Below are 288,358 nucleotides of genomic sequence, written 5' to 3'. Positions count from 1 at the left end.
TCGATTATTTTGAAAAAGGAATCTGGTAAAACGATCGTAAGCATAGAGAGGATAAAGAATAATAAGCGCAAGCATCATTTTAATAGTTTAGGTGACCCAGCAGAAAAAGAATTAAGGACACCATTTGTTAACTAATTCATCAATTTCGACCAGGAGCTTCTTGACGTTAAGATTACTAGTGTGGTTTGATTGTCTTTAGAAACCAGAACCCCTACATTTTCAATACGTTTATTATTTCAAGTCTTGCCAAAATGATCAACAACCAATTGAGAGCAATCATTGGGAATGGGCCTGAATTTCACTTTCAGAGATATTAAGCTTGCAGCCAGAAACCAAAGAGTAATCCTTTTTGGTGCTTAGCAATCCATCAGATTTCGGGTTTGATAAATATAAAAAAAATCATCTGCATTTGCAGAAACCTTATAACACCTATAAACACCATTTCATTCTGGGAATGAACTGTAAAGGCTGCAATAAAGGTTCCAAATCTCGGATAAAGAGAAAAGGAGGCAAGGGGCAACCTTGCCAGGTATGCCCTGCTGAGACATATGGGTTGGGATAAGGTTTTCTTTATAGACATTTCAAATTTAGGTAATTCTAAGACAGTATTCATTTAGGTCTGAATCCATGCAATTTGACAGATTCAAACATACTATTGGCATGTAAATGGTGTCGAGTTTATTTCTGAATCAGATGTAGATACATATGCCTAAAATCACACAGGTTTAGACAAAAGAATGTACAATGGATAAGAAACCAGATTTGACAGGAAGCGGTGAGATTCTTACAATGGGGTGAGTTTGAGTAATGTACTGGCCAGGTTGTCAAGGTGAGTAATGGAACAGTCACCAGGTATACTACATGGGTGGATTTACGTAGATTAAGGACAATCAACATTAGATATTTTTAAGTGCAGGTAGGCAGTAGGAAAAGCTGTGTTGGGGATGTTACTGTGTTGGATGAAGAGCTAAAGTGGAGGCAGAGAAAGTGAGGGACAGAGGCAAGTTTTCCCATTTGGAATCCAGGAGTGTGATGTCATTTTGAGTGAGTGCGCAAGTTGTTTTCAGTGGTCAAGCCCCCTCATCCCAAATAGGATTTAAATGTCATTTTACAGCCTTGTGCACAAACTCTTCAAAGACTGCATTCATGGTCACCATAATATCATCCAGAAAAATAAGTTAAATAATGTATTAATGTCTATGTATTGTTTTTTAAAAGCTTTTAAATAAACCAACTATAAATAAAGAAAATGCAAAAAAATAAGTGAAATATAGGCACCAGTGGTGGATGAGCTATTTACGACCTTTCATTGAGAAAAGGTGGTTTTACGCACACACCCGTCGTTCCTTCACAAAATAGTTTCTGAATTTCATATTGCCTCCCAGTATTTTTTCCAAATCCAACTTCGAAATCAGAGTGAGTTCTTCATTCCTTACATTTTAGGAGAACCGTTTAAGTTCTACCTTGACAGGTATAAGGAATTTGTGAAATCTCCTCAACTCTTTGTTGCATTTGGAAGGACAAGCAAGTGCACAACAGCTTCAAAAGCCACCATTGCGAGGTGGATTGTGTCAGCCATTCTGGTAAGCTATTCGATACAGAAACTGCTGCCACCAAAAAGTCTTCATGCCCACCTGGTCAGTGCTAAAGCGGCCTTGTGGCATTTCAAAAACACATTCCGTGGGACACTATTGCAAAGGCACCAACCTGGGCTTCCCATTTAGCTTCTGTAAGCACTATTGCCTGGGTATGAGCTTTAGAGCCGATGCTCAGTTGGTTGGGTGGTATTGAAAAATCTCTTGGGCTAAATTAGCAAGAGGGACCTTCCACCCATGGGAGATATGTGCTTATTAATCTCCCACAAGTATGGAGGAAAGGGGACGGGACGTATGAGTTAGGGAATGTTACTCACCATAGTGACTACTGTACTCCTAGTCCATAGTCCCCTTTCCTCCATATGCCTTCACTCGATCCCCCTAAAATGTCCTCAGTTAGATACATCATACCAACCTATGCTGGGCAAAAAGGACTGAGGTGCGAGGCCCAGAGGCAGGGATTGAGGGGGCAGAGCCTGTGGCCAAGCATGTGCTTGGGCCTGCGACATTAAAATGGACAGAAATGTTTTGTATTGTACTGCAAAAAGCTCTGGTCCCATCCCGAAGGACCAAATACCCACGAGTATGGAGGAAAAGTGACTATGGACTACGAGTACAGTAGACGCTACGGTGAGTAACTTTCCCCCTGGGCGCTACTGCTGGTGGCTGAGCATGGTTTTCTTCCACCTTTGCAACCCTGGCCTCTGATAGGGTTTCCCCAGCATTTAAGTACACTTGCGTTCCTTCCTAGATGCTACCCTGTGGTTTTCCTACTCTTATATCCATCAGGCTATAGCATCATTTCTTTCAGATCCTTATTGTGCTAGGCTGTTTTTTTTCCCCTACTGCTGTGTTTTTTTATAGTCTTGCACTTAGAAATCTGACTGCCATCTGGGAACCCATAGGACCCACAGGAGTGACGCTGTCCCTCGTTTCACAACGTCTAAGGAACTTGTGTTTGGGTTACCTCACAGCTTAAAGTTACTAAAGAACAGCAGGAAGGCTGATAAACTGGCTCTTGTTTCAGGTGTCTTGCAAGTAACGGCGACCTGGCTCTTCAGTGGACATGGTCCCATCTTCCTGGATGGTTGATGCTAACACTAGTAATGACAGTCAGGCATGCTTGGATACCCGACAGAAGGCTTTGGGTGGAGTAGTGTCTGACAACTCATTCTTCAGTTGACCACATCATACCTGACACATCCTTATTCAATGCAAACAAGTCAAGTCAGGCATTGCAAACCTGAAGGAAACCTGGAAAAACAACTTCCATACTGAGGGAAAAGAAATTAAATGTGGTGAAAACATGCCTCGAAATATACATGTTCTACCCCTGAAATGTAAGAAGCTGTCAAAGACATGAAGTGAGATTCTGCCCAAAGACAAACTCTGAAGCCAACTCTGCCTAACATCTACAGCAACTGCCCCTCTGAAGGTTGACTTGAAAACTGCTCTCACCTTTCAGAGCAGGAATGAACATTGCAACACTTAGAAAGTTATCTGACCGTTCCTGCCAATTGTCCCTCTATTAACCTTTCACCAAATCCGTGAGATGAGTCTGGGCCAAGTTTATCACCGCCCACTCCTGCTTTTGTCTGTGGTGGCCCGAGGATAAAGGGGGTCCACATCAAGCCCCTTGAATAGGGTACACTGCATGTCTACCACCGCAGACAGGTGCAGGGCATCTGGATATGACCTTTGCAGTTGTAAAAAATCAGAGACCAAAATTGAAGAAAGGGCCTGTACGCAGGCTTGACATGACATCTCTTACCCAGGGAACTCTGAAAATGCAGCAATGCATCTCCCCTATACCTAAAGAGACAGATCCACGGGGCATCCTCAGTTGACAGCAGAATCCTCAAGTAATCCTCAAGCTTGAGAGCCCCATGTTGAGGAAGGGACACTTCCCCTGGGCGGTGTTTTAGGACTTGACAGTGGTTCAGATTATATATATGAAGGTTAAGAATGCAAAAATGGGAGAAGATCAACATCCAGACCTTTAGAGGTGCCTCTACAACCTTGTGATAAGATGGAGCATGGATCAATTATTCATCCAAGGACATCTGGGCGTCGATTCTTCCTGCGTGTATTCGTCATTATAGGAGGGCCAGTAGACTGCTGAAAACCCCCGTCACTGACTTAAAACCAAACGAGAAAAAAAGACGGAAGCTAAAATTAAGGGCCTGACGGTAATTCTTGGTTGTTTTGTCTGATGGGGCCAAGGATATTGGGGGCCTACATCAAGCCCCTTCTACAGGGTTACACTGCACACCCACCACTGAAGACAGTTGGCAGTGCATCAGGGTATGAAATTTGGAGTTGTAATACCCAGGGACTAAAACTGGAGAAAGTGCCTTGCCATGGGCTTCATATGGTGTTCTTGCTAAGTGGTTCTGAAAATGCAGGAATACATCTCTCAGTGTACCTGAAGGCACAGCTATACTGGCAGATTCTAAATTAAGGAAGTAAGAGTTCTCATTGATGGTAATCAATACATTACTGATTAATTATAGGGCTTGAAAGAGGACCATATTGGATTTTTAACAGATCAGAATGTAAGACTCTTTGTTTTATTTCTACAGCGTGGTCATACGATGCAGAATGGATCAATCATTTGTCCATGTTCAGGTGGGCGTTGATTCTACTTTCATGTGGAAGTCCTACTTTGAGTGCCAGTACATTAGTGAAAACTCCAGGCACTCATTTAAGATCAAAAGAAGCTTGGAATTTTGTGCCTGACACCACTACTCTCAAACTTGTAAATGTACTTTTGTGATTGGAATGTGGAAATAAGCATCCATAAAGTCCCTTAAAGACATGAAGTTGCCATTCGACAGTATGATTAAGATGGACATCACAGAAACTATTTTCAAGGATATGTTCTTCACATATTAGTAAATCTGTTTGACGTCAAGAAAAGGACACCAATATTTTTTTTATCCTATTACCAAAAATAACCTTAAATAGAAACCTTGTCAATGCCAAACCTCTCTTTGACCTCCTTGGCTCCCTTGGCTTATCTTACACAAACTATGCTGATGACACCCAAATCCTCCTTACCCTCTCTGGAGACCATGCTCTTGATACCACCATGATCAACAAAATGTATGACACCATCCAAACCTGGATATCCTCCCACCAACTCTGCCTCAACAATGATAAGACCGAGATCCTCATTGTGGGCTCCCCATCACGTCCAAACTAGACCCTGCATTCTGCGCCTTTACAATCGGCACCTTCACTATACCAGTCGCCACCTCCGTCAAAACACTGGGTGTCTACCTTGTGATATTTATTTAGTTTGGATTTGTAGAGCGCACTGCAGCTCACGGGCATTGAGGTGCCATAAGGATATTTAAGATTGCTTGCTTGAGGGTTACAGGAAGCAGTAGATACTTGATACAAATTGCTTGGTTACAGTCGGTTTGGTTATATGCTAGAGGTTACAGTGCAATGTTCAGTGGAATAGGCAGAAATAATGGTAACATATATATTGCATAGCCTATAGGACAGGCCATTCAGAATACCGTAGTTAGGCTAAAGAATGGTTACATGCATGGAACATAGCGCAATGGGAGAGGCACTTTCAGACAAACAGCCTAGATTTTTTGGCCTTGCGGAAGGCTGCATGAGAGTCAATGGTCCTGATTTGGGCTGGGAGGGTGTTCCAGAAGGTTGCGGCCATGGTTGGGAAACTCGACCCTCCTGCACGCACTCTGCGTGTGTGAGGAACAGTAATCCGATTCGCATAAGCAGTCCTCGACGATCTGGATGCAGTCTGTTTGGTGATCGTTTGTGCAAGGTACAAGGGTGCCAGGCCGTGAAGGCATTTGTGTGGGAGAGCAAGTGTTTTGAAGACAATCCTTTCCTTGATGGGTAGCCAGTTTACCTGTCTTCTGATTGCAGAAATGTGATGCCTTCGAGGGATGTCTGTTGCGGCCCTCAAGGCCTTGTTCTGAGCAATCTGGAGTTTAGCCAGATTCTTTTGTGAGGTCCTAACAAAGAGGGCAATGCAATAGTCCAGCCTAGAGCCAATGATGGCTCTAGCGATGGTGATGCAGTTCTGTTGGGAGAGAAATGGCCTAACTGCATTGATCAGTTTAGAATGGTATGCTGCCGAGGAAGCGACGGCATTGACCTGCCTATCCATGGTAAGGCTAGGTTTGAGATAAACACCCAGTGTCTTGATTACTTGTGACAGTGTGGTGGGAATGTTGTCAATGTTGAATGAACAGTACTCCTTTTCCAGTTTACCCAATGTGGAAGGGGATCCAACCAACAGAAGTTCAGTTTTTTTGCTGTTGAAGCATAACCAGTTTTCAGCCATCCAGGCTTGAATTGTGGAGTAGATGAAATTGAGGGTGTTCAAATCAGTTGAATAGTCACCCGTGAGTGGGATAAGCACCTCTGTGTCATCTGCATAATTGGTATATGAGATGCCCAGGACGTCAAGGATGCTGAAGAAGGATCTAGTGAATAGGTTATAGAGGGTAGGGGCTATGCAAGATCCCTATTGGACCCCACATTTGATTGGACTGGGGATGGCACTCGAGGAGTCAGAGAAAACCTTCATCACTCTCTCCTGGAGGAAGAAGGTTATCCATTCACATGCCTTCGGGGAGAAGATGGCCGCGCAGGAGAGATGGTGACAAAGGGTTTTATGATCGACCAGATCAAAGGCCGCAGAAAGGTCTAGGAGCAGGAGGAGTGCAGGTTTGCCTGCGTCTCTAAGGTCATCAATTTGATTTTTTAGGTCAAGTAGTGCTGTTTCAGTACCATGTCGTGGCCGGAAACCAGACTGGCGTAGTCCAAGGAGGGGGTGTCCTGAAGGAATTTTTTAACTTGCAGGTAGGCTGGTTTGTCCAAAATCTTTAGCAAAAAGGGGACAGTGATGATGGGTCTGTAGTTCCCAGGGACCGATGGGTCCAGGGAAGATTTTTTCAGGAGCAGTCAAACCCATGCTTCCTTGAGGGCAGTTGGTGCGTGGGACGACTGGAAGGATGAGTTGATGAAGGTAGTGAGGAATGGGGTGATGGCCGGGGCAAAGTCCTTGATGATGTGTGCCGGGCATGTGTCACCTTTACAGTTGGACGGCTTGATAGATTTGATGAGGGCAATAAGTTCAGATTTGCTCATGTCTGAAAATTCAAACGTTGGTACCTGACTGGGGGTGGTAACAACTGGGGGTGCCATTGGACAGGAGGCTAGTAGAGAGGATCAAGCTTTTTGGTGAGCTAAGATTTTGGTGTGCAAGGTGTCCAATTTGTCAAGCATGGCAGCTTGAATTTGGTTGCACCATGCTTCGATATGATAGGCCATTTATAACGTGCATGTACACAATTGTTTCTTGATGCCACCCTCAACATGCGTGACAAGTCAATGCAATTGCCTCATCACCAGCCCATACCACAAAATGTATATACACCAACAAATCATTCCTGTCCACACAAAACCCCCTCACCATTGCCAGAGCAATCATCTGCTTCCTGCTGAATTATTGTAACTCTCTATTTGCCGGCACTTCTGAAACTTCAGAAAAATACAAACTATCCATGTTTCGCGCTCTGAAACACTTGTGCATGGGTTCTGCTTTGTAATGTCCCCATACATAATGTCGCCGGGAAAATGCCATTTTCAACATTATATATGGTGACATTATGTACGGGGACAGGTTGCGGGGATGTCCCCTGCTCCCATTGTTTAAAAAAAAAAGAAATCAGGGGTTGCGTGGGTGACCCCTGAATGTTCAATGTAATAATGTCTGCGCAAAAAACAGTGACTTTTATTTGTCAAGTGACATTTTTCGGGGGACATTATTACATGGAACCGGAGGGGTATCTTGGACGCCTTTCACTTTTTCTCATTGGGGCTGGACACTGCCATTCCATACAAAGAAGCCAAGGTATTTCACGGCTGATTGGACCAGCTTAAATTTGGATGGATTGGCAAATAAGCCGGCTTCTCCTAGGGTTCTCATGATGGTATAAAGATGGAAAAGATGGTCTTTCCAAGTCTTACTGTAAATGACTATGTCGTCAATATATGCCCTACAGAAATCGGAGTAGGGCTGTAATATCCTGTCCATAAGCCGTTGGAAAGTGGCTGGGCCCCATGCAGGCCAAAAGGGAGGACTTTAAACTGGAATAGTCCCAGGGGCGTTGAGAAAGCTGCCTTTTCTTTATCAGGTACATGTACCGGAACCTGCCAATATCCCTTGGTCAAGAGTAGGCTTGATAGAAAGACAGCACTTCCGAGTTTATCTATTAACTAATAGATGCAGGCATGGAATAGGCATTGAAAGCTGAGATGGCGTTAACCTGCCTGAAGTCTATGCAGAACCGCCAGGAATTATCCGGTTTTGTTACCAATACAATAGGGGAGGACCATGAGCTGGAAGATGGCTCGATAATGTTTGCCTTCAGCATTTTATTAGCTTCCTCTACCACTATTTGTTTTCGGTCTTCTGGGAGTCTGTAAGGTTTTAAATAGACCACTTTTCCCTTTGGAGTTCTGATATAATGATAGGTACCAGGTACCCTCCCTGGTTTTTCACAGAATACATCGGGTAATGGCATGACCAGGCCGTTTAAGTCTTCTTGCTTCTGTCTAGATAGGTCTTGTGGTATAAGCTTTGAGTTGTCTATCGCCTCCGGTATTAAATAAGACAATATCGAGGTGGAGGCAGCGGAAGGATTTTCTTCCCACTCCTTTAAGAGATTTACATAGTAAAGGTGGGTCTTTTGCTTCTTATCAGGTTGGGCTATTTTATAGGTACAGCTCCCTGTTTGCTGTAGTACCTTATATGGCCCAAGGGTCATATGTGGACTTCTGTTGGGCTTGAGCTTTTTCCATGTGAGTGTGGACTAGATTTCGAACAAGGTTCATATGCTCTCGTAATTGGGTAGCTGTTTGTGAAAGGGAAATAGGTGCCACTTCTATTTCGTGTCCTTCTCCCTCAGGAATCACCTGTATGAAAGCCTCTGTGAGTGCTGGATCATTTTAGCTGGGCGAAGGCTAAATTGGGAACGATAGTAGGTTCTTCTTCCCACTTTGCTTCAATGGTGGGTGCTACATCAGACTCTCCAAAGCCTAAACAACCGCTCTATTTTCTCTGGTTCACTTTCTCACTTAAAACGGGGAAATAGAGCCTTCTCAAGAATTCCTTGTGCAATTTGGTCCCCATGACGTATTTCAAATGGAGTTTCGGCAGGATTCTGTAGGAGAACCTTTACATCTCCCTGGAAGTCGGGATCTATGATATGATATGATAGTTTATTTATATAGCGCCTATACAGAATGTGTTTCAAAGTGCTTCAAGGCAAGGGAGGGAACGAGGGAAAATACAATGACATTCTTACAGACCATGAACAGTAAGTATGTGAAATTAACTATCGTACTTGGCCTGACGACATTTCAGATAGTGAAAGAACTAAGACATAGATAAGGAAGGGAGGGGGAGAGTGGGAAGGAAATGGAAACAGACAGGCGACTACCGTACTAGGCCTGACAACATTTCTGGTAGAGCCGGAGAGAAACAAAAGGTGAGGGAGAGGGGTGCAGAAAGGGAGGGGAGGAACAAAACAAGAAACTATCGTACTAGGCCTGATGACATTTCAGATAGTGCTGGATGGGGTGGGGGAAAAAGTAAGGGGACAGGGAGGAGACAGACGAGGTTGTTATTGTGCGAGGTCCAGGGACAATTCTGATAGACTAAGTGCATAGAAGAAAGTAAGGGGAGGAGATAGGAAAAGGGAGAAAGGGAGACGAGGAGAATAAGCAGTCAAAAAGAGTGGAGAAGCAAGAGGGGAGAGCGAATACAATTGCAGAAGTCAGTAGTAACACAATGTTGCAAGCCAGGATACAAAATGAAGATGGGAACAGCATGATTCAGGGCCATCATGAATGATTGCAGGATGCAAAGGAAGTCCAGCATGAAAGTTGAGAAATGGTGATGCACCGTGAATCACCGAAGTCCATAAAAGTCAAATCCAGCATTGGCCACAAGACGGTGATGGTGAAACCAGAATGTATCTGGACAGAATCCTGCAGAAGTAGGCGGGAGGGAGGTTAGGGGGAGCAAGGTAGTTGTGTGCGAGAAGGGAGGGGGGCACAAGGGAAAATCACAGGGGGACCAGAGGGGATGGGGATGGTCTGTGGGGATAGTGGGAGTAAACACATGTTGGTGCATGCTTACCTGCTGTCTGAGCATGGGGTCGGGGCCTGGGTCCTCCTGGCTTGAACAGGTCCAAACAGGAATTGCCCTTTTCTTTGTCAGCCCTGACTTCGAATGCCCGGGCGAGTGACGCCCTTGATCTAAGAGTTAAGAGCAGGACGGAAGAGGCAGGGCTAAGAAGGTGGGTAGTGCTTAGGTCAGGTGACCTAGATCCACTTGCACCTGCTCCCCATCTGCAAAGGAAAAGAGGCTGGAGGGCTCCTTAAGTAGGGAAAAAGAGCAGCAACCAGGCAGGCATCAGGTGGGCAGGGTTTGTTAAGTGGGGAAAAAGAGTGGCAACCTCGAAGGCACCAGGTGGGTGGGGCTTAGGCCAGGTGACTTTGATCCACTTGCACCTGCTCTCCATCTGCAAAGGAAAAGAGGCTGGAGGGCTCCTGAAATAGGGAAAAAGAGCGGCAACCAGGAAGGCACCAGGTGGGCGGGGCTTGCTAAGTGGAGAAAAAGAGCGGCAACCTGGAAGACACCAGGTTGGCAGGGCTTAGGCCAGGTGACCTAGATCGACTTACACCTGCTCCCCATTTGCAAAGGAAAAGTGTCTGGAGGGCTCCTTAAGTAGGGAAAAAGAGTGGCAATCCGGAATGCACCAGGTGGGCGGGGCTTGCTTAGTGGGGGAAAAAGAGCGGCAACCTGGAAGGCACCAGGTGGGTGGGGTTTAGGCCAGGTGACCTAGATCCACTTGCACCTGCTTCCCATTTGCCAATGCCAATGACGCCTGCTAGGACATCCAGACCAAACTTCCAAGCTAGGCCAGATTTTGGGGCCAGTCTTATATAACAACCCTTACGGGTATTAGGACTAAGTCTGTGGGAACCATCTCTCTTTTCCTTGGAGGGATACTAGTGTCTCTGCTACTACAAATGTCAAAGCCTATGGATTCTTTCGTAGTGGTGGAGGGATCTGAGGCTCTGTGACTACGTTCCTGGAATTTTAGAGTCCCCCAATGTGTCTCAATTGAGTCACATCCCACTCCTGACACCACATATAAGGAAGGTATGGCATCAAACAGTGAAGACAGACACAAGTGATCATAGTTCAAGGGTGTTTATTGAACTTCAAATGGGTTGGTTGAACACCTATCTAAGCCTAAATCTAAGGATGGGAGCAAGCTACGACCATCAAATAATAATAACGCAGTCCTAGTCAAGTCTCTGTCAAAATAAAAGGGCCTATACTAATAAACCTATTGCCAATCCTTACTTCTAAATACCAAAGGGTGGGACAATGATGTATGCAAAAGAAAAGTGTTAAAGAAATGATAAGTCAGGATGGTTGAGCAGTTGGCTTCCCTTCCCCATGTTCTCAGCATGGGGCAAGGCGGCACCTGCGAGCTTCGCACACATTTGGCTTCTTGGCCATGAGGTAACAGTTCCAAGCATAGGCATCAGGGCCTTCGGCCAAAGTCTCTTTCCCAATGACAGTCTTTTAATAAGGATGGCCTGATGTAGCAATAAAAAACACAAAAGTTCCTTTCCTTTGTCAGGGTTTTCACATTCACAAGTTCACAACTGGTCTCCATCATTCGAGCTCGGACCATGGATCCCCCCGTTTGGGCTCAGATCCTCTTGATATCAGAATCAAAGACTTTCAAATGTGCGATGGGTTTTGCTTAAACCGTCGCAGGACCGCTTCGATTCACTTCACACAATTGTTCTCATCAATCTTCTACTTTCGTTTTTCTTGGCCGGATACCTTACAGAGACCTTTGATTGAGCACATACACGGCGCCGGACCACTCTGTCAATGGTATTGTATCTTTCTTTCTCAAGTTCAAACATTTATCAGCAATCAGCAGTTTAGCTTTACTCATGTCTTTCATCACACACCTTAATGTTCATTCCAGCACTCATTTTACAATGTTGGCGCTTGCAACCTTTACTTCAACACAAACTGGTCTTGCATCAGTCTCCCCAACTCACTAGCTGTGTGGATCTCTCTATCGCTTCTTTGTTCTTGGATCCAAGGACGATACCATGGAAGCTGCTGCTTCTCCCCGCCTTGGCCCGTTATACGGGAGGACCCTCGGTATCTTCGACACACCATGCAGGATTCTCCAGTCTGGTTTCCTGGCCTTACACTTTCTGCCTTGAAGGTTTCTTGAAAGTAACAGCGTCTTGCCGAAAAGGTCAAGGGTAATTCCTTTCTTACAAATCCTTTGTGGTTTGCCGTCTTTCTCCCCTCATTCAGCTGCTGACTAGAAACTGCCGTACCTTTGTGTGCTTTGCCTCGCTCAGAGTGTGTTTTCGTGCTCTGCCTTTTATCTATGTGGGGATGTTTAATGGAAGTCAGGTGTGAGTAATCGCCAGTAGTTACCTCACCTCGCCTGACCATTGTAGTGGGACATGTTGGTGTGAAGGTGTTCGTGTAGAGAAAAGAGGGGGCGGGGGAGGGAAGAGTTCCCATGTATCCTACCTGGTTTGATGGGAAAAAGGTGTTACATGGGGAGGGATACTGCGTCTCGCCATCTAGTGTCCCACTCCCACTCCGTGAAGACCTCTCACCCAGGTGATCCTCCCACACTGGTCCACCCGCAGGGTCTGGATCCAAAGGCGATGGCTGTTCCCTGGCCACCTGAGAGAGAGATCCGTGGGGACTAGCGGGTGAGACAACTTCTGGTGTCTCACAGCGCCCTCCTACCTATCACAAAGACTTAGTAACTCTGCCTCCAGCAGACGTGTACGCTCCATCTACAGCCATCGCCTGGACATACCGATCTTCAAGCGCACAGGAGCAGGTGGCCCCAGCTTCCCTGTTACCACCACCCGTCTCTAGAACTCCCTGCCACTTCACCTGCGTGCCGAACCTTCATACTTGCCATTCTGGAAACACCTAAAACATGGCTTTTCAATTGACTTGACTTGCTCCTATGTGCCCCATGTGCCATGACTCTCCCCTCCCCTCTTTTCCCCTCTACGCAACACTGTTCTGTAACCTGCGCCTTGATGCCCAAGGGTTTAGTACGCTTATACAAATGCATAAATAAATAAATAAATAATCTTCTTGAAGCCTTAAAGTTCAGGTTAGCATTCTGCAAGTTCAGATAAAAAATAAAATTACTTTAATTTCTTTTTTTAATTTCGCGTTCAGCCTTTTACAAATTGAAGTGAAAATATTGCTGTTTCTTTTTTATTTCTGACATGAATCTTTTAATTATTTTACTGCTGGGTCTTCTTTCCTGTGGAAATCAGCACATAAGGGCAGTCAAATTGCTAATTGGTCAACGAGTGGTGATTAAAATAAGAGGAGTAAAACAAACATGGTAACAAAACGGTGTGCTTTTATTTTCGCAATATATTCACCTATCAGGATTGGAACTTTCCTGATGAAAGCAAACGACCGCAACCAGGCTGGCTATCTAGCTTTTACCCTAATACTTCACTAAGTAGTCAGCCGAAAACTAAAATGTGCAATTCAGTACACTCCAAATGAACACATCCCTTGGATTTGATTTTTGTTTAGCTGTCCACAACGCTGAGTGAGAAAAAATTGAGAGTCGCCAAGCAACCATGAACCTGACGTCCTCTGACAGAAGAAACGTAATTTTAAATTTGAACAAAGTATGATCCGCTAATTTCCTTGGCTAGGATGCAAAATGATCGTAGTAAAATCTATTCAATATTGACGCATCCGGAGCTCTTACCTTTTGCATCAAAAGGAAGAGATGCGGGCAGGGTTTGGCAGAGGTGATATTTATCTTCAGCAACACCCCAGCAAACATGTTGGCTGGTGAGACAGCCAAATGATCGGCAAACGCTGGCGCATCACTATCTGTTCATCCCTTATAGGTGAGAACAATCCTAGCTCACAAAAATAGCTGCATGTAAAATAGTACCTACAAAATAATTCCACTTCAAAATCGCTCATTTAGAAATAGTGCAGAGCGACATTTATGTGTCCCACAAACATCCTTGGGCTGGAATTACCAGTGTATGTTATTTTTTCAAATCTTTATGAAACCTAACAAGCAAATGTATTGCAAGCCTTTGCAGAGCCAATCATTTCGGTTCTGGTGTAGGCATAGGAAAGTGGCTCTGCGAGTGGAACAGGAAAGAGGGGCAATGAGGAGTGAGGGTAGCAGGAGGCAATGAGCGTGGGAATGTGGGGTGGCGAGGGAAAGAGGGGCAGCGAGTAGCAAGTAGCTCGAGGTGTGATGATTGCGGGAGACAATGAAGATCACAGTGAGTGCTCCACAGATGTACGGACAGGTAAGGGAGGGTGGTTCAGTTCACTGGCAGGGACTTAGTGCGGGCACCCCACACTTGATACCCCCCAAACCTCTCCCTTTCAGATCCCCCCTACCCATCACCTCCGGTTCTCTCTCCCAATAATTCACAACCACACCATTTTTGTGGATGATGAACATGCAGCAGCTGCTTTATTTTGCGAGAGTTAGCTTACAGGTGATCGGTGTTGACAATCCCAGCTGCAGGAACTACACTCCGCTGCAATCTATTGGTGCAATGTGTCTTCCAGGCAGCACTTGCCTCCGTAAATGTCCCTGTTTCTCTTTTGCTGGCGACAGACAGTTATTTCGTCCCGATTCCCTGAGTCCGAACTGGCTTTTCCCAACCCTCCCCCTTAAATCTTTGACCTTTGCCCCTTGGCATCAGCCACTCCCCCTTTGGTGGGTGCTGCCCCCACCCCTCCTTTCCCCCAGGTCCTGCCTCCCCCGAATTGCTTTTACTATAGCCAGCCTTCCCTTACCTCGCTTGCAACAGCAAGATTTCCCCTTTTCTCTGCCCCCATTGGTCTATTACGCGGCAGGCCTCACAAAGTCCTTACGCGGGGGGGGCGTACTGCCTATTCTACTCCTCCTCCCCTACGACTGCTGAGTGCTGAGCCCTTTTTTGCCGTTTTAGCAGTTATCCTCTTTGGATAGACCAGGTAACCCCACTGCTGCCCCTTCCTGTACCCCAGGTTCCACCTCCCCCAAGTTTCCTTTTCTCTAGCCCGCCTTCCCTTACATCGGTTGCAACGGCAAGATTCCCTTTTTTATTTTTTATTGCCATTATTGCCCGCTTACGCCCCATGCCTCCCCGAGACCTTGTCCCCCTGGGGGCGTACTGCCTATCCCACCTCACACTTCCCTATGACTGCTTGACCCTTTTTGGCCATTATAGCACTTTTCCTCTTTGAATACACCAGGCAACCCTGCCTCCGCCCCTCCCGTTCCCCCAGGTTCCACCTCCCCCAAGTTTCCTTTTCTCTAGACTGCCTTCCCTTACCCCACTCGCAATGGCAAAAATCCTTTTTTTTTAATTGGCCCCTCTTTGCCCGCTTATGCCCCATGACTCCCAGAGACCTTGTGCCCTGGGGGGGCATACTGCCTATCCCTCCTCCCCTCCGATTGCTCTACCCTTTTGGCCGTGATAGCACTTTTCCTCCCAAAATACACCGGGTAACTCCGCTGCAGCTTCTGCAAGACAGTATGAAAACAATGTGTCAGACATTACATGTGATTTTGTATCATCACCTCCACCCTATCCTTAGCCTAAAATGAGGGTGGGTGGGATTGACCTCTTGCCTCTGCAACTGGAAACAGAGGGCTACTCCCCTTACTCCCTCTTTTTTATTTTTGGCCCTTGTCCACACCCCAGCACCATCACCCAGGACAGCCCCTTCCACCTGGCTGTTCCCATGCGCCACCCTCTTCTCTCGCTTCCCTCTCCTTGCATGTCCTATGCTGTCCTTCCTCCTTTTGTGAGTCAGGGGTCTCCCGTCCGGTGGGTGTCCCCCACTCGGTGGGGGTCCTCCAAGGCCTTCCTGTGGGGGTGCGGCCCCCCGGTTTTATGGTGGTTCAGGAGATGCACAAAACCCATTTGGCAGAAACCGGACCCAGCAGAAATTGTCAAGCAGAATTTCTTCCATGGCACCCTGCCTTAACATATGAGACCTGAGACAGCAGAGGCTGGTTACTACTGTGTAGGATTTGTCAAATGGTTCCATGTAAGCTGTGAGTAGTTAATACTAGTGGAGCTTCCAGTTTACAACAAAGACTTGATGTGTACTGGATCCATATACCCCATACTCAATTTTTTCCATTTCAAAGCACTGGATACTCTGGGACTCCAGGGACTGGCTCTAGGGGTGGGATCCTGGCAGGCAAGTGAAAGCTTGTAAAAAGTGTAAAAAAACAAACACTAGATTAAAATAACATTACGTTTTAGACTCACGATTGGAAACGTGCACCAATATCATAAAAAAGGACAATACATTTAAGCAAAAAGAGTATGAGTCTATCTTTATTTCCCCTATCTGTGTGGCAACCTACAATTATCAGAATCAGATTAATGGAAGGATAAACAAAAAACATCGCCTCTGGAACTATAAAGAAACACAGTGAAAGAAAATGCAACCCATAGTCATTGTGGTCACACAGCATGCATCCCTCCCATTTATAATCATCTACCGTTCACAGTCCTTGATTGACAATGGGCCTGATTTACAAAGCTTTTTTCAATGGGATTGCGCCATTATAAAACACTGTTGTAAATCAGCCCCATGGCTGATCTTAGTCATTCTCTGGCTGCACTGTCTGCAGCCATCTAACTTGGAACTATTCTTTAATTAGCTTAACTTCAAAACAGAACAGAAACAAGCATTGACAATGCCAACAGTTTGGGTTTTCCCTAGGCATTGTAAAGGTAATTGCCAGGCACTGCCATAGTGGTATTAACTGCCCATTGATGGTATCAGGTGCAAAATGGTGTGAATACTTTGGCATCTAATAGTATTGCCTGAAAATGCTTGATACTTGTACGCAAGCCAAAACTGTTGGCTTAGCCAATGCTTGTTTTTAACAGGACTTCAGTGAAGGAAACGCGGAGTGCATACAAATCGAGTGGCTGAAGGCAGACCTGGTTAAGACAACTTTATTGCACCAGTAGCAGGTTTACAACTGTAATAAGGTCATTTATTCTCAGAAGACTGCTTTGAAAAAACACTGTCAGGCACTTGAGTGCACAATTTGATGGTAAGGATTTTGTAATTGGTTATAACCAAGGATTGATAAAAGCGAGTTCAAAGAGATCCCAGGAGGATGTGTTTTGGGTGGGTGGGGGGGGGTCTGGGTGGTCAGTCAATGGGTGGGCAAATAAATAAACAACACCTACAAGCTGTGTGTCCCTTATATGTTGTTTCTCCCCATCTGTACTCTAATGCAATAGTGTTGGCTCAAAGGTGTCGGTCGCATGCAACACCTAGAAGTTCAAACTAAAAAAGAGAAGCTTGAGCAGAACTCTTCTGGGCTAGGGGTGCCTGCGTAGGAACAGCTGACCACTGTGGGTGCAGTGTATTGTGGCGTCTAGGCATGCGCATTTCGTTTCCCTGGATTCAGAATCTGTGGAGGAAATGTTTGCTGCTCTGTGGATTCGGGCAAATTCTGCCCTGCTCCAGCTCTGACTATATCTAGCGATTAGACATTGGCGTTCTTATCACCTCAATGGTGAGGTAACCCTTTCACTGCTCTTTGTGGCAATGGGGTATTTGGCATGGTCCTGTCATGCAGCCATATTTAAAGTCGGTACCACCCAACGCCATCTATAGAGAATATATGACCATTTTTTGTCAAATACTATATTATCTAGATAACAGCACAGACATCTAAGTAACTGCTACTTATGAAGAATAGAATTGAAACCGTAACTCATGTCCTGTTGGTATTTGGGAAGATGAAGGAATCCAAGAGAAGTTTAATTTGCAAACTATTTTTGGCTGCATATATTGGGTTTGCCAAAAAGGCCGACTCCAACAGAATTTGCTATTACATCACAAATGTTTCAAATAATGCTTTGAGTCATTGTTAAAAATTGAACAACTGGACTCAAGATGGATTTAGGTTTGGGTATCAGTGCCCTCTATATGGTTTATAAAACAGGACAAATGAAATGCATTGTAGCAAGGTGTATTTTATATCTAATTGAAATGTGCAGTATGTAGGCTGCATCGCTTTTTAAAATTAATTTTAACTGCAACATTTACAGGATAATTCATGGAATTAATGTGTGCTGAAAACGGGAGCGCAGGCGTGAAAATCACAGGGCACGCGTGCGAAAGCCGCAGAAGCGCCCGTTTGTCGATTCATGGAAGGTGCTGCACCTGGCTTACCTGTGCTCTGCGCTGAATCCGCGTGTGGCGCACATGTCATCGCGACAACCCGAAGGCTGTGCGCGAGACGGCCAGTGAAGGCGCACACAGGCCAGCGCACACACCTAAAAAGGGGGCAGAACATGCAGAATGGGGAACAACACGTGAAAATGTGGGCATTACGGGGGAAGTACCGCTGCCAAATCCTTGCAATGCCCACACGCGCGCTAACAACACGTATTCATGGAATCTAACAGGGGAAACCCGCGCGCCAAAAAGACGCGCTAATCCAGAAACATGTACGCCAGGCGGGAGCTGCCATAAGTGCCCCCACACAGCATAAAAGTGCGCGCAAACAACAAACAAGCTCATATGGCTACAATGAATATACCATTCCTCGCAGCAGTGGTCGTGGGACAGCCTCTTTTACCCAGAACCAGCCTTTTTGGGATGCCTGATGACCAGGTCTATGGCAGGTACAGGTTTCCACCCCATATCATCCTAGACCTGGTCGCTGAGCGGGAGGATGACCTCACATCACCCACCCTGTGCTCCCAAGCACTGAGCCCCTTGGAAAAGGTGCTCAATGTACTGCATTTCTTGGCCACTGGGTCATTTCAGCGGACAAGTGTTATAGTTGGGGGGAGTCTCACAGCCCACGCAGTCACGCCGCCTACACCAGGTGTTGGTAATCATGACTGCACGGCCCTCATTCCGCAGGCACATATACATGCCCAGAACACCCGCAGAAAGGCAGGCCATGGTCCAGGACTTTTATGGGGCGGCACACTTCCCCAAAGTGTTTGGTGCCAGTGATTGCACCCATGTGGCTCTACGTCCTTCTAGGGCCACTGAGCACATCAATCGCAACCGCAAGCACTGGCATTCCATCAACGTGCAGGTTGTATGTGATGCCAAGGGAATCATCACCTCTGTATATGCCAACTATCTGTGGTCCACCCATGATAGATTCATATTCAGAATGTCACCCCTAAACTGGGACCTGGAAGCTGGGAGGCATGGCGACACGTGGCTCATTGGTGAGTACAAAAGCCTGTGCACATGCACGCATGTCACACACAGAGAAATGGCAAAACCCAACTAATCACAACCATTATCCCTTCCCCAGGGGACAGTGCCTACCCTCTGAGCACCTACATGATGACGCCAATACAGAACCCCACCACACCACCCGAGGTAAGAAACAACGCAGCCCATATTGCTACCCGGGGCATAGTGGAGCGCACATTCGGAGTGCTGAAGTCACGTTTTCCGCTCTCTTCACCACTCTGGCGGCCAGCTGCTACATGCGCCCCAAGTAGTGTGCAGGATCATTGTGGCAGCATGTGTCCTGCACAATGTTGCAGCCCAGCGGGGCGGGCCGGTGGACATGGTGGTGCTCCCACATCCCCAACCACATGCACGGCCGCTGTGCATGGGAGGGGAAAGGGCACGTGGCGAGGCAGCCAGTACCCAGCTTGTGGCAACATTTTTCACCTAAAATCCCACCCCTGTGGAGTGCACACAGGCCTGGCACGTACCAGGTGACAATCGATGATGACAAAGGGACAGTCAACTGTCACAACCATACCACCCTGAGATTGTTTCCCTGGAAGTGCTACATTGTGTGCATCCCTAGCTACTTAAACAGAGCCAATGCTGTGTCAGTAAAAGGCACACAATCATACTGCATAAAGAACTAGCCCCTTGCAAAACAGCCCACCCAAATACTGGTATGTCACCCAACCCCTCCCAAACCCCATGTTACCCGCCCGAGACACCATGGCATGGCATGCAATGTGAAAGCAACCAAATGAATGCACAACACATGACACAACTGTCACAAAGTGCATTGTCACAAATGGAAACAGGCCACAGACAATTCCCTCTCACATATGAAAAACAAACTGCACACATGAACATATACTTACCAGCATGACAAAACGTGAATACCAAACCCAACAGTGGCAACGTCTGACAGTGACCAATCACAATAGTTCAAGTGTGACAACCTGACAAAGCCAGCACATCGAGCCCTCCCATCTTCAGTGTGTTGCTGGTGGGTAAATGTGGCAGGGTACTGCATACAACATGAACTGCATCTGCAATGGAGACGGGCAAGATAAGACATGAAGAAGCTACATGTAAATATGCATAATGAGCAATGTTGAATACAATATACTAATCAACCATGCAGTGGAGAAATCATCACTAATCCCCACTAGGGGTGTATACACAGTTTGGACTACAGACTGGCCACACAACTGATGGAAGCCAATGCCTCTGTGTAAGTTACTGTCACACAATGCCACCCCTGCGAGCCCATGGAAAGGGGAAACGAGTGGCATATGTGTCTGGACCCCAAGCCTCAAACACAAACACAAGACAAGCCTGTATGGGCCCAGCTGGAACGCACAGTGGATGCCTAGAGGGGCCACACAAAGCAACACACTGTAACATGAATGCACAATAGACAAAAAAAGAGGAAAAAAATAAAAATAAATAAAAAATCAAAAATGCCCATGGGTCAACTGGGGGAGGGCACCCAGGAGGGAGGAGGTACATGGTGTACCCCAACACCCACATGCGTGGATGTTGAGAAAAAAAATCCCTTCATAGGCTCATGGCCTGCATGGCTACCCGATAGTGGGAGAACTGCCGTCGCTGTTGTCACCCTCTGGTGCTACATGAGAAGGTGTGCATGGTATGGGAGGCAGACCACGCAAAGCCCTGGCATGCTCCTCCATTGCAGCAAGCATGCTGGTTTGAAAGGTTTGCTTCTGCAGGATGATGGTCCGGAGGTCCCCATGCAGCACGTCACGGGTAGCACGGAGTTCTGCCTGCAAGGCCTCACGTGATGCACGGATCTCCTCACGGGTTGCCTGGAGCTCAGCTGAGATTGTGCGTGTTAGCTGCTCCAGCTGCTGTTCTGACCGTCTACTCCGGGACATCACAAGTGCACCCAGAGTAGTTCTGACAGAGGTGTTATCTTCCCCCAGGGCATCCCTGTGAGCCTGTGCCTCTGCAGATATGGCTGTGCACTGATCCCCCAGTTCAGCCCATCGGTCCCTGTTGGCGGCCAACATGTTCTGCCTGTGTGAGCGGCTCGTGGACTGCGTTTCCTGCTGCTGGAGCGCCACCTGCCTTTCGGGGGGGAGAATGGAAGTGGCCACCCTATCCACGGCCTGAGCCATCATCTCACATGATGCCCCCTGTTGTTGTGCAATTGCATACATGGAGTTCTCCCACACAGTATTGCCTGGTGGTGCATGGCCACTGCGTTGCCGGACACAACACCTATCGGCCCCAAGGTGATGTGCACCTTGCCGTGCTGGCACTGCCTGACGCTGCAGGACTGCATTTCTCTTTTGATCTGCTGCCCCAGGAACAGGAGCAAATATTGCAGAGTGTGACCCTGCATCCGTAACCGCCACAGGCGGACATTGCAACACTGAATGGGCCATTGAGGGGTCTACCCCCAGTGTAGGTGCATTGGACAGAACAGCATCCCTGCCAGAAAAACTCACCTGTGATGGGACATTTGTGTCAATGTCTGATTCAGCACCTGAGCCATAGAGATCCTCGGAGGTGTACCCAGAGACACCCGTGGACAGCATGATCTGTAGGAACAATGGATTTTCCTGCTGCACCACCCCATGTCCTCCAGTGGTGCTTGGTTGGGGCTCTGAGTACTCCTGCCCCTGCACCATCTCTTCCTCCTCCACAGCATCTATTGCCTCATCAACTGCACAAAATGAAAAGAGAAGTCATGAAGACACGCATGAACAGCATAGCTGACACACATAGGCATCACAATGTACACATCCAATATATTAATCAGACATGTCACCCATGACACAAACTCAGCCATGCATGCAGTGGCAATGAAGTGGAAGGGGACCCTGAAAGCAGACACTGATGACTCCAAAATGGAAAAACAACACATGTGCTGCATGGTGCATAGCACCTGCATCACACATAAGCCTGTGAGTGTCCTGGACCATCCACAAACATGACACATGCCAGCACACAGATGGCACATAGCATAGCCATGGCAGAACTGACAAGGACACCCGGATGGGAGTTAATCAATACTGTCCCCCATACATGTAAAACGCATATCATCAAACAGAACATGCAAAAGAGTGGGACAAAACACACATGTATCACACGCTGCAACAACACCAGTGTGTTCAAATACAGTGATGGGAGGCACATGGATACATCAATGGTAGGTCACTTGGACATGACACGAGTCAATTGTCATGCTGAAGGTTCAAACAGTGCTCAGAAGTGAGCGGGCGCAGTACATTTGTAGGTGCTCTTTAGTGAATCTGCCTGACTGATGGAATAATTTGTGTGAAAAGCGCAAATTTGTGCGCCTTTCTGGGTGAAAATCCCTGTCTGAAGTATGGTGATTGTCGGACACAAAGGCACACAAATCTGCATTTTTCATGCAAATGATTCCATCAATCAGGCAGAATAAAGAGAAAAAACTGTAATAACAATGTCATGGCATGATGGCAGTTTAAGGGCAAGTGCAGTCATCATGTGCAACATGTTTGCAGTGGTCAGTAGGGATACAGTGAACCCCTAACCCAAGGGCGGGGGATGGCTTGGAGGCACTACATGGGTCACATATGGCAGTTATGAGTACACAGCATGACCAGGCACTCATTCACAACACATCACCCAAGCAACATACACATGGTCTGGACAAACACGCATGGGCACTCACCAGACATTATTTCAAGATCTGGTAGGTCCCCCACGCCTTGGATCTGATCCTCTGCGATGAACCCACCAGCGATTGCCTCATGTTCTGTGAGTTCATCCTCCTCTGGTAGTGACCCACTGCCAGTCACAAGAGTAGAGGCGTAATTAGAAGCCAGCATGTTTTTTGCTCGGCGTTTGAGGTCATTCCATCACTTTGAGCAATCATCAGCTGTGTGCTTCACAAATCCCAAGGAACTAATGTGGTCCACTATGCATTGCCAGTGGGCCCTACTCTGAGCAGCCGTAGTCTTGCACCCTGCCGTCAACAGCATGTTGCGGCCATGTTCCGACACGTAGCCCACAAGTGCGTCTAGTTCCACATTATTGATACTCTGCTTCCTTGAGTAGGGGCGAGCCGTGTCTGGGGTCCCAGCCTGTTCCACAAGAGCACGTTTCTTCCTCTTGAGAGGTGGTGCAGACCCTGAGTGGCTTACGCCGCTCCAGTCCATAGGGGCTGAAGCTCAGGAAGACTGGCCACTGGAAGCAGGCAATGGCACGATGACCAAAGGTCTCACTGCAGGCATTGGCTTCTGGGTGCTATTGCCAGGACCAAGCAGCACAACAGCCTTGGTGTGAGGGGCCGGGACCAACACTGTCCCGGCTGGGTAACTTAGAGCCGGCGTGGAGTGAGCTGCAGCTGCCCCTGCAGCCTCCACACCCTGGATACTCAGGGCAGCAGATGACATTGCTGCCTCAGATCCACATGGCCTGGTGACAGCAACTTTCACCGCCACACATGGCTTGGACTTCGTGGCACAGAAGTCGGCCTGTGAGTCAACCCGTGCCTGTTTGCTGACCAGTCTGGGCCGGGCTAGCAGGGCTTGAGCTGGGATGGTGTCAGCTGCATCTCCCTGACCCACTGGGGGGGCCTAGGTGTCCCTGAATGGTCCTGAACACACTGCCCTCTTGGGCCACCCTGCCCACGTTGCCCACCACTGTCACCTTGGCCACCCTGGCCACCACTGTCACTTTGGCCACGTCCCCTACCGCGGACACCTCTTGGAGGTCGGCCCCCTTTGCCTCCCTTACCACTTGGTCGCCTCCCAACCATGGCACTGATGTACTTGTGTGAATGGGAGGTGCAGAAAACAGTTGTCCTGGGCAATTGGGGTGAAGGGGCAGGGTACTGGATGGAATCGGTACCCCTGTGCTCTTGCAAGGCTGTCTGCAACCCCTGGGGAAAAATGACGGGTCATGCAACGCTCATGCACCCCATAAACAAATGTGCACGCGACACCTCGGTAGCCCACGTACGTGGAATGAAGGACCCACAGTACGCTGTGGCACCCACAAATACAAAAAATGCATACGCGTGGTACACGCAGCCTACAATGACCTCTGAATGGGTACGCGACACACGGGGGCAACCACAGTGGAAAAATACGTGCGCGACTCACCGTCTGCCTGGAAAATGAACTGAAAAAACATGCACGTTTGTGCGTTGGCAACACCCCCGCCAAAAGGAGAATTGAGCTCTGCCGCAGTAAACAAGGAGTATGCACTGCAACCGTTGTGAAGTAATCACGTGTCAACCCACAAGAAGTACAAGAATCACACGCTCGCTCTCCCCAAAAAGCACGTACAAGAAAATGGCGTCCTACGTGGACCTTTAACCCCTGCGCATAGCAACGCCTACGCGTGCCTCGTCACTTACGCGCTTACGTGATAAGGGCCTTCCCTCGATTTTCACGCAAACGCTTTCACTCTGCATCAAGCTGGCCACGCGACAACACACGGAAGACCACGCTCTTGCCCAGAACGCCATTCTCCTGCCCCCCAGAACCCTGAGCAGCCTACAAATGAGCCATCTGATGCGGCCTGCCTGCCTACTGCCTACGTACCCTGCTATTTTGTGCCTGCACATCACCCATCGGCAGGGGTCCAGTTGCTGTGACCACCCCTGCTGAAACAGAAGACTCCCGACTGCTGTTGCATCGCTCCACAGCCCAGCCCCAGGACCCAGTTGCCCACCCACACCTGCCTCGGGGGTTGCCATGTCAGGGCAAACACCATCTGAGACCACTGACAACCCCCAGCCAGAGAGGCAGAGGGCTGTCAGCCTCTCAGCCACAGAAGTTGCCATCCTGGTGGAGCAAGTCCTGGGGCATTATGATGCACTCTTCCAACGACCGTGCGCTGACAAGGATAGATGGAAGCGGACCTGGTCGGACATCGTGGTTGCCATCAATGTGGAGGGGGTGGCAACCCGTGACTTGAAACACATCCAGAAGCGCTGGGAGGACTTCAGGTCCAGGACCCTCTTGAAGGCCCGGCACCTCTTGCGTGCAGTGGATGCAGGGGGGCACCAGGTCCAACTTACCATCGACCAGATGAGGGTCCTGGAATGCATCAACCCAGTGCTTCACCACCAGGTCCTAGAGAGGCAGATCCATCTGGAGTCGAGCAGTGAGTGTCTCGGCTGTCCCATTCCACACAGTGCATGTTGAGGTGTGGCAGGAGTGTGCAGCTTGGACATATGTCTGACATGGCCCATGTATGGATGTGTGTGTGCAGGGACATGGCCGTGCTGCATGTGAGTCCAGTCATGTGTGATGTACATCAATGGTATATGTGTTCCAATGCATGATGCCCAACTGCATGTGGAGATGCACACATGTTTGCATTTCTGTGTATGTACTATGCCATGGTTGGGGTGTGACACATGGATGCTGGTCCCACCTTCATGTACGTGTACAGTGTACATGTGCGTGTGTCTGTTTGGCATCTGTGTGACTGTGAGACCCCATGGATGCATGTGTCATCTGGGTACCTGATTGGCAGATGTGACGTAGTTGCCGATGATTGCACTGTGACAAGTGGTGGAGATGTACAGATGCATGTCTGTCTGGTGGCGTGTGTGCATGTGATTGCCACTCCCCATGTTGCTTGTGATGTCATGCCAACCTTTGGATGTTCATGCAGTTACGTTTGTATGGATGCCGATGCCTGTTGCACGATACCAGTTTATTTGTGCGTGTGTGTGGATTCAAATGATATGAGTGTTGGGGAGTGTGATGCCATCTGTGATGTCTGACACTGCCACCCATGTGCAACTGTCATGTGTGTATCAGACCATTGTACAGTGCCCTGATGCCTGTGTTCTATCTCTCCCTGTATGCAGCGTCGACTGATGAAGAGGGCGGAGATGGTGCTGTGGAGCATAGCAGCAGGGATGCCACCGCCATCCGGAGATGCAAGGCCCAGCTCCCCTCCCAGGTAATCATATCTTCTGGGAGTGAGGAGTCTGGTGCTGCGTCCATGGCCACAGCTGCCGAGGGAAGGTCCAAGAGGCGGAGGTTGGAGGTGGACTCCTCCGCAGCAGAAGGGACAGCTGGGCCCCCACAGGAGCCTATGGAGGAGGACGGCACAGAGTCATCCAGGTTGGTGGGGGGTTTGGTTGAGGAGGAGGCCGTAAAGGCCCCATGCACGGGGCCTGGAAGGGGGGATTCCACTGGTGCTAGTGGTGCAGTCCAGGGGCAGGGACAGGAGGCAGCACAGGCTGCCGCAGAGGTGCCTGTGTGTAATCCTGTGTGTCTGAATCATCCGGCACCAGCAGGGATGCCTTTGTCCAGACCCGTTTTCAGGGAGGGGATGCGCGAACAACAACTGCCCTTCCTCTCCCTGCGGACATGGCAATCCGTGACCGGGTTGAGCCTGTCCTAGCTGGGTTTGCATTGCGCGCACGTGGTATTTGGGATGACATGCAGGGTTCTCATCAGGACAATGCATGTAATTTTGAATACCTGTTTGGGCGCGTCGACCTACTAGGACAGGTCGTCGGCACTGGGTTCCTCTGTGTGCTGGAGGGTCTTGCAACCCTCTCCTCAACTGAACCCCCTATGCGCCAGTCATCTTCTGTGCCGTCTTCCCGCCCAAATATCACCTGGGCCTCCTGTGGAGCGGCTCCTGAGCCAGCGGCCAGGCTGGTAGAGAACACATCCCTGCCACAGTCCAGTCGGGAGTTGGAGGTCCAGCAGGGGTGGCCACCCCACCAACTGGACCCCAGAAAATGGAGGGCATGCAGGCATCAACAAGCATGGTACGTGCACGACGGCGCCAGGGGATTCCATCAGCCCGGAGGCCGTTGTGGTGGCAGAGGCAGTTGCATTGGAGGCAGCAGCAGGCTCAGCGTGGGAGGTATCATGGCTTGAGGCCATCAACATCCCGGGGGCAGGCATCGGCCGAGGGGCAGTAGGACCCAGGACGGGGGGTGTCTTCTGTGTGGCAGCGGTTGGGCCAGCAGATAGATGCAGAGCGGCGGCAGGCGGAGGGAGCACGGCTCAGGATGGCCATGGCGGAGAACTCCATGAACCGGGCATTGAGGCAGGCTGAGTGCCTCGAGGAAACTCGCTGGGAGTTTGTGGATACCATCGCTGCATCCGTGTGAGACCTCGGGGCCAGGCAACAGGCCTGCCTCCGGATGATCGACATGGAGTTCGATGATGCCCTGGCCCGGAACATCACCAAGTGAGCCATGGGACTGGGCCACCGCCTTTGTACATAGTTCTTTAGACATAGGTTTCCTTTTATTTTTTTATTATTTGCAGTGCCTGGACTTTGCTCCACCTTTTTGTACATAGTTATATTTTGTATTAGTTTTTGTATAGGTTTTCTTTCTTCTGGGGATCATGGACCCATGTGACTTTCTTTGTCAATAGTTGCAGATATGTACATACTTTCTTTTTTTGGACCCATGGAGTAATGTTTTTTTTTATTTTGACCTTTGGATTTCGTTTCTTGGACATTGGCGATGGACCACTTTTCATTTGGATTTTCATGGATCTCACTTTTTTCTTGGATTTGATTTTTTTTGTCATACTGACTGAATAATTTTAATTTTCATGTGTGCTTTGATTTTGAGTTTACATGTTACATTTAATACATTTATTGGGTATATAGTATTTGTGTGGTCTTCTCTCATTGGTTTCGTGCATGTCTCAATGAGCATTGGCTCAGTCATGTGTTGCCACTGTGTGGCTTTGTAGGACATTTATTCTTGGGCATGCTGTTTCTTTTCAGACTCTCATGGCATGGGTAATTTACTAGGGAGTGGGTGCAGTGGATGGTTGTGTGTTTGTACTGGGGTGTCGGGGTGGGATTTGGGTTGGCATTAGGGCCATGGGTCTGTATTGTTATGACGTGGTGTTTGGGGTGACATGAGTCGGGGCCTGATGGCAGGTTGTCATCAATGGGGGTGGGGGGACATGTGTCGGGGCCTGCCGGCAGGTTGCCGTCAATGGGGGTGCAGGGACATACCGGGGCCTGCTGGCAGGTTGCCATCAATGGGGCTGGTGTGGGGGGGACATGAGTCGGGGCCCGCTGGCAGGTTGCCGCCAATTGGAGTGGGGGGGACATGAGTCGGGGCCTGCTGGCAGTTTGCCACAATGGGGGTGGAGGGGACAAGAGCCGGGGCCTGCTGGCAGGTGCCCGTCACTGGTGGGGGGGACATGTGTTGGGACTTACACGTGCATGGTGCCATGTGGGCTGCCTGCAGGGCATGGTCAGGGGTCGCAGGGGTCCCCCCTGTGGTGTGGGCTGCCTGCGGGGCATGGTCAGGGTGGATGGGCTGCCAGTGGGGCATGACCAGGGGTGATGGGCTGGCTGAGTGGCATGCCCAGGGGTGTAGGGTGGTCCCCTGTGGTGTCGGCTGCCTGTGGGGCATGGGGAGGGAGGAGGGCACACCCAGGAGGGGCCGCACTGCCAATTTGCATGTAAAGCACACTTGCGTACCCCAGAATACACGTACCCCACTCGCGCCAGCGAAATCGCGTGTAAAGCTCACTTGCGTACCCTGGAATCCACGTACCCCACTCGCGCCAGCGAAATCGCGTGTAAAGCTCACTCGCGTACCCCGGAATCCACGTATCCCGTTCGCGCCAGAGAAATCACATGTAAAGCACACATGCGTACCCCGGAATATACGTACCCCACTCGCGCCAGCAAAATCGCGTGTAAAGCTCACTCGCGTACCCCGGAATACACGTACCCCACTCGCGCCAGCGAAATTGCGCTTAAAGCTCACTCGCGTACCCCGGAATACACGCACCCCGCTCGCACCAGTGAAATCGTGTGTAAAGCTCACTCGTGTGCCCCCAGATTCGTGCACCAGTGTGGTGAGGAGCCACATGCACCCACTGCAAGCAGCCCGCACCACAGGGGTCCACCCTACACCCCTGACCATGGCCCGCAGGCAGCCCATCACCCCTGGACATGCCCCACAGGCAGCCCATCCACCCTGACCATGCCCCGCAGGCAGCCCACACCACAGGGGGGACCCCTGCTACCCCTGACCATGCCACGCAGGCAGCCCATCACCCCTGGGCATGCCCCACAGGCAGCCCATCCACCCTGACTATGCCCCACAGGCAGCCCACACCACAGGGGGGACCCCTGTGACCCCTGACCATGCCCCGCAGGCAGCAGGAAAGAACAGCTCAGTGGAACTTCCACTGAGCTTCGGAGATGCCTGTTGGTGTAGTAAATACTACTTCAATTGTATTGCAGTTAAGCTTTCAAACTTTGTTTAGTGGCACTTTGTTAGTGGTCAATCTACCATAGATCGACGCGTGTTGTTTGGTTATATTTCAATCATTTATCCATCGTTATTTTCAAATTTCTCTTTATTGTCATCATAATGGCAGAAGCACTTGCCGATGCATTTCGGACTGTGTCCTTCGTCAGGGCGAGTTTCTAAAAAACATTAACAACTTGGGGTTAAGTACACCCCAGATACAATCAACTTAAACCAAACAAAGCAATTCGTATTTTATCCACATCCATTTGTATACTTTTGCAATTATACATGTCACTGAAATAACATATACCTGCCAATTTAATGTGTGCTTTTCTCTTTAGTTCAATATCTTCAACTCACAATCTGTGATGTCTACGGGCGATTCTTGTTTCGAACTACATGGTATTGGTACATTCCCAGAAAGTCTGCAAAAAATCAACAGTGCTACGTTTTATATGAACTTGAATTATGTTCCCTAATCCCAAAAAGATTGCTTGCGTGTTATTTAACAGTATATTGTGGGAGACCACAAGCATCAATAAATGTACTTTCTTAACTCATCCGGCTGCCAGTGAGGAATGCTCTGTGTCTAATCCTATAAAGACATCACGAGGCGGTATGTTTCATGTGGCTGGTCCCCTCTGAACGAAGGACACGTGTATAAAATAGTAGGCTAACGGGTATTTCTAAAAATACATATCCTCATGCAAGCATTATGTGCGCGCTTACCTGTTCTCACCAGCTAACGTGGTCGTCTCGAGGGTCCGTAACGTTGTGGTGTTTCCCCTGGCAACAGAACGCTGCACACCGCGAGTTGGAGTTAAAAATACTACGTCATCACGTCGGAACACGTGATGACGCGAAATTGTAGTCAACGGGTGCTTGGGAAATGTAGTATATTGAAGCTGGTAACAGTGTATAAGTCATTCCGAATTCTACCAAAGAGTCGAGTAGACTGACGTGCCGAACTTTTTTTAATTGTCGCTCCTTAACTATTGTGGGGCATAATAACTTGTTGATGATGTACAATGCTATAGTCAAACAAGCTGATGTACTGTTCCAAGTACGGAACAATGCGATCTATACGTGTGATACAAGAAAATGTGTAGGTTGCTGATTAACGTGTGATGAAGCTCCATAATGTGTGCTTGACCTGCTGATGAGGTAGTGACATAAGTGACATAATGATGTAAAACGTAGCTGTTGCTGGGAAGCAGCTGAAAAAACGTCCCCATACATATATGTGAATTGCTGTGTACATATAGTGCATACTATTGTTGTAGCATAGCATGATTGCTTATTATCACATATGTTTTCTTACCTTGCATGTGAAATACTTTATACAGGCAGCCCATCACCCCTGGGCATGACCCGCAGGCAGCCCATCCACCCGGACAATGCCCCGCAGGCAGCCCACACCACAGGGGAGACCCCTGCAACCTCTGACCATGCCCTGCAGGCAGCCCATCACCCCTGGGCATGCCCCGCAGGCAGCCCATCCTCCCTGACCATGCCCCGCAGGCAGCCCACACCACAGGGGGGACTATTTCCACGCTACTTGCCTGGCGCAGGCGGGTACATGTATTGCAGGGGGTGCGCAAGGAGATTTTCACGCGATTGGGCTGGCGCGAGCGTGGTACGCATATTCTGAGGGGTGCACAAGGAGTTTTACACGCGATTGGGCTAGTGCAAGCAGTTTTCGCTTATTCCGAGAGGTGCACAAGGAGTTTTATACACAATTGGGCTGCCGCGAGCGGGGTGATTGGCCTTTTTAGCGTGTTTTCATTGTTGGGGGGATGTCTGTTGGTCCACTGGTCTTTGCGCCATGTAGGGGATTTGTGCAGCTGTTTTTGGCGCGAGGGGCAGGGTTGGGGACATAACTGGCGCTGCTGCAGGGTCACTGCGCCACACTGCACCACAGCTGGATATGGATGGGGAAATCCATGAAATCACGGTGCGTGAAAATGGGTTTTGGCGCACGCGGCTGCCGCAAGCTGGCCACTTCTGCGATTGATTCCATTCATTACCCCCTTAGTATGGATTGTTTGGGTATTATGATGTATTTATATTGATTAATGTGGTTGGTTGTGTGATGTAGCCTTTGTGAGGAGTCAGAAATGAAACTTGGACCCAGGTGATTCATGGTTTTGCCATAGAAATTTATTAAACAGAAATGGGTTTGGAAAATGCCTCTCTGCTCCTGTTCAAAGAGGAATTTTGCCTACCTAAAACAAAACAAATGGGTCGGTCCTTTGTCAAGATGTCCAAAGCAAATTGTCCTGTGTCGAAAATACTATTCTGACCCTCACATACTAAAAATCAACTATAAGGTGAAAAGGGAAATGTCTTTGGCCTTGAAAGTGTATAAATGTTCCAAAAGAAGAATGCTTAACTCCAACACAAAAGCTCCAATCAAATAAAGTTCACAAATCCAGAGGGTAGTTCCCTTCCCCTGGTTTTTACTTCACTCAGCGTTATACTGGTTCCTTAACTTCCATTAGATCAAAATAAATGTATATACAAAGTAGCTTGGCTGACAGTCTGGGTCCTGATAGATTCCCTGGTGTACTCTTCTGCCAGGTTTCTTCTTACTCCTTAATATCTCAATGACTTTTTTTGACTAGTTTTCCAAGGTATCCTTATCAGAATTTTCTCATGCAGCATTTTCTATAGATTGTTCAATCTGTTACTGGGTGTACTCTCCTGCCGGGATTATCTCATATGTAAATACTTGCTTTCCTCTTACAGAAACTCTTATGACTTGCAATACCTGGTATACTCTCCTGCCGGGCTTTCTTATATGCGTCTCGCGCACACTCACAGATTTGACAATCTCTTATGTCCGTTCTGGTCTGTATCTTTAAGAACTTTCCTTCTGTCTCATTTGCTTCATTTAGGTTATATTGCCAAAATTACCAAATCTTCCTTCTGCCTCATGTGGACTCACTGGTCTGTTGTAGCGGGTACTGGTTTCCTTGCAGTGAACCTGCAGCGGTTCAATGGTGACCCGCTTTCCTCCTTTGGATTCGCCAACTCTGCCTTGTGGTTCTCGTCTCTCTCGCGGCTCTTGCTTTCCTTTTCCATGCTCCCCTGGGCTGCGGTGGTGTGGAGGTGACATTTCAGTACTGCTGTGCATCAGGAGGTCGTCCTTCCTCCTCTGCCGATCTTGCGGTACACTGACCTCCACCATCTGCCTCTTCGGTTTCTGCAGTGAGCCATTTGGCTCCATAGACCTTGTACATCGCCCAGCAGTCCCTCGGTCAGTAGAGAGGACTCAAACTATCCAGACAGTTCTTTTGTTTACGCTGGTTTCCCAGTTTGAATGTTTTGCCAGTTGGCATTCGCTTGTAACAACTAGAGCGCTGCTTGAGTTCACAGTCACTACTGATTTTCTGTACTCGGCTCAGCTTACTCGTGGCAGTATTTCTTTCTTTGGAAAAATGGAAGTCAGTTTGAAACAACTTGTAGGCAGAGTCTAAAGAAGTATTGTCCATAGTTTTGCATGATGAACTTGATGAGTTGTATGGTGAATTTGAAGAAAGATCTTCAGCAGTTTTAAAGAACAATTTTGATGATTTGTATGTAGAATTTGAAGAATTTTGGAGGGCTATTGTCTATACACATAGCTACGACTGATCTAGTGGAGGGCTATTGTCTATACACATAGCTACGACTGATACAGCCCATGCTATTAAACAATTTGTTCCATTGGCGCTGAGTCCTGGAGTCCTTTGTGGTTTTTCTAGAATTTGAAGAAGTATTCTCAAGAGTTTTAAAAACCAAATTAGGTTTCATATCACTCAGAAGGACTGGATACTGAGCACTTGAGGAGTGACCTTCACTACTCCCCGTCTCCTCCTCTTCTCAGTGGTCTGCATATCCTCTCTTGTGGGAATTTAGAGATTAAATACACCAACTCTACACAGAGGGCAGGAGTGAGCGGAGAAGCATGCATTCATAGCCTGGTGGCGGTGGAAGTATCCTTTAAGGAAAAAGGAGGGTATGATGTCATCGATCTCTCTAAAAGGCACCTCCCCATGTGGTCCTCACTCATATAGCTGCCCCCAGGGTCAAGATCGGGTAGTGGCTGCCGTGCCCTGGCCAGGGGAGTATACAGCATTGCAAAAGTGCAGGGGGGGCCACAAAAAATATTTCTTCTACTTCCCCCCCAAATGCAGTGTGTGCAATTCCATATGGTCTCATTCGAACCAGCAAATCACCCACCCCTGCCCCAGTCAATGTTTTTGGTAACATTAGTGGTAGATGGCATTTTAAAACATAACAAACAAAAAAAAATCTGAATCATTACAGATGTAGGAAACTCATCTACTAGATCTCTGTCCAGGTGCTCTGGGGAAAATACATACTCACCTCCAAATTTGCATATGGATTGCACCAACAGAAATTACTTAATCGAAAAGGACATCGTAAGGAGCATCATCAGTCTTTGATACTTGGAGGCACCATGGAAGTGACTTTAGAATAAGTTGCCATAAGTAAGCCAAGTGGCAAACAAGTTGTTGCACTTTTGTTATATATGGAGCAAGTCTATAGCCAGGCTTTTTTAAAAATAACAGCATGATATATTAACATAAACTCTGAAATGAATCACAGAGCTGCAGATAAGACACACTGTGATTAAATGATCTACCCAGGATCACACACTTTGGTTAAAGGGTGCACATCTTCACAGGTTTAGTTGATATACATGTTTATTAAGGTTTCCCTTTGCATTTCATGTGCTTAAATAATACTTTATTCATAGCAATGCCTTGGAAGCAAAGCACATTACATAAGATACGACCCTTTCATAATTAACTTTACAATATATACATCATCATAGAAATATATTGAGCAATAAGAGGATGGCTTTGGTTTATATTCTCCCCATCCTGCATGCAAAGTCACAATAGCATCATACAGATTAATGTTAGCCCAACAAATCCCCCTTGAGTAAAGCCAGTCACTTTTTCATAAAGCCTGCAGCATTATGCACTCTTCTCACTGCTGATCACTCCCTCCCATGCATATTTCTAAAGGGACAAAAGTCCCTGCTAATAGCGCCCCTCCCTCCCATCAGTGCCTGGCAGCGGGACACCTCTCCCGTTCGGAAAGTGTAAGGTGTCCAGGAATTGCTCAGCACACATTGTCCTCCCAGCGGGACACCTTTCCGTTGGGCACCCCCATTGAGGTGCCGAACGGGATGGGTGTCCCACTAACAAAAGTCCTGGTCAGGCTGTCAAAAGTGCCTGTATGGGACAGCTTGCCCCACCTTCCCCCCGCTCAGTACGCCACTTTCCCTGGCCACATGGATTTCATCCACAAACACATCTTGGGGTCCACTTTTTCAGCGTGGAGACTGATTGTTGCTCAGGTACCATTTAATGGGTGACCTCAATGAACAGTTTTCACAAAAGACCCCTCATAGTATATGTGGGCTTCTGTCCTTAGGAGTGGGGTGTGCGGATCTGCTGCCCATTAAGGGGTGGGGTTGTAGGTTTAGTGTTTCAGAGGAGCTTGGGGCCACATTTCAGAGAGGAACTGTTTGCATGGGTCGTTGGACCTTTTTTCTTTTATTGACCTTCGTGAGAAGTGTGTGGTCCCCAAGTCATAAATCACTTGGTGATTGTTAAAAAGAAAGAATTTAAGACAAGGAACTTCTTCCACAGCAGAATGTTGTATAATCTAGTTCGCGGGGTATCCCAGGTAGATTTCTTGGGATATCCTTTGTTAAAAGATGGTCGACCGGTTTCGATGATTGTGAATGATCATCTTCTTCAGGACCGTGATTTTTGTGCTTGTCTCGATGAGATCAAGGGTTGAGGGTGTTCGGGGAGGCCGTCATCCCATCTACCTAAGAGAAAGCAAACCATAATAGGTTTTAATTCTTGAGGTCACTGTTAGTCATTTAATCTATCTTATTAATGAGTGGTTTCTGGTAATTTACAGAACGAATTAGGTTAATGAACATTAAGAATAGTATCCAAACAGTCTATTTGGCAATTAGAAACTTTTATGGCACTCAGTGCTGGTTATTACCTTGTTACAGCTCTGTCGTTCAGATGCTGTCAGCCAGGTTTGTGTTATATGCGGCTGAGGTAGTGCGTCTATGAGATCCTGTAAGACACCAAGGGAAGTTGTGTCAGGACATGCCCATACTGGCTACTGAGAACTCATAGCTATGTTATATTGCATTCAAGTGCAGCTAAGAATTTCGGCTGTATGTCGCGTGTGCGCCGGGGAGTCTATATTTGGCACCACGCTCGGTTGTGCGCACACTGCTGTGTTAATAATAACAGCCGTTCAATGGGTCGCCGACGGTCGGAGCACTGGGGTACTCCTACGTCCCGTCCCCTTTCCTCCATACTTATGGGACATCTCTCTGTCCTGTGGGACGGGACCGGAGCATTTTGTAAAAAAGCATCCAATCCAAAACATTTTTTTTTTCAAAAATGTGTTCTTCCTCTCTTTCTTGCGCAGGGCCCGGCACACGGCCGTAACCCCGTCCACCTTGGCTCCGCCCGCGCATCGCCCATCAGTCCTTTTCACTCTCGCTAGCGATCGTGTACTAGTCTGTATATGCTGTTCAAACTAGACTTTCCAGATTGTTCATCGTGTCACCGTCGCTTCGCGAGGGCGGATCCCCAGCCTCTTTGTTTAGAGTGTTTGGGTCCGGATCACCATTGGGACTCCTATTTTTACTGCGACTCCCTTTCGGTCCGGGCACTTCAACGTCAGTTGGATCGGTGGGAGGAGGTGTAACGACAAACTCCTCCTTCACATTTTCAGGCGTTCATCGACGAGAAGAAAAACGCCTGGTAAATTCTTTACTTTTCAGAGCACCCCGGCCGGGGGATACCTTTCCAGGTTCCTCGGGCCGGGAGGAGCGTTGATCGCTCTGTCACCGGGGTTCGCCCTGAGGAGCCCGTTGGGCCTAATAATTGTACCAGAGTTTTCTCCGAGGGCCTCCGTAAAGGGCCTGTGGATACCGGAGCACGCTCCGAGGCCCCTCCTGTGGGGGCTGTTTGTAGACCCAGTTCTACTGAATAGTGGGATACCGGAGCCTGCTCTGAGGCCTCTCTGTCGGCTTCCCTCAAAAATAAAACCGAGGTGCGCCCCGAGGCCTTGGTGGGGCTTGCTGTCACCGAACGGATGTTTGAGGCCCGCACGGATAAGGCTGTCACCGGACGTGGGTCCAAGGTCCCTCTTTCAGAGGCTACAGCTACCAACATTTCTGAGAGGCCTGACAAGGCCTTACCGGTGAAGGCTGTTTCTCATCGTTCCCGATCTTGCGGCGACACCAGATCTGTTGAGGGGGCTAAGAAGGAAAGTTCTTCTTTTACCGGCAGTGCCGAGGTCCTTCCTGGGAAGGCTAGATTGGCGGTTGTTATGTTGCAGAAACATTCCAGGCCTCATAGTACCGGCTCTGCCGAGGTTCCTTATGTTAAGGCTAAAGTTAAGACCCCTGATCCATCGACGGGGACCCCTGCCTCACTTCCTCACGTGCCGCAGTTCCCCTCAGGCGATGACAAAATGGCACCATTCCTGCCACGACCGTGGTGGCCATTTTGGGTGCTACCCCTACAACTACGCCATCGGCCTCAGGTGTAGGGCTTGGTTCCTTGGGTGAACATAGAGTCCCTTGTGCGCATCCTTATCGGCCAGTTTACGATTGGAACACCCGGATGCCTCTTCCACACAATGTTTCGTTGCCTGCGGGGTCGTCACCTTTGATTTATGTGGATAAGTCGTTGGAGGGGCCAGTGTGGCACCCTTCCCCGTTACGTCCCTGGATTTGTCCACCTCATGAGAGGACTCCTCAGGTTCCAAAACAGTCCCCGGAGGACGCCTTTTTCTGTAAATTTCAAACGCTTATGCGTACCGACCCCATGAGGGAGTATTTCAAAGGCTTTTTTAGGAAGATATGTCCGCACGCGCCTCCGGCTCCACCAGTTCCTCCGGTGGTTCCGCCGGTGCCTCCCTTGCCTACAGTGCCTTCCCCGACTCTTCCGTCTTTGCTCGCATTGTCCCCTGTGGTCAAGGCAGCGCCCGACACGGCTCAGCAGGATCCTGACCTGTCGGATGACGCGCAAGGTGATCAGGACAACGAGGACCTGCCCCGCTTTATTAGAGCTTTTCATGAACGGGTACTGGACATGATGTGCTTCTTAGATGTTCCTGTGCTCGAGGCACCCGCTCCGCAGGAGGGCGTGCTTTCTGGGGCGTTCACCCTGTCTCCTTTGGAGCGTACCAGCCTGTTCTTGCAGATGGACGTTCTAGCCAAGGTCCGCAGGGTCTGGGAAAAGCCACACTCTGGACTTTTCGTCAGTAAGAAAATTGACGCGAGATACAGGCTACATTCTTCGGAAGAGGTGGCCCTGTCATCTTGTCTGCCCGCATCCTCCACAGTGGTGGCTGCGGCCACTTTGCAGTCCAGGCCTGCAGCATCCTCTTTCACAACGGCTACTCAGTTTCTGGGAAAGGAGGACAAGCTCCTCGACTCCCTCGGGAGGAAAATCTTCGCCAACTCGGTCTTGCAGCTCACGCAGGCCAATGCTGAACTGGTGTTAGCGGGGGCTAATATGCGAAGGTGTGGAAAGGTCTGTCGGAGTTTGAGGAGTTCATACCGGTCGAGAAGTTGGAAGACTTTAAGGGGGGTTTATCTGACGCCAGGGTCCTGGCCCAGGATCTCCTGGAGGCTGCGGCTCATCACGTAGACACCTCGGCTCGGGCCTTATGCTGGGGTTTGATACCTCACGGCAGGCGTGGCTGCATGCCACTAAATTCTCAAAAGAAGTGCAGGACAAGGTGTTGGACCTTCCGTTCGATGGTAAGGAGCTCTTCCATTCTACAAAAGATGTAGAGCTCACCAAGACGAAGGATAGCACTCACACAGCTAAATCCTTGTCGGTCCTTGTTAAGACCCCTTTCAAAACACAGAGACCGTTGTCCCAAAGCCGACCCTCCTCTGGCTTTAGGGGCTTCCTCGACCGGAAGTCTCGCAGAGTGGATACTCCTTCGGGGAATAACCGCCGTAGGCAACAACGGACTCGGTTTTTCTCCTGCTTCTCAGCCTCCTCCTCGGGTTCAGGTGGCAACACCACCGAAAAACCTGCTAAATGAGGGTTCTCTGCGCTCGCATGAGACCCTGGTGGGAGGGCGCATTGAATCTCATTGGGAGGAGTGGCAGACCATCACCGAAGGCAGATGGGTCTTGTCAGTCGCTCGGGCGGGCTTCCACTTACCTCTGCCCCACCCTTCAACCCTCCTTTTCAGCTGCCGGGCTCACCCTCCCTCAAAGCCGAGGTTCAGAAGCTTCTGGACCTCCAGACATGTGGAACCATTCCCCTCGGGGAACTAGGGGAGGGCTTCTACCCCCGGCTGTTTACAGTGCCCAAACCCAACCAGGCTGGCATGCGCACCATCCTAGAACTTTCCCAGTTCAATCTTTTTCTACCCCAAGAGAAATTCAAGATGATCACGCCCAGCCAGATATGGTCCTCCTTGCAGATGGCCAATTGGCTCAGCGTGTTGGATCTTCAGGATGCGTACATGCATATTCTGATTTGGAATCCACACAGGAGATATCTCTGTTTCTCTTTGGGAGAGGAGCACTTCCAGTTTCAAGTGCTTCCTTTTGGCCTCAGCTCAGCGCCGCGTGTCTTCACGAAGATGATGTCTGTGATTGTGGCCTATCTTCGTCTGCAGGGTATCGATGTGTATCCTTATTTGGATGACTGGCTCTTACGCAGCCCTGGTCCATTGGAAGCAGCGGGCAATCTTCAGTCTCTCCTTCAGCTCCTGTTCCATCTTGGACTGTCAGTGAACTGGTGGAAATCTTCCATGACGGTCTCGCAGGACTTGATTTTCCTGGGTTTTCGCTGGAACACGATCGACTGCAGAGTGTACCTGACTGGGGACAGGATGGCGGATCTGTTAGCCACGTGTCAGATGTTTGCGCAGTCGGAAAGAATGTCGGCCTGGTGGTTCCAGAGGCTTCTGGGCCTCATGGCATTGTGCGTGTTGGCTCTTCCTCTTGCTCGTCTCAAGATGAGACGGACCCAGATGGCTCTTCGGAGTTCTTGGCGTCAGGCTGTGGATCCGGATTCCAAGCTGATAATGATTCTGGCTTCTCTCTGTGTAATCCAGTGGTTAAGAGGCATTTTGCAGGCTTGACACGCCTCTACCCTCCAATTCGTAGTCCGCACCCGCCGTAGGATCTAAATGTAGTCCTGACGGCAGTGTGCCATAAGCCTTTTGAACCAATGGCTACGGTGGACCTTAAGTACCTATCCTGGAAAGTGTCCATTTTGGTCGCCGTTACGTCAGCGAGGCGGTGAGTGAGCTTCAGGCCTTGTCGGTGGAGCATCCCTTTTTGGTCTTTCACAAGGATAAGATAGTCCTACAGACGAATCCTGCTTTCCTGCCGTAGGTGGTAACTGAATTCCATCTGAATCAGTCGATCTCCCTGCCGGTCTTTTTTCCGAACCCTAACTCAGAGGCAGAAAGGGTTCTGCATTGTCTCGATGTCAGAAGGGCTCTTAAGTTCTATCTGGACAGAACGTCCGAGTTTAGGAGTTCTTCTCAACTATTTGTGACTTTTGGTAACCCTCAGGGTAAGCAGGCGTCTAAGGCGACTATTTCTCGGTGGATCGCTGCCTGCATTACGGAGTCTTTCACCGTCCAAGGGCTGAAACCCCCTAAGGGTATTCATGCACACCTGGTGCGGGGCAAGGCAGCCGCGGTTGCTTTTCAGAAATATGTCCCCTGGGAGTCCATCGCCAGGGCAGCTACTTGGGCCTCCCCATCTGCATTTTGTAAGCATTATTGTCTTGACATGAGCTCAAGAGCTGATGCTCAGTTTGGTTGGGCTGTGCTGAAGAACCTTTTTCAGTAAGGGGTATTTCCATCCACCCATGGTTCCTGTTAGGAGTGCTTGGGAATATCCCATAAGTATGGAGGAAATGGGACGGGACGTAGGAGTATAACCAGGTTACTCACCGTAGTGACCACCTTACTCCTAGTCCATAGTCCCCTTTCCTCCATACGCCCGCCCGCTGTCCGCTCTAATAAGGTTCCTCTGTTATTGCTAATAGGTCTCTGACCTGGCGATAGAAAAGGACTGATAGGCGATGCGTGGGGCGGAGCCAAGGTGGGCAGGGTTACGGCCGCGTGCCGGGCCCCGCGCTAGAAAGAGAGGAAGACACATTTTCGATGCTTTTTACAAAGTGCTCCGGTCCCGTCCCACAGGACGGAGAGATGTCCCATAAGTATGGAGGAAAGGGGAATATGGACTAGGAGTAAGGTGGTCACTAGGGTGAGTAACTTGGTTAATAACCAGCACTGAGTGTCATAAAAGTCTCTAATTGCCAAATAGACTGTTTGGATACTATTCTTAATGTTGATTAACCTAAATCGTTCTGTAAATAACCAGAAACCACTCATTAATAAGATAGATTAAATGACTAACAGTGACCTCAAGAATTAAAAACCTATTATGGTTCGCTTTCTCTTAGGTAGATGGGATGACGGCCTCCCCGAACACCCTCAACCCTTGATCTCATTGAGACAAGCACAAAAATCACGGTCCTGAAGAAGATGATAACTCACAATCATCGAAACCGGTTGACCATCTTTTAACCAAGGATATCCCAAGAAATTAACCAGGGATACCCCACGAACTAGATTATACAACATTCTGTTGTGGAAGAAGTTCCTTGTCTTAAATTCTTTCTTTTTAACAATCACCAAGTGATTTATGACTTGGGGACCACACACTTCTCATGAAGGTCAATAAAAGAAAAAAGGTCCAACGACCCATGCAAACAGTTCCTCTCTGAAATGTGCCCCAAGCTCCTCTGAAACACTAAACCTACAACCCCACCCCTTAATGGGCAGTAGATCCGCACCCCTCACTCCTAAGGACAGAAGCCCACATATAGCATGAGGGGTCTTTTGTGAAAACTGTTCATTGAGGTCACCCATTAAATGGTACCTGAACCACAATCAGTCTCCACGCTGAAAAAGTGGACTCCAAGAAGTGTTCATGTGTGTTAAAAACATTCCCTAAATAACACTTTGGGTCAAACTATGAAGTAAAATTCATCGTCTCCCTGAATGTGATCCAGCACATGGATATCATCACACCTGTTTTAACAAATAATAAAGCCAACTGAAAAGTGAGCTCATTTCCATAGCAGTGAGCATTTGGATTTGCCCCAAACACGGATCAGTCAGCAGATGAAGGACTTCATAGAAATGAATGAACCATGCCGGGCTGATTGAAGAGATGTGTTTAAGTGAACCAAAAGCTCAGAAACCAACACCACAAAATCATGCAGGTTTTTGCAATTTATGTAGTTCCCATGAAAGGTTCGAGGAAGTCTACAAATCTAAGAAGATTAACGAAAGTTTCTGTTGCATTTAAAGAAAATGAGGACATGGCCTCTGTTCCTGTGATCCAGAGCTTAATGTTATATCGTGCCTTAGTGTGTTTGCAATTGAGTCTGCCTAGTCTGGTCATGTGCTCAATGATGTCATGCAAGCATCAATTGGAATGTTGGTGTATGAGTGTGAGAATGATGTGGTGAGTGTTCTGTAACTGGTCAGTTGGTCCCTCCCTCCCTGGGTGATGGGTGTTGGTGATCTATTGTCTTATACTTGATGTCTTGTCCTGAAATATGTTACTTAAGAACTGGAAGTAAACTTACTTATAAGCAACTTAAAGCAGTCTGGAGTGTGCTTTTATACTACACTTAAGATCCTCTAAGTAGGATTGTTTGTTATTCTTGACTCATTGATTTTGTGCATTAGAATCATTCTGGCGGCTGAACTCCATAAATGGGTATTTGGATGTTTGACTGTGCTCGATTTAATGCATGAGTGAGTGCACATTAAATTGTATCCTAAACCTGGCATACACCTCTGGTCTGTGCGGTTTCTGAAAATTAAGTAGAGAAGTGTAAGATCAGTTCTTGGTTTTGACCTTGAGCTCTGTGTGAATTTTCTGCATTTCCATAGTGAGATTTTTGGGAGTGCCAATTACATTTGCTTTTCTAAATTGTATTGTTTTAGAACTGTTTTAAGGGCTCAGACAGCTGTAATAGATGTTTTCCTTTAGGAAATTGGGGATTTTTCTGAAACTCTTATGCGTGGCATTTATTTATCTGACTTAAGTAACAGTTGAATGAACCGCCATCATCTATGGATGTTTGGGATTTATATAGCTCCAACCTAGGTAGCAAGCAACGGATTGCCGTACCACAAAGGAGAATATAGAGAGAAGGGCTGGAATGAGGGAGGGGGAAGAGGTGATATCAGGGGATAGAGCAGGGTCTTAATTTCCTTTTGGAAGTGAATGACCCCCATCATCAACAATGATACTATAAGCAAAGGAAATATAAGGATTTAGCTTTCTCTTTTTTTAAACTTTGATTTTTAACAGCATTTAAGCAGACAATGGTCCTCATTACGAGTCCGTTGGTCCGAATATAACGGTGCCGGTAAAACCGCACTGGCACTGTTTTCCAGACTGGCCAATTCAGACCTGCGAACCCGGAAACATCATCACCTCGGAGCCACTCCCGCAGTGACAACGCACCCTTAATCAGCATTGGCGGAAACATCGTGACGACACACTGACGCACCCCCACTTACCGGCAATGCGTAACACTGTGCACATTATGAGTAGCATGGACACAGAAACACCGCCAAACAAATGGAGGAAACACTGTGAACATCATGGTGGTATCGCCGGCACCACGGAGCTGCCGGTAAACAGTGCCAGGTGAGCTGAATCAGGCCACAGTTGCACAAAATGAGCCAAGCTGCACACTGCAGGCAACTGGGAGCCTACAAAAGGGCCACAACCACACCCAGGCCACCTCCAAACACAACCATGCAGTCAGCCGATGTAGCAGCATTTGGGCAACTGAATCTACAGGCAGCAGTGCACATTGTGGCAGCAGTGGGGCAGAGGAGGAGGAGGAAGCGCAGGCGGCAAATTGCGAACCCCATACACATAGCAAACATAAATGTGCAGCCGGCACGACCCCGCAGGCAGTCTGCAATACCAGCATCAGGGCCTCACCCTGGAATCTGACCCCAGGGCAATACAAACATTATACCGGCTTGACCGTCCATCAATCATGTCCATCGTCCCCCTGATCGAGGAGGACATCAGCAGCCGCATCGGCATCTGGACTGTAATCCCCCCCCCGCTGAAGGTAGTTTCGGTACAGCATTTCCTTGGAACCGGAACATATCAGCACACTGTTGGTGAGCTGCATGGGCTGTCACAACCCTGTTTTTCAAGAATACTTAACCAGGTACTGGATGCGCTGTTGACCCATGCATCAGAGTACATTTCCCTCCCCCGTACCCTTGCCCAGGTCATTGGCACCAATTTGGCCTTCCATTCCGTCGCCGGCATGCCAAATTGCATAAGTGCATTAGACTGCACCCGCATAGAGCTGACAGTTCCACATGCAATGGAGGCGGTGTAACGCAATAGGAAACAATACCACTCACTGTATGTCCAGATGGTATGTGACGCTGGACAAGTGATTACCCATTGCTGTGCACGTTTCCCGGGGTCAACACATGACTCGATGGTCCTGCGGAATTCCACATTACCACACTACATGTAACGTTATGCAGGACAAAGGACATGGCTATTGAGTAAGTACAACTGCCAATGCATGACCCCTGGGCAATGCCATGGACAGTCACCACACCCCACACAGTGCATCGCTTCACATTACAAAATGCCACAGCGTGCAAGTACCTCCCCCGCCAACAGCCATGCACACCCTAGACATGTTGTTGCACCACAAGCAAGTCCGACATGAGGATGTGGGTCCCTTGCCTGCCCAATTCTCCTGTGCACCCACAATGCACACGATGTACGCTTACCCGGCAGTGTGCATTGACCACTAATTCACAGTGACCATTGTCTGACTGGTGCATGTGTGGCTATCACAGCACAATGCCACTGTCACCAACCACACATGAACTCACTGGCATCGACTTGCGCACAACAAGCCGTTGACCAATACAAATGCACCAATGTGACCATCGACGGCCCCGGAATGGTATTGTGCTCCATTTCTGATCACAAGATGCCCCATATGACAGATCCACAAACGGTACATGATTGTACTGCATCTGAATCTGACTACGAAACCACAAACACTGACATGTGCCCTTGCTTTCACTCCCATCTAGGTGACGCAGGATATGCACTCACACCATGGTTGATGACGCCCATACGAAGGACAAGGAACAGGCACAAGGAGGCCTACAACAGGGCACACATACGCAGACGTGGCATGATAGAGCGTACCTTTGGATTAATCAAAGCCAGGTTCGATGCTTGAGCCAATCTGGTGGATCATTGCTGTACAGCCCAGTCAAGACGGGGAGAATAGTGCTTGCATGTGCCATGTTGTACAATCTGTGCATTCGCAGGTATGTCCCACTGCCCCAGGACACAGAGGATGATGATGATGTTGGTGATGGCGATGACGATGGTGATGGGATGGGTGCACTCCCTGGCAAGGGGTGCCCAGGATGGGCAAGAAGCACAGGCAGCACTCATTCACAATTTATTTTGCGACTGTACATGCACATCATGTAAAACATTTATTTTGCACGACATTAAATGGATTGAATGCGCATGAAATCATGGATGTCCACTCGTCACTTGATTTTGCACAACCTTTTATTCCAAACAATAAAGGAGTAAGGGGAATTGGATGGAAAAGTAGAACACCCGTGCCCTCCCACCTCCCCAACGTACCCACCCCCCAACCAGGCCCCAACCAACTAACCCCACTAAGGACCTCCCCCACGTTCCCAACGTACCCAACTCCCCAACCAGGCCCCAACCAACTAACCCCACTAAGGACCTCCCCAACGTACCCACCCCCATACAGTGACCCCATCCCAACTGTGTGGACGACAGTCCAATGTCTATCGCACTATTTCCGACCACGCTTGTGGGTGTATGTGTCCTTCCTGGAAGTTCCGGCCAGCCGGCTTGAGCGCCTCTGCGGGCTACTTGCCACAGAACTCGAGGGGGTGCTGCTTGTGTAAGCCACTGGTGGTGTTACAGCTGGCACATTGCCCAAAAAGGCCTGTTGGGCCACTGACATTGACTCCGAAATGGAGGACCTAACATTGTTCCCCTCCCTCACATGCCATGACAGGGTCACGTTAGTTGTTGCAAAACAGCCTATTGCCCTTGACAAGCCTTCGCTCAGAGGTGGCAGTGCTCTCCCTCTGCATCCTAGCCACCTCACGCTGCAAACTTGCCTCCTCACGCTGCAGCTTAGACTCCTGCAGTTGTTGCTCAACCAGCTGTGTGAGGCTGGACTGGTGTTGCTCTATGCGCTGGAGGCGGGCGCTGAGTTCGGCGATCGAGGTTGTGGGTGAACGCATCGGGCTTTGGAGTCCTGAGGGGATGAATTAAAGGTCAGGTAGGGCAGTGATGTTGCCCCCGTCATACTGGTCCTTTGGTGCATCATAGGATTGTTCGACCGGTGCACTTTTGCCGCTAGGTGAATCCTCCTCCACAGTGGCAACAGGACAGGCACTGATGTGTGTGGCCGACGTGGAAGCAGGTGTTGCATCTGTGGCAACAGGCAGCCGCAGGGTTTCAGCAGGGATGGGGTGTCCGTGGACAATGTCGGTGTTGCAGATGACTGTGTTGCTGAGGTGCTGGCAGTGGCATCCTGTAATGAATGGGCACGTCGGCCATGTGCAGGAGGACGTGGTGTGGCCTGTTACACAGTGTCACTGTCGATTGATGTGCCTGTGGGGGAATACAGGGCATGCTGTTACTTGCACTCCACAATCTCTGTCCACTTGCGTGTGCACACATTTGACGGGTGATGCACTCAGGTGTGTGTGTCTCAGCTTGTACTCAGTCACACGCTGTCTGCATGTCCTGGGGGCATGTCTCATGTGCATGTTGAGTATGGTCTGTGTCATTGGTGGATGTGCTGGTTCACTTGGGGCCTGGCTGGGGGTTTGTGGCTCATTGGTGGATGTGTTGGGTCACTTGGGGCCTGGCTCGGGGGGTGGGTGGGTTCATTGGTGGATGTGTTGGGTCACTTGGGGCCTGGCTGGGGGGGTGTGTATCATTGGTTGATGTGTTGGGTCACTTGGGGCCTGGCTGGGGATGGTGGGGCTGGTCATTGGTGGATATGTTGGGTCACTTAGGGCCTGGCTGGGGGGTCATTGGTGGATGTGCTGGGTTACTTGGGGCCTGGCTGGGGGGGTGTCATTAGTGGATGTGTTGGATCACTTGGGGCCTAACTGGGAGGGGTCATAGGTGGATGTGTTGGGTCACTTGGGGCCTGGCTCGGGGGGGGGTTCATTGGTGGATGTGTTGGGACACTTGGGGCCTGGCTGGGGGTGTGTGTATCATTGGTTAATGTGTTGGGTCACTTGGGGCCTGGCTGGGGGTGGTGGGGCTGGTCGTTGGTGGATATGTTGGGTCACTTAGGGCCTGGCTGGGGGGTCATTGGTGGATGTGCTGGGTCACTTGGGGCCTGGCTCGGGGTGTGTGTCATTGGTGGATGTGTTGGATCACTTGGGGCTTCGCTGGGTGGGGGGGTGGATCATAGGTGGATGTGCTGGGTCACTTGGGGCCTGGCTGGGTGGGGGGGGGGCATTCACACTCATGGCTTTTAACTCTGTGTACTTACCAGCATCGCCAGTTGGGCTGACTCCAGCCTCTACATCTCCTACGCCCTGGTTTCCTTCGAGGTGCAGGACACTGCTACACCTATCCTCCCAGGACTGGAACTTCAGGGATGATGCAGGCCCTCCACCTGTGCCAGTGCTGTGCTGGCGGTGTGCTGCAATTAGGTTGCGCACTCGCAGCCGGAGATCATCCCACCGCTTGTGGCAATCCTTGACCGTGTGCACAGTCACTCCAACAGCGGTGCACTTTCGTGCAGCTTCCGCCCAGATCTCCTTGCGGCGCTGCTGGGTGCTGCACCTTTGGTCAGCGCTGAAGAGCATAGGGCCATGTTCCACAATGTGCTCCACTAGCACAGTCAACTTCTGCTGTCAGGTGGCTGGGATGCGCGATGCCATCGTACTGATAGATTGTAGCAGTTCCCCGAGGTAGTAGGCCCTGTGGTCTTGGAGGATGGCAGTGTATTGTGGTTTAAGTAATGGTTGCCGCTCTCCTTCCGGTTTTCATGATCATGATGTTTCCGGAACCGGTATTTCCGTATCCGTGGTGGCGGATACGGATATACCACTGATGTGGTTCACGGTGAATCCATGTCCGTGTGTGTTTCCGTGCCGGTGGTGACACCGTTTCCGCAATGGACAGGTGCGTGCGACCGACAAATCTTAATCAGGCGTTCATTCCACATGCTTGCGGTCGCAGAAATGGTGTCACTGCTGTCACGGAAACAACGGATTCCGGACCGGTGGACTCGTAATGAGGCCCAATGTCAACCATAAAGACTTTTAAACACCTTGTAGCTTAACAATCCCCTTTCCTCACTGCACCCCACTCCCCACAATCCCCTTATCATTGTATTCAGACAAGGTTAAATAGTGATAAACCACACAGTCTCAGAGGTGGTGAAACATGAGTCAATAATAGACAACAATGTTCGTCTGACTTCGCATAGCGTTACATTTCGATTGGCTCCCTTGTCCTGGCAGGGAGTGCCGATGGACCTTGGCCATTTCCCACTCCACTGGCTAGGTTCGCACCCCCTCCATCCTAGCTGTCAGGGGGATCCATTCCTCCAAGTTGTACCCCAGGTAATCGTTAACAATGGCAATTAACTTCTCCATCACAATGATATTACACAGCTTCTTTTCCCACTCCCTCCTCGTGGGGACCTCCCATGCCTTCCACTTTTGTGTTTTAGCCTGTCTCCCCGCCCGCAATATGGCCTCAACTAGGCAACCTATATTCACCTCGATCTTTAGCTGGGATTCCCAGCAACATCTGGAGCGGGTCCATGCTCAGCTGCACCTCCGAGTATTCCTTAATCCAGCTAAGGAGTTCCTGACAAAAAATGTGTATCTTTGGATAATACCACCACATGTGGGAGAGGGAACCCACCCAGCCACAGCCCCTGGGACATATGGGAGAGGCCCCCGGAAACATTTGTGAGATCTTCAATGGGTCCCTGTGCCACCCTAGTAGTATTTTGTAATTGTGTTTCATGGTGGGGGTAAAGAGACTGCCGTGGAATGTAATCTGGAACCTTTTAGCCCAGACCTCCTCTGTGATCTCCTCCTCTGCAAGTTCCACCCAATACCTTTTGAAAGTGTATCTTCGAACTTCTGGGGTAGAGACCAGAAACTTCTATATGCTCGAGAGGGACCCTTTGTGCTTGGACGCACTATCCAACCATCTCTCAAATCAGGTGAGATCCTGGGACACATGGGCGAGCCACTTTGGATCTGTGAAAATCACTTTTAACTGCAAATACTCAACAAGCGTGATCCTGTCCTGTCCTAGGCCTTCCTGCACCTCTGCGAAGCTTCTAAAGCGGCCTCCCGCAAATAATTGGCCCACTCTCTCAAGACCCCCGTCTGACCATTGTTGCGCACACTTCATCCCTTGCCTTGTCAGATCAAATGGGGGACCCCAAATTGATGCTATAGGCAAGGGCCAGGAAGAGAAGGCTCTGTTAGCTACGCTTTCCCTCCAAAGGCTCCACATGCCCAAAATGGGGTGTTCCCTTGCTGTGCCCAGAATTCTCCCAAAGGGGGCACACAGGTAGCCCCTCGCCTTCAGTGGGTGCACCACTAGGTCTTCCAGGTAGGTCCTGTATGTTCTCAGGTCTTCCCTTGAGTGTTCCAACAACACCCTTAACTGGGCGGCTTTATAATTTAAGTAGGGTTATGGGAAGCCAAAGCCTCCCTGGTAACGCAGCTTGAGGGTGGCCCATTTCACTCTATGCCTCTTGTTCTGCCATACAAATTTTGAGAGCATTCCCGTCAAATCACTGAAGAAGGATGCCTGGAGCTTTGTTGTGAGGGTGGAAAATAGATAAAGCAGGCGGGGGAGGATGTTAATTTTTACCGATGTCATCTGTCTGTACTTGGACAGGGTGAGGGGCTGTCACCTCCTAAGGTACTCTTTGCCAAAATTGGGTCGAAGGTGGCCTTGCCTAACTCTGTGAGGTTTGTCTGCAAGATCACCCTTAAATGCTTTGCCTCTGCCTCTTCGATGTTCAACCTTAGGCATCGGGCATGGGCGGTCACGGCGTAGCGGCTTGGACTCATGGTCATAATGCTGGATTTGTCTACATTTATTTTCAGGCCCGAAAGGCATCCGTAGCTCTCTATTTGTTCCAGGAGTTTGGGGAGAGAGGAGCCCACCTCTGTCAGATATCCCAGGATGTCATTCACAAAGAGGATCACTCCACCTCACCACTCCAGATGCCCTTGATCTCCTGGTTTGCCCTAATTGCGATATCAAGCGGCTACATTGTGAGGGCGTACAATAGTGGTGACAGTGGGCACCCTTGTCTTGAGCCACACGTCAGATGGAAGGGGTCCGAGAGGACATTATTGACCTGTATTTATGTTGTAGGCAGCGTATACAGGGCGTCTACCCCCCTCAAAAAATCCTGACTTAAGCCCATCTTCCCCAGCACCATCATCATAAAATGCCACTGCACCTTGTCGAAAGCCTTCTCCGACTCGACGGAGATCAAGTAGGCATTGGTCGCCGGGGTGTGCACCTGGTGCATCAGATCAATGGTCTTTTGAATATTGTCAGAGCCCTATCTCCCTCGAATGAAGCCGACCTGATCCCTGTGTACCAGGGAAGGGAGCAGACCTTCCGATTGGGAGCCCACGATTTTGGCCAGGATTTTTAACGCTGTTGTTTAGCAACGAGATCCGGCATTAGGAGGCATATCTCATCAAGTCCCTGTCCTCTTTGTGTTTTGCCACAATCGTGCCATCCAACATCGTACCTGGCAGGGTGCCCTCTGCCAACACCTTGTTGAACACTCTGGCCAGATACAGGGCCAGAGTGGACCTGGACCTTTTCGTAAAATAGGAGAACCCATTGCTCCCAGGCGCGGTCCGTGTCTTTATCTCCTTGATTGTCCGTATGATCTCCTCTTCCCAGATGGGCGCTCCCAGCCGTTCAGACTCCACCCGCGGAATGCCCGTAGGATCAGGTGGTCCAGGAAAGCAGCCATCTGGCCAACATCGCCCGTGAATTCAGACGTATAGAGATTTTCGTAGAACCTGGCAAATTCCTTCCCTATTCCCACTGGATCATGCCCCACCCTGTCCCCCTGTCCTCTAATGACCCCTATTGCCTTTTTATTCCTTTCCTCCCATAGCTCCCAAGCCAGGATCTTTTCTGCCTTTTCCCCTTGCTCGTGGTATTTCTGTTTTAGGAATAGTAACTGTTTCTCTGTGTCCTGAACTAGGATGGCCTTAAGCTTTGCCTTTATAAAGCTGCAGTTTGGCAGCCATAAATGGTGTAAGGTAGGTGCCCACCGGACTTCCCAGCTGTAGATCCTCCTCTTCTTGTGCCCTGCATTCTTTCTTTTTCTGGGATACTATCCTAATGAGCTCCCCCTGCAGTGTGGCACACCCTGCAGTGTGGCCTTCAAGCCTTTCCAGCGAGTCTGCACCCCCACCTCCCCATTGTCACTGAAGGCAAATTAGTCTGTAATCTCTATCAATACCGGGTGGGAGAGCTCCCTATCTCTCAAAAGAAAATCATTGCAGTGCCACCCTCCCAACGGCCTCTGACTTAAGTCATTCCCCACCACTACTTTGACCATATCGTTGTCCGACCAAGGGACCGGTATGATGCAAGAGGCCCTGACCTGGGCCTTCACCTCGGTATCCACCAGCACCAAATCGATCCTAGAGAAGGAGTTGTGGACCGACGATAAGAAGATAAAGGGTCTGTCCTCCCCCCATCCCTCCATTAGGGCGTCTGTGAGGCCCATTTGCTGGTTAATTTCCCTAAACCTTCTAGAGGTTGCTTTGCCCGGGTTGCCGCCCCTCCCCAAACCCATCCTCTGGCGGTGTCTAACCGGGACAAGGACCATGTTGAATTCCCCCCACACCACTAGATGGCCCTCCACAAAGAGTTTAAGTTCATTCTTAACTCCCTATCAAAAATCCACTTGTCCCACATTGGGAGCATAGAGCGATCACACTGTGATCCTTTCACCATGCAAGGATCCCTTAATGAACAGGAACCGACCACCCGGGTCCCTCTGTGTCCCATCCTCCACCTGGCCCAACCAGGCCGCGAGAACAATTGCCACTCTTCCCTTTTTCTCTTCGGCCGAGGCCACAAACACCTCTCCTCCCCATCCCAGTCCTAGGTGCGGTTCCCTGCCCCTCTGCCAGTGTGTCTCTTGTGCCATCAGGAGATTTAGCTTGGCCCTGCGGAATTCCCGCATTGTCATTGATCTCTTGGCAGGAGAATTCAACCCCCCTCACATTAAGGGAGCCAATCACTAAGTCACCCCTTGAGGTCATGACACCATTCCTGTTCCTCTCCTGGACACCATCCCTCACTGAGACAGAACCATACCGCTGAACACGTTGAGCCCAATTAAGGGCTATTCCCCATACCCCTAAACAAGGAAAAACTACAACTGCCCTCCCCCTCTGGGGTGGCCTGTGCCATGCTGCCCCCCTTCCATACCCCTCTTCCGCCAGCACCCGATCCCGGCACCATCCCCACCTCCGTCCAGCATAGGATCACCAAGCGGGTTCCAAGTCAACAGGACTCACTTCAAACAACACTCCTCACTTTTCTTGAACCCCCCTTGCAAAACACCCCAAAACCACCTCTTCTTCAACCCTGCTCTCCGCAGGTCAGGGGCTAAAGGGGCCTCTTGGTGGGGTATTAAACTTTTTGTATTTGCGGGCCCCTGTCATCTTCAGTCTATTTCTGGTGCCTGCGGGCTGAGCCCCTGATCCTGCAGTCTCTCCCAGGGCTGATGCCCGGAGCTGTGAGTCACCCATGAGTACATCCGACACTCTGCTTATGTTGCCTTCCATCGCTAGCCGGTAGTCTTGGCCGGCATATTCAAAGTTTACAGAGAAAGTGAATCCCCAGCGGTATTGCACTCCTTTGTCCGTCAGCAACTTGGTGAGTGGGCCGCACATTCTTCTCCTTGTGAGGGTGAGCGCCGAGAGATCCTGGAAGATGGTGACCTGGGCTTCACCGTAGTTGATTGGGCCCGCCTTCCTAGCCCGCTCAAGGATCCTTGTCCTTTGTTCATAATAATGGAAGAGCGCTAGCACCGAGCGCGGCCCCCTTTAGCCTCCTCCTACTCTATGGGCCCAGTCAATAGTTGGTTCATCCATGGTATTGCCTCTGAAGAGCGTGCATAGCACCTCCCTGATGGCTCTTCTGAGGTCACCCTTCGTCTCCCCCTCCTTTTCTAGGAAGCCAAAGGAGCACAGATTGTTACAGCGTTCCCTGTTCTCTATTTTGTCCAGCTTGAGCATGGGCTCTGCCTCCATCCTCTAGAGATCCACCAGCCTCACACCCGCCTGGAGCTCCAAGGTGTCAGCTGAGGTTTGATTGGCTTCCAGCCCTTGGATCTTATCTTCCACTGAGAGGAGTCTCTGGTCCATTTTATCTAACCTTTGGTCAAGAGCTGATCTGATGCCCCTGATCTCCTCCATTAGGGCTGCAACATCAGACTTCGTGGCTGCCGGGTCTCCTTCTGTGGTTTCCCCAGGGGGGCAGAGCCTTCTCCTGCCCGCGCCCCTCCTGCAAATTGAAACCTCTGTAGGGAGACTATACAACACATGGGCTGGGGGGGGGACTTGGAGGACAAGGTTTCGTGTGACCACACTTGCCTCCCTCTAGATTGCTACCCGTAAGCCTTCGGCCTGGTCTCCCCCTATCCCCTGGAGACTGTGGAATCAACCTCTCTCTCCTACTGTCGTGGGGGCAGGGGCTTCCAACCCTGGCTCGGGCTGACCTCCTCTGGCTCTCACCAGGCTCCTTACGTGGGCATACTCCTCAGGTGCTCTTGGGGGGAATCCCCTGCCTCTTCTTCCTCTGTGGCTTGGTTTTTCAAATTTGACAGTGGCGGTCACTCCTTCTTATGTGTAGTGGGGCCCTGTATACTCTTGTGGCCAACACTCCAGATGCTGGCCAGGGGAGAGGGCAAGTACACAAGTCCACCCTGGGCCTCTGCTGCAGACCAGAGGTGCCCCTCTCTCCTCCTCTGAGGTGCCCCTCTGGTGGGGATGTGGTCACCCTACCCCCGGGGTTAACTGCCTTTACCGTGTAGTGGGCTCTCACCTCATGGCCTCCCTTCAGATTTCTAGTGGCGGGTCTCCATCTGCCAACCTCCTCCAGGGTCTGCTTTTGAGGGTCCAGTATGAGGTGGGGCCCCTGGAAACACTCACCACCGGACAGGGGTGCCTCCTTACCCAGCAAGACCCCTCTGCCGTGTGCTGTCCGGTTTCTGCACCAGGGATGTCCAGGCCTGCGACTCTCCTCGTTATTCTGGCTTTAATCCGGGGGCTAAGATATGACTGGCCCTCCTGAGCCCAGAACATAGCGAGGCTGGTTGTCTCACTTTGCCTCCCTGTTCACCACCTACTGTGGCCTGTCTGGTGCCGGTGCCGCTGTGTCACAGAGGGGGCGGACAGCTCAGCTGCTAAGGTTCTCTGTGGGACTCCGGCCTCCTGCACGCGAGGTCCATGCAAGACCGGGCCTCACGTATCTTTATTGTAATCACTGCCGTGGGCCGGGGTTCTGTCTCGCTCTCCCGCCTCCTCTTTCCGCACAACTAACTCCGCCGCCTGTGGACGGACCAGCCCCAAACTTGGAGCAGGTGCTCCCGAGACACTGCACTCGCGGTGGCATTCGCTCTTTCAGCATTCTCGGAGGGTAAAGGAGGGTAGAAGTAGCGAGCAGATTAGTATAGCAGTCATTCCTGCACCAATGGCAGGTGGTTGGATTTAATAATTGTGACAAAGTCCCCTGTCTGGCTCTGCTGACTGCAGGGAGGTTGACTACGTAGGCTGGGTGCTACTCCGAACCAGTGGATGTTGGGCTTGGGAGTGAAATTGCGTGAATTGCTACCTCTCCTGTCCCCTTCCAGGCCCTCTGCACGGCCCTGGCTTCTCATTGCCTCTCTAAAACTCAGGATATCCTGCTCTCTCTTCCTCTCCCCCAGCCCCATGTCCTCCCCGCTCTTTCTCTGGCCCTTCTTCAGCCACTTCTCCTCCCTCCTTCTCTGCCTTTCCACTGTTCTCCACAGACGAGGTTTCTAAACAAGTGCGATCTATGACAGTCTCGTCAAAACAGGGTCACGCCTGTTCCTCTAAAACCATCAAGGACCACATTGACACCTTGGCCCCTGCTCTGGCTGACTTCTGCAACCACTCCTTCTCCACTGGAGTCTCCCCCCCGCCTGAAGCACTCCCTTGTTCACCCTCTTCTTAAGAAACCCTCTGCCAACCAGCCCTGCCTCACCCAATTTCCATCAGTCCTTCCCTGGGCAAACTCCTGGAAAATCTGCTTAATCTTCACACTGAATCTATTGGTTGTCTCCATGACCATCAGTCTGGCTTCAGAGCTGCAAGAAGCATGGAAACTGCTTTCCTGAACATCCGTGAAGATCTGCTCTCCAACCTCGATTCCAACACCCCCTGTGTCCTCATCTTACTTGATCTCTCTTCTGCCTTTGACACAGTCAACCATGCCTTCCTGCTCAACCGTCTCCGTGGTAACCTGGGTATCACCGATCATGCCCTGGCTTGGCTGACCTCTTTCCTCTCCGATCGACACTCCCAGGTCTAACTTGGATCCTTCCTCTCCTCTATCTCTATCTCTACCTGTGGTGTTCCCCAGGGGTCTAACCTCTCTCCCTGGCTGTTCAACCAATACCTGTCACTTCTTGCCCACCGCATTGCCGCTCTCTGCCCCAACTTTCAGTGCTATGCGGATGACAATTAATTTTCATGCTCCCTTCTGCCACTTCTTCTCCTTCTCTCATCTCTGTCTGTCTGCCATCTAGGAGTGGTGTGCCGCCAATGATCTCTGCCTTAATGCCAGTAAGACCGTGATTCTCCTTATCAGCACACCTGCTCCCTCCTTTCCTGTCACTCTCTGGCCAGCTACTCTTGGCCCTCTTCTTGCTCCCACCTGTGAGGCTAAACATCTCAGGGTCATCTTCGACTCCACACTCTCCTTCTCTCCTCACATTTCTGTTGTCTCTAAGAAGTCACACTACCAGCTGCACCTCTTCAGAGGTATTCTTCCTTTACTCTGCTTCCCCCAGAAGCTCACTGTCTCCAGAGCTCTGGTTCTCTCTAGGCTGGACTACTGCAACAGCCTCTTTCTAAATCTGCCTGCTTCTACTCTCCGCCCTCTGCAACTCATTCAGAACAGGACTGCAAGACTTGTTCTTGGCCTCAAGCCCAGGGATCGTATCTCTTCAGGACTGAAATTTCTGCACTGACTCCCAGAGGCTGAAAGGATTAAGTTCAAAACCCTCTGCATTGTCCACAATTCTGGGGCCTCAATACCTTCAACTCTCTCTTCCAAATATCTTCCTTCTCAAGCTCTTTGCTCATCCGCTTCCAACTCCCTCAGGGTCAGTCGCTTCTCCAAGCAACGTGTTGGTGGTAGATCTCTTTCTTCGGCAGGGGCCTCCCTCTGGAACAGCCTTCCTGCCTCCCTGAAACTTGAGGAGAACCATCTGCGGTTCCTGAAGCACCTCAGAACCTTCCTCTTTGCTTCTGATTTCTCTCCTCCTCTGCCCTGCTTAACTCCTGACTGAAACTGAAACTAAACTGGTCACCTGGCTACCCTCTGATCTCGGGCCCAGGTCCCCTCCCCCCCTAGTTGTACACCTGCACTACCTCTCTGGCAATCCCTGTACTTGGGGACTGCTTTCTGTATCCCTATAGTCCACTGCCAGCACTTGACACCTGATGTCTGCACTTACCCTTGCACTTTCCATCAGCGGGCTGCACGTTTTACTTATTGCTTTTATTTATTCTATTTATTTTTACTGTCGATCCTCTGATGTACTGCACTGCCCCCTCCACCCTCCGCCCCCCACACTTTTCTCCTTCCCTCTTCCCCTGCACTTTCATGATCTCAATGTCACCTGGCCTAGTAAGATCGTTGTCTCTGTCTTCCCTCTGTTCCCCCTCCCTTCCCTCGTCGCGCCTTGAAACACTTGTGTATAGGCGCGTTTATAAATATATAATATCATTTATCATATCAATCCCTGGAACACTCTCCAGCTTGTCCTGGTTGCTTGGGAGGGGCCAGTCACTGTAGCCTTAGACAAACGCCTCCCTGCCCCCTTATGAAGTCAGGGACCATAGAACACCTACACCATCTTTGAGCGACACCCTGGGAAGGTTTGACAGGACCTTTGTGAATTTAGAAGACCCTAAACCCATTTTTGCAGGTCTCACATGATCTAAAAGGTTCCAAAAAGCACACCCAACATGAAAATAAGATAAAAAATATTTCTGGACCCCTTTACTACACTTACCAATACAGAAACAGCATGCCTGCCCAATACAAACACGGGCAACTCTCCCTGATACTCCGTACACAAGCAAAGAATCTAAGATGGCCACCAGAGTTAATATAGAGTTAAACCAGCTCCCCTAGGCACATGGTACAACCACAGGCCAGTCCACTGATCGACCCCAGCCACATTCTATGTGTCTTCAGCAGCCACAGACACCCTCTCGTGCCGTGACATAGTGGAAGAACTTGTCCCATTCACCCTCAAATGTATTAAAGGAACACTGAGACACTCCTGCTGGTTAACAAGGATCTGTTCAAAGGTATTAGGTGAATCCAAGACTAGGAGGTCAGGCACAATACCGACCACACGATCCAACCCATGTGCCTCAAACAATGAAGGATACCATTTCACCTAAGAAACTGAAGCCAGAACTCCAGAAATGTGAGGAAGTGGATATCACAAAGAGGGTGGTCGGCTCCACACTGAGGATAGCCCCAATAGTGTTGGCACACAAACCTAAATAACCAGAGGAGGCGGCCCGGACTTGGAAAGATAGGAGGCTTCTAACCTGAGCAATATAGCGCAAGAGGAATCACGCACCAATGCTCAATGATATAATCACTGACCTGCAGGGCTCCACCATCTTTTGGACCATTGATCTGAAGGTTGGCTACCAGAAAATGCCCCTTCATGTGGAGTTTTCACCAATCACGTCTCTCTCTTTACACATCGGCCTCTTCAGGTACAAGAGACTGAGCTTCTGGGCCCCATGAGCTCCCAAAGTTTTCAAACATATGAACATGGGGGTGCTAGATGGGCTCTCCAGAGTGCTCAGTGTCAGTGGTGACATGCTCATCTACTCCTCTGAAAAAGAACACCTGAGAAGACTAGCTGTAGTGTTACAGCAGCTACAGCAACCCTTACTTATTTTCAAATGAAACAAGTGCAGGTTTGTACAACCCAAGGTCGAGTTCTTGGGGTTTATATTCCCGGCAAACTGGGAAGAGTCAAGTCCCTGAATTGCAGACTGGTCTCAAATCCTGGCTTCCCCCTTAACCAAATGATGTGCTCCCAGGCAAATCCTTCATCTCACCTGCCAAAATTAGAAGGCTCTACACGGTATTTAGCTCACATTGTGTGCTACTTTAAAAACATCCTCACTCCGGATATTGCCACACAGGTCAATATTAACACTGAACATTCTTATAGTACACGCCACCGTTTGTCTCTCGCCTTCCTCGTGGCAATGTGGTTTTAATTTAACTTCCAAGGATACCTTTGTGTATTAAAGACTCATTCTGATATCATTTTCTTTAATATCACTGATGTCACTTTTTGTGCAAATAAGGGGAGCCCACACATCTTTTGCCGACCAGGGCCCGGCAAATCCTAGGCCCGGCCCCGTACCAAGTCGGGGTGGTAATTTGAATACTGAGGCGTTTAGACATGAGATGGACTATGGCCAGCGGGCAAACCTCTGCGCCTCTGGCACTGACTCCAATGTTTAATCTGCTCAGACACTGCATACACCCAGCAGCCTTCGCGTGTGTCATGAGTGGGGTGTGGCTCGAACCACGCATGCCACCCACGAGTATTAGTCAAGCTTTGCACTGTAAGCATCTTCTCAGGCAAGGGAAGGATGGAGGGACACAGAGCCATTTGCACTATCCTGTGTGCAGGTACGTTGGGCGAGGGAAGCGATCTGTAACGCCCAGTGCAGAGGTATGTGTGCAAACTGCAAACCAGTTTCCAGTCGCGGATCTATTAAGATAGCTCAATGGGTTGGTATAGTTGCTGCAAAAGTCTCCCTGCAAACTGAAGATCACAGGTATGAGCCGCAGTAGGACAGATAGCTCGAGGGGGTAATGCGCGTGCTTCAGAGATATGGGTGCACTGTGCAGGTCACAGGTGTCAATTGCGGCGACAGAGCCTAGTGGGTTAATGCTTCTACAAATCACAGGTTCCGTTCTAGCGAGATGGCTTAGTGGGTGCATGTGCCTGCTGCAAAGATCTGTGTGTAACCTAAAGGTTCTAGATTAAAGCACTCATAGGGCAATGGCTTTACTGCAAAGATGTGTGCGCCACTTACCCTTCACACTTTGTGGGGGGAGGAGGTCATCCTTTCATCGATCTATGTCAGTAAAAGGAGTACTATTTGGTTGGATTACAGTATGTCATGTTTATTAAAACAAATTCTCAACATGACACAGAAGGGGCATTACTCGTTTTACAGAATGCATACAGGGCAGATCCCTTTTACCCTTGATGTTTCTTCTGGGTATTGGATGGAAACCTGTGCCGTGCAGAAGCCTCAAATTAATGTTTGCTCTTTGGATCTTGTGATAAATGGGAGGATGCTTTTGCATGTTCGGCCGAGGTGCAACTAGACTAAGATTTCAGGAGAGGCGCTCATTTCAGAGACTGTGTGGGAGAGGGGCAAACGTACTTGTCTGGGGGCATTTAACTTCTTTACACATTCTAATGAACCTATTCTGGTGCAGCTTCATTGTTACAAGCCGTTAACTCTCCCCTTTCACGTCTGAAACCACGCACTTAAGGACTGCTGTGAGAATGGGATGTCTTCTAGCCCCCTCCCCACTACCTTTCAATGTTTTGTTCTGAATTTGTTTGGTACTCTATAATGTTTTTTCCTCATTAGTTTCACATAGACCCATGTGTAACCTGCCTCATTGCAAGCAGCCCCCTTTGCGTTAAGTAAGGGAGTTTCTAGAAATGACGGTCTCGCCAGATTCGAGTATAACATTCATACTACATGACACAGAACATATGAACTGGATGGCAAATTTAATAACTCGTCCTCTTCTCGGGATTTCATATTTTTTTATGGGATGTGTATAAATGCTGGCAGCAGTGTAGTCCCTTTACCATGTTCATGATGAGGGCAGATTTAGTTGGTTGTTCCGCCCATCCCGGGTCACTTGAACCATTACTCTTGGACATACGTGGAGGAGTGATGTGTGTACATCAGGCCCGGCTCCAGGAATGTTCATCTGGGTGGGCCAGGTTTTTGATCAGGGGGGCCCAATTTCTATTCTGTGTGGGCGTTTGAGTACTCTAAAAAAGGGCTGGTATTAATCCAGATTTCCCAGATCCTTGATCCAGAAGAAAATGTCTTCCCAGATCCGGACAAAAATAAATGTGCACCACTCTATAAAAACAGCACAGAGCAAAAGAGAAACTAGGAAAATAGTGTTGCAACATCAATCTACCTATCTTCACTTGTCATCTGCTCCTCCCGTTTCTATTATATCCACTTCTCCTTCACCTTGCACACCCAATCACCTTCCATCAGGTCAGGTCCCCCTGACCACCATTCCCATTTACCTCCAATCCCACCTACCCCAAAAACCCACACCATGGTCATCATTACAAGTTTGCCGGTCTGGAAATAATGGTGCTGGTAAGCTTACCAGCACTGCTGTTTCCGGACTGGCAAACTACGAGTCTGCCTGCCAGAGCCGCTGTGTCTGACAGGGCAGACCCTACCAGACACATCGGCCACGGTAGGCAGACCGTCACGGAAGGACCAGCACTGTTAACAACGGTGCCGGTGCTTCCCTGGTCCCCATTCCCATGGAGTCTTACAGGACTCCATGGGAATGGGGACTTACAATTTACCGGCGCCTGACTTTCCGGAACGCCCGGGTTGTAATACCCCAGTCTTTCCGGCAAGTCTGGCGCTGGTAAATCATTAAGGGTCTGACGGCAACCTGCCGGTAGTACCAGCACGGTTATCGTCAGACTCTTAATGAGCCCCCCATGTCTTTCTTGGCCTGGCTGCGAAGAATCTAGGGTGATGCTGCCTCTTCCTCTGCAAGAACTGGGCAGCGAGGCCCCCAGTCTTTGTTCCATTTCAGTTGGTGCGTGCCCAACAATGCGATCCTAAACACTGTGGCTACTCCCAGCAGGCCCAGAAGGAGGTGCTTTTTGTCCCGCCATCTAGTTGTAAAAGACAGTCCCCCCTCTCCAGAATACTGAAGCAAGGAATAGGACATCTTGTTTCTTACAAAATGACATTTCGAAGAAAAACATTTTATTTTTATGTTACATTTTTGACGAGCACTTTAATTGAGTTGAGTGCACGAGGGAGTGGTAGCATGTAGGAGAGAGTGTTTAGGGTTGGGGGCAGTGGGATCAATAGGCAGACAGTGCAGGTTAAGGGGTTCCCAGCTGCCTGGTATCGCTCCCGGTTGGGCTTGGCAGGGAGGAGAGGTGCTTCCTCCCTGCCATCCCCCTGTACATCAATGTCTAGTACATACTGTTTACATGCTGATTAGAAAATATGCAATTGTCCATGATGGCGTTTTGTTTGATGTGTTTACTTTGATTTGCTATTCAATTTCACAATTTTGTTCAATATATGTGGCCTGATATTTTCAAAGAATGGTGCGTGTGTGTTCTTGGCAGGTCCTCACACATGCGCTGCTCATCTATTAAACTGCGAGTGAGGCTTTTTTGAAATAGCTTATACTGTGAACTGAATGATTACATTATTGCCCAGGATCACACACTTTGGTTAAGCGGGAAAGTCAGAATTTGAAACTTGATTGAAATTTAGATAGTTGACTATGCATCCTCCAAGCTCAAGTTGGTACAAATACGTTTTGAAATTTGGTTTTGAATATCTAAAATAATACTCAATTTTATACAATTGCTTTAAAAAGTCACATGATAAACCAACCTGACAAGGCTATCATTGTAGAAACGTGTTGATGAAAAATAAGTAATTTTGTTTGCAATCTTAAATTGCACCACTCCTGTTTTCAGTTTTTGGCAAAAGTACACCTCCATGCAATTGTAATTGTTTCCACCAAGTACTGGTAAAGTAAAGCATAAAACACTGGTAAATATCGCCTTTGATCTTCCCTTTTCCTCTATGTGTCTGGAAAAGTGTAAATACCTCCCACAATTCTTAATTGTGGGAGCCATCCACAATGTTTTCTTTTGGAATCTGCCTGCTTTTACCAATGTAAAAAAGTCAGGCGGATTCCATAGGAATCCATTGGTTTTGCAGCAACATATAAATACATTCTAGTGGAAAACCAATCGGATTCGGCAAAGGGACTTTTAAGAGCAGGCAAACTTGTTAAATTCGATCTGCTCTCCAACTTCACCTACCACACCATCCAAATTCCTGCAGTGAACAAAAAGTTGTGATAAATGCTTTTAGCGCAACTTTTTCCACTTCGCTTGACTTGGACAATGATCCACAATGATTGTAGCTTTATTTTCCCCATCCTGAATGATAGCCTACAAACTCCAGCATAAAAGTTAATGAGAATTTAAAAGAAATCTGATAAGAGTACCAACATCAACCCCAGACAAGTGTTTCGGTCTGGTTGGACCTCATCAGTATGGTGGAGCTGTGCATCTCTAAGAATAGTGAGAAAAGGGTCCACGCCTGGGGCTGCTGCTGGTACTCTTGTTCAGAGGAGAATTGCTTAGCATTACGGTGCTTGATTGCCCTAGGGCAGGACAAAGACTGATATGTTTTAGATATTTCTCCTTTGTGAAAGATAGTGAGCTAAAGACTCTGGGTAAGTCTATCATAACCGGGACTAATGTCCGGCAGAGGTACTCCCAGGTCCCCCCTTGTTTTTTGCATATTAAATAACTTTGGGTCTCACCCTAAGTTACTAGGGGAATCCAGACGTGACGGGGAATCCTTGCTCACTATTCTTAGAGAGACACAGCTCCACCCTACTGATGAGGTCCAACTAGATCAAAACACATGTGTCTGGGATTGCTGTTGGTACTCTTGTTCAGAGGAGAATTGCTTAGTATTTCAGTGCTGGACTGCCCCAGGGCAGGACAAAGACTGATATGTTTTAGATATTTCTCATCTGTGAAAGATAGTGAGCTAAAGACTCCGGGTAAGTCTCTCGTAACTGGGACTAATGTCCGACAGAGGGACTCCCAGGGCCCCCATTGTTTTTTTCACTTTTTGATTTTACTCCTCTCCGCTCCAGTATTACATTTTTGTTACTACCAACCTTATTTTTTCACTTATACTTAAGTTGTTATTGCAGCAGAATATATATTTTCAATGTAATTTGTAAAGGACACCAGTTGATTGATGCACGTTCTGTAGACATCTGTGTGAAAGCAACATCATGGGGGTCATTACGAGATAGGCGGTAGCCTATTAGCACCATGGCTGCCTCCCATACCATGACCAAGTCCGGTCTTGTCCAAGTCCATTGTCCAGTCCATTCCGCCCCAGAGGGACCGGTAAATCCCCATTTAACAAACCATTCCCCATTCCCATTTGAGCCCCCATAGGGCTCAATAGGAATGGTGAGGGTGCTAATAATGGGCTCGCGACTAGCAAGCCTGTTATTAGCGCCCTGGTCCCTTAGCGGGACCCGTAAAGGACGTGTGGTCCGACCACACTTCCCTTACAGTTCCCGCTAAGGGAACTCGGAATTGGGTGGTAGGGGATTACCGGCACCGGTCTCCTTACCGGTGCCGGTAATCCCTTACCGCCCAACTCATAATGACCCCCCATGTGTCATTTATTGTTTGATATAGTTAAACATTTAATAAAGCATGATGTGAAAAAATGCTATATTCCCACAACAAAATAGACATGCTTTAAATGACAGAAACCAACTTTGTGATTTTAGGTTTGAGAAAATAGTTGTAGGCCTGCTTAAGTAAGTGTGATTGGTATGCTTGAGTAAGTGTGCTTCTTCAGTGGTGTTTAATGGCCCTTCATCTCCCTGGTTGTTTGTGCTTTCATGTCTGTGAGGCATAGATCATTGTCCAGGGCAAGCAAACAAATCCTGGCTGGGCCTTTCAGAATGATAATCTCTTAGAGGTTCCTGCTGCACATTTAGGGCCTGATTCACAGAACGCTTTCCTATGGGATTGCGCCATTTTAAAACACTTCTGTGAATCAGGCCCTTTGAGTTAAATGCCCAGTGCTGGCGATTGAGCTGGCTCTCGCCAGAACCGAGATCCGGCACCAGATGTGTAGCTGGATCTCGGGATCCGGCCAGAGCCAGCGCTGGGGGAAAAAAAAAAGGAAGCGCCCGTGAGCAAACTATGACTTCCTCTGGTGACCCTGTGCAAGGGGTCACAAGAGGGAGTTACAGTCCTCAGCCACAACCCGGTTCATTTATTTATTTATGCAATGTTTGTCGGATACATGGACCCAGATCATTTATTTATTTCTGTAATGTTTGTAAAATACCTGTATCCGACAAACGTTGCATAAATAAATAAATATGCAGGTATCTGACAAACATTGCATGAATAAATAAATACCCCTATTAACATTGAAACTATCACACATGATGCAGCCACCCAACTGCTTTCAGAGGGGAGCTGCAGGAGCTGTGCCGGGTGTGGTTCAAGTAAAAGAAAACCTTGCTTATAGCAACAGAAATCACCCTGTTTGAATAGTACCGAAGGGGAAGTTTTAAAAAAAATGGGGTGCAAACTGTGCATTTTAAAGAATATTTACTCAGCAACACTGGTCAAAACTATTTTTCCGCATAGTGAAGTAACTCATCACCAGTGCCATGGAAGTGGTTTAAAGTGGAATTGATATATAGTTTAGAAAAGAAGCAGCATGAAAGTAATAGCGCTGTTTAAAACTATTATTTTTGACATTTCCTTTGATCAGAGGTCAACTGCTAACTACGCTCCCCTACACCCTGTCTCCTCGGGCACCGTCCCCCCAAACCACTGCCCCCACCCGGCCCTTGTGGGATCCCCCACCAATTTCTTTCCATTTCCACCACTCTAAATGCCCCCCACACCCCAAATTCCACACTCCCTTGGGTCCCACATTGAAGGCCTCCTTTCTAGGGGGGGCCAGGGAGTGGCTTTGGGGGGGGCTGGCCCCCCAGGCCCCCCTGCTAGAACCGGGCCTGGTGTACATGTCTCTTGGAAGAATTGAAAAGAAAGATTTTAGGTAAGGTTGCTGTGAGTTTAGATAATACGACACATGAGTAAAATTAGGTTTAAATATGTGACATCAAATGTTTTTTTTTTTTACAAGTTGTTTGGTTAGTTTTGTTTAGACCACCTGAGGAAGAGTCCTCTAGCTCGATACGTTGTGGCATGTCTCCACTTTTTGCTATGGATTGGCTTGTTCCTTTTTGTACCATATAACCTTTGTCTTTTGTAATGTTTTGGACTACGACTCACATGGTCTCTCACACTTGACTACACTGGCTAGGACCTATGGGAGTTGTAGTCCAACACATCTGATTAGCCAAAGGTTCCAGATCCCAGCTGATAAAATATGAAAGTATGATATGAAATTTGTAACGCGCCTGTACACAAGTGTTTCAAGGCGCGATGAGGCAAGGAAAGGGGAACAGAGGGAGGACAGAGACATCGATCTTACTAGGCCAAGTGACATTGAGATCGCCAAGTACAGGGGAGGAGGTAGGGGAAAAGTGCGAGGGGAAAGGGGAGGTGACAGCGCTGTACATGGGATCAAAACAATAACAAGAAGTGTGGCCAGAAGGTGGCAGGTGCAAGTGTAAGTGCAGACAGCAGGTGTCCAAAAGTGCAGGTAGGGGGGACTGTAGGGTTACAGATACAAACCCAAGTGCAAGGGTTGCTGGGAGGCAGTGTGGGTGGGCAGGGTCCTGGGGCCGAAACCAGAGGGTAGGCAGGTGACCAGTGCAGTATCAGACAGGAAATCAGCAGGGGAGAGGAGGAGAGAAGGCAGAAGCAAAGAGGAAGGTCTTGAGGTGCTTCCGGAACCAGAGATGGTTCTCCTCAAGTTTCAGAGAGGCAGGTATCTGTTAAGACATGATCAAAAGATAGAAAAAAGCTTTCAAGCTTACCTACTAAACGTAAAGAAAATTCGAATGTAAGGTAGGTGTTAGTCTTCTGAGTGCCGATATTGGGGAAGTACAGACTTTTTCTTTGATGCTATTCTTCATGTTCCTTTGTTTCCAGTTTTTCTCCAGGTGGTTCATGGTGAACGCTCCTTCAAGCGGGTCACCACCAAGCTGAGCTGGTCAGAGGCCCGCGACTTCTGCAGGACCAACTACGCAGACCTGGCTGACGTGGAGGACTTGGTGGAGATGTCAAGTCTTGTGGCAACGGTACCCTTTGGTGGGGCTTCTTGGATTGGCCTGTATTACGACTCTGCCACCAGCAGCCGCCGCTGGTCCACAGGGGCCACATTTGATTGGATGCCGAGCATAAGCTCCTTCATGGCAGGGAAATGTGCCATGCTATCTTTCTTAACACCCTTGCCACTTGCCGACACGTGCACCTCTACAAAATCATTCATCTGTCTCTACTGTAAGTTTGTTTCTCTTCACCCTATTCTCAGTGAACATCTGAGAAGCCACAATTGATACGTGTCCCTGTGACTACTTCATGTTGTGTAGTGAAAGTGTCACTACAGTTTTCTCAACATAGTGCACATTTGCCAAAGCTGACTACGGGCGGCCATATTGTCGAGTTTATAATGATTTGATTTGTTAATCTGTCGTATAGTCAATGTTCCTACATTTTAAGAACATGTGTCACAGTCATAGCATAGGTGTTCATGTTTCAACAGTGGGACTTGTTAATCTTTTGCCACAGTATATTTCCCTCAGGTAAGCTCCATTTCATTTCAATGCGTTGATGGGTTTGGCCGCTTACATTCTAAACAGCTTGCTTTGCCACTTCTGTTCCTGTGATTATCCAGAATCTTCTGGTGGCTCCTGGATTTTAGTAGCATCGCTCGTGCTCTCACGCTGGGGTGTGTTTTATCTTGAGTCTGCCCTGGGCAGGACACGCCAGAACTGGCTCTGTTTCATTGTGATGTAGACTTTTGGTTTGTTCTTTCTGACTCTGAATTCAATTTCGCACCTTATGTACCCATTTAGGGTGATAGAGAAACCCTGGTCCATTTTCTGTTGGTTTAATCCAGCAGGGTTGTCTAATTCCAGGCCTCGAGGGCCTGATCCATGACGTATTTTCATGATACCCATCATTAATATTCATGAGGTAAGTTTGCATAAAATGATTCTAAATGTATGTTAAGTTTTCCTCATGAATATTAATGAGGGATATCATGAAACCCCATCAGTTGTCTTGCCCTCGAGGCCTGGAGTTGGACAACTCTGGTTTAATGTGTTCTGGTCTGTTCCCCGCAGTTCCTTGTAGGTTTCTTGGCAGATTATTGTCAGATAGGCCCCTGAACCGGCCAACATGCAGAGCCTCTGCCCTAGAATGATAACCACACCATTCCCCTGCTGGGTGCTTCTGTAGATCCAGAGCTGTCTTTGCTTCCCTCTCTGTGCATCACTTGCCTGACGTGTCTGCTCCTGCACACTTTGGCAAAGTGACACAACCAGTATACGTTTATTTACTGTGCATTTGTAAGGCGCTTGTATATCAAGTAAATTGTCTTTCAAAGCGCCCACAGGGCAACAGGGAGGGGACATGGGAATGAAAGGCAAATATAACAATGAAAGAGAAGGGCGGTCCTACTAGGCCTTGTCAGCATTCAGAGCAACACAGAAAAGTTCCTCAGCATAACTAGTATGTAATAACTCAAAGGGATCACACAAACTAGAATGTTAGGAGGAAGTAGCAATATTTTCGGATTTTGTGTATATGTATTTGTATGTTAAAAGAGATCAAGTGCACGCTTCTTTACATGCATGCAATGTACAAACTCCTAAAAGCAGCCGGATACTTTTCTGTCTTGTAATATTGACACTGCACTTAATATAACTTCACTAAAACAACACATGCCAACTCATTTGGATACAAAACACCACAAAATAAAAAGTAATAGTAGCCAATACGGACATTAACACATCAGTCCACATAGATTACAAGGTTCTTCATGTGTTTTGTTCATGAATAGAATAACTAGATATGGTCAACAATAGTTTCGGCAAGACAGGGTTCTTTGCTCCACTAACCACTACCTTCTTCAGGTCAGTATTCCTAAATACTAATTCTTATTAAATAACAGGGGATTGCTAGTGTAATTCATATTCATGTTCATATTTACTGATCTCGCTTCCAGGAAGTCCAAATTATATTAGGAAAAAATAAAGCTAAGTACACCGCTCGCAAGGGGAAGAGTAAGCATATAATGCTGGTGGGTGCCTCTTAAGTCCCTGTTAAACAAGTAATGTGCAAGACTTTGAGCAATAGGGCAAAGATTCATCAGCACAAAGGTAACGGGTACTTCCAACCTGCACTCATCAACACCACAAAATGTCTCTGCATCTGCCTATCCCACTTACTCCCCAGCCCACCCAAGAACACCAGGCAGAAATGCCAACATTATTGGCAGAAGGGTGCTAACATAAGACCACTTTACATTACATGATCCATCATAGAAAATATGCTGTTCAACCTCTGGGTTGCATAGCATTATACAATAAAAGGTTTGTCACACAGGAGATGGTGTTTCCCATACTTGAAGGTGTATACGATCCTGGCACAATGTTACCGAATATCTGTAGCTCAGGGAGGGTAAGAGACCACGGCATGAGATGGTGGCTGTGGCAGAAAAGGATTATTAAAGTGATGTGAGTGGAATGAAAAGGAGCTCAACAGCTGTACTAGCCAAGAGTGAAGAACAATGGCCATAACCCTTCTTGTGTAGTTCAGTGATGGCCCACATTTGAAACATAGGGCCTCATTACCCGGTAGGCGGTGAGCCATGGCGCTATTAGCGCCATGGCTCATGCTGGTAAAATACTGGCACCGCCTTGGCGGAAAGGGGATTTACCGCCCCATTCCAAGGTTGGAGGGGCGGTAAATCCCCTTTCCGCCATTGCCCTTCCCCATTCCCATTTCTGCTCCATAGGGGTCTATGGGAATGGGGAAGGCGCTAATTACGGCACCGCAATTTTGCGGTGCCGTAATTAGCTCTGAGGTCCCTTAGCGGGTTGGATTTTAACGCCTGCTAAAAGCAGGCGTTAAATCCCCCAACCCGCAAAGGGACCTCGTAGTAAGGCGGTAGGGATTTACCGGTACCGGTATTTTACCGGTACCGGTAAATCCCTACCGCCATCCGTGTAATGAGGCCCATAGTTTTAGCTGTTACATTACGCCCTAGCCGTCATGCTGTTATCAAGGAATGAACAGTTCACACTCCCTGAGAACAAGAAACATGTCCAGAAATTCAATTACAGTGAACTATGGGCTGTAATGCATGTCAAAAGTTAATCAATAAGGAAGGACATGCGACTCGCCTAGATGGCAGGGAAGAAAATTGTCGGTGCAGTCATTCAAGAGTGGGTAACGGAAAGGGGGAGCCCTGAACTAAAAAAGAGAGCTTTCACAATAACAGTCCATGATGAGGGGAGAGATTGGAGGTCTGCTGGTTACTCCCAAGATAAAGGTTGGGATGGATACTACACACAGGAGGCACAAACGGCCTGGCCTAGGGATGGGAGGCAGCAGCAGGGAGGCAGGATGGCAGCAGCCTCCTTGCTGTGAGATCTGTGTAAGAGCATAGGGACAAGCAGAAAGAGCCAAGCAGTACAGCAGGAGACCCGGGGCGCCGCAGAAGGGACACAGGGACAAGCAACATAAGGGGCACAGGAATGACACACACTTGACTACCTATGTTTTGTCATAAGTGGTCATGCCTCAGGGATCTTCACAATACCATGGAGACAGAGCAGCAGGAATGGCCCAGCAAAGTGCCACTGTTCACTTTGCACAATTCATAGGCATTCTGTATCTTCTCAGATTTCCAAATTGCTCAGTGATTGGATGCCTACTCCCAGCCCTAGAGATAAAGGGGGGGTATTGGCCACGTTTACACCCTAGAAATAGGCAAATACTCCCCAAAAATACAAATAGGGAGTAAAAATACTGCCAACAAAAAATAGGAAACAGACATGTAGAGCCTTTTGGGTCTGCTTTCACTCACACAGCTATATGGATATGTTTGGACCAGTAGTGCATCTAGAACCACCGGAAGAAACTACTGTTGTTACTGTCTGATATTGATGTGAATGAATAACTTGATGCAAAGAAATAATTATTACAAAAACATTTGCCTTCCTGCTTGCCGCTCTTTTCCCTACTTAAGGAGCACTCCAGCCTCTTTTCCTTTGCAGCTGGGGAACAGGTGTAAGTGGATCTAGGTCACCTGGCCTAAGCCCCGCCCACCTGGTGCCTTCCTGGTTGCTGCTCCTTTTCACCACTTAGCAAGCCCCACCCACCTGGTGCCTTCCTGGTTGCCGCTCCTTTTCACCACTTAGCAAGTCCCGTCCACCTGGTGCCTTCCTGCTTGCCGCTCCTTTTCACCACTTACTAAGCCCCACCCATCTGGTGCCTTCCTGTTTGCCGCTCCTTTTCACCACTTAGCAAGCCCCACCCACCTGGTGCCTTCCTGCTTGCCGCTCTTTTGCCTACTTAAGGAGCCCTCCAGCCTCTTTTCCTTTGCAGCTGAGGAGCAGGTGTATGTGGATCTAGGTCACCTGGCCTAAGCCCCGCCCACCTTCTTAGCCCTGCCTCTTCCTTCCTGCTCTTAACTCTTAGATGAATGGCGTCTCTCGCCCGGGCATCCAAAGTGAAGGGCAGTCAAAGAAAAGGGCTATTGCTGTTTGGACCTGTTCGGACCAGGAGGATCCAGGGTCCGACCCCCTGCTAAGACAGCAGGTAAGCATGCACCAACATGTGTTTACACCCTCTGTCCCAACAGGCCACCCCCACCATCTCTGGTCCCCCCGTGTTGTTACCTTGTGCACCCCCCCTTCCTGCACACAGGAGTCTGTCCTGATACATTCTGGTTTCACCATCACCGTCTTGTGGCCAATGCTGGATTTTACTTTTATGGACTTCATTGATTCACGGTGCGTCCCCCTTTCTCAACTCTCATGCTGGACTTCCTTTGCATCTTGTACTCATGGTGGCCCTGAATCATGCTGTTCCATCTTCATCTTGTATCCTGGCTTGCAACATTATGTGTTACTATTGACTTCTGCAATTGTATTCGCTCTCCTCTCTTGCTTCTCCACTCTTTTTGACTGCTTACTCTCTGTTCTCTCCTCTCCTCCCCTCTCCCTTTTCCTATCTCCTCCCCTTACTTTCTTCTATGCACTTACTCTATCAGAATTGTCCCTGGACCTACTAGATAGCAACCCCGTCTGTCGCTCCACTATCCCCTTACTGTTGCCCCCCCCTTCCTGCAGCACTATCTGAAACGTTGTCAGGCCTAGTACGATAGTCACTTGTTTTGTTCCTCCCCTCCCTTTCTGCACCCCTCTCCCTCACCTTTTGTTTTCTTCCAGCTCTACCAGAAATGTCGTCATGCCTAGTATGGTAGTCGCCTGTTTCCATTTCCTTCCCACTCTCCCCCTCCCTTCCTTATCTATGTTTTAGCTCTTGCACTATCTGAAATGTCGTCAGGCCAGTACGATTTCACATCCTTACTGTTCATGGCCTGTAAGAATGTCGTTGTATTTTCCCTTCTTCCCTTCCTTGCCTTGAAGCGCTTTGAAACACATTGTGTATAAGCGCTATATAAATAAACTATCATATCATATCATTTCCACTTTCCAGTTAAAACATATTTTAGTTGCTTATAAAATACTCCCATCTGGGATTGGACTTACATTTTTGCTCCCATAAAACATCTTTGTACTCCCAACTTTGACCAGTGCTTCTCCTGCAGTTTGGACATTGGTCTGTTTTCAACGAGCAGAGAATAGCTGAATGCAGGTGTGAAATAGCCAATCAGCACATCCGTGACGCATAATGAGTTGCTGCCTCTCCTCCACAGAGCTGCTTCTGAATTTGGCCCAGGTTGCTCGGCAAAGAAGAAGAAAGGGGAAAAAAAGGAGCATCAGTACTTTTTGTTGGAGAATAAAAACGCTTTTGCTTCAAGAAATGAGCTAATGCAACAGTCCAACGTCCTGCAGGAACATGCTCACCAAGATGAGCCTAATTAATACTTTAAAAAAAATAAAAGTAAACTTTATTTAGGTAATAAGCGGTCAGGTTACATCGACGTTCGTTTTATAATTATACAGTTATTGGTTATCTTGCATGTGGACCACACATTAGTAATTACTTTAATTTCATCACATTTGATTATCTTTTACAGTTGGGTTTCTCTCAAGTATTCCCGGAATGGTCCCCAGATGTCTTTGGGTCTATTCATTGCCATCATTATCCCGACATATCCCTCCTCTCTTTCCTGCACATAGGCCAGCTCTCTGAGCCATTCACAAATTGCTGGGGCTGATTTAGATTTCCATTGCAATAATATACACTTCTTTGCTATAATACATCCCATGTTAAACAGTCTGCAAGTTTTAAGATCGACCTTTCCAATATCTCCAGCAGGTATTTAAGGAGAAGTAGGGTCGGGGGGATTTCTGTGATTGTGTCGAGTGCCTCGGCCACTTCTCCCTCGAATAGTGCCACTTTGGGGCAATTCCAAAACATATGGATCATGTCTGCTCCCTCTGTCCCACATTTCATGAATTTGTCTTGCGTATCGCGGGAAAATCGTGCCACCTTTGCTGGAGTGTAGTGGAGCCTGTTCAGTACTTTGAATTGTATGAGTCGCAGGCGGGAATTGAGTGAGACGTCTTTGGCTAGGTAGCAGAATCTCTGCCACTTAGTGTCGTCTATGCTTGTTGTTATGTCCCTCTCCCATTTTCCCTTCACAGTGTTGCGTTGTGTGATGTTGTCCTTTATCAGCCTGTATGCCCCCGAGATTAGCCCCTTCCGTCCTTCCCCTAGCACTATGGCTTCTATGCAGTTAGAGGGCTCTGGCCCCTTGAGGAACGATAGCCACCTCTTCCTCACTGCTGCCCGCATTCTGAACTATTGCAGCATTTTGACTGGATTATCTCCCAGTTTTGCCTTGAATTCTTCCTTCATTACGAATTTGCCCTCTGGGTATAAATCGCCCAGCTTCCATTCCTTCCCTGGGTCCCATGAGATTTGGACATATATATCAGATGTTGGTGGGAGGCCCGGGCAGCTCTACAAGGGAATTTTGGCATTGTATGGGGGAGTGTATCCAGGTGCTTAAATATACGCTGCCATGCGTTTACTGTTGTGCGTACTGGGTCAAATGTGTCTATGTAACGCTTGTCTAAAATGGCTGATTTAAGATCTGTCGGGGCTGCTCCATAATATTCTAGGGCTCAGTGTTGTGGAATGGGGTACGGCTGAAACGAGTACCCTGCGTAGTGAGCCTGTACCACCAGGTATTAGAATTGGGGTGGCCAGTCCCCCTCGTTCGTATGGTTCAGCTAATTTTTCCCAGCACATTCAGAACATCCCTCCCTCCCAAACGAATTGCGTTGCAATTGAACTAAGTTTCATAAAGAATTTACACCCCAGCCATACCGGGATGGTATTGAAATAGTAAAGTAGCTTGGGCACCACTACCATCTTGATCAGTGAGACCTTGCCATATAGGGACATTGGGAATTTAGACCATATGTCTAGTTTCACGGCAAGTGTTTTGAGGTACGCTTCATGATATTTTTCATGTAATAGTTTCTGTGTTCATGCTATTGCTACCCCTAAATATTTTAGGCTAATTTGAACCTGCATATGTCTACCGGCTCCTTAGTGCGTTCTGTTAATGGGAATAATTCTGGCTTAGTAGTGATTTTGTATCCTGAGTGATGTGTGAATTTGGCTACCTCGTCCATGACTGGTTTAATGTTCGACCCCAGGTTACATATGTATAATAAGGTGTCATCGGCATATAGGGACATCATTTGTGGGGGCATGTTATATGTATCCCTCTATGTGCATGCCTGTCCCTCACCCGCTGAGCGAGGGGTTCAATTGTTAATGCAAACAGAGGAGGTGAGAAGGGGCAGTCCTGTCGGGTTCCCCTGGTCAGCAGGATTGGTCCTGATATGAGCCCATTGGTACGGACTTTCGCTGTGGGGTTCGTATAAAGCAGCCTTACATAGCCTCTAAAAGGACTTCCCAGTCCAAACGGCTATAATAAGTAGTACCAGGGCACAGAGTCTAAAGATTTTTCAGAATCCACTGAGGCTGCCACCTCGGATGCATGGGGATCAATCTGTGAGATGATCCCGAACAGTCATCGTAAATTGAAGGCAGTGGACCTGCAGGGGATGAAGCCAGATTGATCGGGGAGTACAAGGAGGGGCATGTATGGGAGGAGCCTGTTTGCTAGAATTTTGGCTGGTATTTTCGCAACTGAATTAATCAGTGACAATGGGCGATATGAGGCTACTTCACTTGCTAGTTTGCCCGGCTTCAGGAACACTGTTATGATTGCTTCGGTCATTGTTGGTGGGATGTTGCTATTTATGTCACATTCCTCCCATACCTTAAGTAGACATGGGGCTAGGATATCTTTATGTCTAGTATAATTGCATTGTCAGCCCATCGGGACCCAGTGTTTTGCCCGAGGCCAATGAGGAGATGGCTTCTTTTATTTCTTCAAGTGTCACTGGCTTGTCTAGTGCCTTGTGGGCTTCTTCGCCTATGTTAGTGAGTGTTATCTCCTCTAGGTACTGGTCAACACTCTCCTTGGTACAGATATCTGTTTTGACATATAGTTTCTTGTAGTACTTCTCAAATACATCGTTTATGTCTCCCATCTTTGTTAATAACTGTCCCTCCTCCTGCTCTGTGCCTGTGATGGTCTGCAAGCCACGCTCGCCACGGACCACCCCGGCCACATAGCGACCAGGCCGATCTTCCTCCCTGTATTTACGAGTTTGGACCGGTGCCATCGTAAGGTGCACCTCTTGAACTGCCTGTTCACAGAACTTCAGTACATTCCCCTTAATAATTCCTAGAAGGGACCTGTCTCCTGTATTATCATATTCATTTTAGAGCCTAGGCAGCCTCTGCTCTAAGTCCCTCAACTCCATCCTGGTATACTTTAGGATCCCCGATGTGACCGAAATCACTGTGCCCCATAACCATACTTTAAATGTTTCCCATATTTTTGTATATTGTGCGACCGTGCCCTCGTTGGTTTTAAAGAATATCTCAATTTCTTCATACAAGGGTGATACCATAGTGGCATCTGATAGGGCCGCTTGAGACATCCTCCACAGTGGTCGAGGCATTAGCGCCATGCTCAATGTAATGTGCATTATGATTGGGGAATGGTCTGATATGGTATGCAGTAAGATCTTGCTGCCGCGCAGCCTGTGCAACCATGTCGCTGACATCTCCGGGACATTGCGTCATGAACAGATGAATAATATGTATATTTGTTTACTGCTGGGTGTTCCTCTCTCCAAGCGTTTACTAGTTTATACAAGGATCCAAGGTCCAAGGTCTGTGCTCTTTAAATATTTAAAGTAAAGTAAGGTAATTATTTGTGTAAGCGTTTGGGCAGTTGCTGTGAGTCCTTATTGTCTGATGCTGGATCTATTTCTAGAAACATTAAGAATTGGTTTAAAATCCCCCCAACCCCATATTATAGGAACATCTGATGTTTTTCCTAATATTCTCGAAATCTGAGTATGAAAGGTGGAGTTGTCGATGTATGGACCATGGCAGCCATTTTATTTGTTTACAATTTTCCCTATTTTTTGAATTGCCGTCAAGGAAAGAGAGAAGGGACCCCATGGTGGGCATTTTCTTTGTTACCTTTTTACATTCCTTTTCAATGGGCCCTGGGGCATTACCTGAAGTGGTAAAGCCCCCCTGCCTGGGGCCTATTGCTTAAGTAGCAAATTCTAATTACTATTTGCATGCAATCTAATGCTGTTTTATTTTTCATGTTTGCACAGACTACAGTCTTCCGAAGGGCCTTCATCCCCCACAGTGCCTCAAAGCCATAACAATGGCAGTAGGCACTATACAAATATCAAATAACATAACATAACTTGATAAACGTGTCATATGCCAGGATGGAGGATTGTGAGCAAATGCCACAAGTTCCTGGAACGTAAATGGGAGACTTGGTATCACTTGCTCCCAATATTCACTTTAGAATTTTGCAGAGAGCACATCTTCACCTGCGGCTTTTCTGCAGATGGTAAGTATGGACATAAAGTTTAAAATGTTATCTAACATCAACTGTTTAGGTCATGTGATTATTCATTAGACAGGATCAGCCTTCAGAGTGACACAAAATTATATATTTGTGTTTTTGTAAAATGATCTGATGAGAACGGAATAAAATGCCTTGAAAGTCCCCGTTTCTCTTGCTCAAATACTTCTTTCCCAGTTTCATAATTAAAGTTATGGAATTGTTTACTTACTTTTACAAAAAGGCAACTAACCAAATTGGATGGAAGAAGGTGGAGGCTTAAGATGCTCCCATCGAGCAGCTTTAAGAAACCTTGTGTGAGCTACTTCAAATAAACACTGAGCCAAAGAACTTTCAAGCACCTTTGGCTCACCTGTGGGTAGTGAGGCCAAAACACAAGTCTTAATTTTTCTGCATTATTGAGGGGTGCTGCAACTACAAACTAAAATGCGATATCAAGAGAGTGATGTCTAAGCCAAGCTTATTCATCGTAGTAAACAAGTAATTTACTTCTAAAGCACAGAAACACAACATAGTAAAATATTACACAACATATTGGACAATTCACAACAGTAGTCCAATAGCATGTGAGATTCTTATATCAGCATTAGGCAACCTCAAATGTTTACAATAACAACACAAGAAAAATGTGAGGTATTTTGTGCCTGGCACCAGGACCAAATTTGACTGGCAAGCAGTTTTAGGTAAGAAAGCCTGATGACGATTTTGACCTTTGCTATCAAGATGGACGAAGAATCAGTCAAGCAGAAGCACCGTTTGTCTAAAGTTTCATCGGGTTCCAGAGCCAGTTCGGTTTAGCAGTAGCTTGTGGTGAAGGTTAATTTTTGTAATGAATTACTTCATACATTATTTAGCTAGTGAATCCTTGTTATATAGCTTTAAATACAAACATATATTGTGAAATAAGTAATATCCTTGAATCCAACTTAATAAAAACTGCCCTTGCAGACAGACATTCGAGAACTCGTTGCCACCCTTGATGAGCACCCACCCGCGGCTCCGGTACTCGTGCACCTAGCAACCTCATACTATTAATTACAGGCTCCTCACCAAAAGAGTCCGAAATTGGGCAGGGGTAACAGGCATGTGCAAGACTGATTTAGTCCTTTCTCGACAATCAAAGACAGCAGGTTTATATGGGCTCAACTGGATCACAATCACACTTCGGAGTACATCAGCATGGGCGTAATTTTAGGTGGGGCAATGGTGTTTGTTCACCCCTCCCACCTCAGCTTTTGTGGCACATCATTTTGTCCCACTCATTTGGCAGGGGCCCCTTTCATTTAGCTGTCATATCCCCCCCCCCAACATTTTCAGCAAAGTTACTCCACTGTGCATCAGGGGGTCGTCGTTCTCCCCTCGCCTGTCCAATATGTGCATGCGCCAGCTGGCACAGGTCCTAAAACAGTGCCAGATGCGCTTGCAAATGTATGCAGATGGCATGCCAATTCTCTTCTGACTAATGCCCAGAAGAGGCGTATCCAGGATTGTCTAACAATTGGGGCCTCCATCTAAGCTAGTTGGGCCCACCGTAGTGGCACTAAAAGCTGTAAATTCCCACACAGTGCTGCTGAATGGGCATTTATAGATTGTGGGTGGAGTTGCCCGCTCAGGCCCTATCCTGTCCACGCCTCTGATAAGAGCTGCTTGGCCTGCTGCCTAGACCACATTTGCCATTGGATACAAGCGAGTTTCCTTTGTTTAAATGCAAACAACATTGAGCGCCTCCTTCTTGGAGAGACTTTTTCAGAATCATCACTGCGCGAATGACCTATAAACCCGAGGTCGCCGACTGACACCGTGCCGCAAGTGCAGAACTCGGGGGTCATTTTCAATGTAAATGTTAGGTTTGCACCTTAGATCAATGCTGTGGTTTTGATTATGAATGCTCAGGTGTGCGTTCTTCGTAGCATTCTCCAACTCCTTTGAACTGAAGGGAATTTACCAGAAACCTGGTGATTGACTACCTCATCTAGAGCGACAGAATCTACACATCCTTTATCAAAAACTCTTTGACAGATTGTAAACAATCCCGAACCAGGACCTTGCCAGTGGAAGCCGGACCACATCAAACTGTCCTTGAAAAAACTCTGCTTATGGAACAGAGAACTATTGATTCACAAACCGTACTGGTGCCACGGATCAAGCTGCCTCCACAAAATAATTCTATCACATTTAAACTACGTTGTTTCGTGCAACATGCAACTCCAACAGAGGTCCTAAGAACGCCTCAAACAAGGAGGCTGATCGCTGGAAGTACTGCACTGTAGACAGTGGAGGGCGCTCAAGCCTAACATAAAATCACAGCCTACTCATGTGTGGATTCAAAAAACGTCTGAAGACACATTTTTTCAAATATTTCTTTGACCGGCCTTTAGATATAGGGAGCCTAATCAGTGGTCAAAGTGTGCCAAAAGAAGTAGTGGAACTGGCCTGCACCCACTCCCCACAAACCCCATCGCCGCGCCCCCTCCCACGCACAATACAAACCCCCAGACACATGCCCCTGCTGTTTAAGGGAATGTTCAGTGCAATGCACTGCAGTGCAAGTTTCAACTTTTCCCTGCACTTTTATTTTACAACGAAACCATTCCGGAATGTTTTCTTTTTAAAATGAAAGTATAGGAACAGTAAAACTTAATTAAAAAAAGAGGAGGAGTCCACTCTGACCACTGAACCTAATGAAGAATGCCTGGTGGGGGAGCTCACATCTCGCCCCTCTGCGACACATCAGGCCGGATTCTAGGGTTCCTCGTAGTGTTTGCGACTCAGTCTTCCTTTCCTCCCCTCCTTTTTTTCTGGTGCTCTGAATTAGCAGAATGTCATGTGATGTGTATCATGATACACAATTCTGTATATAATAAATACATTGAAAATAAATAAAATGGACATTGCAATAGTAAGCATGCTTGTGTACGTCACACACATCGTTTTAGACATTACAGTCTACAAATGCCCATGCTGCCTTTGTAAATTGCTTTCTAGGACAGGAAGAGGCTCTCAAAACCCGTGTGTTACCCATATGGACAGTGCTAATAAAGCACCGTCAGGTCCTATTAAAACGAGCATCAACCAATCAGGATCTTTTAATTGGGAGTTTTTTAATCAAGCAACCATGATCTTGTGGAGGCGAAAGCACTTTATAGTCAACCATCTGAACTGTGAAGATGGTAAATATACTCAGCTTCCAGGTCGACTCATGTAGTCGGAAGCATGGCTGTATGACCTGCCCTGCTACTGTACCACACACACTCAGTGACGGTGCGAACTGGGACAACAGCCCTGTCAAATTCCACACTCGTGATCTGTAGGTTACACAGCAGTCTGGCCAGTAAGTGCAATGATCCATTGAGCCAGTTTGCCTGCTATAATTGCGGGTCATTACGAGTCGAGCGGTAGGGGATACCGGGCCGGTGCCGGTAATCCCCTACCACCCGATTCCGAGGTCCCCTAACGGGAACCGCAAGGGACGTGTGGTCGGACCACACGTCCCTTACGGATCCCGTTAGGGGACCAGGCCGCTAATTAAAGGCCTGCTATTAGCAGGCCCGTAAATAGCGCCTTCCCCATTCCCCATTCCCATTGAGCCCTTTAGGGGCTCAATGGGAATGGGGAATGGTTGGTGCAATGGGGACTCTCCGGTCCTGCCAGGGTAGGACTAGACCGGTAAGTCCGCATTGCACCACACCGGACTCGTTCCCGTTATTGGAGGCAGTCATGGCGCAAATAGCACCATGACTACCTCCAATCTCGTAATGACCCCCATTGTGTTGCCTGTAATGCTATTATGCCCACCATATCACTTCACAGAGCTCTGAAACAATACGTTATCAAACAAGTACTCAGAGACAATAAGAGTATAGGTGCAATTCAATATATTTTGTTAGTTGTGCTGAAAATCGCACTACATGCAGGGTGCTCCCTTACTAGCCATCATGCAAGGGCTGCCCGTCGAAGAATGCTGAGGCACCATTTTCAACCAAGAGACAAAAAAAAGAGTGTTTTGCAATCAAAGCTGCCCATTTTCCTGCCTGCTCCTAGCACACACCCTATGTGGGGCCTCATTACAATTACAGTAATGTGGAAAAAACGGTGGTGATTTAATTATTTTGTCATTTGTATGGCGCACCTAACCCGTGGGCATCTGGGCGCTTTTCTTACATGTTAGGAGATACAATTGTCTTCTTGGTTACGAATGTACAAATTCAGGACACTTATTAATACATTTGTTTACATGGTAATACAGTACTTTACAGGGTTACAAAGGACGTCCCGTATGGACTTATGGCGATACAGCTATTTACATAATCATGGTATGGTAGATTGTTTCATGACGCTAATGAACACAGTTGTTTACATGGTAATACAGTACTTTACAAGTTACATAGGAACTTCCCATATGGGCTTGTAACTGTGCAGTTATTTGCATAATCATAGGTTGATAAATTAGTTACCCCGGCCTTGTGTAAAGAGATGTGTTTTCCATTGTTTACGGAAGATCCAAAAGGATTCTTCGGCCCTTAGTGTGGCTGGCAGAGTGTTCCACTGTTTGCTGGCTATTGTAGGGAAACTGCTGCCTCCTGCTTTCTGGAGTTTGAATCTCGGTGTGGGGAGTGGGTGCATGTAGGCTGCTCTAGTAGGCCTGTTGGTAATGCATAGGTAATTCCGTTACTGCCGTTTTACCAAACTGCCATACTATAGGTTTGGTGGTAAGATGGAGGATAAACCTCCAGCAAAATGCTGGAGGTAAATCTTCCACCTTACTTCCAAACAAATCAGCAAAATCGATAGATTTACCTACCACTTGTGGATTTACTCAGAAATTCTTGGCTGCATCCTATGGACTCCAAAAAATGGGGACTTACACTGCCTAACCAGGGACGTCATTTGGGGGTCGCCAGAGGTCGCAACTGCGATCTCTGAGGTCTCCCTTGCGACCTCTGTGGTCTCCCTTGCGACCTCTGTTAAAAAAAAAAGAAATAAAAAAAAAACATTTCGTTTTTTTTTTTTTTTTTTTCGTTTTTTGTAATGCATGGTCCTGGAGTGGCTGTCATGTTCAGGCCCTTTAAAAAAAAATAATAAGACAAATAAGAACAGGAGTGCCACAAGTCTAACACTTTCAGCACTGACCCTAAATAAGAAAGAATAGGAAACCAAATAATGTGTCTTTCTGGAATTCTGTACAATAATTGCTAAACTCATTAAAGGTTTATTTCAGGCACACTTCAGGGGGTGAGTCACTGATTTAGTCTGTTCTTAAACGCCTCAACTCAGCCTTTAATCCTTCTGAGGTCGATAAATGAGTACCAAGACAGGTTGGGTGATATTGGGTGTATATTTTTTCTATATAAAGCGCTTAAGTGTAAGTGCTATATAGTAACACATCTTTTGGTCATGGACGTCTGCTTGCATTCACAGTAATTTGGTAATATGGGCCTATACACACTGACCTTAACGCTACATATGGCAATCCATTCTTGCATGAAATGTACATCACATTATAGTGATATCGTAACCATATTTTTCGTACTGTACAATGCTGTGATGCCACTTCCTGTTTTGGCAACGGGTGAAAGGTTCGTGTTCCATCGCTTCCCGCGATATCACTTCGGGGTGGGGTCAAATGATATCAGTTCCTGTGATGTCATCAGGGGTCAAGGGTCGTGTGATGTCACTTCCGCTACCCCTGGCATTTTGGTGAAATGACGTCCCTGTGCCTAACGCCACTTGTAATCCCGCAGTAAATCTGCAGGACCAAGTGGCAGTAATGGTAATTTACTACTGAAATACAGCCAAACTTGTAAGGAGGCACTATCAAGAGTCAACAGGAGAATTCCCCGGTGGGCTATACCCGTGCCCCCAAACACCAGTCAGAGAGAAAATACAAGATTTCCTAACCAGTCATTGAGGCCACAGGTGAGGACTGGAACTGCAGCAGCGGATCCCAGCAGCTAAAGAAGAACAAAAGGGAAAAGGTTAACTTCACTTTTAGCACAGAGTATTAAGTGCCTGTGAGTGAGGAGCACCAGCTGTAGATAAAGAGGCGAGCAGCCCCCCCCTACGGAAGGAGGCGAGCATTGAGGCCCACTTTTACTGGGTGAACTCAATTCTAGTGGTCAGTCGTAATAGGTAAATGTTCGGAGTCAATGTTCCCATTGCAGAACAGTTCTCGGGGCAATATCCAGGGAAAATCCCCCAAAACACAAAAAAAGTTCAAAGTGTACAAAAGGTCCATGAGAGAGTACCGATATGCCAAAACAGAAGGGTAATCCAAGCCAAAATCCAGGAAAGAAGAAGCAAAGGTCAAATGCCAAAAATCGTTAAGTCAAAGTACCAAGTCTTCTAAAGCCAAGAGTAATCCAGGAGGCAGCCCAGTAGAACACGGGCAGGAGTAAAAAAAACACAGGAGGCAGAGAAACAAGATGAAACGAGCCACACACCACTCACCGGAACGTTGAGAAGCACCATTATGCAATTTGCCAATGCTTTTGTAGTGCGTCCTGGTTGGGGTCATGTGAGGGAGTAGCGCAACGTCCTTGCGCTGTGGTGTCAAGGAGGCGCCATGGCAATCTCCAAGCATGGAGGAAACACAGTACAGGGAGGTGGAGGGAAAGCCCATCGTCGCGGGCAGGCAGAGCGGGAGCCCTGCGGCAACCCTGCAGAGACAATGGGCACTGCAAGGAAGAGGCTGAGGAACCCACTAGCCAGAATGAGCGCATGGGAAGAGCACAACCCTGGGAGCCGGTGAGGCCATGACAGTTTCCCCCCCTAATGACCCACAACCTCGTGGGCTCAGAGGATGGTCTTGATGAAAACTGGAAACGAGATCATTGGTGTGCACGTTCTCAGTGGGTTCCCAGGTTCACTCCTCCAGACCATATCCCTTCCAATCAATGAGGTATTGTAGATGACCCCTACAGTAAGGGGAATCAAGGATGGCATGTACTTCATATTCGTTAGTAGACCCTTGAGCTAGAGGAATGTGTGGCACAATAATGCGAGTAGAGGGTGGGCATGGTTTTAAGAGGGACGTGTGGAACACAGAATGTATGTGCCAGGCAGATGGCACTGCCAGATGGAAACAGAAAGGGTTGATGACTTTGGTTACTCTATAAGGGCCTTAAAAGTGAGGAAGCAGTTTACGGCAACCCGGAATATGACGATACTGGGCCTTATTACGAGTCCGGCGGTAACCGAGGCGGTAAAACCGCTGGTTACCGCCGGACTCGTATTACCATTCCGCCTCCGTGATTCCCGGAATTACCGGGGCATTACAACCCCGGTTTTCCGGGAATCACGGAGGCGGAATGGTGTTAATCCCCATTCCCATTGAGTCCTATAGGACTCAATGGGAATGGGGATCATGGAAACACCGGCGTAATGCTGCCGGTGTTTCCTCGTCCGCCTGCAGGCGGGCAGTGTTAAACCCGCCAGGTCAGACCTGGCGGGAACATCACCTCCCACCTGCAGGAGTTGTGATCGCCCGGAATGGAAACAACGGTGGCGGCGGGTTTACGGTGGCGGCGGGCGATTTGTAATGAGGCCCACTGTGTTGATAGCCAAACTCTTTCACCCGTCTCATAACGGGGGGATGGGCGGCAATGATTGTCCGCAGAGCGACACATGGCAGCTTGGGCTTCCTGAAGATGACTAAGGGTTTGTTTGTGGATCACGCTAATGTCCTTAATGCAGGCGTCTGCAGCAGGACTAGAAGTAGATGGTACATCCTGTATTGGTAGAGTACAGGGGTGTTGGCCGTACAATGAATAGAACGGAGAGAAACCTGTGGATGAAAGGGGTGCATTGTTGTAAGCAAATTCTGCATTGCAAAGTACACAAAACCAGGTTTCCTGATGTTGTAGACAAAGACAGCGTAGATATTGCTCTAATGTCTGGTTTACCCGTTCCATCTGCCCATCAGTTTTAGGGTGATAGGATGAGGAAAAACGTGCATCGATGCCTAGCAGTGAGGTCAGTGCTCTCCAAAAATGTGAGGTAAACTGAGAACACTGATCTGAGATGAGAACAGAAGGGAGGCCAAACAGGCAAAATACATGACAAAATAATAGATAGGCCAGTACAGGAGCACAAGGGATACCAGTGCAAGAAATAAAGCGGGCCATTTTAGTAAAGCTATCTATCAGAACACATATTGTATCATATTTCTGGATCTTGGGGAGACCCGTTATGAAGTCCATCGAGACCATGTACCAGGGTTGATAGGGTACCAGCATGTGTTGCAAAAGACCTGGTGGTTTGCCTCTGCGATGTTTACTCTGGGCACAGATAGAACAATTGGCGACATAGTCAATAGTGTACCGGCACATGGAGGGCCACCAACATCAGCGCTGAAGGAGAGCCAAAGACCTTTTTTGTCTGGGATGCCCATTGATAGACGCATCATGGGACCATTCCAGGGCCTGCTGTCTGTTATGGTGATCGGTAGAAACAATTGATTCTGGCCAAAAGGTACACCTTCATGTAGTGTTGCATTCCCATTCTTGCTGTGTTTCCGGATGTTGGGAGACCCAGTCGTGGATCTCAGAACCCAAACTAGGCGGTGGTGTACATAAACAAACAAGATGCACCTTCCCTAGGATGATGACAGGCAACACAGGAAGGGCACTGCCCCCAGGAAGAGGAGATAACATATCCGCCTTGTCATGGGCTGACCCCGGATGGTGTTTGATACAGAGGTCGATAGCGGCAAAGAATAGATGCCAGTGGACTTGCCGACTGTTGTTACACTTCAAGGAGGCCAGATCTTGGATATTACGATGATCTGAATACACAGTCATCGGTCATTTGGCACCAAGCAAATTATATCTCCAGACACGGAAGGCGTCTTTAGTCGCCAACAACTCCTTCTCCATGAATGTGTAGTGTAATTCGGATGAGGAGAACTTGCGTGAATGATAGGCCACCGGATGTAAAAGACCGGAGTTCAGACATGTTTGCGATAAAACAGTGCCTAAGGCAAATGAGGAGGCGCCTGCCTCTACCACAAAAGGTAGATCTGCATTGGGATGTTGTTACACTGGAGCGGTAGTGAAGGCTGTTTTTAAGGTATCGAAAGCTTCTTGTTGAGGCGTTGACCAAACATAAGGCACTTAGTCAGATGAGAGCTCTGGCGTTGAGGAGGCACCATGGCAACCTCCAAGCGTGTAGGAAACACAGTGCAGGGAGGCAGAGGGAAGCCAATCGCCTTGGGCAGGCAGAGCGGGAGCCTCGTGGCAACCCTGCAGAGACCGTGGGCGCTGAAAGGAAGAGGGAGAGGAACCCCTGGCCCTGAGCGAGCACAAGGGAGGAGCGCGAACCCTGCGCCCGGGAGCCGGCGAGGACACGACAGGCATATACTCACTATACTCATACTTTGTCAGATCAATGGCTGTTTTGTGCTTGTACCCATTTTCATTCATTCATTTCGTCCGTCCTTGAGTTGGTTCATTTGGCCAGGCCAGTTAGCTAGAGGTTACTCCAGAAAACGTTATTTATTAAGATGGTGCCAATTTAGTGAGAGGTTGACAGTTTTATTTCGAGTAATGTCATTGTTGGCACCCAACAGGTCATTCCATGGAGTGGTCTTGACACCACAGGGGAGGACGTCGTTAGAGCTTTCTGTAAAGGAAGAGCTACCAGAGTAAAATGGTGAATTGTGTTTTTTGCATTTACGATAGCTCTGTGAGTTGAGCTCCTGCTGTGGACATGTGTGTGTATTTTGCACAGCATATGTATGAATTGTTGTGATGACTCAGACCTTCACTCTTCTGAGGTTTACCCACTGAGTACCATCATGTGTGCTAATGGTAACACCTATTATTAGACCCCTTAGAAATAGGGACATGATCCCAACACACATGATGGGGAAAATACACATGCTACTACTAATTACAGTCAATAACTAACAGAACCTTTCCTTATACTGTGAGGAACCTGGTATTATGTTTTACTGCCTCTACACAACTAGAATACCTCAAAATCAATACAAACCCTTTATAATGGTACTTATTATATGTACCATAGTTTAACTCTGGTACACACACACCTTTAGCCACGTATTGACTGAAAGAATAAAACTTTCTGAAAATTCATCATCACCTTTTATACACAAAATCACAGTCACGGAAACGTAATTTCACACCTTCACACAACCTAATCTAAAGTCCAAACTGTTGGCTTTCCAGAGACCCATTCCACTGTACCAGGCAATTTCTCCTGTTTTTACTTTTGGCTATTTTGGGGTGCTCTAACGCCACCTATGAGGCAAAAGTATTGGCGTAGCATAGGAACAGAAGATATGGGGGAGATGGGATACATAGCCTATAGGTGTTCTTTGGTTACGTGCCTGCTGCTTCCACACCCATGGCATGCTTTTGATACTGAAATGGAAGATCTTTTCATCTTTTTTTGTCTTCTCAATCGTGGTAATGTAGTATCCAATACTACATTAGATTAAAAGACCAGAAAAACAAGTATTTCATTAGTATTCTGTTAGTAATCGACTAGAATTCAGCTCGCTGAATAGTCTCCATATAGTAGTCTGTTTAAAAAGGATGCTATTAAATACTGACAAAGACTAACTATAATCTACCAATTCTATAACAGTTAAGTACTACATGTAGTATTCAACTTTGGTAAGTGATTAAGGCCTATGGGCATTCCATCTGCCCAAAACACTCCCCCATCGACCTATTTGAGCTGGCACTATTGCAGTAACATCATCCGAATAACTTAAATATGCCCTACATACCTATTCATTACTTGAAACATATCTTTTTTTAATATATACCCTAGTAAGTAATTATGGCGACTTTACAGTGTGTTTTGAGATGGTCATGTGATAATCTGAAAAGTACAGTAACATCAACATAATTGCTTACATAAACCCTATATATCCAGTTACTACTTCAAAACTAACCACAATTTCTGCAGGTTAGTGATTACTGGTCCTTCAGCCAGATGTATGTGAGTTGGCCTATGCAGCACTAAAGGGGATGGCTACACAAAAAACAACATTATTGGCTTTGGCAATGCTTGCCTTCTTTGAGACAGGATCATTTCAGCAGGTACAACATAGAACAGAATATTTGCACAAAATTAAGCAGCCAGTCTCGATAGCCTACTGCGAAACCCTATTCGGCAGCAGAACGCATTCATTTTGAAATACAATTGCGCTCTAAAGACGTGACATGCCCAGTGATTTTCACGATCCATTGAGAAATCTAACAATCACAACAGAGCCCTAGAAGTAAACACTATCGGCACTTCAACTCCTTTCCTGATCTGGCTCAAAACAGCCCCCAACCCTCATGTACAAGCATCTACAGTAACATTTGTTTTGGCATCTGGATCAAATCTATACAGCATACCTCCTACTTCATGGGTCTAAATGCTGTCTCCTCCTCGCACCACAAAAACTCCTTCCTTGCCATGAGGGGATCTTCAAGAACCGCACTCTTGGCTACAAAATTCCTAACACATTTTGCATAATCTTCACTCATTCCCAAGAATGATCTCACATCATCCTTGTTCTCTGTAGATTTCACCTTGAGAATAGCATCCACCATTTCAGGCTCGTTCTCCAATACCTCCTTTGTCAGCACATGTCTCAAGTAAGATACCCGATGTACCTTAAATTGGCATTTCTCACTTTTCACCAAACCTGCTCCCTCCAGTCTCCTCAAGACCGTGTGCACCCTCACATCATTCTTGTCCTCACTGTTCGCCCCCATGAAAATGATATCCTGAAAACATTTGACACAAGGAACATCCCCCAGCAAGTCCTCCATCAGTCTATGAAACACTGTAGATGCTGATGCTAAACCAAACGGCATACATCTGTACAGATATGCTCCCTGTAACGCTCACCTGGTATCCACGGGGACGTCATTCAGCCTGTTCTGACCTCTTACAACTTAGAACCCTTCCCTGGAGTCTACTCGACTGGAGACTGGGCCTGAAACACAGGATTGGTAGAGTTTAACTCCCTATTGTCTCTGTGTGCTTGAACCCCTTCTTCCCCGGGGTCCAACCCTTCCCTTTGATCCACAGCTCACCTTGCTTTCTTGGAAAGTGTGCTCTCCGTCCTGCTTTCAGCGCAGGGGTGCGTTGATTGATGCGTGCTCGCTGCTGCCTAGTTACTTCACTGGCAAGAGTCCGACAGGTAAGTATAATGAGTCTTTTGAACAGTTCTCTAACTTCGTTCCTTTCCTTCCTTAAATGATGGCCGGCGTCCGGGGATGGCGACGTGCTGCTGAGATGAGTAGCGCTGAAGGTGAGTGAGAGCTCGATGCGAGATGAGACCCTTTCGTATTTGTATTGAACTGAGTTCTTTTTCTGTGTCTTTTAGGTGCCGTAATGTTTTCAGCGTGGATGCCGGTTATGAAGAAGAAATGCGGTGAGGAAGCGCGGTATGCGGCACCGCTAGATGTTTCCACGCTAACATGGAGTGTCTTTTCCCTTTTGCAGATGGATGAGAAGTTCCGGAGACAGAGTTCCCTCAGAGCGGCTGGGATTCAGGTAAGCATTTGAAGCTCGTACAGTCTTTAAAAATAAGCAAAGATTTGCTGAATGCTTACTAATGCCTTTTTTCTGTTCTTTTCCCTTTTCCTTAGGAAGCGGTGTGCCGGGATGGGAATGACACCGCCGAAGATGCCCGCAGAACAGAAGAAGCGATGAATGATGGGCAGAAGCGCCACAAGGTAAGGCTGTTCCTAACGGTGTTTTTATTCTTGCAGGAGCTGAGCGCAGAAGAAAGATGCAGGCCTACTGGAGACCGATCTGAACACGGTGAGTGTCACGCTGCAGGTGCAGAAAACACAAAGCATGTTTCTCAGCCTGGGCTTGGCTTAAATAGTCTCTGGGTACCCCAGGTGTCTCTGGGCTGAACCACACCCAAAAGACTAGACTGCACATGCAGTTCTGGGAACCGAAATATGTGGGGGCATCCATCTTGTCCCCATCAATGCACTACAAGTCCAATCCTCAATGTTATCCTATGGGAGTGAGTGAGTCTGGTGCCACAAGCGCCAAGTCTGACTCCAAGTGGGTCTTTAGAGGGATGGAGAGACCCTTGAGGGCCATGTAGGTGAACGTGGCCTGGCTCCAGCCTGACATCTTGGAGGGCTGGGGACATGAGGGGCAGGAATCATGACAGCACTCCCCCCAAGGCCCCTCTCAAGGTGGCTCTTCTGTCTGGTCCTGGTTTGTTTGGATGGTTTTGATGAAATCGTCTAAGCAAGCGAGGTGCATGGATGTACTACAAGGCTCCCATGTCCTGTCTTGTGGACCATACCCCTTCCAGTCTACTAAGTAATATAATTTGGATCTGACGTACTTTGAATCCAGGATGTCCTTGACTTCGAATTCTGGCTCCCCAGCGACTACTACTGGCTGCGGTGGCGTTGCTACCCGGGTCTCAGGTTGAACAGGTTTAAGGAGAGACACATGGAACACAGGGTGAATCTGCATGTTTGACGGCAAAGCTAGTCTGACCGCCACAGGATTTATCACGGAGGTGACGGTGAATGGACCCAGGTATCTTGGACGGAAAGTTTGGGTTCCTTTAATGGACACGTGTTTAGACGCCAGCCAGACTTTGTCTACCACTTGGTGGTTGGGGGCCTTTGCTCGGTGTTGATCAGCAAACTTCTTTTGACGATTCTTAGCTTGAAGTAAGTGTTCAGCTGCCCTTTTAAAGGTTTGAGAAATGGTTGTGTGCAAGGTTTTGACTGCTGGCATTTCCAGGGTTGTAGGAACGTCCAACTCAGAAGTACGTGGGTGCCTGCCATACATGGTATAAAAGGGTGTCTACCCAGTGCTGGTGTGTAGGGAATTATTATAAGCTTATTCAGCTATCCATAATAGGTCGAAACAGCTTCCTTCAGCTTGGTGTAACATGCAACACAGATACTGCTCGAGCGTCTGATTTGTCCTCTCAGTTTGACCATCGGTTGAAGGGATGGTGACTGGTGGATAGCCGGATGTCGATCTGGGCCATAGAGCAGCATTTTCTCCAGAAGTTAGATACGATTGAGTACCTCGGTTTGAGACTAAAACTGAAGGAAACTCATGGAGCCGTACGATGCCTTCAAGAAATACCTTTGCCAGAGTGGAAGCATTTGGGAGCCCCTTAAGAGGAATGAAATGTGCCATTTTTGGAAATAGGTCCACGACCACAAGAATAGTGTTAAACCCTTGACTGGGTGGTAAGTCAGTAATAAAATTGAGGGACAACGTGTGCCAGGGTGCTGGTGGGATTTCCAATGGTTGTAATAGCCCAGCCGGTTTCTGCTTGGATGACTTGTTTTGAGTACACACTCCACAAGATAGGATGAATTGGATAATGTCTTTACGTGGGCCACGTGGGCCACCAATAATTTTGTTTTACCTTGGCTATGATTTTAGCGATTCCGGGGTGGCCCTCGATCAAGGAATCATGATAACCGGACATGACTTGTTCTCGTAGTTCTTGGTTTGGTAAGAATAAACGATTCCTGAAGTAGGGCAACTGATCTTTTATCATGTAATATTCTCCTTGTGCACTCCACGCTTGTAATTGCTCCAGACTCATCAGGTTTTGGATTTCTTCATGTAATTCTTTCTGAGTTATGGTTGCTGTTATTCCTAGGAGCTTGTCACTCGGGATGATTGCTATTGGGCCAGGGGTCTGATACCTTTGCTCTTCCACCCCCATACGGGAAAGGGCATCAACCTTCCCGTTTTTCACCCCTGGTCGAAATGTAATCATGCAGTCATATTCAGCAAAAAAAAGAGCTCAACGTAGTTGTCGTGAGGATTGGGCCTTTGCCGTTTTTAGGTACTGGAGGTTCCGGTGGTCAGTTATTATGGTGGTTGTGTGTCTGGCGCCCAAGAGGTAATGCCGCCATGCCTTAAAGGCTGACTTAATGGCCAGGAGTTCTTTGTCTGTGATAGCGTAATTGAGTTCAGGGGGTGTGAATTTACGCAACCAGAAGGCAACAGGGCGTAACTGGCCCGTTTTGGGGTCCTTTTGTGAGAGGACAGCTCCCATAGCCATGCTTGAGGTGTCAGTTTCCACCAGCTATGGGAGATCAGGGCGAGGGTGGCGTAAGATTGGGGCAGATGTGAATCTTGCTTTGAGTTCCTGGAAAGCTTCCTCGGCTTCTGTTGTCCACTGGAACTTTCTGTTGCTTTTCGTTAGCAATGATGTGATGGGATGCACGAGTTGCGAAAATCTTGGGATGAACCGGCGGTAGAAGTTTGCAAAACCCAGCATACTTTGAACCCCCTTGAATGAATTTGGGGATGGCCAGTTCACGATAGCATCTACCTTGTGTACATCCATTCGGATTCCATTCGGGCTGAGAATAAAGCCCAGGAATTCCACCTCGGAGACGTGGAATGAGCACTTTTCGAGCTTGGCGTAGAGCTGGTGTTGACGGAGTTTCTCCAATACGAATCGGACGTGTTTAACGTGGTCCTGCTTTGATGCGAAATATACTAAAATATCATCGATGTACACTAGAGCACAGACATCAATCAATTCCTGTAGGACATCGTTCATGAAGTATTGAAATGCTGCAGGCGCGTTGCAAAGGCCAAAGGGCATTACTTGATATTCGTACAAGCCGTATTTGGTGCGAAAAGCGGTTTTCCATTCGTCCCACTGTTTTACACGAACAAGGTGATATGCCCTCCTCAGGTATAGTTTTGTGTAGATTTGGGCATCTTTGACTTGATCAAGCAATTCAGGGATCAGTGGCAGGGGGTAGCGGTTTTTACGGTAATCTGGTTCAGTGCGCGATAGTCGAAGCACGTTCTCAAGTCCCCCTCCTTTTTTGGTACGAAGAATAGAGGACTGGCTGCTGGAGACTTCAAGGGACGGATGAACCCGTTGGCCAGGTATTGGTCAAGATAGGCCTTCAGGTGCTGGTTTTCTGGTTCCGTGAGTGCGTAAATTCACCCACAAGGGATTTGTGCACCGGGTATCAGGTCGATTTGGCAATCTGATGGTCTATGCGGTGGCAGGGTATTAGCCTGTTCTTTCTGAAAGACATCTTGAAAGTCCTGGTATTCACTTGGTAGGGTGCCGATTGCTACAGTCGCAAGGGTGGAGGTTCTGGTGTCTATTGGTTGTTTCTCTTGGCGATTACATGTGTGGACACAAGTCTCGGGAAAGGCCAATTCTTTTGCTCGGCAATCGATTTGAGGATTGTGAGCTACCAACCATGGCATTCCCAAAATCAACCGGAACTGTGGTGCCTTAATGAGGTCGAAAACGATAGATTCTTGATGTCCATCCTGGCACAGAAGGGTTAAAGCTGCAGTGCATTGGGATACTGGAGCAGAAGCTATTTCTGTGCCGTCGACAGTGGTAACAGTGTCGGTGGTTGATTTACGGCATAACAGAAGCCCCATCTTTGCCGCAATATCCTGGTCGATGTAATTCACAACGGCTCCACTGTCAATGTACGCTCTTACTTCGTGCATCCGAGATGGTTGTTGGTGATTGATCAAGACCACAGATAGTGCAAAATGAGAGGTCTGTAGTTCACTTTCTTCGCTCAACAAGTGGACCCCTACACCTGTCGGGCTGGGGAGTTTTCCGATTCCTTGATGGTCTCTTCCTTGTCCATGGCCCCTACCGTCCTCCTCGGTGGCTTCACAGGGCCCTCTTTAAGGAAATGACCTGACCTTCCACAGTACAGACATAACTGCTGCTGTCTCCTTTTATCCCTTTCCGCTTTAGTCAAGGGGGATCTGACCCCCCTGATTTGCATTGGTTCTCCTGAACCTTCCGTTGTGCGGGCAATATTGTTCTTTGAACGCACATACATAGGGCGAGGGTCCGGTCTGGTTCGATCTGCTCTTCAGTCCTGCAACCTATGATCCAGTTGAACAACAAGGTCAATGAATTCTGAGCAGTCTTTCGGGGGGTTCACTACTTGTGCGAGAACATCCTTGAGCTCCCCCCGCAACCACTGATGAAATAACGTGGTTCTCTTCTCCACTGGCCATTCTGCTTCAACTACGAGTCTATTGAACATGGCTATGTATGTTAATAGATCTTGATTCCCTTGGCGTAGGGACAGAAGTTTGTTGTCTAATGCCTGCCCATGAGTACGACGGGCGAAACAGCTTTTCCATCTCCTGCTGAAAGCCCCTGAAGTCATGTAGCAAAGGATCGTCTTGTCGGGTCACAAAGGGTACAGACCAGTCCGCAGCGCTACCACTCAGGTAGGATAGCACAAAAGCGACCTGTGATTTGTTATTCAGAAAGGCCCCTGGTCTACAAAGGAAGTGCAGGCGGCACTGGTTCATGAACGTTGCAAACCTCTTGGGATCCCCCGTAAATCGTTCGGGTGGGGCCAAGGGAACTGCCCCAGGAAGGGTTATCTAAACGGGGTTGGCTGATGGTGCTGGCATTGAGGGCACACTTCCCGGCAATGGTGCATGCCCTGCTTGTGACTGGAGAAGTTGCCGGCTTAAATCATCAGTGCATTCTTTGGCTACTATCAGCTTTCTCCTCAGGGTGTTGGTCTCCTGCCTGGCTGCATGTACTTCGGAAAGTAGCTGCCCCAAAATGTGGGCTAACTGGTCAGTTTCTGACGTTTCCATGACGCCCAAGTGGATTTTGATGTGAGGCTTTGTGTTCTGTAACTCTCACCTGGTATCCACGGGGACGTCATTCAGCCTGTTCTGACCTCTTACGACCTAGAACCCTTCCCTGGAGTCTACTCGCAGCCGGTCAAGTGGCACAGCGAGTAGAGCGCTCACTTTGACATCCGTGCAGATCCTGTTAACGCAGGTTTGAATCCCGGCAGTGCCAAACTCAGCCTTTCATCCTTCCGAGGTCGATAAATGAGCACCACACACCGTGGAATAATAAGCAGCGCTCAGATACCTGAGGGTTCGTAGCGCTATATAAATGCCTAATTATTATTATTATTATTACTAGACTGGAGACTGGGCCTGAAACACAGGATTGGTAGAGTTTAACTCCCTATTGTCTCTGTGTGCTTGAACGCCTTCTTCCCCGGGGTCCAACCCTTCCCTTTGATCCACAGCTCACCTTGTTTTCTTGGAAAGTGAGCTCTCCGTCCTGCTTTCAGCGCAGGGGCGCGTTGATTGATGCAGGCTCGTTGCTGCCTAGTTACTTCACTGGCAAGAGTCCGACAGGTAAGCATAATGAGTCTTTTGAACAGTTCTCTAACTTCGTTCCTTTCCTTCCTTAGATGATGGGCGGCGTCCGGGGATGACGACCTGCTGCTGAGATGAGTAGCGCTGAAGGTGAGTGAGAGCGCGATGCGCGATGCGACCCTTTCGTATTTGTATTGAACTGAGTTCTTTTTCTGTGTCTTCTAGGTGCCGCAACGTTTTCAGCGTGGATGCCGGTTATGAAGAAGAAATGCGGTGAGTAAGCGTGGTATGTGGCACCTCTAGATGTTTTCACGCTAACCTGGAGTGTCTTTTCCCTCTTGCAGATGGATGAGAAGTTCCAGAGACAGAGTTCCCTCAGAGCGACTGGGATTCAGGTAAGCGTTTGGAGCTCGTACAGTCTTTAAAAATAAGCAAAGATTTGCTGAATGCTTACTAATGCCTTTTTTCTGTTCTTTTCCCTTTTCCTTAGGAAGCGGCGTGCCGAGATGGGAATGACACCGCCGAAGATGCCCGCAGAACAGAAGAAGCAATGAATGATGGGCAGAAGCGCTGCAAGGTAAGGCTGTTCCTAACAGTGTTCTTGTTCTTGCAGGAGCTGAGCGGAGAAGAAAGGTGCTGGCCTACTGGAGACCGATCCGAACACGGTGAATGTCACGCTGCAGGTGCAGAAAACACAAAGCATGTTTCTCAGCCTGGGCGTGGCTTAAATAGTCTCTGGCTATCCCAGGTCTCTCTGGGCTGAACCACACCCAAAAGACTAGACTGCACATGCATTTCTGGGAACCAAAATATGTGGGGGCATCCATCTTGTCCCCATCAATGCACTACAAGTCCAATCCCCAATGTTATCCTATGGGAGTGAGTGAGTCTGGTGCCACAAGCGCCAAGTCTGACTCCAAGTGGGTCTTTGGAGGGATGGAGAGGCCCTTGAGGGCCATGTAGGTGTTCGTGGCCTGGCTCCAGCCTGACATCTTGGAGGGCTGGGGACATGAGGGGCAGGAATCATGACACTCCCATTGGAGTAATAAAATCTATCTATGCCCAAGACAATGGGTGCAAATCTGTTATATCACCCCACCTCAGCCATGGTTATTAACATTTTGTTTACCTTAAGCAACAGGTATCTCTCCACTCATATGCTCTGGTTTAAATCCCTAAGATCTACACACAACCTTATACGACCATCTGGCTGTTGCGTAACAACTATTGGAGAAAGCCATTCACTGCACTCAATTGGCTCGATGATCCCCTCCTGACACTGACCTTGTAATTCCAGCCCCACCATCTCTCATTACACCAGTAAGGAAGGCATGGTATCAAACAGTGAAGACAGGCGCACGTGATCACAGTTCAAGGGGGTTTATTAAACATCAATTGGGTGGTAAAACCCCTATCTAACCCTAAATCTAATGATGGGAGCAAGCTGTGACCATCAAATAATAATAACGCAGTCCTAGTGGAGTCTTTGTCAAAATAAAAGGGCCTATACTAATAAACCTATTGCCAATCCTTACTTCTAAATACACAAGAGTGTGGGACAATTGTGTATTCAAAACGGAAAGTGTTCAAGAAATAATATGTCAGGATAGTTGAGCAGTTGGCTTTCCTTCCCCATGTTTTCAGCATGGGACAAGGCGGCATGTTGAGCTTCACACACTATGGCTTGTAGCCCACGAGGAAACAGTTCAAAACATATGTGTCAGGGCCTTCTGCCAAAACGTCTTTTCCATTAACAGTCTCTTACTGCAGAGTGCCTGTCGTAGCAAACAAATATCAAAGTTCCACTCTTCTCAGGATTTTCACATGCACAAGTTCTCGCTTTCAATGTTCATCATTGGTCTCCCTCCTTTAGGCTTGGATCCCTTTTTACCATAATGTTTACTCTTGGTCCCCCTCAGTCAGGCTCGGACCATGGATCTCCCTCGTTCGAACTTGGATCATGGATCTCCCTCATTCGGGCTTGGATCATAGATCTCCCTCGTTTTGCTCAGCTTTTTCAGAAACGGGTCTGTTAAAGGTACTTTTGAATTTCCAATTGTATTGTCACTTTTAGACTAATTGCTCACATTGCACCAACCATAGCACTGTGTTGTGACTGCCACCATGGTTTCCCATTTACTCTGATTCTTCTGAGTTTCATGCTGCTGTGTCTGTAACAAGTCATTGCTTACACTCAGGGCTTGCATGAGGTATGGCCACCCTGTATGGACTTGCGATCAAGTTGGCATCACAGCCATCAATTGCTGTCAGAGCCATTAGGAGAAGAACGCTGCCCACATCATATCAGTGATACACATCAGTTTCCCTCAGAATAGGTCTGGATCATTAGAAGGGTCTTGGTCTGGGTTGACTCCTCACATTGTTTGGGAATGTTTGGTGATACAAACTATGATGGGTGCATTTGCATCTGAAAGTCCCCACACATCGCCAATTAGCTACCCAATTCTGATCTTTTTTCCAGGATTTCTGGTAGACACTGAAAAGTGATTAATGGAAAGCTATGGAGTTATTACAACCACTGGCATTGATCTGTGCAGCTTCTATTTTTTTCAAAATTTTTGTTTTTTATTATTTCGTTTAGTTTATAACAACCATTTTAAAAGAGAGGGCGCTAAATCAGCTGTTTGGGCTGCTACAATCACTTCTTGGTTATCACATTTACTCTATCCAAGTTCATCTTTAGTTTGAGTAATTGCAGTCCATTTAATTTTGTGTTCCTTAATCATACTTCAGGCAATTGTCGATCTCACTCTCATATGAATCCATAAGCATCAAATTCATTTTGCACAAGAAGTTCGCCAACGCATATGCTACTTTATAGTTTGCATTGGCGAGCATAGTCCACATGTCTTCTCCGCTGAGTGTTGAATTTTGCGTTACCACATGGCCTAGATGCATTGATCTTATCGATCTCAGGGCAGGACAGAACAAGGTTAAGTGCTTCAGTGTCTCTAGATGTTTTCCACAATATCGACATGTCAAGTTTGCGCCACTTTTTCTAAATCTAAGATTTAGGCCCTCATTACAACTCAGGCGTTAAGGGTTAACGCCACCGTTAACCCTTAACGCCTGATTCCCACCTTAACGCCTGCTTTTTGCAGGCGTTAAGTTCCATGGTGCTAAGGCACCTTGGTGCTAATTACGGCACCGTAATTTACGGTGCCGTAATTAGCGCCTTCCCCACTCCCATTATGCCCTATGGGGCAAAAATGGGAATGGGGAAGGGAAAATGGGAAATGGGGATTTACCGCCCCACTCACCTTGTAATGGGGCGGTAAATCCGCCATCCACCATGGTGTAAACGTAGTTTACACCATGGTGGTAAAGTTGGTGCACTTAGCACCTCAGTTGTAATGAGGGCCTTAGACTTACTTTTGTGTCAAATAAATTAAGACGGAACTTCAGCATGAATCTGTGATGCTTAATGTTTGGGGCTTTCACCATATATTGAGGTCGTTTTTTCCGGTTTTTCCCTTCTTTTGCTGCGTCTTCCATCAATTTATAGTGATTTCTGTCGGCTATTGTTGTACACCAGTCCAGCTGCCATAGTTTTTTTTTCACCTGGTTTGGATTTGTTTTAAAGTTTTGCAGTCTGTTTGTTGCTCTTTTAGATGGTTTACGCAAGCCACAGCCCACTTTGCTGGAACTGAGTCGGAGCGCCCATTCACTAAAGTCAGCTAGAATGTCAAACTGTGGTGTACGATTGTCGATGATGGTCTTTCTATATATGGAGAGCATATTCCAAAGGACTCTCGCGTTTATCGACACCAGACTTAATTCATATCACAAGCATGCAGCTGGCAAGCCTTTCCGTAGATTTAATATGTGTCTCCAGTATAGGTTTTCTAATAGAGGCCATAGCGCAGAGGGAGCTCCTAGCACACATTCTGCTCCATAAATTAGAGTTGGTACTGTTTTCTGATTGTAATGAGCGATCACAGGCTGTAAGGAAAATTTGCCATATTTCCTGTTTATTATGGCACCTTGACATGCCAGTTGTTTGCATTTTTGCTTTATGTTTTCCACCCAAGGATCGTCGTTCAGGTTGGTGTTTATCCACATGCCAAGGTACTTAACCTTTTTTACACATTTCAGTGGTTCATTATTCAGCCACAATGTTGGTTCATTGATTTTATGGCATCTTTTTGCTCTTGTGAGGTCTTGCAAGACCAAGATTTCAGATTTTGCTGGATTGATTCTTAAGTGGTTTTCAGTCACGTAGCTTTCTAAGGCTGCTAGTTTCCGTATGAGACCAATGGGCGTCAGGTCCAACAGGACAATGTTATTTGCATAGAGTAGCCAATCTAGTGTATTGCTGTTAATTTTTGGAGGAAATGAGCTAAAGGCACTAAGTGTTTTTCCGATGTCAAGTAAAAATAGGCAAAATAGGGTGGCCGCTAACGGGCATCCCTGCTTTACACCATGATTGGTCACTTGGCGTACTCAAAGTTCCGGCATTGTCCAGTCTGATTTTGATTTCCATCTCTGTATGAAGCTCTTTAATGGGACCTAGTAGCTTTTCAGGACAGCTCCATTTCGTTAGCTTGGCCCATAATAGTTTGCGGTTGACAGTGTCAAACGCGTTTGACAGGTCGACGAAAGCTATATAGATTTTCTTTTTTTGTCGTATTGCTTCCATCTTCAAAAAATGTATGATGATTAAGTTTAAACTACAGCCCACTCCTTTTACGGAACCTGACTGCCGTGGGTCAAATCTGCTGGCTTCTTGAATCCACTTTAGAAGCTGTCTCTGTAGTTGTGTTGCAAATATTTTGCCCAGCACGTCGAGGAGCGCGATCGGTCAGTAGTTCTTTGGGTCCGACCGTATACCTTTCTTAAAAATAGGCACAACAATAGCGCTCTTCCACAATGTCGGGATCTTTCTGTGCCGTGAAATTGATTCAAACAGGACATAGCAGAATTCTGTCCAGAAATCTGGATGTTGGTTCAGAAGGTGGTTTGTAAGCCCGTCAGGTCCAGGCGCTCTGGAGGTGCTGAGTCTCATGATGTTACTTGAGATGTCGTCTTTGTCGATCTTAATTGCTCACTTGCACTCAGACAATGGTTGGCTGATGTCATTTGATCCTAGGGTTGTAAATGGTTTGGTGTAATACTCAACCCATGTTTTTTCAGACACCGTATTAATTATTAGCACTCCTTGTGGTGCCGTCATGTCATTCAGAAGCCAAAAGGCGCTTGTATTTCTTTTGGCGAGTGTTTCCATCATGAGCTCCGCATCACATTGCAGCATAATCGATCTGTGGCTAATTAACCAATCTTTATATCGTTGTTTTTCTTGTTTGGTCACTCTTTTGCATTGTTCCAGCGGGAGATTTTTGCATTTTATGACTGCTTTATTTAGTTCTTTTTTCTTTCTAGCTACTTCAGAGTCCCATACGTGTATTTTTTTAAAATCTGGTTTTCCTCTCTTTACATCTGTTTCTCGGTATGTTTCCAATAAAGCAGTGTATTCTATCCGATCTTCCTCTTGTTTTTTTTCTAAGGATTTTAGCTGGGAAAGCCTCATTAGATCTCCTAACCTTAGGCAATTACGTCCTGATTCCACTGACAGGTGCTCTGTCTTAGCACTTTCTCCAATTTTATGCTGATGTCTTTCGATGTCGATTTTGAGCATGTGATGGTCACTTTGCAGCATCTTTATTACTTGGATCCTGTCAACCTGAAGTGTAACTTTTTCGGATGCAAACATGTAGTCAATCGTTGACATTTGATGTTTTCTCTGCCACGTGGATTGCGATGGAATATCACCTAAGATGTTCCCATTTAGCATCTTTAGGTTCCAGACTTTCATTTCACAAAGCCATGCATCCACAGCTCGATAGCTGTTTCTTGATTTAAATTCTTGTTTGGCGGTCTTGTTTTTATGTTGGCAATCTATGTTAAGATCCCCACAGATTAATATATTCACATCTTCGTTTTTCTCGTAGATGGCTGTTATCACCCTTGAAACATGATTAATAAAGTGTTCCCATTTCATTGCATCATGTTGCCAATATATATTCATCACCACAAGAATTTTGCCTATATTTCTCAATTGAACTGGTAATAGTATAGTGACAACTTGCAAATAAGGGGATATATTTTCATTATGTAGAATTCGTGCACCGCTCTCTGTTTTTACCAGGGTAAGAAGGCCTGCCATTGGCCGACCTTTCAGCCTCGCAGAGGCTGGATTAAATGCAATCTCGTATCCGTCCGCAATCGGTGTTTTCAAAAGCCAAGTTTGCTGTAGGCATAGTATATCTATGCCTCGTAGTGTCACTGGTTCGGCATTAAATAGATGCACATGTCCTCTTGTATTCCACAATCCATTTAATTATTCTTGATGCCCTCTGTGTCATTAAGGGGAACAGCCATTAAGCAAATCACCCTTAGTCCTGACACTAATGGGAACAGTCACGCCCCCTCTACACAGGAGTACACAGGAATACAAGGAACCCCAGACCGGATTATGCCGTGTTGGGAATAATCAGTGAGGAAGAGCTAGCAGTAGGTAAAACAAAACAAATAAAATAAAGTTCCAACAAGTGATGAATGAACGGACTATTTGGAACACACATAAACGTTTTGTTGAGTGGAACTTCATATTTTCTTGACATCTTGCAGGACAATTCTAACTATAAACAGCTAACATTTGGAAGTTAGTTGCACTCACTAAAATAATGCCATTCTGAAACTAAGTATTTTACAATGGCTGCAGGGGAATTTGTGTAAAACAGTCTGAAAGTGTTACAAAAATGATACAAACATATTCATTACACATTGTATTACCTTGCGCTTGAATACAATTAAGGATCAGACACATTTGCAATTAAGACCATATTTAGCTTCTAGTTACAAGGTATCTAAAACTGTTCAAATTATAAAATGGAACTAAATGATCATTTGACCCTTTCCAAGGATAATAGTACTTTCAATGGTTACACTGCTAATAAAACAAAGTACTGCATCATCAAACTAATGAACCAAAAACCTTAGTCAATCTAGCTTTATTCAAACAAACTACCAAGCCACCAATTAGCTATCTGAAATGAATATGCCAAAACGTGTTTCAAACAGTGGTGTCAATAAATATCAACAACTGCAGATATGAGCTTCTTCAGGGCATAACAGTTACATTCATGCAAACAGAGGAATTATATAATTTTTTATCAATTACTGCGAAAGCTCAATGTAAATATTCTTGTTTCGAAAAAGGCAGTTCCGTTCCAAATAAATTGATCTAGGTTTGATGTTGTGTCTTTTTGGTTGAATCAAATCCACTATTCACTATCCACTTGATATCTTGATCATTTTCAAAATTGACTAGTTCTTAACACTACCATATGTTGTTTGGCTGATATTATGGCTGATAATGTTATCCTGAATTTAGTAAAATTAGGTTTCCACCAAATTGAATGTAGTCCCTACAAATTGAATGTAGTACTCTGCTTGTATATGGAGATACTAACATGGTGCAGCTTGATGAGTGCTCCCTCATGCCTTTGGCCTCGCATGATTACGCGTTGCATGCCTATGCCATACACTGACTGCAAAGCCAGCGCTTGCGGCACTATGCAATTGCACAGGTCACCCATGCCTTGCAGCAGCACTGCTTAGCCTATAACAGATGAATGCCTTACAGTGCGTCAGATTAAATACTTCAGGAACCCGACTATCATCCATGGCAGGCGGCCTCTTGATCTGACTGCACTCAGTTAAGACAACTGAAGGACACACACATTTATTCAGGCAAGAACGCAACATCAACTATCCCCTGCAAATTGCAAGCGAGTCTGTTGGCAGCCCTGTAACCCGTTCACGCTCTACCGTAAGCTCATAAGATTGCCAAAGGGGGTTATTTATTTATTTATTCTTTGGCATTGTAATGCGCCCATGCGCATTACAATGCCAAAGAATTGTACCGTAAGCTCATAAGATTGCCAAAGGGGGTTATTTATTTATTTATTTATTCTTTGGCATTGTAATGCGCCCATGCAAGTAAGTCATCTCAGAGCACTTGGAGGCAAGAGGACAGTCGAGAGAAGCACTTAATGAATCCAAGGAATGAATGATTCTCATGCAGAGATATTTGTATATATTCCATTTCAGAGGTGGGCTTCACTCCATTTAGTCTTGAAAATACAACCGACTTTCTGTTGATTTAATCAGTGTTTTATATAAATAATAAATAGTTATGGAAAATGAGTTGAATATTATCCAGCTCAAACTCTCATAACCAATGTGTAATGATTTAACACAATCTGCTAGATTCAGGGCATGTAACCTTTCACTTCCGACTGTTCCCCTCCGGGAATGTCTCGTTCAAATCCAAATGCTGTGATATTTTCCTTTAATATTTCTAAAGTGTAATAAATCAACAGTTCACAGTGTCTTCAAGATCGCCATAATCGACGGTTATGTGACATAATAGAAAATAGCCTATACGTGTTGCTGTTCTTTAATCACATCGAATATGCATCCTCAGTTTACAAAGAGTGCATTTTTGTGCAAGCCAAGAATTTGTATGTTAAAATATGAACCTGTAATACATTTGCTGGGCATGAGACAAGATATAATAAAGCTTTATAGATCTCGCCCGAGGGCCGTACTCAGAGTTATGCTCCGGCCTTGAACAATGTATGAAAGCCCATAACGAGAGTACTCCCAGAGGGCGAGGTCCATAAAGCTATTAGAACCCATAGCCAAACACAAAACAAGTTTATGTAAAAATATATCTTTTTTGGGGTGGAACATAAATATTCCATGAGGAATATGTAAGTTTACAAAAAAACATGAAAAATACCATGATACTAATATGTCATGCTTATTACATGGAAATTAAGCTGGTTTTTAGCACTTTATGCTGAATTGTAAATAGGTAAAATGCATGAAATACGATGCCTATTTTGAAAAAATCATACAGCTGGTATTATATGAGGCCAGTTTTTAAATATTGTATTTTGAAATGAACCTATTTTTTCATAGGAACTTGGTTGCGACTGTAGAATTTTATACAGGAGGTCTGTCGAACATACTAAGTCTCGATCATTTCTTTGTATAGCTATATGATAAGCCTGGGAGATCGAGACTATACCAAGTGCCCTTTATTTTTCTCTGATACTTATTCATAGTACATCATTCATTTAAACTAACGAACGAACATGTAATTTCTCAAAATATCATTTTAAGGAAGGCCATTAGAGGGGATGAAGCACTGTTAGTGCTCGACCGTTTGCCAAATTTGCAGGCTATACGAAAACTCCCGCTCTAAGAAAACGTCGCAGATTGACCAATGGGAAGGATTATCCAGCTGCCCAGGGTTCTAATGAAGGTTACATTACAACACATGTATGATGTGGGAGCTCAGGTGCCAACAACCGTTTCATTGTAAAAAATCAAATTCTACAAGAGGGTGAGGTTATCAAATTTGCACACGTGCACCAAAATCCACGAGTGAGGCTGATCTCCGAAACGAGCAGACCCTTAGCTTTGCATTTTTGTTAAACTTATTTAAGGCATTTCTGATGAGAAACACCTACATAGTTTCAAATTGCCATTTGGCATTAATGTAAACTGGTGACTTACAATAAGATGTGCGATGGACAATGATCAAGGCTATTATAGGAGTGATCAAAGATGTCGGAATTGGATATTGGAGGGGATTGGGATCTTATCCCCCTCTACCTCCTGCTACTTACCTTCCCCAAGTTCCTGAAGGAATTGAAGAGGAATTATCCTCCCAACACACCGTGGACTTTCCAGTGTGATTCGAGGATGTAAGTCAGAGGAGCACAATGGGTCTTCTTTTCTGAATAGCTGTCCCACGGGATGCATGTTTTGAAAGAGAGGTAGTGGTGAGTCAGAGAGGGAGTGGTGGGCCATTGTTCAGAGAGTGAGCAGTGGGTCATTGACGGAGTGGTGGACCAGAAAGAGAGCATAGTGGTAAAGGTCCGTTAGGGAGCGCTGGGCCAGAGGCCAATGAAAGAGCGGTAAGCCAGTGAGGGAATGGTGGGCCAGAGAGGGAACTGTGGGTCAGAGAGGAAGTGGTGTGCAAGAGGCCAGAGTGTGAGTGATGGACCAGAGAGGGTGACTTGGGGAACAGGGGGCGAGCAGCAGATTAGGAGAGAGGATTGGGGAAGAGCGCAATAGACTGAGAGAAAGGACGTGAGATTCAGCAGGACAGAGCTGTAGTGGGAACAAAGGGGAGACTGGGACAAAGAGATGCTAGGGAAGAATGAAGAACTAGAGCGTGCAAGAGGAACTGGAGAGCATAAAATGGGCCCAGTTGAGAGAGCGTTAGGGCCTGGGAAGTGCACGTTGTTACTTGCCAATTTGACAGTGCTAGTGAACATACAAACCTTTTTATTGAAAAAATAGACAAAAGCCAACAAATCATCGAATGAACCTCCCACAATATTAGCCCCCCTGCACGCTACAATGCACATCGCCCCTATGGACTGAATTCCTTTCTCTCTCTCTCCATCAGACCTCCTAAAAACAATTGCTTCTCTGAAACCTACTTCCTACTCTGACGACATAATCACAGCCGCCATCATTGAACAACTGATGGGCCCGGTACTCAAAGCACTTCTCAGCATCATGAATGCCTCGCTCACAGAAGGGTCATTCCTGTACACCATCAAGACTCATCTCATATGACTTATTTTGAAATAAATGACCCTAGACTCAGAAGACCTGGCCAACTACTGCCCCATTATATACCTTCTGTTTATTGGCAAAATCTTTGAAAAAGCTATTTGCTACACAACTACTCACCAGAATCAAAGTAGTACTAGTTGCAGAGAAAGACTTGGAAATGAACAGGACGTCAAGAGAGTTGCCCACAGAGTGAGGGTAGGTTATGAAGAGAGTGGATAGCATGTTCATTGAGAAAAGATTGAAGGTCAGTTTTTTGCAGAGTGTTAGGAGAAGGAAGGTTAAAGTCACCTGAGAGGAGGAAGTAATGTGACGGCGAGAGAGAATCGAGGAGCTGTAAGGAAGAGCAACAGTTGAGAGTGTATTGAAAGGCGATAGGAGGGGATGTGGCATTGGGGTCAGCTGGGACGTTAAGGCAGGTAGAAAATAGGTGCCCGACACCACCCCCTTTGTTCATGCAGCAAAGGTTGTTCCAGGTCAGGTTTGATGTACCCCTGGTGTTTTCCTTCTGATCTAGGACTTGTAATTTCAACTTCCCCTTTAAAATGTAATTGCGGAAGTATGCAAATGCAAAGAAAGAAAACAGCACTGGGTGACCTTCTCACACATGACATGTGACAGCTTGACAATTCTGAGCTAGAATTTTTAACACCTACTGGTCTGGGAATGAGGCAGGAATATTGAACACCTTCTCATATCTATAAAACCCAGATGGAGCTCAATTGCAAGGTCCTCTGTCCTCAAATTGTTAATTTTCTGTCCTGTATTATGGATCTGCGCAACAAGAAAACTTTCTCGCATTTATATACATTGTTCTTACCATTCTCATTTCTACTCCTTATTACCTCGAATTCTGCTTTTCCACAGATCCTGGGGGGACAGAGACCAGCAGAGTGCCTCCAGCCAAAACAGAATTTCCAGCCACCGGTGTCCAGATAGCAGAATCCACGCCTAGGATTTTTAATTTTGTATCAGGTATTGTCATGAGCCTGTAATTGCAGAATGTTTGTCCCCTCAATTTCCCCACAAAATAATTAGCCCATAGCGAAGGGCTGATATGTAGTTACAAAACATTCCTACATATGTGTTGTTGGTAAGATAGAGCAGTGAGTAAAGCACATGCTTCAGTGATCTGTGTTCACCTGGCAGGTCACAAGGACACATTCCAGCAGGAGTGGCTTGGCTCTCCACCCGTCTGATGTTGATACATTGAATAACATTAGGTTAATCAATCCGCCATTAGGTAGCAAAAATGTCTATGATTATAGCACTCAGAAGTATGAGGAACCAGTATAAGGTGCTTCATAAAAATGATGATGAATCTCGCTTTCTCTCTGGCTATGTGCATTGCTGACTGAAAATTCAGACAATCTGCAAAACATGGTGAGATTTGCCTGAGATAGTTTTTGCATAGTTGCTAGTCAAAACGTGATATATAACATTTTATTGGAAACAACATTTCTGGGCTCTATGTCCATACCTTTGTCACACTCTAACACCACACTTTCACCCCTTTAGAAGATTGTTTCTCCCGTAAGTGTGCTATCAAAGTTATGGCTGCACACAATTGTGTATGCCCGAACGTTGGGTAGAATTGGTTAACGGTGACCAAAGCTAAGAGTTGCTGAAAATGGTCAGGCAATAGAACATTTTATGTAACCTTAGCCAAGGTATAGTACCTGGCAAATTATGAAGGGTAATGCCCCATTCACATCCACAATCAATATTCTGCTGTCAAAAAAAGTATGACCTGTGAAACACAGAGAGAGGCAAATTCCGCCCAGGAATCAAGCACATTGAAGCTGGTGGCTCTACTATCACTCCTGGCGGAAGCCTTCTTGTTCTTTGTGTCTACTAAATGAAAGTGCTTCCTCTAAGGTACTGGGGCGCGGATCCCATTTACTGAATCCAGAAAAAAAGGCAAGGATCACTTAATTTACTCTCATAAGGACTTGCATTGCACAGGCCAATGCACAAAACCATCAAGAACTTTGATAACAATTAGCATCTGGTTTCTGAGCAGTTACTCCATATGGTTCTCAGAACGTGTGCTGTTTTACCACACTACGCCTCTGCCTCTGCACAGTCCCAATCTACTCCACAGCATACCACAGACATTTTTAGTCTGGCAAATTCAGCTCTTGAATTCAGAACATGACCTTTCCACTCCCATTCCGGAGTCTGTGGAAGCCCATGGTGTGTTTGAGGTGTTTGTATTTATTAGAATAGGGAGCAAACCTTCAACAAGAAACTGTACACAATGTCATATGGCTGACTGGGTAATCCCAAGATTAGGTGATTTACTATGCTGTACTAAAATAATGCAAGGACAGATGAAATAGCCCGATATCTTGGGCAGGCATTGGAAATTAAAGAGGGGATGGTACTGACACTGTTTACAGATAAGCGTATTCCAAATAGACATTTGGAGTATTTGCATATGCTAAAAGATTATACATTTGCAGCCCTCGCATCTTCTCACAGTGTGTGCTACGAGTGAAATAAATGATTTCACACCAGGGAATCTTTGAGTATATGATTTATTTCACTCCAATGCCAATGTTTTTTTCTTTAAAAAAGAAAATCTCCAAAATAGGATGTTTCATGTCAGGCAAAGTCGACCGCTCTGCCAACCCCATGTAATCACCCACACAGCTTCCCACTCATACCAGCGAGGTAAGGAGAAGCGGATACTGGAAGAGGGTTGACATACACGTCTTTATTTCATGTCCCTCATTTCCATAACCGGCTCCTCCCTATCTGTTTCCTCCTGCCTGTGCCCCATCTCCCTTCCCACGTGACTTGTGGGCAAGCTTCATTGCGACATCACCCCCGACCCCTGTTATTTAACAAAATGTTCTATCTCACTTAATTTCTTCTATAAGTCTCTGGGGCCTGATTCTGGCCCCTCTGTGGTCTCTTCACTTGACTTGTCACCCTTGAGCTGCTCCTTTCTCTCCATGGTGACTTGGGCTGCTCCTCGCTGGAGTCCTCTTCATCTCCTTAATAAGGGGTGTCCCACACCTGTGGATCTCACTCTTCATGGAGATTTCTCGTCATGATGATCCCAGGCATTACTTGAAAGTGTGAAGAGTTACTGATCACTTCTCTTCTGTCTCCTTCTGCCGTGATGTGAGAACCCTTGACCGTCGTGACAGTCAGGGGTTCTTTGTTGAAAGCAGCATCCCCTACCTCCAGATCATTTCCCCAAGTTTTCCTGCTTGCATCCAGTCGCTCTTTCATTCAGTCTTCGGCCTTCTTGTCTTGTTCCCGCATCTCGGGATCTCCCACGTAGCTCTCTCCGGGAGTCATGACATGGGGGAGCCTTGCACGTATGTTGTGTCCAAATATCACCTCTGATGGTGACTTACCCGTTGTGCTGTGGGGTGTGTTGCAATAGTCACGCAGAAATTGATATAGTATCTTCTCAACCGGCCCTCCTGTCAGTCGTGCAATTTCAACATTTCTCATGATGTTACTCATGAAACGTTACACTGTTCTGTTGGCATGTGGCCATAATGATGTAACGCATCTGTGAGTAAAGCCCATGTATTCTGCAAACGTTCTAAAATCCTGCCCTGCGAAAGGGGGTCCATTGTCGGATTTCACTATTCTCTGAAACCCTTATGCAGCAAACATTCTGTCCAGTGACGGTATGGTGTGGCAGGCAGCAGTTGAGGGCACTAGTTGTATGTCTGGGAAACGAGAGTATTCGGCTATCACCATAAAGATGTATTCCCCATGTTCCAGGGGGCCAAAGAAATTGACTGCTATTTCGTCCCATGCTTTTTCAGGCAGGTCGGTCATGCACAGTGGTTCGGCCCGGGGGTGAGGACTGATTACTGCACATGTAGGGCACTGTCGAAGCAGTGTTTACACCTGCGCATCTAATTGGGGAAACCAGACTTTCTGCCGTAGCAGCTGCTTGGTGGATGCAATCCCTCTGTGTCCCTCATGTGCTACTTCTAAGATTTTGTTTTGTAGTGTCTGGGGAATGACTAGTTGAGTTTCTTTGAGAAGTGGTCCTTCCTCTGACTTGGCGAGTTTTTCCTTCACCGCCACCAGACTGTTGAGGTCTTGTTGAGCTTCGGGGCTGGCACATGCTCCTGCCTGTTTGGCCTGCTTCCACCTCCCAAACTTGATGCATCTGAAGATGATCTGTATGGCCTGGTTGTTTTCTGTTTCCTGCGCTATGCGTGCGGGATCTAGGCCTTTTGGGGTGGCCGCGGACACTATGTAATGAATATACTGATCCGCAACAGACGGTGTAGGTGTGGGGCTCTTCCAAGGATGCTTGGATAGAAAATCAGCAGGATTGTCTTCCTTCCCTGGATGATGAATGATGCAGAAACTGTAAGCCTGCAGTCTTGGGGCCTATCGTGCAATTTGCGGAGGCATTTTAGCTTGTGGGTTCCAATATATGAACAGCAGTGCTTGATGATCAGTGACCACTGTAAAATGTTTTCCATAAAGGAACAAGTGAAAAGTTTCACAGGCCCACACTACAGCTAGCCCTTCTTTTTCGGTCTGTGAGTATGCCTGTTCAGTCTTCGACAGACTTCTATTTGCCTAGGAGACGATGTGTCATGTCCCTCCTACTCTAGGATCCACCTGTGTCAGTATGGGACCTAGCCCTACTGGGCTGGCATCCACTACCAACTCTGTCTCTCTTTCTGTGGTGAAATACGCCATGTTCTTGGCATCTGCAATGCGTTGTCTGATCACCTCGAATGCCTGCTGACATGCGCCAGTCCATGTAAACGTTACTTGCTGTTTCGTCAGAGCTCTCAAAGGCTTGCTTACTGATGCAAAATCCTGGATGTACTTGGTGCAGTACCTGGCAAGTCCCAGGAACGATTTCAAGTCGGATATGTTTGTTGGTGGGCCCAGCTCCGTCAGAGCCGTCACCTTCTCTGGATCAGGGGTCATGCATTGTGCTGAGAATATATGTCCAAAGAAGTGAACAGTGTGCTTTCTGAATTCACACTTTTCTTTGTTTAGTGTGAGGTGTGCCTCCTCTAGTGCCATGCACACTTTTGTCAGTGTGTTATCATGCTGTTCTTGATCTTGCCCAAACACTAGGATGTTGTCTCTATAATTCAGGCAGTTGGATGTATTTGCACCTGGAAAATGTTTGCAGCCGACGAAACCCAGAAACTAAGGCGTTTGTACCTGTAAAGGCCTAGATGAGTGATGAAAATGGTTATGTATCTGGACTCTTGGCTTAGTTCCAGTTGATGATCTCCTTTGTTAAGGTCCATCTTTGAAAATACAGTGGCGCCATTTAGCGAGTGGACCATGTCATTAATTTGCAGGGCTTGGTGTCGTTCTCTTCATTTGGCTGTCGCATGTCTACACAGATTCTAATGTCTTGCAACTCCTTTTTGGACACCTAAACTATCGGTGATACCCACGCAGTGGGTCCCACTGCCGGTTCTATGATGTTGACTTCCAATAGTTTGTGTAGTTCTTCCTCGACCTGATATTGGATATTCACTGGAATTCCACAATAGTGCTGGGCCACCAGAGATATCTGTGGGTCTAGGTGAAGATTGATTTGGCAATTCTTTAATTTTCCTAGTCCTTTAAATAATGCAGGCAATAGCTGTTCTATCTTGATAGATGGTTCTAAATATTTGCAGGCAATCAGTCTGTACAGCACATATATGAGGTCCATGTCTATGGAGACTTTGAAACTTAGTATGCACCCACTGTCCGTGGCGGCTTCCAGCACATACATGGGTATCCTTTTTGTCTGTGATTTGTATGTGCACTGTGCCATGAAGTATCATTTGCAGGGTAGTGGTGTCTTTGATCCATATGGATAGATATTTACTTCTGCTGTTCGTAGTTGGGAGCATTCGGGAGTGTCTGTTAGGCAGAATCCAGTGTAGTTCCCTTAGGGAGCACTACACCAGATTAGGACTACAGGTGAGAGCAATAAATCCCCTTTGGTATCAGTCCGTACCACAAAGATTTAGTTGGTAGCTGTGGCTGAGCAGTCAGACATATCTCTAGAGGGAGATGAGCTGTATTCAGGGTTTACACAATAGGTATCACAGTACTATGGAACAAGGAAACACAAACCAAAGGTTTGTATCAAAAAGAGAATATATTTATTCTATACACATCTAGTTCAACACATAAATCACAGTCGATAAAGTAAGTCAAGTTTAGTCAAGGAAAAGTATATACAACTCCCTATTCAATTTTAGACAAGTTTGCGGTAGAGTGAAAACTAAGCAAAACGGCACAGTGAAAACCAACTACAAATTGCACTCTAACAATTTACCGAAAGGGAGGGAAAGCACAAGTTAAACCGAAATATCTCCAGACACCCCCTAGGAACACTTCCCTGAAGTTTTGTGAACAAGTAATGCACAGTGACACTTTAGCAGAAAGATAAGTGAATGAAAACTGAGCAAAATGGCACTCCACAAGTTAAAACAGTAGGAAGGAAGAGGGGTTTAGAAGATTTAGGTGCATCAACACATTTCTCATTGAAAACCAATATAATGAGAGCAGATATAACAAATCAGCCAGAGTCAATAGGCCTGTCATGATGCCTACCCCCGGGGACCCAGACCAACTCCAGCAACCCCGGAAGCAGGCACAAGTTACCCCAAGCAAGCCCAACAACCCCTGCTAGGGGCTATTTGGGTGCAGACCTGGCGCCTATGGCGCCAGGCTCATATGGAGAGTCAGTCCTGGCGCCTATGGCGCCAGGCTCATAGATTAAAACTTACCTGATGCAGACCATGCTGCAAACTTACCTGATGCAGACCATGCTGCAAGAGCTCCAAGCCAAAAGAGGCTTGGAAGGGACTATTTTACCTAGGGACTATTTTTTACTCGGGTGGGGCTGGGGAGGAATACTTACCTGGAACTACTTTGGAGGCTACTAAGACCCTTCAATTCAGTGAACCGATACACATGTAATTAAACAATATATCAATTGCAGAACAAAATATGTAATTTACGCAATTATGTGTGTATGCAACCGTAAATATATTGGAAGTACCAAGAGGGAGCTCAGAACAAGAATCAGGGAACACCTCAGCTCCCTGCACTCGCAAGAAACCAAATACCCACTGGCCCTCCACTGACAAGAAGAACACCAGCTTGATCTCAAGGAAAACATCACATTCGTAGGACTTGAAACAGTATCATCAGACGCAAGAGGTGGTGACAGAGAACTTCTGCTCCGCCAGAAAGAAGCTCGACTGATATGCAAATATAGAACCATTAATATTGGACTAAACAGTGACCATGATTTCCATGTCTTTTTGTGAAGTCACCTGCACTTCTTCCATGCAACACCCTGGACCCTACTACCACTCTATCAGTGTGCAATTCTCAGACATAAATATATCCCCCCCATGCTAAGTTACGGCAACCAATCGGGTACGCCCAGTCTGGGGACTCTTCCTGGTGTAAACTAACCTTGCTCATATTGACCAACGCCACCCTGGGTCCTTGCCTCCTTGACCCACGTGTCCAACTGGATGCACACAAACCCCCCCACTCCTTTTCCACGTATCCAATTGGATGCAACAAACCCCCCTCACTCCTTTTCCTCATCCATCTCTCGGCACCCCACCGCCTTGGAGTCCTGAGATGCCGGGGAGAGGGCCACACACACAAACTAAGCTTTACTAATAAACTAAACATATGTTTTAAAATTCTTAATATAGTAATTTCCTAAACAGTGCCATTTTTAAACCTAGTTTTGCTACCTTGCCCGGAGACTCCTCCCCACCAACTGCCCCACCTCTTCAACCCCCCCCTTTCGGGGCCACTCAAACTCATGAGCACCCGCACCCGCTCCCAACCATCACCGGTCTCTCGGCCTCCTACCCCCTTGGAGTACTGAGAGACGACTTAATCAAGTTATAAATTGTCCACCCTGCCTGGAGACCCCTCCCCCCAACAATTGTAACCGCTTGATCATCCCTGGAAACCGGGGCAGTCTGCCTCCACGAACAGCATGCCTTCGGCTGCTGCTCATACCGACTGTCGGTTCATACTTCTTGACTTATAAGTCAAAACATGTCCAATTCAATCATTATACAGGGCGTACACCCACTGTATCAGCTCCAACTTAATTAACTCAGAGACCTACTGGTCCCGCAACATTAGCCTCACTGGAGTTGGCTACCACCAGCTGTACACATATATCAGCCAATCAGGGCCACTCTTAGTGTACCCAATCAGAGCGCTCCCTTTCGTCCAATCGGGCTTAATATATCACCCATCCAGGAAGTCCTCATTCCTGCACTCACGAGATTCCGCTCGTCAGGACACACGCACTTCCTAGCTGGATACAGCTTCAGGTAAGAGCGGGGCACACTTGCCATGGGCCCCCCCCCGACCCGGCACCTCGACCATGATACTGAGGTCGCGCTCTTACCCAGTGGGGACCGCTTAAACCACTAGATGGTTGCACCTCCACCACGGGTGCAACTATCATTTCCGCCACTCCCTGACCTCCCGGCACCATCGTAGCCGCACGCCACTGGGCTCCCGTTCCAACACCAAACCCTAGATGTCCGCCCCCCTCATTGGGGAGCACACAGCCGCCACGCCATCGAGGCCTCATCCCTTACCGCAGTTCACATGCGCCCTCAAGCGGCCGCCCACCAGTTCCCCCCTTGGGCTGGACCGGTCCGGCTCATGCACCAGCTACCAGGCTCCTCCGGACACCACCCCACACGGTCACCGCAGACCCCCCAGTCTGGGAACCAACTCGCCCCTCACCCAGGGCACCCCACTGCACCAACCGTGAGACGCAACGTGACACGCCCAGGACCCTGCAACCAGGGACTGTCCAACCTATCCCCTGCCCACTTCCCACCTGTGCTGACCACATAACTGACAGGCCCTAGCCTCCCTCCCAATTGTTCTTAGGAGCCCACCAGGCTCTCCGCTAACCACTAGTGGCCATGATGCCCCTGGCATGATCTTAGAAGCCACCTTTTCCGGCCTGGCAGACCACATGACGACCAACCTTCAGTCTAATGCAACGCATGACCACGCTGCATGCATAAATCACGCTCTTCAAGCTCTTCCCTGGGCTTCAACCCCTTTTATTCAATTAGCTGAAGCAACCATCCTCCTTTCCACAGATCAGGCTACCCAGCCCAACTGGCGCCCGGACTCGGGAGGACCAGCCTCTAGCCCTATTCAGAGCTCATCCTACTACCGATCTTGGCAAACTGATCTAACCATCTCAACTCATTGCCTTGAATCTATTGGCTCCAACTTTGAACTAACGAACATTCTCTCTCTTCTCTTCCTTGGTACTTTGCTCATGTGCTTTCCTAACAAATTTAACTAATGTAACTATCTGTCATGATTTTAAAACGTGGGTTAAATGTGTTACCAATATAATGATGTCACCCACCTTCCCACTTTCACTCACTTTCACCAAAGTTTGGGGTAACGTAACTGCCATACCATGATTGCATTTAATTTCTTATGCATCATCATCCAATGGACAATCATCTCACTGGCAACCACATGTGTACAATTGAACTTTTCTATCATGTTACATTACCAATGAACATGTGTGATCGACCCGTATGTCACTACACTTATCCCTGCACTCAACCACTATTCACAAACTCACAGCCCTGAAAAAGACTTAGGTCGAAATGCGCGTCGGCTGTTTTCACTTACCAATGGGTTATGACCGATGTTATACATCACTATGTTCTTTCATTTTTTATTGTATGGAGTTGCATAAGCAATAATAAAACAACAAGTTTTAATGTATAAAGAAGACTTTTTCTAATCTGACCATGAAACCAATTCTTTATGCAATCGCTACATGCATGGGCCAGTGAAGCACCCCAGCGCCCATCATCATCCACAGTTTGTCATCCCAGTATCCTTTCAACCTATTGGGGATCTGGAGTTGGTCCCCAGACGAACAAGGAGTGAGGCTGCAGGTTGACCTAAATTGTGTTCCAAAGAAAGGTGCGCGGCAGGTAGGGAGTCCCGAACCAGAGAACTCCAACCAATTGCTACTTTCGAGGCTATTTAAACCACGCCCGAAGAGCAGCACACGCTTCGCGTTATTCTGCATCCAGCAGCGTAACGCTCACCGTGCCTGCAAGTCTGCATCCAGTCTTCTGCCACGCCCGCCTCGAGTTTGGAGCTCCTAGAAAAAGGAAGAAAGAAGGACAATACCTGCGTTGTATGTTAGATCAGACGGAGAGTAGTTGGAAAGACATTCTTTGGATCGCCGAATATGCATACAATAATTCAGTACACTCTGGAACTGGACAAAGCCCCTTTTATACCTTATATGGGCATCATCCTCGAAAGTCAGACCTTGACTCACCCCAACACTTAGAAATGCCCGCAGTGGACCATCTGCACTCTACGATTACACAAGCCTTTAAGGTCGCAACTACACATTTAAAACAGGCGAAAGAAAAATACAAGAAGGATGCTGATCGGCATAGAAGTGATTCTCCACAATACCAAATAGGGGACCAAGTATGGTTAGCCACAAAACATATACCTCTAAAGGGAACACAGACCTTTAACCCCAGATATTTGGGACCTTACTCTATTAAGGCCATTATCAACCCGGTGGCTGTCAAGTTGGATTTGCCTGCTAATATGCGAATTCATCCCGTCTTTCATGTGTCACTTTTGAAGCCAGTACAACCAGGGACAAGACTAACCAGGCCACCAGACCCCATCCTTGTAGACGGAGAACCCGAATTTGAAGTTAAGAACATCATGGACTCCAAGCTGATAAAATCAAAACTTTTTTATTTAATCGACAGGAAAGGTCATGGCAACCTAGTGACCATGTTCATGCACCCCGATTGGTGAACAAAGTCCACCGAAATTTCCCAGACAAACCGAAACCACAGGGAAGAACGACTTTAGGAGGGGCCTTGGGGGGAAGTACTGTCATGATGCCTACCCCCGGGGACCCGAACCAAGTCCAGCAACCCCGGAAGCAGGCATCAAGTTACCCCAAGCAAGCCCAACAACCCCTGCTAGGGGCTATTTGGGTGCAGTCCTGGCGCCTGTGGCGACAGGCTCATATGGAGAGTCAGTCCTGGCACCATAGGCGCCAGGCTCATAGATTAAAACTTACCTGATGCAGACCATGCTGCAAACTTACCTGATGCAGACCATGCTGCAAGAGCTCCAAGCCAAAAGAGGCTTGGAAGGGACTATTTTACCTAGGGACTATTTTTTACTCGGGTGGGGCTGGGGAGGAATACTTTACTGGAACTACTTTGGAGGCTCTTTAAACCACGCCCGAAGAGCAGCACACGCTTTGCGATATTCTGCATCCAGCAGCGTAACGCTCACCGTGATCCAGTCTTCTGCCACGCCCGCCTTGAGTTTGGAGCCCCTAGAAAAAGGGAGAAAGAAGGAGAAAATGTTAGAACAAGAGCAATACCTGTGATCCTTACCTGAATTCCCGATCCATCGCGCCTTCGAGCTGGAAGAAAGAAGTTATTTTATGTGCGTCGCCTCGCCTGCTGCAGCGCCGCGCTGAACTCACCGGCCTTCGCAGCATCTTCACATTTCACCGCATCCTCCTGCATGTTCCCGCCGCACTCCGGCACCTAAGGAGAAGACAAGAACAGCAAGGTGAGCCAAGGGAATACACAGAGGAATACCCCCCATAGACTTACCTGATTTTACCACTATTTCTCTTCACGGGTTGGCGCAGCCAGAGTCAGTGGTACAGAACCAAGAGCTTAGGAGCAAAAATGTTCTTGTAGCTGCAGTCAAGTCTTTAGTAGAAAAATATTGAAGAGGTGGATGCAAGGCGAAAGACAATGTTAAGAGAGAGGGCGGCCAACCCAACAAGTAGATAAATATTTAAAACACCTTTAGGGCTACCATGGGAAAAGGGAGGCCTGGCGGAACAATGTACCTTAAACGTGAAGAAGTGGCTCCTGTGGTGGCGGTTGTTCCTGGTAGTTCCTGCAGTTCGAGGGGTCCAGCAGAGGAAGAGAGGCTCTCGTCGTGGAGGAAGGTTCGAGTCACTGCACTACCCAGGGATGAAACCAGCCGCGGTGCTGCCAAACGAAATTTAAAAGGTACGCTCCTTTTAATCGCATTCCGGGTCGATAGCTGCCTGGCTATCCAGTCTCCCAGTGCGGGGCACTGTCAATTAAACCAAGGGAGATCCGGAGAAGTGATGGGTGAACTGGTTGTCCCCACCAGGTTAAGGGAAGAAGGCTCTTTCGATGAAGATCTCCTCTCGTCGTGTGGAAGAAAAGTGGTGAGACGATCTGGCAAGGCTTCACCGTTGGTGTAGATGCTGAAGATGTCTGTGGCTTCTCTCCCCTTTGGTTCTGTAGTTCCAGTGGCGACGTCTTGCCCTTCCAGTCCTCAGGACCCTGTTTTTATGCAGAAAGAGACCCATTCATGCAGCCTAGATGTCACTCACACAGTGGAGTGGTCTTCTTGGTGGGAGACCCTCCAGCCTATAAGGTTAGAGTGCGACCTGAGTTGGTGTGGCAACTCCGTCCAGGTGTTCTACTCCCCCCCCAAACAACAGACCCACCCCAGACTCAGAGGCCCCTGAAAGGAGGGCTTCTTGGCCAAAGCCCGCCAAAAGAGCGAACAAAGGATCCCCGACCTGGGTTAGGAGTATGGAGTAAGACTCGAGAAAGAAGTTATATTAAAGTTCTGGCAAATAAAACCTAACGGAGTAAAGTCAATAATAAACTAAACCGGCGGTATGTTAGAAGCTGTCAGTAAAAGTATTAGCCTCAAACAATGGGAAAATCCCATAGGAAAATATTTGCGGTTGAATATTTTTGGTAGTAACCACTGCCACCAGCCAAAAACTTTAGAGAGCTGGACTTTAAGGTACCCCCTCGAAAATGAACCTAAGGGAAAAACTATTAACCCCTTCCAGTACCTCCATAGTAAGATGGGTTGTACTGGTTAAGTTCGTAAGATTTGACTAGTAAAGTCAATGGAGACTTTACATGCTCTGGGAGACTGTAGTCAATCCCAGTGTATGGAGTCTAGGTTTGGGGGTCGCTACGACTTCCATGTGTCACTGCACAGAGGGTGCTGTGTAACACATGTGCATAAAGATGGTTCCTATGGATGAGAGAAAATCCCTTAGGCATTAAACACGAAAAATAGCCTAGAACACACATAGCAGAAAATGCCTAAGAGTGGGAAAAAGAGTCTCACTCTTAGCAGGTAAAAAGAAACAAACCCTTCAAATCAGACTAATTTGACACAGCATCTATTTGTTTATAATTTTCAGCTATTATGCCAAGTTGATTGTATTCTACTATTATGTCATTTTTATTATGCCATATGTTAGTATAGACATACTACAACGTATGTGACTTTAATAATTGTAGAGACCATGTGCATTAGGTCCTTTAAATAATTTTTCTGTCTCTTATATTTTCTTTTTGCTTCCGACCTATCCCTCCTCTACAATCAACCTCAATGACCTTTGGGTATGTGACTATACATATGTATTTCATTATCTTATATTTTAATAATTTTGATTATGATCTGCAAAACTTCTCAAATTATATGTACTGCACATCTTATTCTCCACGCATCTGAATTAAGATATGTTCTATTATTGTTGCTATGTCAGCCTTGAGGACGACTTATGGTCGAAACACGTGTCGGCTGACTCCGTGTGGAGACACTTTATTAAATCCACCTATATTGATAATATGGACTGAACCTTTTTCTTTCATAAGATACTAAGTTAGGGTAGAGCGCGTTTCAGTGTGTCAACATCATAACTTCTTTCCAAGTAGGGCTGAACACTGCAATGTCATCCAAGTATGTCATGCAGAAGTCCTCCATCCCATTCAGAACCTGATTAACCATCCTTTGGAATGTAGCAGGTGCATTATTTAGTCCAAAAGTCATCACATTAAATTGGTATAAACCAACTGGGGTGGAGAATGCAGTTTTCTCCTTGGCATGGTCAGTCAGGGCTATTTGCCAATAGCCTGACGTGAGATCAAATGTGCTGAGGAACTTGGCTGAACCAAGTCTAACCACCAGCTCATCTGTCCGGGGCAAAGGGTGGGCATCAGTCTTAGTGACTGCATTTAGAGCTCTATAGTCCACACAGAATCTCAATTCCTTGGATCTTGCCTTTGGTACTAACACAACTGGGCTAGACCATGGACTAGTAGAGGGCTCTATTACCCCGAGATCAAGCATCTTGTTGACCTCTCCTTTGATGTGGGTTCTTACATTTTCTGACATCCTGTAGCCCCTGCTTTTGACAGGTAAACAGTCACCAGTTTGAATATCATGCTGGCCCAAAGGGGTCAAGCCTGGTGCTAGAGAAAACAGGGAGGCAAATTGATTCAACATAACTTTGCACTCTTCCTGTTGCTCAGGTGTCAGATTAGAAGAGAGATTGACTCCTTCTATTTTCTCATCTAAAGGTTTGCCTCTGAGGAGGTCAGGTAGAGGTTCACTCTTCTCCTCCTTCGAGCTGAAGCTAGAAGCAAAGCTCCCAGTTCTGGTCTCGAGACATAAGCTTTTAGACGGTTGATGTGAAAGACTCTAGGAGCCTCCTTAGGATTGCCTAAATCCACCAGATAGTTCACCTCTTCAGGTTTTCCCACAGCCTTGAAGGGTCCCATCCATTTGTCCTGCAAGGCCCTCTGCCTTGTTGGTAACATAACAATAACTAGCTGGTCTTGAGCGAACTCAACCATGTTGGCCTTCTGGTCATGCCAATGCATGACCAGATTGTCATGATCTCTGCTTCCAAAGGTCAGGGTTTTCCCAACTCCCTTGGAAGCAGATCCATAACCCAGGTTCCGAGTGCCAACCAGTCCCAATTGGGACCTTTTGGACCCAGTCCTGGCGCCAGTGGCACCAGGCTCATAAATATGCCCAGTCCCAGCGCTGGAAGCGCCGGGCTCATAATGCTTGGGTGGACTTACCTTCAGCAGACCATGCTGCTTACTTGCCTGCCAGTTGAGCCTCTGATCCTCTTCTGTTTGGAACTACTTTTCCTGTTGGGTGGGGCTGGAGCCACTCCCTAGATTCAGAACACTAGAACTCTTCTGGAAGGCAGGAACTCTTTTCTTACCAGGAACTCTTTTCTTACTTAGGCGTGGCTGTGGAAGGAGACACCTAAGCACTACAGGAGGCTATTTAAACCACACCCGGTGGATGAATCTTGCTTTGCGTTATTCTGCAACCTCTGCAGCAGAACGCTCATCGTGTCTTCTGCATCCGGTCCTGGGCCTAAGGAAAAAGGCTTACCATCCTGAATCCAGTCTTCAGCAACACCTATAAAGACAAGAAAGAACAGGTTAGCATTCCGGCATCTGAAAGGCAAAGGCTTACCATCCTGAATCCAGTCTTCAGCAACACCTATAAAGACAAGAAAGAACAGGTTAGCATTCCGGCATCTGAAAGGCAAAGGCTTACCTACTCTTCGTGCGCTCCGGAGGTCTTCACACTGCATTCCGGCATCTGAAAGACAAAAGTTTACCAACTCTTCGCACGCTCCGGAGGCCTTCGGCGCTGCATCCCGCATCTGAAAGACAAAACAAGGTGCGTTTAAAGACATTGGGGAACTTTAATACTCACGTGCCATTACTCCTTTCCACATCTAATCCAGTGGGTATTCCGGCACCCTGCAGCCGCTCCGAACTCGTACCTGCAAAATAAAAAGACAGTTAGAGCGCATAGTGAAGCAGGCAACAAGCGCTTACTTACGTGCTTCCAGGCGCTTCTATTCATCACACGGGCTCCATCTTCAACTCACTTCAGCCCGTCATCCGCCATCGCCGGAACCCTGCAAAACAAGAGACATCATTACTAAAGACTTTAAAGACATTTGAATGACTCGAAACTTACCGTTCGTGCAGTAAACGACGGACAGCAGTCCCCTGAAGTCAAGAGGCCTGCGCTACCTATCCAGTGAAGAAACTGGTTACAGCACCCTGCCCCGAGGCAGATGGAGAGCTCGGCATTCACTTACCTAAGGTGAGAGCGTTAACCTTTGGGGGTCTACAGGAGAGGAGAAGAGGAAAGAGATAGGGACACCCCAATAACCCCAGTTCATTAACCCCATATTTTCTATCTGCAGACATCTTACTCTACACGTCAGGCATACAGTGCACAGAGGTCCAGCCCAAAGAGCCAACCAGGTGCTATACATCACCTTTGAAGATACGGTAGTCGCCCAGTCAAGACCGGCGCCTCTGCGAGAATCAGGTGAGCGTTACACAGATCCTGACTTGCTTTCAAGTTATCACTTGGTTCAGCCATCATGTGTGACATTCTCCTCCAGAGTCCTATCACATAGTCAGTGACTCTGACTGGCGTGGGGGAAGGAGCACTCCCCAACCCCTCCTTGTTCAGGGCCAATGGACCTCTGACCGGATGGCCATAGAGAAGTTCAAAGGGACTGTAACCCACTCCCTCCTGAGGGACTTCTCTATATGCAAAGAGAAGGCATGGCAGTAAAAGATCCCACTTTTTCTTAAGAGAGTCCTCTAAAGCTCCTATCATGCTCTTCATGGTTCTGTTAAACCTTTCTACCAATCCGTTTGTCTGAGGGTGGTATGCTGTTGAAAACTTGTAGGTAACTCTGCAGTTTTTCCACATGGCTTTCATGTAGTGGGACATAAAATTTGACCCCCCTGTCGGATATTACCTCCGTAGGAAACCCAACCCTGGTAAAAATACCAAGGATGGCCTTAGCTACAGCCAGAGCTGTAATAGTCTTCATAGGAATTGCTTCAGGGAACCTAGTAGCATGGTCTACTACAAGTATAAACCTGTTGCCTGAAGAATTTGGAGGATCAAGGGGACCAACAATGTCGATTCCTACCCTCTCAAATGGTACTCCCACCACAGGGAGAGGCACTAGAGGTGCCACGTTCTTGGAGCCACTTTTACCAGAGATTTGGCAAGTGTGGCAACTCTTGCAATACTTATCTACCTCAGCCCCCATTTTAGGCCAATAAAAGTAGAGAGAGAGCCTTTCCTTGATCTTCTTGAAGCTCAAGTGACCAGCCAAAGGTATCTCATGGGCTAGCCGCAGGAATTGGAGTCTGTTTGCTTGGGGTACTACAAGTCTCTTGTAGTCCCCAGGGAGTGACTTGGTTGGTTCACTATAGAAGAGGCCATCTTCCCAGTGTAACCTTTACTTCCCAGGCTCTTGTCCTTCAAGCTGAGAAGCTGCCTGGTGGCAAAGACCTTCCAGAGTTTGACATTCTCTTTGTCCCTTACTGAAGTCTGCCCTTTGGGGTCCACCTTCTGCCAGTAACGACTGCAGCTCAGGATGGTCCACAGGGTCAAGATTTCCAATGAGTTCCTGGTCTTCTACTAGATCTGAGTCTTCAGGCTCTAGTTCAACCACACAGGGTTATACCTCACTATCAGCCTCAGCTGATATCACAGGTGTGATTTTTGCTAACGTAGGAGATTTCCTGGTTGGCAGTACTGGAGTGTTTTCTGCTGTCTTTTTCCTGGAAGTCTTGGGTTTCCCCTTTGCTTCTGGTTGCTTGGAAATGGCAGTTAGTAACCCGAGTGGTGTAGGAGTGATTTCCTTTTCTATCATCTCCTCAGGAGAGCCCCTCAAGGTCCTCTCCCTTGCAGGTCTGGTAAGCTCCTGTAATCTCTTACTAGGAGGTCTGGGAGTACTTGACACTACTCCCAGGTCTTTCAGATCATTGCCCAACAGCACCCTTCCTGGTACTTCAGATTGTACACTTACAGGTATCCTGACAGTCATTTCATTGCACTGGATGAGAGCTGGTAATAGGGGAAGCATCTGCATAGGCCCTCCAGCTAACTTGGTGAGGCGTTTCGGTGCCTTAGCAACATCCTCCACCTTGAAAAAAGATTTGTCCACCACAGTTATGCTTCCCCCAGTGTCTCTAATGGCAGGAGTCTCCTCACCATTGACTAGGACACTGTCTTTATAATACTCTTTAGTATTAGGAGGGATATAGAATTATAGACATCTTAATTCTGTTGTTCCCACAACCCTAGAAATACTAAAGATACACTAGCTGAGACTCCAGTGGGATCATCAGCCAGTAGTTGAAAGTTTCCACTGGCCATCTGTACTTCCTCCTCTGGAGCAAAGGCTAAGGAGACAGTGTGGACCCCTGAAGGTTTACCCTTACATCTGGGATCCCCTTTCACATGATCAGTTGAGCCACAAACATAACATTTTCCAAATGTCTTTATGAATGGTGGCTTGTTCTGACCTCCTTCTGGTCTGGGACCAGAAGGTACACTAGCCTGATTAGGTTTCCCTTTTGCCTTACCCTTAGAAGTTTGTTTGTGGCCCTCTTTGGAATTGGAATTATTTGAATTATCTTTGTTGTCTTTCTTTGGCTGCTTTCCCTCATCCTTTTTCTGAGTTACCCCTGAATCCTTGTGAGTAGCTCTGTTGGCCACCCACAAGTCAGCAGCCTTAGCTAGTTTCTTAGAATCTAATTAATTTGAATCAGCCAAGTGCTGTCTGAGCTCAGGAGCGCAGGCATCATAGATAGACTCCATCATAACAAGATTTCTCATTCCTTCATAAGTGTTAACTCTATAACCCTTAATCCATCCCTCTAAGTTCTTCATACATTCATTCACCCAAGTAGCCCAAGGGGTACTATCATGCTTTTTGAGGGTCCTAAACCTCTTAAGGTATTGAGAAGGAGTCTTCCCAAATCTAGCTATCAGAGCTAGCTTTACACATTCATAGTCCATCCTATCCACCTCCCCCAACTCCATTACCACATCAGATCAACAGGGGGGAGCCTAGAGAATAACCAGGGGATCAACTGATTCCTTGTGATATCCTGAAGCCCATGATTATATTCAAACATAGCAAGCCAATCTAATACATCCAACTTAGGTTCATACATACCCACAATCTCTTTAGGCATCCGGGGTCTTTTTGGACTGGAAGTTCTAGAGGATTCAGGGAGAGAAGCATTTTCCAAAGACAATTTCTTCATCTCAAGCTCATGGTTGAGCTCCATTTCTTTGAGCCTTATTTCTTGATGTCTCTGTTCAGTTTGGGCACTAATTCGTTTGAATTCAAGTTCAAGTCTCATTTTTTCTAGAGATATAAATTCAGGACTTAATGTGGGACCTGGTAAGGGTCCAGTAGCTACAGGTTGCGGCTCTTGACCAGGCAGAGGGCCAGAGGGGGTAACATTTGTTATCCTCCTCTTCCTCATCTCACTCAACATTAACATTTTCAACATTATCCTCATTACTGTTTGCCACATTTGTTGGTGGAGTAGGGCCTACAGCACCACTATCCAGACTTTGTTTTTCTAACAGTCTATCAATCATTTCTGTTTTCTTGCCTTTGACAGGAAGACCTTTCCGTCTGCACAAATCTTTAAGATAATCAGCAGTATTTGCAAGGAGGGTCTCCTGGCTATAACTTTCCATCTTTGACTTTGTTAAAATAGCTTTTTGTGATTGTTAACCTTGTGGTTTATTGAACCAAGGTACTAGTAGCACACTAAATTGTGAATCCAATACTTTTATCCTCACCGCTGTACACCAGTGTTAGGCAGAATCCAGTGCAGTTCCCTTAGGGAGCACTACACCAGATTAGGACTACAGGTGAGAGCAATAAATCCCCTTTGGTATCAGTCCGTACCACAAAGATTTAGTTGGTAGCTGTGGCTGAGCAGTCAGACTTATCTTAAGAGGGAGATGAGCAGTATTCAGGGTTTACACAATAGGTATCACAGTACTATGGAACAAGGAAACACAGACCAAAGCTTTGTATCAAAAAGAGACTATATTTATTCTATACACATCTAGTTCAACACATAAATCACAGTCCATAAAGTAAGTCAAGTTTAGTCAAGGAAAAGTATATACAACTCCCTATTCAATTGTAGACAGGTTTGCGGTAGAGTGAAAACTGAGCAAAACGGCACAGTGAAAACCAACTACAAATGGCACTCTAACAATTTACCGAAAGGGAGGGAAAACACAAGTTAAACCGAAATATTTCCAGACACCCCCTAGCAACACTTCCCTGAAGTTTTATGAACAAGTAATGCACAGTGACACTTTAGCAGAAAGTGATTGAAAACTGAGCAAAATGGCACTCCACAAGTTAAAACAGTAGGAAGGAATAGGTGTTTAGAAGATTTAGATGCATCAACACATTTCTCTTGAAAACCAATCTAGTGAGAGCAGATCTAACAAATCAGTCAGAGTCGATAGGCCTGAGCCAGAGTCAGTGGTACAGGACCAAGAGCTTAGGAGCAAAAATGTTCTTGTAGCTGCAGTCAAGTCTTTAGTAGAAAAATATTGAAGAGGTAGATGCAAGGCGAAAGACAATGTTAAGAGAGAGGGCGGCCAACAAAACAAATAGATAAGGGATTTAAAACACCTTTACGGCTACCACGGGAAAAGGGAGGCTCCTGCGGAACAATGTACCTTAAACGTAAAGATGTGGCTCCTGCGGTGGCGGTTGTTCCTGGTAGTTCCTGCAGTTCGAGGGGTCCAGCAGAGGAAGAGAGGCTCTCGTCGTAGAGGAAGGTTTGAGTCGCTCCACTACCCAGGGATGAAACCAGCCGTGGTGCTGCCAAACGAAGTTTAAAAGGTACGCTCCTTTTAATCGCTGTCCGGGTCGATAGCTGCCTGGCTATCCGGTCTCCAAGTGCGGAGCACTGTCGATTCGACCAAGGCAGGTCCGGAGAAGCGATGGGTGAACTGGTTGTCCCCACCAGCACAAGAGAAGAAGGCTCTTTCGATGAAGATCTTCTCTCGTCGTGTGGAAGAAAAGTGGTGAGACGATCTGGCAGGGCTTCACCGGTGGTGTAGATGCTGAAGATGTCTGTGGCTTCTCTCCCCTTCGGTTCCGTAGTTTCAGTGGTGACGTCTTGCCCTTCCAGTCCTCAGGACCCTGCTTTTATTCAGAAAGAGACCCATTCATACAGCCTAGCTGTCACTCACACAGTGGAGTGGTCTTCTTGGCGGGCGACCCTCCAGCCTATCAGGTTAGAGTCTGACCTGAGTTGCTGTGGCAATCTGTCCAGGGGTTTTACTCCCCCTCCCAAACAGCAGACCCACCCCAGACTCAGAGGTGCCGAAAGGAGGGCTTCTTGGCAGAAGCCCGCCAAAAGAGCGAACAACGGATCCCCGACCTGGGTTAGAAGTATGGAGTAAGACTCGAGAAAGAAGTTATATTAAAGTTCTGGCAAATAAAACCTACCGGAGTAAAGTCAATAATAAACTAAACCGGCGGTATGTTAGAGGCTGTCAGTAACAGTATTAGCCTCGAACAATGGGAAAATACCATAGGAAAATATTTGCGGTTGAATATTTTTGGTAGTAACCACTGCCACCAGCCAGAAACTTTAGAGAGCAGGACTTTAAGGTACCCCTTCGAAAATGAACCTAAGGGAAAAACTATTAACCCTTTCCAGTACCTCCATAGTAAGATGGGTTGTACTGGTTAAGTTCGTAAGATTTGACTAGTAAAGTCAATGGAGACTTTACATGCTCTGGGAGACAGTAGTCAGTCCCAGGGTATGGAGTCTAGGTTTGGGGGTCGCTACGACACCCCTGTGTCACTGCACTTAGGGTGCTGTGTGACACATGTGCATAAAGATGGTTCCTATCGGTGAGAGAAAATCCCATAGGCATTAAACACGAAAAATAGCCCAGAACACACATAGCAAAAATGCCTAAGAGTGGGAAAAAGAGTGTCACTCTTAGCAGGTAAAAAGAAACAAACCCTTCAAATCCAGCAATGCTGCTGGGGGACTCTATAGGTAAGGGAAATTAGCCATAAAATGAGAATTCTCCCTAACAGTGTGTTGTAGACTTCTTCACTTATGACGTTGACTGTGGCTCCAGTGTCTACCAGGAATTCAGCGGCCATGTCGTTGACCTTGAGTCATAATATTGGGCTTTGTTCCGTGGGTGATGGGTTTCCAAGTGCATAGAGGTAACCCTTTTTCTGTGATTCTTCGCGCTGGACTTCTCTGGACTTCTCTTTGTCTCGAATCTTACTTGGATGATCCACTAGATCGGCTATCTGTCTATGACTGCTCCACCAGATATCGGACACATCACTTGGGTTTCCTCCTGTGTCTCAACGTCGGTGGCTTGCTTGATCGCCATTCTACTGGTGATCTATCATGTAACCTTTCCGTCTTCCCTCCTGTCTCTCTCTCTCTCTCTGTCGTCGACGAGGTGGTTCGTAGATTTGGCTTGCGGTCTCTCGGGATTCACTGTTCCTCTCTCTCTGCCTTGTGTTGGCCTTCCACCATCCCCTTTCCTGTGTGCTTGACTGCGGTACATTCGGCAGACAGCCTTGAAATGGTTGTCCCCTCCAAAGGCTGAGCACTGCTGCCCAATGGCCGGACAGACCTCTTTGTGTTGAAATTCATACTCACAGCGATAACAATAAGGTTCCCTGTTTCCGGTTTCCTTTGGTTGGCAGCATGTTGTCCAGTTTGTGGACGGTTTCCATTTATCCATGAGAGATTTTAATGTCACTAAAGCCCCCCACTTGAAGAGCCAGTGCAGTGTCTGATCTTGCCAGGTGTAGGATTTCATCCAACGAGTGAGGTTTCTGCAGTAGCCTCTTCCAGAAATATGCGCATTCACACCCTGCAACAATTTGCGATCGTAATGCCTCATCATTTAAGTAATTATTGAAGCCACAATGTTTTAGTCTTATGTGTAGGCACATTACATAGGTGTCCATTGACTCCACTTTTAGCTTTTTCATTGTGTGGAACACATGTCGTTCATAATCCACAATAGTTAAGTTGGTGTTAGTATCCGTGGGTCCTATCGGCAATTCATCTACTATGTCATGCACATTTGGGCCGATAGAAAGGGTTAGTAGACTGTGCTTTTTGTCTTCCTCCAAAGGTACTATGGCCTTGATGTACACCTCGAAATCCCTCATCCATCTTTTCCATCGAGGGCCCAAACTGCTGGTCTCTGACAGGTCAAAATGTGTGGGAAGTTGCGTTATTAAATTGTCCTGCAGCCTCGTGGGTAGAGTTGCTTGAGGTGTGATCAGCACAGTCGACTCCTCCTCTACTGACATGGTGGATGTGGTGCTGGCTGGACTGTTTGTAGTGCCCCTTTAGGTGTGTGGTCCTGAATGTTGTGTTCTTGTTTGTGCTGCAGCCACCGTTGGCTGGCAACTTGCGCATGATTTCTGTTGGCAGTGTTTATATGGGCATGCAGAAAAACCAGCTGGATAATGCTTGCGCACTTTGCTGCTGTGCTTTTTTTTTCAAAATGATGATTTACACGGAATTTCGGGCCACTGACCTCTCTCTCTATTCTGCCAGGATGATATGACGGGTTCCTGCACACTCCAGCGCCTTCCACGTGTGGCTGTGACTCCGCGCACACATTCCAAATGTCCAGGAGCAGAAACGCCTGCTTCGGTGGTGTTATTCACTCTCCCACATGAGCGCCTTGGCGCGCTGCCTACTGTGCCTTGGACCGCTGGGCTCATCATCTCATACACTGTGTCACACTGATATACGGGCTGCTCCGCCCGCTGACAATACGCGTTACGGCGTCCTGGTGCTACTTCTCAAGGGACACCACCACAGAGCTCCGCTGGACATACACGGATCGACCCCTTCGTCGACACTTTGGTGTCAGGCAAAGAAGACCACTCTGCCAACAAACACCATGTAATCACCCAAAAGCTTCCCACTCATACCAGTGAGGTAAGGAGAAGCAGACACTGGAAGAGGGTTGACATATACGTCTTTATTTTGTGTCCCTCATTTCCAAAACCGGCTCCTCCCTATCCATTTCCTCTCTCCCTCTCCCCGTGCCCCAACTCCCTTCCCATGTGACTTGTGTGCAAGCTTCATTGCGACATCACAGGATTGGTCTCAAGAACACAAATGGCTGGTTGGCAAATGTCTCACAGGATCAACAAGGATTATGGCCATCTGCACTATTTACATCATAGTACTGGCTCCCACTTCAGCCAGCCGGCAGGGTCCTTGTCTCCTCCCAGCCACATGGTCCAACCAGAACAACAACTGTCTCCATCCATCCCCTTCTCCACCCTCCAAATATTAAATCCACCGTGATAGTAACAAAACACATCGCATTGCTTTTTTTTCTTAATTTGGTCACTCTTTTTCTTCAATACACAATCCCCTCTCCCTTCAAAACAAACTAATTTCTGTATACAAAATATGCATCCCATTTGCTTCTTTTTTCCCACTTCCGTTTCGGATCATTCACTTTTACTCCAAAGTCCCTTTTCTGGCTCTAAGCTCCACAGCTTTATACACACTCACCAGCCCCACACCCAATCTCCAGACGCATTCTAACCCATTTCCTTGCAATCCTTTCCTTTGTAAATACAGCAGGGATTTGTCCTGACCAGGATTCTCGTAAACACAAAGCCAATATTTCAAATAAAAAAAGCCAGCCCCCAGAAAGTTCTGTACTTGTCTTTCATAAACGAAAAGGCCCAGTGGTTCCAATCTTTATACTTTGGTGGGCTGTCCTGTAAAACTATCCAAGGCAGAAAAGCCCATTGCTTTCTCCTGATTGCTGTACAGCAAAACCAGGCTGTATACAAATGCATCGTAAGTGCTTGTAACTTACAACCTGCTCTCATTAACCTGCTTCGTTCTCTGTTTCAAATACCCACCAACATTCCAATCAGTACCTGTGCCTTTCAATCCACTCCGGGGCAATCTTCCTCTCGCCCAGTGGTATTCTGGGAAGTATATTCTCCACAATCCTGTGGATGTTAAACAAATTGCAACACTCGGTTCTCAATAACAGTGCATGTCCATATCAGGTTATTTTCAAAATGGCGTGTTTGGATACTAATTCATTTGCTTTTTAAAGGATTTTAAAAAAAAATATACATTTAGTGACATTTAAACATTATAGTTGCAATAAAGCATCCTTCAACGTTGAGAACAACTTTAGCGAGGGTCTCATTTCCTTCCTGCACATCTCCACCTATCCTTATCACATGACATATTCCTTGCGCTTCGGGTGGGTCGCACCACTATGTGTAAGCATGACCTTCTCAGTTATTATCAACCAACCTAACATCCTTTCCATGTTCAGTTCAAGCCAAAGCCTCGGTCTGATGCCTGATGCTCCGCATCCATCCCTATATGAGGTATGGCATCATTCTATTCAGGTTCTCGTTTCACAATCACACAACTGTTGCCACCTCATGGGCTATTTGACCATGGCTGCATATGCCTTCCTGTTCAGGATGTACCACACTTTTATTACATGAACATCAGAAAATATTTTGCTTTCACAGTCCCTTATTTTATGGTTTATAACACAATTTGCATGTTCATAGTTCTGTTTACACAAGTCAAAAACTCTGTTCTTAGTCAATCTTAAATTGCAGTATTGTTAGTATGACCCTACTTTGACAGAGTGTGCGAAAGCAATCGAAGAGTAATATATTAAATTATGGATAATCAATCTCCATCATAGTGAAGACTTTTCTAGTATTTTTCCTTTTTCTTTTTCTTCTTCATTATAAATATTTAAAAACTATTGAATTAGTAAATATTCTGTTAGGGTGGCTTTGATCTTTTTCTTTGCGGCTGCTTCAGCAGCAACACTAGAAACATAAAAACATTGCAACAGAGACTACTATGGTGATTATGTTAACAGCCCACATATACTGTTGTGGAGATACAGAAATTATCTTTAGAGTACAGCAAGTGTAGAAAGCCCTTTTGTTGGTATCATAAATGATTTGCAAAATATGTGTTTGTTTTATTATATCCCCAACCTTTTGACTTGAAGCAGAAGTTCCAACTAATTATCAAATTGCTGAGGAACCAAGGACCAGTCAAATTGGATTTTATAATGCAAGCTCACTTGGATTTATTTGTTTTGCAGGCCAATATATATCATGTTTTCATTCTGTGTGACAAGCACAAAATAAACATCTTGAACATGTCTATGAATAGGATGGGTTCGGCTATCATTAACCACTATTTTAATTTAGTGACAGTCCTTCATCTTCTCCTTTCCAGCAAACTCCTCATTTGACAGTCAACAGCTGACATGGTTTGAGTCTATTCATGCAGTGGAGCAAAGGTGGTTGAGTTGGTTACAAAGTCCATAGAGTTCTAATTCTGATCCACATGTCAGGTTTCAAAACTACTGGCGCATTTACTACGAACCGTCTTTGGCTTATTCCTTTAGGAATTATTATCTCCCAGATACCTTGGCAAAAGACCCATTTGTGAGGAAAGAGCACTGGGAGAACTTGCACGGCCATTTAAAACACGTCCACAGGCTTCACCGTGGCCCGAGACGAGGCACTACTGCAAATGCTTTAGTCAGGATTTCGGGCAAGGATTGGTGAGTAACATCATCTCAGATAGCTCTCAGCTGCACATTCAAATACTCCTGGATTTGGGAGACAGTGTGACATCCAATTCACTTGTCAACCTGCAAAAGTGATGTTAAAATGTGATTTGTTAGCCATTTTCGAGTGACAGTGCTCAACTTCAGAATTACACACACCTCTCTCAAACTTGCATCAGTGTTTGACAGCTGGGTTCCTGTCATAATTCCGTGGCCTTTTTCGCTGTCTCAATCTAGCTTCATGGACTTGGTCTTTATAGATATTCCAAGTTGAGGCCATACAGTTAACACCATCCTAAATTCGACCCTCAAAGTCTCTTTTCAACCTGTTACCCACCATATATTTCTTTTGAGCTAGACAGTTAGCAGCACCTGCAGAACCTTTCGAGAAAGTGAGATATTATTTGGAAACTTGATAATGGACGGAAAAATTGGACAGTACCTAACTTGAAGTAGTTAGTGCTAAATGCAAAGTCTTTCATATAATCATGGTTACCGGAGCTTCTGTTGCTGAATTGTGAAGTTTTCTAAACAATCAGTTCTTGGAGTGTGGCAAAGTACGCACTGAAGTAACATGCAGAGCGGGTAGGAAATTGGCAACAATTCTAAGCAAGAAATCGCTGGAGTTTTTTTATACACATTTTCTCCACTGTAGTTTAATTCTGTATAAAGTGTATCATTCTATACCACTCATCTCCCTGCTTTTCTTCCTCTGGCATACAGAACCCTGATGCAATCAGGGTTTCTGTTTCGCTTCCTAACTAGATGTAGTATAATGACTCACAAAAGTAGTTGTCTTATCAGAAACATCTATTTTTTCAGTTCTTGTAATGCCATTAAATGCACACTGGGTTTTACTTTGGTGTTCCCTTGTTCTGTAAAATATAGATGAGTTGGACAATTGCAAAACAAGTTACCTAATAACTAGGTCTAGGCCACTCAATGGTTTCTTATTTGGGGATTAATGGACAGGACAAACACATCATTGGTAGTTGCACTTATTAAGTTTCTTAAAATTATACAATATTTAAGAAGTAGAATTTTATATCAAACTGTTATAAAATGATATGGATGTTTTAGTGAACAGAAATGAAAAGGGAAATGTATATTTGTATGGGAAATAGGTGCATGAAATGAATAACTGTATTTGTATTATGTTGTCTTCTAATTGTGAAATATTTCTTATTAACCAACTCACAATAAAAGAAAATGTGGCGAATATCAACCTTGGAGGCTATAGAGGCCAGAGCCACTTTTGTATAATTTTTCTATCGCTTTTGGTGTTAATTTGGAAAGCGCACCAACTTCACTCGTTGGGTAACGAGTTTGGTAAATCTTGGCAGCTCAAGGGACCTGGCCATAGGTACAAATAGCTGTACCCAGAAATAGTCCCAAACAGTAACGAGTGCTGCCTTCCCAGGAAGCATTCCTGCACGTTCCTGTAAGGAGGGCCTGGTATCAACAGTAAAACAGACACAAGTGACCACTGTTCAAGGGTGTTTATTGAACTTCCAATGGGTTTGAAAAACGCCTATCTAATCATAAATGTAAAGATGGGAGCAAGCTACGACCATCAAATAATATTAACGCAGTCCTAGTGGTGTCTGGTCAAAATAAAAGGGCCTATAATAATAAACCTATTGCCAATCCTTACATCTACAAATAATGTGGGAAACAATTGTTATGTAAATGAAAAAGTGTTCACGAAATCATATGGCAGGATAGTCAAGCTGTATACTTCCCTTCCCCACGTTTTTAGCACGGGATAAGGCAGCACACCTGAATTTAGCACAGTTCCTGGCTTCTCCAACACGAGGGTGCAGCTCAAAACTTCGACATCATAGCCTTCTGTGCCAAACTCCCTTTGCCATTCAAAGTCTCTTCATTCAGGGGGTCTGATGCAACAAACAAAAAATAAAGTTCCTATACTTTTGTATTTCACATATACACAATTTTCATAGGTGTTTTACTTTCCACCTTGGATCTCCTCCGCCGGGCTCAGATCCACTTTAAACAATTTTCTTAGAATTTTCATGTATCCAATTTCTCGGGTGATTCACTGTTCACCCCGGATCCCCCTCTGCCGGGCTCAGATCCACTTAAACATCAAATCTTCAATCAGTCTCCCTCCACCAGGCTCAGACCAATAACACACACTTGCTTTAACCCAAAGATTTCAATTGATCTCCCTCTGCCAACTTTATCTACTTTGCCATAAACTTTCTTTATCAACATCGAAGACTTTCGATTGTGCGCAGGATTTTGCTTGACCCATCGCAGGACCACTTCGGTTCACAATCCTTTGCCACTCTTTCACTTTTGTTAACTCTCAGCTGGATACCTTACAGAGACCTTCAGTTGAGCATACATGGGGTGCCAGACCACTCTGTCAAAGGTATTGTATGTTGGTTTCAAAGTTCAATCACTCATCTGCCGTTTAACTTCAATCACGTTGGTTATTTCATGCGTTTTAAACAATGTTTGTTTCAGCACTCTTCATACAATGTTGCTGCTTGCAACCTTGGCTTCAACACAGACCGGTCCTGCATCGATCTCTACAACTCACCGGCTGTGTTGATTTCACTGATGCTTCTTTTTTGTTGGAGCCAAGGACAGTACCACAGCAGCTGGGGATTCTCCCCACCTTGATTATCGAGGCAAGAGAGCCCCGGTTTCCTCTGACACACAATACAGGGTTCTTCTGCTGGGTTTCCTGGTCTTATGTTTTCTATTCTCGAGGTTTCATGAAAGTAACGGTCCCTTGTTGAAAGGGTCAAGGGAACTTCCCTCCTTGAAATCCCCTTCTGTTTCGCTGTCTTTCTCCTCTTGTTAAACTGCCAACTTGGAACTGCTGTTTCCTTGTGTGCTTTGCCTCGCTCAGAGTGTGCTCTTGTGCTCCGCTTTTCATCCATGTGGGGAAGTGTAATGGAAGTCAGGTGTGTGTGATAGTCAGTAATTGCCTGAATTTGTCTGACCATTGTATTGGGACATGTCAGGTATACGGCTCAGGTGTTAGTCTGTTTTCTCTCATAGCAGGCTGTCCATGATAAAGGGTTCATGTTGCAAAAGGGGGGGTTGGGTTCCTAGATATCCTACCTGATAGGATGGAGTAAAGGTGTTCCAGGGAAGGGTATATTGTGTCCCGCCATCCAGTGTCCCACTCCCTGAAGACCCCTCACCCAGGTGATACTCACGCACTGGACCACCCCCAGGAACTGGATCCAAAAGCGATGGCTGTGTCCTGGCCAACTGGACGACAAATCCCCAGGGACTAGTGGGTGAGACACCTTCTGGTTTCTCACAGTGCCCCATGCCAAATAACAATTGTCATGTGCCTGCAGAAAGCCCAGTTTTGAAGCTCTTTGGTGGTAACAGCTTGCATTGTCTTTTTATCTCAAAATCTCAGCTAAAGTCAGCATTCACAGTCTGGCGTGAAATGTTCACATCTCATAAGTGTATAACATGCAATAAAAGAGCCAGTCCACTAACCGCTCACAACGGATACAGCAACATCATCTCGAGGTGGCTCTGGTTTCCTGCAGTAACTGGTATGGGTTTATTCTGGCACATCAACACTTTACAGCAGTGTTTGTTTTAAGTAAAACCTGCAAGTGCTGTTCCCCCTGAGGACCAAGCAATTCTGATACTAATTGCCCTTTAAGTGTACATAGTCTCCTCAGCTACAGGCCATGGCAGGTAATCTCAAATTTCCTTGACAAAGCCTCACAAACCTGCGAATTGATAGATTTAACGATTTGAATAAAAACCCGACAATACTGCAATCCAGCATTGTCCAATAGATGAACATTAACGTTTGCCAGCATCACAGGGTGTGATTCAGTTAAATGCAGTGGTTTGTCAGTGAGTATTTCATTAGTGCTCAAACCTGTTCTCTTGTTTGTGCTATTATGCATGCTCAATAATGTAAGTGGCAATGTACCAGGCCACATCAGACCATTTTTAGAATATATTATTGAAATTTCATTCTTGAGGACCCTATTCTGTCTTTCTACCATTCCTGCTGACTTTGGGTGATATGGGCAATGGGGATTTGCCACAATATATGGGACATTACAGAGTTCCTGACCAATTTGACCAGTAAACTGCATACCACAATCACTATGGCTACTCACAGGCACTCCAATCCATATCGCGAAGGTTCTGATTAGTCTTAACAGCATGTGTATGAGCTTTATTTACAGGCATAATCTTCAGTTTAGGTTGAGAACATATCAGCAATCACTAAAATGTATTATAGGCATGGGAATCTAGGCATTTGAACAATATCTGCTTGGATACTTACATTGAGACCCACATTGGCATATGTGCTTAATGATTCTCTTTAATGCATTTGCAAATAATCTACTGCTGGCACATTAACAACTGCCTGTGGGGAAACCAGGTGCAAACCATTGATGCTGAACTGTGATCACCATTGCCCCTTTGCTCACATGCATAATCATAATGCTGTGGTGTACATGGAGCAAAGTAATGAGCACTGGTCTACCAACAAGCCACTTGCTGCATTCCACAACTCGTCACCAGGTAACATACAACCTGCTTTGCTCCATCTTGGATCCTAGCAAGTTCATCAAAAATAGTATAAGGAGCTGGCTGCACTTCATTTTGTGGAAAAACATTCACAACTTGGGTATGAGAGGCATGGACAGCTTCTTTAGCCGTAGTGCCAACAAGGGCATTTCATCATTTAATATTGTGTTTAAGGGATTGATAGACAGCACACTTTACCACTACCAGTTAAAGTGTCATTCAGCATTGGGTTAACAAAGAAATCATTCTACATGGGTGTACCAGTTGGGGCTATAAACCATATCATATGCCTCATGTAACATGTGCCTCATGTAACTAAGTTAATTTCCTTGTAACAGTGTCTCGCTGCCTCTGGGCTATTGTGCGCTTTATAAATTTAAAATAAACAAAGAAATAAATATCTGCCTCCAGAGGTGCACATAGTCATGCATAGCAGGAGTCACTATACACAGTGGTGCTTTTAGCTTGCAAAAGGCTGCAGGCTCTCTTGAGCGCAATTAACTCTGCAACTTGAGCCAAATAGACCTTAGGAATATGTGCACTCTCAATTGTGCTGTGCAAACTGCTCACCCAGTAGTCAGGTTACCTTGTTTGTAACTCAAACATGATTGGTCTACAAAATCAATAAGGGTTTTGAAGGTGTATTTCAGAAAGATCTGTTCAGGGACTTGTAAGGACTGAGCTACCAGTGCTAAAGTTTTGTGCTTCACTGTTCGCTGGGCTCTGCAGTAGGGAATCTGGATTAAGGACATGGCAATGAGTCAATGTAACATTCTCAGAATTTAGTAGTATAGGTTCATACTTGATGTGATGAGAAGCAGATAAATGCTGGGTCATGATTTTCAACAGTAAGGCTGTTACAGCACGAGGCACTGCCACAAGAAGGGGTGATCTCAGAACCAAGTCTTCAGATTAATTGACTGCTAATATAGCTGCCATGGATCGCAAACAAAACAGGCCTCATTACGAGTTTGCCGATCCAGATACAGTGGTACCGGTAAGCTTGCTGGTACCATTGTATCCGGACCGGCAAACTCTGAGTTGTGCTTGCGGGTGTCTTTCATTTCGCCAGGTCTGACCTTGCGGAATGAAAGGCACCCGGTAGCACAGCATTTTGGATGCACAGGCACCGTTGATAACGGTTCCTGTGCATCTGGCTTACCCATTCCCATTGAGCCTTATGGGGCTCAAATGGGAATGGGGAAAAAAAAATTCCGGCGGCCAGGAATGGGCAAATACCGGGTATGACCCAGTAATTGGCCATTTGTGGGCACCGGAAAAAATGCAACTCTGGCAGCAGCCGTGCCTGTTTTACAGGCACGGCTACTACCAAGGTTGTAATGAGGCCCATTAAAGCTGTTGCAACACGGTCAAGTGGACTGCCATAGTAGGATATTCAGCAATGTATTTTGCTGTGTTTTTTGGCGAGTACTGCTTGGGCATAACCATCCTTTTGTCATAAAACAAAGTGAAAGACTTTTTGTATTTCGGCAGACCTAGCGCAGGTGTGTTAGCAAGTGTGTATTTAACATTCGTGAATACCTCCTCTGCTTCAGTGAACTATTGGAGTGATTTAAGTGTACCCATGTCATCAACTGTAGTGGCCTTACCAACACAGCATATGTCAGGTTCCATTGCCGGCAATACACGGCAGCAACTAGGAACGATCTAATGTGTGTTATGGCAATGGACTTCAGTATTTTCAAGATTGCTGCTATTCGTGAATCAGACAACGAGCACTTACACAAATATCCCCAAAAGAATCCCTTGCTGTCGGCATAATTGCACTTCTTTGATGAGACACTTGTGTCCCTTTTTAGTTAAAGCGATAAGAAGGACAAGCATATCTTACGTACATGTTTTATAAGTGGAATATACCAACAAAGAGGTCATCGACATACTGAACAAGGGAATATTTATTTGGGAACATCTAAATAATTATTCAACATCTGGGAGTACATTGTGGGGCTTTCAGTGTACTCATGTGGAAGCCCTTTCCATGTGTTTTGTGAACCGGGAATGGTTGTAGAGGAACAAGTCTTGACAATCAGGATGTACATTGCTAGAGGAGGAAGCAGAACAAAAATCAAAACCAGTAAAACACACAGCGCTAGAAAGAATACAAGTGAATTGTTGCAGGATTTGGTACCACTAGAAACGTTTGTAGAACCACTGTATTTACATCTCTAAGAACCTTATTAAAGTGATAGGTGTCGCTACCTGGTTTGTTTGCTGAATTTATCGATATATTGCATGAAATAGTAGCTGGGACAATTATATCGTGTTTAAAGTAGCACCACCAAAAACGCCAAAACCAAAAATGACTCAATGACAACAGCAATAGCGTGTTCTGCTTCAGTCTCAAAGGATACTATGGTTTTCTTGGGAGAGGTTTGGAAGTATCCACACAATTACACACAGGTTCAGTGTTTTGAATCTGCATAAGTCACGTCACCCATGTGTTGCAACCACAAACATTCAGAGACTTCAAATGGTTGTTCAGCAAGATCTTGACTTAATGTACCTTCTTTGGGAAGGGGTTTTGTTAACTCTCCTTGTCATCTGGCCAATGCGACATCTGCATTTTCATGGTGAATATCCGGGAACAAACAATCTGGGGCGCAATGCATCGTACAATTCAATCTGCATAACAAGTCCTGCCATAATTAATAATCAGGCAATGATGGACTCGGTCTGAAGACTTGTTGGTCTGATATTGGACAAAGGGACACCGGGAGGTGCGCAGTAGCAGGGTGTAACACTGGCATATTAGAAATACTAACAGCTTTCACAAAAGTGCCTAGAGAGGCACATTTGAAAGTCTTTGAATCACAGCGCTGAGTGATTTGTACCTGCACCATTAAGCAAAGTATATTTTTTCCTTCAATCACACATTAAACAAATGAACTTTCTTGGTCGACAGGTATTAATGCTTCATAACAATGTTACCTCTGCCTGGGCCGTCTTACCACTCATTTTTTACCACTTCTGCTTGTGGTTGGAATACATGTGTGCTTGCATTTGAGAAGGAGCAGCTTGCTGTTAATTATTGTCTATTTGGACAATCACATTTATAATGCCCTTCCTGTCCTGTTTACATTAATTTCAGGTGGTAAACCTGGTGCATTTTGAAACCCATCAGTACCACAAAGTCCTCTGCTCCATTCCCTTCTCGAACCAGTACCTCAGCCACTTCCTTTGGACGCTTTACAATTGAAGCGCAATAAGCTTACATTCATTTATTTCACGTTTTTGTTCCTCGCACGAAAAACAGTGGTCAAAGTGGGCAGGAGCGGTTGGTAGCGGTGCTCCTCTACTTTTTTTTTAAATTAAGTTTTACTGTTCCTATACTTTTATTTTTAAAAGAAACCGTTCCGGAGAGGTTTCAATTTAAAATAAGTTTATGAAGAAGTTGAAACTTGCACTTCAGTGTACTGCACTGAACGCTTAAACAGCAGCCATGTTTGTTTGGGGGTTTGGATTGCGTGTGGGAGGGGCGTGGTGATGGGGATTGTGGGGAGCACGGGCAGGCCAGCAGGGAAGATAGTTCCACTACTTCTTTTCATACATTTCGCACACTGACGACACACAATAGTTTGGCATTGTCAACAGTACTGATAATAGCTTTGTTTGCCATTCAACACATCATGGTCTAGTGGGCAGTTTTTGCTGGTTTGTTAATATCTGAATGCTGGGCAAATATGATCTTCGCCGTTCTGAATAACCGGTCAGAGATTAATTCTTGTTCAGCTTGCAATTGTTAATTGTAACCCAATCTGTCTTTATTGGGCACACGGCAGTCATACTTGTTATCACATTATCTCTTGTCTGCTTTAATTCAGCATATATACTAGAATTCTGAGCAGGCCAACTACCTGTTTTTACCAAATGCTGTCGCACTTCTGCTGGCATTATTATGGCATTATAATACGCCTTAATTGATTCATGTCTGCCCATTATGGATTATAATATTGCACAACAGCTCGCCATTTTCCGACAAGCTTTTCTGGTTCTTCATAACATTTGGAATGTTCACACACTGTCTCATGGACATGTTCTGTTACCAGATTACCTGCTCCATCTGCATTAAATCCCGGTAGTTGTTTTAAAGTTACTTGGAAGTGAGAAACAGGCGATTCATACACTCTACCTGCGCAGGAATGAGAGGAACTAACATTTGTAGTGAAAGTGCTCACTTGGTCACCAAGGGTGTATGCTGGTTATGTGCTGCCAGCGCAGAAGCTCTCTGGAGCAGAGCCTCCTAACTTGGGGTTTGGGGGTGTGCTGCTAATGTAACAGGGACTTGCACTACAGAGGAGCTCATGTTTTCATCATTTGCTCGCAGAGTGCATATGTGCAGGGCAACAGGCGGCATACACACGTTTATGGTGCCTTTTGCCCTGCACTTTTGCACTCTGCTGTGCAAAGTGAGTAAATGCTGCCTGGCATGTCGGCCAGCGTTAAATGTTACTTGTGAACGCTGCTTGACATGCACGCATGGTATGCAGCATTCACAGTGACAAGTAACAGGCTGCATGGCATGTGTGCATATGTGCATGTTGGGCGATTATCCCTTCTAATTGTACACACTGACTGTCATGCGAGCATGGCCGGCAGCATTTATGAATCCCTGTGCGGTCCGCCTGCTTTATGCTGGTGCATTTCGCCAACGACCCCATAGTGATCTTCAGCATTTGTGCCGGCATGAAAATCCATGCCAGCGCAAATGCTGGAGCATTTGTATGATGGAGAGGAAACGAGGTGTTAAACACGTAAGTTGTGTTCCGCCCCTCCTCTGCGCCAAACATATCCTGGAAAATGTGTCGTAACATGAATGAATGACGTCAAAGCCTTACGCGAGGCTTTGACGTCATTATGTTAGGTGCTCATCGAATATGAGCTGCAGAGTGATTGGAGATGTTCACACTGTAAAGAAATCAACAATATCGTCAGTTGCCTAAACCCCTTCTTGATTATCTCCTCTAGTTAATTATAGGTAAGAAGTGGTGATTTGTAATGGTGACGCTGGGGTTTTTAAGGCCTTTTTCTGTTTGTTTTTTAATTCTTAAACTTTATTTCCCATTTTTTGTTTGAATCCTTTAGACCCCTAACTCAGAATCCCCTGAGCTGTTTAGAAGCATTCAGTATACCAACTCAGGAATACCTCCCATTGCTTCGCAGCTATTTTCCCTTTTCTTAATTTGAGTGCTTGTTTCAAATTTCAGAGCTTATTCAAATGAAAGGTACCGTACCTTCCTCCGGGAACTCGTTATGTTTATCCTCCTATATTATGGAACTCTCCATTTCACTAGATACTTGCAAGTGCCAGAGCAATAGTGAGTAAACATAACATAAGCGGACGTGCCTTGACTGGGGAGAAACAGTCTTTAGACTGTACTTTGGCCATTCTCACTTTAAAGAAAACTATACTTACCTGTGTTTCCCATTGGATGAGAGAAGGGTGTTATCAAACTTTGAAAAGGGCAACTTGAACCAAATTGCTATTCGAGATACTATTCACTTATACAGTCTTTTGTCTTGATTCATTTCGTCTTGTTTATTTTTACTATTTTTAGATGCATCTTCTACAGTCCTCTCTGTATGCATTTATGTACCTGTTTAATTTGTAATTACATTTTGCCCTACTACTTCCACTCCTCACAGACTAAGCCAATTCCCACTTCATTTAAAAATAAGAAATGATTTGTGCCGCCCAAGAAAAGACACAATCTTATGGTCAGCCCTCCTCTGAAGCCCCACAGAGACTTCAATCAGGTCTCTAACAGTGGTCGACGTGCACTAAAAGAAGTAGTGGAACTATGCTCCCTGCTGGCCTGCCCCAGCTCCCCACAAACCTCATCGCCACGCCCCCTGTCGCGTGCAACCCAAAACCCCCAAACAAACGTGCCTGCTGTTTAAGGGAAGGTTCAGTGCAGTGCACTGAAGTGCAAGTTTAAATTTCTTGCTACACTTTTATTTGAAAACGAAGTCATTCCGGAACAGTTTGAAGTATAGGAATGGTAAAACATAATTTAAAAAAGTATCGAAGAACCGTTCCCACCCACTACGAACACTGGTCCCTAATCTATCCAAGTGCATGCAATTGGAGTTTGGAGGAGAGCAGGGGTGTCATTTCACCAAAATGCCAGGGGTAGCTGAAGCAACATCACATGACCCTTGACATTTTATGACATCACAGGAAGTGATGTAATTTGAAAATGCCCCGAGTGACATCAGGGGATGCAATAGAACATGACCTTTCACCCCTTTAATTAATCTAGCAATTATTGTATAGAATACTGGACTACTGCAACAGCCTCTTTCTAAATCTGCCTGCTTCTACTCTCCACCCTCTGCAACTCCTCCAGAACAGGACTGCAAGACTTGTCCTTGGTCTCAAGCCCAGGGATCGTATCTCTCCAGGACTGAAATCTCTGCACTGGCTCCCAGTGGCTGCGAGGATTAAGTTCAAAACCCTCTGCATTGTCCACAAGCCCTTCTCGGGTCTGGGGCCTCAATACCTTCAACTCTTCCTAAATGTCTTCCTTCTCAAGCTCTTCGATCATCCACCTCCAACTCCCTCAGGGTCAGTCGCTTCTCCAAGCAACAAGTTGATGGTAGATCTCTTTCTTTGGCTGGTGTCTCCCTCTGGAACAGCCTCCCTGCCTCCCTCAAACTTGAGGAGAACCATCTCTGGTTCCGGAAGCACCTCAAAACCTTCCTCTTTGCTTCTGCCTTCTCTCCTCCTCTCCCCTGCTTAACTCCTGACTGAAACTGAAACTGCACTGGTCACCTGGCTACCCTCTGATCTCGGGCCCAGGTCCCCTCCCCTGCCAGTTGCACACCTGCACTACCTCTCTGGCAACCCCTGCACTTGGGGACTGCTTTCTGTATCCCTACAGTCCCCTACCAGCACTTGACACCTGATGTCGGCACTTACCCATGCACTTTCCATCACTGGGCTGCACTTTTTACTTATTGCTTTTATTTATTCTATTTATTTTTACTGTCGATCCTCTCATGTACAGCACTGCCTCTTCCTCTGCAATTGCACGATCTCAATGTCAGCTGGCCTAGTAAGATCGTTGTCTCTGTCTCCCCTCTGTTCCCCCTCCCTTGCCTCGTCGCACCTTGAAACACTTGTATATAGGCGCGTTATAAATGCCATATCATATCATTTCCAGGCCTCAACATAAATTCCAGCCACCCCAGAAACAAAGCGCCTTACCACAGCCCAGGAGCTTCAATGTAAAAAAGAAAAAAGAAAAAAGAAAAAAAAAGAAATGTTTTTCTTTTTTTAGGGGTAACAAGGGAGACCACAGGGGTAGCAAGGGAAACCGACCCCTGTGCGCCCCTAAATGACATCCCTGCCCGGTCCACAGTTACCATTGTTGTCTTACCTGGGGATGATGATTGGAGTCCTAACGGCACCAAAATTGTGAATGAATTATCCGTTGTTTTCTGTGAAACTGTAGAGAAATGGACAGAGTATCCCTGCCCTCACAAATAGTGCATGCACATGCCAACTCATCAACCGTTTCTAGGGTTTTAGACAATGAAAACATTTTATTCGTTTAGTTAGCCACATTTCAACACTGCACTTAACCTTGAGAATAACTTTAGCAAGGTCTGATCTCCTGCCTGCACATCTTCACCTCTCCTGATCACCGAAATAGTGCCCTCGCTTCAAGTGAGTCGCACCACTATACATAAAGCTACCAGTCTGGCGGAACCTCTGATGCCACAATTTGTATACTTTCCACCAGATGTCTCTGAAAGAAGACAATACAGGTTTGTGCTCTACACTCCTTTATTTGCCTTTCAGAGATGTTCCATTTTATGGGATGGGGCTAAAATATCGTTTTCTATAGATACTTATCAGAGCTTTTCCACTGCTTTCACTTTACATTTGGTATGTTTCTCTAAACGAAAGGCTGGGTATAGATGCCATGAAGTTTGGGATTGGACAACAAAATTCAACTCAGCTCGCATTACTGAAAAAAATTAAATAAAAAAACGGGGGGTGTCACACTATAGTGAGCAAGCGTTTGGGGGGAAACCCCTGCAGCTGCCTAAAAAAAAAGGACCATGTGGGGCCGGTTCCCGATCACGGAAGTGAAAGGGAACCGGCACCATAGGGACACAGCACGAAGAAAAGGTAAGTAGAGTATGTTGGGGGTGTGGGTGGGGGTGTGTTGTGGGTGTGGGTGGGGGTATATGTTGGTATGGTTTTGTAATGGATGTTCGCATGGGAAATGTACGAACATTTTGTAGTTCGTACATTTCCCATGCAAACATTTCCGTCACGCTGGTTATCCAGCTGCTGAAAAATCACACAGATCCGTTTTATTGACATATAAAGCAGGAATTTATAACTTTCAAATTCAATAGGATGAAGAAAAATAGGGTGTGACAAAGTCACATTCGACATCCCTCCCATTGGGATTAGAGAGGCCATGGGGACCAGCCAATTCAACAAGAAAAAATCAGACCGCACACAAAATTGGTGCGTGTCTCTAGCCCTGAAGAAAGTGGTGACATTCATCTCTATACCACTGAAACCGGTCGGCTTCTTTTGCGACCTGAGTAGACAAATACGGATCAGGGAGATCCCTACATCAGACCGCATTCCGATCCCAGTATTAAGAAGGGATCGTCATTTTAATAAACTGAGGAACGGAGTTCACACACAAAAAAACAGACCTCCGAACCCAAAGAAATAGGAGTTACCTTTGACGACAAGTCGTCTTCGACTATTATTGGTCCAGGTCCAATACTCTACATTTTAACTAGTTGCAATCCAAAAAAGTAAATAAAAAATGAATGTTTATTTGGAAAACAACACAGAAAATAAACCAAAATGTTTGGAACCCTGAAGGCAAAATACAGGAATTTATTACCATGGATTAATTCCAAAAAGAGAAGTAATAATTGAATAAATGTGACTCGAATTCAAGTGTGATACGACGACAGGGAAGATTCGAGGTATTGATTCCCCTTTCAGGTTCTAGTTTTGTGGACCAGGGATGCAGACCAACTGCACAACGTTTCCATAGATGATGCAAATGGGTCATTTCTCCCAACTCCCACTCCTACTCTCTCAGTTCCTCTTGTGGGAGTCTCTCAAAGATATGTAGGCATTCATCTAAACATGGTACTAGAGTAAAGAGGCATTTCAGGCACTATACCCCAGAAACTGGCCAAAAGGCTAGAGAACCCAAGGGAGACAGTATCCCTTCTACAGTAGGAACCCCAGCACGTTGTAATGTTCCCCATCCCAACACTGTTTAATGTAATTGTTCTCGGAGAAGAATATCCTATTCTATTTCAAATGGACTCTTTTTCCTCAAAGGAGTTTATCATAAGCCCATCTAAGTTTATAACGTTTTGAAAGGTACTTCTGGGTCAAGTATGTATTGGCTCCATCACTAGGGGTTGTTGTCATCATTTTAACTAAGGCAATTTTGCTCATTAGAAAATGATAGAATGTCCTCCACCGCTTGTATTATGTTTGCCCCCTTGTGACGACACCCCAAATAATTAATGTCTGGAGGAAGCAAGCAGGGGTGCAGGTGTGGTTTTGGGAGCTCTGAGACCAGTGCCAGGTGTAAGACCACAGAACCTGGGGGGGAGTCAGGGGGAAGGGAGAGAGAGGAGGGAGGGAAAGGGAGAGAAGAAGGGGAAAGCCAGCAGCCTGTCAGGCACTGAATAGCAGAGGTTCAGAGAAGACGTTGGTTCAAGAGGGCATCTCCCATCTTGACAAATACTTTTAGCAAAGGTGGGGGGGATTGAATACTTTCTAGTAGGACAGTGTCAAAGGTATTGGTACTACAAAGGAGATGGATCCGCGACTAGAGAATGGAAATAACTCTTCTTAATTGCCACCCTAAGTAAGGGGGCAAGACATACTAGCTGCTGGAAGTGTAGAAAGAGGTTAATTAATAACACCATTTTAAAGTGATTTTTATTTTCTACGTAATTCAATTAAGGCGAACAAACGAGGCTCTCTGATATATTTGAAAAACAAACGTAGGCCCTGAATCATATGGAACACTGGAACAAGTCCTTCTGTGAGGAGCCCCGTGGAGACAACACCTGCAAAACTGCAATCGGACCGGTAGGACGTTCTCCTTCTTACCTGTATAAACTGGGAAGATTAAGGCCTTTAAACAATAAGTCTTCAATTGTTTTCGAAGTCAAAGTGAACATGAACACATTGGAACCACTGCTTTTATATTTTCACTGTTTGTACTTCAACTACTTTTTACAACCATTTTACAGTTCAGGAGCCGATCTTTTTCATTTAATAAAGCTTATCACTTTACTACTACTTCTGCTGAGCTGGTAAGGTGTACAGGTTCTACCAGGAAAGCAGCACATTTTAGATGCTGTGCAAGTGCAGAAACTCATATTAAGCATATTATGCATTCATTTTGTTTTTTATTAAAAGCCCTTGCAGAGTCCTGATGGACAAACGTTTCCTTTTCATGTTAATGTTTACTTGCTGACATAAAGATGTGTCTATTCATTGTTTTTACTGTGCGGCCTCTTTGGGGTCATTATCAACACCTCAAACAGCATCTCGAAAAAACTGCACTGCGGAAGAAGAAAGTGTTAACAACATTACTTTGCTCTATGAAAAAGTTAGGGCTTTCACTCTTCCCCTGGAATTTAGTGTTTTATAAAGGATAGAGGTCACTGCAGAAAGGGTAGCGGCCACTGCACCCCGACTTTTATGTACACTTGATCTGATTTTTTGATACATTGAAAGTGTGTAGATCGGCTGCACAATCATGTGAAATGTCACATCAGGGTTGGCACAAAACAAACATGTACATAGCCACCTTCCTGCACTTTTTAAAGAATTTGCATGAAAAAACCTTCCAACACCCACATAGCAGTTACGTGTAAACTGAATTCTACTTTGCCCATAACAACTACATGGTCGTCTACCTGAAGTATCAAACCCCTTAGCACATGTCTTGCTCCATGCTCCTGCCTGTGATCCGGTTCCAGTATGTTTTTCTCACCTTTATACCTCTGATTGTTGGACTAGTCTGTGAGTCTGTGTACAATGACTGATATAACACTTGGAAGGTATCATGACTTTCTGAGTGTATAGGACAACCTTTCTGTTTTTGATGTTTTATACCATTAAGGAGGTTCGTGTGGGCAAACCACATGCTCATAGGAGGATATGCTCGTGGATAGGAGGTGGGTTCACTTAACCAACTGTTGACAATTTCACACCCAGCTGCTATTTTAAAAGAAATATATTAATACAAAATACGATCTCAAAATACCATATCAACATGCTTTCCTAGTACAATAGGTTTTGTAGGGAGGGTTAAAATGAGCTTTACTTGAGGTCTTCTTATTCGTGTTATTGTAGAATGTATAAACGCATGTAACCCCAGTCAGCCAGTGACCATTACAATGTTGTCCCCTTAAGTAAGGAATAATACACACTAATGTTCCACCTAACACCTAAGGAACACAACATCCTTGGCACTCGACGGTAAGGCTACAGGGCTTGTCACGGTACCGAGACGGCCATGCTCGACTTAAAGTCCACTCTTGCGGGCATAGCAGACAAAAATCAAGCTGCGTTGCTGATGCTACTTGACCTCTCCGCAGCCTTTGATCTGGTTGATCACAGTTTACTAGTGACAAGGCTTGGAGAGGTCGCAAATTGCTCCATGCTAGCATCAAGATGGATAGCATCCTTCTTGGGCCCTCGAATGGTAAGGGTATGCGTGGGAAGCAATCAATCCACCCCATCTCTGAAACTTGTGGAGTCCCACAGGGTTCTTGTCTGTCGCCACTGATTTTTAATTTGTATGTTCGTCAGTTGGGAGTTCAATATACAAACTAAGTAGACGACACTCAGGTTATCATACAACTAAGTGGCTTGTATAAGAACGATGTTGAAACTATCAACAGCATCTACAAAGCCATACAGGACTGGATGGCCTGCAACTCCCTAGCTATGAACAAGAAAAAACAGAGCTCATGATAGTGTCCTCTAAGAACACCTGGAACAAACTTGATTCTGACTATGCCAACATCCTTATTGCAGACAATAGCATCACTGTCCAAAGGAAAGTTAAGACCTTGGGAATTGTTCTGGATGAGGAGTTATCTATGAAGTCTCATGTCTCCAACATCAGGTCCAGTTGCGGATTGATTAACAAACAAATCAGCTATATTCACCCTTTCATTACAGCGGAAAACTGTGCTCCCCTTTCGACAGCATTGATAAACTCCAGACTTGATTATTGTAACAGTCCTTTGTCTGGCACTACTGTCGCCAACATTCAATCTCTACCGGTGGCTCAGAACAACGCAGTGCGCACCACCTTCAATCAATCTCGTCGCACTCATATCTCCACCTTCAGGAAGAAGCTACACTGGCTTCCTGTAAAACATTGCATAACACACAAAGTGCTAACGACAACACACAAGTGCTTGTCCCTCAGCAATCCCACCTATCTGTCTGAAAGTATTAGCATCAAGTCCAATGGAAGAAACCTTCGTTCTTCCACTGCTACTGTCCTTGATCACCCCAGATTTAAGACAGCTAAATTTGGGGGAACCACCCTTGACGTCCAGGGCCCCCTCCTCTGGAATGCCCTACCAGCTGGAATACGACTGATCCAAAACTATTCCGTGTTTAAGCAAGCCATAAAGACTCACCTTTTCAATCTGGAGTAACCCTCCACGGCTTCACTCCCTTTCTACTGGTCCTGTTGTATGTCTTGTCTTTGTTTCTTGTGCGCCCTGTGGCCTACGGGCATGTGGCGCGTAATAAGAATTCACATAAATAAATAACATGCAAATATCTTCTTTCTTCAGCCAGGCCTTCGAATGCTACCATGCCATCTCCTGAAGAAGTGGGATCTGTTTTTGGACATCTGGGAGGAAATACTACCAGAACCTGGGGAGGAACCACTTCTAGGTCTTCTGTAGGAAATGCCCCTTCACCATCCGGTGCAAGGGGATACTTGGCTACTGGGCCACACATAGGAGAAGGAGCAACCCCGACTGGGTCCTATGGCACAGAAAGAGGACTAAAAGCTGATGCAGTGACTACCAGAGCGAGAGCAACCACAAACAGCCCCCTGGAAACGCAAGGTATCTTCAAAGATCTCTATTTCCTGTTTCATTCTTTGCCAAGGATTTTAACTTTGTCATGCTTTTCTGAGGACTTGGTGGAGCTCTAAACCCATCTCTTGTATGCATTCACCGTTCTACAACCACACCCACTCTGTCTCTCTCTCTCAAATATCTAGCTCCTTCTGATTAATCAAGTCAATCTGCTTTGCTCATATTAGTAATTTCTACCCCCGTTACTAAACACAGTTTCAAGGAGTATTTTGGAACCCCGGCAAAGTTACTTTTTTCCTCCCCCATCCAATGTGACCTCATTTGGTGATTATGGTGGCATACTGGCACTCAGTAGTGTTGCGAACCATAGCAGCCACCCGGTACCGTCATAGAGGATGATCCGCTGTTACAACTTCTAGAGTATTTGTTGAAAGAATAGCCTGTTCTCCCTACATACTTCCAACTAGTTGCCCTTGTATCTGAATCTTTGTACACTCTGCACTGTCTGCTGTTTTTGGGCGAGAGGGAGTACAGGGAACACTGGAGTATCTCACAGGAGTACTGTCCAGCCCCCACCGGTGGCTTTCATGGGGAACTAGCACCCCTTTCCCAGGTAAAACCTAGAGGGGCAGATGAAAGTGCAACCTCTCCGCGCAATGGAACCAGTGAGGAGTCACGAGGTGATCAGGATCCAGGATGACAGATCTTGTGGCATGTTATAAGGCTTTTATACTGCCCCAATCGCCACTGTAGTGATTTTATGGGACTGGTACCATGTCCAAGATATTGGTGTATTGTGTACTCGCCTGTTGTAGCCAGACCACAGTATACGGAGGATGAAGAAATTAAAAAGGGCAAAAGTGAATGCTAGGGAGAACCAGGAATGTGAAAGGGACACACAGAACTAACGAATCGGGAAGATACAGTGTGATTGAGGCAAAGGGAATGTGCTTGCATGCGTAGGGGTGGTAATCGTAGGCAGTGGATCAGGGGTGTTGCTAGGTCTGGAGAAGACCCGGGGCTATGCTAATGTCAGGACTGTCAGGACTGGGGGCTAGCTAGCCTTTTGGTTGTAGCTCCTGAGATTCTATCCGGGGCTACAACCAAAAGACCAGGGGCTATAGCCCCCTTAGCCACCCCCTAGCAACGCCTCTGCAGTGGATCAAACAGAAAGTTGATCATGAAAGAGGGAATTTAGAAATCTTTTGTCAACAAGCAATTTTCCAGTGATCGCCGTTTGTAGTACCTTGGATGGCAGCACTAGAGATAGTTTAAGCAGGTTTGTTTGATGGCCCCAAGATGCGCACTTGAAGCCATTAACAAGTGGAGGGCATAATTGTCCTGTAGCTTTGTTTAGGCGCCCAATGCAAATCTGGGACTGCTAGATCAACTGTCAGAAGCCACGGATTGGCTGTGTAAGGAAGGTGAACGCATGGAAACCACAGTGGGGGAACCAGGTAGTGAAATTGCCCTGCAGGAGCCATACCTGCAAGGATTCTCCTTGAGTGTAAATTCACTAATGTGAGTTCTACAAGATGTGGGAGCAGTGTGATGTCAACGCATCATGTTTGGCTGCTTCTGTGTGCTGTTCCTGTGCTGTCTGCCACCATTTTAAGTGATCTAGTGATGTAATGCGTGACCCAATTAATTATACTCTCAAAGGAATGCAGAAACATTCACTGGAAGAGAAATACATTCAGAGCTAAGGTTGTGAAGTAATGCATGGCAGGTTAGCTAAATTGAAGGAAATATTCATTGAAGGATAATCCTCTGAAAGGCCATCTGTCCATTCATGGAGTTAAGTGTTATCTTTATTCGGGACACTGACAAAGGATGGGTCAAAATAATAAATATGGGAGAAAACAACTCAAAATCTCAGTGCTTTGACACCCAGTGCTAACCCTTCCTGGGTATGGGCTTCTTGTCTGGTCCCTTAAACATCTCTCCTGAGAGGGACCCAGTCATTATCTGTTGTTGGTTTCCAGGATTATTGACCCTTATTCTTATCACTCTACATTTTGGGCTCACAAGGCCCCTGAACCATTCATTGCAGTGTCGCTTTCGGCTTATGATTTGTTCCCCTTTTCTTTTCTGTCTTTCACTCTCAGTGGAGTCAATCACCCGGTGTCAGGGGCGAGCCACGAAGGAGGGTTTCCTGATTTCTGTAGAAGATGGGTTGCATGGACCCGGCTATTTCTTCCTTCCTGAATATTGGTATTGGGTTCCTCCTTTGACTCTGATCCTCTAGTAAACGCCCTGCCCAATGCTTGTTCCTCCTCCCACCTCTATTCCCAACATAACTGAACCCAGCGCACTAGAACCAAACTTTACTGACTACCTTGCTGCCATTCTTACAGATTTTCTGTGACCTCCTTCCATTTCTTCACGACCGCCTAATGCCCTTTTCCTCCTCTTTGCCTTCTCTGACCACTCCCATCACCCCCTGTCACTTCCACCCTCCCATCCAAACCCTCCCCAGTAATTTCTGCAACGTTTTCCAGACCCTGTCCACTATCACCTTCTGTTTACTAACTTCCTGAGGTCCTTCCACCTCCTTCTGATCTCTTTCACCAGCTTCTTTGACTTTTCTGCCAACCTGCTGTTTCTCTACAACCACTTTCATTTCTCCTTCACCAACCTCCTCCAGATGTTACCTCTCTGTTACGCCCTCCTCCTGATTCACTTTACAAACCACCTCCTGATGTTTACTTTCTCCTACCAATTCCTCTGGATAGCTGCCAACCTCATGGCCTCCTCCACCACCATCCTGATCTTTTCCACCATCCACCTGTTATTTTCTACCAACCTCCTGTTCTTTTCCAGCAACCTCTTGTTCTTTTCCATCAACCTCCTGTTCTATTCCACCCACCTACTTGTCTTTCGTATTAGCCTCATGTTCTCTTCCGGCAACCTCTTGTTTTCACCCCTACTACCTCCTGTTGAATTGCATCAATCGCATTTTCTATTCCACCAACCTTCTGGTTTTTCCTGCCAACCTCATGTTCACCTCCACCAACCTACTTATCAGCTCCATCAACCTCCTCCTGATATTTCTCAATATCTTCTTTACTGTCATCAATCACTTCCTTCCCCCACTTGTCTCCAGTCTCTCCTCCAACCTCCCCTTAAGATTCTCGGCACATTGATCTGAAATCCTTTCTCCAGCTTTGTCTCTTCCTACCTCCAAACAACCACACTTTAACACTGAGCTTGTGTTCTCTGTCCACGGGCTGGGCTCTGTGTGAGGGTTGGCATATACATCTATGCCCTGGAATTGGTGAGGCTGGGATTGGATGCCCCGCACAGGCTCACCTACGCTTACTCTGGATGTTAGGGATGGACCAAGCATTCCTTAGCCTGTCTGGTATCTCGGAATCCACTTTCTTTTCTCTGTTACTGCAGAGCACTGTTTGGTGCTTGTAATTCCGCCAACAGTCCTTTTAATGTCTCTGAATGTGACAGAGGTAAAATTGCAAGCTTGTATCATCTGCAAAGGGAGACTGTCAGTAGATAATGGGTTGGTAAATTTGTATAATTTTAATTCAGAAATGCTGCTGGAAAACGATGGGTTGGCAATACTGAATCACGCGCAGGAACTCTGGGCCCAGGAAGACTCCTTCAAAGCCTTTGAAGCGGGTTAGTCTCTAGCGCAGGATTCTTTAGCACCAGTAACAGAGTGGTTTTTAAAAGTATCTCAGTTGTAAAACTGACTGTCCTGTGACTATCCCTTGCCACATGATGGGGACCATGGTGGCATGGCCAGATGATTCTCCTTAAACTGCCCACTGGCCCATAATCCACTAGCTTGGGAAGGTAGCCCACCCTCTTAATCACCCCCTTTGGTGTTCCAAGAGTTAGGCATGGGACTTTGTCACTTAGGGAAACATCCCACCAAGCCACATGCAGGGGAATGGTGCTTCAGCCTCTCCACACCTCCAGGGTAAGGTTCAGCACTCAGCTGGGATTTCCAGGAGTCAGCCTCATTAAATTAATAAGAGGGCAAGGCCTCCAGCAGCAGGCCTACCGAGAGAAAAGCTGCTACCACTAATTCAGTTGAGAGCAGTGACAGAGTCAGGAAGGGTGCTTGGGGGGTGTCTGTCCCTCCTGCCTCCCCCTGGTGCCCAGTGCACCCCTAGCCTTCTTCTGGTGCCCTATTAGCCATTCCCCTACCCCTGGCACCAAACGCTGTCTCCGCTACTGGTTGAGCGAACATTCTGGGCTGTGATCCAAGTTGTTGGGTGCCCTTTTTAAAGACTTCCCATAGGTGGGCAGTGATATACAGGCTCTCTAACACAAAGTCTGCTCAGACCTGTCATGTAACTGTTCCAGCCAATCAGGGTAAGACCATTCTAGCCAAGCTCTACAAATCAGCCAACAGCCGAAGGGAGATCTGGTGCTACAGAGTGGGAATCTGAAGTCAGAGAAAGCATTGGAGGAGGTGGAGAAGCAGGCTGCACAGAGGGTTCCCATTAGGAGAGGAGGGTGGAGGAAGGAAAGTAAGAAAGTGGTGGGGAGTAAGTAGAGTGTGTTACAGAACACTAGAAGGTGTGAAAAGGCACGTGGAGATTACTATTCTCAGAGATCAGTGGGGGACCATTACAAAAGAGGTGTTGAAAGTGACATCAAGGGTAAGGAGGAAGAAAGCAGTCAGGAGGAGGTTGGAGGCAACAGTAGAGGAGAAAAGGAGGACAGTGTTAATGATTGTATTAAGGATTGAGGATTATATTCAAGAGCTGTTTGGAGGAGACATCAAAAGAGAAACTAGAGCAGTATACAAGGTAGGGGGTTGGAAGAAAAGTTGAGGAGGCGGTTAAGAGAGTGGAGAAGAATTAAAGGCAGGGCATCATACCCCGAACTAAGGAGTGAGAAAGGCGGTTGGGTGCATCTATGAGCATCAAGGAGGTGGAAAGGTGAAAGAAAGGAGAGTCAAGTTGAGGAGTTGAAGAAGAGGTCCTCACATTATCAGGGTGGTAGAGAAGGAGTATTGGGAATTAGAGCCAGGGCTCTAAGGCAGGGAGGTGGCAAGACATAGCAGCGGCTCGGGTGGACAGCCTCCTAGTGTAAGATGATGTTACTCCAACTGCTCATGCCACTTGCAAGTCCTAATGTGCAGCACACCATACACAATACACATGACCCAGGCAAGGTGGTATCACAACAGACAACAGACAAGTACGAGAAGCAGAGGATCTAAATATAAGGTTGATGAGCTAAGACGAATGATGGAGAAGGGAGAATATCCAGGAAAGGGATCATTGAATTGAGGAGTATGAAGCCGAGTGACTTTGGTTTGAGCTCCAGAGGCTCCTTCGTGTACCTCAGGGACTTTTGGGTTGGAACACAGAGATCTTTGTTTGCACCCAGAGACTTTGGACCAAGATGAAAACCTTGCACAGTTTTGTGGAGGACACTCATCTTGAAAAAGCCAATTAAAGATTACCTGTCAGGCTATGCCCACTTTACTTCAACCAAAAAATCTCTTCTATGCTTAGCTCTTCTTTTATACTCCCTTCTTCAGACATTTACTTCTTGCTTTTACATCGTCTACCCCTTCACTTCATCAAGCTAGGGTTAAAGTTAGTATCAGTTAAGTTTAGGGTTAGATTTAAAGGTAAGGATAAGGAAACAGTTTGTGGTTCGGAGTTGGAGGCGGGAACAAGAATATGGGCAATACAAGAAGAGGGATTACAGTAGCTTTCCCGCTGTAATCACAAAGTAAATTTCAGAGGCAGAGGAGGTTTTGGGGTTGGTCCTTTGTCCAAGCACTGGTGTATCCTTCTGCCTTTTTGCTGGGGCCTGGGATTGGTCCTGGCCCACTTCATCTGGGCCAATGAGGATGCCGGCAGGCTTGGCTGGCCTGCCTCAAAAGGCCCACTCCTAAGGCCCTGTCTACCCCTGTCCACCATGGTACGCCGTGGACCCGAGTGAGTGTATGCATCCCACCCCCTCCCCTTGGTCACCAGTGTGAGGGTATGCATCCCACCCCCTCCCCTTGGTCGCCAGTGTGGGGGTATGCATCCCACCCCCTCCCCCTTGGTTGCCAGTGTGAGTGTATGCATCCCACCCCCTCCCCTTGGTTGCCAGTGTGAGTTTATACATCCCACCCCCTTCCCTGGGTCGCCAGTGTGAGTGTATGCATCCCACCCCCTCCCCTTGGTCAGCAGTGTGAGTGTATGCACCCCTGGTTGCCAGAGTGAGCTAATGCCCCCCTACCCCTCCGCTTCTGCTTGCATGTCCCAACCCCACCCCCCATTTCTCCCCTGTTTATCCTTGCTCCCCCACCACCCTCTAGTCGCTTATTCCACCCCTCTGCCCCCACATTAGTAAGTGTCTGTAGCTGCCCGCCATACTTGAGATTTGCTCCAGGTTTGTGCCCTTTAATTGTAACCTATATTCTAGTATGCACTTGCCACTGTCCAATACGGGACTGGCCCCATGCTATTCTATGCTGACATTGACCATGCACCCATCTGTAGCCCATCTCCCCTGTATTTGGGCTGGGCACCACACATTTGCCCATTGATCTTGACCACGCATGTATGTGCTGTTGCCCCCTTACAACTTTTGGGGTTGCACCTATTATATGCATATTAACTTTGACCATGTATTTGTGTTGTAGCTGCCATCATGCAACATGCGGCTGGCACCATGCTCTTGCCTACCGATTCTGACCTCGCAACTGTATGTAGCTGCCGCCGTGTACGATGTGGCTGGCACCATATACTTGCCCACCAATCCATGTAACCACTGTCATGCACTTATTGGAATTGTTTGAAGTAACATGTAGGTATGTTTGACTGCTAATGCACTTATGTAACTAAGTAAGCCTTCTTAAAAGCGCCACGATGCCCGAGGGCAGTGGGCGCTTTACAAATTCAAATAAATAAAAACAAATAATAATAAATAGGAAGAAAAGTTGAGGAGGGGGAGTTTAGGAAAGAGAAGACTGGAGGTGGAGAACAACCATCATGTATTAAAGAGCAGGAATTAAGGTATTACCCAAAAATGACCTTTTACAATTGACCTTTTGTCCTAATTGACCTAATTATAGTGGTCCTAATTGACCTTCTGCACAATTGACCTTTATATTATTTTAGTTATTTTATATATGTATTGGGTTGGGTTTGGATAATAAATAATATAAGAGGATTGGGTGGGGGGTTTCAGGGTTTTTGGATTGGGTGCGGGGTAGCGGGGGGTTTCCCCCACATATATGTCCTAATTGACCTTTTAAATTAGGTACATTCTCCTGAGGTCAATTCTCCCGAGGTCAATTGTGAAAAAGTCAATTAGTATACATCGGAATTAACCCTTGAGCCAAGGAGGTGTGACACACAGTTGGTGGAGGTACATGCATGTGACAGAGCCTTGAGGAAACTGAAATGAGAAGGGGAGGGTGAAGTAGTTGAAGAAGAGGTCCCAAAGACATAAGACTGTTGTATCTCATCGAGGACGCTGATGTGAATGGTTTGTTGGGGGCTAGAGCCAAGATCCGAACACAGGGAGGGGCCAATGGGAAGCAGCGGCTCAAGTGGCCAGCCATTGTTACTTTGTACATGCCTGCCAATTGTCAGGGCCTAACGTGCAGGCACACATTGGACCTGAGATCCAGGCGAAGGGGTCTGCACACAAATGAGGATGAAAAGCTGAGGACCTGAATATATGGGCAAGGAGGCAAGAAGAATGAGTGTAGAGTGAATGAAGGAGAATGAAGACAATCTTGGTAAGTGATCCCTAAAATGAGATATACAAATTCCAAAGACCTATGTATGTGCACCTGTGACTTATGTTAATGCCTGACACTTTTGTTTGGCCCCTGAGACATCTGACCCCCACAGCCTTTGGCCAGATCCCTGCGTCTTTTGACTTCACGCCATAGACTTTCAGTTTGCAATCCATAGACATTGGGCCTCATTAGGTGTATGGCGGTCAAGTTGGCACAAATTCCACAGCACAGAATTACAGATATTGCCATCCCATTCAGCAGAATTAGATCCATATTAGGAGTCCACAGATGTCTGGGGAAAGGCCTGGCGTAAACAGTAATTCCATACCACGGAATTAGAGCATTAACTCCATTACTGTACGGTAATTCCTAGGTTTTAGCGGAATTAGTTTTCCCTCCATCAAAAGTAGCGCAAATGATGAACAGTAAAATTGGCCGCACCTTTTCCTCAATTACTGACCGGAAATAGCATCATTGAAGGAAGGGGAGGTGAGCAGTGGCCATTTTCAAAAACACAATCCAACCAAAATGGCCCATTTCCTGCTGCCATCCAAGGGAGGAGGCATACATCATGTCAGCGGAAAAAAGGCATGTAAAAACACCCCAAATGAGCCTACTGAAGCCAAAGATCACAGAGGCGTTCCTCCAGGTATTGATCAATGAGGTGATAGGGCATGCTCAGGAACCTTTTGGAACACAAAGCTGAATAATCACCCACCAATGCACCACAAACATCTGGTCTGACATATCGGATGAGGTGGTGGCAGTGGGCATGGACTCCTGGCACAATGAGAATGCCAAAAAGAGATGATATGATATCAAGACCTGGGTATGCGTCTTTGTGGCACAACATCAAAGGGAGACTTATGTCACTGTTAGAGCCTCTGTTCCTGTAACCATTGCAAGTAATGGTGAGCAGCATCTGATACATGGCTGGCATAGAAGGTTTCCGAGCTGTAGAGGATAGACCAGGGAGCCAGACTCAGCTCGGTGAGGGCATGCATACCCCTTTACCAATGTACAATGCCAATTGTGTATGATTCCAAACACCCACAGGCATCTTGCAGAGGCATGTGTTTATCAACTTCATGGTGAAACCACATCACCAATAGAGACCAGTCATGAGAGGCTGAGAGATTAACTGAAGTAATGGGAAGCAGGAATGTGTCAATACAGCCAATCTATCATTTAGGTGTGATGACATGCAACCTGGCCAATGTAACATCCCAGGCCATCCCTTTACACTGCAACCTAATCACTGCACATCCAAGCAGCTCCAATGCAAGATGGAGCATCAGGCCCCTATTTCAAAATGTGGACTGCGTCTTATGCTCTACACAAGTCATGTCCCCATGTACTGACTACGCTTCCATATCTGTACCAGCATCAGCAGCCCAAGAGCCTGTGTACATAGAAAAAAAAACATGCATCATGGTGCATACCAACATTGCAAACTGATGTCCACACCAAATGGACCTTTTGTAGTGGGAAGAACAGCACACATTACCCAAGTGAAATTGTCCAGCCATATGCATAGTGTATGAACTAGACAGCTACGATTTTCATGTGCCTGCTCACATCATTTACAAACACAACTTGGGTCTATTAGGTCTAGATTGGTAGACCAAGATGGCTATATCAAAGGTGTACATATACTTTCCATGAGAAACATGCAGCCATCTACATATTGCATGTCTTTTATATAGAGAAATGGCCTGTCAACTGTACAACTGTACAGGCAAGAATAACAACAATATACAACAGCAATAAGTCCTACCTGAAAGACTCAAAACGGGCCGGCATCAGTGAAGTAACTAGATCGCATTTGCCCACAAAGGACAACGCGCCCCTGCCAAGAAGGCAGGAGGGAGAGCACACCTGAATTAACAACAAGGCAGAACTTCCCCGCTGGTCACACCTGGGAACCGCAGAGAAGGATACCAGAGTCCCTACAGCTGGGTGGCGTCCCCATGGATACCAAGTGAGCATAACATTCTCCCCGCCATGGCTATCAACGCGGTACAGCCCCGGGTACCTCTGCCACACAATGCAGGTTTCTTCAGCTTTAATTCCAGGTCTTAGGTTTCTTATTTTCAAAGGTTCTTGAAAGTAACAGTCTTTCTCTGAAAAGGTCAAGGGCACTTCCCTCCTTGCAACCCTCTTCAGTCTTGACGTCTTTCTCCTCATTTTAAACTGCCATCTTGGAACTGCTGTTTCCTCGTGTGCTTTTCCTTGCTCAGAGTGAGATTTCGTGCTCCGCTTTTTATCTGTGTGGGGAAGTGTGATGGAAGTCAGGTGTGTGTAATTATCAGTAATTGCCTAACTCTGCCTGACCATTGTGTTGGGATATGTCAGGTATACGGCTTGGGTGTTAGTCCATTTTCTCTCACAGTGAGCTGTCCATGAGAAAGTGTTTGTGTCGAGAATGCGGGGGGGGGGGGAGCGGGTTGAGTTCCTAAGTATCCTACCTGGTAGGCTGAGGAAAAGGTGTTACAGGGAAGGGGGTACTGTGTCTCGCCGTCTGGTGTCCCTCTTCCACTCCCCGAAGACCCCTCATCCAGGTGATCCTCCCACACCGGTCCACCCCCAGGAACTGGATCCAAAAGCGATGGCTGTGCCCTGGCCACCTGGATGACAGTTCCCCGGGGACTAGCGAGTGAGACACCGTCAGGTTCTCACAGCACACAGACAATTCCCACCATCCCAAGAATGAATAAGGGTATAGTTACAACAGTTGCTTTAATAAAGCTAAATATACTAACTAGTTTTGATATTATGGTGTAGCCTATTTATATTATCCTACAATGCAAGTGTGACCTTAAACCCCTAAAAACCCTAAAAAGGGAATGCACCCCCAAAAGGTTAAGGATGAATATGAAAAAGTGTCTCCATTAGCAGAAGATCTCATTCAGATATGCCTGCACACATTAACCAAATAACCTTTCCTTCCGAACCAATGACTCCTATACTTGCCTCTACCACATGTATCCCTTATGAACCGAGCTTCCGACCCCAGGCCACATTTAAATATTACCAGACAACCTTGCATCTGCCTAACTTGGCTATGCGAAGGTTAGCAGACTTGTACCTACATCAACATGTTTTATTTTTGTTGGAATATGAATAACCAGAATTCAAGCACCAGAATTTCTGTTACTCAAGGTGTCTTAAAAAAAGCATCACCTACACTATATAACCCAACTGTCAACTCAAATATCGGATACTGATTGTAGGTAAGCAGGCTACTTGGATGTGTAGCCTCATCCCATGCTTCCTATTATTTGTACATATGTCACACTATTGCTTTGAAGCGGTACCCTTGCAAGCTAACACACCATAAAACTCAAATATTAATTTGCCCTCTAAGGATTTTGAGTAGGAGAATGTCATGCTCAGCCCTTCCTACTTTAGCATTTCTGACATTACCCTACAAGTGGAGAGCAACATTGCAATATCATTTAATTCGCCTGCAAGTGCTAATGGGCATGGACTTTGCCTGGCATTACTCGTACATAGTATTAAGGCTATGGATAGTCAGGCAGCTAGAATGCTTTTCACACAATCTGCATGTTTTACTAGGTTTTCAGAATTCCATTGGGCATAGACCTTAACAAATGACATGGTTACTCTTTGCAATACAAAAACGATTTTGCTGAGCACTTGTATAATCCTACCAATCAATATTAGGGTGGGGTATGTTGCAAACAATCTTGCATGCACTGCAAAATAATTGTGTAAATGCAGATTCATAAAATGTTCTTAAACTGCTCATATAACCATGCTGAGGCCTTGAATATGTTGGAGAGGTTTTGGAAGTGGGAATATTTCCAAGTTATTAGTGACAGCACGTGAAGGCATTTGGTTAATATTAAGCTTTGTATTGCAATATATGCAAAGTATTGAGGGGTCACTTATTTTGTATTTATTTTCTGTTATAAGGTATAGACCTACTTGGAACTAATGGGATTCCCCATTGTCTTACATTTTGTAAATCATATCTACAATTCTTTTAATCTTTTTATTAAAAGCTCTGCAACAACATACACATACTTGGTTTGGTACTTCAGCAGATGTGCTTTTAAACTTTGGTATTTCTTTGTTGTATGTTTTTATTAGAAAATTGGTGTTTGTAAGGTTTTCGCTAATGTTCTCTAAAGTTACTGAATTTTCTAAGTCATCTTCACTTCCAAAATATTTACTTTGGATGTGTTCTATTTGTTGAAGGAGTTCGTTGGCTGCCCCATGTAGGAAAATATTATTGAAATGGTGCAGTTGTACAGGCGGACATTTTGCACAGTACAGTCTCTGCAGAAGATTCCGTATCATGGAATGGTGTGCTGCTAACATTTTGATGTGGTGGAAGGTGCTTTTGCAAGCAGGTCCTGAAATACAGGCTAAAGAATGTCCTTGCAGTCCATTGTAGTTGTGCACTGGACAGGAGTCATGGTTTGCAACGTTTATATTCTAATTTTGTCTTTTTCTTTCACATAGTGATTGAGGAATTTTCGTAAAGATTTGAAGGATTTTTGCATACGTTACACACTGAGCTGCATGGCCATTTGTAGACTGTACTGATTGGTTAGGTGAAAGGAACAGTTGATTGAAAGTTTGTTGGGAATGTTTTTTCAATAAGGGTTTATTGTGCCATAATGGTGTTTTCTAGCATGTCCTACCTGCGGCCATTACTATGTATGGCAATTGGGTTTTTCTGTTCTTGTTTATAAGCCTCTTCATTGAAATATGGTTCTGTGCTGCTTGTGTGAATCCATTCACCTTCACAGAAGTTTGCAAAGGTATCTACGTTGACATTGCACATGTTTAGAAGTCCTTTTTGTAATTTACTGATACATTTTGTTAGTGGTTTCATTCTGGTTAAAATTAATATAAACAATTTTCCTTTGAGCAGAATTGCACTGTCAATGAGAGCTTCCAGGATTAGACTTCTGCAGTAAATTTTAAGGGTCAAGCGTGACTTTTCAGCTATTTTCATAAGATTGTGAAGTACTCTACAGTGGAAAAGGTTTTGTAAAATGAATTTTTTGGAATGGTTAACTGTGGCTACGTTAACATTGGTAGCTATAGTGGTAGGGTCATTAGCAGTTATATTATTCTTTATACAATTTTTTTCTTTTTCTTTTTTTGAAGAGGGCCCTAGTTTCTTTAGTGGTAGCTGGTTCAGTTTTGCTGACTGACTGTATTGGCAGTTTTGTTTGAATATTTGCTGTAAATTCTGCTAGAGGTGGATGAGTATTTGGCATGCTTTTATTTGTATCTGCTCTATATTCTCTTTGTTTTCTCCAGAGTTGCTTTTTACTAGGCATTCTGTTCGGTCTGTTGCAGAAAAAAGGAAAGTGTGGGTTTCAAAGTTGTGGAATATATTTACGTGTATTGTGAATGAGTGTCTGAATATGAGGGCAGACATAAATAGAGGGCTCTGTGATTGTGCAATAGGCTGCTAGTTGTGGCTGGGAAGGTTGTAAGAGTAGCTGTGTGTGATGTGTGAATGGCTTGAGTTAGTGCGTAAGAGAGGGGTAGTTGAATGAATAAGTAAGGACATTATAATGTTTTCAGGATAATAGTGGGTGTTATGATAATGGTGTTCACATGAGAATACAAAGAGTGTACATGTTGAGCTGTATTGAATAAGAGTGAAATAAATGTTGTTGGTTTGAAAGGAACTTTGTAGGCTACTATGTGGCTTCACTGTACTGTATGAGTAACAGAACGAATACTACTACACTAGTAAACTTACTTTGTAGGATGTGAAGAGTAGTTTTCTTCTGGTTGTTGTCTTCCAGGAGGTTGTTCTTCACTGCAATTTCGAAAGAAGAAAGTTAGTGGGTATGTATGGTAATGGTGAAGTAATTTTAGTACAAGAAGACATTATTTATGAATGTAGGAGGAGTTGTTGGGAAGAAGAGTTAATAACATTGGGCCTTATTACGAGTGTGGTGGTAACCCTGCCGTTGCTGCAGACGGGGTTGCCACCAGATTCCTAATAATTTGTTGGCAGCTAGATTCCCGGTGCCACCAGGACATTACAGGTCCTGCTGGTATGGAAAGCCAGGTGCCGGAAAATATTAGTCCCTATTCTTGTGGAGTCGCATAGGACTCTACGGGAATGGGGACACGGAAGCACTGGCAGTGTTGCTAATGGGGCCGGTGGTCCCGTGATATGTATACCTAATGGGGCTGCAGCAAGAAAGTGTGACATTTGGAGATGGCAAATATTTGTAGAACAGTTTTAAGTGCCACTTGTGTGAAGGTGTTTTATGTTGTCAGTAGATGCATACTTGTGAATGTGATGCATTGAAATGTGTGGTAATGTGTAGTTGCTTATTTAATGATGGTTCTTATATTTGTACTGTGGGAGTTGTGGTTGCACTATTTGCATTAGAAAAGGTGCACTGCAAGTCCCAGAATGCAGAGAAAAATCGAGGAGTCATTAAGCAACTACAGATTGAAAAGGGGAATTTGACGAAGTTTGCATGTGCCATTTTTCAATCCATGTACATGCCATGCTTTAGTAACATACATTCAGTTCTCATTTTGAGTTTGCATTGTGGGAGTTTTAGTGTAACCTTGTTAGTGGGAGAAGTGGCATTAAAAGTGACAGAATGAATGCAAAAAATAACACTTGGTAGATTATAATGGGTCATATTGGCAGGTATGCATGTACTGGTAATATATTGAACTTTCACACAGGATCTTGCACTTAAACATTCTGTGGAAATGTTTAAATGTGGTTTTCATTTATTTCACAAAAAAGGCACAGACATTGTTGAAATTGCAAATATGTATTTTGAAACTGTTATGAAAATCCTCATTAATAGAAAACTTTGCAACCACACAACATTGTAAATAACTGCCACTTGATGTCAGGAGGTGGGACAAATGAGAGTATGATTATTGAGTAGGTCAATGCAGGGTAAGTGGTAAGTACTGGAATCCTGTTTATATGCATTTGTAAAAGGGTTGGAAATGTAATTTTAAAAATATATGCATACCGGTACTTTGTGTTGATAGATGCAGATGTGGTAGAATCTGCAAATAAAAAATCTTGGATATTTCTATAGTAGTTTTGATGCAGGTGCTTGGGAGTAACAGGAGACATATGCTCTGAGTGTTGAACAGTGCATCTGAAGTGTTGAACTGAGATGACAGAGTTAGATGTAGAGATTTTGGATGTGATTGGTGGATGGGTGTGTGACTGCTTGAAAGTAGCCAATGAGGGAGTGCTACAAAGATTAAAGTGGAAAGTGAAGAAGGGCTGTCCTGTGATACATGGTCTGCAGACAGCGCAGTAGTCCGCCGACAGGGCGTGCCACATCCAAGCTGCCTGGCATGGAAAGGGGACTGTGGGGATTAGCCAAAGAAGTCTTCTGGCTGTGGTTTATAGGAAGAAAGGGAAGCAGTTCATTTCATTGCTATGAGTAGGGAAGATGGCTACTGTTGTTCAGATGAGAAGGCTTACTGTGTGGATGGTGGGAGATTCTTGGATGGTGAATCTGAAAAGGTACACAGAAATGTGTGGTATTTCTCCTAACTTTGGATTGGAGGGAGTGGAGGCTTTTTGGTATGGTGTGCCTGGCCAAAGCTGGGAGACTTTATTTGTACATTGCAAAAATATGTCTCATTTTCAATGTCCAGATATCATTGTGGTGCATTGTGGAGGATATAGTTTGGGCTTCATCAGTGCAATATCTTTGCAGATTGTATTGCAACATATGCTGAAAGCACTAGTGGAACTATTTCCATGTGGAAAGATAATCTTTTCATACATACCTCCTAGGGCACTATGGAGATGCACCAATGTGTTTTGTTCTTAACAAGACACAGGAAGGCGCATTGTGAACAAAGGGGTATGTTCATTTTTGAATGGTATCGGGATGACATCCTTCCCAAATGAGAACATTCTGCTGGATGGTAGACATAATTTGTTAAGTGATGGCATGACTTTTACTGATTGTGGCAAAGCAATATTTCTTGAAAATATTCAAAATGCACTCAGAAAGTTCTTGTGAAAATGATGTAGAGTGCATGTGAGTAGTTGTAGGAAAATAAATCTGAAAAGCCCCCGCCCAGAAATCAAAACAAAAAAAGTTTCTTTTCAGAGCCACCACTAAAGAGTAAATAATTTATATTGCATTTAATTTCTCTCCACATACCCTTCATTTGGACGATCGGTCTGCGGACACCGTGGTGGTCCGCGAACGGCACGTGCCACATACGGGTCTTTTGAGGATGCCAGGCATGGAAATGGGACTGTGCAGCCCAGGGGATTAGCCAATAATGTTTCCTTGGTGTGGTATGCAAGGAGATAGACTGGCAGAAGGTCTGTTTGCTGAGAGGAGTGCAGATGGCTATGGTGATGGCTATATATTTCAGGAGGCAAAGTGTGAGGATTTTGGGGGACTTGTGGATCCATTGGTTGAAGGTATATGTAGAGCAGTGTGGAGGGGCTGGCTTGGATTTCATGATGTTCATGTGCACTTGTTTGGAGTGCACGGCATGAAGTGGATGGACTTGCTCCCATTTTGTGTCAATTTGGACACACTGCAACACCCGGACATTATCATTGTTCATTGTGGAGAGAACAGTTTACGGTATGTCACTAGAATTTCACTGCAGTTTGCAATGAAGGAGACATTTGGCAAACTGAAGGAAATGTTCACGAATTCTAGACTGATTTTTTCTCACATTGCCAGAGACAGATGTGGATGCGTTCGAGTTCATTTGGTCCACAAATGGAGAAAGAGAGGCGCAATATCAACAAGGCTGTGTGTGCATTTTTGGGAGATGTTGGCATGATGTCTTTCCATAATGAAAATATAAAATTTGACATTGCCAATATTTTCTGCAGGGATGGAGTACATCTTACGGATGCCGGTAATCAGTTTTTTCTGCAAAACATTCAAAATGCTTTGAAGCACTTTCTGTAAATATAGAAAGCATTTTCGAGTAGGTGAGAAAAAAATGCATTGAAGCACAGCGAAAACAAAATGGCCACTTTTTTGCAAGTTCAAAGAAAAAGTTTAGTTTAGTAGAATGTTGCTTAGTTTACTTAAAAGATTGAAAAACACTTTTAAAAACAAAAAATGCAAAAAAGGTTCTTTTCAGAGCCACCAGTTTCCCACGCAAAAGAATTAAATATTTTTGATGCCACCACCACACACATTTTTCGGTGTCCACAGACTACCGCGATGTTCCCGGACTCTACAGGCTCCATAGGGGCTTGTAGACTTTTTCGGTACTTCTATTTTTCAACTGTGAAAGGTGGCTCTGAAAATAACCTTTTGTTTTAGTATTTTTTGTGTTTTATATTTTTGGGGGGTTTTTTGTTGCAGGAGAGACATGGGAAGGGACTGGAAGGGGCACCAACCACAGGGACAAAGTGGCAGGTGGAGAGAGGAAGATGTTGGGTGGGCCTTAATCAGGTAGGGGACAGTGTTTCTCATGCTCCTTGACCACGGTCTCGAAAACACTCTGAAACTGCTCCCCCCTACAGAATGGTGTGTCACAGTGCCTGCACAGCAATGTCACCCTCGAAAGACAAGGGGCGACTGTGTCATCGATGGCCTGTGAGGCTTCCGCAGGGATACTCTGCCCCACAGGAGTGTCCCTTGTGGTTTCAGGAGCGGATTATGAGGGTGAGGTAGTGGCCGTCAGCCTACTCATCCCTTTAAAAGGTACAACCTTTCGAACTCCTGCCTTGTGATTGGACCTGAGGTGGCACCACATGGAGGTGGTCCAGTAGCTGTACAGACCTGGTTTTTCACAACTGAGTACAACCTTGCACTTAGTGCATCAAACCTTGTCTGCCCGAGCCTTAGGTACACCCCCAACAGTGGTATAAATCTGCCACACCAAGGATTCACATCGGGAGCTGGAGAGAGAGACTTCCAGTAGCTCATCATCATCTTCCTCTTGATCCAATTCTGTATCACCACGCCTGTTCCACTCTCCAGGCCCTCCAGATGGTGGTGGTGGTGGGGCAGCTGCAGTTGCCATAGTAGAAGCCATTGTCTCCAAATATCACAGCAAAACCAGCAGCCGGTGCTCTCTCCTGGACAGCCAGATTCACAATGAGGAGCAGTAGTGGGTGGCTCCCTTTAGAAGGGCTGTCCGCGGACGGCGCGACTGTCTGTGGACTATTGAGCCACACATAGGACATAAAAAGTTATAAAATGTTGCCAGATCAACTAAGACACACCCTAGGAGCTCTGCAAGGGTAAAGTTCTAGCTAAAAACACTCTAGAGTGGCCAAAAATACAGTTTTAAACTGTCCAGGAGTACAGATACTGTCTGCGGATACATCAGTCGCACAGCACGGGTGTGTTCACATGATGACGTCCACGGAAGGCCACGGACACAATGGCTGTCCTGCAGACACCTATTGCGCAGGCCACATTGCGTGCATGTGTCGAAGTGACCGCACAACAGGACTGGAGTCCACGAACTAATTAAAATTGTGACACGTGCGAGCCGACATTTCCATACAGGCACGTTGTCCGGGGGCACAGTGAGAGCAGGTGCGCATCTAAGCCTGTGTCCGCAGGACAGGGGTGGAGTCACCGAACAAATTAAAAGTACGACACGTGCGAGCGAACATGTCCGGACAGGCGCATTGTCCGGGGCACAGTGAGATCAGTTGCGTATGCGTGTCAGTGTCCGCAAGACAGGGGCGGAGTCCCTGAACTAATGAGAAATGCAACACAGCAGTGCGGACATGTCAAGACACGTGCAGTGTCCGGGGGCACAGTGAGATCAGGTGCGCATGTGTGCTATTGTCCATAGGACAGGAGTGGAGTCCCCAAATTAATTCAAAGTGCGACACAACCGAGCGGACATGTCCGGACTGGTGTGATGTCTGGGGGCACCTCCATTTTGGGTACGGACAGCCCAGAGAGTCGCGCTGTCCGCAGACTCCAAATTGTTTGTTGTTTTTAAAACGCACCAACGGCACAGAAACACATATTTATTAAAACAAAAACATACAATCAATTAGGAAAGAGACAGGGAATCGTAATCAGAAACATATGGGAGGATAGGGATTTTCTACGCACTGTTCATGAGGGGAGGAAGGGATTGAGGTTTCATCATAGAGTCTTTCATTTAGGGAACATGATGGGGATGATTGGTTGGGACATGGCGAATGGGCACAGGTACAAGTCAGCAGTGATATCGTACATTTTCCTTCACATGATTTTTCACAAACGTCATCAACTGTATACACTAATTAAAATTGTGACACGTGCGAGCCGACATTTCCATACAGGCACGTTGTCCGGGGGCACAGTGAGAGCAGGTGCGCATCTAAGCCTGTGTCCGCAGGACAGGGGTGGAGTCACCGAACAAATTAAAAGTACGACACGTGCGAGCGAACATGTCCGGACAGGCGCATTGTCCGGGGCACAGTGAGATCAGTTGCGTATGCGTGTCAGTGTCCGCAAGACAGGGGCGGAGTCCCTGAACTAATGAGAAATGCAACACAGCAGTGCGGACATGTCAAGACACGTGCAGTGTCCGGGGGCACAGTGAGATCAGGTGCGCATGTGTGCTATTGTCCATAGGACAGGAGTGGAGTCCCCAAATTAATTCAAAGTGCGACACAACCGAGCGGACATGTCCGGACTGGTGTGATGTCTGGGGGCACCTCCATTTTGGGTACGGACAGCCCAGAGAGTCGCGCTGTCCGCAGACTCCAAATTGTTTGTTGTTTTTAAAACGCACCAACGGCACAGAAACACATATTTATTAAAACAAAAACATACAATCAATTAGGAAAGAGACAGGGAATCGTAATCAGAAACATATGGGAGGATAGGGATTTTCTACGCACTGTTCATGAGGGGAGGAAGGGATTGAGGTTTCATCATAGAGTCTTTCATTTAGGGAACATGATGGGGATGATTGGTTGGGACATGGCGAATGGGCACAGGTACAAGTCAGCAGTGATATCGTACATTTTCCTTCACATGATTTTTCACAAACGTCATCAACTGTATACACTTATTATCTAATTCATCCATTTTTGCAGATAAGTTCATCAGTTCATTCTGTGCATTTGCAGTTAGGGGCTGTCTATGGCCATCTTCAGGTTCATTTAGATTTGTAATTCGGGCCTGCTTTCCTCATTCCCACTATGTACTGTTAAAATGAAGACCATGTTTTAGTGATATCTCAACAAATGACCTCACTTTTTCTGCTTTCAAATTTTTATTCTGTACCATTAGAGTTGATTTCTTCACTCATTTCATCATGGGGGACATGTTCCTCCAACCATTCCAGTGTGCTTGCCATTTCTGTTCAAAGAAACAATACTGCTATTTCTTACAAGTTATGTACACATAACAACTTGTAATGCTACAGAAAGAAATACAGTGCATTTACTATTCTTCTAAGGGTTACTTCTGGAATAACTGCCAGCTGTTTGTCAGTGTGTAACCAAGGTTCCACTGAGGTAATACTGTTAGGTGTACAGTTAAGCTTTGCGCTTGGTGCATTCCATTATGTTGTGCACCCTATGAAAACATACTTCTGGTTTCTCAAGTACAGAATTTTTGTACACATTTATTTTTGGATGTGCTACATATATCTCTTATTATTACAGACATTCTCACGGTCCGCAGACTCTGAATCTATCACAATGACCCAGAGAGGAGGGTGGGGGGGGGGGGGCAGTATGATGTAAGGAACATGTACAAAAATTAAGGGTATCCTGGTAAAAAGTTAAAAACCCATGAAATTCAGTGAAAAAACTTTGTTAAAGGGACATTATGTTAAGTTTCATTAATAATAACTCAACTAATTTAGTGGGAAAACTTTGTTAAAGGGATGTTATGGTTACAAGTAAAATCGAAAACCCCCAGAAATTTGCCAGTTATGGTAAGGCAAGGAACCATAACTTTCACCACCACTGTGCACTTCTAAGACTAACACCCAGGACATCAAAGATGACATCACAATTTTCAAGTCCTTACAAAGGGGTTCTGTTTATAATGTTGGTAACAAGGTGTTAGGGTTGATTTGGAGATCTATGCAAAACTACTTAATGTATGAACGAATGTACTTATGTAAACAAAACATTATATTACAGTTTTGTTCTTAATACAGGATGGTAATCCTACATACACATAAGAAATGGGTGCAACATACACTGTAGAAGTACAATATTTTTATTCTGGCAATTTTGCTTTGTAAAATAATGAACGATATCCTTGCAGAGTTTTCAGTAAAGTTATGCATGTAATACAAAGGTAATAAGTTGAGACGTTCCACATATGTGTGTTAGTACAAAAAATACATATAAAGACCGACAATGCATACTAATTAGAGGCACATACCGGCAAACAACAGTATAGAAGACAGAAACAACATCAATACAAAATGTCAATAACATTATAGTTCATCACCAAGTACTCAAATTAATTGTGTGTCTACGGCCTGCTTATTGGCCCATATCTGGGCACCATGAGCTGACACCATACCCTAAGGAAAGTACTTCTACAATATACAAGAAGGTTCAGGTCTTCAACATATATAGCAATTTTTCCATTTAAACATTCTTACATTCACTGAAGAAAACCAGTTGGCTTTCATATGTCAGTGAACAAAACCAAGATGTTGCCCAGATTTCTGAGGTCATCAGTGATGTCATCAATGACAATTGTGATGTCATCTTTGATGTCCTGGGTGTTAGTCTTAGCAGTGCACGGTGGAGGCGCAAATTATGGTTGCTTACCTTACCATAAATGCCGAATTTCTAGGGTTTACCGATTTTACTTGTAACTAAACATCCCTTTAACAAACTTCTTCCACTGAATTTATTATGTTTTTATTAGAGCAACTTAACCATAACATCCCTTTAACAAAAATGTTTCACTGAATTTGATATATGTTATGATATGATATGGCATTTATAACGCGCCTGTACACAAGTGTTTCAAGGCGCGAAAGGTTTTTATTAGTGCAACTTAACCATAATGTCCCTTTAACAAAGTTTTTTCACTGAATAATGCCATATGCAGTAATTCTTGAAAAAACCACCCAAACTCAAAATGGGGGCCCTAATCTGAGAAAACCTCAGTTTCTAGAAATCTGTGGCTGAGAATGAATGACCCTCAATTCAGCAGACTCTGGCTCGAACTATTGACTGTCCATCAAACAATGTTTACCCTGAATATATTGACTCTTAAAGGTAAAAAACCTGGCACAGCGATAATGACACCCGTGTAAAAAAAATGCTAGTTGAGAATGATTGACTCCCGATTCAGAAATCTCTTGCCGCAAGTAGTGACTCATAATCTGGAAAACAGTGTCCCGGAAGTAGTGACTCCCGGTTTGGACACTCTTGACCCAGGTTCAATGATAGTGATTGAATTTTCAGTGATACACATTCACCACTTTGATCCCTGCAGATTTCGGGTACCTGGTTCTGAAAGTGGACTTTGTCACCTATGATGCGAAGGACCTCGATTGGATGAAGATGCTACTGCTCAATACTGTAAGATGCACCAATTATCTAAATATTTTTGACAATGGACAGTTCTAAAGATTTTCCTATTTTCTCTTGCTACCATTAATTTGAAGCTAATTCCTAGTTCAAGCATCATGGTTAACATTATTTTTAACTCATTTTGGCAACTTGCTTTTTGTGTCTAGGTCATAATGTGGATAGCTTAAAGCAGTTACAATGGGATATCAACATATAGAATTATAGCTTGGAAGACATCAATTACAGGGATCTATCGACATCTGATAGACAATGAGAGTGAAGCTCCCCTTTTATCATGTTTACAATGTCACTTGGAACTTTGTGATTGAATGCACAATGTAGGTGGCAGCTACCGACCCATTTATAATTTTATGTAGTGTAAAGCCTCATTCATTCATTTTCCACCGCCTATTCTGTCACAATGGGTCAGCATTGCATGGTTGGAGAGTGTGTAGATTCTCCAGTCTGATCTGGGAGAATACCAAGAATACCATTGGCAGTAGCCAGTGAATTTCCAGAGTGTACTTCGTTGAGCTCGCTTCTGATGTTTAAGCTCTGACTACAATTAAATTGGGGTTTTTCAGCAGGGTTGGGCTTCCTTTTGTTCCAAAAACCTGGAATCACTGTGCCACCATTTACAGCAAGTCCTCAGCATGTATTATCTTCAGTTTGATCTCAGAACTTGGACTCAGTATCCCAATAAGCAGCAGTTTCTCAGCATGTAGTTTCTTTATCTAACTTATGCTATCCAGTTTTAATTAATTCTCCAAGGTTCTTCTGGGCTTTCCCCACTTCCAACAAACAGATGTTCTCCTTGAGCCTCTTTGTTACTGTTGACCACATGTTCAACTCTCATGCTCTCAGTGACAGTGTCCCTGTCCAGGAGTTTCTTGTCATTTGTGGATTTCTGTCTTGTTCACTCTGCTTATATTTCTCGCCCCTCACACCGGAACGCATCATCTGTAAATGCTGCATCTGTTGGCTGTAGTTCTCATCCCTGTTTTGTTCTTCCTTGCTGACAGTACCTGCACATTGGCAGGGATATCTTCTGTGCCTTCTTTGGACTCCAGTGGGTGAGTCTAATATATCAGATGCACCTGGTGGTCTTGGCCTTTCTTGTCAGGCCTTTTCCAGGATTGGAGGAAACAGGATAGATGATCTCTGTTTTCCCCTTACTTTGCCCACATTCCTCATAGAGGTTTTCACGCACCACACATGGCTGTTTACCCAAAAGGAAATGGTTTACCCCAGGCTGGTTGTGATCGCTCCTCCTTCTAGCCTTCCAAGAGAATCCCTCAAGGACCAAAGTAAGAGGTGACTTCATATAACTCCCCTTAAATTCCTCATCTCCTGTTTTCGACTGAATGCACTGCAGAAGCAGAAGGGCTTGGAACACCTTCCATACACACACTAAACGTCTTTTCTTGTATTGAATTTTATTATTAGCCATATTGATACAAAGATAAATTAACAGCATGAGTTAACAAATGGGTGAGTAGTTTGAGATACATAATAAATAGCATTTTAGTAAATGTCATGGCAACCCTGACCCCCAGACACTTAAGGGGAAGTCCTCTCCTTCACTGCCTGGGGTTGGGGAGATAGAGGGAGCAGCAAGGGATGGGGGGTGATCTGACCCCCCAAAGGTAAGCAGTGCGTAGGACGAAGTATCTCCACACTTCAGGGGTTAAACACGCCAGACATACCATACATGAACTGGAACAGTGACTGTGAGAACAGTAGGCTACCATTGCCCGGAGCTGACTGACCTGCTTTTATGTGTTTGATCACTTGTAAACATCTCCTGTGGGAAAGCAAAGTCAGCGATTCACCTGGGAAAAAGGTGAGTGGGAGAGCCAATGGAGAAGGAAAGTGTAGGATTAAAAGAGGAACAGGAAACAGGAAGGTGTGAGTTATCCGGGTGTCGTCAGGGGAGGAGAAGGAGGACCAAGAGATCTGTCAGAGGAAGAACGAGGTAGAGGAGCGCCGAGGAGGATTGCTGAAGTAGTGTGCATGGTGAGGTAGAAGAAAGTGGTACTTGGGTTTGAGTGTGCGTGCAAAGTGTGTGAGTGGGGCTGAGAGAGGGAGTGTAGTGAGTGAATGAAAAGGTGGAGAGTAGAAGGTCTGGGAGTAGGTGTGAGTTTAGAGTAGTAGTGGATAGAATAGTAGTGATGTGGAAAGTGGAGCGTAGTAGTGGTGGGGAAAGTAGTAGTGTGAAGAGGGGAGATTAGTAGTGGTGTGCAAAGAGGAGAGTAGTGGTAGAGAGCACAGGAGAGTAGGCGTAGAGAGAGAACATCTGAGGGACAGAAAGGAAGAGTGAGAGAGGTAGAGACAGAGGAGAGTGGGAGGCAGAAGGGAAGAAGAGTAAACAGAAGGGAGAGGAAGGATAGAAAAAGACCAAGTGGAGCATGAGTGCATATGAGGCCCCTATCTTTATGTTACACTGCATTGGGTACCTAGGTTTGGGACCACCAAGATTGTTTCCAGAGGGAGATGGAACGTGTGGTTACTCTTAGGCCATCACCAATGACCAGACAGAATTCTTAGTCAGTAGGTGGTTACCGATCTCTAGAGATCATCCTGGGGTATGAGGGAAGCCTGGGCTATGAACTGCCTGCACTAGATGAGAGAGAACGGGACAGCTCTTAGCGAGCCCCTGAACGATTTATGTAATAAAAACCCTTGAACTGCCTTTGAGAGTTGGTTTGTTCATCAGGCCATTTCTAACAGCCTATTGCTATTCTTATGGTTACACCAGCTCAGGGTGTGCTGCCTAAGTCTTAAATTGCAGTGGTCTCTTTAGCATTGATTTTCACTGGAGTGTTGCAATATCATTTTCGGTGATGACTCCAAGTTCATTATGGCAGGCTCTTCTTTGGAATTTTCCTCCAGATCTCCCAGCATTGGTGAGCTTGTTTACAGCAGAAGGAAGATAACGTGGGGTAGTCTTCCTCTACTGCATAACTGAAGGTGTGATGGTTGGTGAGGTATTTCTATTAGTAGATTGGGTGTTGGTATTTATATATATCCCCAATCTTCATGGGTTCCTCACTGGATGTTTTCTGACAGTGCCTCATCAAATGGCTAAGATCTCTGCTGCGATAACATCATTTTCAAAATGGGTGGGCAGATATACAGATGTTGTGACTTTGCTGTCTTCTCTGATTTCCTAGCTAACACTTCTGATGAAAAAGGTGTGGCTGGTGGTCTTGTAGGTATATTTTTATTTATACATGTATTCATTTATTGTGATTTGCTTTATTAGCTAAACCTTACATAATGCCATACCAAAATTTAAGAACTCCATTGATGCAACCTAATTTGTTAGACAGTAAAATATGAGTGTCCAATCATATCAATCCTTATTTAAAATGCTCAATTAGCATAATTGGTTTTTAGCTGAACAGCAAATCGAATCACAGCTATAATCTGTGATACCCGTACCCCTCACACAAATATTTGAGATAGATATTTTCATTACTCTCCCTTCTCAGTACCCATAGGTGGTTCTATGCCCTCCTGCTTACTGAAAGTCTGAGACAATTTTGAAGGCTTCTTCTAACATAGGTCGATGATATTTTCATACCGAGTATTGTTGTGGCGGGTGGGGAGACGAAGTACAGATCTGGGTTGGCAGGTGGGTAGAGCGCAAAGCTATGGGCTGAGGAAGCTACATGAGGTCTAGTGCAGAGGTAGTGTTCCCCGTGGGTTCTCCCCCTATCTCAGACTCTTTGTAAAAGTCGGCATTCAGCACCCACAAAAGGAAAAAGTACAGTATTTTCCAATGACCTCAGGGCATGCATAAACATGGGTCACAATTGATGCTTGTGTGCCAGCGACGTGCATAGTGGAAGTGCCATATGCATATTTGTGGCCCACTGAGTAGACTGTAAACCACTACTTAACATGGACCTAAAGAAGGTGAATTGAAATGGGAATGCCAGAAACAGCAGTAGCGGGATAAACACAGCAGGAACAGAGAGATCCCTGGCGGGATCCGGTGGCCTCCATGATAGGGCTGCTTGAGTCAAAGATTGTGTACCAGGATTTGATGCTCTCTGGCCCATGGGCTACTGGTTGACACCCAGCTGAGATGGGGCAGGGCTGAACACTGTGGTCCAAACCTCGGACTCACCTAATAAGCCCACACAGGTAGGCCAGCTTACAACATCAGCACCCCCATTAGCCCGAGCCACAGAGTATAAAAAGCTGCCAATCATTGGAGTAGGGAGACTGTCAAAGAGTGCAGAGCGAAGGAGTGTAGGAGGGTGGGGACAAGAGTAAGGAGAGTAAGGTGTGTTAAGAGAAAAGAAGGAAGGAGAGAGAAAAGAAAGTGTAGTAGAGCAAAAAGTTGGAATAACGAGGCAAGATCAGCGAGAGAATAACATGTATTAGGACGAGAAAATCAGAATAAAGGACAGAGAAGCTACACTGAAGGAAGAAGGAACAAAACCAGCAAAAAAGCATAGTAGGAAGACCACGTATAATGAGTCCAAGAAGGTAGAGAACAGGAGGAGGAAGGGGTCAGGAAAACAGGAGTCTAGTGAGGAGCTGGAGCAGAGAAGGACAGCATCATCAGAAGGGTTATCAAAGGTTGTAGACAATCAGATACAGAGAAGCAATCCCACATTGAGGAAACCAGAATGCCCAGCAACTAGAGGGGGAAGAAAAAAGGCAGGAGGCAACCAGTGGGGCCTAAGTTGGAGATGAACTGATGTACCAGGGCTGAGGATTTAAGAGCCCAAGCCTGCAGCCCACTGAGAAAGAAGGCCAATCATACAAGGGATAGGTTAACTGGGAGCCATAATCTGGATTTGGTGGAGTTGCCATTTCACCAACAACACTAAAGAACACTTGCCCTCAGAGAGAAAGACTCAGACAGTGTGAGAGAAGTTGCCTTCATTGCCTACCAAAGACACAAAAGAAGACCTGCCTAACAGTTCAGAACCCTTTACTTATACCCTGATGGCTCCCTAAGTACCTGAGACCAGTAGGTGGCCTGGAGGTTTGAGCCAGAGTGCGAAAGTCCTAGAAGGGACAAGATCAACACAGAAGGGAGAGGTTGGGTAGAAGCCATTGCAGCAACCTGAACCCTGAGGGATTACCCTTAGTCGGGAACGACAAAGCCATAGTAACAATGGTCTAAAACTTGACCCAGAACAAATGGCAGAGAAGTAGACTACTAGCGGCAACCAGGGGATGACAAAGAAGGGTCAGCTGTTGAGCAAAGAACAGAGAAGCGAAATAAACTCTTATTTCAGAACAACCTCTGCAACTGAGATGCCAACCCCAGAACATTTTCCTTGTTCCTCTATCCAGTTTATGAAATTCTGATGTTGGTATTTCATAGGGCGTAGACCGTAGGACGTAAAGAGATTTCGGAAGTGTCATCATTTTAAAAAAGTGCCACCTTGCCCATGAGCGACAGTGGATGATTTGCCTACCTTTCACCATCCTTGAGGAATTTTGTCACCAGCGAGTCCCAATTTAAGCAAAAAAATCATTTTCAATCTCTAGAGATCACAATCCACAAATACTTAAACGGGTCCTTTGTGGGTTCGAGGTCTCCCCAGGGCTCATGATCTTCCCTTTCCCATGTCAGAATGCAATAGACCGATTTCCCCAAACTCAACCCATACCACTGAAGGAACCATATTCCTTAACCAACTCCCATGCCCTTGCTATTGACGACATCAGGTTACTGACATAGAGAAGCATATCATCTGCAAATAGCGATATCTTATTCTTGTGACCACCCCCTGGCCATCCAATAACGGTAAAGAGAGAATCCCCTCGTATTGCCGCTATGGGCTCTATCAGAAGCGTAAACAAAAAGGGCGTGGGGGGGGCAACCCTCTCTTATACCCCATTGTAAAGGGAAGGGTTTGGATATTGTCCCATTAAACTTATCTGTGCTGTCGAGGAATCATATAGCAGTTGTATTCATCTGATATATGAGGGGCCAAACCCCATGCGTGCCACAACGGCGCACAGGAAGCTTGAGGGGATAGAGTTGAAGGCTTTATATGAGTCCAAGGAGACAATTGCCTTGATCCTGCTGGGTAACCAATCCGCTGAGGTCACCACCCAAACAATCATCTCAAATTAAGTCTTCTCGATCTCCCAGGCATAAAGCCATTTTGATCCCTATAAATCAGATGGGTTGAGAACTGTCAGTAACCTATTGGCCAGAGCTTTCACCAAGATTGTTACCTTGCTGTTCAGAAGTGAAATCGGTCTATAAGACTCACACAATTCCTTGTCTTTACCACTCTTATATGTCACAACAATAACCGATTCTCCCAGGTCGGTCAATAACCTGCCTGTATCAGTACTGTCTTGGAACATGGAAAGCATGTATGGGCTCACTTTGTCCCCCAATAATTTCTAGAATTCTGGTGGAAAGCCATTTAGACCCAGAGTTTTGCCAGGTGCAGTTGAGTAATGCTGCACTCAATTTCACCTGGCATCATGATCGCTTCCAGAGCCTCCCTCTGGGCTGAAGGAATTATTTTCAAAAGGAGAGAGTCCAGATGAAATGTCATCTCTGCCTCCTGCCTTCTCGGGGCTTCAGAGTATAATTTAGCATATCTGAATAACTAGTAAATGCTTGCACTTAGAAGTGACTTGTAAGATTGCGTGTAATGTTAGTCCACCTCTACGCTCAACTTTCATTTTGTACCTAAAGATCCCAAGTATGCATTGGTATCCTGTGATCGAAGTTAGCAGATGGCTGCTATTAGCGTTTATAGAACTTGGAAGATAGTTAGTAAGACTTTCACTGGGTCTCGAGCATGAACGCTTAAAGGTTTGTGACATCTGTGTCCAGAATGCAATGGAATATTCAAATCTCTACTTCTTCATTGCTTGATGCTGTCGAGACGCATGCCTGTCTCCAGCATATGACAGATTTGTCAAGGCTCTGTCTCGGATGCTTCAGGAGTTCGAGTGTCCTTTATCCAGCATAGGATAGCTATGTCAAGTCGGACATTTTCAGTTGAACTATGTACCCCAGCAGGCAACGCTTCACGCTAGAATGCCTTCTTAAATCACTGGGAATTGGGGCTTATTGTCACAGAATGCAGCATATCACACTGTGGGGCATCTCTCAGTTTGCTCTGAGATTTAGAAAAGCCTTCACACAGTGCTGCTTTTCTCAGTTTGTCCTTGGAATGAAGACTCGCATTCCCAGTATGGAGCATTTCATTGAACGCTGCCATTCTTAATTCACTTTGGGAATCTGGATTTAATATCCAATCTACACGCACTGTCTTTCGAAATGTACACTGGCAATCAGGATTTGATCATCCAGAATGCAATGTTTCACAAAACAATGTCTTTCTTATTTGACTTCTTTTCAAAGGTGCCTTGAGGTGCTTGCTCAAGGACCTTATGTCCACCTTTATTCCTTCAGCTCTGTTCCCTTTTGCCCTTTCCCAAATACACCCCCTCCTCTCACCCAGGCAGCTGAGTATGTGTCTGTGGCCTCCCCCACTCATCTCAGTTCCGGTCCATGGCGGCTTCTTCTTCCTCACTCCACTCCCACACCTCGCTCCACAAGCCAGGGCATGCCTCGAGGGTATCCCTTGCTCTGCTGCGGCGAGTACCCTCTCACTTCTGTACCGCTTTGCTGAGTCAACAGCATTCCCCTGCTCTATTGCAGTGCAGCGGGGGCTTTCTCCTAGTTTTCGCCTGTCCTCACTGTTCGGCTATCCAATAACTGTCGGCTCTGTTTGTGCCTAATTTTTAGTCCTCCACACATTCTGCTGGCCTTTTGGAACCCAGCCTTATTTTTGATGACTAACTTCTACTGACCTCTCCCTGAAAGTGGAAACCGCATGCTGGTGTGCTCACCTCGGTATCCCATATGTCTTCCTTTGCAGGGCTACTTCTAGAGTACCCAATGTTCTCCCTGGGGGGGAGGGGTTCTCACCCGTAAGGCCTATAAGCAAGCATGGGTGCACTGGGAAGCAAAAGAGGCCCTGTAAATAATTTTCAAAGTGGCCCCATATTACACATTTTTAGAAAGCCCAACCCTTTTCCTATTAGAAAATGTGGAAAAGAAATACATTACCAAACAAGAGAGGCCCAGGGTGCAGAGGCCTACCGGGAAATCTCCAGAGTTCCTTATAGGCCAGTCCACCCCTGTGAGTAAGCCATTTTCTTTGTCGTTCTTCTTTGTGTATTTTTACCAAGAGGCGTGGCGATTTTTGCAATTCTGCATAAGGCAGCCATGGGCGCAGCTCACAAAGTTATCTCTGAGTGAATTTAATGTGGATTAAGCTTGATGAGGGTCTCCCAAACACCTCAAATCGCATCTGTGTGCGCCCAAGAACGTGGAGTTTAGCTGCCCATTCCAGAGTGGATGGCCGTCAAAAAGGTGCACCGATCATTTCCAAGATGGCCGCCAGCACTGTGTAGACGTGCTCAAAGAGGGGCCGGATGTTATGGGGCTGCAGGAAATGCATCTGTTGTACAAAGACCAGGGGCGGCTGAAGCTTTGTGGTTTCGATCAGATTTTGCATGCCTCCAGTCAAAACAAATCGGAGGGGGTTGCGCTGGCCTTCAGAAATACCGTCGGCTTCAGAGTTGGGGTGGTAATAAGGGACAAGGAGGGAAGGTACTTAGTAGTAAAGGGGAAGTATCAGGATGTCCCCTACACGATTGTAGTTGTGTACGTACCGAATACGGGGCAGGAACAATTTCTGCGGCGAGTTTTCAAGGTGCTGGAAGAACGGGCATGGGGTCAGATAGTACTAATGGGAGATCTCAATATTGCCTGGGATAGGGAGAAGGATAGGACTGGAAGACAGGGAGAAGGGGAGGTGCAGTTTTGTTGAATGACCTGAAGGATAGGACCTGAGAGATGTTTGGAGGGAGCTGAAGGGAGAGGAGGAAGGCCACACTTTTGTATCCGGGGTCCATGGATCTCAGTCGAGAATCGACTATACATGGGTCTCTGTGGGGCTAGTGGCCAGGATTCGGGAGGTGAGCACAGTTCTGATAGGGATCGCAGATCACAAAACGGTGTTGGTTATTCTGGACATGGGTCGTAGGGACAAGGGAGTATGGGGCTGGAAATTCCAGGGTGCTATCTTACGGGATCCGGAAATTCGGAGGGAAATCGAGGAGAAGATCAAGATTTTCTTTGCTATTAATAGGAAGGAGGATACTCGGGAGGAAGTAAGATGGGACGCCTTCAAGGCCACCCTTAGGGGGGATTTTATAGCGGTAGCCGCTCACTGCGTAAAACAAATGAAGGCACTAGAAGTGCAATTGGAAGCAGAGGTGGAGTCGGCCAGGCAGAAAGTGGGAAATACTCCGTCTAGGGTGGCTATGAGGGAACATAGGAGAGCAGTAGGGCAGCTAGAAATTCTCCGAACTAAAATAGCAGAAGAGGCGCTATTGGCAATACGGCAGAAATATTACACGAAGGCGAATAAAGCTGACGCGCTTCTGGCACGCCATCCTTAGGGGGGCAAGGTCGAGAAACGCCATTACTGCGCTAAAAGCCAGCTGAGGAGAGAGGGTTACGGGGGCCGGGGAACTCCAGGAAGTATTGGCGGAGTACTATGAGTCCCTGTACACGTCTCAGAATCCTCAGGGTAAGCTGCAAGAGGAGTTTTTAAAGAAGGTGCAGTTACCGTGCATTGGGAGGGAGGCCCGGGAAATCCTTAATCAGGACATTACAGAGGAGGAGGTGCGAGGAGTAGTTAGGGCTTTACCGGCAAATAAGGCCCCGGGCCCGGATGGGTACACTGCAGCCTTTTACAAGTTGTTTATCACACAGCTAGCCCCGCATTTGACCTCGCTGTTTAATAAGTTCAGGCAGACGGGTAGGATTGCTCCGTCCATGGAGGAAGCTAAAATAACCCTAATTCTAAAGCCAAATAAGGACCCGGAGGACAAGACATCCTACAACTACCATGCCCCCTCCATTAGGTTAGTGGTAAATGGGACAGTGTCACGGTCGGTACGCTTGCAGAGAGGCACGAAACAAGGCTGCCCACTATCTCCTCTACTTTATGCGATATATCTGGAGCCTCTTCTACAGGCATTTAGGGAGGCGGAGGAGATACGGGGCATCCCCTTTGGTGGAGAGCAGCAGAAGGTTGTAGCGTTTGCTGACGATATGCTACTTGCTTTGACGTCACCAACTGCTTCAATCCAAGCCAGCACGAACCTGTTGAGGAAGTTCGGGGAGGCCTCAGGGTTGAAGATTAATGCTAGTAAATCCGAACTTTTAAATCTAACGCTGAAGGCTCAGGAGCGAGACGGGTTGAGGGCGAGCTTTCCTTTTATTTGGAGTCCGGGGGGAGTGCAGTACTTGGGAGTAAGGATAACAGCACACATGGCGGGTTGGTATTCGGCTAATTACCCTTTGCTTGTGAGGGAAATCAAGAGAAGCTACCATAAGTGGAGAGCTCTTAGAGTCTCATGGTTAGGGCGGATAGCCGCTGTTAAAATGGTGACACTCCCGCAACTGCTATATTTTTTCCAGGCGATTCCCCAACCGGTCCTATGGGAAGGGAAGAGGGCTCGGGTGAGCAAACATTTGCTTATGGCACCTAGGAGTGAGGGGGGGGCTGGCACTACCAAATTTTAGGCAGTATTACGAAGCGGCTCAATTGCAGGTCATTAGGGATTGGTTGAGGGACAAGGAGACTGACCAAGATAAACTGTGGGTGAGGATGGATAGAGCGGTGGCCCATCGCGACCTAGCGGAGGTTCTATGGCTTCCAAAACAACACAGACCTAGGCGCCTCTATGAGAGTTCAATAACCAGACTAATGGCGGACGTATGCGATAGATTGGTGGGATCCAGGGGAATCACGTCTTTTCCGTCACCCTTCACTCTTATATTTGGAAACAGGGACTTTACTCCGGGATTGGAGAAGGGGGCATTTAGGCAATGGCAGGAGGGAGGTTGTAGGAAACTGTGCGATATGTTTCGATGCGGGGAGATATTATCTTTTGCGGATTGCAAGCGGGAGTTCGCTATACATGAAGGAGAGAGATTAAGGTATGCACAAATACGGCATCGGGTATTACAACCGGGGGTTAGAATCGGGGCTACTAGAGGGCCGACCAACTTTGAAAGCTTCCTCCTGACTAACGATGGCATAAAGGGTCTAATATCTAATATATATATAAGATTCTGGAAGATGGGAGTGCAGAACACCGATGGGCGTATATGCAAAATTGGGACCGGCACCTGGGGAGGGAATTTAATAAGGCAGAATGGGAGAGGTTGTGGAGGAAAATACCCAAACTGGCGAAAGCCTCCCAACTGCAAGAAACATGGTATAAGATATTGGTCGGGTGGCATTACATGACGGCCCGTCTCCAGGGAATGTATCCGGTAACCTCAGGGAAGTGTTGGAGGGGTTGTGGAATGATAGGCACAGCGGAGCATATATGGTGGGGCTGCCCCAAAATTGGCCCATTCTGGAGAGGGGTCCGGGAGGCACAAGAACAGACCTTACGGTCCGGGTGATGGAAGAACACCGGCCCAGATTCTCCTAGGCACCAGAGGCCCCACTGGGCTGGGGGAACACAGGATGAGGGAGAAAGCCAAAGTGATAATGACGTTGGCAGCTATGATGTTAATAGCCCAAAGATGGAAAAGTCCAGACATCCCCATGATCCAAGACTGGTTGCGAATGATTTGGGAAATTGTCGCCTTGTAGTGGGCATCATACGTCATGGACAATAAGGTGCAGAACTTTGCTATGGAGTGGGGGGAAATAATGACTTTTCTTAAGGATGAATTCAGGGCAATGTGGTGCCCGCAGCGTCTGTGATTGTTAGAACTACACTAAATGGGGAGGGTGGGCCTGCAAGGACTGAGTTTTGGGAAGGGAATGGCCGATGCCTCGGGGAAGGGGGGGGATTAGGGGTGGAATGGCCGATGCCTTGGGGAAGGGGGGGAAAGAGGGGGAATATTTTCCTTTTTATTTTCATGTTGTTGTAAAGTTCAATAAAGAGAGTTTTCCCAAAAACAAAAGGTGCACTGATGCCAAGGAGAGTGCTGCGCTAACCCTCAGCAGTGGCACTCTGTGTATGTACAACTGGAGAGACCCTGCGACATTCTGGGAAGAACCTCCCTCGAACTGTGAGAGAGGTGATGGAGAGATGAGACTTGCCTGCTAACTCCTGATTCTAATAAGGGTGAAACTCTGCTTCTTCGTTTAAGGGATCCTGATTCAGGTTCTTCTTTCTTGATCCTAAGGGAACAGATGGATCCTCGAGCTCTGCAGCTCTCTGTGCTCCCCAAAGACAAACAGACCTGTGATACTTCCTGAAACTAAGATGTATTGTTGCTGCTGCCCAAACATACTTGTAACTCCTTAAGGCATCCTGGCAGGGATTTCTGCAGCTGGTTCACGTCATGGTACCCTTCTATATTCCAAGCTGAAGCCCTTTGTCTTTACGGGATTATCATGTGACCCGTCTTGAAGGCCACTGTTCTGTTTCCTTGCTCCTGGCATGCCCTCCACTCCATGTTGTGCTTCAACTGAAGGGGTGCTTTAACATTGCATCACATTATTTCCTTTGTCCAGCCATCTCAAGGGACTCGGTTTTCAGACTTAACAACATGAACCACCACAGCAACCAAAACTACATTTTTTATTTCACATCCAAGCTCAGCACCCGCAACATAGACCTCTACACGTGGCTTGTGTCACATCCCCACGCGATTTCTGAACTCCAACCCATCCATGGTAGTTTCCTCTAAGGCCTTGGGGCTTTGTCTGTAATCCTTCTCAAAGGCCACCCTATCTGCGATATTCACTCCAATAGGGCTTGGCTCCATATCTGCAATCCTTGTGCTGCAGTCCTCTGGTCATCGAACCTGGATATGAAACCCCTCTGGTGGGGTGGTGGGGTCATCAATCCCCCCAATATCGAATGTTGCCTCTTCTGCATCTCCCCTGCAATTCTGCTAACACTTGTCTCCCTTTTCAGTACACCCACAAGCTGCCTTCTGACTTTGTCCCATTAAAGTAACTGAAACATTGTAAGACTATCTAGACTAACTGTGCTGTGTGTTAGTTGTGTCTACACTACCTACACAGATCTCTGAATTGACTGCTGCTCAGGCTGTTTATTTTTCCTCCTGTGGATCCTTTCTTAGAGTATCATTTCGCTATCTACTTTTGACCTTCAGGAGACAAAGCGGATCGACAAAAACCTTCCACCGGCACCTAGCATGCGCGTGATGTGTGTTAGGTGTGTCTACAGTACCTGCACAGATCTCTGAATTGACTTCTGCTCAGGCTGTTAATTTTTCATCCTGTGGATCCTTGCTTTGAGTCTCTCTTTGCTATCTACTATCGACCTTCAGGAGATGGAGCAGATCTAAAAAAAACTCACACTAGCGCATAGCACGCGCCGTGTGCATGCTCTGTGTTAGGTTGGTTTGGTGCATCGGGAGGTGACAGAAGAGTACTACTGCAGGAAATTGGTACACACATCAGGGAAAAGGCGGCACATTAGAGATGGTGAGTGTGTTTTCTGTTGTTACTCTCCCTCTTGACTTTGAAACAATGTATGATCTGCATAGTGGGGGAGTAGGGAATGCACCACCAGTACTTATCTCTGACGAAGAAATATTGGCAGCGATTCCTTTACCTCTTCCCCCTTCTTCAGTCGAGAATGGCCCCTGCTGATTGGGAATCTGACGCACCCACTGAAAATGATAAAATCCTCGAAGATGAGGAATGACTGTCAAAATCTGATTACGTCTTTCTTTTTCACCACCATCTGCTTCGGCACAATACATTCCATCTGTGCCTCAAGCTCCAGTAACAACGAATGAGAGGAAGATGTTCCTTCCAAAGGTTTGGGAACTGTATTGTGTATAAGTTGGATTGAACATTCAAGAAGTGAACATGGAAGTTAAATATTCTTTCCCTAGATTTTCTTATCAAGGATTTAGCCTTAGAGTCTATATCGAGAATGAGAGGGGCCTCCTTCGGGATTAAGAAGACACCGAGTTTTCTTTAATTAGATTAAAGTGTAAGGAACTGAAAACGATTTGGTCACAGGACGGCAGACATGTTACTTTATGGACATCCTGACAGAGTCCTTAGTATTTTTGTTGAGGTAGGGCAACCCCTCATCGTAATAGGGCAAGATGGGCTTTTCTTTCCTTTCATTTTTATAAGTAAAATTCTTTGCCAACAAACATGCCACTTCTGTGTCAGACTCATACATCTGCACCCTTACAGCAGTCAAACAGACTCAGAGATCTGAACATTAAATACATGTTGCTGTACCCTTGAAAAACTGAAAATAGTTTACAGGGAGCACACTCACTTCTTTGAATCACATCAACCAGCACAAGAATAGATTGTCTCTGGCAACTACAACTCTCATATGTTTAAGCCCACACATGACCACATGCAAGATGAAGCAGTGCTTCATTATGCCAAGAAACAAATATATAGACTGTCATTGAGAAGATGCCTATCCTTACATGAGCGAACAGATGCACAATGGTGAACAGATACACAATGGTGAACGGGGAATGTACATGCATGCGATCAGAGGGGAAGGAGAGGTGGCTCGGATCGTGGATGCTGATTCAGGGCCTATATCATACCTCTCAACCATTTGTCTCACAAAGGCGGGTGAAATCACCCGATTTTGTTTTTGGCGGGTGAGACGCCCATTGGAATGAATGGGCGTGCAGGAGGCTTGGCGGGTGAGTCAGCCCTTTGCAAGGCAGGTGACACCCGCCAAAAGCGGGTGAGTTGAGAGCTATGCCTATATCAAAGGCAACACTAGAGTTATCGAGGCACTGAAAGCGGCATGTCTGGCTCTACCGTAATTGTAATGGCCTATAGGGCCAAGTCTAACACCTCATTTTTCAGCAGAATTGATTAAACAGATCGAAACATAGGAGAGACTTTCTGGTTTTGGCAGTTCTCAATATGTGAAATTATGACTTTGACTTGCACGATTTGGGGGCCTGGAGGTCACTTTTGATAATGGATTCTCATTTCCCCATCTACTTGGCTTTTCTGTGGGATTCTGCTCTACCACCAGAACAGATCTGGTGTAATAGACACCTCGAAGATCGACTGTTGCAATGATGCTTGTTGTGTTTTACCTAATGAAACTATATGGAACCTCCGAAGTGCAGCAACCTATGCAGCAGGTCTGATCCTTGCCCTTATCCATATGGAAGTTTCTCCACTGGGTTCCTGTCCAGGGGCAGTGTGAGAAGATAAACATCTCATGCTGGTTTGTAAATCTCTGCATGACCATGAACCTATCTGGTCTTCCCTTTCTTACAAATGCCCATCATCTCTATGGAATGTAGACTCCTTAGCCTTATACTTTGAGCTGGACTTCCAAAAGTACTCCAGGACTCCAAAAATATCCTCTCCATCCAAGCATTTGGACCCGGCATTCGCTCTCTTGGGATAGCTCAGGGGCAACACGTTTGTCTTGGAAGCAAGAAAACACAGCACAACACAGGTTCGAATCCCGATCCTGTGCTTAGAAACCACTCGTTGGTTTCAAGCGCGATATAAAGGAACAATTATAATTCCTTCTCCCTTACCTCTTGACGTGTGAGCGCTCTTTAACTGCTGATCAGTCCGAGTGTCATATAAAAACAATGAAATAAAGAAATACTTTACAAACGTCAGATGTGAATCCAAGTTCGTGCACTCTGTGTACTGACTAGGGAACATGATATTTTAACTTGTGTCTTTTGCCACACAGTTTTTACAAAAATAAAAAAATGTTTTTCTTGACTGTTGGTGTTTGATTTTCTGGTGGTAAAAAGCATCCAAGTCTCTTATTTTCAACATTTTGTAAGAACCTTCCTTACTATCGTTGAACTGATTTCAAGAACTTACAGAGGAAGGGACGTCTGAGTGGGAAGAATACGAGCAATCCAAAGATATATTATAGCAGCAAAGGTCCAAAGTAGAAGGTAAATGTTGCATGAACTACTAGCAGTACTACTTGTTATCCTTCATGGTCTCCGTTGGTCCCTATGGAGAGGCTGGAGACGGATTGGCTTGACTGTGTGCGTTCCTCCCAACATGGCGTCTGTAAGCACAGGCACCGGTTCAGCTTCTGCAGTACTTTCAGTCTTGGCTCCGCCTCCTTACAGCAGAGGAATAGTTATGAGGATCAGCAGCCTCACTGCTGAAGCGGTGCTACTCTCAATAGTGCACGCTTAGTAAGTATGACTTCTACCCTTGGATTTCCTGTCTTATGCCCTTTGTTTGCTCTTCTGATCTGATCTAATCCCTTTGCTCCTTTCACAGCACATCAAACCTAGACCGTTTTATACTTTCGGCTCGGCGGCTCACGGAGCTCTCGCTGCCTGGAACGCCTAGCAGCGGTACGACTTTAACTTACTTACTCATTCATTCATGCCGGCTGTATGGGGTATTCTCATATTGTCCTCTTATTAGAGAGTTCCAAACCAACTACCACAATCACTACGACCCATGTGAATTGGAGAAGAACACCAAGCTCCTGAGTCCTTGCTTAGGAACGGTACGGCTTGCTGTCGCTATGGCCGCATTACGTTGCAGTCCTTGACTGCGTATTCACAATGCATTTCTTCTTAGCTCCTAGCCGTAATCACATTTCAACCCGCGCCCTCTCTCACTCTGAAGGAAGCATTCTGTATGAGTTATTACTGAGCAACCAGAAGGTCGGATTTCCCTTCTTCTACCTATTCTCTGTGTTATTCCATTGAACTCTCTATTGACTCTCCTGCTTTCCGAACAGAACCCTCTTCCCCTGCCTCCTGAGCCTGAGCCAGCTACTTAGATTCCGTCACAGTCTTCTAGGTAATTCCTATTTACTCTAACCCTTCTTTCCACTATTACTTTTGCTCACTATCTAAATGCAATGTTTCTATTCTTCAGGGATTCTCCATTGAAAACACCACCTCCTGAATCTCCAGACCACGAGAGACTGCACTACTAAACAGAAAATGTCCACAGCACAGGGTTTTCTTCTACTTCTCTCCATAGATGTGCTTGTCTTTGCAGCTAGGTAATGCTGGCGGTCTCAATGCAAGTTATGGACCAGACGGTCCACCCATTACAGGTCACGCCACCTCTACAGTTTCTCATGCTCACCATAGATTCCCCTATGGGGTTTTGCAGTAGGCCAGAGTAGGCGGTATCAGTGCCGTTCTCAGACCGCATGGTCCACCCATAACAGGTCACGCTGCCATTTCTCAGCTTCTCCACTTCAAGTGTGCCAGCTCCCAGCCGATTCCCAAAACGCAGTTCAGGCATCACGCTGCTCGTCTCTGCTAAACTGCAGCGCTGCCTCGCAGCAGTCTCCAGAAGCCCAGTTTCTACGTGGCGGGATTCTCGATGACATCCTTCCTCTTTAGGTTCTCCTTCCGGATTCAGAACAAAACTAGGCAAGACTACCACAGCATAATTTTCTCGTGCTCTTCTTCGTCTCAGTCTGTTTAACATTCAAAACATTAGTTGTTTCGTCACTGCTCTTCTTTCCAGTCAATTGTGGACCATGATTCAAAGGAATGCTAGAATTAGCTAACCGCTCTAGCTTAGGCTTCCTAACAAGATTATGAACAACAGACTTAGAAGAACAGATATGGCAATAGTATACTTTGGCACTTTTGGAAGAGGTCTTCACAGATCTTATATGATTGGGATCTCAAGCGGGAAAGAGCAATTAGGGTCCATTATGGGATGAGAAGTCTTACCCCCCAGAAGGATCTGGTGTTATTATTGGCCTGTGGGGTTGGGGGTTTCTGAGGCCTCTCCCCAGACTCACACAGACTCACAAGCTTGTCCCCAGGAGGAGAATTCCTCTCCATGAGGTCCTCCCGCATGTTACCACCCCTAGGGTGACTATCGTTTAGCACCCTCATCACCTTAGTCTCAGGAAAGGGGCTCCCCCTTGGGGTGAATTGACACCATTTGAAGGATACTAGTACTGACTGTATTATTACTATCAATAGTAGTTGTCCTGATACTGTTATTAATATTATTGTGTCATAAACAAAGAGAATTGCCCCGTCAGGCAAACAATTTACTTTTTCAGAAATACATTATCAAAACTTCTTTGGTGAAGTGAAAATGGAATATTATACATAATTCCTCTCCAAGCTGCCTGGCCCAATCCACGGCAGGGACGTTTCATACATATTAAACATAAACACATGACTGGTTTCAGAAAAAAGAGGGAGGATAGTACAAGCAAGTGCTAGACACATTTCTATCTAGGTAGGTTAGTCTTCTAATTGACCTAGCCGTGGGGTATGGGTCTCACAACAGTTATGCCTTTAGATCCTCTAAGCAAAGAGAGGGGATATTGGTATGTGGCCCTAAAACAGCAGCAGGCTGTGAATAAGGCCAGGGTAGTAAAGTAAAAAAAGAGAGAATTGCCAAGGAAAACAATTTACTTGTTCAGAAATACATTCTCAAAACTTCTTTGTTGAAGTGACAATGGAATATTACGGTGTCCAGTCATAGTTTCTAAATTTCTTTTTTTAAAAAGCATCCGAAACTTTATTTTTCAGCACTTTTGGTGTCGAAAAAAAGACATTCAATCCTTTGTATTTCGAACAAGTCACCTACAACCGAATATTACACATAATTCCTCTCCAATCTGCCTGGCCCAATCCACGGCAAAGACGTTCCAACTTGATGTGGAACAAACAAGTAGCTACTTAAGCGTTTTCCTTACAATGTGCAGGTTTTATTTAATTTCAACAGAGTAGTTACTCACTGTGTATGGTTACAACCATATACCTCTCAGTTATTTATGAAGTATAAAGAACAAACAATATTTACATAATCATTGATGCATATTAAACATAAACACATGACTGGAGGATAGTAGCAATTGCTAGACACATTCCTAGGCAGGTTGGTCTTCTAATTGACCACTCACTCCTGTCACTACAGGCCTTGCTAATTTAACTAAATCTCTCAAATGACCATTGTGGACAGCAGTAATACCAGCAGTAATATTGCTACCAGTAGTAATACTATTTTTTTAACTAATTGTACTACTACTGGGAGTATATTTCTCGTTGTAGTGCCACTACTGCTGCTGTTAATATTGGTACTACCGCTGGTACTAGTGCTATTACCACTTCTAATATTTGAATTACTACCTGTGGTACTACTACTACTACTGTAAGTGAGGCAGTATAAGTTGGTAGCTACATTTGATGGTGCAAAATAAATAAATGAAAATGCAACCTTTCGCTTTGCACCTTTGCTGCTACAATGTAGCTGCAGACTGCACTTACTATCCTTCTCTGATGCCACTTCATGTTTAATGGCTTGAAATCAGTTCACAAAATGGAGGTCAACCAGAGCATGACAAATTCTTACAAAATTGTTGAAAATAAGATTGATGGGTTTGCTTATTTTGCTTGAATGAAGAGAAAACATGAACAGTTAGTAGTGGCTCAACCATAATGGACGGCAGAGCTGACACCACACCCATTATGGCGGAGCAAAGCAAATCAACTCAGCCCTTAGCTGCAACAAGCAACTAAGGATGCACTGCTGGCTGGCTTTCTACTGAAGGAAAACATGGTTTCCCCTTTATAGTACATTACCCCAGCATTGCATGCCCAATGGTTCATGCAAGGCTGAGGCAAATTGCTTTCCCAGTCTTACAGTATCCATTGGGAATCAATGCATGCTGGGGTAATGTAGCACCAGATGTGTGGAGGGGGTTCTCCTGCACCTCCCTGCACTTATAAAATGTCCTAAAATGTCCTGGAGTGTTAAGATGGTGGCTCACTAGCTCCACTGTGCATACCAGGAGCCAGGAAGCTCTGCCTGTTTCTAGTTCCTGTTTCTAGTTCCTGTTTTCGTGGTCTGTCGGAGCTGGAGAGCCATTCTGGAAGTGTGTGTTGTAGCATCTGCAGTCCAGAGTTAAAGCAGGTAAGAAAAGAAAAACCCTTCAGAGTTTCTGTATGTACGTACTAATGCATTCTGCAAGAGTTTGTATCTCTGTAAGTGCATGTCTGCACATGTGAATGGGAGTGCAGTCAAGTTGGTGTATGTTGTGTGTTGGTGCACATGTGAAAAAGGTAGCATTGTATATGTTTTAAGGGTTCACATGTGAATGTGTGTGCATGCTGACTGAGGAGCAAGCTTCTATTTGGGGAAATGAGGTATTACATTAGTGCAGGTTAAATGTATATGTTTTCCTTCAGTGGCATACCCTTTTTACTGGAATTATGGGCAAAACCAACATAATGAGTGTTCCTTTATGTTCTTACAACAGGGGTGAGAAAAGTGGGCTACATTGGTGCAGGTAGTATGGCCATGTTTTCTTTTTGTGTGGGAAAATCATTTTACTGGCTTTACGGGAAACACAAATATGGGTGCTCGAGCATGAGCATACTGGCCTACATGGGTGCACCAAGTATGGACATGTTTTCTTATAATGGCATATCATGGTTTACTGGCATTATTGGCAAAGCCAACATGAGTGTTCTTACATGGGAATACTGGCTTACACTAGTTCAGCCAATAAGGTCATGTGCTCATACAATGGGCATAGCATTTTACTGGCATTGTGGGCAAAGTAAACAAGATGAGTGTTCTTAATTTGGGGGCTACATTGGTACAGACAGTATGCACACGTGGTCATTCAATGAGCATAGCATTTTACTGGCACTATCGGCAAAGCCAACATGATGATGGCTCTTATGTGGGCATAAAACAGTCATGCATTTTTTGTATTACTGGCATTATAGACCAACCAATTTGAGGGATGTTCCTGCATGGGCATGCTGGCTTACTTTGGGGCAGCCAGTGTGGCTATATTTTCTTACGGTGGCATAGCCTTATTCCTGGTATTATGGACAAAGTCAACGTGATGAGTGTTGTTCGTTGGCCTGTATCCGTACATAGGTGAAGCAAGTATGGAAAATTGTGTTACAGTACCATGCCAATTTTTACTAGCATCATGGGCAAAGGCAACAGAAGCATGTTCCTATATTTGAAAATTGTAGTATTTTGGTGCAGCAGTCTGGACATCTTTGGGCACAGTCAGCATGAACATTTTTTATTTTTTATACTGGCATATATTGTGGGCAATGACATAGTAAAAATGTGTTGGAATCTGTCACGTGTTACCCTACAAAAGCATTTGCACACTGTTTGGCTTTTTACTAAATTTTTCACTGATATTTTCCTAGCTATGCTCGGTTGCTCATGCACACTGTACGGAACTCATGGTGGCAAGAATAAAGACAGACACAAGTGATCACAGTTCAAGGGTGTTTATTAAACTGTATAGGTAGGTTGGAAAAATGCCTAAACTAAATCTAAATCTAAGATGGGAGCAAGATTCAACCATCAAACAATACTAAGGCAGTCCTAGTGGTGTTGTCAAATAAAAGGGCCTATACATAAAAACCTACAGCCAATCCTTACGCTAAATACAAAAAGAAGTGTGGGATAATGTTCTTAAGAAAGAAGGAAGTGTTCACAAATAATAAGTCAGGATGTGGTACTTGGGCTATCCCTGGCCCACGTTTTCAGCACGGGACAAGGTAGGACTTTGGAGCACAGCACACACTCGACCTTCAATTCAATTCAAGCTAACAATTCCGCTTTCAGCAATAGGGGCTTTCGGTGGATAAGTCTCTTTACGACCAAAAAGTCTCATGCCACCGTGGGCCTGATGTATTCAAATAATAAAGAGTTCCTTTATTATTCCCGCATAAACGTATTTTGAAGATTCTTTTTCTTTGTCTTTTCAAACCAGCACTCCCATGTCTGTGTTCATTATGAATTGTCAGTCATGAAAATCAATATTTCAAAACTAAATACAGGCTAATTTCAGATTTGTTGGTTTTGATGGTATTCCAAACACTGTATTACATGCAGATTTGTCTGTTACCACTTCTCTAATAGAACACAGTAGAATGACATGGAGGATTTTGCTCTGTGATAGAAATGGTAGTTTTTTCTCTCCATCCTCTGCATTTTGTTGCTACAATCTAATTAAAGATTCCGTGTGACTGAAGAAATAAGCTAGGATGGTCCAATTGCAGCGTGCACTTTGTTAGACAAGTAAAAACTATCAAAACTTACATTTGTGTACATTTTAAAAGTAAACTAACTAGTTGTCATGACTATTTTGTATGCACTATAATTACCATAATATTCCACTGCAATCTTGAAATCAATTGGTCTTCAAGCAAATTATACTGCCATCAGTTCAACAATGAATATTGCCATCTGTGTCACAAAATATACCCAGGAGTGACACTTTGTATGGCCATTATGGCTACATTTTATTGGCATTGGTTCCTAGGTTCTGATCTTTATTTATTTAAAGGTATGACATGCTTTCAAAATAAGGATTTCATACTATCAAATTAAACAATTAGAATCTTCAAGTATATTAATATCGGAGTTAAAATAAATATTTCCTATGATCAAAATTACATAATTGCTCCAAACATATGTAGTAAACTCACAATTCATTAAAAATATATACAAGATCTGATACCAGGACTATGCCACATTGCCATATATTACAATTAGACAACTGCTTCTAAAAAGAATCCCAAAATTCTATAATCTCGAGAGATGGAGGAATATAAAAACCGTCCAAGCATCAGGCCCAAAACAATGTGGGCTCTTTCAAATCCCCAAATCTACTGAGCAGTAACTTTCTACCCATATCAAAGGCTTTCCTCCCAGACAATTGATGCTTTGTAGTCTCAATAGTCCTGGCAAAGCCATCAAAGTATCTTTTACTGGGGCATTCCACTTTGGGACCCAAATCGCCCAGTGGTACACAGGTTAATACGAAACAGGATGAATTGCCTGTAAACTCTCGTATTTGGGAAATATATAAGACAGGGATGGGGTTTGAGCATGTTAGGACGATGCACTTCCAGATATTCCCATGCTAAACCTTTGGTTTGCAGAAAACTGTAGTTGGAAAGTATATCCCATTCACAAATCTAAGTTTTCAGATCTTGAATCTGAGAATTAATTGGAAGAGATGTGTCAAGCTAAAAATATACTTGGGAAAGAAATCATAAAATCAATTTGCGTAATCGGCGTGGTTATTGCCTGCCTGTGCTATGTTGTCTATCTTTCCCAACAGGGACCGTTGCACACAATTCATTCATTTGATTAATTGAGTCGCTCACTCATTTCAATTATGATTCGTTATTAGATTGCTGTCTGAATAATTCAGTAAATATGTTTGTAGGGCTTGATGTAGTCCTCCGACACCTGATGTGGTACAATTTACACACAACAAAACACAATTAAAAATGATAACATGCTTGTGAGGAATTCGACCATCCGCACAGTGCATGTGCGCTCGCCTGGGCTTTTTTGAAATTTTAAATTAAATTGAATGATTGTAGATCAACCACTGGAAAATGTGTGGGGCTAATCTGCACACATTTTCCTATGCTCACCAAATGACATACACATAGACCTGTGTATATGAATATGACAGCCAAGAGTATATGAAGGCATCTCAGAAGGGGGAAGGCCAAACCTTCCTCCTGCCATGGACAGCCTAATTAACTAACAAAGGCTACATGGATCTGCCCTATCGTTTGTTAGCTCTGCTGGTGGCAGCTTTGCATACTGGTACCTTCTGAAAGGGATCGCCCTCGCGGGCGTTTGAATGAATCAGAATTCAGAATTCATTCAAACAGGCCCACAGGAGGCCTGGTTGCAGGACTAATAAAGGACAGGAATACCCCAACACCTTTGATGTGCACTGTGTCACCCTGAAGCCAGCTCACGCCTCTCAGTATCTAGGGCAGTGACTTGTCATGTCAGGGACAGCTGATTACAGTAGTCATCCCCGCGAGTGCGATCCCTTTCAGAAGGTACCAGTATGTGGTTTGGCGGTGACCAAAGGTCTGGTCTGGCCGCAGCTTCAAGGGAGACCTGCCGCTTTACTCAGGAACCACAGAGAGCTCAATTAACGAGAGGGACCCTTTGATCAACAAAAGACATTGAGATGGTTGGGACTTAGTAGTGCATGTTTTCACCCCTTTACCTTTTCTGTTTCAAAGCACTCTGGTTATGACCTCATGCATGCAGGAGATTGTTGGTGGGGACGCTAAGTCATTAAGGTAGGCTTAGCCTACAGCAATCAATGGGGTCCATCTGGCTTTAAAAGAGGGTCAAGCCCCTCTTTTGGGCAGATCATGTGAAGACTTTGCAAGGAGTAAAAGAAAAACTAATTTGGGCCCTGGTTGAAGGCACAGTCTGCCTTACAGCTTCCACCAGTGAAGGAAGGTGAGGATTTCCAAAGAGGGAAGCAAGATCCCTCTGCTAAACATCTCCCAGGCAGCAGCGTGAGATACTGAATCCAGAGGACCCTCCAGCAGCTCCAGAACAAGTACCCAGCCAGCACACAGTGTGACCTGCTAGGTTCTGGAAGCAAGCTTCCTAGGTGGGAAGTGCCAGAGAGTCTCTGAACCAAAACAACGACAAGGCCGTTGCCTGCAAAACTCTGCTCAACTTTGGGCCGTCCACCTTAAAGGACGACTCAAGCCCAGTGAAGAAGCTAGGAGGAGTGCTTCGACAAGCCTCAACCAGCGTCTGCTTAAAGGAAATTCTTCGAGCTAGTCGATCCCTGGAACTGCAACTGACTGCACTGCTGACTGTTTTAATGCCGCAGTCGCTCACGCCATCCGAGACACCTCGACCAGTGCTGCAGACCCGCCAACCAGCACTGAGACAATGATTCCTGACTGCAAGCTGCGGTGTAGGCCATCCTGCAGCCGTCCATGTCCAGCCTTGCTCGCCGAGCTGCCTACCGCCTGACACCCACAGATGTATCCCATCTTGAATTGAACTCTGTCGCAGGAGCTGTAAAGCACCCTGAATCAGACTTGACCCTGTCGTGCACCAAAGACTTCTACAAGTACAAAGTATATTGTGGTTCTGTCCCCTGGTCCTTCTCCGAAGGCCCCTAGTGACATTTTACAACTCATTGTTCCCTTTGTGCTGAAGTCAAGTATCCTTGAACTATTGCAATTAATAACTTTATCGACTACCCTCCTGTCAGTATCCAGAGTGCATCACCTTTCCTTCTTGTAACTGTCTGTCCTCTGCATTCCTTTACAGGGTGGGTTGTATTTTGTAGTGTGCTAGAACTGTCTGTTGTGATAATAATAAAGTAGATATTTTCATACAATCTTGACTGGACAGTCCCTTTTTTCATTGTGTAATAAATGTACCTTCGAGGTGTTGCAACTAACCAATGATCCACAACCTTTTGGAGATAAGCCTGCCATTCCGTCCACATTACCAAAATTACTCAAGGAAGTTTATAATTTGCTTGTGTTTCCAATCTGTTCGGATCCCTTCTGGTCTACTAGAGGTGTGGGGCTGATTGATGGTTTATAAACCCATATTCATCCCTGGACCCCTGGTGCCCTCGGAAGTTGATTCATCACAAAGCTCTATATCATTTTGCACATAAAAGACAAATAAGATTCGCTTTTAGTGCAAGGAAATGTTTCCCATCAATGCCCCACACTGTAATGCTGTGACCCTTTGCCACTTAACGTTGGCTATTTGTGCCACATACTGCAAGAGTGGATGTCAGTTCCAGCTAATCTAGAAGGTAACATTGGCCTTAAGTGCCACATAATAAAATCTATTGTTGTCATATATTGTAAAACTGATGATCAGAGCCATCTAAGATTGATAATCATTTTCACATGGTGTAATATTTACAATCATTGCCACTGATTCTTGGCCCCAGTAGCAAATATTGGAATACTGATGGAGAGTGACACGTAATATTGACTCCATCCGAACCTGCAGATGTTCTTGGGTGAAGAAGGCTAGTCATTTGGTCCTGTCCCAATGAAGTTAACACTCTGCAGCAAGATGTAAGTGATTACCTCTCCCCTAATCATTGTTCACCCCTTGCTGCCAGTGGATTAGAAAGCCTCCAGCAGCCTAGGGCCAGACTGGCGCATTAATGACGTGTGCAATAGTCAGCAGTGGCTCCATAAAATAACTCCTCCTTTCCGAGTAGCCCAGAACATTCTGTAATCTGTCAACAGAGGCGTTGCTGGGAAGGGGGGAGGGGAATGAGGGGGCTATAGCCCCGGGACCTTATAGCCCCGGATAGAACCCAGGGACTACAACCAAAAGGCTATAGCTAGCTCTGAATCCTGGCAGTGCCGACATTAGCTTAGCCCCTGATCTTTTCCAGACCTAGCAACACCCCTGTCTGATGAAACCTCTTAACTATGTGCCTGCCCACCATATGTGGTTGGGTTGATCCCTGGTCTTTTCTTCTGCAGTGGCCAGATAAGCAACAAGCGCAATGCAAAGCTCACATTATCAACAGAGGTGTACCAATGTGACAACCGAAGGATAGGGAATTAGTGACAGTGTGATTTAGAAAGACCAATACAGTTCTGGCAGAAGGGTGTGGTTGTGGAGTCTAATGAATACTCAATGTAAAGGCTTGTTCTGTTTCATTTACAGGTTCAACAGCTCCTGGAAAGTGGGCTTTCCAGTGGTTCATTCCAGTTGAAGTGGGTGGGCTATGAACGGCCTCCAGTGGACTGATGTGACCGAAGACCAGTAGCACCCTGCACCTCCTCACAGCCGTGTCAGTGCTCCCGTGGGTGTGAACATCAGTGCACTACGCCTTTGCTTGTGGCCAGCGAGGACCAGTATGCAATCATATTGAGACAGCATTAATGATATTAAGGCTCCCGTTCAACGTGCTTTGATCAGCTGATAGTGCGACCACCAAAAAAGGAACTGTGCACGAATATGTGACCTGCAAGCGTAGGCCTAGCTGTGGATGGGTGTCCTTGTAAAAATACAAATAATTAGTTTCCAGTTTTTTCAGAATGAAATAGGCTGCTAGTAAAGCAGGCTGGGATACAAACTCATTAAAAACCATATATTATGAAGGGCGAAGGATACATATTTATAGATTTAAGAACTCGATTCGAAGATGCAGGTAAAAGGACATTCAAATATTATTTCAGAATCTTGCGGTTTGTCATTTCTTATTTGTCTTTATGGAGTCTGGGGGGTTTTACTATAAAAAAAATGTACGCTGTAACGGTGCAGAAGGAGGAGACTGGCACACAGGTGGCATGGCGTTTGGCATACACTTTTATTATACTAGAAATAAAGAGAAAACCTACCTGTCCCTAACTCTAAGAGTGGCTTCCCTATCTCAACTAAAATACTAAGGGATCAATCAGGATGTCCATGTAAATCAAGAGTCCACCGTCCGCATCAAAAACGTATTTCCTTCCCTTACACTTATAACTAAACTAATACTGGATCTGTTTGGTCCAGAAGCATGATAGCTGTGCTCTCTCTCAAAACAGGAGCCTGTGTTTCTCCTAGTCTTCTCCGGTACTCGCCAGCCACCCGAATAAGGCACCGGACAGGGAGAACTTCCCTCCGTCATGGGGCAGCTCGCTACAGCATTGCTTCCCGCTGCGCAACCTCTGCAACATGGGCTTTCACCATCTACGACTCTATCTGCACCATCATCCGCTATGAACACGGCAGTGGTACCAGCGTCTTAGCTTCTCTGATCCTGCTGCATACACTGCTGCTGGCTACTCCTTCTACTGGCCTGCACCTGAAGGAGATTTGAATAATCAAAATTCCCACTCAGGTGTGGGTCATGAGAAACACTAGGCTGTATACTGCAGTTTTGTGCCCCTGAGCCCCCTCTTCCTCATCCCAGTACTAAGGGCATTGAAGTCCCTTATGTTCTTTTTCTACTTTTTATCAAATGTTTCAATTTTGCAATAGGCCATTAAGACTGTGGTATCACTTGGGAAGTTGTTTAGAGGGTTCTCCTAATTCTCCTGACCTGAGTCCCCCGTCCCCCGATGTGACCCTCCGTCAGAACACCACTCCCATGGTCAGGATCAGGAAGCATCTACCTTTCCCTGGTCACATGAGAAGGGTCCCAGGCCACGGTCTTTGGGATGATCACCTCTGATTCATCACAGTGCAGGTTTTAGAATCATCCTTTATCACTTTCAACCTTTCTGGTGTCCCACCAAACACCCCAGCAACCCAGATACCTGCAGGTCACTTGCTGGTGCTTTCCGGTGGGCTTCTCAGGCTTTGGGCTGCTTCTCCAGCGGTTGCGGTGCCTCCACTGCGTTCTCTCCTTCTCGGGCTGCGCTGTTCCAGCTGATGATGTGTTCTAGCTCCCTCGGATGCCCGTTCTTCCTCCCGTCTGTCAGTCTGTCCATGGTGAACCTGCCAGGGCTGCCTCTGGTGGCAGACAATTGTCTTGGGTTCCACTCTCCCTGCTTGTCTTCACTTGCCGGCTTTGAATCTCGCAGCTCCTCCAGGGAGGGATTCTCTCCATCTTTCGTAGTCCTTCCTCTATTTCTACATGTGATTTTCCAATGGGAGTTAGCAAACCACTAGAAGGCTCTTTGGAGGTTCTAGGAATAGTCAGTAGGGCTCTGCACCTCTTCCTCGTCTCAGTACTTGTCCATTGTATTCGTTCTGGGTAGTCTTTGCTCTTCTTCATCCGAGTATAAGCCTAGGATGTTAAGTATTGGGTTTTACAGAGATAAATTGATGTATGTAGCATTGAGGGGAGGGATGTGGAGTGGGTTTTAGAGCTAGCAATATTTGGGAGAGCAAAGTCAGACCGCGTTTCCCTTAGATGGCCGTCCTTGTCCCTAGAGGGGGAGTCTCTCCCCATGAGATCCTCCCACTGACTACCACCCCTAGGGCAACATTCGGGTAGCAGATTCACCTCCCTGGCCTCATGGGAAGGGGCTCCCCTCGGGGAGAAGTGACGACATCTAAGGATTCATCACAACGTATTGTCATTTCTTTAACTATAAATATATATATATGTATTTTATTGTATACTGGTTAAAAAAAACAAAATCAACCTTAACAATATAAAACAGATTAAAAAGATTAATAAAAACACATTCATTTACAAATCATGAAAGTAATTAATAGATGATTTCAAGTTAATTAAACCAATGCATAATGAAATGCACTTTCAATTCAGCCTATCACACTTAAAACCAAATTATTCAAACATAAAAAACATCAAATTGATTACTTCCAATTACTAGAATCATTACATAGTCGTACACTAATTCTGCTAAGCTTTTCTTACTTTTAAGCCCCAGTGTTATTCATTAGTCGTAAAATGTTAAACAAAATGTACCACTGAAACAACAATAGAAGCATGCGATCCAATGACGCACCTTTCCCAGAAAGAGTCAGTGTCCACATTATCATGTGCATCAAAACACTTTTTAAAATGCACATATCTCAATGAGCCTAAGGTAGGGCATGCAACCACTGTATGTTTGAGAGTTTCAGCCGGGTTAATTTGCTTGCAAAATCTACATGCAACTGCGTTCCCCTGGATCAAATTTTGATTGAGCCGAATTTCACCCGTATAATACAGGTTCCAACGAAAACGCAAAAAATCCATCCTCACCCTAGTACATGGAAATGGTTCTAGATAGTGAGCCATGCTGCTCCTCCTTTTGTGCTCACAAGGTAGATGACTCAGGCTGGGATAAGGATGCAAACGGTCCAAATGTAAGTGCCAATCGAGGTCACGCATGGATTTCTTTACCTTTTTCAGGCTCCTTTATAAGGTCAGAAACAGGCCCACTAATTGCAGCAAAGCTGTGCTATGCTCCACAAACTCCATTACGGGAGGGACCCTTCTCTTTTGCACTAAACCAACCAGGTCAGCATATAACGTATTAGTAGGAGCGGTCAGAGTTTTTCTGTATATTGACAGGATTCGCCACTGACCTTTCACTTTTAAGGAACAAACACCTAATTCATATCGAATTGCCGAAATAGGCACAGCTCTTGGAACTCCCATCACAGTTCAACAAATTAAAACCTCCAGGACTGTTAAGAAATCCAAGACTCAGTCCTTCCAAAGCTCAATTCCATACAGTGGGCCTCATCACGACTTGGGCGGTATTACCCCTACCGCCAAACTCGTGATCCGGCGCTATTAGTAATGTCAATCCCCATTCCCCATTGAGCCCATTCGGGAATGCCCCATTCCCCATTGGGCTCAATGGGGAAATTTTGCGCTAATACAGCCGGCGGATTTCCCGCCGGCGGTAATAGTGCGAATTTTTGGCGGATTTCCCCCCAGCTCAGAGCTGGGGAGAAATCCGCCGAAGTCCTGCTTTGGCGGACCCTTAAATCCGGCGGTAATAGCGCTACCGCCGGATTTAAGGGTTACCGCCAATGGCGTGATGAGGCCCAGTAGCTTGGGAGCGACTTTCCCTTCACAAAAATGTCACTAAAGGAATAAGGGAGCATTTGCAGGATCTGCTTTTTAGGCGTTTCATTTGCAGAATACTGGCGTCTGCTTTGGATCTTACAAATGTTTTAGTATGCAATTTATCAGGGCACCCTGTTTTGTGGAACCCCAAATACACCATTGAATCTACCCTCGTGAAGATAGTGTAATTTAAGAACCAACACATGGCGGCTCTCCTCTTTCTTTTAGTAAATGATAGAATCCTAGTCTTCCTAGGGTTGATCCTAAGACAGTTAATGTTGGCATTCACTTCAAAAGCGGTCGGCAATCCCTGCAACCCCTTTCCTGTGCAATCAATCAGTATGAAGTCATCGGCATACGCCAACCAATTCACTGACAGATCCCCTAACTCGGGAGTAACAGAAGCTGCTGCTTCCAAAAATGTGCCTGCATCAGCAACGTATAGATTGAATAAGCAGAAGGCCAATATACATGCCTGTCTAAGACCATTATAGGTGGCGATTTTTCCAGTCAGTGCACCTTCATGATTTAGCCTGAACCTTACGTTGGAACCATCATATAGCATAATGATTCGTTTTAGCAAACCAGGCGGGATTCCCTACTTCTCCAGATTTTTCCATAATTTCGTCCTAGACCGTGTGTCAAAGGCATAAGACAAGTGAATGCTTGCCAGATGGATTGCGTCATACTTCCCTTTTACTACAAGGTCCTGATAGCAACTTAACTTAACTATAAATATGCTGTTACCTCTTTGGTAGTCCCATATCTTCGCAGCGGACAATAAGCCAGGAGGCTGCACATAGACAATGTCTCCTTGCACATAGATGCCACTCTGTAAGTAAAGGTAGGTGTTTGGCAGAGGATAGTCTTGCTGTAAAGATGGCTTCTTTTGTTAAAAACATGCCTCAGAGGTCTATGGCATTATTCAAACCATATAGATCAGAAGTCTGCAACCTTAGGTTCTTCTAATGTTTTGGACTACAACTCCCATCAGCGCTACTCAGTGTAGTAAATCGTGAGGGATTATGGGAGTTATAATTCAAAACAACGGGAAAGCCGCAGCTTGCAGCCCCGATTTCGATTAATGTTGTGTAAATGTATTACATTCATGGCTGTTCGATAAACCTTCTTTTACCACAGATGTAGAAAGTGTGCGTCTACATAACCTAATAGTACGCTTGGGAGTTCCTCCCCAGATGTCCCCACATCTGAGGTTGATGGGCAGAACAATATAAAAGGAAATTCCCAATCCCAGAGATTCTGTTAGTTCTATTCCCATTGGTGCTGCCCAGGTGGACACCATAGCCTGCATGAGAACTTATGTAACCCTTGGAAAGCTCCGTTAGCTATGATGTTCACTCTTTGAAGCAAACAACAAAGTGGTCTCTTGAGCCAAAGCCTGTACCACCAGCTTCCTTCCTCTCCATACTTCACCGATACATTTAGATTGGAGCGTGTTATGGGCAGGACCACTGAGATTAGTGGTGCGATTGTGTAATGGCATGCGAACATGAACACACATACCAGAGTGGTACAACGTCCTTTCATCGCTGTATATTTCAAAGCCTGGCATTTAAACATGCACATTATAACGAAAATGTCCATCGAAGTTTTTAGGGGGGGGTGGGAAAGGGCAGATAAGGGTTTGAGTGGGTAGTGAATAGGTAAAATAGGTGGAGGAAAGCGGGATGGGGAACCACCCCTCCCCCCCAAAACTATGACCCTCTGGATTCATGTCGCTTCTACCTCACATAGTCCCCTGATTGAAGACAGAGGCTAGCATATCTTATGAGAACATGATCTAATATTAAGGTTTTGTTCAGACCACTGGACACCAAATCAAGGAAAGCTGGGGTGTAAATAAACAGTCATGGCTATGCATAAAAGGGCACCAATCTGCCACTCCCCTGGGCTGAGAAACTCATCTCCAGAGGCCAGTGAACCACAGGAATCCACAGAAAACAGGAACAGACCTTTTCTTGCTATGCGCCCTTTCACTGGAATATGTTACCAGTGCAGATAAGACTGCCCCCCTCCATTCTATACTTCAGGGGGAACCTGAACACCCTACTCTTCAAGTGCAATCTCAACGATTGCCCCACTTCACCCCATTCATCCCTGCAATAGATGTAGTAACTAAAAACAAATGTTATCACACACTCATTATAGTGGGCCTCCAGCCTTTGTTGACACAGTTGTGCTAGTCCCATTGGTGGAATTGTTCTGCCAAAGGAATTGCAGCGCCATCCATGCGGGGATCATAGAAATGGGAAAACTAGCAAAGGGCACAGGCCGTGCAACTCATGTACGGCCTGACAAAAATCAAAACACACCTTTCTCCCAGATTAGCCTCACCATGGCTTTTAATACAGGAACAATAGCAATTCAAAGTAGGCCAAGCATGACCTGGATGCACTCCGTGCTAAATGACTAGAGTGGTCCTCATTCATCAGTTAGGGATAGGCCGAATCTAGGCCAACTGAAATGCTAGTTCATTAGTCTCCACCCAATGAAATACAACCAATTTTTGAAGTAGGACTTTGCGTGCACAAAGCTCCACCCTGTCGCACTCTCTTCCCTTCCTTCTCTGGAGGAAACGCAACTACACGATATCTCAACGAGGTCTGAAGTCAGCCTCGTAATCTTCTCCTGTAATTCCATTAGCAAGCTTTTCTCCCACTGCGTTCTTTCTATCCCAGCGCTTAGAAACAGCGTTAGCAGTATCAGTGTTCTACGTGGGAGCAGAAACAATGTCAAAACTCGGTTCAAGATAGCAGTGGGAGACCGTTTATTTCTTTGCAGCTGCAGAGAAACAGACAGGGTAACTGGCAGAGTATCCCGGTCCAAGGAAATGGTGCCTCCGCATACAGATTAAGGGACTTTTCATAGGGTTTTAGACAATGAAAATCATACATTAATGTGATACATTAAGTTAGTCACATTTGAACATCATGCTTCCCAACGAAACATCCTTTAACCTTGCTTCAGGTGGGTAGCACCAATATATGTAAACATTAGCTGCTCGGCAGCCTCACACACACATGACATCCCTGCCATGCTTGGAGCAAGGTACAACCTTGTTTTGATGCTTGATGGAGCCATAATAGCATTGCTGTTGAGTTGATGCATGCAGACCGGAAGTACCCTGAGCTCTGCAGGCGGGTCTGTTGCTAGGTTTTCTGTGTCTGGAGCATAAATGCATGTGTGTCCACAGGGGAGCCTTGTGTGCCCGGGTGTTAGGATGCATTGGCTGGGCGTATGATCTGTGAATTGTTTGTACAGGTTTGGTGCTCTGCTGTTTGATGTCTGTTGGGAGGGATCTTTAAACTGTCCAGCATGAGTTGCAATGTTGGTCTGTGTAAAGGGTGTTTGGGCAAAGAAGTTGGAAAAAGCTATTGCAGGAATATCAGTGCATGCATTGCTTGGTTTTTTTTCGCAGCATTTGTTGCTGCTGATTTTTTACGACAAAAACCCATCGAAAAATATGGGTGGTGGGTGGATAAAGGGATATAAGGTGTAGGGGGTGTGGGGACTAGATTGTAAATAGGTAGAAAGGGGAGTTTGGTGGGGTAAACTCCCCCCCAACAAAAACAAAAAAAATTAGGTGCCTTTTTGCAGCAAAAAATCAGCAGCAAAAAATGCCACGAATAAAAACTCATTGGAATGACATAGAATTGTTTAAAGCATCCCTACAATGTTTAATGATAATGTCGTGTTGGGTTGCCATTTGGGTGAGAAGCTTGAGTGGAGGCATCCTAGTGTGGGCCGATTTCTCTGGAGGTGGGTGTTGTGCAGTGTTTAGTTGTGGATGACGGTGGGAAGCACAGGAGGTGGCTGTTGTGCAGTGTTTAGCTGTGGATGAGAGTGGGAAGCACACGAAGGAGCTGAAAGACAGGGAGCAGGCAGCCGTTTGTACCAAAGACACAGTTGAAACGGAATTTTCACAGAGGGGGCACAGTGACATTCTAGCGAGGGCGGAGTTCTGGTTGGGTCTCTTGGAGCAACGCCATATGCTACGCCTTCCCAGTACGATTTTGAAGAGCTGTTCATGCAGATTCACAATTGTAATTGTAGGCAGACAAATGACATAATCATTTATTAATCGTGTCAATAAAATGCAAGAAGACAAAACAACACTCCAGGATAATATTATATATACCCTGGGTTTGTTTCAGAGTAGTACCTAGCCTACTTCACAGTAGTTCATATGATGGTTTGAATAGTTTTTTGTGACCTTCTGTTTTCTGTTTTCTTTGATTTTTCTTTGAATTCTTCAAGTATTTGTGTTATCTTAAATATATGCACATTCCTAGAACATTGGTTCTAGGCTTTATGTATTGTTAATGAAAATGTACCAATTGCCACTTTTGCATTAAAATAATTTTGATACTCTTCGACATAATTCTTCTTGTGATCTCTGTGCACGCATTAATATGTGAAAATAACAAGCATGAATAATGACAACACATTGCATTGTCTGTAGAGTGGCCTCTTCAGTTTTTGTTTAATATTGTATATTGCCCCATTCCACGCTTACACTGCGGGGCAACCCTATGTTTTTGTATGATTACATTTGTAATTGGGCAAATCACCATAGAGCTCTGAGGGCTTGAGGCACTCATCACCGCTGATAAAATATTCCTGAGATGTCTGGCTGCCAGTTCACAGGGCTGCAAGTATTTACTGGCAAACACCCAGGCAGCAAGCACTGTGGGCGCTAACTAGATGAGGCGCTTTTAGGCGAATCACAATAAGAGCTTTGGTGTGAAGTTCAATTGGTAATTGCTGGGTTCCTTGGCTAGTTAGGTATGTTGGAAAGCCATGACCTTACCATTTTCCGGAACCTAAGGTATGTGGGATATTTTGACAAATTCCAATGTGCCTCACTACATCACTTTACTGCAATGGTGAAGGAAACAGCCCAAAATGGATGCACTGACTCCTGTGCGTGCCAAAACCTTGAAACTGCATTTTGTAATAACCAGAAAATGGCTGCACCGCCCTGCCAACCCCATTTCAGGTGGGGTAAAACAAGAGTAATCACTGCAGGAATGTGCCAGTGTGCTCTGCAACATTCAACATGGAGCAAAGGAAAGAAGCAGGAGTACTTTGCTGTAAACCCAAAATGCCTCTTCAAAATGTCAGCTTTTCAACCATACAAAGTGCTGTTTTGGCGCTAGATCCATTCATTTCTACTGAATCATTGAGATTAAAAGGGCCCTGCAATGCCCAGGATCATCCAGTGTGGCTCAGAGGAACCGGGCCTCATTGAATGACAGCTGCTGGCAACAGTATCTTTGTAAAAGCAAACCAGGGACTGTGTTTTCATTTTTCCACAGGAAACATGGCCAAAACTTTGCAACAAGTATCAGAATCAGCTGTGCAGAGAGAAACTCTAAACAAAGGCATGATACATGTATCCAGGCTGCAAACAACCCCAGCACTCAAAGGAAGCACTAATGCTGACTAAAATGTGTATTTGCTGCAGAAGAAAATCGGATTTAAAGAAATAAGTTTAATGTGTTTTTTCAGGAATGAGGAGCAAAACCGCCTGTTGATAAAGTATGTTCTTGTGTAAAGGCTTAATTCGTTAAGAAAGTCAAAGGATTTGCTAATGTTAAAAATCCACCTATAAACTGTGTTAATTTTATATGGTTAAATGAAAAATGTAAAAGGTGAAACTAAAGCTAAACCCAGTCTGAGTTAATCAACTATATAAAACAAACAACCCTGCTCTGACAGTTCTTAGCCTGAGAAAGGTTGACACCTCCACTGCTGTCAGGAAAGGCTAATTGCTGCTGGGAGCCCTTGATTACTTATGACAAAGGGACTTCATTAGACATTCGTCTGTGCCCAAGGCGAAGACAATAGCAGGCTTGGACACTCACCCTTCCAGGGGAGGGGCAGGAAGTTCCACTCTCCAGGGAGAGGCCCCTTATTCAACTTCAAAGGATTTGCCATTTGCTCACACTTGGGAAGAAAGAAAAAAAACCTGACATGTGATTTTTTTAAAATGCTTATTTTGCCACTGAACTTCAAGACATTTAACTTGGCAGCAAGAATAAGAAAAAGGGTGAAAAGTGCATACATCTAAATCTGAATTTCTGCTATTCATTTGAAAACTTGGTAGAATTTCTTACTGCATAAGGAAATGAAGTTAGAAAGAATGACCAATTGCGCAGAAGCCATTAATATTGCAAATAACACACTCAGAGCCACCACAGGCCTTTCCCGTAAAGACCACATTTCTGAACTTAGAAGACAGGTCCACTGGCTTCCTGTTAAACAAAGAATCATCTTCAAAGCCCTGGCCCTGACTCACAAATGTCTCCATGACCTTGCTCCTCCCTACCTAACTCGTAGGATTATCAAACCCGCCTTGCACAAACCATCCAGATCACAGTACTCTAACCTCTTATCTGTCCCTAGGACTCACAAAGTGCTTGCGGGTGGCTCCAGCTTCCCTTCAGTTGCCCCCACCCTTTGGAATGCGCTCCCTCCCCACCTCAGAGCCATTGAATCCCACACTGTCTTCCGTAAAGCCATCAAGACCAACCTCTTTGTTTGATTTCTTAAAACCTGCAGTATACTGTAACATGTAACCACCAAAATGTAATTAAGTTCCTTCTAGGGCGGCTTCTCTGTAACCCTTAAGTAAGCCTCCTTAAGCTTTGATTCAGTGCCTCGATGTCATGCGGGTTGTTTGTGCGCTTTACAAATTCAAAAAATAAACAATAAAATAGATATAGTATTGTGTACCCATATTCTAGGGGTCATTGTGCATATATGTACAGAACTGGGAAATGTTAGGCCAAACCTTTCATGGTTAAAATTGCCAAAATTCAACAGAAAGACTAAACCAGGTCCCACCGGCTTGGGAGTTGGATTGGAATGTGACCCACGAAATATGTAATTTATGTATCTGATTTTCATAGAGGGCATAACTACATAAATATGTATTTGTGGGAAAGTTAGATTTTGGTCCCAATAGCTGTGGGAGGTTTCCACATGACAGCCCTTTCTGTCATCCAACCAGCAAAGAGCAAGGCGGGAACTGTGCCTTTGACCACTCATAGCATTGTGAGCGTGGGTTGTAAGTCTGCCCCTACCATAAACTTTAGTGATGTCATTTGGCATGATAAATAAGGGAACCTCACAACACACAGACACTGATTCCTGACTTCATCCTGATTTCCTCGTGGCGCCCTGTTCCTGAATTCTCCATCTTTGTTCCTGATTCCAGATTTCTTTGCCTCTGCATTGCTGAACTCCTTTTCAGCTAGGCCTAAATCCTGAAGCAATCCCAAAACTTAAGGGAAGAATTTTGATCCAGTCTGGCTTGCTACCATTAATGCTTGCCTGCTCCAAACTCGCCATCCCACTGATCTCTTGTCTCCAGTAACCAGCGCAGTCCAGTAAAGTCCAGTCCGAGGTGCCAGTCCAGGTGACCAGAACTGCTCAGCTGACCTAACTCCGCCAGTTGTGCCCTGCTGTCCTTTAGACCCGATCCGTGTGATGACCAGAACCCCTGACTGTCCAAATCTTAAATTAAAGTGGACTGTAAGTATTAATAGGAATCACAGTGAACCATAGCATATCTTGCATTGCATTGTCCTATCCCAATCTCTCAACCATCCCATCTTTACATTAAGAACATATAATACTGTCAGAACCATTCTTGCAACCCTGTCTGTGATTGCTAGTGTTAGCGCCGATCTTCTCTTCAATTTGTTTTACTAGACCATAAGCCATTAGTGATTTTGATTAAATAAAGTAATGCCCATAAAGAAAACGGGGTATCCGCCACGTGAAGGGTTACAAGTGGCTGTGTAACTCTGGAGATTCACGGGTGGCATTCTCTTTTTCTTAGCCATTAAATCTAGTTTAAGTAAAAGTAACCTGTCATTTTAAAACCGATTTCCTGTTTTTCTCTGTTCCATATTTCTAAAAACACCTCTCATTCAACATTGCATAACTTCCTCAATTTAATAGCTAGAGACTTCATTTCAACTCTGACTTAAACATAAGACCTTTAGCTACATCCCAACACAAGAAACCGCTTTCAAAAATAGTGTATTTCACCCGCTTTTCTTAAAAGCCGTTTAGTGAATTTTAGGTGGGAATTCGCCTTTCTGCAAAGTTTTACATGTGTGATTTTTAATTTAAATTATTTCCAAACTTCCATTAGGAGTCAAAGTGTTTACTGTTGCTCATACTAAAGCTTATGATTGTTGGCATCTTTCCCATGTTGCTCCAATAGAGATTTATATTGATTTAAGGACTTTTGCACACTTTTCATTGTTTTGCTCAGCCATTTTCGAATGTCATTTTAAAAGTGTAAGATTTCCAAACCGTTTTTCTCTCTTGTTTGGGGAGGGAAGGTTGTATTCATATCCTGTACACTGTTCTTTATTCCTGAATACCTCCTGCTCCCTTACATTTGTGTAGAATTGCTTATTTGTGAGTTGAGAAATTTGCAGGGGGAAATCTTAATTTAAGCGCTATCTTTCAAACAAGCCAAAACTCTTTTCTCTGTGTTTTATATTCTGTGTTGCTAACAAGTGAATTCAACTGCATTACCTACTTTCTTATTTGTATTGTCACCTCATTAGTGATTGCTGCCCCATATATTAAAACATATGTTTGATTTGAATTTTAAATAAATAAATAAATAAATGTTACCTTTACCAACCAGCCTGATTCCTGGTCCATTGTGATCTGGGGGTATTTTGAGAAGGGGTGTGATATGAGTGGTATATCACTCAGAATATTGAACCTATAGACACAATAAAATAAGTATTTCATTCGTGCACTGCATACTAGGCTGAGGCCAGGGTGTATTGCCTGATTGAAATCCTTAACAGGTGTGTGTGAATTCCAGAGTTTGTACGTGGTGTTAGGAAAAGCCCATCGAAGCGTTCTCTTACCTTGGTATGGTGTGATAGCTCTTTGGGTGAACTCGGCTCCATGGACCCAAAAAAGCTCTATGGGTGATGCAGAGTGCTTTGAAATTGACTCTTTTCTTGTCTAGTGTGTTCTTTCCTGTAAAGTCTTAGCAGTAATCTTGCCACTGTGCCCTGGATGTGTTGAAGTTTCTTAGTAAGTGTTGTGGGGCTCCGGTCACATCCGGCACCTCCCGTGAGCCCCCTCCCGCACACGTGTGTATGGTTCGGGTACCCTGGTCGCTTTGTCGTGGCCAGGAACGCCCCCTTTATTTATACTGCATGTGGTGTAGTGCAACGTCACTCAGCCGCGTGCATACGCCCTTAAAGGGGCAGCACCACACTCCTCCTTTTTTTTTATAACAAATGAATAAAGAAGGTCAAATACACACACGGCATAACAACACACTGAACACAAATAAACAACCCCTTTAATCACAACCACCCCAGTCCCAAATCATTTCCAGTCCATGGGCTGGTCCCACCAGTTCAGGGGTCCAAAACATAGTCATTCAGGTGGGCAGGCCTCCCCCTCCCAACCCTCTGGGGATACCTCCTGCCACCCGGATCGGGCCCTGCTCACCTGAGCTCCCCCGAGCTGGGGAGCTTGGCGGATGGGCCAGGCCACCACTCTCATCCGCCACATCATTCACATCCCTTCTCTGTAACACCTCCGACCTGGCTTCCCCAACTTTCTTGAAGAAACTGGCATTGCGGGTGACAGAGGCAGTGCCATCTGATGCTTTTACCATGGAGCAGTGCACCACCACCACGTCCAAGGGACCGGGCTCATATGTCAAAGACAACTTTCCTTTAGGATGTCTGCTCTTTATGAGTACTTCATCCGCGGGGACGAAGTGCTGGGGGCGGAGTCCTCTCTGATGTTTTCTTGCTCCATCCTGATGCTCCTCTTCCTTTCCACCTGGTCATTGTCGATGAAAGCCGGGTGTCTCTCACCCACCTCCGGGATAAGACCCCTGGGACACCGCCTGAACATTGCTTCAGCCGGGGCCACACCTGTGGATGTGCGTGGGGTGGCCCGGTACTCCCGCAGGAACTGGTATAGAGCCCTCTGCAAGCTGTGTCCCTGGCCGTGAGCGATGCGGAAGACTTTGTTCAGTGTTCTCATAAAACGCTCCACTTCGCGTTCGCCTGCGGCCACAGAGGAGTGTCTTTATGGTGATGGACGCCATACTCCTCCATCAGCAGGGCAAAACTATCCCCTTAGAAGGGTGGACCATTGTCCGAGCATAGCATCTGGGGCAGGCCGTGAGTGTCGAAGATTTTCTCTATCACGACGCCCACATTCTCGAAGGACACCGACTCGATGAATTCCACTTCCGGATACCTGGACCATTCATCCACGACCACCAGGAAGTGCGTGTCCGGGTCTGTGGACCCAAAGTCTGTGTGGACGATCTACAAGGGCTTGGTCCCTCTCTGCATGGTCTCAATGATGGGCTTCTTCTGACCCTGGGATGCCGCCTGGCACCAGATGCAGGCCGCAATGAACTCCTCGACCCGCCTCTCCATGTCCATGTTCCAGCGCCGACTTCGCTTCTTGGGTCCTCAGATCCAATGTCTCCACTACAGATTTCCAAGAGCCCTGTTGAAGGGCTTGCTTCAAGATGATAAAGCACTCGTCCTCGACCGCCGCCTGTTCTAGCTCATGAATTGGCACTGAGTTGGGAGTGGCCGCCTCCAACACCAGTCTGACATGCTTATTAGCCTACTACATACTGATGTTATTCCGTCCCTCCGGATCACCTCTCGGATGTCTGGACAGAATGTCAGCTGCATTTTTGTTTCCAGGTCGATACACAAGGGATACACCATACTCAAGGAGTGCCAGCATCCACCTTTCCATCCTTGCAGGTGGCTTCGATGATGATCCTGCTAATATGGGCAGCAGGGGCTTGTGATCCGTGACCACCGTTACCGGTCTTCCAAGCACATATAGACGGAAATTACGACATCCCCACAGGACCGCCAGGGCCTCTCTTTCAATTTGTGAGTACCTTTGTTCCTTCTCGGACAGCGCATTGCTGGCATAAGCAACCGGCCGACCTCATTGTTGGCATAAGTCTGCGTGAGCACGGGACCTAGGGCAAACAGGCTGGCATCAACCACAATTTCTGATTGTAGGGATGGGTCAAAGAAGGCCATGGTGTCCTCCGCTGTCAAAGCACCCTTTACATCTTCAAAGGCTGCTTACTCCAGGGGTCCCCACTGCCAGGCAACCTCTTTCTTAGTCAGGGCCCGTAGTGGCTCTGACTGGGATGCAAGGTTCTTGATGAACCAGCCACAATATGTGACTATTCCTAAAAAGCTCTGGACTTCTGACACGTTCTCTGGGGGCCGTGCCTCCACGATGTCCTTTACTTTCTGAGGATCCGTTGACACCTGCCCTTCCTTGAACACAAAACCAAATATCTTGATTTTCTTCTTCAGGAATTCACATTTGTCCCTGTGCAGTGTCAACCCAAGTGATTGGAGTCGCTCGAGGTTTCTGGCAGTCTGCCCAGGTGATCTGCCTCTGACCGCGCAAACACCAGGATGTTGTCCCTTACATTTAACACACCATCCAAGTCACCAAGGGCATCGCGAATTATGTTTGGAAGACTTTGGCCACTGACGACACCCCAAAGCTCAAGCACTTGTAGCGGTAGAGACTGCAGTGGGTGGTAAAGGTTATGTACCATGAATCGGGGTGCAGCACCACCTGATGGTATCCGGCCCTCAGGTCAAGTTTAGAGAAGAACCGGGCTCCTTGTAGCTCAGCGATGATATCATCTATTGTGGGGGTAATGTGCCGCTCCCTCTTGATTGCCTTATTTGGGAGCAGCATGTCCACGCATATACGCACAGAGGGCAGTTGTTTAGGTTTTCTGGCGATGGCAAACCAGGGTGTTGGGCCCTCAACCTTCTGAATGATATCCAGCTCGACCAGGCTGTCCAGTTCTTTATCTACCAGGTCCCGCAGGTGGAATGGAACCCGGCGGTGCTTCAGGGCGATTGGTTGGATGGACTCATCAATGTGGAGCCTCACCATATCACCTGCCATGTGGCCGATACCCTCAAACAGTCGACTGTACTTCGTTAGGAGCTCCTGCACGTCGTCCATGTAGACGGCGTAGGCAAAGCTCACGATGCCCAGCGCCTCTGCAGCTGCACAACTCAACAAGATGTTGCTACTGACCATTGTGACATAAAAGCGGGCCCTGGTGGACGACTCTCCGTGCACCACGTTTGCCACAATTGCCCCATCCAGTGGGATAGGATGTTCACCGCCAAACGTGAAAATGCATGCTTTAGGTTTCTGTAGCTTTGACAGCTCGTACATGGAATCATAGTATCCCCGCGCCATGACGTTGACAGATGCCTCTGTGTCGACCAGCCTGTGGATTCTGTCACTTTGACTAGACACCTTGGCTGTCTTCTTCTGTTGTTGGGCCGCAGAGCGCTGAAACTTGAAATGAAGAAGACTTTCTCCTCCTCTTATTCATCGTCATCCTCCGGAGGGGCACCATTGTCACCTTGATTTAGGCGGGCGCTGTTGCCTGACGAACCCTGCTCTTAATGGCCACTTGGGACCACCACCGGCATCGGAGCTCTACACATCCGGGCATAGTGATCTGATGTCCTGCACTGGCCACATGACTTCCCCTGTGTGGGAGATCATACCCACATTTGATGCAGGAGTCCACCAATCTTGTGCCACAATCTCGTTGATTGCCGCTTGGACGTCTCGCCCCTCTGCCCCCTTGGCCACAGCGCTACTGCGCGCATGTCTTCCCCCTTCCCCGGGTACACAGCCGCCTCCATTCTAGACACCCTCACCTCTGATGCCTCCTGGCAGCGTCCAAGTTCTAGTATGCGAGGTAGCATGATCCCTGGTTCACACAGAACCTGCCTGCACAGCTTGCCGGACGATTATCCTTGAAGCAACTGGTTTCGGATCGTTGTGTCCGCATTGTCCCATGCACATGGCAGAGCCATTCAGCGCAGCCTACCGTAGAAGTTGTCCAATGACTCATCATCCTTCTGGCGGGTGGTGCACATAATGAGCCGTTCATAGTCAGCATTGGCCAGTAGCATGAAGCACTCTCGTAGTGCAACCTTGGCTGCATTTTAGGTGGCTTTGGCAGGCTGCAGAGACTGGAATACCTCATGGACTGCCAGACTTGCAGAATACAAGAGTGTCGCCACCTTAATGTCATCAATGGTTTCTCTTGTGGTCCTGAAGTACATGTCCAGTGTGTCTATCCACATTCTCCACCTTGGACCCAGACTGGATGGATCACCCGAGATGTCGAATTCCGGCAATGGCGTCAGTGCCCCCTGCTGTCTCATTACCAGTGGTGCTTGGGGAACAGGAACCGCTGCCGCACCCTGGTCATTGGCACTTATGGCAACGAGCACACAGGCACCCCACACAAAGACAAGTGGGGCCACAACTCACTGGCCTGCACTGGTATGCTTGGTGAAGCTGCACCCAGATGATGAGTGTGACGTGGTTGGTCAGGCACTGCTACCTTAATCTTGCTGTCACCAGATGATGAGTGTTACGATGTTGGTCAGCCACCCCTTCCAAAATACTCCTGATGACCTTCTCCACCACCACACCATCAGCCAAAATACCCTCCCAGGCACCTCTTGGATATTTCCCAAAATTGTTTAAAATGCCCAAAATGTAAAAAATAAGGCACCAGGCATGCACCCAGTAAGCTCCAATTCAATAATGCTTAGATCAGGTAGGAATAGCACAGAAGGAACTTCCTTGCCACACCAGTGGCTCCAAAAATTGAGTTGGCTGGACCTAGGGGATAGGAACAAAGAGATGGTAAGCCTCCCCCAGCTCCTCACCTCACACTCAATGTGAAAAAGCGCTTAAAACACTTCAAACTTGAAGAATACACAGCATCAGCTGCTCCCCCGTCAGGGAATCTTAAAATTATGCTCAGATGGGCGCACAGGCACTCTGAATCAGAGCCGCGATCCCGGCATTCGGGATCAGAGATCATTTTTAAAAAATCACTGCCCCTCACTGCCTGTCCATGGGTTGCTGGTGTCCCGCCTTGTCGCCACTGTTGTGGGGCTCCGGTCACATTGGGCCCCTCCCGTGAGCCACCTCCCGCACACAGAGTCACACACGCACGTGTTTACGGTTCGGGCTCCTCTGTCACTCTGTCACGGCCAGGAACGCCCCCGGGTCCTATGTGGCAAGGATAGGCGGGGCATTATTGGCCTCTTGAGCAGAGGCGGTGGAAGCGTTTCTTCACTGCTTGCAATGGTCAACCTTTGTTTGGTGAAAGGGCATTGCAATCCCCTACTGCCGAAACTTGAAGAGATAACCAGATGGGTTCACCATGGGTTGGAACGTAGAATTACATTTTACCCAACTGAGCTGCTAAAAAGGGTCCCTTTTTGGTTGTTCACTCTGAGTGTATCCTTTATAATTACTTACTGACCGTGGTGGTCAAAGTGTGATGTTATGCCTCGAAACCTATCAACGTGGTTTGCCGCAGTGCTCGATCGAAAGGACCATTTTTTCTTAACAGGACTGCTACTTCATCTCATTATTGAGTACGCCAGCTAAACTAGATTTCTGTACAGTCATTTTGTAATATCATTGTTTTATCAACATGAAGTTTCAAACAATTTTCAATTCACAAACTAGATGGTGCTATATGACCATGGATGACTGTCCACTGTTAAACTCGCCAGAAGTACAAACATTGTATGAGTTCGTTTTGTGAACTGTCAATTGTGGCGCTGCCGCCGCATGCAGTATAAATAAAGGGAGCGTTCCCGGCCGCGGCAGTGCGACCGGGAGGCCCGAGCAGTACGGATGTCTCTGTGTCTCTGTCCTACGCTTGGGGGCTTACAGGGACCGCAAGAGGGGGCTCTCGAAACCGCCCAACAGTGGCGACGAGGTGGGGATGATGGCTGGGCCCGGCGGTGATTGAAATGTCACATTTTTTTTCCGAAGCGGAATCTCGTTTGAATTTCTTTTCATGCCCAAGGCCGTGCATGGACCACGCGGCTGGCGGCCATTTTAGATTTACAGCCGTGGTTACTCGCCGAGCTCTAGGGCGAACAGTGAGAGGAATCCAGGTCTAATTTTTGGACTTACTGCTATCAGGCAGTTCTGCCTGCAATTCTATGCTAAAACCTTGGACTTTTCTTGAGTTTTGAGCCTGCTACGTCGAGTGTAAGCGAGGTGAAGGGCTGAAATGGCTGGGCCTGCTTAGCCCATTTGTCTCCTTGGCTCAATTTTTGAGGCATCTGGATGTGCAAGCACTTTCTGTGCAGCTGAGGATTCATCTTTCTTCTTCCACTTCATCATCATTCCAAGCTGCTGCAGCTGAGGATTTCTACATCTCATCATCCTCTTCATCATCATGTCCAGCTGCTGTAGAAGTACAAGGGGTGTTCTGTGGGGGTGACAGCCCTACCATCATCATTTTCACTCCCAGGTTGGACTTTTCCATTTGCCTGTGTGGGTGTCAAGACTGTGCTGTGGTGGTGGGAGTGAGTTGCGGCCCCAAGATCCACGCTGGGGTGACTGTGCGCTCTGACCCATGAACGTCCCTGGTGATCAGGACGGTGGGCAACCTGTAGACCAGCAGCAGCCTCCAGCCCAGCCCCAGCTTCTGGTGCAGCCTCAGACCCCAGCACCTCAGGCTCCACTGCTTCAAGCTCTACCAGCGGCACAACCTGTTCAGCCGCCTCCTGTCATGGCCCAAGCACGGGCCCCAGTGGCTCTGCAGCCGATCCCCGAGTTCGATGTGTCAGGCCCGTCATCCAGTCTGGGGCCCAGATGGAAGAAGTGGGTGGACCGCCTCGATATGTATGTCAGAGATACGATGGAGATGGATGACGACAACAAGCTGGCCACCATGCTCTATTCGGCCGGACCTGCAGTCCAGGAGATTTTTGAGTCCTTACCACCGGGCGATGGTTCCTATGCGGCTGCAAAGACTGCCCTCCAGGCTCATTTTCTGCCCCTGGCCAATGCAGACTACGAAAGATTTGTAATGTTGTCCGCAAAGCAGAAGGAGGATGAGACCCTGGACACTTTTTATGGCCGCCTCAGACACCTGTCGTTGGCATGTGCATGGGGTGATGCGGATGATATGATCCGTACGATGCTCATACAAGCGTGCTCCTCAGGCAAACTAAGACAGCAGGTGCTGAGGGAGCTCGGTACCATGCTGGCCCGTATCCTTGAGCTAGGACGCTGCCATGAAGTGTCTGAAAGCACGGGCGTCCAGGATGGAAGCTGGCACACGTCCAATCAAGACTGAGGAGGTGTGTGCCATGTGGCGAGGTGGAAGAGGTGCCAGAAGAACTGGATCTGGCCTCCGGAACAGAGGTGGAAGAGCGGGACCCTGCTGAGTGTCCTGCGGCTGGTAAAACGTGCGGCCGGTGTCGCCTGGCGGATCACTTCTCCCGGGTGTGCAAGACGACCCTGCCTGTGATGGTGCCCAGAGGCCCGGTCCGGTCTGGATTCTTTCGTCAGAATCGCCCACCGAGTGAAGCTCAGGTGGGCCAAAGCGAAGAGGGTCCTCCAGTGGAAGAAGAAGAGGAGGAAGACGAAGAGAACATCTTCTTTGTATCAACTGTGGGTGCCCTCCAATCGAAGGCCAGGTGGCAGCCAAGATGTATGGTGAAGGTCAACAGATCACCGGTCCCGTTCCTCGTGGACACGGGTGCGTCAGTTAATGTGATGGCCCGGGGACATTATGAAGCCATGGACATGCCTCTCAAGCTGGTCAGCCCGAAGGCCCTCATCTTTGCATTCAGAGGTTTGGAACCTGTCCCGCTGGACAGTGCTTTTGTAGCAAAGGTAGAGCATGATGGCTCGCAGATCACGGCAGGCTTCTATGTAACGCCGGTGAGCACGAACACTCTCCTGAGTTGCGCTGCAGCGGAGGCCCTCGGCATCGTCAGCTTCGCGTATTCTGTGTATCTGGAGGACATCAACGACCTCCTGGACAAGTACGCTGCGTTGTTCAATGGAATAGGACAGATGGCTGGTGACCCCGTGAGGCTTCACATAGATGAGTCCGTGCAGCCCATTGCCCTCAAACATCGGAGGGTGCCTTTTCATCTTCGGGAGCAGGTGGATAAAGAGTTGGACAATCTCGTGAACTTGGATATTATCGAGAAGGTGGAGGGTCCAACTCCGTGGTTCTCCCCAATTGTGGTGGCAAGGAAGCTGAAGCAACCTATTCTGTCCGCATTTGTGTTGATATGAGGCTGCCCAACAAGGCCATCAAGCGGGAGAGGCACCTCACTCCAACGATTGACGACATCATTGCGGAGGTGCAGGCTGCTCGGTTTTTCTCCAAACTCGATCTCCGGGCCGGCTACCATCAGGTAGTCCTACACCCAGAGTCAAGGTACATTACTACATTCACCACTCACCGGGGGCTCTATCGCTATAAGAGGCTCAGTTTTGGCGTATCATCAGCGGCTGAGGTATTTCAGAATATCATCCGGGGCGCCCTTGCTGATCTGGAGGGCGTCTTAAACATTAGTGATGATATCCTAGTGTTTGCCAGGACTGAGGCCAACCACCTGCGCAGGCTGGCAAGGACATTTGAAAGACTGCAGTCGCTTGGCCTCACTCTCCACAGGGAGAAATGTGAATTTCTGCGCCCGTCCATTGAGTTCTTTGGATTTGTTTTCAAGGAGGGGGGCGTGTCGCCGGATCCAAGGAAAGTCCAGGACATTAAGAACGCTCAGCCACCCAAATCTGTGTCCGATGTGAGGAGTTTTCTCAGCATGGTGATGTACTGTGGCCGTTTAATCCAAAACCTTGCCTCGAGATCTGAGCCACTGAGGGCCCTTAAAAAGAAGGACACAAGCTGGCACTGGGGCCCACTTGAACAAGCAGCTTTTGATGATATCAGGAGTGCGTGGCCAGCTGACGACACCATGGCTTTTTTCGATCCAGCCCTGCCGTCGGAGATCCTTGTGGACGCTAGTCCCTTTGGCCTGGGGGCTGTTCTAACACAAGTGGATCGGGACAGTGGCGTCCGTCCGGTGGCCTATGCCAGTAAGGCGCTGTCTGATACGGAACAGCAGTACTCTCAAATCGAACGGGAGGCACTGCCAGTGTTGTGGGGCTGCAGGCATTTCAGGCTCTATGTCCTGGGCCGCCCGGTGACGGTCGTGACGGACCACAAGCCTCTGCTTCCAATCTTGGCTGGGTCATCATCCAAGCCATGGGCAAGGATAGAGAGGTGGATGTTGGCACTCCTGGAATATGGCATCACTCTGGTGCATCAGCCTCGGGTGAACAAGGCAACAGACTACCTGTCCAGGCACCCAAGCGTGCGTGGAGAGGAGAATCAGGACACATGTGCCGAAGAGGTAGACGACCATGTCAGGTTGGTGGTGGAAGCGGCCACCCCGAATGCCATGCCCCTTGAAGACCTGGAAGCGGCAGCAGCGCAGGACGAATGTTTCCCGATCCTGAAGCAGGCTATGCAGCAGGGCTCATGGAAAACCGTGCTGGAATCCCTGGCCGGGCGCACCCAGGAGGCTAAGATCGGACTCGAACAACTCTGGAGGGTGAGGGAGGGGCTGTCGTTTTCGACTTCGGGCCTGCTGCTGAGAGGTAACTGGATTGTCGTGCCCCAGTCGAAGGTCCAAGAGGTGATCTCCCTGGCCCACCATGCACACTAGGGCGCTGCGAAGACCAAGGCCAGACTGCGGCTCAAAGTGTGGTTCCCCGAACTGGAACGCAGGGTTGATGACTTTGTGACGGCCTGTGTCTGGTGTCAGGTGGCCTCCCCTCTGCAAAGAGAACCGGCCATAGAGGCGATGCCTAGGGGTACACGGCCCTGGGAAGTGGTGCACGCGGACTTTGGATCGACAACCTTTGGCACCCACTTCCTGGTGGTTGTGGATGAATACTCTGGGTACCCGGAGGTGGAGTTTGTGGAGTCAGTGGCATTCGAACATGTGGGGGTCGCCATCGAGAAGGTGTTTGCAGCCCACGGATTCCCCCACACATTGTGCTCCGACAACGGGGTGCCGTTCCAAAGCGAGCGGTTCTCTGAACTGATGGAAGGGTATGGGGTACAGCACAGGAAGGTTACCCCGCTGTGGCCTAGGGCTAACGGGGAGGCCGAGAGGCTGATGAGGACACTGAACAAGACCTTCAGAATAGCCCAGGGCCAGGGCCAGTGTCTGCAGAGAGCCCTGTACCAATTCCTGCGGGTGTATCGCACCACCCCCCATGCATCCACTGGTGTGGCGCCCGCTGAAGCCCTGTATAAGCGGTGCCCCCGTGGATTGCTGCCTGAGGTGTGGGAGAAAGAGCCTAGGGTAATCGATGACCAGCAGGTTGAGATGGACCGCCGGGTGCGGATCGAGCAGGAGAATGTGCGGCGAGGGCTGCATCCGCAGCGACTGGAGACGGGGATGAGGTACTCATCAGGAACAGACACCCCCACGGGAAACTCTCTCTCCCCTACGAACCTGAGCCGCTCGATGTGGTGGCCGTCAAGGGGTCTATGGTAACTGCCTCAGACGGGAGGTCGGCGGTTACCCGGAATATGAGCTTCTTCAAGAAGCTAGGGGACCCCAGGACTGAGCCTCCCCTGGACCCGGACATGACGGAGGTACCGGAGGACGGAGGAGGCCCACCATCAACACCTGTGTTCCCCGCCCGGGGACTGCCATCGGATGGACTCCCCGTGCCGGAGGTAAGCGGGAGGTACCCCCAGAGGGCTGGGCGAGGGAAACCCGCTTACCTCAGCGATTATGTTCTGGGACATGTCTCATGAGTGGGCATTGGGTTGAAGTGTTATTTAAGGGGATCCAGGGCGGTTGTCAATAAAGGGGTGTGTTGGGGATATTGTGAAAGTTTATGATTCATATGTTGTGTGACTAGTTTGTTAGAGTAACAAAGTTGTGTTGTTTGTCCTCATGAAAAAGGAGGAGTGTGGCGCTGCCCCTTTAAGGGAAGCGCACCCGGCGGTGTGACGTTGCACGCCGCCGCGTGCAGTATTAATAAAGGGGGCGTTCCCAGCCGCGGCAGTGTGACCGGGAAGCCCGAGCAGTACGGATGTCTCCGTGTCTGTGTCCTACGCTTGGGGGCTTACGGGGACCGCAAGAGGGGACTCTGGAAACCTCCCAACATCAATGATTTTCTACCAGAAGAGATGATTATGAGCATGCCAGATGTAGGACATGTCCACATGCAGTGCTTAGGCACGCACGCCGTCGAAATCTCATCATTTTGTATTGATTGCTTAATTGTTTCGACTTGTCTCCTCGTGCCTTTATCATGCACTTGATCACATCCGCTAATGCGGTCACGTGTTCACTAATATTTCAATTACTTACTTCCCGATTTACCTGTAATGTTAGTTACCCAACGCCCTTATGTCTTGTTCAATTACTTTAATGACGTGACTCATCGGCGACGGCGCCAACTGGAAGCCCGTATTCTAAGTACTTTTATATGAAGGAAGCCCTTCTTCTTTAAGGACGTAGTCCAGTATATAAAAAAAAAAACGTGTCCAGTCCCCTTTTGTATAGACAACAGGAAGGCAGTCACTAAGAGGAAATGGAAGAAAGAGGTGGCGCAATGAAGATGGCTGCCAATCTAGACGTCTTACTCAAATGACGTTATACACAAAACGAATGCAGAACACAACTTGTGTAGTGTCTTACTCTCTAAAGTAGTGAGAGGAGAAAGTTGATGGGGGATGCCACACAACCCCTCCATTTAGCCAGAGTGGCCGACGAGGGATTCTTGCCTCTACTAGCAGGACCACAAGGAATACAACGGTACACTTTCAAGAAGATCTCATTAGGAGCATGGGGGGAAATGGTAAAAAGGAGGTGTTTGGAGTGCACAGAAAATACCACCTGGGGAAGTTATCCAGGTCACCTATGCAGTACTTTCTATGTATCCCACGTCATAAACATCCCACATAATCCCAACTCATAAAAAGGTGGTATTTTTCAAGTCAAAGTTATTTTTACAAAGATCACCGAACTGGTAAGGAAGCCCTCTGCCCATTCCAAATAAATGGCGACTACACTCGTCCCATCCAGTTTATGGAGGTCACCTTCTGACAGGGAGGAAGAATTAGGAAAAAACATGGCAACATGATCTGTTTGTTTCAGTGAAATTTCAACGCCACCTTAGGCAGAAACCCAACCTCAGCGTAAGAACCTAAGGAAAGGGACACTTAATTGTCATCATGCATTCCAGTTCCCCCAACTGCCTAGCGAGGTAATTGCGACCAGGAAAACAATACTTTAATTAAGCAATATGCCCCGAGGGACGGGGGCATTACCGAGTCAGGTTATAGGCCCGAATGAATTATAGGCCTGAATGAAGCGAGGCCCTTAACGAAGGCCCTGGGGCATTACCTGACTCAGTAATGCCCCCGCTGCTTGGGGCATATTGCTATTAGTACCCCAGGCTGCAAGATCTGCGTGACCGGGGCACTAAAAGCACTTTTTTCTGTCCCGAAACGCTGCAGCGTTTCGGGACAGAAAAAAAAAACGCCCAAGAAAATTGAGTTCCTTTTCCCTTTCCATGGCAGCCGTCGATGGTAGCCTCCAGCTGTGGGTAGGCGCGGAGTGGGGATGGCCTCGCTTCGAGCCTCCGCAGGGCTGGAGGCTGCCACGACGCCCGCTGTGGACAAAGGAAGCAGAAGGTAAGTGGGGTGGGGAGGGCAGGAAGGTGGGAGGAAAGGGGAAGAAAAAGAAAAAAAAACCTAACCCGAGTCCCCGGCAGGGGGCAAAGGCAGCTTCTCAGCCGTGGAGAAGCTTGGAGCGGGGATGGCCCCGCTTCGAGCCTCCTCATTGGCTGAGGAGCTGCCACGCCCCCTGCAGTGGAGAAGGCGGCTGGAATCCTGGCCGAGAATCGAGGGATTCTTGGCCAAGTAACGACCAGGCGAGAGCCAATCAGAATGCGTGCTACATTCTGCTTGACTCTCTCCGGGTACTAATGAGAGTTCTTTCTGTGATGGATCAGTCCACAGCTCAACAGGGTGACACAGCACGGCAGACAAGACTAAATGGAGGTACCAAGCAGGAGCCACTGACCTGAGTGATGAAGTAAAGGAAGCAAAAAGGGGTTACCCCACTGGCTCCAAAGGGGGGCCGTAACAAAGTTTGATGTCCTAAAGCCTAAAACGGTAAATTTCAGAGGGTATGGGTAAAACAAAAGTGTCCAACGTCTCCCTGGGTGTTTCTGGGTTCTTCCAGTTCATTGCTTCTGGTGCGATTTTCAGGTCCCTCTTTGCGCCATCTGGAAAGAACTTTTGTCAGTCTGGGCCCATGATTGACACCTTAGGATTGGTCTGCTACACCTTGGTGGGTTTTGGCAGAGCAGTGTGGTGCTACTCTCACCCAGCCACTTCTCCAAACACTGGTCTCTCTTGGGCACTCTTCCACCGTGACTACTCAGAGGCGGAAACTCCTACTCTTTGGTATAGTGATGCCATCTCGTATCTCCTCAATACTCTCCACTAGACCTACCTGGTCCTCTGAAACTGCCCTATTCTCTCTACCTATGGTGGTGGTCTGCCCTTCTCCTTCTTGCCGATTGTCTGGATCGATCCCGCTCTTTAGCCACTCAAACCTTTCATCTCTCAGTGGTGTCACTCCACTTCCTGACTCTCTTCCAACTTCAAGTAGTCTTCCTCCTCCTCAAAACGAATCTACTTACCCTTCACTCTCCTCCTTTTCCTTTCTCCAAAACTCTCAACTGATCTCTCCTTCCACTTCAAAATGACATTGCTCCCCAAGATGCGAACTTCCTGCTTCTTCTCTACCACAATATCTCCCTCATATTCCTCCAAGATGGTATCTTCCTCCTCCCTCTCTTCACTCTCCCAGATGGTCTTTCACCTTCAGCTCCCATAGACTCCCGCTCCTTCCTCTCTAAGGTGATAACCTTCTCCATTCTTTCCCAGTTGATAGCCCCTTTTCACTGCTTCAAACACTTGTGTACAGGTGCGTTATAAATGACATATCATATTCTCTTCTCCAACTCAAGAGACCCCTCCTTTTCCAAGTTAATACTCCTTACTTTCTCCAACACGATCTTCCCTTCTCTCCACAAATATCTTCCACTTCTCCACCACAGACAAATCTCTCTCCTATTCAAAAATATCCCCATTCTTCTCTCACCATACCAAACCGGTGTCTTCTGCCAAGTCTCTAACCTCGGGCTCTCTGCAGCTCCCAGGATCTTCCATGGCCTGCTGTTCCCCTCCCTCTAGGTGTCCCCGGGACTAACACTTTCTGGCTGGGTTAGCTGCCTTTTCAGGGCCATTATCGCCTTCCCCCGGGTGGTGTTCAGGGACATTGACAGCCCCTAGGCTGTGTGGCATGGGCTGCACCAGGATTGATCCATGTACTCAGAGTCGTGTGGGCTTAGGGAGGTATGGTGTAAGCTTACATTAAGCCCTCCCAACAGTTTCGGTTTTAAACTGGCCCTGGATATATGCGAGATATTTCTCCCTCTTCCTGGAGTACATGCATCTACTGCCTTCTCCCCCCCCCCCTGTGTCCTTCTGCTTCCCCAGCATGTATATAATTGGTCATGAAACCTTCTGGTAAGTGTGAGAAGCTAGCTGATATACTTAGAATTGCTTCACTGTGGGGATGTTTGCAATGTTGTAACTCCTGTGGCATTCCTGGGAGAGGATAAATGGGTTCCGTTTTCTTTTATGTTGTCGCATTCAGTGAGAGGAAGCCTTCCTTAATCCGTATTCGACTTTTTTCATGCGGGCTTCTGGGGTTAACATGGGTATGACTCATAATTATACATTTTTCATGGCATCCATGCTGAGGAAAAACATATGTTTCCTTGTTCACTGAGTCACTGAGGTGTGTAAAATGTTGCAAGCTGGGTCTATTAAAAGGAAAGCTTCTTTCCCTACAAAGTAGTTTGGGTCTGCTGGAGGGAGCTTCAGGCATTCTCCATCCTATGGGGGTCACTGTCGTGTGTTCCTCTGTGTTCCCTCTGGCTCTGAGGACCTTTGTGTCCCAGAGTAGCCCTAGGAGGATCTAGGCCAGAGTCCTTTGTCCAAAGTCATGGCCTTCCAGTGACTCAGTTTATTAGTCAAGGAAGCCAGTGTCACGTGGGTCCTGCTCAGCTGCTTTGGGTATGGCTTTGTCACGGTGTTGTCTGTCCTGACTAGACCTGACTTGTCTTTTAGAGAAGGAGCCACGTTCTTGAGACCTAAAAGGACATCTTTTTCCAATTGAATAAACAACACATCACCTTTAAAGTCCCACAAACTTGGAGTGTTTGCTAACCCCTCCGAGCTCTGCAATTTACTTGCATCTGTTGTCTGAACCAGGAGAGCAGGAGCATGAAGAGGAACACCCCTGTGAAAAGTTAGAGAATCCATCCACAACTGTAATTATATTATGTTAAAGACTATTTATACTGTGCACTATCACCACCCGAGTGGTGCTCTGGCAGATCTTAAAAGCAACAGAGTAGAGTAAGTTAGTAGGACTGAGCGGGGGAAAGTGCAAGAGAGCTGTGATGTGCTGTTGGCAGCTTCAGTTTGGGTTGCACCGTTCGCTGAGCGTAGGGGTGATTTTTGGCCTGTTGTGTGAGGCTATGTGTGGTTTAATTTCTTGCGGTGTAGTGAAGTGCGTGCAGTTTGTTGTGCAATATAGGTTTGGTTGTGTTATGTTTAGAGTTTGAGAGGTGTAAGCAGAGGGATGAGATTTTTAGTGGGTGGGTTAGTAGTGGCACTCCATCGTACCTCTTCCGCTTTGGCCACCTGTGGTATGTGTCCCTGCTAGTGTCTTATATTGTGGTGTGCTGGGGGGAAGGGGGTGGTCCTTCCTATATTCTATGTAGGGTTGTAGGTTGTCTGCAGGGCTATTTAGTGGTGATGTCTCCTCCACCCCCGTGCTAAGACTAATGTATGTCTACACCACTTTGTCCCCTGGCATATCCCAGTGTGCAGCCGTCATTGCCTTCCTGGGCCCCTGGAGCCCTTGAGCTACCTGGGCCCTGTGGTTTATCTGTTGGGACACCACATTTCCCCTTCAACTCTTATGTCCTCGGTCTGTGGTTCAACCTAGGACGCTCCATCTCTCCCGTTAACCTCGAGTAAGGCCCTCCATGGGAACACGGGTCTCCGTCCCACTCAGAAGTCTCTCCACCTCCCTGCACTTGTTATGGTATGCTCTAGTCCTCCGTATTGCGACATGTGTGTTCCAATCCGAGGGGTGCGTGTTGCTCATTGGTTTTCATTCGGTTCTGAGTTGAAGAGCCAGGTTTTTAGGAGTTTTCTGAATTTTAGATGGTCCTTCATGTTTCGTATTTCTCTCAGCAAGGAGTTCCAAATGTTTGCTGTTAGGCAAGAGAATGCTGATCAACCAAATGTTTTCCTTGTGTATGGTTCAGGTTCCAGGCAGATGTCATTGCTGGATCCCAGTGTTCTGGTCAGCTGGTAAATGGTGAGTTTCTTTTGTAGGAATTCTGCTCCTTGGCCGTGGATTGCTCTGTGCATTGTGCTTGTTATATAGTCTTGTAAGGCACACTTATGCCCGAAGGCATCTTGGCACTGAGCAGAGGGGGGTGGAACAGAACATAAATTGAAAAAGAAAGAGATGGGTCTTCAGGGCCCGCCGAAAGGCCAGATGGCTGGAGGTCGCACAAAGTAACCATGGCAGTTGGTTCCAGGCTGTGGCGGCTGCCACAGAGAAGTCACGGCCACCGGTCCTGATCTGTCTCACACGGGGAACTGATAGTAGTAAGGCAGCCTGAGACTGAAGGGGGCGAGCATGGACATAATGAACAAATTTATCCTGAAGATATTCAGCTCCTATCTTGTAAAAGGCTCGATGCACTAGGCACATAGATTTAAACAAGATCTGTTTTTCAATCGGAAGCCAGTGCAGATGTTTCAGGAGCAGAGACATGGAAGTATGAGCCAGGGGGCGCAGAACCACTCTAGCTGCCGCATTCTGGAGCATTTGAATGCGATTTATCAGATAGCGTGGTTGGCCATTGTTTCGAATGTGATCCCTTTTTTTACTGGCAGTCAATGTAGCATCTTAAGCACAGCAGTGATATGGTCTCTTCATGAGAGTTTGAGGAGTCTGGCCACTGCGCTTTGTGAATGTTTCAGTTTTTCAGTAGATAGTCCGGCATTACGAGGAATAGGCTGCCACGAAAGTCATCCCAGAAGAGCGCAGGACAAACACAGATCAAGAGAGGATCCAGAGACCTTGAGACAGCCCTGGCTAGGTAGTCTTGCAAGTAAGGTCTTTTATAAATAGTTTATTAATACAGTGCCCTGCATAGACTTTGTATATATATTTAAAGATACTTTTATATTTTTTTAAAAGAGTTTTTATATTTTTTTGTTTTACTTTTTAGTAATTCAGCTGCTTAGGAGTCTTAGGTTTGCCCCTTTTATACAAAAGAAAACAACTCACTAAACCCTGGTGTACTGGGAAATTATATAAGTTTACCAACTAAAACAAACCGTACACCAGCATTCCTTTTGTCCGACCTCTCCTTTTGTGCTCCAGTTACTCTAACCTTGTGTTTCTCTCTTAGAGGTATATTGGGATCTTGCCCTGCCCCGCCCTTCTGGTTTCCCTACACTCACCACTGTCATGTTGAGGTACACCAGGGTGATCCTGAACCCACAAGAGCAGGGTCTGGAGACAGGTAAGAGGTGGGTCAAGTTATAAGTAATTTTAGGAGATATAGTGTGTGCCCGCCTACACCTGTCTCACAATAGGGTGTGATAAACGATCACCCCGCTAAATCTTTTGGAGGCGCTGCTGAGATCATCTTTGGTGTGCCTATACCCTCCCTATCCTCCCTACTTACCTTATACCTACCATTTATTTTCCTTCCTGGGGTAGCGTAAGTTTCAGTTTTTTTGCAATCAGTTTTTTGTGTGCATGTTTTGTATAGGTATTTGTATATAGTATTATAATTACTGTGTTTTGATTTTACTGTGTTTGCCACCTTATCTGACAGATGGGTACCATCCTCATGGATCAGCTTTAAGCAGCCAGCCGGGGTGAGGGGATTAATCCTGACACTTTCTTTATCATTGGTGACGTCCCTTGGAGCACACCTCTACACCAGGTGCTCAGGTTGACGTAGTCCCTAGAGCCCCTCACTGGCCAGGTTAAATGCCTGGGTAAAGCCCCTGGCCTAGCAGGAACCAGTATCCTGGGTTGCTATGGGCCTAAGAAAGTCAATACTGAGACATTGACCCTTACCATTAATGGTAGATACCCAATAGTGTCCTATCCTCTCTGGGCATTGAACATATGGGCAGGGTTGCAGGCTAGTGCACCAGTCACACACCTATGCTTAGCCCAAATATTGTCTAGCCAAGCACTGCACCCTGTCATCCTGCAGTGCCCAGTGTAGATGCAATCATGGCTGTGCCCATAAGCACCCCTAACTTACCAGGGCCTAGAGCGCATGCCAGTGCTACACCAGAGGATAGAGGCACCAAACTGATTGCTTTCTCCATGGCGGATGTTTTCAAGGATGTATTACATGAGGCCATCGCAACACCCTCGCAGAATGACCCCTATGTCCACCTGAGACCCTTCTTGGGGGAGAAACCAACCCTGAAGGGTGAAGTGGAATACCAACTTTGGCCAGACCAACCAGACAATGCACGACTGGAGAGCTACAGACCGGGTGAAGAAGCGTTGCATCCTTGAGAGTCTGTGGAGTCCTGCATTGAGAGTCATCCAGGCGCTCTGTGTCATGCACCTAAACCACACAGCGAAGGATACCATGTACACAATGGATGAAGTGTTTGGAGCCTCAAGTCTGGTGCGGAGCTGATGGTGAAGTATTAAGCCACCTGTCTCCAACAGGGTCGACGTCTCTCCGAATATCTTGCCAGAACCGAACCGATTGTTCAGCTGGCTTTGCAACGGAAGGGGATTGAGCCGAACAGCCTGCACCTGGTCAGGCTGCAACAGGTCATGCGCAGAGCAAAATCACTGCCACTGTTACTTCTGCAGCTATGACTTCGAGAATGGACCCAGAATCCATCACCCTTTGATGAAATGGTTCTGAAAGGTGCATTCTCTGGAGGGTGAGATGAAGGACACAATGTACAGTTTACCAAGTCAACTAGTGTGTCCATACGATGCCCGGAGTATGATCTGAGACATCAAAAGGAGCAGTTCCGCCAAACCACTCAGGGGATGCAGCTTCAGAGGGTGCCGGCCAAGCCACTGCCTATAATGACATCCAGGCCACCAGAGTTAGGAAGAGCTTCTACACTGCGATCTTGATAGAGAGAACATCAGCTCTTCCGGCGCACTCAAGAGCAGTCCCAAGTAGACCAACAGCATCCTGCACCGCTCCAGCCTTGGCAGTTCTGCCATAGGTGTGGACAGGAGGGCCACACCTTTCATATGTGCATGAACCCACCGGATTACATCCAAGATGCGGCAGGGTTCCAAGCCTTGAACACTTCACACACGCAATGGTGGGAAACGCAAGCAAGGACTAGGAAGCGGAGCACCTAAATCCTCAATACTACTATGCTACAATCGAGTAGAGGTGACAACCAACAAGTCTGAGCCACCAGATGGCCCCAAGGCTGCAGTGACACCACCAGTGGGCCTGGGAACCAGCACCGACCCAGACTAGCTAATTCACCTGAGAGCAAGATCACCTGTAGCCAAATTTCCAGCAAGCGCAGCACCCGAACATCATGGGCAATATCTGATGGGCTCATAGGACCACCAGTCACTGTGACAATTGCCATCGCTGATCGACAAATACAAGCGTTTCTGGATAGCGACTCAAATGTGAACACCGTTTAAGAACAGTTCTACCGGAAAAACCGGGCACATATCCCATTGGAGCCCTTGGCTGGGCTGAACCTTCTCAGCGTGAGAGACCACGCTTGCAAATATTTGGGGTACATCCGGGTCAGACTGCCATTTTCACACAATGTAGCTGGAGTCAGTGCTCCTATCGACACCCTGGCTCTGGTCATCAGCAGTCAGAGTGAAGATTCCACAACACTGGTGGTTATTGGAACCAATTACTTTGATGTTCAACGCCCTGGCGGCATTATTTCAGAAGATGGTTGAACCACAATATGCCAGCACATTTTCCATGCACCCTGTGAAGCAACAGCCATACTTGCAGAGAGAGATGCAGTCCAGAGGTTCACCTGATGGACTCATTGGAGATGTTTGCAGCAGGCGGTACGGGCAGATCACAATCCCGGCACACGCCACTGTCATGGTTCCTGTCAGAGTGTGACTCAGACGGGAGCAGTGACCAAGACGTCTGGTGATAAAGAAAAAAAGAGACTGTTGCCGGGCAAAATTGGAGAATCTGGGATAATGGTGAAACCCTTCAACGGGGTTGCATGAGCTAAACTCTGCGCCCTAACAACGCTGCAGCCCGGGTCTTTATGATGGCACTCCCCTGATTAGCAGGGTGGCATTTTATCACTGCTGAGGCCCGGGCAGCTCTAATTACTGGCACTCCCCATGGCTGGGGAGAGCCCAATGTGTGTTAAGCTCTCCTGGGGCTGATTTTAAATCAAGGTGCCACCCCCTGTTAGGTTGCCCACCCGAACACCCTGGGCCACACCTGGCAGATGTTGCCCAGGTGGAGTGAGTTGTGTGGGAGCTCCCCACATTGCCTCTGAGTGCTGGGCTGCATCTGACATACACAGCCCAGCCCAAGTAAGGACATTTGGGCCCCCCACGCACAGTTGCTGTTGTCGCTGCTGTCGGTCACTGCCAACTACCAGGCCTTTAAAGACTTTAGGGGTCCCTGCACACCCCTTGCTGCAGATGCTGCCATGAAAGCAATCACAGAAGAGCGCAAGAAGATCAGGAGAGCAGCCAGAGACCTCGAAAACAGCCCTCGCCAATTTGCCTTGCAAGTAAGGTCTTTTATAAATCGTTTTTTAATACAGTGCACTGTATAGACTTTGTATATATTTTTAAAGACACTTTTATATTTTTAAAGGCCTCTTTTTATATTTGTATGTTTTATTTATTAGTAACACAGTGGGTTAGGAGTCTTATGTTTGCCCCTTTTATACAAACAACTCACAAAACCCTGCTGGTGTACCAAGAAAGTATATAATTGAGCTTTTACCAACTAAAAAGAACTGTACACCAGCATTCCTTTTGTCTGCCTCTCCTTTTGTGCTGCAGTTACCCTAACCATGTATTGGGTACCTGCCCCGCCCTTCTGATTTCCATACACTCACCACTGTCACGTTGAGGTACACCAGGGTGATCTTGAACCCAAGAGAGCAGGGTCTGGAGACAAGTAAGAGGCAGTAAGGTTTAAGAGATATATTGTGTGCCCCCCTACACCCGTCTCCTAATAAGGTGTGATAAACGATCACTCCGCTACACAAAGGTGAGCCACTAGTTGATTAGGCAGTGTATTTATTAACCCCTGTGGTCCCACTGAAGACAGATGGTGGATGAGCCAGATGATGATGACAGAAACGATAAGCACAGAATAGAGGAGTGACAAGCCACTAGCCACTGTGCTGCGCCAGAAATAGGAGTCAGACAACTGAACATGATTCAACAGGTTTATTAACATAAATGAAAACCTCCTAATCTGGCCCTACAGCTATCGTGAGGCTCTCGATCTACAATTAAAAAACCTAAGGTGCTCATCACAATGTCTTGTCAACATAAAAAGTACTGTCCTCAGTCGGGAACCTAATCTAACTAACTGGACCTACCAGTAAACACACATTTTTCCAGGCTTAGGATCTTGTATCTGGCCTCCTCCTGACTCAACAGTTCTTGAAAAGAAATGTTCCTTGAAATGTTCATCACAGTTCTCTGTGTTTGGCCTCTGCCAACAGCCCCTTTTCCAAAAGGCACTGGGCTCTATCAGGAGTCTTGCGGTATCCAGGTGGTAATGCTGCCGGGATACCGCCAGTGCAAATTGTGTTACCACAACTTTGTCCAGCGCTATTAGCGCCAGATCCCAAGTTGCGGGAAAGGGGGGGAGGAGTAAATCCCCATTCCCATTGAGTCTACTGGGCCCAATGGAACATTCTGGGTGCTATTAGCGCCGAAAAGGGGCAAAAAGGGGACAATTCTACCTCCAGCAAAAAGCTGGAGGTAAACCTCCCACTTTCCACCCAAACTCGGGAATAGGTGGTAATGGTGTTACCACCGCATTTATACCGCTCCGCCCAACTCCTGATGACCCCCACTCAGTTTTATGTCCGTTTTTGAAAACACGATTTACCTCAAGTGTTTTACATGGGCTGGTTTTTCTATCAGTTCTTTATAAACTTAGAAGATTTACTGAAGCAGTCACTTTTCTCAAGCCCTTCCGAATACTTGGGAAATGTCTTGACAGCGCCCTTTCCAGGGCAACTACACCTCCTCTCAAGGTTGTAGTCAGTAATTTGACTGTGTTCAACCTTCTCTCTTGGACTCTAGGCCCACCTTGTTATCCATGACTTGACTTGGTTGCTGCAGACCTTTTCTGGGCCCTCTAACCTCTTTGTTTATACCTTGCTCGGGTATTTTCTTAGGGTTACTTTCCATCATATATATATACACACATTTGCCTTGGTTTTTAGGGGATCGGCTACTAGCACTTTCATAACCTTTGAACCCCCCTTGCATATCACTGGGTTTTGTATTTCCCGGTGTTCGATGCAGAGCTCGATCCCCCACCTCCCTTTTTCAAGCCCATACACTGTACCTGATGCCCTGTGGTATTCTCTCCAGAGATGGTCAGTGGCTCCAGTGGCAGCTGACTCACTCGCATCATGTCGCTTTCTGTCATTCTCCTGTGGCAGCCTTCATGGTAGCTCCTCGGTTCCCCGGTCTTTAGTTTCCTCCAGTGGCGGCCTTCTTGTGGGCCCATCAGTGCTTCCTTTGGCCTTATCCGGCCTCGGCCTTCTAGCAGCCTCACTGGTACTCTCTCAGGGTTTCTACAGTGGTAGCCTTCCCATTGGCCTCGCTGGTCTCTATTCTTCTTGCTTCTTCTGGCGTTGACCTCCTTGTGGTCTTGCTTAGCAGGCTCTCCTCCCTCGACTCAATGCGGTGGCTCACCCTTGAAGAGAAGGTACAAATACCATGGCATATTGGAACATCCTTAAGACTATTGCTGATATTAAACTTGACAAATGGCAGAAAACAGTTCATGCAAGGTTGGGGGCTAGAGGGGGAGTCTGTGATTATTTGTTAGCGGGGGTGCTGCCACATCCATGACCTTAAACCCACCTAAGCAGGTTCCTGCTAATTGTGTTTTATGTCTTCAGGTATTGAAGAGCCCCCAAATGTATTTTGGAGGAGAGGATGTTACCTGTACAGATTGGGTTGGAATGTGAAGGATGGGCATCCATGACAACAAAGGGGATAGATAACATTCCAGGAGTTCCCTTAGTATGGAATGGAATTTATTGGTGGACCAGATCATTAGCACAATTGGGGAGGCTAGTTTAAAACTACAGTTATCACTGACTATCATGTTAAGACCAAAAACATAAAGAAAACTGAGTGTTTACCATACATCATCTTGTCAAGTCTATGGCCCTCATTACGAGTCCGGCAGTAACCGAGCCGGAAAAACCGGCAGGTTACCGCCGGACTCGTATTACCATTCCACCTCCGTGATTCCCAGAATTACCGGAGCATTACGACCCCGGTGACCCGGGAATTCCGGAGGCAGAATTGTGTATGTCCCCATTCCCATGGAGTCCCATAGGACTCCATGGGGATGGGGACAATGGAAACACTGGTTCCGTCTATGACGGAGCCAGTGTTTCCATTTCCGCCTGCAGGTGGGTGGTGTTAAACCCGCCAGGTCAGACCTGGCGGGAGTGACACCTCCCGCCTGCAGGACTCTTAATCAGCCGGTCCGGAAAGAACGGTGGTGGCGGTTTTACCACCACCGTTCTTTCTGGACCGGCAGGGACGTAATGAGGCGCTATGACTTCAACTGAACACTAATTCAACAGCAACAATTCATTACTCAACATAAAATCTCTTATATTATGTATTTTTCTTTTAGTCAGAAAATAGCCCAAAATAGATACATTAACAAAAAAAATGATGTAGCCAAGATAGTAAATTGCAAATGTATAGGAACCAATCCTTATTCTCTACACACTTGATTCAATTTATTTCCCTACACCCACACCAGCACCCTTAATGTGAGCTGTATTAGAAAAAATATATCCAACGTAACAAAAAATACAAAACAATATTCTACAAACACTACATAATTCACAGAAATGTTAAATAGACGAGGGTGCCTGGAGAGGGGAGGAAGACAAGTTGTTTAATGTTGGACCCCTGCCAGAGTGGCTGCGTGAAAATAGCATACCAGAAACAGATTAACAGATCGGCCTGGTTGGAATGAATGTCAACTGACGATTCACAAAATGCCTTCTGTATTGGCGGTGATATCAATCCCACCATGGTAAATTGGGCCTGAGATCATTGTATGGCACCTTCCACCCCGGAAAAGGAATACCTCTTCTTTCTGGCAGTACCACCCTGCAATGGCACGATTTGGAAACTTTAGTTCTAGATTAATTCTTTCAAATGGTTAAAACGGTTTAATTGTGCACATGTACTTTAACTGCACATCAGGAATGGCAGGACAATTATGTCCTACTATCCTTCACAATACCAGAGGTTTTGCAGAGGTCAGCAGTACCTGTTATGCACAGGGATAGGCTGAAACTAGAAATGGCGATGAAAATATTGCTCTGCCCAAATTAGGCACAGCAATTAATTTGGAGCTCTGATAGACCATACAAAAAGAGCAACATCAAACATTAGGCATTAGTGTACAAATCTAACAGTATAATAAAAGGCCAAATGTATGTTTGTCCCTGTATGTTTTCTCAATGGAGTCATATCTTCACCTGTTGTCACCGCTAGAGGGAGCTGTTTCGTTATGCTTTGCAGTAGTCCAAGTCACATAGCTTCACCTGTTGTCACCGCTAGAGGGAGCTGTTGGCTTGGGATATATAGTGGTCCTACTGTGTCAATGAAAACCTGCACGTTGGCCCGTGTACACGGGCCTATACACAAGTAGGTAAATATACGACCCAAATAAAATCTTCCCACATTTTGGGTGCATCTCAGGACATCTTTCAACAAACCCATAAGGTGGTATATATAAGCTGTTAAGGGGGTAGTTGGCCGCTACCTGATCATTACCTTGGAGATGCTTTCATGAGGAAGGATCACCTAGGAGGAGGTGGCTGCCAGTGAGATGTGGAGACTCCATTAGGAGAGACGTGGTACTCATCCCTTTCATGTAAGTTCTCAAAGGAATATTGTGAATATACAGATCCCTGTAATTATAAAGCCTTGAGAATCCTTTGTGTTAATTACCCAAAGCAGAATATCATTCACACCTCATATGTACATGAAACACATTTAACAAATGGTTTCATTTTTTGAAACAACACAACCTTAAAGGGCCTAAAATTCCTATGGACTTTATCTGCCATAAAGCCTTAAGTCCTGAGATGAGGAAGTTGAAGAAGGAGGTAATGAGGAATGAAAGAAACGTTAATCCAAACTTTCGGACTAGTTGTCATGAGAGAACTCAGCTATGCGGGACACTTAGACCTGCTGAGCATCCGCAGGTGAAGAGAAGAGAAGCTAACTGCATGGCGAACGGGGCTGGAAGCGGCGGAGGCAGCAAAAGCAGATGTGAAGAAGTGAACTGTGCGGGACATAACAGACGCTTACCGGCCTCTGCTGAGAGGCCCACCTACCCAGAGAGATGCAATACCAGGAGAGGTGTCACAGATGCTGCAAAGGGACAGCTCAGAGTGCCACAGCAACAGCAAAGCGGCTGTAAGCGCGGTCAGGTGAAAACCCTTAACTTTCACTGACACACGAACGCAGAGCAGATGCTGGAACCAAATGAGAATCAGCAAAGTCAAGGAAGCCCTCCAAGCCCTCCAAGAGTTGCTGCTTCGCCACAGCAGCTGCCACGGTCCAAAGTCGCCAATCAACACCAGTGAGGGTGCCCAAAAGTGCTGTGAACAGGCATATGGACAAATAAATGAAGCTTTTGAATACAGAGCAAGTAAATTGAAGAGAGAGAACTTATACAAATCCTCATGTGAAAGAGAGCCAAATGGGGAAAGCTGGAGTAAGTGTTATTCACAGAAGATGACCATTAAGGAAGAAATAGAAGGGCAATGTGAGAGGTCAATTAGGGGAAAACTGGAACAAGCATTGCCACAATCTAAAGCATTCTAATGTAAACATTAATGAAGAAGTTGAAGCACAGAATTTGTACAAGTGTCCTTACATGAGAGGTCAGTTTGGAGACGATTGGAACACGCATTGCCACAAGCTAAATAAGTGTAAGCAGTCAAGAGGAAAAACTGTGTTATCCCAAGTAGGAAAGTGTTGTGAACATTGTAGACAGTCCTGGTGAAAGGAATCATCAGCCAGACAATCCTTCTGGGAAAGGACACCTGGCAGGAGAGTACACCAGGGTATCTGCAAGACCCAGAAGGGGAAGAAAGTGTTGTGAATATTGTAGCATGTCCTGCTCACAGGAACCATCAGGCAGCAGTCCTTTTGGGAAGAGATACCTGGCAGGAGAGTACATCAGGGGATCTGCTAGACCCAGACCAGAAGGGAAAGGTGAACACTGTATGAAGTCCTGGTGCAAATAGCCATCAGACAGTCAGCCTTTTTTGATAAAGGATCCCTGGCAGGAGAGTATACCAGGGGATCTGCAAGACCCAGAAGGGAAATTACACTTGGTGTTGCATCGTGATGACAGCGATTGGCAGGCTAAATGTTTCCAAAGCTCCAGGACCGAATGGCCTGGCCAATACCGTTTTAAAGAAGGATCCTGAAATGTGTGCATCGGTTTTGGAGATGCTTTTCACTACGTTTTGTAGATCCCATATGACCCCATCATCTTGGTGCAAGGCAACCATGATTTCAGTATATAAGAAAGGTCTACGGACAATTCCATCTAATTACCGTCTTCTAGCCATGCTGGATGTCACCGGGAAAATGTTTTCCTCTCTTGTCCTCCGTGCTATCCAGCAATGGGTAGATTTGGCTCATATACTGGATGATGCCCAAACAGGGTTTCACCCTGGTAGTTCTTCCGCTTACAATCTAAGGTTAGTTGATTGCCTGGTTAGAATAGCCAATAGCAGTGGTGGTGCGGGCCTCTATGTTGGCTATATTGACTTCTGCACAGCCTTTGACAGGTTCCACCTATCAAGACTCTGTCATAAACTGGAGCTGTTGGGCTGCCCGCAATATCTTATCCAGATTATTACATCTCTCCACGCTGACACTAAGTTACAGGTCAAACATGATGGCAGGGGTCAATTTACTGATTTGGTTGCTACCATGCGGGGGTAAAACAGAGTTATTAGTTTAAAGTGGGTGAGTTGGACCGACTACCAGTGCGCTCTTCATCCTTACTAGTAATGAGGCTTGCCGCGCAACCAGAACTTTGGGGCTCTACTGCCAACCTCAAGAAGTAAATAAGAAATGACAAGATGGTTCTAGTTTGTTGCGCTAGCCTAAAAAACCATGAGTTCATTGATCACATATGTAGTCAACATTGATCACATATGTAGTCAACATGTCAAAGATTTTTATCTTTTCTGTTAGATCGAACACTTAAGCCAAAACGTGTTTCAACACTTTATCTTTGTCAAGGCCATGCAGACTTCTTGAGTTAACCCTAAAGGTCTTGAGTAAAACTCTGTTTCTAATAATAGTTTGCTTTGCAGGTATGGTGCGGGTCTATTCGGAGAACACTCAATCTTGTCATTTCAATTCAGTGGCAGTGTTCCTTTGCAACATTGGCTGGCTAGAAAAACTATTATTCGAAACAGAGTTTAACCCAAGACCATTAGGGTTAACTCAAGAAGTCAGCATTGAATTGACAAAGACCAAGTGTCGAAACAAGGGTTGTTTATTAGCCCTTTTTATTAGCACTTTTGTTCAAACTATATATTTTTGATCTTCCTCAGAGGTTTAGGGCTGTTGCCCATCACCCCCCAGAGTAGGAAAGTACTTGGTTTCTTCCATCATTTACGCTGATGACTTGGTCATATTTCACCATACCTATATGGGTATGCTCAGTGCTCTTAACGCCTTGGGCACACACGCCAGCGAGAATTATCTTGAGATATATTATTCTAAATCTAAAACAATGCTTCATAATGCCTGTAAGGTTAGAAAACTGCAGATGGTTTTAGGCTTACAGGTGATCACGTAGCTATAGTTACCTGGGAATTGAACCAAGTTTAACAGACTATTAAAGAGCAGGGCAGTTGACTAGCCTCTTTTCCAATTTTGCCGATTGGATGGCCGGATAGAGCTTGGAATTTGTATATGCAGTGTTTCTGCCCAGCCATATTATATGGCCTGGAAGCGATAGTACTTCCTGATTGTGACTGGCTAAATGTGCTGGAGGGTCGGTTTTGAAAGCGATTACTCAAGCTCCCCCAGTCAATACCAATGAAGGTATTAAGATTAAAGCTGGGTTTAACATCGCTCAAGGCCATGGCCTTAAAACATAGGGGTGATCTTTATTTAAAATCACAGTTTTTTCCACCTTGTCCAGTCCTGACCACCATAGCAGGTTATCAGGGAAATGAAAAAAAAATGAAGGGGGTAAACGCTGAATGAAACATTGTCCCAAGCTATGAATTGGTTGCCTGAGGCTTGCACCAGTGAGGAAAAGGAGGATTATTACAAGCTTAAAAGGTCCTTTAGTAATAGAATATTACTCTGGGACTAGAATCTCAACCTATCCCACTTTGAAAATATAAAATCTTAATCTATGGTGGGCCGACTTTCTTATTAATTTTTGTCACCTCACAAATATTTGATGGAATGCCCGGACATAAGAGTCAGACAATACATTTTAAAATTACACACCAATCAGCTACTAGTTCTATCCATTATAGGGCCTCAATTGGGCCTGGACTACAGCCAGAGATTGTGCAGAATGTGTAAATGTTCACATATTCCTGAGACCCCTATACACGTGATGACTAGGTGCTTGAAATTAGGAAATGTGTACATGACCAATTTGGGTAAATATGTCAACAACTATAATGAAGTCAGGAGCAAAAATGCTTGATTTTATTGCTTGAACTCTGGCTTGTCAAAAATAGTTTGCCTTACATTGAACTGAGAAATGTTTGTTTTTGTTTTTGAGTTGATGTGAGTACTTATTGGTATATTTTGTGGTTTGCGTTTTGTTTGAAGGAAAGATATTTTTCATATTGTTTTACTTGTATTTATTTAGAAGTTTAATTAATATGGGAAAAGTTTGATATGAGCTAAACACATTAAAATGAAACTAAATTACAAGTTACACTTGTTGCCACCCAGAAGGAAAACTCACTGAGATAGAGACATTTCATCTACTCTTAAAAAGCTCACTGAAATATCTTCTTTTTGCCATCCTGAATAAAGACTCATTAAGCAAGAGATATTCCGTCCAGAAGAAATTCTCAGAAAGGAAAAAGACATTCCATCTATTCTTAAAGGCTCATTGACAGACAGAGAGACTCTTGCCATCCTACCTGAATGAATCCAGTGGAAGGGAACCAGACCCTGGATACAGAGACAATTTATTGGATTTTCATATTTTGATTTGTGTACACTTTTCTTCAATCAAAACAGAAACACTCACACACACTTTTAATTGTTTATTCATAGTGTGAGAGTGTCAGATGCCGTTAGGGCACAAGGACGATTGGTATAGTTTTGACAAGACACAAACAAATCTTTAGTTTTAGTTCCCTAGGTAGGGAAACTCTCTTTTGGATAGCAACAGAAAGGCCTTCATCCAACCGTTTGTATTTTAATAAAGAGGTCTGATGTGGAAAAAGTTACAACTTTTGAGTCCACCTCTCATTTCTGACCCCTCACAGGACAGAGACCAGGAGAAAAGTGAAAACGAATGAGTTGTTAACCTGCTGTTGCTATGGCTCACTCTTCACTCCAGTTGGAAAGACTATTGAAGCTTGGTGCGAACTGTTACAGGGGTGCCTCCACAACAGTAGGAGCCCCCAAAAGAATAGACATGCCAGTGAGTGATCTGTATCAGACTCACCCTGTGCCTGAGCCGCTTTTAATTATCTTGAGACATGGAACATCACCAGAGACGAGTGGTGTCCTACCTCACAACATCCCATACAATCTTTATAAAACAAACATATGAACACCAACAGCAGAACAGTTAGCTGTCCGCAGACTATTAGTTCAATGCACCACTAGTCTTCATTCAAGCACATAGTCCTAGAACTGTCCTGGGGGCATCCTCCCTGTTGGTCGCGGCTACCAAAATAGGTGCACCTCTCGCTGACCCAACTCTCCATCACTTTGGTCAGCTCCCCCACTTTGCTCTTCTTCATCTCCTAGTTGTTACTTGGGCAACACTTTGGGCTCCAGTGTCGACTGGGACACCTGTGCAGTCAATCTGCCTTGAGACCACCTTGAAACCATCTAAACCAGCCAGAATTCCCAGTGAGGGATTTCCAGCCTCTCACCGCCATGGTCATGGACTCCTGCTTGCTGGTAACTGTCCAGGACTCCTCATGTGGTAAATACAACTTGTGCCTGGGATTGTGCATGCAGGATAGCACTATGTCACCCAGCTCTATGTGGTTTTCCTCCCTTCATCGCTGACATGTTTCCTTGGCGTTAGCTCTCTCTTGTGCTTATCTTCACAGGATCAGGCACAGCAAGGCTCCTGGACTCGTGCTCTGAGATTAGGGACCACACATTTTGCCCAATGAAGGCTTTTGCAGGGGCAGTGTCTAGAGTGGCATGCAGCAGCATTTGTTAGGTAAAGAGAAATTATATCAGGTACGGTTCCTTATCCACAGTGATGCAGAACGATTTTTGTTAAGCCTCTTCACGAAATGCTCAATATGTCCATCGGGTCGTGGCCAGCTGGGTGTGATGAGTCGGTGGTCGACACCGCAGAATCATAACAAACTTACAAACTACTGCCCTGGAATGGCGGTCTGTTGTCTGGCCTGACCAATTCCCGGGATGGCCCATAAAAAGGCCCTCGAGAATAGGAATGACCACTCCTGCTGTTGTGGATTCGTCAAAACCCACCAACGGGTAACCCGAGAATACGTCAAGAATGAACAGGAAATGTCTCGATCATTGCACCATGCCAAAAACCAAGCTAAGGGCACGGCACTGTTGCTCTGTCCGGAGAAGCAATGGGAGGTTCTTTGGCCGGGAGCCTGGCTGCCTGGCACCAATCACAGCAGCTGAGGGCGTTGTCAACCTTTGCTTCAAGATCTAGGAACCACACCTTCTTGCGCAGGAGAGCTTCGTCTTGCTGGCCCCATCTTGGTCTACATGGGCTAGGCTCAGGGCATGCTCCTGCAACTCGAGGGGAATGACCAGCTGGCAAATGCAAAGAAGTACTCCTTCACGGCCAACCGAGGGCTCAACCCTGACCTTCCGTAGGCCATGTAGAAACGACCAAGCCTCCGGTGTGCAGTGTTGCATGGTGGACAGGAATGTCTTCCACTGTCCTGACTGCAATTACATCTTTAATCTTTGCATCTTTAATGGAGTTCCATGAGTGGTTGAATCAATGTGACACCAACCTAAAATTTACCATGGAGTATAGTCACTGACAGGTGAGCTTTCTCGACTTAGTGATTAAGAAATCAACAAATCGACTCACCACTACCCTTTTAAAAAAAAACACGACAAGAGCTCTCTCCTCCATTTCAACAGTTTTCATCCTTCTAGCCTACGCCAGAACTTACCGTATGGTCAGTTCTTACGTATCAGGAGGAACTGCTCGGAGAAAGAGGAATTTAAATTTCATGCTGAACAGCTTAAAGAGAGACTTGTGAGTAGGGGTTACCCAAAAAGATTGGTGAAAGATCAAATGAAAAGAGCAGAACATACTAATCGTGAGACATGCTTCACCACCCGAGAGAAACAGAAGAATGAACACGTAGTATGTGTGACTACGTTTAATCCAATAAGTGGGGATGTAAAAAGGATTAAAAACAAACATTGGAATCTAGTAAAACAGCCAGGGTCATTAATACAGAAACCCATGTTAGCATTCAAACGAAACCAAAATCTGAGACAGAGATTGGTACACACCTACAGAGAGCCAATGAAAGAACAATCAATCAATAATCAGTGGGGGTTGCACCCCATTTTGGGTCATTATAAATGTGGTAAATGTGTGGCCTGTCCACCCACGGAGACTAAACATGAATTCCACTATGGCTATAGAGTGTGGAAAATGAATCATCACACGAATTGTCTGACAAAAAATGTTGTCTATGTCATCAGCTGTCCTTGCCAACTCCTCTATGTGGGTAAAACCACACGGGAGGTTAAGCAACGTATATCAGAACACAGGAATTGCATAAGGAATAAAGTGGTAGATAAACCGCTTGTTGAGCATTTTTTGAAATTGCAACATAAAGATACAGACTTAAGATGGTTTGTACTTCAACACATCAAAAATAACATGAGAGGTGGTGATATAGGTACAACATTGCATCGTATTGAACAACGATGGATCCATACCCTGGACACAGTCCGGAATGGACTGAATGTTTCAGTGGAATGGAACATCCCGATTACAAAAAACTGAAATGTAGAGAAATGTCATCTTGCACTTGAATGGTATGTACAACATATGTTCAAAAATGGATTAATGAAGATAAGATTGTGAATAATATGCACCTATAGAGGAACAATATGGTTTGTTATGTATATGTACACACACTGTATATTTTGTGTATAATTCTCCACTTTGATGTGCCATGGTGTACCTTTAAATTCGGTGTAATTGGTTAATTAATATAGGGCTGCTGTAGCAAATCTTCCTATATATGTTAAATTAATTTCAGTTCAAAATAATGATGCGGGTTAAGGAAATGTGATCTTGTATCTTTTTTTGTGCATTCATGATCGCAACACTGTGCACGTGAAAAAGTCTATGATATATATTTAGAGTCCACGAGAGACCATCAGCCACATCAAACTGGCATTTTGCAGTAATGTGTTGGTGACCTGGTTCCTACGTTCAGGGAGTCTATTCAATTGTTTTTGGTAGGTTGGTAAACTATTCATGTGTTTTCCACTTCCCGTGCTTAAGGTTGGATGCCTTTGCAGTTGTATGCTTTGGTCCCTTGTTTGTGTTAGTTGAGAACACGAGTCAAGACACAGTCTGTTTTCAGTGTCTACTCAAACTGATAGGTTTATAGATGCATTCCTTTGTCTGTTTCCCTGTCTCAGGTATAATGGCGTGCCGGCGGAAGAGCGGGTGTTGAAGAGGTTCTCGTGGAATACACTAATATCGGGAAGTGCATCAGAAACGGCGAGTTGTGCCTTCTCACGTTAAGCATACAATGAGTATATTTAAGCACACACAGGTCTTAGTGTCGCCGCCGCATAATCTATTGACATCACCATTGCACGGTTACTCTGTAAGTACGTCTCTTGTCAGATGTAAGTCCGGGATATGCATATTTTAAATGTTTGAGGTGGACTATGGCAGCATGCATAATGCATATACTTAGGCATGCGAGGAGAATGTTGAAGCACATGCAGGGATGAGTTTTGCCGCCGCAGAATCAATTACCATCATTACTGCATGTTTACTCTGCAAGTACGTTTCATGGCAGATGTAAGCGCGGGACATGTACACATCAAGGGTTGAGGTGGACTATGGCAGCATGCAGAACTTATTGAACCAATTGTGGAACACTTACTAACATCTATGCCATAATGGATGGAGTTGTATTTCAACCCTGTTAACAACATGATTGCGATGATGCGCCGTTAGGTTGTGACACATGTGTTTGAGGAGGCAGAGCCCTCCACTCAGGAATCGCTTTTTCTGTACCCCTTTATAGGTTTGTGAGAATTATCCATCGGCTTTCGCATGTAATTACAGCCAGAGATAAAGAGTAAACATCTAAAGGATCCGTACAAGACTTTTTTGTGGATAGTGGAGCCGGGGGCCGTTAGCCAACACTGAAGGTTACCCTAGACAACATTATTCTGTACGAAAAAGTGGAGACTTTGAGTGCAGATCTTTTTAATATAATTTCTTTTTAAAAAATATTGCTTTGAAATATAAGAAGAGACAGATAGGGCCTCATCACGACTTTGGAGGTAACCCTTAAATCCGGCGGTAGCGCTATTACCACCGGATTTAAGGGTCCGCCAAATCAGGACTTCGGCGGATTTCGCCCCAGCTCTGAGCTGGGGGGAAATCCACTGAAAATTTGCGCTCATACCGCCGGCGGGAAATCCGCCGACGGTATTAGCGCAAAATTTCCCCATTGAGCCCAATGGGGAATGGGGCATTCCCGAATGGGCTCAATGGGGATTAACATTACCGCCGAACTCATGATCCGGCGCTATTAGCACCAGGGAGTTCGGCGGTAGGGCAGATAGCGCCGGCGCTAATAGCGCCGGCGTTACCGCCCAAGTCGTGATGAGGACCATAATCTAATTTCATCTACTCTTGTTCAATATCGGAGTACTTAGATCTTTCTCTGTTGGTTCACAGGATCACTATATTGTTATAGATTCCAGTGGAGGATTCATTCCGATGTCCTACCCGCTATCCCTAGAGTTGAAACGTGGGGGTGAGTAGGTCTTTATGTGTCTATGGATTAGAAACACACATGTGACATTATTAGTCACTGATATGAATAAATAGGGATTACACTATATCCTGTGGTTTTTATGTATGTTTTTTAGACTGAAAATTGGCCTATACGTTTCCGAGAAGGGCGGATGTATCACTCTGTGCCCGATGTCCTGAAGAAGGTCTTTTGTGACCGAAACATGTGTCGACGATTTTGTAAGATATCTCGAAAAACAAAAAACCAGATGAGATACACCTGATACTATGGACTGGGTCATTAACACTTGTCATAATTGAAAGGAATGTTGTGTAGTATTATCAGTACACATTGTTCTAGATGCCAAATTGGTTTTATATAGGAATGTATGAATGAGTTAGTATGGGACTGTGAATTAATGTTTAAGATATGAAAGATATATTGATGGAATGAACTAATTGTTTTAAACTATACATACAATGATTGTCATATGTTTATTGATTAAAATGTATAATTATTGAATAACTTACGTGTCATCCCGTTCCACTTGTTCAATTTTTGCTTTATTGTCATGTACTTTACCTGAAGGACCAGGGACCTAATTGCAGGTATAACCCCTTACTTATATTCTGACTGCAATTGGGTCATGAGATCTTAGAGTGCAGCATCTCCCCGGGTGGCATCAGCGATATCAGTCAGGGACATGGACTTCCGGACCGCAGCCCTGGCCCTGATGACCATGGCAATGAATCCTTTGCCACCCTCATCAGCCTCACCATCATTGGTGTTCTGCACCATGGCATGGCACAACAGGTAATTAGCTGGGTGGTCAGCTCTGGCCCGAAGAGCAGTCTGGCACCATATTCCTGAAGCTGTAGCAGTGAGCACTGAAGACTTATTGGGGGCTGGAGGGTATCAACCTTATCATGATGAGGATCAGCGACTTGCGGTCCGTGAATGGTTACCGGTGCCCGTAGATGTCGATATGGAAGTGTCTGCAGCCCCACTGGACCGCCAATGCCTCCCTTTCTATCTGGGAATATCTGTGCTTAGTGCTTGTCTGGGCTTGCTGCCATATACTACGGGGCACTAGTCCCCCTGACGTTCCACATGACTGGCGCCAACCACGAGTCCAGTGTCACTGGACGGTTTGAAATAGGCCCACGACATGTCGGCCAGAACCGCCGCCATGATGGAGATGAATGCGCCCTTCTCCACTTCACTCCACTGTCAGTCTTGATCTTTCTTGGTGAGAACTCTGAGGGGTTCAGTCGGCTTGGCCAAGTTGGCGAAAACATCACAAAAGTCCCATAGATTTCATGGGATCCTGGGATGCAATCTTATAGGGGTCTCTGCCTTGCTTAGCAGTTTTCTAAAATGATAAACAAACATATCGTTTTCAATGATATATTTTACGCATACATTGGGCCTCATTACATGGTAGGCGGTAAAAATTGCTGATTACCGGCATGGCGTAAATAGCGTGTCCGCCCTCGCAAGAGGCCGCAAATTGCATGCCATTACGAGATCGCGGGCACGAGCCTACCGCCATGCCGGTAATGAGCCTACCGCCATGCCGCAAAAGTCCCCAAAAAGTCCCTTAACGGCATCCTCGAAAGCGCTGTTAGCACTTCCGACCTGCCGCCACATGCAAATAGCGGTTTCCGCAAATGGCGGTGACCGCCATTAGCGGTTACCGCTAATAGCGGTTACCGTAATATTGCGGAACCGGAAATAGCGTCATCGCACCGGAACGGCAAAGAGCACGGTGGCCATCTTTAAAAACACAATCCATTGCCATCCTCCTTATCCAGGACACCTTACCAGGAACCACGTTGGGAAATACACCAAGGACACTGTGAAGATGCCCAAGGCCGTTAAAAAATCGTCTGAGCGGCAACGCAAGGAGAAATTTTGCAAGGAGGAGCTCCTTATGCTAACGCAGACACTAGCAGACAATGCTCATGTAGTCTTCAACAACGACATGCGTCGGGAGACCATTGTGAAGAAGAAGGCCATCTGGGAAGAGGTAGCCCACAAGGTCAGCGCGGTAGGCACCACAACCCGCACAGTCCAAGACTGCCGAAAGAGGTGGGATGACCTCCGGCTCCGTGTGCGGAACATTCTATCCGTGAACCGCAACCTGGCTACGGGCACAGGAGGAGGCAGTGAATCGCCAATCAAGCTCACTGAGTGGGAGGAGACATGTGCATCAACCATCGGGGTGGAATGCATTGAGGGAGTTGGACAAATGGAGTATGGCGTGGCCGTTTCGTCCGATGGAGGTGAGTGTATGTATCAAACAATGCACAGTGAAGTGTGATGTTCCCCCCAATCATGTGTCCATATGAATGCCGTGGCTCCAGCCACAAACAGACATGCATGCATCACCACATGCCCGTACAACACAGACCCATTCATGCATGACCCACCCAACATCCCCATTACCTGCATCCACACTAAAGAGCCCGGAATGCATAGAACGGCATGACGTATTCATTTTGCTCAAGGCAGGTCGACCCATTACTGATGGTTGTCAACATTTCTCACCCTTGCAGGATCACACACTGACACTGAGGAGGCACCCACTTCCACACCTGCTCCCACATCCAGCAAAAAAGCAAGGAGGGATGCCACAGGGGACACCGCAACATCCACAAGGGCAGCCAGGACGAGTGTCCATGACCACAGGGACAAAAGCAGCCGGAACACCAGTTGCACGCATCCACAGGCCATGGCTGCTCCCGTCGTGGCACCCACGGAAGTGTGTCTCCCAGCAGGTGAGGGCAGCATCGAGGGAATGCACTCTGCTGCCACCAGCTGAACGGGTGAAGCAGCAGCCACGGCCCCACCTTCAGATGAGGAGGACACACCTGCCATTGATGCTGATAGCCAGAGCCCCAGACCAACAAGCCCCTTACTGGCAAGCCTGAGGTACTCCTCAGGTCCGGGTAGTCATGGAGATTCACCCACCCCTGAAGGGATATGGAGCCCCAGATATCCTCTCCTGATGCAAGTGCAATGGGACCAGGTGCATCAGCCATCCCACCAGCACCCACCATGCGACATGACCTCTCGACCATCTACCAGAGGCAGACCGAGATGAGTGGCCTAGTAGGTCAACATGTGGCAGAGACAGCCCGCCTGAGGGAGGAAATTGCTACACTTGCACAGCAGACAAGGGAGGGCATGGAGGCATGCACTAGCCGAATCTGCAGTGAAATGGCCCAACTGCGGCAGGCCATGAACCGCATAGCAGACGCTATTGAGCGTCGGTGCCCACTCACGGCCCAGGAAGAACCAGGCCCCTCCTCGTCTGGGAGTTCACGCCAGACTAGTCCCCTGCGCCGGTCTATGCGGAACCTGCGGCGCACAGCTCCACAACCACCAGATGACGATGCAGGCACTGGCAAATAGGGCCACCAGGATTTGTGTGCCACATGTGGCAATGGACACATTCACGTCATGAGACTCACATGGGAGTGTTGAGGGGGGAGGGGGTAAGGGTGTGTTTGGGTGTGTTGAGGGGGGAGGGGGGTAAGGGTGTGTTTGGGTGTGTTGAGGGGGGAGGGGGGTAAGGGTGTATTTTTGGAGTTTGGGTTATGCACTTTAGTACCACAATATGTTCAATATACACTGTTCAGAGTTTGAAGCCCAAGCGTGGTCTCCATTATTGTGTATGTGTCATTCATTGTGGACAGGGTCCTTTGTGGGCCTCGAAACATGCACCAGGGCAACAATGCCCATCTACGTCCATGCTATTTCACCTTGGTGCATGATGAGATTACAGAATCAGATGCTGATGCACATCGTGTGCCTCCTTGGCACTGCCTGTTTCATGTCCTGCCGGGGCATTCCACCCGCACTCATCCCCAGCCACATCATACTCTTCTGGTGGTTGCATGTCAATTTCAAGTGGCATAGGCACATTCTATCATATGCACATTTTGTGATGCTCTACACATGCCATGGTTGTCTTTGCCACTTTGACACGGCCGTACAGGAGTGCCACACCCAGGCCGCTTAGGCAGCGGAGCACTGTCATTGGAAGGATGTACTATATTGTTGTCCTCTTCCTGATGGTTCTGTGGGTTACGTACAGGGGTTAGGAGCCACCTCCTCAGTGGATGGCTGTCTTCGCCTGTATGGTGTGAGGAATGGGTGCCTGTTACGGCTCACCTCTGGTGCTGGCTGTTGTTGTAGGTGCTGCACTGCTATCATGTAGTCAAGGCTGTCATGTCATGCTGCTGCTATTGGGACCATCTTGGTGTGGGAAGGGTTGTGGGTAGGGGCGTGGTGTGCTCTTTTGTGCTGCCTGTCTCCATTGCATGCACCTGTGCTGATTGTGTCCACCTGTAGTTGATGGGTACACTGCTCAGGTCTCTTAACGGGTGCTTTTCGATGCCGTTATTAGCGCCATGCCGGTAAGGGGTTTTTGGGTGTTTTACATGCCGCTAATACCATGTCCGCATGTCTTGTGATAGCCTGGTATTAGCGCCATGGCGCTGATTCCGGCATGTGGGTCGTGCGCCAGCGGCCTTGCCGCTATTAGTGGCACCGTAATTAACGGGTGCGCAGATAGCGGTGGGTCCGGGTCGTGATTTGCTTAGGGAATTAACGGTACCGGTAAATCATTACCGGTAACGGTATTCCATTACCGCACAACGTGTAATGAGGCCCATTGTATCGTATTCTATATTCTTATGAAGTTATCACTACTTCTAACGTTCAATGTCATAATTCAATTACATTTTTTGAAATAAATATACAAAAATACATAACAGCGTCTCAATTGTGTTAACCATGATAATTCAATCATGTATTGCAGTTTCACGATCATTAAACTTCTTCTATGCTTTTCAACAGATCATTAAGATTCATTGGTACATCTTAATTGTGGGAATATCAAGATTCCTATTTCTCTCAATGCGTTTGGGACAACCTGTCCCTCATGGAGATCCTTAATCTGTCTTCCTACGATTATAAGAAATATCTTGTTATAATAATACATTAGGCCTCATTAGGAGTTCAGAGGTAGCCATGCCGTTTTTAGCTTTCATGGCTACCCCCAAACCGGGTATCGGGTCCCGCAAAAGGGGATTTACTGGGCTATTCTGACCTTGGAGGGCCCGGTAATTCCCTTTCGTGGGACCCGGGTCCGGTACATCCCCATTCCCATTTGAGCCCCCATAGGGCTCAATGGGAATGGGGAGGATGCTAACAACGGGCCCATTAATGACGGGCCCGTTGTTAGCATCTTGGTCTGCTAACGGGTCCCAGTCTGCATGCATGGTCTGGCCAGGCGTCCAGAGCGGGACCCGCTGCAGACCTCGTAATGAGATGGCCCGGAATGAACTGTGCCGCTCCCTTACCGGCACCATTCATTCCGCGGCCGCCTTCCTCATAATGAGGCCCATTATATCCTTATTAATTTTGACTTGTTTTTATCACTTAAATATTTTATCATCAACTGGAAAACATGGAGAATGCCATGATTACCTTCGTCCGAATCGGCGGCCGATAATACAGGAACGTAACATAGGACGTAATTATCAAATATTCTTTCGTGACTCCTCGTATTACATCATACAACTCTCTCAATGGGCTTTTGCTGCTGCATTTCTTTGATGCAATGGCTTTTATTGGGTCTGGTCAGTTCCTTAGGTTAATCTTCAAAAGGTTTATATATTCAGGCAAACTATATGTTTCTATAGGATTCTTATTTTTCTAGTCAGTATATTTCCCCTCTCTCACTCTCCTCTGTATTCTCTTGCCAGTTATTATTTTAATGGTACTTGCCAATAGCCTTTAGTTAGATCTAGGGTGGATATGTATTAAGTGGTTCCCAACTTATCAATTAGACCATCAATCTTCGGCATAGGTCAGTTGTCAAATAGCGAGATTGAATTGAGTTTTCTGAAGTCTATGCAGAACCACCAAGTCTGATCGGGTTTATCGACTAACATGATAGGCGAGGACCAGGGCCTTTCATAGTGCTCAATAATATCCACCTTGAGCATTGCCTCCAGTTCTGTTCCAATTATCTTCTTCCAGGCTTGCAGAATTCTGTAGGGCTTGAGGTTCACAGTTATCCCTGCCAAGACTCTGATATAATGATAAAAACAGTAACGCTTCCAGACTTCTCAGAAAAGACAATGGACAACTGTTCCTACAGATCTTTAACATTGGCCTGTTTGGAAGGTGATGAATCAGATGAAATCAATGACCCTTCCCTATCTGTGTACGCCAGAGTGACCATGGTGACATTGATACTCTCATTGGGGTCTATTCTCCACTCTTTAAGCAAGTTGGCATGATAGATTTTATTTTATTTTTTATGTCGGGCTGAGGGGTGAGATGTTCAGAGGACCTTTCTTTTCTAACACTTGATAGGGGCTGGCCCATTTGTAAGCCATATTGTTTTCTGAGGTGGGTAAGAGAATGAAGACAGACTGTCCACCTGAAAAGGTATGGGGTACCCTGTGTTTATTAGAGGTAGGCCGTTGTTTCTCTTGGGTCTGTCCTAAATGTTTCCTTATCATTTCTCTTACCGCGTCCATATGGGATTTTAATTTTCTGGCAGTTTGAGAAATGGGTAAAAGGGCCTTCTCGCTTTCTTCCCACGTCTCCTTGAGCATGTCTAATACATCTCTTGGTTCTCTTCCAAAGAGAAGTGCAAATGGAGAGTATTCCAGGAATGTTTGGGGAGTTTTATTGACAGCTCACAATGCCCATGATATTTTCTGCAATCCGTTTCTACCAACTTTGAATTTTTTTCATGTGTGATTGAAACGTTCCACTAATCCATCAGTTTGCAGATGGTATACCAATGTTCTAAGGGTTTTGGTATTAAGCATCTCCTTTACCTCCTGCATCAACCCAGACATAAAGGTAGTACCTTGATCCGTGAAGATCTCCTTTGGAAATTCCGACTCTCAAAAGAAAGGGTTAGGAGATGTTTCAATATTTGCGATGTTGTATTACGCAGGGCAGAGGCATCGGGACACTGAGTGGCATAATCCACTATCACTAGGATACATCGATTACCTAGTTTTGATGTTTCTAGTGGCCCCACGATTTCCATGACAATCCTTGAGAAAAGAATGTCAATGATGGGTAATGGTCGCAATGGGGTGGTTGGAATTGTAGTTGCTGACATTTTCTGGCACATTTCAACACAAATCTTTTTATATTTGCGAATATTCCCAGACAATAAAATATAGGGGTGATTTGAGTCTGGATCTTTCCTGCCCATTGATATGTGGCAGTTAGGTGTGAGTGTGCCAGTTTTTATCCAATTTGTCTATGACTAATAGGGATCACTAGTTGTGTTAGTAGACTCCCTATGGGCTCACATCTCTCCGATATAACAGTCATTTTTTTTAAAGAAGAAGCAAGGGCAGGTTCTATTACGTCCTGACCCTTCTAAGGTTATTTTTCCAAAGGCCTCTGCAAGTACAGGGTCGTTCCTCTGGCAAAATTCTGGATCGGGTAAAGGGGCTACCTTGTCAGACTCTTTGGTGACCTTCTCAATCTTGGGAAGGTCTGCTTCACCTAACCCTTTGGTTTGTTCTGCTTTTACTTGTAGTACCGGGAATAAGGCTTTTTCTAATATCGCTTGTGCCATTTTTTCTCCTTCCTTAACAGTATAGGGATTATTCCTGTGGTTATGCAGGAGAATTTTAATATTCACTCGGAAGTCACGGTCTCTAATTCCAGCCACAGCATCCAACACATATCTCCAAGCCAGCCTAATATAAATTCCTTGGGGAGGGGGTTAGTGACAAGCCAGTGCGGATAAGCCGTCTCTCGCCAGAGGGTATTAGAATTTCTTCAGTGCTGAAACCCCTCTTGACTCCTCTGTTGCTACTGTTGGGGCTTTGGAACTCTGTTTCATGAATAGCATGGGTCCCCAACTTTTACTAATGGGTATACACCCCACTTCTAACACCCTATGTGTTGGATCAGAAGGAGGACGCAGACTCTCGAAGGGCATTTTTAGAATGACTTATTAAATGATATGGTGATAACCGGACTAGCCCTATCACTATGGGGTATTTCCTACCTACTTTACTAACTAAGGTGCTCTTCAGTCGTCTTGAAATGTCCAAAAGGAAAGAGCCCACCGTCCAAAAATGAATGCTATCTAACCATACCACTAAATTGAACTAAAATGAGAATAAGGTCAGGAGAATGTCTCCCTTCTCACGATAGGTGCTTTTCTTATACGGTTCTCTTTATTTATTTAAATTGTTTTTTATAACGCACCTAATACCGTACTGGAGTTCGGTTTCTAAGCGCGGATCCCGGATTCAAACCTCTGTTGCTCTGCGTGGTCTTGCTTCCAAGACCAGCACATTGTCCCGGTGCTATCCTCCATCCGCTAATCTTTTAAACTCCAGTTCAATATGTAATTTTCAAATACTCTTTTGTGACTCGTCATATTAGCTCATACAACTCTCTCAACTGGCTCGTGCTGCTCCCTTTCTTTGATGCAATGACTTTCCTAGAGTCCAGTCAGTTCCTTAGCTTAATCTTGAAAAGGTTTGTATATTCAGGCAAACTATAGGTCTCTATGAGATTCTTATTTCTCTTGTCAGTATATTTCCCCTCGCTCTATTCAGTATTCTCTTGCCAGTTATTTGTGAAGGATTCTTGGGCCTTCTGCTCCTTATATTCAGTATTTCTTATACAGTGGTCGAAGTGGGCAGAAGCAGTTGAGAGCGGTCCTCCTCTACTTTTTGAAATTAGGTTTTACTGTTCCTATGCTTTTATTTTAAAAAAGAATCTGTTCCGGAATGGTTTTGTTTTAAAATAAAACTGTACGAAGAAGTTGAAACTTTCCCTTTCAGTGGACTACACGATCCCTTAAACAGCAGGCACATGTGTTTGGGGGTTTGTATGGTGCATGGGAGGAGGTGTGGTAATGGGATTTGTGGGGACCAGGGGCAGGCCAGTGTGATGCTGGAAATGCATCAGAGGGACAGGGCCACTGAATCCGTGTCATTTATTGCTTTTTCTGTCTTGTTTTCCACACAGGAGTTAATGTGGGACTGCTTGCGGTGCGGCTCTTCCTGTATGTGGTTTGGTGAACAGAACGTTGGGATATACCCTTATGGCACCCATGCATAGGAGTACGACCCTGTACTCCTAGTGTATGTTTTTGGGCACCTGTCTGTGGCCCACAGAGCAGGGTACGGGCTGGTGGCAGCTCTGTGCGGAATTGACAGGTGCCCTGTGCATCCTCCATTTTGGGATGCCCAGGCTCTGTCATTGGAATCAGTGGATTCATGATAGGCAACAAGATGGCCCATGTGGCCTCTTGCTTTCTATTGCCTGCTACCTTACTTTCCCCTAAGTCCCGGGAAGCCCTGACTCTGTCCCTTCTCCCAGACTGGCTGTTGGGTGGAAGTTCCATATATGGGGTTGTGGGAAGTACAGGCCAGACTGGCTGCAGCCTTCCCAATGACTGTATGTTGTGGGTACGCCCGTGGGGTGGGACCTGGGTGAATGGAGTGTGCGATTAATTCACATTTCCTGTTGGTGTCTAGTATCTGGTGTTTGACACAATGACTGAGACAGCCCTGCCCGAAACTGGTATGAATGCAGTGTGTAGTGTTGAATGGCGTGATACTTGTCTGAATCCACATTCCGTGTTGTGAGTGTCTGGATGGAGAAGAATGGCCTGAATGCACTGTACGCCTGATTGGCTGACTGACTGCCTGAATGCCTTTCTGAGTGATTGGTTGCCTGAGTGGGACCCAGCAGAGTGAATTGGAGATCAACAGTATATCTAGGGGCCTCTCACTGCTAGAAATCGTTCAGAAGCTGAAGTTGATACTTGATGCTTACTCTTGAAGCAGAGCCGGAAGAAGAAGGTGAACCGCTGTTCCCTTACTTGCAATCTGAAAGCTGCTGTGTCTTCAAGAACTGATCCAAGAGAGGACCTGGCTAGGAGACCTCTCCCCGAGCTAAGAGGGCTAAGAGGGACCATCGTGCACCAGCTGATCTTTGCCAAAGCTCCTTGGAAGACAGCCTAGGAAAGGCTGCCGACCAGAGAGGGGGACCGCTGAGGAGAACGAAGAAAAGCACCGGCTCTATTGGTTTCCGTTTTTGGGTGGGTTATGCTTCCCTTTCCTTCACCCAGGCAGTTCAAGTTTGTCCGATTTACTTTCTTACTTTTCTCGTTTCTACTGGGACAAGTTTCAGCATTCTTATAATGATTCCCACTTTGGTTCTCATTCCTCCCAGGTTCCCTGTTACCTTCTCATTCAGGTGGGAACGTCTCGAGGTTGCATTCGGTTCGGGCCTCTCAGGGCATTCTCTCTTCTTCGTTTGTCTCCTTGCTGGTGTCTTTGCCAGACGTGGCTCATCCTCTCTCCCAGTTTCGGTATTCCTCACTGGGGAACCATGTCAGCTGTAATGGTCTCCCCTTGGTGGTCTGTGCAGCGTTGCCTGGGCAGCCTGCCCACCAATGTAAACCGTGTGTTCATGCCACCACCACTACTCCGGCTCCATTTGGGTCTGAGTCTGGTCTCCTTCGGTCTCCATGCAGCTCGCTTCTCTGTTGACGGCTGTTATCTTTATGCATCGGCTCTCGCCGTGTGAACGCGGTTCAATACGATCATTAAGTAAAGCGTGAGTAAATAAATCAAGAGCTGAACGCGGAGGTGTTGACAGTTCTTTAATCAAACCAAGACTGACCCCTCGGGCGGTAACCCCGCCTCTCGCATCACGTGGGTCGCAGCCCACTATCAACTGCAGTAAACAGAGGACTGTTCCTCTGAACGCATACTAACAATAGAGGTAGGACATTACATCTCCCCCCTCCTTAACTAAACACTTCAACGGTATTCAATTAACTTCTTCAATCCATCTGATGGGTCTGCGGATGACCCTCTTGGATGGGCTGCGTACCTGGGCTGATTTTGCCGGTGTGCTGTCACTTTCACTGCCACTGTCATCAGCGTCTCTTTCCTCTTCATGATACTCAGAGTCCGTATTTGACGAGTCATCTGTCGCTGTTGTTGAGGTGTTGATGGTGGTGTCCGTGTTGTTGAAAGCCTTGAAAAAGGATGAATTTCTGGTGATTGTGCCACTTGGGCTGACGGCAGTTATCATTGACCCTAGGATGTGAGTCACTGTCATGGGGTCTGGCTTGAAAGCAGGCATGTCCTTCGTGATCTGCTTTTGCCGTACTAGTACTTGGTCACCAATGCAAAGAGTGCTGGGTCTGGCGTGTCTTCTGGCATCTGTGTATTTCTTCATCCTGTCCTTACTTTCTTGATCTTTGCTTCTGGCCTTCTTTGTGTGAGTGGACTCATCCTTTGCTCGCACATGGTGTGGAAGTCTTGTTTTGATGACGCGCCCGAAAATTAGCATTGATGGGCATTCACCGGTTGAGCTATGCGGTGTGTTCCGATACTCTCGTAGTAAGGTACAGATGGCTTGCATGAACGATCCATTTGTGATGGAGCAGATTTGTAGAGTGCGTTTAAGGTTTCCCATGAAACGTTCCACCATTCCATTTGCCTGTGGCCACAGTGGTGTGACTTTGTGGTGTTGGAAACCTAGATGTTCTGCGAACATGGCAAAGTCATGGCTCGTGAAAGGAGGTCCATTATCGGATTTGACTCTGGATGGGATGCCATAGTCAGCAAACGTTTTGTCCAGCGCAGGTATGACGGATTGTGCACTGGTTGAGTGAATGAGATGTACTTCTGGGAATCGCGACATTTCATCAATGATCACCAGCACGTATTTGCCGTTTGCCAGCGGCCCAAACATATCCACTGCTACCTCGTCCCACACTTGCAGCGGCATCTCCGATGTTTTGAGAGGTTCAGGGAACGTGCGCGGTGCCACTGCCTGACATGCTAGGCATTTTCGTAGTAGTTGTTCTACCCGTTCGTCTATGGATGGGAACCATACCTTTGTTCTGAGTTGCCTCTTGGTCGACACTATTCCTCTGTGTCCTGCATGGGCGATGTCCAGTACCTGACCTTGGAGGGTTTCTGGAATGACTATTCTGTTTTCTTTTAATAGTAGTCCTTCCGGTGATGTGGATAGAGTATGGCGGATAAGCTTGAATGTGCGAAAGTGTAGTTCCTCTTCCGTGGATAAGGAAGATGCCCTTTTTGCTCTGATCTGCCATTGATTCGATTTTAGGCAAGATTGCACTGTCTGGAGCAGTACGTCCTTTTGGGTTGCTTCCAGCAGTTGTGCCGTGGTGATACATTTGGGTAGCGCACTGCTGATCAGGTATCTTAGGTATTGGTTTGCTTTGTGTGATTGGCGCTCATCTTGAGCTGGAAGTGGGTAGCGTGATAAGAAGTCTGCAGGATTGTTGTCCTTGCCCGGTCGATGTATTATCTTGAATGAGTACTCTTGTAGCCTCAGACCCCATCTGGCAATTCGTGGTGGCATTCTTGCTGTCGGTTTTCCATAGATGGTGGTGAGAGCTTGGTGGTCCGTGACTATGGTGAATGGGCGTCCATACAGAAATAGATGATAATGCTCGCACGCCCACACTACCGCTAGGCTCTCCTTTTCGGGTTGGGAGTAAGCGCATTCTGTCTTGGAAAGGCTACGGCTGGCATAGGCTACAATTCTCTTTGGCGAGTCAGGTGATGCTCCGCGCCTGGATTGTGCTAGGATTGCTCCTAGTCCCACTGGGCTAGCGTCTACTGTGAGTTCCGTGTCAAAATCAGGGTCGTAATATGCCATGCATGAGGCCGTTGCGATTCTTTTCTTGATTTCTTGGAATGCTTCTTCACATGTATCCGACCACTTGAATTCTTGATGCTTCCCTGTTAGTAGTCGAAGGGGCGTGCTCACTGAGGCGAAATCTTGTATATATCGGGTGCAATAGCTCGCCATTCCCAGGAATGAGCGTACCGCTGAAGCTGATGTGGGTGTGGGAGTCTCAACTAGTGCTTGAACCTTTTCCGGATCTGGTTTCAGGCCATCTTTTGAGAAGATGTGTCCAAAAAATTTAAGAGTGGATTTACTGATTTCGCATTTGTCCGGGTTGAGTGTGAGGTGGGCATTTTCTAACGCCATGCAAACTCTCCTCAGTGTGTCATTATGGCTTTCTTGCGTGGTGCCGAAAATTAAAATGTCGTCGGAGTAATTTAGACAGTTGGGGATGTGTTTTATTACTTGATGGATTTCATTTTGGAAAATTTCGGCAGCCGACAATACCCCAAAACTGAGCCTTTTGTATCTGAACAAACCTAAATGCGTTGAGAAGGTGGTGATATACCTTGAAGTAGGGTGCAACTCTAGCTGGTGGTATCCCTTATTTAAGTCTAACTTGGAGAACACCTTGGATCCATGCAGTAGGTGCATCATATCGGTCATTCTTGGAGCCAGATGTCGTTCCCGCTCTATAGCTACATTCGGGGCCCTCATGTCTACGCAAATGCGAATGCTGTCCTTGTTGTCTTTTTTCGGCACGGGTACAATGGGAGACACCCAGGGGGTTGGTCCCGATGCTGGCTCTATAATGTCCTGCTGCAATAGTGACTGAATCTCGTCCTCCACGTGTCTTTGTATGTTATGGGGTATGCCTCTGTAGTGCTGCGCTGTCGGGGTTATTTGAGGATTGATGTGTAGCTTTATTTGTTTGTCCTTTAATTTTCCCAACCCCTTAAACAGGGAGGGAAACATTTGTTTTATCATGTCCTTGGGGCTGGTCGTGTATGCCGACATTAACTGATACATGATTTGAATGAGTCCCATTTGAATTGCAGACTTGAAACTCAGGATGCTGCCGCCTGGTACGTCCCCTTTTATGACATATATTTTAATCTTTTGATTCTTGTCTTTGTACTGGCAGTGTGCCATGAACATCCCTTGGCAGTTGAGAGGCTTGTTGGAACCATATGAATATATTAGTGTGTCTGCTTCCTTCAATGACTTCTTGTGGTTGAGACGTTCATAAGTCTCATCGTTTATGACATTAACTGTTGCCCCCGTGTCAATCAGGAATTCTTTGTTTTGCCCATTTATTTGTAGTAGCAAAGTGGGACTGTATTCCGCGGCAATGCTGTTTCCAATGGCATGCAGGTATCCCCTTTTCCTGTCCCCACTGGATGAGGATGAGTACGAGTTTCGTCTTCCGAGAGGCGAATTTTCTAGGTGTCTGATTTTCTGTCTGGAAGATCTCCTTTGTGAGTCATGCCTGTTGCTGGTATGGCTCACGTGTTCTCTTCTTTCTTCTCGCCTTCTCCCCTCTCGTGGCGTGTCGCGGGATGAGCTTTGACGATGGTGTCTGGATACTGTGGGTGACTGTCTCCTGCGAGATCTCGGGCTTTCTCTTGTTGCAGGTCGGTCTAGCCTCCTCGTGTTCCTGTGCATTTCAGTCGGCTGGAAGAAATTTATGTTTCTGCACACAGATTGAAAGTGGTTTTCACCTCCGCACTTGTCACAGTTGTGTCCGATGGCAGGACATGGACCGACATGCGGAAATTTGAAACCGCACCTGTAGCATTTCTTTTGTTCCGTAGGGTGTGATTCTTTCGATGTTCTGATGGGGCATAACGATGCAGTGGAAGCGGACTGTGTGATTTTGATGTTATCAAGTGATTCTGTCTGTTGCATGAGGGCAGCATCAGCTCGTGCTAGTTGTAGTATCTCTTCTAATGTCCTGCTTTTTTGCAATAGTTTCTTTCTGAATTCCTGAGATGCGCAGCCGGCAATGGTTTGGGACTTTATTGCTTCTTCCGTTGAATATCTGTCAAAATCACAATACTTTGCTCTTTTTCTTAGACGCATTACAAAGCTGTCCATATTTTCACTGCTGTCCTGTGTGGAGGTGTGGAAAATATGTCGTTCATAGTCGACATTTCTCAATGGTGCGAAATATGCATTTAGAGCATCAATGATACCTTGAAAAGTGTCTGTGTTAGATTCAGGCATTTCAAAGACGATGTCCCGTACTACTGGTCCTAGAGAGTGGAGTAGGATTCCTCTAAGTCGGCGCTCCTCCCTTACCCCTGATGCGTCTATGTAGACATGCAGCTCTTTAAGCCATCTGGTCTATCTGGGGGCGAGGCTGCTTGTATCTGACATGTCAAATGGTGGCACAGCTAGTAGTTGAAGTGATTCTGAGCCATAATCCTCTTTGTGAGTGGCTTGGCGAGGTGTGGAGCTGGAGGAGGGGCTCAGGGTTCCACTGTCCGGGTTATCATCAGACATGTTTGCTTCCTAAGCACTGCCGGTGATGCCTTGTCTGACTGCTATAGACATGCAGTTTTATACTGAAGATTATTGGGAATGAGATTGGTTGTGTGCAAGATATTGTCTTGGTGAGGCACCGTGCTATTATCAGAAGCACACGCACGTGGTTAGGCCTGTTAGCCTTGCCGTGTGTTTCAAAGCGGGGCGCGTGCTTTGTAGTGCACGCACACGTGGCTGGCCCTTGATGTTAGTGTTGCAGCAGAATTCCACGTGCTGGGCCTGAAAACAGTTCTTTAACTGCGTGTCGGGATGCACGTAATGTTGCAGCAGGTCTCCACGTGTATTACGCGGCGCGCGTAACACGTGGGTTGTCAATTTGTACCTGCTCGGGTGAACGCTGGTAATGAGCCGGGGCTTCTTGCTTGAGCGGATGCTTGCGCCGCGTGCGTAGTGAACGGCTCCGGTGCTGCAAATCAGGCGGCAGGAGTCCTGGAGTCCGTGACTGACGGCTGGCAGGACCTTCTGGCTCCGGCACCGTTTCAGGAAGACCTCGTCGCCATTGTTATCTTTATGCATCGGCTCTCGCCGTGTGAACGCGGTTCAATACGATCATTAAGTAAAGCGTGAGTAAATAAATCAAGAGCTGAACGCGGAGGTGTTGACAGTTCTTTAATCAAACCAAGACTGACCCCTCGGGCGGTAACCCCGCCTCTCGCATCACGTGGGCCGCAGCCCACTATCAACTGCAGTAAACAGAGGACTGTTCCTCTGAACGCATACTAACAATAGAGGTAGGACATTACAACGGCTACCATCAACTTTGGACTTTGCGGGCTCCGCGCTGCTTCACAGCCCCCTTCCAGACAGCCTAACATTACCAGAGGACGTGCCCTGCTTCACTATGCGATCCTCACTGTTCGCTCTGTTTCCTCTCCAGAGTTAACACTCCTCTTTAAATCCACTCGTCTCAATGGATTTAGACTTTTCAGTTAATGAGCAAGCACTCTTTTCTCTTGTTCCTTCTTCAAGTCTTGATAATTAGAAGTATTGGATATGGGAGACAGTCCCATGTATGCCATTATACGGTTTAGCTTTGGGAGTTCCTCACAGGAACTGGAGTCCTTGTCCCCTAAGGCGGTCCCTCTCCTTCTGAGGTCCCACTTGCCTCAACCCCTAGGAAGGGTGTTGCGGATCAGGCTCACCTCCCTAGCCTCACAGGGAGGGTCTCCCCTTTGGAGAAAAGTGACGAGTTCCCTCGATTCGTCACAGCATACACTGCACTTCCGATGTCAGGTGCTTAATGGACTTTCAGGAATACAAAGCCATGGGATTGGCTGAAAGCTAGGGCTGGACAAGGCACAGGGCCCATAATGTGCAAAACTGAGAAGGTGGGTTATAGATGGGCACTGGGAGTTTTGGACCAAGGCATAGGGCAGTCAGAGGAGACAAGATCATTCTTTAATGTCGCACCTAGAAGCTGAAGATGTGCTTTTTTATTGAACAAACATTTGCTTGCTGCAATACTCCGCGTGAAAAGACGTCATGCAGATCATGCATTAGTGTGATATGATTGTTGATGTGAGTGAAGTTCCGCTCAGAACCACAGGGTTTAGGCAGTAGGTCAGCCGCCCCGAGCAGTCTCGAACAAAAAGCGGGGTGGGCCTTGGGAACGCTCCACCCAATACATCTATACTGCCTGATGTAGGTTCTACAACCAGTGTCACCCATGTCAACTACAAAAAGCTTTACAGTAGGTAAAGGGCAAATCAGTTTGCTTTGTCAAGATTTGTTTGAAATGCTACTTCGAATTAGGCTGGAATAAACCACGTTTTAAAAAAAAAAATTCATGCATTTATCAGTTTTACAAACACACATATGCAGCACATAATACAGCATTGCCAAAATACAGCACAACAAAAGTAATGAGGCAGAGGGAAATAATCAATACAGCAGAAAAAGTCAATAAGTGACATAATAAACATATGAATACTTCACAAATAGATCATAAGAAAGAATTATCTTTCCTCCCTTGACATACCTAAACGACAAACCTTCAAGGGTCGGACACCACACAGGGGGGACAAGACAAACAACACAAACCGAATGAGAGGATAAGCACGGAAAGGGAAGTGAGGCTGAGCCAAATCGCCAGATCCCAAATCAACACAGACTGCAAAGTAGCCAACACAAAAGACCCATATTTTTTGCAAAAATAATTTTGCAGTGGCAAAATGTCAGCCCTCCAGTGCATTCAGTTTTTTTGCCTGCCAACCACCGGGTTTAATTTAACAACAGCATCAAGCATCAGTTTTTATCATATAGCATGCAGGTGGGTGTCTCAAAGAATCTGCCTCTGCAGAGAGGAGGGCGTGTCACATGCCAATCTATGAACGATATTGTAGCGTCTGGCCTTTCCCAGCACAACACTAATCCCACACGGCCTCTTTCATGCCTAGCACACGGAAACGAGGTGGACCACAGGAGTTACAGAAAGCACATCTTTATTCTTCCAATCGAACTGTAAATAACTTCCCCCTGCGCCTGCCCCTCCCCTTCCCATCGCTCCCACTCCCTCTCCATGTGACATGGGAGATCACAAATATTAAAGTAACAACACCACCCCGCGCCCCCGGTACTAAACAGAAGAATGCATTTTTAGTTCATTTCTTCGATTAGTCTGTGAGGCCGGTACCTGGCCCTCTGAGGCCGGGTGCTCACTTACGGAGTCAAATGGTCTGCATGGGGTTGCGGCACATCCTGGCTTCTTTCCTCGCAGGAGTCCTCGCCATCACCTTCATAGGATGGATCCCACCCTTACAGGGTAGAGTCTGGGGTACCAAGTATGGATGGAATGATTCCTGGCATCTTCCTAAAGTGCGAGGAATTTCTGGTTACACTCTTGCTCTCACCTTCAGGTGAGACGACTGTGCCTTTCACCCACTCACTCTGTTCTTCAGAACTGGTCTAATGAGGCAGTCTGTTCCGAATGTTCCTGCCAAACATGACTTCCAATCGGGTTTGCCCTGTGGTGCTGTGAGGAGTGTTGTGATAGTCCCGCAGCAGCTGGCATAGCCCTTTCTCCACCAGTTCTCTTGTCAGGCAATTTGCACACTCCTTTTTATATAGTCCATGAAATGCTCAACAGTGCCATTAGCTTGGGGCCATAGTGGCGTAACTCTGCAGTGAGTGAAACCCATGTATTCAGCGAATATCTTGAAGTCTTGCCCCTTGAGGGGGGGTTGTAGAGGAGACCCCAGACGTGGCCTGCACCCCTGCCCCTCGCTTCGAAGTGCCAGTAAAGTACTCACCCAGGTATGTGACGCACGAGGAGCAGCTGAACCAACAAGGGGCTGCAATGGGCCTCTGCCCTGTGTACATTAGAAGATCAATACCTGTTGAAATGTCCATAACCAGGCAACCCTGGGCAGCACTGTACCCAATCAGACAACCAAACCAGCCATTGATACGGAACGAGGAGGAATGCCTACACACGGTCCATGAAGAGACTCCAAAAGCCATAATGGAAGGCCAGTGGAGATTAAACAAGGACCAGAGGAGCTCCAAGAACGAACTGAAGGAGTACTGAAAGCATGCATGCCAGTACTGACAACTGGAAAAAGGGGAGAGACACTGTGAAAAATGTATGAGAATGGTGCCATGAGACAAGATGGAAGCAGCCGCCTTATTGAACGTGTGTAAATAAGCTTGAAACGCAAGATGCTAAGTAATAGATTCTGCTTCCAATGCTTAGTAGAAGTTAGAGCGGCAAGTGCCGACTGTATACATCTACCTCAATACAGCACAATGTACATGTGCGACTCCATTTTGTATAAACAAAAGTACTCCCAGGCGGCCAATGCCTGACTGTTACGCTCACCCGGCTCCCACAGGGGCGTTGGTCGGACCTGGACAGCTGCGGTCTCCACCCACGTGATGCGTAGTGCAGCGATGACTGACTGGATCTGCCCTCCTAATCTTGTCTGCTTAACCCATAGAAATATTCTACTGCAAGTGGAGAGATGGATTTAGCCACTTGTGGATTCAAGTGATGACACCCCCACAGTCCTCCCCAACTAATCACCTCCGAAATGCCCTCACAGCAATCTCATCTTATATTCTTGGAAGATGAGCTCTCCATCCTGCGTGGATTTGCAGGGGCGCGTTGATTCCAGTTACTTCACTGGTTTGAAGGCTCGGGAGAGTTCCGGAGAGTATTGACTCTGAGGTTCCTGGTGAGGACCAGTAAGTATTAGGTTCATAGAGTTCAATATGTCCGATGTTCACTCTTGTTCCCCCTTCCTTTCTTGTCTTGCAGCTGGTTCGTGAAAAGATGCTCTTGTGGCGCTCAGGTAAGAGTCTGTATTACCCGGCGCTGTCCGGTAAATGGTGCACGTGGAAAAACGTGTTGTTTTGTCTCTCTTTACAGATGCGGCACGTGAAAATATGGAGAGTCACAAAAGGATGCCTCCGGTGGTAAATCAGGTAAGTCTATGGAGGTAAGAATTATATTTGTTGGTTCCCTTGGCTCACCTGGTGGTTTTGTTGTGTCTCCTAGGCGCCGAAGTTCGGCGAAGAAATGATGGAAGCAGCGCCGACCCGAAGGATGCTGTGAAGACTGGTGAGTATGGCACGGCGCTGCAGCTGGAGGTGCGGCGCGTGCAGAAATGATGTTCTTTACAGGTCCGGAGACGAGATGGATCCAGAATCAGGTGTGGAATAGAAATAAGTTTGTTTTCTAATCTTGTCCCTTTCTTTCCTCTTTGTTTAGGAGCTCCGGATTCGAGGCGGGCGTGGCAGAAGACTGGATGCAGGCTGCAGGCACGGTGAGCGTTACGCTGCTGGATGCAGAATAACGCGAAGCGTGTGTTGCTGGTCGGGCGTGGTTTAAATAGCCTCAAGAGTAGTCCCAGGTAAGAAGTCCCTAGAACCACACCCAAGTAAAAAATATTCTCTGTAGAAGAATAGTCCCTTTCAGGCTTCATGTTGGATTGGAGTCATTTGCAGCATGGTCTGCCTGAGGTAAGTATGACTATGAGCCGACTGATTTCTACTAGGAGCCTGGCGCCTAAGGCGCCAGGACTGAAACCAGATAGCCCCTAGCCGGGGCTGCTGAGGTTTTACTAAATGTCTAGATGCCTGCTCCCGGGGCCGATGGGCTTGTTCCGGATGCCTGGGGGTAGGCATCATGACACTGACTGGCCAAGTTTCATATCCAGGCCCAAGCTGAGGAAAGGAGCGGGATCGAAACTTAACAAAGGATGGCTCATGCCGGGAAAATCGAGGTCAACCAGAGAAGGGGAGGTGAGCATGAGCTCACGAGGCTCCAACTTCAGAGCATGCCAGCCCACCCATGAAGGTCAAGATAAGAGAGGCCCATGCAGGTGGCTAAGCGCATACAGAATTAAATGCACAAAAGGTTGGAAACTGAAGCAGATTCACCGTGGACCAACACGTAATCAGACCGGCGCGAAGATGTACCACCACCTGATGTCATCCAGAACCAGAGGGTGCCATAACGTTTCCTGATAAGAGACTACAGATCAGAGGCCATACCCAGCCAACTAATTGACACATAGCCCTAAACCACTGATTGATGGAAGGGAGGCAGGGTGAATCTTGGGACACTAGGCAAATGGGTGTCTATTCTGCATGCTGCTAATTAAAATGGAGATTTATGTTTAGCAGTGTAACTTGCCCAATCACAAGGGACCATGTAATCTAGGGTCCTATAGACATTGTAACCAATGAGACGTCGTACTTATAGTGACGTCAATCACGTGTGGTGTAGAGGGAAGGGCGTAGACGCCCACCGGATAAGAGTTATCCAATCCACTTGCATTATTTCCATATACAGTTATAGCACCTATACTGAAGTTACCTTTCCCAACCAATTGTATTGCATGATGATTTTTTGTAGAATTAGACCTCAATGACAACGAAGTTTGCCCATAAAAGAGGCTGTTGTACTGAAGTTCGAGGAAGTCGGGGTGAGGCAGGTGTTCGTGATGCTGCTGATTTCCAAAAGCTGATGTATGTATCATTAAATGGACTTCCCTTTGCCAATTTACTGAGTCCTGATTATTGATCCTTGCCGGAGTATGTGAATCCTGCACTCTGTCCTCGCATGGTGCAGCTATCTTGTATTACTAGTTTTCGAGGGTGAGTGCTGACCAATGGGCCCGTCAGTAATTACCTCTCCTCGTAAACACTTGGTAGCAGAGGATGGTTATGGCCATCGATTATTGCTAATCGATTAATATAGTTATAAGCCACCTTTAATCCGACGGCACGAAGTAACTCTGGGCCTTCGGTTACATCACAAGTCCTTTCGCCATTCCGGCTGAGTAGGCTGAGAAGCTCCCCATGGACAATGATAGTGTAATCATTCCCAAAAAATCTGCAGTGGGTCTGAAGGAACCCGCCTTTCCAAGCATAACCGTTCTCATACCCACGGGCAGCGGATCGGACGAAAAACCTTAAAAGCAGGAAGAGGAAGGGGTGGTGATCCTGAAGTTCCAGAGAGGAAAAGAGTCGATTGGTGTGTAAAAACAATGAAACTCGTTATCCTGGCAAAGGTCTTATAGGCCTTAGAGTAAGAAGGGAAAGGTAACGGTGGGTGGCGGAGAAAAAGTAATACAGCTAGAAGCAGAAAAGACTGTATATATATATAAGGGGCAAAAGATCTGGTCACCTGAAGGAACTGGGGTAAGGAATACCGGGGGGGCACCCGAGACTAAAAACTGTAAGGAATACCGGGGGGCACCCAAGATTAAAAAATGTAAGGAATACCGGGGGGTCACCCGAGATTAAAAACTGTAAGGAATACCGGGGAGGGCACCCGAGATTAAAAACTGTAAGGGATACCTGGCGGGCACCCGAGAGAAAAACTGTAAAATTTGCCTTGTTCCTGCGCTTTAAAGAGTGGTCAGAAGGAACTTGAACCAAGAGCCCACAGAGAGGGGGACGCTAAACTACGATGACGTTTAAAGACGTCATAAAGGGGTAGTTCAAATCCCATGTCGGGGTATTAATTAGAAGGCAGGTATATGTATGACCAGCTGGTGTCTGTCTAGTCTGTCAAGCGTCTGTCATATATGACCTGTGTATGCTGAATGTGGAATAATTGTGTTATCAAATTAATGGCAATGCATTTTTGCTTAACGCGATTCTGTAAATGAGAGGGAATCGCCACTGAATTGATGCGTTTTGAGTAGAATTGTTGGTATAAAATTGCAGAAATATTGGATTAGAGCTTGCCTATGTGGTGCTCGCTCATAATAGTGTAAAGTTGAAACACTGTGTGATCATTGTTGGTGACAAAATTAAGAATGGAAGAAGTTACCCCACTTGCACACTTGTGCAAGCAATTGCCAAAACATGCAGCAAAGCTGAAGAAATGTAGCCAGGGGTGGGTTAAGGGCACCGCAAATAAAATGTTTATGCCGTGGCCCCAGAATGGGTCATTGTCTAAGGCTGTTTTACAGCACATGACGATGTTCCTACATGCCACATATAGCGGGAAGAAGCTCGAGAAACGCCTTGCTGTTCTTGAGCTATGGAAAATGTTTGAACAAGTAAAGGAAAAAGAACCTCCCGCAGACTGGATATTAAATGTATGTACGGAGGGGGGTGAGACGCCTACCGCGCCACCTGCCCCGCCGGAACCAGTTGTTGAGGGAAGTAAGTCGGAAGGCCTTTACCCACTACGAGAACTTAAGGCAGCCACAGGTTATAGCAACCCTGCATACGAGTTACCTGCGTGTAGCAGTGACGAGACGAAAGAGAAGGAACAGGAAATTGACTCGGCCTCCACGAACCCGTGGGACAAAGAGAGGCGAGATGGAGAAAGAAAGGGCCAGGCACAAACGAGTGCACCTCTCGATGGAGAGAGAGAGGGAAAGAAGCGGAAAGGAACCGATGAGGTAACATTTGCAAAGGACGAATGGATGGGAGGGCAGATACTATTGAAATTAGATGGAAAAGAAAGTGATGACGCAAGGCTGAGTGAACGGTCTGTTGAGGCGCAAAGTAAGGAAAAGAAGAAAGAAATGGCTATGAGAGACGAGAGGGCAAGAAAAAAGGATAGGTTGAGGCGAGACCAACTATATCGCGAAGAGCAAGGAATACCGCTTAGTCGCACACAATGCGCTGCCTATGAAAAGTACAGGCAGAACATGCTAAAGTTGGAGGAAGAAAGGAGGGTGCACGAAAGGAAAGTGAAGAAGAGAGAAGATGAGGAAAGTAGAAGGGCAAAAGAACGTAGAAACAAATGGATGAGGGAAGTAGTTAAGGCTAGAGAGGTGGCGAAGAAGTGAAGAGAAATGGATGAGGAAGCAGAGCGTAAGCGCAGGCAAACGGCACAAGATTTAGAATATTTGCAGCGGGAAGTGAAAAACCCAATCCTGTTGTAGATTGGGAAGACATAGAAGAGTTCTTTCCAGCAAATGATGCAGTACCAGGTACAAGCGTGACAATTATTGATGATGACTTCGACACCAGAAGCATTGGGGAAGCGATTGATAAAATATATGATGAAATGGGACTGGAACGAATCTCCCAAGAGGGAAGGGAAAATGAGCGCTTAGAGAGCACTCAATTATATGACATTGAGGATGTCACCCAAAGTAGTGGGAGTAGGGGACGTTCCCTAGATAGACTCGAAGTCAAGCAGAACGAAGATGATACAAGAAGCTGTGTGAACTGCGAGTATTCAGAGTCTGACTCCGAAGGGGAAACGGAAGAAACTGCGTATGACGAAGGGAGACGGTGCGAAAAGCAGCACCCAGGGAACCGAGAGGTACGAAGGTCAGATGCTAGCAGGTCCACAGGTAGGACACCGAAGTCCGCTGGACAGTCCAGTTGACACAGAGAGACACCCCACGGTCAGAGGCTAAGAGCATTACCAGGCAGGCGGCAAGGCGGAAACGCCACCCTGGCAAAAGACCAGAAAGATAGAGAGGACTGTGCATTCCAGTTCCCGCTATTAGAGAAAGGGGGCGCAAGACCGGAGTATATTCCTTGGCCGCACATGGACTGCGAGAATCTTAAAAATAAACTTCCCATGCTGACGTCGGGGGCTGGGAAGTGGATACATGAGTTAGAGAAAATGACGGGGGATGTCACTCTAGCCATAGGGGACATCAAGGGTCTCCTAATTGCTATACTCGGAGAAAGAGCAGACGATGTGTGGAAAAGGGCAGGCTACCCTAGGGTAACCATAACTAACACCTCCCATGACGGAGCACCGTTTAATAACTGTAGTGCATCAGTATGGAAAGCGCTATGCATGCTGTATCCAGACACATCTGATATGGGAGCTATAATGAGTCGAAAAATGAAGGAGTCGGAGGATCAGTTGCTTTATATCCAGAATTTTCAAGACGCGTGGGTGCTTGAAACGCATGAGTCTTGGACGAAATCTATCCCTGTATTCTATCATATACTGTGCCAAGGGTTACCAGAACTGGTACAAAAACAACTCAAAACATTGGTAGGAATAGAAGCTAAACCGTGGGCCGAAATCCAGTTGACAATTGCCCATTATTGTAGGCTGTTGCAAGAAAAGAATCGAAAGAAAGAGGCAACGCGTAAGGGAGAAGAGGCGAAGCTAGTGCAAAGGAAGCTCTCGAAGTATGCGCTCGAAGGAGCCATGCTAACAAGCCCAGCCGATTCGAGTGCGCAATGTGCCACAAACCCGCCGCAAAACAATCAGGGTAACGCAGGATATTATCCGAGAGGAAGGGGATTTGGAGGAAGAGGATGGCAGGGTAATCAGGGAGGCTTTAGAGGTAACCAAGGAGGTTTTCAAAATGTTCAAGGTGGTATCCAGAGCGCACCAATGGGCAGTCCAGCTATGCCAGATGGACAGATGGCCCGACCACCACCAGTGTGTTGGCTGTATGGAGTGACAGGACATGTGGCACGCAAGTGTAGAAGCCAAGGCATGTGTCAGAACAATCAAGGGATGGGGGCGGGCACGGTGAATCAACCTGCTACCCTACAACAGGGCAATGCCCAAAACTATACCGTACAGCAGCAGGCAGCTGGCTTGCAGCAAGGTGCACAGCAAGTGGTCCAACCACTGAACATGGGGAATGTACCACAGGGACAACCCCAGCAGACACTGACACAAGTGGCTCAGAGCACTAACACTAGTGGGGGAAACCCACAGGTATACAGTGGACTGAAACTATATATGAAATAGGACGGCTCACAGGGATCTTTGATGTGTTCTATCCTATCAGTGACACCAGACCCTAACAGGGAACCTAGGGTAAATGTCACCATAGGGGGGAAAGAATGCTCCTTCTTAGTTGACATGGGTGCAACGCGTTTGTGCATACGAGAAGGCAAGTTCTCCTTGTCCGGCGAGGCAATAGACACCCAGAGTTTTACTGAAGCTCATAGCAGAGTTCCCTTTACTGATGCACTCCCAGTCTCAGTGGGAGAGTGCAACATGAATGTACCTTTATTGTATTTCGCGTCAGTCCCCGGTGAATATCATGGGTCGGGATTTGATGACGAAGTTGAATATGACCATCTCGTTCACTGAGGATGGCACAGTGTGCTCAACCCAAGGAATGCATTATTCAAACGTATGCGAAATGATCAGAGCATACTCTGGACGTGCAGCCATGGGAACTGTACCGTTGGAACCAGAAGTTTTTGCATATGGAGTACGAGTGCTCATGGCAGGATTGCCAGGCCTCGCAGACAAGACTATGAGAACCCCTGATGAGTTTCTATTCAGGCCAAGAATACTCATGCACGAAGAGGAGGGACAGGTGCTTCCCTTAATGATACAATCCACCGCGGTGCAAGGAAAGGTAGTTTTGGTTGAAGGATGTGACGACGAGGGTAGACCTTGGTGTGCGATTGTCGCCATCGAAGAAGGGTATCGAGTGACTGACATCACCGATGACGATCTGTTTGAAGAACACCCTGACCTAGAAGAGACACGGGTGCAAGTGAGTCTCATATTTTGGGTCAAAATGATCAGGCGAGAGGTACCACAGAGGATGATGTTAGCGTTAGTACGCCCAGAGTACTTTGATAACGACATGGCCCTAGTGCTGGCAAAAGTATGGACTACAGGGCCCTATGACGTAGGTCTCCTGAAGGGAGCCGGTGAAGTAAAAATTAAATTGAAACCAGGAGCAATTCTGCCACGGGCACCACAATATCCCATGTCCAGAGAAGTGGATGAAGGGATTGCAAAGACAATCTCCGCCATGATGAAGCAGGGCATTCTAGTGACATCGGAATCACCCTGCAACACAGTGATTTATCCTGTCAAGAAATCAAAGGGAGGGTCCTGGCGTTTAATCTAGGATTTACGAGCCCTAAACAACATAGTCGAAGCTGAGTTCCCTTTAGTCCTGAATCCATACACAATTTTGTGCAACATACCCACTGAGGCAAAATGCTTCACGGTGATCGATTTGAAAAATGCATTCTTCTCGTCCACCGTGACTCACAAGACCTGACGTCATTTACTTCCAGACAAATGCGCCTGAAAAGTACCAGGCTGCCACAGGGGTATTGCGAATCTCCATCTATTTTCAAAAGAGTCCTGCAAATGGACCTAAGCAATATTGCGGTGGACAGTCGTTTTTCAGTATGTAGATGACATTCTAATCTTCAGCATCACTGAAGAACAATGCCGACATGACTCAGTCCAGCTATTAACTATACTGGCTGAGAAGGGATAAAAAGTGGACAAGGACAAGTTGCAGTACTGCCAACGGGAGGTGTTGTACATAGGGCAACTGATCTCACACGAGGGGAAAAAGGTAACCCCAGAAAGGGCCGAGGCTATCATGAACACGGCCAAGCCGCACACGATAAAACAAATGCAAAGCTTCCTAGGCCTGTGCAACTATGTCAGAGCATGGATCTTTGACTACAGCTCATATACCAAGCTTTTGTTGCAGGCCCTTAAAAGGCTCAGGCGACGCAAGAAGAGATTGAATGGAATGAAGGAATGGAGAAAGGGTTCACAGAACTTAAGGGGGCAATTTGTAAGGCCCCAGTTCTCGGGATTCCTAATTATGCTGAGGAATTCTGTTTTCTCATACCGATGGCAATTTTATGACGGCAGTGCTCACGCAGCGAACCTCACTGGGGTATAAACCCCTAGCATATTACAGTGGGAGTCTGGACCCGGTCATGAAGGGCCACTTCCCATGCGAATAAAATCTAGCTGCCGCCGCGTTTGCCACTGAGAAGGCGTCATCCATTGTGATGGGGTGCTCCATGACACTATATGTTGAGCACTCGTTATTCGTCATACTGGAAAAGCCAACGGGCACGCTGACTTCTCAGAGAGCATCAGCCTACGAGGTGATTATCTCTAATCCATCGATCAAAATAGTGCAATGCAAAACTGTGAACCCTGCCATGTTTATAGCTGAGCCAGTCACAGAGGGAGAACCTCTGCATGACTGTGCGAACTATGAGGAATTTTATGATGAAATCCCCAGGGTAAAGGAAAATGACCTGGCAGGTGGGGAGATCGTCTTTATTGACGGGTCTTCTAGAATCGACCAAGAAGACGGACAAAGATATACAGGCGTGGCCGTGATCAAACACATAGCGAGTGGAGAGTTCCGAGTACTTGTCAGTGCACGAATACCATCCCATTATTCGGCACAGGCTGCAGAGCTAGTGGCGCTGATACTTGCCATTGAGAATCATGCTCACCAGGAAGTAACAGTATACAGCGACTCCGCCTATGTGGCATCAACAGTGCACGCACGATTAGCGCGCTGGGAAAGGAGGGGCTACCTCCGAGCAGACGGTACGCCAGTGCAACACGCAGCCTTAATGGACAGGCTGATAAAAGCACTACAGCTCCCAGTGGGCATAGCGGTCATGAAATGCACCACTCATACCAAAGGGACAGATTTCGTGTCACGTGGAAATCATAAAACGGGCACGGAAGCCAAGCGCATGGCATCCAAAACTGAAACAATCATGGATGTGGATGTGGCACGTACCCATGAGCGTATGATGGTAGCGCGAGCCACACCAGAAGCCTACAGCAATATGTGGCAGACTCAGCTAATGGAGTTCTATGGAAGCGTCAAGGGTGTTCCTTAAACCCCTCAGACGGATTGTGGAGGCAAGACAGCACTGGTAAACCAGTAATGCCTGTCGCCCTCCTAAAAATAGCTCTAGAACACTCCATTACCCAATGCATATGACTAAGGAAAATCTTGCTGCAACACTTATCGAAGACTGGTTTACACCGAATTTAGCAGAGCATGTTGCATTCTTTATGGTAAACTGTATTATCTGCCAGCAATTCACTTCTGGGCACACAAGTAGTGAGAGGAGTCATCCCCAGACCGAATGGCCCTTTCCAGCACCTACATATTGATTATGTCGATATGATCCAGGTGTGTAATGGGTACAGGTATTTACTTGTGGTGGTGTGTCCCTTCTCCAGGTGGATAGAAGCAGGTCCCTGTACACACCCCGATGCCGCCTGTGCTGCCAAATTCTTGGTGAGGAAGGTCTTCCCTAGATGGGGGGTGTGTGAGGTTATGAGATCAGACAATGGGCCTCATTTCCTGAACGCAGTGTTCGAACAGATTAGCTTGTTGCTGGGTATAAAGCATAAGTTTTTGTCGGCTTATCACCCAGAGGGAAATGGGATATCTGAACGAATCAACGGCTTGCTTAAGGAAAGGATTGGCAAGTTGAAACTCACATTAAGAAAGGGATGGATGCACTGCCTACCACTGGCATTGTATGCGCTTCGGAACCAACCAGGCTCCGACCATCATCTTACACCGCACAAAATAGTCACTGGGAGAAGGATGAGGACCCCTCTACCCCCCTGAGACAGAGCTAGATGTGATGCCCAGTCAACTAGGGAGGTTCTGGGAGATGAGATGAAAGCGTACATAGACTGTCTCATAGCAAGCACCTCTATCATTTCAGGCCAGCTGCAGCGACGGCGGAAAGGGGACAGCACAGCACAAACCACAACAGACAATTCTGATGCAGGCGCAGCTCTCAGCCTTGGTGCACCCCTTGTCTTCCCTGGAGACAGAGTTCTAGTGAAGAACTTTACGAGAAAGAAATGGGACGAACCGAGGTTTAACGGCCCCTTCATCGTAGAGGACTGCACCCCGTCCGCTGTCAAGCTCGTGGGCCAAAGAACCTGGATTTTCATGAACGACATCAAGCTATTCATAGGAGAGGGCACTCCTGCTGTACCCAGCGACGAAGAACCTACAGATAAGGAGGGAGAACCTCAGCACGTGCAGACAAGATCTATGGTGTGGAAGAAGGACGCATAAGCAGACAAGTAACAAGAACGTTAGCAAAGTGAGACTCGTAAAACAAGACATTTCCTCGAGCCAAGTGAAACGTGTCAAAAGAACAATTACACAAACAAGTCAGTATAGCCAACAAAAGAACTATTGTGAAACTTGTGCCTGCGACTGAACTTTTTCGTATACACTAAAGAGACAATAGTAAGCAAGCAAACACTCTGTGCAGCCAAAGGTCCAGGGTAAAGGAAGAAAATCACGCACTCATATCAGCAAAAACGTTAATCTCATGAACACTGAAAGCAGCCACACAAAGCATTTAAAACCTAAGACTCTGATAAGAAGTAAAAGTAAGATCAAGAATTTGTTCATTGATGTATGGTTCATCCCAGCAGAAGCCTCATGTGGGATGTGCTAACCTACTTCCAACTGGTGGCACTGTCCTACCCTTCACTTATAGGCAGAGAAGCCAGTGTTACTGAATTCATTCAAGACCCTGCGAACAAGAAGGTAATCTGGCAACTATTTACTGTCATCGCAGAGGTCTTCGCCGAGTTGCCCGAGCACAGTGACTCAAAGACCAATGCTCCCGCCTCAAGTGATCATTGACGAGATCACATATACTTTGTTCTTCCGCATCATCGAAGAATGTCCAGGACTTATCGGGAGAACTACAGATACATTGACATTCATTAGAGATCCAAAAAACAATTACTTCCTCAACCAAGTGTGGTACAAGCGGAACCACGTGGTTGCAACTTACGCAGCAGAAAAGTGCAAAACTTGCTCGCATCAAAAGAAGGGACTGTGATTAGGACCTAGCAAACGAGGCAAATGTCCCTATCACCTAAGGATACACGGCTGGCACACAACGTTTTATTTCGATTAGTCACAGACTATCTGGAAATGGTGGGGAGACCTGCAGATGTTGATGTCATCACCTTCCTTAGGAATCCGGCCAACGCCCCACACATGGGCGCACTCCTCCAAGGCATCATGCTCCAGCTGGAGCTGTCCAATTTCCAGCGAGAATTCCTGAGGAGATTTCAGTGAGACTAGCCGACGAGGGACAGATCGAAGAGTAAAAAAAAAAAACAACTGAAAGCACACTGCGAGAGAAGGCTGTGACTCTAGAACCAAAGAACCAGACAAATTTCATTAACACCGGAAGACAGTCAGTACGCTTTTCGCGTTTTCTTTCATCTCATTGAAAACTTTCCAGAACTAGTGGGCAGACCCCACAACATTGATGTGCCCAGTTTTCTTAATGATCCAGCAAAGAATGCCCAACTAAACAGGCTCCTAAGAGCTATTGCATCACAATCAAGAAGCAATTATGGACATCCGCTGCTGAGGCGAGCCTTAGAAAGGAGAGATCCAAGATAAAACCCTTTAGAATCCCCAGCCGGGGGCAGAGCAAGGAAACAAACACACAGTCCTTCATGCTTCCAACGTAGAACGAGTCAAAAGGGGATAACTACATCGTGAACTTCTTTTCCTATTTTTCTTATTTTTCCCTATTTTGTGCATTATCATTCCGCAGTGGAGTAAATGGGGAAGAGAGAGACTGTTCCTCAACTCGACCTCGAACGACCAAATAAAAGGAACAGCGACATGAACTTCACTGCCGTGTTTACCGTTTTCAAACTTTTTCTTATTTTTTCCTACCTCCTCATATGTTCACTTTTATTTTTATTTTTGTTTTTATTTTTTCAATGGTTTATCGATGAGTGATGTGTAACAAATTCATTTTTATGGTGTCACTGTGAACAAATTCCTGCATGTCCTCAGGGCCAAGACGAATTGGGAAGGCGCCCTGGGAATGCGTTGTATACACAAATGCAGGAAGAATGTGATGTGCTAAAAACGGTAGTCTAACCTTTTACCATAGTCTAGCAAAGGATCTGTACTCCATAACTAGAGACTTCCGTCATCACTCGCAAGAAGGGGGACATTAAACTGCACCCGTCACTTTAGTGTTTGCTGAACTTTTTAAGTAACGAAATCAAGATAAGAAAGGAAATAAACTATTGACTATGGACTTGTTCGAGATGGGGGCCCAAAACAGCAATTTAGTTGTTCCACCAGTGGATGGGCGCCCCCGCTTTCCTGGAAGGAGTTGCTGCAAACTGTCCTTCAAGGCAATCATATGTATATGTATAGTGATTATTGCAGTATTTTTGTCGTTAATGATCAGAACAGTTTTTTTTTTTTAAACTTGTTTTTATTAGATTTCCATGTCAAACATCAACATTAACAAACTGTAATTCCCCCCCGCCCACTCCCTCCCCATCGGGGCACTTATGTCCAATTTTTTGGGGGGCTTTATGCATTGAAAATATCCGATACTTTATGTTGTGGGGACACCATTATTCCATGAAGTCCGACTGAAGATATTCAAGTATCACTTCCCATTCCTTTGCAAATATATCTCTCGTGCCCTGAATCGTGTGGGTGACTTTTTCCATCGTGATTTGGGCCCAAACCTTTTGCAACCATGTGAAAGTCAATGGGGTATCCTTATTTTTCCAATTCTGGGCGATGGTTGCCGACGCTGCTATGAGGAGTCCCATGAAGCCTCTTCACTGTGATTTTTTTATTTTTTTTGCAGGATGGTCTCTCATACCGCAGGTGCACGAAACACCCCAATGTCCGTGCATCCACCAGGTAATGAGCGTCTGGGCCCCACAAAGGCGCCCAGACCTTATATTGTCATCCCTGTTCCAAGAAAAATTGATGATAAAGCAAATGATTTACAGTTGAATTTTATTAGCAGTGATATGGATGCACCTGAAATTATGAATGACGAGAAAATCTGGAGACAGGGTCAGCACGGAATGAATGATAACATAGCACTGTCCACGGCACGCACCCATACACTGTGCACATGAACAAGGGCAAGTGTCAATGGCTACGAACCCGCAGGCTAAACCAACTGAAAGAGAAAAATCGCCTGTGGAACAAGCAGCTCCAGAAGGCAGGGAGCAACGTGAGAAACCAAACCGAAGTGAAATAGCAAAATCACTCGATAGAATAAAGGAAGCAACGAAAGAACTGACTGAGAAAACACATGCGATAGCTGAGTATGTGTTACCACTCACACATAGAGCAAAGGAGCTACATGAGGAGCTGAGCAAGACAACTACCACAACTATGATAGCGAGCACACCAGCTCCAATGTTAGAAGCAACTACCGAGCCTACGACACTGCCGCGTGTCGGAAGAATGGTAAGCCAGATGTGGTGGGAGGAATCTACAAAAGAATGCACGAGGGAAGGAAAAGAAACACAAAATCTCCCCCTGTTACTGCAGGGCAGGAAATGAAACCTGCCCCTCCAAGGATAATACCCGAGAAACTACCTGAACGAAAGAGCAGTACAGACGCATTCAGAGACATAGTGATGGCCAACTACAGAAAAACGTTAAGAATCAAGAGAAGCCCATATGAAACGGACAATGAACTAAACGACTACTTGGACAGCACAGCCCATCTTGGAAACAACATATGGTACCAGCCATGAAGAAAGTTGGACAAAGTAAATCAGAAGGAGAATGTTTTGTCTGTGCACTCCTGCCATACAGCATGGGAAAGTCCAAGATCTTCGTGGCTGTAGAAGTAGATGTCCCAACAGTACACTGTATGTCACATGTAGCTATGTGCAACACCAGAGGACAATTCATGGGAAGAGATGCCTCATTGATATGGGCCAACGAAAAGGACTACCCTGATGAAGAAGGGTTTGTCCAGGACATCAACACAAGAAACAGGGCACACACCAAGAATCACGTTATTAGATATGAAAACCCTGACGTCAAAGGATCAGGAATAAGGTGGGAAATAAACTCAAGACTGAACGTCCAAGGAAAAATGGCAGAAGAAGCTCAAATATGGAGGAACCGGGGACAAATGCAGATCTGGGGATCAGTAGTTTCCCCTAACGGATGGGAGGAAGGAGTTGTAATCTGCCGAGCTTGGATGGTCCTTGGAGCCTGCAAGGAAGCAATAGAAAACTCACAGAGGTCATGTAAACCTCTATGGCCGAAGTTGGTGAAGCTATTAACATGGGTCGAAGACAGGGGAGGGCCCCTGCAAATAGTACCGTTGGAGAACCCGAAACTGTGCTTCAGAAGTAATGGCACAAGGAAAATGGGGGAGAATCAAAACTGTGGATGAATATATGAGGCACCAGGCATGGCACAAGGAACCACAGTCCTGATGGACCACTATTGGGCATGTGGATCCAAAGCATACATAAGACTGCCAAAAAATTGGGGGGGGGCATATGTACATAGGTTAATGTCCGTGTTCCCGCACTGGTGATTCCAAAAAACAATCTGAATCTGGACAGCTTCCCGAAAGCAGATGCTCATCTAAGAAGGAGGAGATCCGCAGAGCTGATTTCCAGAATGAAGAGAGAAAACTACTTTTCTGCCAAATCAGAAGAAGCATTCTATGCGATTCCAATACGAACACAGGCTGTTCAGCCTCACTTCAACAGTATTCACCACAATACTCCTGCCACACATCCAAATTGGAGTGAATGCTAAATGGTTGCAGATAACCAGATGGGAATTACTACAGACCATCAACACCACAATAAAAGGATTCAATGCGATCAAGGAAGAGCTGAGAGCGGTTAGACTGATGACCCTCCAGAACAGATATGTGCTTGACATGATCACAGCAATGGATGGAGGTATTTGTGCAAAAATCGGAGAATCATGTTGCACATTTTACCATCGCATGATGAGGAAAATGGAACCCTCACAGAGGCCATAAGCATGTTGACAACTTTAAAAAACCAGATGACTGATGAAACGGACGAAGTGGATGATGACAGTTGGTTTCGGAACCTATTCATAAGGGTCCCGCAATGGATGGCCGATATATTCAAGTTTCTGGGAGCCTTGCTAGCAGTGGTGCTGCTAGGATTCTGTGTTATCAAGATAATCATCACATAGTGCCAGAAAACTGCAAAGAAGGCCATCGAGATGAAAATTATGGTCGATGTCGAACCAGGCTGGAAGCCCGGAGACCTGGCAGATGAGGACTGGCAGATGAGGAGATAAAGGACTTCGTGGAGGCCAGTGAATTTCCACCAGAGGGAACAAAATTCACTTATCCCAAGAAACGAAGAAGGTATGAAGGCAAATGGATTTACTGCAGTCCAAATGGACAATGCCAATTGATGACCTGGTACAAGATGAGCATGTGAGACCAGCAGGAAGTTTGAAAGGAGTGTGAAAGATATAGACACCCAAATTGTATACATTCACGCCATCTTGTGTAAACCCAGGAGACGATGAGCAAGAAGCAGCTGAGGAATCAAAGAAACTGAATATAAAGGAGGACGCAGGAGTGGTCGATGAACCGACCAGAGGGGGGAGTGTAGAGGAGACCCCAGACGTGGCCTGCACCCCCGCCCCTCGCTTCGAGGTGCCAGTAAAGTACTCGCCAAGGTATGCGATGTACGAGGAGCAGCTGAACCAACAAAGGGCTGCAATGGGCCTCTGCCCTGTGTACATTAGAAGATCAATACCTGTTGAAATGCCCATAACCAGGCAACCCTGGGCAGCACGGTACCCAATCAGACAACCATACCAGCCATTGAAACGGAACGAGGAGGAATGCCTACACACGGTCCATGAAGAGACTCCAAAAGCCATAATGGAAGGCCAGTGGAGATGAAACAAGGACCAGAGCAGCTGCAAGAATGACTTGAAGGAGTACTGAAAGCATGCATGCCAGTACTGACAACTGCGAGGATAATTGTAAAGGACAAAGGGGAGAGACACTGTGAAAAACGTATGAGAATGGTGCCATGAGACAAGATGGAAGCAACCGCCTTATTGAACTTGTGTAAATAAGCTTGAAACGCAAGATGCTAAGTAATCGGTTCTACTTGCAATGCTTAGTAGAAGTTAGAGTGGCAAGCGCCGACTGCATACATCTACCTCAATACAGCACAATGTACACGTGCAACTCCATTTTGTATAAACAGAAGTACTCCTAGGCGGCCAAGGCTTGACTGGCCAAGTTTCATATCCAGGCCCAAGTTAAGGAAAGGAGCGGGATCGGAACTTACCAAAGGATGGCTCATGCCGGGGAAATCCAGGTAAACCAGAGAAGGGGAGGTGAGCATGAGCTCCCGAGGCTCCAACTTCAGAGCATGCCAACCCGCCTGTGAAGGTCAAGATAAGAGAGGCCCATGCAGGTGGCTAAGCGCATACATAATTAAATGCACAAAAGGTTGGAAACTGAAGCAGATTCACGGTGGACCAAAACGTGATCAGACAGGCGCGAAGATGTACCACCGCCTGATGTCATCCAGAACCAGAGGGTGCCATAACTTTTCTTGATGAGACTACAGATCCGAGGCCATACCCAGCCAACTAATTGACACATAGCCCTAAACCACTGATTGATGGAAGGGAGGCAGGGTGAATCTTGGGACACTAGGCACCTGGGTGTCTATTCTGCATGCTGCTAATTAAAATGGAGATTTATGTTTAGGGGTGTAACATGCCCAATCACAAGGGACCATGTAATCTAGGGTCCTATAGACATTGTAACCAATGAGACGTCGTACTTATAGTGACGTCAATCACATGTGGTGTAGAGGGAAGGGCGTAGATGCCCACCCGATAAGAGTTATCCAATCCACTTGCATTATTTCCATACAGTTATAGCACCTATACTTAAATTACCTTTCCCAACTAATTGTATTGCATGATGATTTTTTGTAGAATTAGACGTCAATGATGACGAAGTTGCCCATAAAAGAGGCTGTTGTACTGAAGTTCGAGGAAGTCGAGGTGAGGCAGGTGTTCGTGATGCTGCTGATTTCCATAAACTGATGTATGTATCATTAAACGGACTTCCCTTTGTCAATTTACTGAGTCCTGATTATTGACCCTTGCCGGAGTATGTGAATTCTGCACTCTGTCCTCGCATGGTGCAGCTATCTTGTATTAATAGTTTTCGAGGGTGAGTGCTGACCAATGGGCCTGTCAGTAATTACCTCTCCTCATAAACAGGGTCCATTGTATGACTTCACTACTTTGGGAATACCGTAAATGGCGAAAATGGGATCCAGTGCAGGTATAGTGTGAAACGCTGATATCGACGGTACAAGCTGTACATCCGGGAAGCCGGAGTATTCATCCACAGCCACAAGTATGTGCTCGCCCCCTTCCAATGGCCCAAAGAAGTCGACTGCCATTTCATTCCAGGCATTTTCTGGGAGATCGGTCATGCGTAGCGGTTCTGGTTGCGTATGTGGATTGATCACAGCACACGTGGGGCACTGTTTGAGGAGGTTTTCTACTTGTGAGTCTAGATGAGGGAACCAGACCCTTTGCCTGAGCATTCTCTTTGTGGACACTATTTCCTGATGACCCTCATGTGCCAAGTTCAGCACTTTGTGGCGTAAGGTGCGAGGAATTACTATTTTTGGTCCTTTGAGTAGTAAACCTCCTTCAGTCTTGGTCAGTTCTTCTTTTAAGGCTAACAAGCTGCTGATGTCTTGCTTTGTTTCTCCACAGGTGCTCTCACCTCTCTCTTTTTCCTGCTTGCAGTGTCCTTTCTCAAGGCATCTCATTATCACGTGTAGGCCTTGATCATTTTTTGTTTCCAGTGCAATCTGATGTGGGTCTAGACCCTTTGGCGTGTTATTCTGTATGATATAGTGGATATACTGGTCTGCGATGGAGTTGGCAGGCAGGTATTCCTTGCGTGGATGACGTGACAGGAAGTCTGCTGGGATGTGTTCCTTCCCTGGCTGGTGGATTATATTGAAGCTGTAATCTTGTAGTCTTAATGCCCATCTGGCAATTCGGGGGTGGCATCTTTGCTTCGGGATTCCCGTATATAAACAGTAGTGCCTGGTTTTCCATAAAGGAAAAGATGGAAGTGTTCACAGGCCCACACCACTGCTAGTACTTCCTTTTCTGCCTGTGAGTAGGCCTGTTCCGTCTTTGTGAGACTCCTACTGGCATACGAGAGGACATGTCTTGTGTGGTTGTCTTTTGCATCAATTTGCGCCAGGATGGCATTCAAACCTACAGGGCTTGCATCCACTATGAGTTCCGTCTCTCCTTTGGTGTTGAAATAGGCCATGTTTTAGCGTCCGCTATTCTTTGTTTGATCATCTGGAAAGCCTGTTGACACTCTTCGGTCCATTCGAAATCTGTGTTTTGCTTTGTTAACGCCTAAATGGCTCACTGACTGACGCAAAAGCTTTAATGTAGCGGGTACAGTAGCTGGCAAGCTAGAGGAATGAGCGCAGATCTGAGATGTTTTGAGGCGGGTTGGCGTCTGTAAGTGCTGCGACCTTCTCAGGGTCTGGGGTCATGCCCTCTGATGAAAACAGGTGCCCGAAGAAATTGAGTGTTTGCTTTCCAAATTCGCATTTTTCTTTGTTCAGCGTCAGTCGAGCGTCCTGTAGGGCCATGCAGACTTGCTGAGCGTGTTGTCGTGCTGTTCCTGGTCTTGTCCAAACACTAAGATATCATTGCTGTAATTTAAGCAATTTGGTATGTGATTGATGACGTTGTGTATTTTGGATTGACATATTTTCACTGCTGAAGAGACCCCAAAGCTGAGGCGCTTCTACTGAAATAGTCCTAGATGCTTGACAAACGGGATATATCGTGAGGTTTTGCTCAGTTCCAACTGGTGGTACCCCTTGTTGAGGTCAAGCTTAGATAAGACGCAGCCCCATTCAACAAGTGTACCATGTCGGTAATGCAGGGTGCTTGGTGTCATTCTCATGATATGGCCTCATTTGTGCGACGCATGTACACGCATATGCAAATGTCAGTGGATTCTCTTTTTGGTACAGGATGATAGGGGACACCCACGGGGTGGGCCCTTCCGCTGGTTTAATGATGTCTGCGTCGAGGAGCTTGTGGAGTTCTTCCTCTACCTGCTTCTGTATATTTATGGGTATCCCTCGGTAGTGTTGTGCTACTGGAGTCCCCTAGGGGTTAATGTGGAGTTCGAGCTGTCTCACTTTTACGTTTCCAAGACCCTTGAATAGTGCTGGGAATAACTGCTTGATCTTTGAAGCCGGATCAACGTACTTGTGGGCCATGAGTCTGTATAGTACATGGATTAGGCCCATGTAAATGGCGGTTTTGTAGCTCAGAATGCACCCGCTTTCAGAGGCTGTTTCAGGACGTGCATCAAGACCTTCATTGATTGCTCTTTGTAGGCGCATGATGCCATAAAATACCCTTTGCACGGCAGCAGTGTTTTGGATCCGTAAGGATAGATGTTTACTTCTGCCTGCTTGAGATGTGAGGCTTGTGGTAGTTTGTTGTACACTTCCACTTCCTCGCTTCTACATTCACGGTCGCTCCTGTGTCCACTAGGAATTCGGCCGCTAGATTGTTTACTTGCATTAGGAGAATGGGGCTGTGTCCTTTAGCCATCTGGTTGCCTAGAGCATATAGATAGCCCTCCTTCTTTGGCTCCTCTTGGTGTTTCTCCCTCCTTCTGGAATCTTCCTCAGATGACTCACTCAACCGGCTTTCCGTCTGTGAGTGTTCAACCAGGTAACGTATATACCTCCTGGGCCTTCTCGTTGATCTTGATGATGCTGATTTGTTGTCTCTCCAATCTCCAGCTGCTTTCTCTTGTGATCTTTTATCTGTTCTCTCATCTCTATTTCTTCGCGAAGGTGGCTCTTGTGGATGATGAGATGTCCTGAGGGGACTTAGATTCTGTATTTCTCTACCTTGGTGTGACCTTTCAGCCATTCCTTCCCCTCTCATCTGGCTTCTGTACATTTAGCATACCGCCCTAAAGTTATTGTCCCGACCACAGGCTGAGCACTGCTGGCCGATTGCGGGACATGGTCCCTCGTGCGGAAATTCGTAGTCGCAGCTATAGCAAAATGGTTTGCCATTACCTTTGGATGTCAGGTCCAGTTTGTTGATGCTTTCACTTTTGCCAATGCAATATTTTGATCTCCCCTAGCCCTTCAACTTTAGATACCAGGGTGGCGTCAGAGCGCGCGAATCGTAGGATCTCTTCTAATGTGCGTGGTTTTTGTAGTAGTCTCTTCCGCAAATCGCCACACTCACACCCTGCGATGATCTGCCAGCGTACTGCCTCCTCATTCGAATAGTTATTGAAGTTGCAGTGCTTCATTTTAGCCTCAGCCGCATGACAAAGGTGTCCATGGATTCCCCTTTGATCTATTTTGTCATGTGAAACACGTGCCTCTCGTAGTCCACATTCGTATGCAGGGTGAAATAGTCAGTTAGCGTGGATTTGAGGTTTGCATAGGAGTCCGTTGAGTCTGCAGGAAGCTCAACCGCTATGTCCCTGACGTTTGGGCCTATGGACAGAGCAGGGAGGCTGTGTTTCTTTTCATCATCAAAGGGCCATATGGCCTTGATGCATACTTCAACGTCTCTAACGCATCGTTTCCAGTGAGGCCCCAAACTGCTGGATTCTGTGAGGTTGAAGTGCGTGGGTAATTGTGTGATATGACTGTCCAGGAATCTGGATGGTAGGGTTAGTGCCGTGGTGAGGGGAACAGTACGTGTGTAGTCCCCAAACATGTTTCCGCTGAATTAAGTGGTTGCTTGTGGGTTCCGAGCTTGCTTTGTACTGTGCGGTAATGTGGGGTGGACTGACCTTAAATGGGAATGGTACTGTGTTTCCTTTATGGGGGAAGCACAGGTGGTACTGCGTTGAAAATCTTCCCTCTCGCTTTAGTGTTGAGGGCTTTGTGCCTCATGAGGGCCAAGTGCATGGAAATGTTGTGCACGCATATCTTGGAAATGGAGACACAGCCGTATGCTGCCTTATAGCGTGCCCTCTGTCGTATGTATGTCCGTTAAGCCCCCTTGGAGCTTCACTGTAGCAATACTGTGTCCCAGTGGGCGGAGCCAGCACTCCAAGCCCTTCGAAATACTGAGTCCCTGCACGAGGACTCGCCATTGTCTTCTCGCTGCTTGTGAGCTGCGGCAGCTCCGTGAGATCCACCACCCTAGAGAGCCTCGGGAGCCTCTGGCACCTTGCGCGCGTGGAATTACAGTGGGCCGAATGTTCTCGAGCCCCACCAAAGTCAGTGGCTTCCTCGCCTCCCCTCGCGCAGACACAAGTGGCGCCGGCACTACTTTCCTGCTTCTTCGTCGCCAAATGTAGCATCTGGCCTTTCCCAGCCCAACACTAATCCCACACGCTCTCTTTCATGCATAGCACATAGAAACGAGGCGGACCACAGGAGTTGCAGAAAGCCTGTCTTTATTTTCCAACTCGAACTGTAACTAACTTCCCCCGTTGCCCGCCCCTTCCCTTCCCATTGCTCCCACTCCCTCTCCCTCTCGACATGACTTGGGAGATCAGAACTATTAAAGTAACAACACCACAGATATGAATACTGGAGAACTAAATGGAGGTAACTAACACATTTTCATGCATTGGCAACTTCATTGATTTACTTGCTTTTTTAAAATAGAACATTGAACAGTAATTCCATTGTGACTGCCTAGGAGTGTGGGAAGCGAGGGTGGTTCTTCATCTGAAAAGGCTCCTCAGCACTGCTCGACCAACACTAGTCTCCACAACACCTACCACTGTGTGCAGGCACTGTTGCTGAAAGTGTGAAGTTACAGTTTTGCAGGAGAAGCTACCAAACCAGACACACAGCTGCTGCAAGTCTACTGAAGTGTGCTCTGACCTGGACAAGGCGCACCCGGGCTTTACTCCAGATAGCTGAATTCTGGCCAGGCTACAGTACCGCATGCATGAATTACCTTGTTTAGAAAGCTCTTGTCTTTTGCTTACATCACCTGAGACTGGATAGATGAATAGCAGGCCACATTGCTACCCACATCCGCGGTGCGTCATCTATAACCAGCTTTCGAGGAGAGATTTGCATGATTGCAGGAGTGGAAGGCCACAAGGGGGGATCCAGTGATCCTCCCTAACAGCACATGATTGAACTGGTCTGATCGGCAGTGGACATCTTAGATCTTTGTGGAACCAAGGGCATTGTTTTTACCCATATCTTCATGTGACAGCCGGATTAGCACTTATGGAGTAGTATTTCAAGCTAGATGTGGCTAGGGAGAGAAAAGAGGGCAACAGCTTCTGAGTGTATAGAGCTCATATTTTGAATTTCACACCGTAAGTAACATTTTTCCAATTTCTGATTAGTAATCCCTGGTCAAACCAGCTCTAGACTCATTGATAATCGCACATGTATTCTCTCCTCTACTTAAAGGACCAAGCTATGTTTTTTGGAGTCGGCCACTAACATCACCAAGAACCGGTTGCCGAGGCAGATGGGGAGTTTTTCCCTCTCTGATGTGGCAAAGCAGGAAAGAATTGTAATGGCATGTGTAGGTCCTTGGATAAACAAAGGAAATATGCTTAGCAGGGCTATCTAGTCCATGCTGGTTCAATCCATATGATCCTCCAGGCAAAGCTCGTACTTTTGTAAATCGGGGAGACGGATGAAGAAAAGTAGATTCATTCATTGCACCAGTTTATCAAAGTCCTTTGCTTTCCAATTGGGGATGGGGCAACCTGGAGGCCAAGCAGAGCTTTCAGGTGCCAGGCCGCTTGCATTTCTGAAAAGGTCTTCCACTGCCTTGAGCACAGTTCCCATTATACTCTGGGGTTTCTGCAAGGAAACTGCTGAGGCTGAAGGTTATTTATTAAGTGCACTTCGGCCATTAATACAGCTAATTTAAAAAAAAATTGATGACAATTCAAACATGAGATAAGTGAGCATTTTTAAATACATATAAACATAAGAGTCATGGAATAGTCCATTGGTGGTCAAAACCACTACTTTATGACTAATTTAGGAGTGGGGGAGCCTTGGATGATCTTGCAGGATGAGACTTTAGTTCTCAGATCTATGTTCCGCTGAAGATACTCTGGCAAATTTCTTGTCCCGCAACCTATAATGTTGCAGTGCTTTGATCCCATTCAGGAATATGGACTCTTGTGAGACTCCAAGTCTGTTGATCAGATGGCTCGGGGGCAATCAATTTGTTACAGTGGGCCTCATATGGCCCATCATTTGCTATTTTAGGGATGTTGCTCAAGATATGTCTTATGTCCTTGATTTGTTTCTTTATTTTCTTGTGCCCGATTTCTGGCATTTCACCTTACCATCTCACCATCGTGTCAATGCACTGGGCTCTATTGTGATGCAAACGAAAACTTGAGGTTGTGGCGTCTAGAGGTCTCTTACTCAGCAATATGATCTCATTAGGCAATCGCAGATTAGCTTTCACAGGATCCAACTCTTGGGAGCATTATGCGTGCAAGGAAATAATTAGGTTAGGTTGAGTAATAGGTGATGAAGTTGGACATTCAAATCAGGGATCGTCAGACTTCTTGATCTTAGCAATAACGTTGGTCACCATTGTGTCATAAGCAGTGCTAAACTATTTTAGAATATCTGACCTAGGCGGCATTGTGGTGGTCTGAGAGATTCAATTATCTTTTATTTTCCCCGTTAATGTAGAACTAGTCAATGGGCCTCATTATAACTCAGGCGGTCCGGAAATAACGATGGCGGTAAACCCGCCGCCACCGTTGTTTCCGGACCGCCTGATCCCGACTCCTGCAGGCGGGAGGTGATGTTCCCGCCAGGTCTGACCTGGCGGGTTTAACACCGGCCGCCTGCAGGCAGCCGAGGAAACACCGGCAGCATTACGAGATGCTGCCAGTGTTTCCATGATCCCCATTCCCATTGAGTCGCATAGGACTCGATGGGAATGGGGATTAACACCATTCCGCCTCCGTGATTCCCAGAAAACCGGGGTTGTAATGCCCCGGTAATTCCGGGAATCACAGAGGCGGAATGGTAATACAAGTCCGGCGGTAACCAGGCGGTTTTACCGCCACGGTTACCGCCGGACTCGTAATGAGGCCCAATGTCTAATTTACATTTAAGGCCCTGATTCTTGGAATTATTTGCGTGTAAAAATGGGTTTTGCGTGCCATTCTCCGTGCAAATCCCTGTTTGACAAATGGGGATTTGCGGGCAGAATGGCACGCAAATCCCTATTTTATATGCAAATAATTCCTTGACTCAGGGCCTAGGTCTCTCAATTCCCTTTTGATGTTCTTGCACTCAGTCTGAATATTTTGGTATAAACAACATGTCAACCTGCCAGGGGTGGCTGATGGTGTACATTTTATCTGTACCAATAAGGTCCTCTTCCATTAAAATACAGTCCTTTTCATTGTAACTATAGATGGGTATCTGATTGCTTGTAACGAGGATTGATTGGACAGGAGTTTGGTGTTAAAGGTATGCAGATTAATTTA

General features: G+C 46.5%; 1 protein-coding gene across 1 annotated transcript; it reads left to right on the top strand.

Annotated features, from left to right (window-relative positions):
• The first annotated feature begins 58,329 nt into the window (after positions 1-58,329).
• On the top strand, positions 58,330-199,559 carry CLEC20A (C-type lectin domain containing 20A). The gene is made up of 6 exons (XM_069634796.1): positions 58,330-58,379; positions 65,644-65,994; positions 105,350-105,457; positions 148,244-148,522; positions 170,642-170,727; positions 197,211-199,559. Exons 1-6 carry the CDS (start codon positions 58,340-58,342, stop codon positions 197,292-197,294), a joined length of 948 nt encoding a protein of 315 aa, XP_069490897.1. The 5' UTR covers positions 58,330-58,339; the 3' UTR covers positions 197,295-199,559.
• The last annotated feature ends 88,799 nt before the right edge of the window (positions 199,560-288,358 follow it).

The sequence above is a fragment of the Ambystoma mexicanum genome, chromosome 1q (genome assembly GCF_040938575.1).
Source record: "Ambystoma mexicanum isolate Mex_15411 chromosome 1q, UKY_AmexF1_1, whole genome shotgun sequence".
NCBI classification, from domain to species: Eukaryota; Metazoa; Chordata; class Amphibia; order Caudata; family Ambystomatidae; genus Ambystoma; species Ambystoma mexicanum.
This window is presented reverse-complemented; position numbering and strand designations above follow the sequence as displayed.

What these genes read in the sequence shown, in the direction of transcription:
- CLEC20A (XM_069634796.1), top strand. Translation starts at nt 58,340, where the DNA reads ATGGAGGGACACAGAGCCATTTGCACTATCCTGTGTGCAG. An exon ending in ATCATTCATCTGTCTCTACT is followed by an intron (nt 65,995 to 105,349) that starts GTAAGTTTGTTT and finishes GCTTTTCCACAG; the next exon opens with ATCCTGGGGGGACAGAGACC. An exon ending in AGATGCTACTGCTCAATACT is followed by an intron (nt 170,728 to 197,210) that starts GTAAGATGCACC and finishes TTTCATTTACAG; the next exon opens with GTTCAACAGCTCCTGGAAAG.